The sequence below is a fragment of the Peromyscus californicus genome, unplaced genomic scaffold (genome assembly GCF_007827085.1).
Source record: "Peromyscus californicus insignis strain IS unplaced genomic scaffold, ASM782708v3 Scaffold_3__1_contigs__length_106647218, whole genome shotgun sequence".
Taxonomy (NCBI): Eukaryota; Metazoa; Chordata; class Mammalia; order Rodentia; family Cricetidae; genus Peromyscus; species Peromyscus californicus.
In genome coordinates, this window is record NW_026294551.1 from 18,203,208 (window position 1) to 18,408,239 (window position 205,032).

The window sequence follows — 205,032 nt, forward strand, 5'->3', positions numbered from 1 at the left end:
GTATGATCTCAGTACTGCCAAAAGTAAATAGGCTGGAGACATTAGCCTATATATAACGGCCTGGGGTGGAGCCCCCAGCATTGAGGAAACTGGTCATAATGGCATGTACCTGTAAGCTCAGCACTCAGGAGGTAGAGACATGAAGATCAGAAATTCACAATCATCCTTAACTACATAGTGAGTACCCTGTCCGTAAACATACATGAAAATTAAGATCTGAAAAAAATAAAATACACAAAATTAAGTTTTACACTAGTTTGCAAACCTTTTTTTTTGTAAAGGTTATCTTGGAGAAAGGGAAAAAGGAAGGGTCTTTTCAGACTTGAAGGAAGAGAGCAACAGACCACACATGCAGTGTGGACTGAGCAGGTGGAAGGGATTGACTCCCCGGGGTGCCCCACCCACTGTCATCTAAACTTAGTGAAGAACAGGGAAAGGACTATCTCTTGCTTAGAAAAAACAATTCCTTTCTTGGAGACAGGTCTCACCATGTTGTCCCAACAGCCTGGAACAAACTTCTGGGTTCAAGTCGAATTTGCAGATGTGTGCCTCCTTACATACAGGCTGAGTTCAAGTTAATCTGGTTGAAGAGAGGAGCTCCTGGTGTGTGTGTGTTGTGGAGGTCATTCTTTACCTTCTACCTTTAGACTGGATCTCTTTTTTTGTTGTTTGATAAAGATTTATTTTATTTGTGCACTTTTATCCCAGCACTTAGGAGACAGGCGATCTCTGTGAGTTCAAGGCTAGCCTATTTTTTTATATCTGGGTGAACTTAGGTGCCCTCCGAAGCCGAAGGGTGTTGGGCACCCTGAAACTGGAGTTGCAGACAGGAGTGAGCTGCTGTTAGGGTGATGGGAGACAAATCCAGGTCCTCTGGAAGAACAGTAAGTGCTGCTAATGGCTGAGCCATCTCTTCAGACCACAAGCTCTCTTTGAAAGGTTTTTGCTCTTCATTCCTGTGGGATGGTCTGTATGTCAAGTGTGTTGCTGATTGGTCAATAAATAAATCACTGATTGGCCCATGGCCAGGCAGGAAGTATAGGCAAGACAAGGAAGAGAATAAAGCTGGGAAGTAGAAGGCTGAGTCAGAGAGACACTGCCAGCCGCCGTGATGAGAAACAGCATGTGAAGATGCCGGTAAGCCACGAGCCACGTGGCAAGGTATAGATTAATAGAAATGGGTTAATTTACACTATAAGAACAGTTAGCAAGAAGCCTGCCACGGCCATACAGTTTGTAACCAATATAAGTCTCTGTGTTTAATTGGTTGGATCTGAGCGGCTGTGGGACTGGCGGGTGACAAAGATTTGTCCTGACTGTGGGCAAGGCAGGAAAACTAGCTACACTTCATGTACCTGGCTGGCCCAGGTGCTGAGACGCGTTTCAGCCTGCCATCTACCTACAGGCGTGCTGGCCTTGCAAACGCTCACAGTGTGTATCTGGATGCTAGGGATTCAAACTCAGGTCCTCATGCTTGCCCATCTCCCAAGCCCTGGGGTGTGTATGTGTGTGTGTGTGTGTGTGTGTGTGTGTGTGTGTGTGTGTGTGTGTGTGTGTGTGTGTGTGTGTGTGTGTTTCTGATTGTACTGGGGATTGAGTCAGGGCTTTGTATATGTTAAACAAGTACTCTGAAACCCTGGTTTTTGGGTTTTTTTTTGGTTTTTTTGTTTTTATTTTTGGTTGGTTTTTGTTCTTTTGCTTTTTTTTCTGTTTTGTTTTTGAGCAAGGTCTCTATTTTGTAGCCCTCCCTGGCTGTCGTGGAACTCACTATGTAGACCAGGCTAGCCTTGAATTTACAGAGATCTGCCTGCTGCTGCTTACCAAGTTAGAACCCTGGGGTTTTTTTGTTTGTTTGTTGGGGTTTTTTGGGTTTTGGTTTTTGTTTTTTTGGTGAATTGGTGTTTTGCCTGCATATATGTCTGTGTGAGGGTTTGAATTCCCTGCAACTGGAGTTACAGACAGTTGTGAGCTGCCTTGTAGGTGCAAGGAATTGAACCCTGGTCCTCTGCAAGAGTAGCCAGTACTCTTAACCACTGAGCCATCTCTCTGGCCCTAGAACCCTGTTTTTGTTGTGAATTTCAGTTTGAGACAGACTTTCACTAAGTTGCCCAGGCTAACCTTGGACTATTGAAACCCATGGGCCTTGAACTTGTGGTTCTCCTTCCAAGGCTTCCTAAGTAGTTTGGGTCTCAGGCCTGCAGAACCCTATTTGTTTGGTTGGCTGTTGGCTTTTTGTTTTGTTTTGTTTTTTTTGGGTTTTGATTTGGTTTTTCTGTTTGGATTTTTTGAGACAGCATCTGCTATGTAGCCTATGCTGACCTCAAACTCAACTCACTGTCCTTACTTCAGCCTCACACATGCTGGGATTGTAGACATACACTACCTAATCTGAAGCCATTGTGTGTGTGTGTGTGTGTGTGTGTGTGTGTGTGTGTGTGTGTGTGTGTGTGTGTACATATGTACATGTCACAGCATGTGTGTGGAGGCCAGAGGACAACTTACTAGAGTCTGTTCTCCTTCCACCATGTTCGTCCCATGGGTGGAATTCAAATCATCGGGCTGGGCAGCAAGCACCTTTTCTCACTGCTGAGCCATCCCTGGAGCCCATTGTTCTGAAGCCACTCACTATGTCTCTGAATATAGGTCTTACCCTTCACTAGCTCAGTGATCTTGAACAATTAACTTAAATGAATTATGAACCTTTTTCTCATTGGTACAAAGATGAAGTCTGTCCTTAGCAACCTGACAAGACTTTAGTGAGGCTCTTAGATGCTACATCTCAAGTAGTGCTTGATAAAACTAAGCCACTGCAAATACTCTGTGTCAGTAATCAAATGGAGATAATGCAGAAAACGGATGAGACATTCTCCAAACACTGTTCTATAAGTTCTCTAGAACAGTGAACATTTGATCTGGAGTGGCTGTCAGCTGCTACCAATTCAATTGTTTTGACATGTATGTAAAAAGTCACGCCCATCTGTTTGCATGCTGTCTGGCTGTTCTCCTCGGTGGTATAGCTTAGGCATTGCACAGAATCTGTGTTCCTGCAAAGTCTTCATGGTTATCGTGAGGATTTTGGTTTTGGTGTTCGTTGTCAGTTTTTTGGTTGTTTTTTTCTTATGACTTTAAAACTTTATTATTACTGTATGTGTATGGGTGTTTTGCCTGCATATATGTCTGTGCACCAGGTACATGCCTGGTTCCTCCTAAATTCAGAAAAAGGCATCAGATCGATCCCCTGGAACCGGAATTACAAAAACAGTTATGAACTGCCACGTGGGTGCTGGGAGCCCAACCCTGGTTCTCTACAAGAGCAGTACCCCTCGCCTCTGAGTGCTTTCCAGCCCTTTTGTTTCTTTGGGGGTGGGGATGTAGTTGTCTTAAGACAAGGTGCAATGGAGCCCAGGTTGCCTTGAACTCTTGATTTCTCTGTTTTCACTTCCCAGATGCTGGTGTGCACCTCCATGCCTGATATTTATGATGATCCCTTTATAGAGAAAGTTTTGTGACCTCTTTATTTTTTAGTGCTTTCTCAGTTGACATTGCTGAGCAAGGAGACATGAAGCAACACTTGACAGTAGTTCTTTCTTTGGCATTATGTGCTTGATTGTGTCTGTGTATGTATGTATATGCTGTGTGAGTGCAGTATGCACAGAGGCCACAAGAGGGTGTTAGATCTGGAGCTGGAATTTAGGCAGTTGTGAGCCACCTGACATGGGAAGTAGACTCAGATCCTCTGCAAGGGCAACAAGAGTTCTTACTGCTGAGCCATGTCTCCAGACCCCAGTAATAATTTTCTCCTTCAACTGGATGCCCTGTAAAACCACTAACATTACAGTGTGTTTCTTTTGATAATCCCTATTCATAACTTCAACTGTCTTTCATAACCACTAGCCATATCCTTGCTCTTGGAAATTTTCAGTAGTTTCCGTCATGACTCAGTCCTGAAATGTGTCTGTATTAAGAAAAGGAGAATCGTTGGGTACCAGCAAGACTGCTCAGCAGGTATAAGAGCCTACCACCAAGGCTGACAACCTGAGTTCAGTCCTAGGGTCCAAGGAGAAGAACCAATTCCTGCAAGGTATTCTGACTGTGTGCTCTCGCTCGCTCGCTCCCCCCACCCCTCACACACACACACACACACACACACACACACACACACACACCTACACACACACACACACACAAATAAGTCAATAGCTAATGTAATTCTCTTTTAAGTTTTTAAAAATATTTTTATTATGTGTACATTAGTGTTTGCTGTATGTCTGTAAGAGGGCATCAGATCTCCTGGAACAGGAGTTACAGATAGTTGTGAGCTGCCATGTGGGTGCTGGGAAGTGAACCCGGCTCATGTGGAAGAGCAGCCAGTGCTCTTAACTGCTAAGCCAACTCTCCAACACCCTCTCTAAAATTTTGTTAATTTTTATTTTATGTATGTGGGTATTTTGCCTGCATGTATGTGTGTGCACTACCTTTGATACCAGAAGAGAACATCAGATCTGCGTCTGGAGAACAGATGTGAGCTGCCATGTGAGTGCTGAGAATCGAACCTGAGCCCTCCTAAAAGCAGCCAGTGCTCATAACCACTAAGCCATCTCTACAGCCAATTAATTTTAATTTTTAAAAAGAAAGGCAAGATGGCTCAGGGGTTAAGAGCACTGGCTGCTCTTTCAGAGGACCCGAGTCCAATTTCCAGCATCCACATGGCCCCTCACACCTGTAACTCCAGTTCCAGGGCTTCTGACACTCTCACACAGCCATACATGCAGGCAAAATGCCAATGCACACTTTAAAAAATTATATTTATATATATTTTAAAAAGTGAAGTTTAAAAATATTCTATAAAAGAACAGAAAGGATTTCGAGACCTCTGGGGGTAGAGAATAGCAGCAGTAGCCTGGTTGTGAATCTCATCCTGCAATAATCCATAGACCAGCACAGAACAAACATTGACTTGTAGTGGGAGGGGATCGAAGAGTAACGTGGAGCAAAATGGCTGAAATGCATGGTATATGTATATGAAATTGTCAAAGAATGATAAAGTTAGAATCAAATACTGTGGAAAACTAACAATAGTCACTGAGACTTCAAACAACTGTCAGTAGTGGAAAACATTTCCAGCCGGATAATGAGGCCACCATAAGCCTGTGGTGTGGGGGACAAGGGAACAGAGGTGGCCCATGGAACACAGTGGAATGGAGCAGAGAAATTGAAGAAAGCAGAGTCCCCAGGAAGGAAAAATAGAAATCCCAAAGGCAGAAGCCGGAGCATAGATTGAACTTTATTGTCCTAAAGCCCTAGCTCCAGGGAAAGGGCCTAAAAATATGTGGGACTAGAAGGGTGACCTCATAGAAGCAGTGTGTTGGGAGCAGAAGGGATTCCAAGGAGAGAGAAGCAGGCTTGTCACCTTTCTCCCACCCCATCAAAATCCTTAAATTGGTTAGGAGGGCAATGTATTAGGGTTCTCTAAGAACTTGTAGAATGAATCTATATATAGAAAAGGGATTTATTTAGAATGATTTGCAGCTGTGGTCTAGCTGTAAGTCAGTGGCTACCTATGAATGGAAGGTCCAAGAATCCAATAGTTATTCAGTCCACAAGGCTGGATGTCTCAGCTGGTTTTCAGTATACGCCGGAATCCCAAAGAAGTAGGCTCTAATGCCAGTGAAGGAATGGACTAGCTAGGGAGAGCAAGCAGGCAAAAAAAAAAAAAAAAAAAAAAACAAGTTTCCTTCTTCCTTGGTCCCACATAAGCTTCCAACAGAAGGCTTAGCCCCAGATTAGAGGTGACTTTTCCCAGCTCAAAAAATCTGGATTAAAAGTGTGTTGTCCTATCTCGAAGATCTGGATTAGAAATAGATCTTCCCACTTCAAATTAAGCAAAAATGCTTCACAGATGTGTACCTCCATATTGGGGCTTTAGTTAAGTCCAGATGTAGTTAAGTTGACAACCAAGAACAGCCATCACTGGCAAGGCTGATGGATGGGGGACCATGAGTTGGCTCAGCCAATAAAGTCAATTGCGGCTGACTCCCAAAAGTTGACCGCATGCATGCCCATACACACAGACATGCACACACATAAATGAATAATGAATGTTAAAAATAAAAAGACTTGGTAGATGGAGGTAGTTAAGTCAGGATCCTACCATGGAATAATTTGGAATAAAGCCTTCATTCACAAAGAACTACTATCAAGAACCCCTTGTGGAACATTGCTGAGACCCCTGCACTTGGAAGGTGGAGGCAGAAGGATCAGGAGTTCAAAGGTCATCTTCACTGACAATTTCAAAGGCCATCAGAGGCTATACAAAACTGTCTCAAAAACAAAATAAAAGGGGGCTGGAGAGATGGCTCAGTGGTCAAGGGGACTGGCTGCTCTTCCAGAGGTCCTGAGTTCAATTCCCAGCAACCACATGGTGGCTCATAACCATCGGCAATGAAATCTGGTGCCCTCTTCTGGCCAGCAGGCATACATGCAGGCAGAATACTGTGTACAAAATAAATAAATCTAAAAAAAAAAAACCTGACAGCTGAGCTGGGGATGGCTCAGTAAGTGCTTGCCTGGCAAACATGAGAACATGGGTTTTTCTCAGAACCTATATTTTACAAAGCCAGAACCAGGTGTGGTGGGGCACACCTTTAATTCCAGCACTCTAGGAGGCAGATATCTATGATTTTGATGCCAGCCTGGACTAATTAGAGAGACCTTGTCTCAGAACAAACAGGGGTGCACTTTAGTCCACCATTGGGGAGGCTGGTCTAGCCTACTAGACAAGCATCAGGCCGGTGAGAAACTCTGCCTCAAAATGAAAACAACAAAACCAAGCCTGGAGTAATAGCTCAGCAGTTAAGAGCACTGGTTGCTCTTCCCAGCACCCACATGGCAGCTCACAACTGTTGTACCTCCAGTCATAGGGGATGCAATGCCCTCTCTGGCCTCTGGGCACTGCCTGCATGTGATATATACACATGCATACAGGATGACCGTCTATATATTTAAAACCAAAGATTAAAAAGGTCTTTTTTTTTTTTTTAAGCCAGGTTGTGGTGACACAGGCCTTTAATCCCAGCACTGGAGAGGCAGAGGCAGGTGGATCTCTGTGACTTTGAGGCCAGCCTGGTCTATGGAGCAAGTTCCAGGACAGTCAAAGTTACACAGAGAAACCTTGTCTAGAAAAAAAATTAAGTTTTTTTTTTTTAAATAAAAATAGGATGAGTATCACCCGAGGAAGGGTATTCTCTGGCCTCCACATACAGATACACCCGTATATGCATGTGTACCCATGAGTATACACACAACAAAACCTACTGTATAAAAATAAAAAACTATGAGTTAATGTTGTTTGTTTTGCTAATGAGAGAACCTCATAAAGCTGAAGGAATATCCCTTTACATGTTTTGTTTGTTTTGTTTTTCAAGATAAGTGTTTCTCTGTGTAGGTTGGCTGTCCTGGAAATCACTCTGTAGACCAGGCTGGCCTGGAACTCACAGGGATCTACCTGCCTCTGCCTCCCTAATGCTGGGATTAAAGGCGTGTGCCACTACCACCTAGCCAAGATCCATATATTTTTATTTTATTTTGTATGGGTATTTTGCCTGCATGTATGTCGATCTCCTGGAACTGGAATAAAGAGACAGTTGTGAACTGCTGTGTGGGTGCTGGGAATCGAGCCTGTATCTCCTAGAAGAGCAGCCAGTGCTCTTAACTACTGACCCATCTCTCCAGCCCCCTTTATGGTTTCTTTGTTTGTTTGTTTGTTTGTTTGGGTTTTGATTTTTGTTTTTTTGTGTAGTCCTGGCTGACCAGGAACTCATTCTGTAGACCAGCCTTCCAAATCACAGAGACCTTCCTGCCTGTGCCTCCTGAGTGCTGGAATTAAAGGCATTCACCACCACTGCCCCAGGATCCATATGTTTTAAATTTTAAGATTTATTCATTTATTTTTTTGTGTATGAGTGTTCTGCTTGCATGTATACATGTGCATGACAATCATGCTTGATGCCCATGGAACTCAGAAGACAGCATTGAATTCCCCAGAACTAGAGCTATGGATGGTTGTGAGCCATCCATAACGTGTGTGCTGGGAACCGAACCCAGGACTTCTGAAACAGTCTTAAAACTACTGAGCTGTCTCTCCAGCCCCAAGATACAGAAAAACATACATAGGGACAGGTGGTGGTGCCCCACACCTTTAATCCCAGCACTTGGGAAGCAGAGACAGGTGGATCTCTGTGAGTTCAAGGCCAGCCTGGTCTACAGAGTGAGTTCCAGGACACCCAGGGCAACAGAGAAACTATGTCCCAAAAAACCAAAACCAAAACAAGAGAAAACAAAACAAAAAAAAAATATAAATACACAAGTGTATTTTCTGGATACTTTTTATACTTACAAATAAATTACATTTATTTATTCTATGAGTGTGTGTGCTGTGTTTATCTAAGGTATTTTATTACCAATAAAGACTCAGGAGTCAGACATCAGGGTAAAAAGCTGAGAGATCAAGGAAGCGGCAAAGGAGTGACCAGTTTACCTTCTCGCCACACTTCCCAGATCGGAGAGACCTGGAGATCTCTAAGTCCCTCCCCACTCCTTCATGTGTGTCTTCTCTGTCCATATTTCTGGCATCTCTATGGCTGATTCTGATCAGCTAGTCACTGGCTCCGCCCCCAATTCAAGGTTAACTTTATTAACACAGTCTCAAGGTGTCACAGTACAATCAAATATCCTGCAACGTGTGTGTGTGTGTGTGTGTGTGTGTGTGTGTGTGTGTGTGTGTGTACAAGTGTACATGTGTCATGGTACAAATGTGGAGGTCACAAGACAACTTGAGGGAATTGGTTCTCAATTTTCTTTTTTCTTTTTCTTCTTCTTTTTTCTTTTTTTTCCCCCAAGACACGGTTTCTCTGTGTAGTTTTGGTGCCTGTCCTGGATCTCACTCTGCAGACCAGGCTGGCCTCGAACTCACAGAGATCCGCCTGGCTCTGCCTCCCAAGTGCTGGGATTAAAGGCGTGCACCACCACCGCCCAGCCTGGTTCTCTCTTTTCATGTAGATCCTAGTTATTGGACTCAGGTCATCATATTTGGTGGCAAGTGTCTTAATACTCTGAGCCATTGAATACATCTTGAACTCTATGATTCAACCCCATTGAACTCTCAGTTTCTGGAAAGGGATATACCAACCCCTCACCTTTTGGGATTTGCAATGGTGATTATCCCCTGTCTTCTGCTCTCCTCTAGGTCAATCTCACCTCACTGTATTGCTTTTGCCCATTTTTGTCTGTTTCCCCACCTCCTCATACGCTGGAAGACAGACTGAGGGTGTCTCTGCAACCGCCATGGCCAGCAGAGTAATGATCCAAGGGAGGTGAGAAGGCTGTTCTGTTCAACATGACTGGGTATCTGGCATTGGCTTAAAACTTCTGGAGTTTGACCCTGAGTGGTTTATTTTACATATATTTCAGCACAACACCGTTTCTTTTAAACTAAATCTCGATCTTACAATTTTAGCAATAAAGACTCAGTAATCAGATGCTGGAGTAAAACCTGCTAGCTCAGAGGGGCTGAGGAGCAACCAGCTAACCTTCCTTCTTAGCTGATGTCCCAAAAAAAAGAGCTTCTGTTCCGCTGTCCCAAACCAAAAGGCCTGTCAAACTCAAGTCCCTTCTTACTACTATCTGTGCATTTCTCTATCCATTTTCCCAACTCGCTCATACTCTCTATGGCTACTTCCTGTCAACTAGTTGCTGGCTCTGCCTCTTGACCCAAGGTTGATTTTATTTAATTAACCTAACCTCAGGGTTCACAGTGTGATCAAATATCCCACAACATTTTCCCCTTTTTGTCTAAATAAAAAGGAAAGGTTTTAACTCTAACACAGTAAAACTATATAAAATAAGAACAATTATCAAGTAAGAATTACATTCACAGTGTCCAGTACATTTGTATTTGGTAACTTTGGAGAAACTACTCTAGTATCTATCCTATCTTGGTGAGTCCAAAGTTTTGTGCCTAAATCACTTTATATCATAACTTGTATTGCCAACCTAAAAATAACTTTTTAGATCTTAAAACATTTTCTTAGATAAACAACTTAAGCTTTTATGTTTCTCAACCTTTATAAACTTTACATCTCTTTTGTGAGTTTCCTTTTTTTATTTTGGTCACAAGGAAAACTGTAACTATAACTATCTAGTCTTCAACCCCATCAAAGACCAAAGAAGGATAAAATATTACCCGAGTAAACAGAAAGTACAGAGCAAGCAACTCCAAAAAGTATAGAAATGACAGAGACATCTGGCTGCCTGGAAAGTCATCCAAGCTTCCTCTGCAACACTGGGGCATCCATCTTCAGCCTACAGGCCTGGAATATCTGACAGATTTTTCTGTGAAGCAGGAACTTTGAAGGACTGTCCTAGCTGTCTTGGCAAAGTTTGGTAGTTTACTTCCTTTGTGTCTTGCTTGTACAAATTGGACAGCACACTGTCAGCATTTGAGGAAGAGGCAGTTTCTTGCCCAGTGACTAGCTTTGCCACATTTGAAACAAACTCCATGTGGAGGTTCTTTGATGCTCGTCATCTCTGAAGTAGATTGGTACTGCCAGGAGCAAATGTATCTCACTGTCATAAAAAGTCTTATGTTATTAAAACATCTTAAATGCCATATACTGTAGGTCTCTGAAGTGTTTGAAGACCATCTGTTTATCTAAAATATATCTCTGTTTAACCTTGAAAGCAAACCTAACATGACTACAAGTTTGATTGTGATAGGTGACTCATTACTAACCTGTGTTTCTTAACTATCCTAAACAGTTTGTAATAGTACCTTTCAAGGACTAGAACTTAACATACATTTTTTTAAGTGAGTAGCATAGGTACAATACCTTAAACAAAACTAGAAACTTATATATAGTATGTTGTAACAAAAATAACCTTAAATTTGTATCAATATACAAAAAATCCATACTAATGTAAACTATTTGAGACTAACAGTTGCTTTTTAGTTTAAAAATAGATTCAATAATCTATTCTTTTATCCCATCATTCCTATATCCTGCTCCTTTCTTTTCTTCTCTTCATCCCTTACCCCCCTTTTCCCTCCAACTCTAGATAGGAGAGAAAGGAGGATAGAGGATAGAAAAAGAAAGGAAGGAAAAAAGGAAGAAAGAAAGGAAGAAATCCCTTAATCTAACTTCTTTTGTTTAGTTTCCTTCCTGACCTTGACCAATAAATAGCAACTTACAATCAACCCCCCTTGCTGTGGGATGTTCTCCTGTACACTGCGAATATGTGTTGCTTCCACTGGTTAATAAATAAAACTGCTTTGGCCTATGACGAGGCAGGATAAGAGCCAGGCAGGAAATCCAAACAGAGATTCAGGGAGAAGAAAGATGGAGTCAGGTGCAGATGCCATCCGGTTTCCCAAGGAACAAGATGCCAGCAGACCGGTAATACCACAGCCACATGGCAACACATAGATTAAAAGAAATGGGTTAATTTAAGTTATAAGAGGTAGCTAATAATAAGCCTGAACCATTGGCCAAACAATTATAATGAATATTAAGCCTTGGAGTGATTATTTTATAAGCAGCTGCAGGACCGTGTGTGACACAGAAAAGCCTCTGGTTACATGCCCTAAACAACAAGCATCCATAACCCACCAAATGACCAAAAATCACCACTCCACCTCTCAGGAATGTGGGTGTCATGTTCTTAAAATTGCTTCCTGTTGTCTGGGAATGATGGCATCTTTAGGAGATCCTGAGAAAATTGGGAGAATGGTCAAGTTCTGGGAGAGCTAGCTCTATCATTTGTTGTCCAGTCTCTGTGTGATGGGAAAGTGCCGGGCTTATCTGAAATCCTGGAGTAGTCTAAGAGGCTGGACCATCTTAGCTAGCCACTTTCAAGTAGTTCTGAGCACTTTGTAGTTCAAAGCTGATCTTTGAGTGGTGTTTGTCAGCTTAGTGGCATTACTACAATCTAGGTGGATCTGTCATTGCAGGGCCCCAACATCTTCTTGGAGACCTCAAAGGTCACTGCTAGGAATGGCCATGGTTCACTGCAGAAAACTTAAACATTTCAAATGCCATATTCAGCAGATCCCTGAAAGGTTAGAGGACCACAGTCTATTAAGAACATCTGGGGTACACAAACTTAATTCCTATTTGCCTGCTTCAGACTCAAACCCAAAAACATGTAAAGGAAGCTAGATGAAGCTTATTTCTAGAATTAGTTAGTACTCTATGTGACCACTAATATCACAACAGAAAGTTTATATGTATATAATAATCTTAGAGATTTTGAGATAATATTTATACCTTAAGAAAAGTTTTAAAAGTCAAAATAAAACCAAAGGATTATGAGATTAATGGCAATAGAATAGTCCCTTAATTTTGGTTTTCTTCTGTCCCATATCAGGAGGCTCTTCTGACATGAGACAGAAATTTTGGATTTTCCTTTAGCAAGAATGCTTGGGGTTCAGAGAAGGAGAGAGCCATGCTCCAACTCCAAAGCCAGCTTTAATTTTTAATTGAAATGGGACTACAAAAAGACCATTTGCCACTTATGTCTGTAGAGAGCAGCAGAAACAAGCATTTGGGAAGGTTTATGAGATTCTACCCTGTTGGAGGTTGGTGATACAATAGGCCAATTTGTTTTTTTCTTGGGACATCGTCTCTTGATGACCCATCCTTCTTCAGATGTCTTACTTCTCCAGTGGTCTCTGAATTTCTTTTTTAATAAATATTTTTACTTTATAATTAATATAATTTTACATATCAGCCACTGGTTCCCCTGTCCTCCCTTCTCCCACTCCCCAGCCTTCCCCCCCAATGCACCCCCCATTCCCACCTCCTCCAAGGCAGGGTCTACCCTAGGGAGTCAGCTCAGCCTGGTAGATTCAGTTGAGGCAGGTCCAGTCCTCTCCTCCTGATGCTTTTATTCTCCTGAAAAGACAAAAGCAAGCAAGCAAGCAAACAAACAAATAAACAAACAAACCCTTCCTCAACCCTAACTTTGGGGAGTTCCTTTTTTGGCGGGTTATATCTTTGTTAAGGCAAAATGTTGTTTGAGGACCAGAAAAAGTATTATCTTCTAATCTATTTTTTTTTAAATTTTGACATAAATATACCTTGGTATGTTGGATAAATATACCTATATTCCCCTTTCTCTTTCTATATATAAATTCAAGCATAAAGTGTATTTATATTTAGATCATAAAGGAAATTTATTTCAAATTTTAGCCTGTGTTTTTAGACATGCTGTAGAAGCTTTATAATAATCTATAAGTATGGTATATGTAATTTTTCTAGGGTACAAACATACCAATTAGAAGCTGTATCTGAGTTTTGTCTCTGCGTGGAAGAATTAAAGGCATGTGCCACCATCCCCTTGTTCACTGCAACTCTAGAAATTAGAAAACAACTAATTATAGAGATCCCCCTGTCTTTACTGTGATTAAGGTCATGGGCTACCACCACCCTGCTCAAATATTTTAGCTTAGCTCCAAATCACTCCAACTCTTAGATACTTAGAAAAACAACTTAAACTGTAGTAACCCTTTGAATTTACTCAAAACATTTTAAATCTCTTAACTGGATTTTTAACACCAAAACAACAAAAATATTCTTTTTATTTAAGAAAAAAGCTCGGGCTGGAGAGATGGCTCTGTGGTTAAGAGCACCAACTGCTCTTCCAGAGGTCCTGAGTTCAATTCCCAGCAACCACATGGTGGTTCACAACTACTTGTAGTGAGATCTGGTGCCCTCTTCTGGCCTGCAGGGACACATGCAGGCAGAATACTGTATACATAATAAATAAATAAATGAATGAATGAATGAATGGATGGATGGATGGATGGATGGATGGATGGATAAATAAATAAATAAATCTTTTTTAAAAAAAGAAAAAAAAAAGCTCAAAAGCTGATGTCCGAGATAGAGTGGACCATATGGCAATCTACAGTCTAACATTCTAACATAGACTTAAGATATGTGGTTTAAGAAAACCCATTTTTCATTTCATGCCAGTAAATAAATTGTGCCTTTGGTAAATTAGCATTTGAAAATATTATTATTTTTAATTTTTATTTTTTTATACCTGACTGCTGAGAGCTGCTGATAACAGGCTTTACCAGAAGTCCCAAGAGTATTCAGCAGATGGCAACTGGTAGTTCAGGTGTCAACCCACCAGACGAATAGTTCTCTGAAGGAGGAACCCCATCAAACAAGGCTTATGGGACCACAGACTCTGAAAATTGGTCACTTCTGTGTGCAATGTTCTCATGTGCTGCCACAATTCCTCCATAAAACGAACAACTGTGGGGTTCTTTCCACAGCCAAATGGTGTTGTTTGTAATTTGGGGGCATATAGATATCTGTGGATGGTCAGAAAGGGGATTTCTCCTTAAACTGTACAATTTTGATGAATAGAAAGAGTACTAGGATATTGTTCATTGCTTAGACTGACACAGGAAAATTACAATGTTCTCAATAACAAAGACTTCTTTTTAGCTGATTTTAGACCTCAAGACAAATTCAAAGCAGACTAGTTGCCTCTGCAAACGAATACAGAAGGACAAGTTCCCAGGTGCCTATTTGTGCAACCAAGGTCAGGCATGAAGCATCTTCAGTAGACATACTTCTCTCAGCAATTGACTCCCTGCATGTAATCCTAACCTCATTTTATAATACAAAGCTCAAGCTTCAGTCAACTGTCTATTGTTTAGGTCCTGAATTTCAATGTCACTCTGTCAGGAAACATTAAGCACTAGGTGCCTATATGCCTCCTTACTTTATTTTACAGACTGTACATCAAGAAACCTGGCTGACAGCCAAGCATTGCCATGGTTACAGTCAGTGTGACATCCCTAGCCTGAGAGAAACTGTGATTTCTCATGGCTCTGTTTCTTATTGTTTACTGACGTAATGCTGAAAATGTAATTCATATATTGTCCAGAGATTGTTCCGTAGGTGTGTGAAGAAATGTAGCAGAGCAAAGAGAAGTGTGTGTAGAAGAGAGCTGTGTGTAGAAGAAGGAGTTGTAGCTGTGTAAGGAGATGTAGCAGAGTGTATAGAGGTGTGTGGCTGTGTAGAGATAGCTGTGTGGAAATGTAAGACAGATGTGTAGAAGAGAGATGTGTAGCTGTGTGGGAGAGAGCTGCTGTGTATCAAGAGCTGTATAGAGGGAGATGTGTAAAGATGTGTAGCTATGTAGGAAAGAGACACATAGAAGAGAGATGTGTAGCTGTGTGGAAGAAAGATGTGTGTAAAGAGATATCACTGTGTAAAGAGATGTGGTTGTGTGGAGAAAGATATTTTCAGAGATTTTTCCAGATGAAGTAAAGAGAAAGTTAACATCAGAAAGTGTATGTTTCTTTCTTATTCCCCTCAAATAGAAAAGTCTAGCCTTCACTGCATTCATGGATTTTTTTTTTTTTTTTTGCATACCCTGTGCTGCCTGGAGGCTGACCCTCCAGGCAGTGATACCTGACCAATGAAAGGCATTTGTTATTCTTTAGAAGTTCAGGAGAACTCTCCTGTTCAAATCTAATCTTTATGAATCTTGATGGTATCCACAGCTTTTCTTCTCCTGTGGAAATAAAAGCAAAACCTCTTCCCCAATGCAACACACATCTTGGTTTCCATTCTAAGGTCAGCACATCTTTAAAATGAAAAATACACAGGCTGATTTAATTCAGCAGTTTTTTTTCTACCATCCAATATCTCTCTGCGGCTGTTGTTCCTTTTGTTTGGTTTTGTTTTTATGTTTTGGGGTGTTGGTTTGTTTTTGTTTTGTTTTGTTTTTTGAGACAGGGTTTCTCTGTGTAGCTTTGGAGCCTGTCCTGGAACTCGCTCTGTAGATCAAGCTGGCCTCGAACTCACAGAGATCTGCCTGCCTCTGCCTCCTGAGTGCTGGGATTAAAGGTGTGTGCCACCACTGCCCGGCTTGTTGTTCCCTTTAAAGTTAATAAGGCACTGTGTAATCTGTCTTCTCTCTCTCTCCTCTCTCTCTCTCCTCTCTCTCTCTCTCTCTCTCTCTCTCTCTCTCTCTCTCTCTCTCTCTCTCTCTCTCTCTCTCTCTCTCTCTTTTGTTTTTCCAGACAAGGTTTCTCTGTGTAGCCATAACTGTCCTGGAACTTGCTCTGTAGACCAGGCTGGTCTCAAACTCACAGAGATCCATCTGCCTCTGCTCCTGAATGCTTGGATTAAAGTTGTATGCCACAATTCCAGACTTGTGTAATCTATCTCTGTGGGTCTCTATTACCCCTTTCTGATTATTAAGCATATCTTTTAAAGTATGATTAGGTCCTTCTATAAGGACTTGGCCTTTTCAGAACTTAAAGCAGTTGCCATTGAAATCCTAATATGCATCTATGGTATGGTGCACATAGTTTAATTTTCCAAATTCTGCAAAATGAAGCACTGCTGTGGGATATCTTTCTGTATGCTGTGAATATATGTTGCTTTGATTGGTTAAAGAAGCTGCTCTGAACTATGATGAGTCAGGTTATAGCCAAGCAGGAAATTTAGGAGAGAAACAGAAAGAGGAAGGGCAGAGTTAGGAGTCACCAGCCAAACACAGAGGAGGCAAGATGTCAAGGCAGAACTGAGAAAAGGTACCAAGTCATGTGGCTAAACATAGATAATAATTATGGGTTAATTTAAGTGCAAGAGCTAGTCAATAATATGCCTGAGCTAATGGCCAAGCAGTTATAATTAATATAAGTTTCTGAGTGATTTTTTTTATAAGCAGGCAATGGGACTGCAGGGGCCTGGTGGGACCAGAGAAACATTCTGACTACATTTGGCTGCCCAATGTGTTGGCTTTACTTTCCATCTAAAACTTGAGAGAACTTTAAAAGAAACTCTAAATTGAGCTAAGAACAACTTTCCACTTCATGTCTCATCTGGGCTGAGATATATAGATGCCAAGGTACAGAGGTGCCGTGGCATGTGAATTTGAGCTACAGTATGGTGGTTCACAGTGTGTGGGCTTGAGTGCAGCATGGCAGATTCCTGCTGCGGTGCACACAGCTGTCTCCAAGCTGTGCAGCACACTGCATGCATGATGGATTTAGCCTTTACTCATACAGACAAAAATGGTTTATGGGCCAGCCACACGCTACCCTGATGGCAGCATGGACTCCAAAGTTGGCGGGGTAAGCTTGACTCTCCTATGTACCCTGCCATGTTGAAATATGTTATATAAACTGGTCGTGCAGGGCCCATAGGAAGGGGACCACTGAACTTTGTGGGGCAAAATGTTTCTTCAGGCTCCTGCTTCACAGAGGAGACTGCCAAATATTCTATAGGACACAGGGAGAAGCGACTAAAAACTCCAGGTCTATTGGCTGAAGATGGATGCCCCAATGTTGCAGAGGAACTTTGGATGACTGTCCAGGCAGGCAGCTGTCTCCATCAATTCTGTAATTTTGGAAGTTGCTTACAATGCATTTCCTGTTTACTTAGGTAATATTATATCCTTCTAAGGTCTTTGATGTAGTTGAAGACTAGATAGTTATAATTTTCCTTAGTTATGATAAAAGATAAATTAGATATGAAACTTTAGACTCATAAATATAGGATAGAATATTTTCTTTAATTTTGCCAAATACGAATGGACTAGATATTGTAATTGTAATTCCTGCTTGATAACTGTTCTATTATATGTAACTTTATTATGTTAAAGTTAAACCTTCCTTTTTGATTAGACAGAAAAGGAGAACTGCTGTGGGATGTCTTTCTGTATGCTGTGAATATATGTTGCTATGATTGGTTAATAAAGAAGCTGCTGTGGCCTATGGTAAGTCAGGTTCTAGCCAGGTAGGAAATCCAGGAGAGAGACAGGAAGAGGAAGGGCAGAGTCAGGAGTCACCAGACAGAGACAGAGGAATCAAGGCAGAACTGAGTAAAGGTACCAAGCCACATAGCTAAACATAGATAAGAATTATAGGTTAATTTAAGTGCAAGAGCTAGTCAATAATAAGCCTGAGCTAATGGCCAAGGAGTTATAATCAACATAAGCCCCTGTGTGTTTACTTGGGGGACACAAGTGGGAGAGATTTGTCCCAACTGCTGGCTGACTGGGACACAGGAAAACTTCTGACTACAAAGCACATCCATTTGCCAGATTTCATTTCTTTGAGTATCTTTTGGGTTACTTCCTGCAAATAATGGAGTTTGGTTATACAAAGAACAAGTAGGACATTTCCTAATGATTTCCTTGGCTTCTTGCCAACTGATAGAAAAATCTTTCTTCAAACTTTTGCTATTAACATGGTGTTTCTTATGAAATTTCGAGGCTTCTAGGATATTTTCTATTAATAGCTGATCAATTTCATCACTACCTTGTGCTAGAGGGCCTGGTAGACTCCTATTGGATCTGATACATGTTATATACAGGGGATGATTTCTATTTCTGATTACATATTATAATTGAATAAAAAACAAAGTTTATTCTAAATAATCTGGAATAAGTTCAGAAGTTTCAATATGTAAAGCAACTCTTTCTGCATATTGAGAGTCAGTAACCATTTTAAGAGATTCAGAAAAATATTATAATATTCCCATATCAGCACCAACAAGGCAGCTGGACCCTAACCCCAACTCTGATGGAACTCCACTGCTCTGGTGCAGTCCCCAGCAGCCGGCAAGCAGGTGAGACACCTGCCTCCAGGCTGCACTACCACCCTGCCACCCACTGGACTCAAGACCCACTCTGCCACACAACCCCATGCACATAAACATGGTCCCTGTGGCTAGTCCTCCCCTACAAACGCAGCAGACTACATAGGCACAGGCACAGTCTACACCAGTTGGAAGAACAGATGAGTAAATGCCAGTGTAATAATATGTTCAACAACAGAAAGGGCAATATGGCACCACCAGAACCCAGTGATCCTACAACAGTAAGACCTGAACATTCCAATGTAGCTGAAGCACAAGAAAACAATCTTTAGAAAATAACTTTATGAATATGATAGTGGTCCTTAAAAAGGAAATGAAAATTCCCTTAAAGAAATCAAGGAATTTGTCCTTTTTTTTTTTTTTTGGTTTTTTTGAGACAAGGTTTCTTTTGTGTAGCTTTGGAGCCTTTCCTGAAACTCACTCTGTAGCCCAGGCTATCCTTGAACTCACAGAGATCCACTTGCCTCTGTCTCCCGAGTGTAGCTGGAGTTTTCCTGCCTGGCCCACAGTCAGAATAAATCTCTCTCACCTGCCAGTCCCACAGCCGCTCAGACCCGACCAAGTAAACATAGAGACTTATACTGGTTACAAACTGTATGGCCGTGGCAGGCTTCTTGCTAACTGTTCTTACAGCTTAAATTAATCCATTTCCATTAATCTATACCTTGCCATGTGGCTCGTGGCTTACCGGCATCTTCACATGCTGTTTCTCATTGTGGCGACTGACAGTGTCTCTCTGACTCAGCCTTCCACTTCCCAGCTTTATTCTCCTCCTTGTCCCACCTACACTTCCTGCCTAGCCAATGGCCAATCAGTGTTTTATTTATTGACTAATTAGCAACACATTTGCCATACAAAACATCCCACAGCACTTCCCCCCCCTTTTTTTTTTCAAAAAGGAAGGTTTTAACCTTAACAAAGTAAAATACATATAATTTGGGAATTTGGGCGTAGCTTCTCTTACTACTTCCTGCTGGAGAGGGGCGCTGTATCTTATGGGGAAACAAAGAAAATTTTAGGATTATGGAATAGTCCATGAGGCTGTATCGTCTGAGCCAGATGCCTTCAAACTATTCTGGATGTTGGATCATCTGGGCCATGGTGTCATCGGAGACCTTTCAGGGGGTCTTGGCTGGTCAAACCTGATGTATCTTAATCTGGAACAAATCCATAGCCTCTTGCTTTCTGTGGAAACAAAAGCAGAGTCTCCTTTCCAAAGCAACACATCCTTACATCCAAATTTTGAAGACAAGGTACCTTTAAAATATACATATTGGTTTAACTCAGCTTCCTTTGCAATCAAATATCTCTCTGCAGTTAAGAATCCCAAAGATAGCCTGGGGGTCAGAGATATTAGCAAGCCATAGGAAAGCAGGGCAGTGGTGGCGTACTCTTGTAATCTCAGCACTTGGTAGGCAGAGCTGGGTAAGTCTCTGTGTGTTCAGGGATACAGCCATTATTGGATACACATGCCTTTAATCTCAATACCAATCATGGAAAACCTGGAGGCCTATACAGACAGGCTGTGAGGAGGCAGTCATGTGGTTGGGTTTACAACCAATGAGAAGGCAGAACAGGAACTCTATATAAAGACTTTAACACAGGGGTAGCTCTGGTTTGGAGAGGTCGGACCTCCGCAGGAGGAAGGGTAAGGTTTTAGCTCTTAGCTCTGACCTCCAGGCAATTTTATTTATTAACCTACAAATAACATTTTAATACAAATAAAATATCACCATACCCGAGTGCTGGGATTAAAGGCTTGTACAACACTGCTGCCCAAATTTGTCCTTTTTTAATGTAAAAACATTTTGTGTACAACTGCAGGAGAAATAATACACATATAGCTTGAACATAAAAACAGGTTATAATTCAAAAGTCCAGGTTTATTTGAAACAGGAAAATATTTTCTCTGTAGAAAATAGTAAAAATGATAACATTTCCCAATAAGCTCTTTTAAGCCAAGAAAGGAATATAGAGCAATGATTTTCTAAGTACAGAATCTCTGTTTTGTGTGATGGAAAAGCCCCACAAACAGACAGTAGTATCAGGACATAATATCATGAATGTAGTAAATCAATACAATTAATGTAATTAATGAATATAATAAATACAGTTATTGAATGAAAAAAAGAAATCAAAGAAAAGACAAAGAAAAAATTGGAAGAAATCAACAAATCCTTAAAGAAAACTAAAAAAAAATATAATAATACTATAAGAATGGCATACAGCTCCGATTTTGAACTGAATCATGAGGCCTTTGAGCCACTTTACTTTTTTCCTGATATAACCTGCCTTTCCTGATTTATTTGCATCAGTATAAAATGTAGGGGCTCCAGAAATTGGTGTTCCCTTCACTATATGAGGGAGAATCCAATTAGTTCTTTTTATAAACTGAAGTCTCTTGCTTTGGGATATTTGTTACTAATTTCTCCAAAAAAAAATTACTGCAAGCTCTTTGCCAATGTTCATTTCCTGCCCATAATGAGGCAATTTCAGCATTAGTAAAAGGTACTACAATTTCTATTGGGTCTGTTCCTGCTGATTGACAAAGTATCATTGAAGAATTCCAGAATCAGTTCAAAAACTTTTCTACATAGGTCTTTAAATTTTTACTCTGTGTGATAAAAATGTGTCCATTCTGAGATATTATCTTCTCACTGCATAGGAATTCCTGTGGAGCTGGGCAGTGTTGGCACACACCTTTAATCCCAGCCTGAGGCAGAGTCAGGCAAATGTCTATGAGTTTGAGGCCAGCCTGGTCTACAGAGTTAGTTTCAGGACAGCCAAGACAGTTTCACAGAGATATCCTGTCTTGAAAAAACTTAAAAAAAAAAAAAAAAAGAATTCCTGTGGGAGAATGAGTAGAAAGTAAGATAGCTAGAACATAATCAAGCTCTGGATCCAAGTGATCCACATGTATATTCTGTAATTTCTTTTCTACCAGAACCAATTCTCTCTCAGCCTCAGCTGATAATTTTCTTGGACTATTTAAGTCCTTATCACCTTGTAAGGTTTGAAGTAAATAACGTAGTTCTTGAGTAGTAATCCAATTGTGGGTCATAGCCAGTTAATATCTCAGCAATTCCTGAAAATCATTAAGAGTTTGTAATTGGGGTGCTAGATAGATGGTTCAGAGGTTAAGAGCACTGGTTATTCTTTCCAGAGGTTCTGAATTCAATTCCCAGCAACCACATGGTGGCTCACAACCATCTGTAGTGAAATCTAGTGCCTTCTTTCAGCCTGCAGGGATACGTGTGGGCCGAACACTATATGCATAATAAATAAATCTCTTTTAAAAGGTTTGTAATTGATCTCTCCTGATTTGTACTTTCTGTGGTTGAATTTTCTGTAAACCTACCTTATAGCCTAGGTAATTAATAGAATCTCTCTGCAGTGGGATGTCTTTCTGTATGCTGTAAATATGTGCTGCTCTGATTGGTTAATAAATAAAGCATTGGCCTATGGCAGGGCAGGATGGAGGCAGGCAGGAAAATCCAAGACAGAGAATGAAAGGAGAAAGGAGAGTAAGGGAAGAGGCCTGCTGCCACCCAAGGAGCAGCAAGATACCAGCAGACCAGTAATTCCACAGCCATGTGGCAACTTATAGATTAATAGAAATGGGCTAAGTTATAAGACCTAGCTAGCGGGGGTTGGGGATTTAGCTCAGTGGTAGAGTGCTTGCTTGCCTAGCAAGCACAAGGCCCTGGGTTTGGGTCCTCAGCTCCAGAAAAAAAAAGTCATTTTAAGCCAAGCATGGTGCCATACACTTAAAAAAAAATAAGACCTAGCTAGCAAGAAGCTTGAGTCATAGGCCATCCAGTTCATAATTAATATAAGCCTCTGAGTAATTATTTTATAAGCAGCTGCAGGACCTTAGTGGCACTGGATGGGACTAGAGAAACCTTCCAGTTACACTCCTCTTTGTAGTGTTTTTTTCAGGAGCAATTTGTAATCCCCAACAAGGTAAAATTCTCTTTGCCTCATCAAACATCTTTTCTAAGGTATCTGCATCTGAATCAGCCAGTACGATATCACCCACACAATGGTAAATTACAGATTGAGGAAACTGTTTATGAATTCTTTCTAATGGCTGCTATACAAAATATTGACACAAGGTGGGGCTGTTTAACATTACGTATGGCAAGACCCTCCAATGGTACCTTCTAACAGGTTGAGAATTATTATCAGTAGGCACTGTGAAGGCAAATTTTTCTCTATCTTGTTCTTGTAAAGGTATAGTATAGTCTTTCAAATCAATCACTATACTAGGCCATCATTTAGGTAGCAGAGAAGGCAAGGGATTCCAGGCTGTAAAGAGCCCATTGGTTGAATTACCTTGTTAATAGCTCTCAAATCTGTTACCATTCTCTAGTTTCTAGATTTCTTTTTAATAACAAATATAGGAGAATTCCAAGGACTGGTTGATTCTTCGATATGTTGAACATTTAGCTGCTCCTGTACCAGCTGTTCTAGTGCCTGCCATTTTTCTGATGTCAAACACTATTGTTCCACCCATACAGGTTTGTCAGTTAACCATGTTAATGGTTGCTACCTTTGAAAGATCAAAAGCTTTTGTGCCCTATCTATGGTCAGTGACTGTTCTTGATAATAACTTTTAATAATTTTCTTAGAAGCATTCTTTACTTTATGGTTTGTTTCTGAGATTGGAAGAATCTTTTTCCATTACTGTAACAAACCCCATGCCCATAAATTCATTGGTATGTTAGTAACATATGGCTTTAATTTTCCTACCTGTCCTTCTGGTCCTACATACTCAACCCATTTTGTACTTTGTTTTACCTGAGATAAAGTTCCAGTCCTTAGAAGTTAAATATTTACCTCCTAAATCATCTGTTCCTATGTCTAATAATCCTTCAATTTCAATGCCATTTATTTGTATTTTTAGCTTTGGTTTCTGATCATTTATAGAAGTTTGCCAAAGTACTTGTTTTCTGGTCTCTCCTGAATTTTTTGTTTTATTGAAGCTGTTCTGTCCTTGATCATATCCAGAGCAGTGTTGTTTTTAACAATAGGCATTACGTCTTTTGAATGCTCTGTGGATGAGTTTTACCAGTGCTTACAGGGAATGGTTGAACCAAGTTTGATAATGGGGCCTGCTGGAGGTTCCCAAAGGTGTTTGCAGATGGTAGAGGGTTACCTTGCCTGTCCCTCATTGATCTGCATTCATTAGTCAAATGCTGGCCTTTGCCACACCTTCTGCATCCTCCAGAAGGCTGGGGCTTTCTGTTTGGATTATCTCTAGAAAAAAAAACAATGTTTCTAGAAACACCTTGCCTACAATCCCTTTCCAAATGACCTTGCTTACCACAATCAAAACATCTGACATTTTGATTTTTCTTAGAATTTTAAGGAACTACTTCTCCCATCAAAGCAGCATCATAAGCATGACATCCAATATCAGCCATATTTCAAATTCATTCATCTGTGGTGCTGATCTTGCATTTAGCAGCCTAATCACCCTTTTGCATTCTGAATTAGCACTTGTAAAAACCAAAGATTCAATTAATATTTGTCTGACTTCTGGATCTGATACTATTCTATTTACAGCTGAAGTCAATCTTTCTAAAAAATCAGGGAAGACTTCTTTTGAATCTTGTATAATTTTAGTAAATGACTCAGACTTATTTCCTGATTCTTCAACTTTGTCCCAAGTATTCAAAGCCACTAAATGACAGAGGGCCAAGTGTGATCATCAAATTAACCGTGTTTGCAACTCAGTGTATTGGCCTTCGCCTAGAAGCTGATCTTGGGAAATATCAATCTTCTAGCCCTATTTTCTTCTTCTGTGGCCCTCACTTCCTCTTTCTACCATGTCCTACATGGTAACTGAGGACCAGCTTCCAATATTGCTGTAGCTAAATCTTTTCAGTCTTGGGGATAATTCTCTTCTGAATTGCCCATGAATTTAATATCTGCTCCACATAGGGTGAATGCACACCATATAAAATGACTGCTTCTTTAAATCTTCTCAAATCTAATATTTCCCTGGGGTTCCATTTAACTCCTGCATAACCTTGGGGTGCCTATTGTCTGCTTTTCATTCTTGTATAGTAACTAGATAAATTATGGTTGGTCTTCTAATAACCTTGGGCCTCCCCTCTTCAGTTTTATCATGCAGTGGTGCAGTACATTCTTGTCTAAATTCCTCTGTGTCTAAGTATTTTTCTTATTTTCATGTATAAGTCATTCTAAGGTTTGTATCTTATTAATCCACTTTTCATATTTGGCAAAATTATCAAACCACTTTTTAAATTTGGCACAAAAATCACTGGCTATAAAGGATGTAATATGAATTACCAGCCGGATAGTAATTACAATCAGCACTATGTCAGTCCCAGCTAAGTCATTTTCCTCTTCATTTGCTGCTTCCATTTTCAAGCCATCCAAAGTAGCACTATACAGGATCCTAATGCCCTGCATTGTGATATTTCCCATCCTTAATGTGGGAAAGATCATTCTTTTAATAATACTTAACTCTCTCCTTAAGGACTTTCCAGATGTCTTACTGAATCTGTTGTCTTCTCATTTGTGGGCAGTAGCACCATTGGTGTTGGCACGGGCGAAAGCAGTGGTGCCGGCTGGAATGACCTCTCTATCTCTGTGGTCATGCACCCATTGGAGAGCCAAATGTTGTTTTTAAACTAAATCTCAATCCTACAATTTTATCAATAAAGACTCAGGAGTCAAATGCTGGGGCGAGAACCTGTTAGTTCAGAGAGGCCAATATTAGGTGATATTTTATTTGTATTAAAATGTTATTTGTATGTTAATAAATAAAGTTGCCCGGGGGTCAGAGATATTAGCAAGCCATAGGAAAGCAGGGCAGTGGTGGCATACGCTTGTAATCCCAGCACTTGGTAGGCAGAGCTGGGTAAGTCTCTGTGTGTTCAGGGATACAGCCATTATTGGATAAACATGCCTTTAATCTCAATACCAATCATGGAAAACCTGGAGGCCTATACAGACAGGCCGTGAGGAGGCAGTCATGTGGTTGGGTTTACAACCAATGAGAAGGCAGAACAGGAACTCTATATAAAGACTTTAACACAGGGGTAGCTCTGGTTTGGAGAGGTAGGACCTCCGCAGGAGGAAGGGTAAGGTTTTAGCTCTTAGCTCTGACCTCTTGGCTTTCTTCTTTGTATTGGTTCTGTGTTTCTTATTTAATAAGAAGGTTGTTTACATCTACATTTGGCGCCCAATGTGGGGCAAGAGTTTCCACCTAAAACCTGAGAAAAGATTCTAAAACGGAGCTAAAAACAGCTTCCTAATTGTCTCTCTCAAATGAACGGCAGCTGCCGGTTTGAGCTACTTGTGGATTCCTAGCTCGATCTGCAGTATGGCGGGAATGAGGCCTCTGCAAGTGGCACATTAAGCTGTATGGTGGATTTAGCCTTTGCTAGTACAAAACAAAAAAAGAGGTTTCTGGGCTACACGCTGCTTGGGTAAAAGCACAGACCCACGATAGCTCCCAGAGCTGGTGGTAAACTACCACCACCATGTTGGTAAACTGAGATGGGCAGAGCCAGCAGCCACAGCTGCTGCAGTTTAAAGCAATAGATTCACAATAAGACAGATTCAGATGTAATAGTTTAAAATGTGTGTAAAATATATGTAGGCTTGAAAGAGACAAAAAAGTTGATATATACAGTTATATAAACAAATACATACTTTTAAAATATAAAGTCTTTAAAGAGACAGTAAAATTAATATAAAAAATAAGCCACGTGAAGATGAATATCACACAGAGAATCTGGATTGTGTTGTCTTTGGGATTTTTAACTGCAGAAAAACATTTGATCGTAAAAGATGTTGAGTTAAACCAAAATGTTTATTTTAAAGATACCTTGGATACCAAGGAGCAACTAAATAAATAAATAAAAATTAAAAGATCAATAATATCCAGTTGAGCCAGGTGGTGGTGGTGCACACCTTTAATCCCAGCACATGGGAGGCAGAGGCAGGCAGATCTCTTCTGTCTTTTTGTGTGCTGTGAATATGTGTTACTACCATTGGTTAATAAAGAAGCTGCTTTAGCCTATGGCAAGACAGGTTATAGCCAGGCAGAAATCCAAGCAAAGATACAGGGAGAAGAATGGCGGAGTCGGAGCAGATGCCAGCCCACCACCCAAAGAGCAACAGGTCAGAAGACTGGTAATGCCATGGCCATGTGGCAAGACATAGATTAACATAAATGGGTTAATTTAAGATAAAAGAGCTAGCTAGCAAGAAGCCCGAGTCATAGATCAGACAGTTTGTAATTAAAATATTAAGCCTCTGAGTGATTATTAAAAAGAGGGTTGCAGCCGGGCGGTGGTGGCGCACGCCTTTAATCCCAGCACTCGGGAGGCAGAGCCAGGCGGATCTCTGTGAGTTCGAGGCCAGCCTGGACTACCAAGTGAGTTCCAGGAAAGGCGCAAAGCTACACAGAGAAACCCTGTCTCGAAAAACCAAAAAAAAAAAAAAAAAAAAAAAAAAAAGAGGGTTGCTACCTGGGTGGGACTGGATGGGACTGAGAAACTTCTGTCTACAGATCTCTATGAGTTTGAGGACAGCCTGGTCGACAGAGATCTCCAGGACAGCCAAGGCTACACACAGAAACCCTGACTCAAAAAACCAAGAAGAAGAAGAAGAAGAAGGGGAGGAGGAGGAGGAGAAGGTGAAAGAGGAGAAGAAGATGAGGAGGAGGAGGAAGGAAGAGGAGGAGGAGAAGAAGAGGAAGGAGAAGAAGAAGAAGAAGAAGAAGAAGAAGGAGGAGGAGGAGGAGGAGGAGGAGGAGGAGGAGGAGGAGAAGGAGAAGGAGAAGGAGAAGGAGAAGGAGAAGAAGAAGAATAGAACAGGTTCTCAGGAAAAACAAGTTTATGACCAAGCACTGGAGAAGAGCCGGTGTGGACACACCGCTAGTGCAAGGGTCACCAGGCTATTAACCATGTCCACTCCCAGACTTCTGGGTCAATAATGGGTTATGCATTCCTTTCTTTGAAGGAAAAGCTCATATATATATATATATATGATATATATATGATATATGTGATATATGTATATATGTATATATGTGTATGTATATATATCTCCCAGGTTCCCCTAGTGTTAATCTGTGAGCACAACCACCTTTGTGCATCCTACAAAGTACCCCATTCAAATTACTGGCACATAGATGTTCAATGACTGTTATGTTTTAAAAATGGCGCAAGGTGGCCTTCGCAGGTTGGGGCCAAGAGGCAGGGTGGAAAGTCACTCATACCATGTGATAGCGCTCGTGTGGAAAGTTTTATTGGGGGCAAGGAAGAAGGGAAGAGAGGGAAAGTGGGTGGGAGCTAAGAGAAGAAGGGAAAGAGAAAAAGGAAGAAAGGAAAAGAGGAGGTGCGCATTACCTTGTGGCATGAGAGAGGAAGGGGAGACAGGTTTTCTCTTAAAGAGGACTTTACATAAGATGGCGTTGTTAGGACCCTGGGCGGGCCAAGGTATTGCCTGCTTGTTGGCCAGGTCCCCAAGGGGCGGGTCTGAATGTTAACACTTTTCACAATGAACCTTGAGTTGGAGTTAGATAGAAGCCTAACAGCTGAGTCAGGTGGCTTCTAACTGCTGGGACCCTTGAAGCACCCAGTAAACCTATGCAGTGATTCTCTCTCTCTCTCTCTCTCTCTCTCTCTCTCTCTCTCTCTCTCTCTCTCTCTCTCTCTCTCTCTCCTTCTCTTCCCCTCACCATTTCCCTCCCCTCTCAGGTTTTAGAGACAGGGTTTCACTACGTAGCCCTGACTGTCTTAGAACTTGCTCTGTAGACCAGGTTGCCCCTGAAATCTGCCTGCCTCTGCCTCCTGAGTGCTGGGATAAAAGGTGTGTGCCACCATGCCAGGCTGCACAATATTCTCTCTCTCTCTCTCTCTCTCTCTCTCTCTCTCTCTCTCTCTCTCTCTCTCTCTCTCTCTCTCTCTCTCCCTCTTTCTCTCTCCCCCTCTCTCTCCAAGACAGGGTTTCTCTGCATAGCCCTGGCTGTCCTGGAACTCACTCTGCAGCACAGGGCACAGGGATCTCTTAATTAAATCCATAGCAGCAGGAATAGAAGAAATAATAAACATGATTTTGTAAAGGAAAGTAAATACAAATGAATGGGCTTGTATTATGCATAATTCAGAACTACATCTCATTTCTTCCTATACAAAAAAACAGTCTTTTAAATCAATCACTACAATAGACCACCCTTTAGGTAATAAGGAAGGCAAAGGAATTCCAGGCTTAAAGAGCCCATTTGCTGAACCACCTTATAAATAGCTCTTATATCTGTTAACATTCTCCATTTTCCAGATTCCTTAATAACAAATACAATAGAATTCCAAGGACTGATTGATTCTTCAATATGTCAAGCATCTAGCTGCTCCTGTACCAGCTGTTCTAATGCCTGTCATTTTTCTGATGTCAAAGACCGTTCGTTATTCCACCCATACAGGTTTGTCAGTTAACCACTTTAAAGGTAGGGTTATTGGTACCTTTGAAAGATCAATAGCTATTGTGCCCTGCATATGTGCAATCTGAATGGTCGGTTATAATATCTTTTAATATTTTTCTCATAAACATACATTAGTTTATGGTTTGTTTCTGTGACTGGAGGAATGTTAATCTGGGTATTCCATTGCTGTAACAAATCACATCTCCATAAATTCATTGCTGTGTTAGCCACACATGGCTTACTTTTTCTCTCTGTCCTACTGGCCCTATTCGCTTGACTCATTTTGCACTTTGTTTTACCTGAGATAAACTTCCAACCCCTAGAAGCTAAGCATTTACCTCCAGAAGAGGCCAATTTGGATGTCAAGGTTTTGGTGCAATTATTATTACATCTGTCTCTGTGTCTACCAAACCCTCAATTTCAATGCCATTTATTTGTATTTTTCACTTTGGTCTTTGATCATTTATAGAACTTTACCAAAATATTCGCTTTATGGTTTCTCCTGAAATTTTTGTTTTATCTTCTAAAGCTGTTCTGTCATCCAGAGCAGTATGGTTTTTCACAACAGGCATTAAGTCTTTTATTGCTCTGTGGAGAAGTTTCCCCAGTTCCAACAGGGAATGATTGAACCAAATTTGATTCAGGGGCCTGCAAGAGGCCCCCCAAGGCATTTCCTGATGGCAAAGGGTTACCTTGACTGTCCCATGTTGACCTACATTCATTAGTCCAATTCTAGCCTTTGCCACACCTTCTGCATATTTCAGAAGGCTAGGGCCTTCTGTTTGGACTACTCCTAGAAGAAACATTGTTCCTAGGAATGCCTTGCCTACAATCCCTTTTCAGATGACCTGGTTTACCACAATTAAAAATCTAACCTTTTGATCTTTCTTGAAATTTTTAGGAATCACTTCTTTTATCCAAGTATCATCATAAGCATAAGATCCAATATCAGCTGTATTTCTAATCCATTCATCTATGGGTACTGATCTTGCTTTTAAAGGCCTGATCACCCTTTTACATTCTGAATTAGCATTTTTTGTTAGAAGCATAAATATTTATTTGTAACAAAGGAGTTTGTGTACAGTGTTGAAAATCTACAATTTCTTGTTAAATTCACATTTGCACTTCACCTTTTTAAACAAACATTTATAATCATTATTTTATACAGATATAGATATGTAAATACAAGATTGAGTTCAGTGGTCCTTCAGCATTTTCCAATTAAATGTTTTTTTAACATGAAAACAGGTTATAATTCCAAAGTCCTGAGTTATTTGAACCTGGAGAATATTTTCTCTGTAGAAAATAGTGAAAATGATAACATTTCCCAATAAGCCCCTTTAAGACAAATAATAGCTGAATTATACATATATATATTCATTAGATTCTGGGATACAGAAGAAACCTATCTTCATTTGTTCAGAGAGCTATGTTTTACTTGAGTTGTGTAACTGAGATTCCTATTCATCTTCCCCTGCACTATTTGATTTATGGCAGACATTTTTCTATAGGTTAATCCATAATCTAAAAAGATTTTAGCCACCCCTCCTGAAAGTACAGCCAGCATATCCTTTCATCAGCTTGATGTGGTACAAATTCTTATCTTAACAGTGAAATGTTTCACTAAAGCATGCCCAGTGATTGGGCAAAACCAAAATTTATTACAAGCCACAGTCATCCTAGGGTCCTCTCTGCTAGGTAGCCTCCCTGGATCTGTGGGTTGCAGTCTGATTGTCCTTTGCTTTGTATCTAGTATCCACTTATGAGTGAGTACATACCATGTTTGTCCTTCTGAGTCTGGGTTACCTCACTCAAGATGACTGAATTATCATTTTCAAAAGCCAAACATTCAATTAATATTTGTCTAACTTCTGGATCTGATATCATTCTATTTACATCTGAAGTCAATCATTGTTAAAAATCAGTGAAGGTGCCGGGCGGTGGTGGCTCATGCCTTTAATCCCAGCACTCGGGAGGCAGAGGCAGGTGGATCTCTGTGAGTTCGAGGCCAGCCTGGACTGCCAAGTGAGTTCCAGGAAAGGCGCAAAGCTACACAGAGAAACCCTGTCTTGAAAAACCAAAAAAAAAAAAAAAATCAGTGAAGGCACCACCCCCTCTCCAAGCCAACCAGCCCCATTAGCACCAGTGACCACCAGAGCCATATGCCCACCATGCACTGAATGGGAACAGCACTAAAGACCACTGGAGCCATACCCCTCTTCCTGGACCTATTGGGAAGAAGAACAACCACAGGAGCCAGAGGCCCCACCTGCACCAACTGGAAGAAGAGTGACCTGGAGCCCCACCTGTTGGGATTAAAGAAATAGGTAGACAGCAGTGTAAGAACACATTAAACAACATAAAGAGCAATACAGCACCACCAGAATCTAGTGATCCTACAACTGCAAGACCAAACATCCCAAAGCAGATGACCCAGAAGAAAATGACCTTAAAAACAACTTTATGAAGAGGATAGAGGACCTAAAAGAGGAAATGAAAAGTTCCCTTAAAGAAATGGAGGAAAAGGGCTGGAGAGATAGCTTAGAGGTTAAGAGCACCGACTGCTCTTCCAGAGGTCCTGAGTTCAATTCCCAGCATCCACATGGTAGCTCACAACCATCTGTAGTGAGATCTGGCACCCTCTTCTGTATATGTAATCAATAAATAAATCTTAAAAAAATATAAATATATCTTTAAAAAAAGAAATGGAGGAAAAGACAAACAAAAAATTGGAGGAAATCAAGAAATCTCATAAAGAAAGTCAAGAAAACCAAGAAAAATCAATTAAACAGGTGAGGGAAACAGTTCAAGAACTGAAAATTGAAACAGAAGCAATAAAGAAAACACAAACAGAGGAAATTCAGGAAAAGGAAAATCTGAGTAAATGAACAGAAACTACAGAGTCAAGCATACCCAACATAATACAAGAAATGGAAGAGAGAATATCAGGCGTTGAGGATACGATAGAGGAAATACATTCATTGATCAAAGAAAATGTTAAATCCAGCAAATTTTTAACACAAAACACCCAGGAAATCTGGGAAATCATGAAAAGACCAAACCTAAGAATAACAGGGATAGAAGAAAAGGAAGAATTCCATCTTAAGGGCACGGAAAATATATTCAACAAAATTATAAAAGAAAACTTTCCCAACCTAAAGAAAGACATGCCTATGACAGTACAAGAAGCTGACAGAACACCAAATAGACTGAACCACAAATAAAAGTCACTCACCACATAATAGTCAAAACACTAAACATATAGAATAAAGAAAGAATATTAAGAGTAGCAAAGGAAAAAGATCAAGTAATGTATAAAGGTAGACCTATCAGAATTACACCCGACTTCTTAATGGAATCTCTGAAAGTCAGAAGGTCCTGGACAGACGTGCTGCAGATACTAAGAGACAGTGGATGCCAGCTCAGACTACTATACCCAGCAAAGCTTTCAATCACTATAGATGGAGAAAACAAGATATTCCTTGACAAAACCAGATTTAAACATTACATATCCACAAATCCAGCTCTACAGAAAGTACTAGAAGGAAAACTCCAACCCAAGGAAGTTAGCTGCAACCACCAAAACACAGGCAATAGATAATCTCACATCAGCAAATCCCAAAGAAGGGAAACATACACACACACACTACCACCAAAAAAATGACAGGAATTAACAATCACTGATCATTAATATTCCTTAATATCAATGGACTCAATTTGCCTACAAAAAGATACAGGCTAACAGAATGGGTATGAAAACAGGATCTGCTGGGCAGTGGTGGCGCACACCTTTAATCCCAGCACTTGGGAGACAGAGGCAGGCGGATCTCTGTGAGTTCGAGGCCAGCCTGGGCTACCAAGTGAGTTCTAGGAAAGGTCCAAAGCTACACAGAGAAACCCTGCCTCGGAAAAAAAAAGAAGAAAGAAAGAAAAAAGAAAAGAAAGGAAACAGGATCCATCCTTCTACTACAGACAAGAAACACACCTCAACCTCAAAACAGGCCTTACCTCAGAGTAAAGGGTTGGGAAAAAACTTTCCAATCAAATGGACCTAAGAAACAAGCTGGTGTAGCTATCCTAATATCTAACAAAATAGACTTCAAACTAAAATCAATCAAAAGAAATGAAGAAGGGCATTTCATATTCCTCACAGGAAAAATCCATCGAGATGAAGTCTCAATTCTGAATATTTATGCCCCAAATACAAGGTCACCTACATTTGTAAAAGAAACATTACTAAAGCTCAAATCACACATCAAACCCCACACACTAATAGTGGGAGACTTCAACACCCCTCTCTCACCACTGGACAGGTCTGCCAGACAGAAACTTAACAGAGAAATAAGGGAACTAACAGATGTTATCACTCAAATGGACCTAATAGACATCTACAGAACATTTCACCCAAACACAAAAGAATATACATTCTTTTCAGCACCCCATGGAACTTTCTCCAAAATTAACCACATACTCGGTAACAAAACAAATCTCAACAGATACAAAAAAAATTTGGAATAGCCTCCTGTATCTTATTGGACCACCATGGCTTAAATTTAGAATTAACAACAACACAAAATGAAGAAATCCTACAAACTCATGGAAACTGAACAATGCTCAACTAAATCACCCCTGAGTTAATAAAGAAAGAAATTAAAGACTTCCTAGAATTTAATGAAAATGAATGAATGTACAACATACCCAAACTTATGGGACACTATGAAAGCAGTAATAAGAGGAAAGCTCATACCTCTAAATGCCCACATAAAGAAGTTGGAGAAATCTCACACTAGTGACTTAACAGTACACCTGAAAATTCTAGAACAAAAAGAAGCAAATTCACTCAGGAGAAGTAAATGACAGGAAATAATCAAATTGAGGGCTGAAATCAACAAAATAGAAACAAAGAGAATAATACAAAGAATCAATGAAACAAAGAGTTGGTTCTTTGAGAATCAACAGGATAGACAAGCCCTTATCCAAACTAACCAAAAAACAGAGAAAGAATATCCAAATTAACAAAATCAGAAATGAAAAGGGGAACATAACAACAGACACTGAGGAATCCAGAGAATCATCAGGTCACACTTTGAAAACCTGTACTCCACAAAGTTGGAAAATGTAAAAGAAATGGACAATTTTTTGGATAGGTACCACATACCAAAATTAAATCAAGACCAGATAAACAATTTAAATAGACCTATAACCCCTAAGGGAATAGAAGCAGTCATCAAAAGTCTCTCAACCAAAAAAAGCCCAGGGCTGGATGGTTTCAGCACAGAATTCTACCAGATTTTCAAAGAAGAGCTAATACCAATACTCCTGAAATTGTTCCGAACAATAGAAACAGAAGGAACATTGCCAAACTCTTTTTACCTAGCTACAGTTACTCAAACCGCATAAAGATGCAACTAGGAAAGAGAATTACAGACCAATCTCCCTCATGAACATTGATGTAAATATTCTCAATAAGATACTAGCAAACTGAATTCAAGAACACATCAAAAAAATCATCCACCATGATCAAGTAGGCTTCATCCCAAAGATACAGGGATGGTTCAACATACAAAAATCTGTCAATGTAATCCACAATATAAACAAACTGAAGGGGAAAACAAACCACATGATCATTTCATTAGATGCTGAAAAAGTCTTTGACAAAACCCAACACCCCTTCATGATAAAGGTCTTGGAGAGATCAGGGATATAAGGAACATACCTAAACAAAATAAAGGCAATATACAGCAAGCCAACAGCCAACATCAAACTCAAAGCTATTCCACTAAAATCAGGAACAAGACAAGGCTGTCCACTCTCCCCATATCTTTTCAATATAGTACTTGAAGTTCTAGCTAGAGCAATAAGACAACAAAAGGAGATCAAGGAGATACAAATTGGAAAGGAAGAAGTCAAACTTTCACTATTCACAGATGATATGATACTATACATAAATGACCCCAAAAATTCTACCAAGGAACTCCTACAGTTGATAAACACCTTCAGTAATGTGTCAGGATACAAGATTAACTAAAAAAAAATCAGTTACCCTCCTATATACAAATGATAAATGGGCTGAGAAATAAATTACAGAAACATTACCCTTTACAATAGTCACAAATAACATAAAATATCTTGGGGTAACTCTAACCAAACAAGTGAAAAACCTGTATGACAAAAACTTTAAGTCTTTGAAGAAAGAAATTGAAGAACATATCAGAAAATGGAAAGATCTCCCATGTTCTTGGATAGGTAGGCTCAACATAATAAAAATGGCAATCTTACCAAAAGCAATCTACAGATTCAATGCAGTCCCCATCAAAAATCCCAATGCAATTCTTCACAGACCTTGAAAGAATGAATAGCCAAAACATTCCTATACAATAAAATAACTTCCAGAGGCATCACCATCCCTGACTTCAAGCTCTACTATAGAGCTATAATAATAAAAACAGCTTGGTATTAGCATAAAAAACAGACACGTTGATCAATGGAATCAAATCAAAGACCCTGACATTAATCCACATACCTACAAACATCTGATTTTTTACAAAGAAGCCAAAATTATATAATGAAAAAAAAAGAAAGCATCTTTGACAAATGGTGCTGGCATAACTGGATATCTACATGTAGAAGAATGCAAATAGATCTATATCTATCACCATGCACAAAACTTAAGTCCAAATGGATCAAAGACCTCAATGTAAATCTGGTTACACTGAACCTAATAGAAGAAAAAGTGGGAAGTAGATTTGAATGCATTGGCACAGGAGACCACTTCCTAAATATAACACCAGTAGCACAGACACTGAGAGCAACAATTAATAAATGGGACCTCCTGAAACTGAGAAGCTTCTGTAAGGTGAAAGAAACTGTCAATAAGACAAAAAGGCAGCCTACAGAATGGGAAAAGATCTTTACTAACCCCACATCTGATAGAGGGCTGATCTCCAAAAAATATAAAGGACTCATGAAACTAGACAGCAAAATACCAAATAATCCAATTAAAAAAATGAGCTACAGAGCTAAACAGAGAATTCTCAACAAAAGAATCTCAAATGGCTGAAAGACATTTAAGGAAATGTTCAACATCCTTAGCCATGAAAGGAAATGCAAATCAAAACAACTCTGAGATACCATCTTAAGCCTGTCAGAATGGCTAAGATCAAAAACACAGATGATAGCTTATGTTGGAGAGGATGTGGAGAAAGGGGAACACTCCTCCACTGTTGGTAAGAATGCATTCTTGTACAGCCACTCTGGAAATCAGTATGGTGGTATCTCAGAAAATTGGGAATCAATCTACCTTAAGACCCAGCAATATCACTCCTGGGCATATACCCAAAAGATGCTTAACCACACCACAAGGACATTTGCTCAGCTATGTTTATAGCAGCATTATTCATAATAGTCAGAACCTAAAAACGACCTAGACGCTCTTCAACCAAAGAATGGATAAAGAAAATGTGATACATTTACACAATGGAGTATTACGAAGTGAAAAAACAATGTCATCATGAAATTTGTAGGCAAATGGATGAAAATAGAAAAAATCATCCTGAGTGAGGTAACCCAGACCCAGAAAGACACAGTTCGTACTCATTCATAAGTAAGTATTAGATGCAAAGCAAAGGATAACCAGGCTACAATCCACAACCCCAGAGAAGCTAGGAAAAGAGGAGAACACTAAGAGAGACACACATGGATCGCCCCAGGAAGGGGAAAGGGTTAAAGGGAAAGGGTAAACTGGGAGGAGGGAGGAGAGGGGAGGGGAGGGGAGGTGGGAACATGAGGGTTTGAGATGGCCGAGTTGGGGGAAAGATGGGGAGGGAGAGCAATGAAAGAGGTATCTTGACAGAGTGTACCATTAAGGGGATGAGGAAAAATCTGGAGCTAGGGAAATCCCCAGGAACTCACAAGGATGTCCCCCAGCTAAGACTCATAGCAATGGTGGAGAACTAGCTTGAACTAGCCTTCCCCTGTGCTCAGATTGGTATCTACCCTAATTGTCATCATAGAACCTACATCCACAACTGATGGAAACAGATGCAGAGACCCACAGCCAAGCACTTGGCCAAGATTCTGGGGTTCAGTTGAAGAGAGGGAGGAAGGATTATAAAAGCAAGGGGGGTCAGAATCATGATGGGACAAACCACAGAGATAGCTGACCCAAGCTAGTGAGAGCTCACAGACTCTGGACTGACAGCAGGGGAGCCTGCATGGGACCGAACTAGGCCTCTGAATGTGGGTAAAAGTTGCATGGCTTGATGTGCTTGTGAGTCCCCTGACAATGGGACCAGGACTTATCTCGGGTACAGAAACTGGCTTTTTAGAGCCCATTCTCTATGGTGTGATGCCTTACTCAACCTTGATGCAAGGAAGAGGAGCTAGGTCAGGCCCCACCTTGGTATACCAGCCTGTGTTGACTACCCAAGAGAGGCCTTACCCTCTATGAGGAAGGGATGGGAGTAGGATGGGGGTAGGTGGGGGGAAGCTGGAGAAGGGGAGGAGGGCAGAACAGGGGTTGGTATGTAAAAGGAGAAAAAAAAATAAATAAAATCAATGAAGGCTTCATTTGGGCTTTGTATAATTTTAGTTTATAAATGATTCAGTCCTCTTTCCTGATTCTTCAATCTTGACCCAAGCATTCAAAGCTACTGTATGGAATAGAACCAAAGTGTGATCATCAAATGTAATCTGCCTTTCCAAATCAGCATCATGACCCTCACTGAGAATTTGATCTTGGGAAATCTTATAACCTCTAGGCCTACCTTGTTGTTCTTTGACCCTAGCTTCGTCTCTACACCATATTTTCCACTGTAACTGAGGACCAGCTTCCAACAAATAAATCTTTTCAGTCTTGTGGAATAATTTTGTTCCAAGTGGCCCATGAATTTAACATCTGCTTCACAAATTGTGAATGCATACCATATAAAACTATTGCTTCCTTAAAGCTCTTTAAATCTAACATTTCTTTTTTTTTTTTTGGATTTATTTGCTCATGTATTTTATATAACACTAGAATAAGGAATCTGATCCCATTAAGGTGGTTGTGAGCCACCATGTGGTTGCTGGGAATTGAACTCAGGACCCTGGAAGAACAGTCAATGCTCTTAACCACTAAGCCATCGCTCCAGCCCCCCAAATGTAACATTTCTGTAAGTTCCAAGTTAACTTCTGAATAGCATTGGGGGTGCCTACCATCTGGAGGTCATTCTTGAATGGTAACTGGATAAATTAAGGTTGTTTTCTAAAAACCTTGGGCTTCTCTTCTTCAGTTTCATAATGCAATGGTGCAGTAGCTTCTGCTCTAAAGTCCTCTGTCAATGTGTGAATATTTTTCTTAATTTCAGTAGAATGTCTTTCTAAGGATTGTATCTTCTCAATTGTTCCTTTTTTTGCACCAATAGCAAACAACTTTTTTAGAGATAAAGCATGGATTACTGAAATGATAATCATTATAGTTGACATTATGTCTATCCCAGCTACGTTAATTATTATTTCCTTTAATTGTTCCGTTTTCAAACCATCCATTGTGGAACTGTACAGAGACCTAACTCTGTGCATCATAATATTTCCTATTTTTAACCTTGGGAAAAAAAAACTTTGGGGGGCAGGGGGTAAGAACCCAAATGATCAGAGAAGTGACCAGTGACCTCCTATCTCTGTCATTCCTCCATCCAAAAAAAACCGATATCCTCTCTAAGCCCCACCCTACTTGTAACATGAATTGCTAAATGATCTTTTAGTAAAAAATCTGGAGCCAGATATTGGGGACTCACCAAAATAAGATAAACAATGGAATATTTTCTCTGAATCTGTAAAATGCTAATGGACTGGATATTGTTAATATAATTCTTGACTGTATAAATTGTATAAATTTATTGTTTATTGTATATAGTTTTTTATATTAGCTATAACATTCTATTATTTTAGACAAGAAAGGGGAGATGTGGTGATATATTGTGTACCCTAATAAAATTTGCCTGAAGATCAGAGAACAGAACAAGCCACTAGATTAAACATAGATGCCAGGCAGTGGTGGAACACACCTTTAATCCTAGCACTCAGGAGGCAGAGACCCGTCTGGATCTCTGTGAGTTCAAAGCCACCCTGGATTACATGAGATTGATTCAGTCTAGGAAAGGAAATAGAACCAGGCAGTAGTGGCATACACCTTTAATCCCAGTATTTGGGAATTACACGCCTTTAATCCCAGCACTTGAGATCTCATACCTTTGCTTGGGAAGTCACATGCCTTTAATCTCAGCACTAGGAAGGAAGTGATGGCTGGGTAGAGAAAGGTATGTAAGGCATGAGGAGACAGAAACTAAAGTTTTTTCAGGCTGAGGAATCCTAGAGGTAAGATGTGGTGGGGCTTATTCCTGTGTCCCTCTAATCTTTCAGCATTTACCCCAATATGTGCTCTGGGTTTTTTATTAAAAGACCATTTAGCAATTCATGTTACACCTAATATTTCCTTTCTCTTGGTCTATATTCAATCCTCCAAAACCTCTATGGTTAATTTTGCTCACTAGTAGCTAGCTCTGCCCTCTGATTCAAAGCAATCTTTATCGTCAGAATGTGATCAAAGCATCATCCAACACCAGGACTCCTGCTGTCTCCACTTCCCTTTGCTTCCTTTCCTGGCTTTTATGTGGGTGGTGGGGTTTTAACTCAACTCCTCACGCTTGCGTAGCAAGCACTTTACTGGTTGAACCAGCTCCTTAGCACCTCTTAAACGTTAACCCATAGGGTCAAAGCCCTAAGGACCTGCAACAGTGAAGTCACCCAAACCATCAAGCACAGATGATGCCCAAGCCTCTCCCTGCCTTAATTCCTACAACATCCTCAAAGGGGGATTATTAAGAAATCTAAGAGATGAGCCGGGCAGTGGTGGCGCACGCCTTTAATCCCAGCACTCGGGAGGCAGAGCCAGGCGGATCTCTGTGAGTTCGAGGCCAGCCTGGGCTACCAATTGGGTTCCAGGAGAGGCGCAAAGCTACACAGAGAAACCCTGTCTCGAAAAACCAAAAAAAAAAAAAGAAATCTAAGAGATGGTCACTAAATACTCGCCTAAGGTCTGATAGTGGCAATGTGGAAAATCAATGACAATTGAATTTGAATTTGTTGTGAAGTAAATTGCATGGTGACAGACTCCATCTCCAGCGATGCCATGCACAGAGTTAGTGGTCACAAAGAGGGTCATAACAGGAATGAGTGACTAAACCAGACTTGAGGAACCCATTGTTTGTTTGAGACTAAGTCTCACTTATTTCAGATTTGCTTCACATTTGCCATGTGGCTAAGACTAACCTTGAATTCGTGATTCCTGTCTCCCCATCCCATGTGCTAGGCCCATGTGTACAACACCACATCATACCAAGATCCAGTCTTTTATGCTATTGGTTCAAGTATATCATCTCTTTTTTTTTTAAACTTTTATTTAAAAAACTTTTATTCTTGCAATTTCTCAAATTGACAGCTGGAGCTAACTGTGAATCCCTAGAGTCATTTGAGAAGAGAGATTCTCAACTGAAGAATTTCCCAGGTAAGATCAGCCTCTGGCTGTGTCTGTGAGGCATTTCTGGGTTGCTTATTGATGTAGGAAGGGCCAGCCTACTGTAGGCGATGCCATCCCTGGGAAGGTGGGTCTGGGTTGTGTAACAAAGGTAGCTGAGAAAGCCAGTCAGCAACATTCCTCCATGCTCTCTGCTTCAGTTCCTGGCTCCAGGTTTCTGCCATGAGCTCCTGCCCTCCCTACCCCAGATGACGAACTGTAACATGTATCTCATACAAGCCCTTTCCTCTCCACATTGCTTTTTGATATGGTGTTTATCACAGCAACAGAGAAGCTAACTAGGGTACAATTTTAAGCATAAAATGAACACTCAACAATTCATTTAACAAAGACTCAAATCTTGTAACTTGTCTTCTGATTGCTACACATGCTCTGACCACCTTTATGCCTGGACCCACACACATGCTTCACACACACACACACACTTTAAAAATGTCTAGTGTATTGGAGGGAATGCTCACTAAGAGTGTTGTGCAATCATGAGGACCTGAGTTCAGATCTCTAGCTGGACACAGCTGTGCTCTGTTCCTGTAACCCAGTGCTATAGGGGCAGAGACAGCAGGCCACCAGCCTAACCCAAGGTTCAATGAGAGACTCTGTCTCAAAGAAGAATAAGACTGAGAATGATAGAACAGAATACCTAATATTCTTATATGCATGTACCATACACACACAAAAATTAAAATTAAATTTTTCTTGGTTTTATAAGACATGGTTTCTGTGTAGCTTTGGCTATCCTAGAACTCAGTCTGTAGACCAGGCTAGCCTCAGCCTCAGAGATCTGACTGCCTCAAGTGCTGGGATTAAAGATGTGAGCAACATCCACCCAGCTTAAAATTAAAATGTTTAATACTTAAACTGTAATTAATATTTGATGTCTGCGAGTTTTATTTCTCACTCTCCTTCAAGTCTAAATAAATGATTAATCCATTAAGTTCCACATCTTTAAATTTATCATCTGTTGCAGAATATTTGTTTATACTGTGTAAAGATGTGTCACTGTGGTTGGTTCAATAAAGAGCTGAATGGCCAAGTCAGAAGGATGTCAGAAGAATGAATCTAGGCATGCAAGAGACTCCAGCAAGCCACTGAAGAAGTCAGACCTACGGTACAGGTAAGAGGTAACTGAGTCATGTTGGCAGAATGTAAATTAATAGAAACAGGATAATTTAAATTATAAGAGCTGGTTGGGGGAAAAAAGCCTAAGCTAAGGCCTAGCTTTCATAATTGAAAATAAGTCTGTGTTGTTATTTGTGAGCTGGTTGCCCACAAGAAGAACCAACTATATTTGGCACCCAACATGGTGTTCAACCACACTGATGGAGAAGTCACTCCAGCTGGAGCCACTGCAGTCACCTCCTGGGCCTCTCTGCAAGCACTCACAACAGCCAGTTGCTGCTCGTGGGGACTTAGGAACTTCCCAGAGCTGGGGCGGGGAAATGCAGCTCCAGGGCTGGTACTCATCAGTATGAGATTAGGCTCTCACAGACCCAAAGGGGGCATAGCCAGCTGCCAATGCCATAGCTAGCCACACAGCAGGGGGACTTACAGGTTAAAGTTTGGCTCATGTGGTCAGAAAAATGTTGCAGAGTACAGAAAGTCAGGTTCAGACCGAGAAAACCTCTGAACAGATATAGTATGCTTAAAAATGCGCTTAGATGCTGAAGAAAGAAAAGAAAGTGGATATAGGAAGTCATTAAAAATAAATAAATAGTTTAAAAATAGTAAAGTCTTTAAAGAGAGAGTAAAGTGATGTAAAAAGGATAAGCTACATCAGGATGGGAAATACACGGGGCACTTCGATCCTGTATGTTGTTTTGTTGACTTTGAATTTTTTGAATGCTGATGAGTGAAGGACAAATGCTGCTGAAAGACGCTGGATTGTGAAAAGAGCTGCTGAATTAAACCAACCTGTGTATTTTGAGGATGTCTTAACTTTAAAATGAAAGTCAAAAAATATGTTGCATTGGGGAAGAGTTTATGCTTTTGTTTCCACAGGAAACAAAAAGCTATGGAAATCTTCAAAATTAATGAAGATCAGATTTAATCATGGGAGAGCTCCTGAAAATCTTGACTACAGAAATAAAGAGGGAAAGAGAGGAAGAGAGGAAGGGGGGAAGGGAGAGAGAGAGAGAGAGAGAGAGAGAGAGAGAGAGAGAGAGAGAGAGAGAAAGGAAAGAAGGAAGTAGCAACAACAACAACAAAAATCCAAAACAAACAAACAAAAAAAAACCCTACAATACAGGTAACATATAAGCTGATCCCTCTACATGGGAACAGCTCTGAGACTGGAGTAGACATGATAAATCATGTTGACTACATGACTTATTATTACACACCATCCTTTCACATGACATGAATGGAGATTTATATTACTGGACTTAAAAGTTGACAGATGCCTTTCACTGCTCAAACACAGAGCAGAGAATCATCTTTAGCCAATCTGTGCACTCTGCACATTCCATACTTGTGTTAATATAGATATGTATGTTACCTTTAAAAGTTTGTGTATTTTCAGAACAAAAGGACCAGACACCAATAAAGACAAGTAGCCCAGGTGATCCAGCCTCTCAGGTTGCCTCTGTTGCAGTTTCCTCAAAATTCTGCATCCAGAACAACTTCAAAGCTGATAGCTGAAATGATCCAACCTCACAGACTACTCCAACCAGGACTTCAGATAATCCCTACCCTTTCCCATCACACAGAGACTGGACAACAAATGATACTGCTAACTTTCCCAAGATTTGACCATTATGTCAATTTTCTCAGGGTCCCCTAAAGATGCTGTTGCCCCCAGACAAAAGGAAGTAGTCCAGAGAACACAATGTCCACATTCCCAAGAGGTGAGGTGGGTGGTTTTTGGTCATTTGATGGGTTATAAATATATGTCATCATTTAGGGGGGTTGGTTACAAGTTGTTATTGGTCATGGTCATGGAGAAAACTAAACAAAGGAGATTAGATTCAGGGATCTTGTTCTGAAAAAAAAAGGGGGGAATATAGAAATAATAAGATAAAAGGGTAGATTATTGAATCTACTTTTAAACCAAAAAAAAGCAACTACTAGTCTCAATATTTTACATTGGTATGAATTTTTGTATATTGATATAAATTTAAGGTTATTTTGGTTATACTGTGTATATGTTTCTACTCTACGATATTTTTGTATATCAATACAAATTCAAGATTATTTTTTATATACTGTGTATGTTTCTATTCTTGTTTAAGATATTGTACCTATGCAGCTCATTTGAAAATGTGATGTAAAGTTTAGTTTTTGAAACCTATTTAGTGTTGTATGATATTTTGTTTGTGTTCTGACAAATAAAGCTTGCCTGGAGATCAGAGGGTAGAGCAAGCCACTACTTAACCATAGACAGACCATAGAGGGTCAGGCAGTGGTAGCACATACCTTTAATCCCAGCACTTGGGAGTAGGAAGCAGGAAGATCAGGAGTTCAAGGCTGTGGAGGCAATCCTTGTCTCCAGAGAGCAGCATCTAGCCCTAATCCTTCCTTTGTTTAACCACACCTTTTGTTTCTCTTACCTTTTGTTTCTGTTATCACCCTATGTGAGTCTTATTTGAGAGTCAAGGATCAGAGAGTCCCCCAAGGATCAAAGGCCTATGCAAAACTTGGTCCAAGAAACTTGGAAAACCAAGGTACCTGATAAATCAAGTAATTTGCAGTTGGCATTGGTCTCTGGGAGCTCCTTTTAGGTTGCTTTGAAGGTATGGAAATTAACTATCTAAACTGTAAAAAAGAGTAAATAAATATGCCCTAGGCAAAGGGTTAGTACTTCAGTCCTTCAAGGCTGGACCCCCCTGCAGCCATGATAGACTAGATTCATTCTTAAGATGCCTCTGTGTCATCATTCCACATACCCGCGTGAACCCACACACTCGTGTATCGCCCACACAGCTACACAAGGCTACCCTGGGCTACATGAGATTGATCTACTTTAAAAGAGAAATAGAGCTGGATGGTGGTGGTCCATACCTTCAATCCCAGTATTAGGGAGGCAGAGACAGGAATATAAGGTGGATGGAGAAAGCATCTTGACCTCCATTTGGTCTGAGGATTCATAGAGGTAAGAAGTTTCTATTGGCTGCTGTTCTGATTCTCTGATCTTTCAACTTTTGCCCTCAATATCTGACTCTGGGTTTTTATTGTTATGACCAATTAGTATCACACTACTTTAGGATAATAAAGAAATGCAGGTTAGTAGTTAGTCATCTATAACAATCAAATTATAGTCACGTTAGGTATGTTTTCAAGGGTCAAACAGATATATTTTAAATAGAGAGGTAGATAGATGGTCTTCAAATACTTCAGAGACCTACAGAATATGGCATTTAAGTTTATGTTATTATGTTTTAATAACATAAGGCTTTTCATGACAGTGAGATATGTCTGTTCCTGGCAGCACCAATTAACTTCAAAAGAGAATGGTGGGTATCAAAGAATCTCCACATGGAGTTTGCTTCAAATGTGGCAAAGCTAGTCACTGGGTAAGAAACTTCTTTTATCTTAACTGCTGACAGTCAGTATGCTGTCCTAATTGGATAAGCAGGACACAAAAGAAAGCAACTGAGTGGTAGTGGCGCATGCCTTTAATCCCAGCACTAGGGAGGCAGAGCCAGGCAGATCTCTGTGAGTTCGAGGCCAGCCTAGTCTACAGAGTGAGATCCAGGACAGGCACCAAAACTACACAGAGAAACCCTGTCAGAAGAAGAAGGAGGAGGAGGAGGAGGAGGAGGAGGAGGAGGAGGAGGAGGAGAAGAAGAAGAAGAAGAAGAAGAAGAAGAAGAAGAAGAAGAAGAAGAAGAAGAAGAAGAAAGGAAAGTAATCACTGAACTTTGCCAAGACAAGGTAGGCAGTCTTTCAAAATTCCTGCTTCACAGAAAAGTCTGTCAGATATTCTAGGCCTGTAGGCTGAAGATTGAATGCCCCAACATTGCAGAGGAACCTTGGATGACTGGCTAGGCAGCAAGATACCTCTGTTGTGTCTATAGTTTTGGAAGTTGTTTGCTCTGCACCTATTTACTCAGATAATATTATATTTTTCTTGGGTCTCTGGTGGGGTTGAAGAATAGATATAATATGAATCTTAAAAGGTCTTATTAATAAAAAAAAAACCAGAGCCAGATATTGAGGTGAAAGCTGAAAGATCAGAGAAACAGAACAAGCCAACCATGTTCTTACCTCTATGAAATCCTCAGCCTTAAGAGAATGAGTTCCTGTTTCCTCACACCTTATATACCTTTTTCTGCCCTGCCATCTTAACTTCCTGGGATTAAAGGCCTGTATGCATGCCAGTACTGGGATTAAAGTGTGTGCCACCATGCCTGGCTCTGTTCCCAGTGTGGTCTTGAACTCACAGAGATCCATTTGGATCTCTGTATCCCGAGTGATAGGATTAAGGGTGTGTGCCATCACTGTCTGACCTGTATGTCTGTCTAATCTAGTGACTGGCTCTGTCCTCTGATTCCCAGGTAAGCTTTATTGGTGTGCACAATATATCACCACAAATATATATACTTTTACAGTTTTTCCTTGTCACAAAATTCAGAAAAGAAACTTACATAGGAGATGTGAAGTTTATAAGGTCGAGAGACATAAAAACCTAAGTTGTTTATCTAAGAAAATGTTTTAATAACTAAAAAGGTATGATAGAAAGTGGTTTAGGATAAAACTTTGGAATCACCAAGATAGGATAGATAATAGAGTAGTTTCTCCAAATTTTCCAAATACAAATGGACTGGACATTGTGAATGTAATTCTTATCCAATAATTGTTCTTTGTATACAGTTTTACTGTGTTAGAGTTAAAAACCTTTCCTTTTTATTTAGACAGAAAGGGAGAAATGTTGCAGAATATTTGTTTACACTGTGTGAAGATGTGCCACTGTGATTTGTTCAATAAAGAGCTGAGTGGTCAATAGCTAGGCAGGAAAGAATAGGTGGGACTTCTGCGCAGGGAGAGGGAGTCAGAGGGATGAATCCAGGTGCAGGAGAGACGCCAGTGAGACACTGAAGAAGTTGGACATACGGTACAGAGGAGAGGTAACCAAGCCATGTGGCAGAATGTAGATTAATAGAAACAGGGTATTTTAAGTTTTAAGAGCCAGTCGGGAACAGTCTAAGCTAAGGCCAACCTTTCATAATTAATAATTAGTCTCCGTGTTGTTATTTGTGAGCTGGTGGTCCACAAGAAAGACTAACCACAATCCTCTTTAAGCGGGAAACGTGAGCTCTTATTAGGATCTAAATGCTGGACCCATGAAATGGCTCAGTGGGTAAAGTCATTGTCACAAAACCTGGTGACCTGAGTTCAATCCCCAGGTCTGAATGATGGAAGGGAAGAACTGACTCTCACAAGTTTTTCTCTGACCTCCTCATACATGCCAGCCATGATATAGACACATACCCAAAGCACCTACAATTTTTTTTAAGTCAGAAAATTTTAAAAATATCTAACTGCTATGTTTGGACCATGCAACCATGGAGATGGAGGTTACTTGTCCTGCTTACTGACATGGTATATCCATGGTCTCCTGAACCTCAGTCACGCTCCCTCTGATTGCACTCCGAAATCCCTTGCTGGGCATGAGATCGAGTTTTCCCTTTCTCTGCCATTCCCAGAGCACAGCATCTGGTACATGAAATTCTCTCCAAACCAGGGGCAACCTGGTACTAGCTGGCCCAGCACAGGATCCTGCATGTCTTCTGATCTATCCATTCACCAAGATTTTCACAAAATCTCTGTAAAGAACCATCAGGATTTCTTTTTCTTTGTTTTTTTTTGTTTTTTGTTTTTGTTTTTGTTTTGTTTTATTTTGTTTTTCAAGACAGGGTTTCTCTGTGTAGTCCTGGCTGTCCTGGAACTCACTCTGTAAACCAGGCTGGCATGGAACTCAGAGATCTGCCTGCCTCTGCCTTTCGAGTGCTGGGATTAAAAGTGTGCACCACCACCACTAGGCACCATCTAGGATTCTATGTCTGAAAAGAATCTTTTAACGATAGTTTAGCCTGGTGGTAGCGGCGAATATCTTTAATCTACCCTACTTCTTCCCCCAACTCCACCTACACTGAGAAAACTCTGAATAAAGGAATGGCACCCAAGTGTATGCCCAGGGACCTCGCTTTTGACCGTACTTGGACACAGTCCCAGCTCCTGTTTGGCTCACCATCACCCCTCACCTAAGGTCTATAAAAATCCCCTGCCTTAGCCTAGGTGTGTGACTTCTCTGGCCCCGTTCTTTGGAACCAGTGAATTCCTGGGAACTGCCCAATAAACCTGCATTTTTGTTTTTAATCTGATCTGATCTGATCTTTTGCATCATCAGAATCATAATACTTACTATTTATCCTCTCTACATTAAAAAAAATTAGCTGGGTGGTAGTTATGAATGCTTTTAATCCCAGCACTCGGGAGGCAGAGGCAATCGGGTCCCTTAGGGTTCTGACAGGATATATATCCTCAGCTGCAGCCACTAAGGGCACCCCCTGTTCGGCCGGGCGGTGGTGGCGCACGCCTTTAATCCCAGCACTTGGGAGGCAGAGGCAGGCGGATCTCTGTGAGTTCGAGGCCAGCCTGGGCTACCAAGTGAGTTCCAGGAGAGGCTCAAAGCTACACAGAGAAACCCTGTCTCGAAAAACCAAAAAAAAAAAGCACCCCCTGTGCAAATTCGCTACATTTCCTAGTAAAAGGTGGGCCTTGCCCATCTCCCATCTTGTTCTCTTTCTCTTCCTTCGCTCTGGTCCCCGGGGACTGGTCTCTGCCCCCTTCTTTGCCCTTCCCCCAATAAACCTCCCATGTGAGCCTTGTTGTATGGCATGACTCCTTCTTGCTGCTTTTAAATTACAACAGTGAGTTTGAGGCCAGCTTAGGCTACAGGAGAGTCTATCTTAAAAAACAAAACAAAGTCAGGCATGGTGAGTGGCACAGGCCTTTGATCCCAGCTATGGGGAGGTGGAGGCAGGTGAATCTCTGTGAGTTCAAGGCCAGTAGAGGCCAGTATGGAGCTACATAGGAAATTACTCTCTCTCTCTCTCTCTCTCTCTCTCTCTCTCTCTCTCTCTCTCTCTCTCTTCCTCCCTTCTCTCCTCTATTTTTCTCTCTTTCTTGGTTTTTCAAGACAGGGTTTCTCTGTGTAGCCTTGGCTGTCCTAAATTCACTCTGTAGCCCAGGCTGGCCTTGAACTCAGAGATCCACCTGCCTCTGCCTCCCGAGATCTGGAATTAATGGTATTTGCCACCATAACCAGCTGACCCTGTCTCAAATTAAACTGAAACAAACAAACAAACAACCCACAGCACAGGTGGTGGGGGCATGAGAAACCACAGGGAAACCCTGCCTCGAAAGCACCCCCCAAACAAAACAAAACAAAAAGCCCACAACAACACAAACAACTATCACGTTATGAGAGCTAGTCACATGACACAGGCTGTAATCTCAGCTCTTGGATAGGCAAGATGGGAGGAGCAGTAAGTTAGGTAGCCTGGGCTACACGTCTAGAGTCTCTCAAAACAAAGCCAATAAACAACAACAAAACCAACAAACTGGACTGGAGAGAAGGCTCTATGGCTAAAAGCACTAGCCACTTTTGCAAAAGACTCATGTTCTCCTAGTACCCATATTGAGTGGCTCATAATCCCTTATAACTCCAGATCCAAGAGATCCAACGCCCTCTTCTGGTCTTCTAGGGAGCCTACATTCGTATGCATATACCCACACATAGACACACAGACACAGATACATAAACAATAAATAAATAAATAAATAAATAAATGAATGAATGAATGAATGAATGAATGAATGAATAAATAAATAAGTAAATAAGTAAATAAATAAATAAAAGAAATACTTAAAAAATATACTGGGCCATGGTGGCACACATCTTTTTTTTTTTTTTTTTTTTTTTGGATTTTTCAAGACAGGGTTTCTCTGTGTAGCTTTGCGCCTTTCCTGGAACTCACTTGGTAGTCCAGGCTGGCCTCGAACTCATAGAGATCCTCCTGGCTCTGCCTCCCAAGTGCTGGGATTAAAGGCGTGCGCCACCACCGCCCGGCTGTGGCACACATCTTTAATCCCAGCACTTGGGAGGCAGAAGCAGGCGGATCTTTGTGAGTTTGTGGCCAGCCTGGTCTACAGAGTGAATTCCAGGATAGCCAAGGCTACATAAAGAAACCTTGTTTTGGCCAGGCAGTGGTGGCACACGCCTTTAATCCCAGCACTCGGGAGGCAGAGGCAAGCGGATCTCCTTAAGTTCGAGGCCAGACTGGTCTATAGAGTGAGTCTCAGGACAGCCAGGGTGTTGCACAGAGAAACCCTGTCTCGAAAAACAAGCAAACAAACAAACAAATAAATAAATTTTAAAAAGAAAGAAAAAATATTTTGGGGGGCCGGTGAGAGAGCTCAGTAGTTAGAGCACTTGTTCTTACAGGTGACCTGGGTTTGGTTCCCAGCGCCTGTGTGGTGGCTCACAGCATCTGTAACTCCAGTTCCAAGGGTTCTGACACTCTCTTCTGACCTCTGTGTGCACCAGGCACACACATGATACATATATACATTCGGGCAAAACACTCAAACACATAAAATAAATACATCTTTCAAAAGGTAAAAAAAAAAAAAAAAGAACTATCTTCAGGAGAGTGGCTAGATAGTTCAGAGGGTGGAGTTTGCAACTGAGATTGGTGATGATGGTTCGATTCCCAGGACCCACTCGGTGGAGAGAGCCACTCCCAGAAGTTGTCTTCTGACTTCTACATGTGCTATTGCATGTGCACACTCCACACACAACAGAAAAAAAAAAAATGAAACTCAAAATTTTGAAAGGCCCATTTGTGTTTTTTCTTTTTATGATATTCTGCCACATATCTTGTCCATTTTTCTGTGGCATTTAAAAAAAATTTTAAAAATTACTTTTATTGTTAAATATAACACAAAATGCATGACTTTTCCGCATGTTTCTTTTTAATTAAAATTTTTATTTATCAGTGTGTGTACATACTTGGCATACCTGTGGAGGTTGGGAGACAACTTTGTTGATTTGGATTTCTCCTTTCAACCTCTTGTGGCCTCCAGGGACTGAACTCAGGTTGCCAGGCTTGCAATTCCTGAATGTTCTTCTCTGACCTCCACACAAGGGTTATGACCTGCACTCATACACACAGTAATAATAAAAAACAAACAAACCACAATTTAAAGCTGGGCAGGGTGCCACAAACCTCCAATTCCAGCACGAGGCAAGCTGATGGTGGGAGATCACCAGGAGTTCAAAGCCAGCTTGGACCACATAATGAATTCCAAGCCAACCTGTGTTACATATGGAGAGCTTGTCTTAAAACAAACAAACAACAACAAACATCAAACCAAAACCAAACAAACCCCCCAAGCAACAGCCAAATGCTGAAATCAACCTACAAACCAAACCAAACCAAACCAAACATAACCCACAATTGAACCATGCTATGGTAAGCAATCTGGGATATTTCCAGCTGGAGGCCAAGGGCACACTGCTATTGTGAATGTTCTTGTAGGCAACACTGATACTATGATTCTGCATTTTCTATATGGCTGGTAGTAGGGCTGCTGAGACACAGAGTATGTGCAGCTTCAATTTCACAAGATTATATCCAAGTCTTTTCTAAAGGGGTCATTCCAGTAGTGACAGGGTTTGCTGGTCTTCATTGATTTGCGTTGATATATGCATGGCCTTTGGGAATTAGCCTCTTATCATTAGAGCATGCCCCCCTTCCCACTGAGTGAATTTGCAAGGTTTTTAAAGAGAGACTGGTCTTCCTTCCCAACAGAATGGAAAATAGAATTGGGAAAAAAAATGGAATAGTCAAACTTTGAAATATTTAAGTGAGAAACAAGAGTTGGGGTAGGCCTTCTTATTAATCTAATTTGTTGTCTCCCATATCATTAATACAAATAATCATCACAGAATTTTCATGGGATGGTCTGGAATATAAGATACTAAAAATATAGTAATAGCTGGGCAGTGGTGGTGCATCCCTTTAATCCCAGCACTCAGGAGGCAGATGCAAGTGGATTTCCATGAGCTCGAGGCCAGCTTGGTCTACGGAGTGAGATCCAGGACAGGTTCCAAAGATACACAGAAACTCTGTCTCAAAAAACCAAAAAAAAAAATAGTAATAATGGTATTTAAATATTGAGTATGACTGGGCAGTGGTGGCACTCCCCTTTAATTCCAGCACTCAGGAGGCAGAGGCAGGGAGAATCTCTGTGAGTTCCAGCCTGGTCTACAGAATGAGTTCCAGGATAACCAAGCTACACAGTGAAACCCTTTCTCAACAAACAAAAACAAACAAACCAACCCATTACCTATATTAACTAACTTAATCCTCATAACAGCCCTAACAGGAAAGCATGTTATTAGTACTACTACTACTACTACTACTACTACTACTATTACTACTACTACTACTACTACTACTACTACTACTACTACTACTACTACTATTACTACTACTATTATTATTAGCCTTCCCATTTCTGGAGGAGGTTTTCTTGTTTGTTTATGACGGACTCTCATGTAGTCCAGTGTAGCCGGAAGTTGCAGGACCGGGTGGGATAGAAACTTCCGGCTACAGTCCAGGCTGACTGTAGTTGAGGATGACCTCTTGCATCCACTTCCTAAGTGCAGGGATTATAGGCAGATGTCACCAAGCCTGGCTCCTTTTTTGGGCGGGTTTTTTGACAGGGTTTCATTCTGAAGCCCATGCTGGCCTGAAACTCACTAGAGTAGTCTCAAATTTGGAGTTAGCTTTCTTTCTCCGGAGTGTTGGAATTACAGTGTGAACTGCCACACTTGGTTTAGAAGCAATCAAATAAGTAAGTAAGTAAGTGTGTGTGATGTATATATGTATATGCATGTATGCATATATGTGTGTATGTATGTATGTATGTGTTGGTTCTGGGGATAGAACCTAGATATGCTAGGCAACCCAGTCCTAACCCAGTAAATTAAGAAGATTTATTTAGTTTTATGTGTTTGAGCTTGTGCCTACAGGTATGCATGTATACCATGTGACTGTCTGTGGAAGTCAGATCAGGGCATCAGATGCCCTGTAACTGGAGTTCCAGATGGTTGTGAGCCACCAGGTCGGTGCCAGGGACTTAACCCAGGTCTTCTGCAAGAGTGGGCACTTTAAACCAAGGAGCCACCTCTAAATCCCCTGCTCTGGCCCATTTGTAGACAATAAGCAAGGAACTACACTGAAGGTGATCTAAGCAGAATTAGTCAACTGAGAAAATGTGGACTGATAGGGAACTTTTTTATTTGAAAAGTTAAGTCTTTCACACGTTTGTACATTATTTACGTAATTACCATCCCTGTGTCCTCCTCCTCCAGTTCCTTCTGTGCCCGTTCCATTTCCACTCAGATTCACAACCCCTCCTGTAATTTAAATGCAGGATTCAGGATAAGTAAAATAAAGATAAGTCTTGCTGTGTAGCCCAAGGTAGCCTCCAATTGGCATCTTCCTGTTTCAGCCTCTCAAGTGCAGGGATGCCAGCACCACCACACTTGGCTAAAGATGTCTTCTTATGTTATCCTTATTCTTGAGGATAACTAAGGACATAACGAATAGCATCACACCCAAGCTTCTGTTTCCTCGTGACCATAGAACTGCATCATGCCTTAGGGTGTCCTCTCTCCCTCTGGCCTCGGGCATGCTGGGCAAGCACTCCCACTGAACTGTTCCCCCTGCCCTTGCCTCTTCTTTGAAGAAAGACAAGATGCATACATAGCCTTTCTTTTCTTCAGTTCTCCTCCTGGTCCCTTGCTCTTTGTGCCACAGGGAAGGCAGACTTCTGCAGGTGTGAGGGAACAGGAAAGTGTTTGGAGGCAAGGGAGGGGAGAAAGATGAGAAGGAGGGACCAAGAGTACATGGAAGGTGGAGGGGATACTTTCTTTAGGTTAGGTTTTTTGTTTGTTTTTGTTTTTGTTTTTTAAAGTCTATGGTCCATAGATTAGGAACTCCATCAAGTTTTGCTCCAAATAATGAGAAAATTAACATTTCCTCCAATTGTGAACGTAGACAAAATCTTAGTGGTTTTAGCGGTACCTGTGACTTTGTCACCAACATGTCATAGCTTCATAGTGTATGACAGTTGTTTCAGATTTCCTTAAAAAATGACTCATTTATGACTTCAAAGTTAGAATGGTCATTCAATTAATTATTACTTGGTTATTATTAAAAGGCACCTATATTGCTCTAGTATATTTTTTAGCAATATTTTGAAAACTGTTTTTTTTTTTTGTTAACAGTTTTCCAGGTCCTTGATTAACAACATGTATTACCATGCCTGTCCCAAAATTTTAGGGGCTAGAGATGGTTCCGAGGTTAAGAGCACGTATTTGTTCTTTCATAAGACACAGGCTTGGTTTCCAGCACCCACACAGTAGCTCCAGCAGTCTGTAACTCCAGTCTCTCCAGAGATCAGTGTCTAGCCTCCAAGGACACCAGGCATGTACACAGTGCATTTTACATACATATACATACCCATAAACATCTTTAAAAAAATCAAAACTGTATTTTAGTATAACTAGTTTTCTTTGGATTTCTCTGTACCCCAGGTGATCCTCCTGGGATCCTAGATGCATTTAATATGATTTATAGAAACATTCTGAGAAAAAGTCTCTTTGTGTCACTAAGACTGAAAAAAGTGAAGACTTCTGATTTATGGGTATTTTCTTTTTAGCTCTTATGTCACATGTCTACTAGGGCCTAAAGAGTCCTTTAAGTAGCTTCAAGACCCAAGGCTCGCTCATAGTTTTCGTATTCGTTTTGCAATAGACCCTTGCTCCTCTGCCTTCATGCTGTCTCGCCATTATTTTCGTCCTAATTTTAGCTGTGTTTTTCTTTTTACGATTTGGGAAAGTCGATCCTTTAGCATGTCAAGCTCGTCATTTGTGGATTGTTTACTCTCTTTTGTGTTATGGAATTCCTCGGGACAACATTCATTTCTTACTGGTATTTGAAACTGAACAAATTAAAAAAGTAAGACTCCCGGCTAAGTCTGGACGTTGTCCTGTTTTTCTTTTCTTCCTTCCTTCCTTTCTTTTTTAAAAATGTATTCTTCTCTCATATATTACATCCCAGTTTCCCCTCCCTCCTCTCCTCCCAGTCCCTCCCACCTCCCCTCTACCCCAGATTCACTCCTCTTCCTTTCCCCTTCAGAAAAGAGCAGGCCTCCCAGGAATGTCAAACAAACATGGCATAAACAGTTACGATAAGAGTCGGCACATAACCTAACATCAAGACTGGACGAGGCGACCCAGTAGGAGGAAGAGGGCCCCCAAAGCAGGCAAAAGAGTCAGAGACAGCCCCTGCTCTCACTGTTGGGAGTCCCGCAAGAACGGCAAGCTACACAACCATAACATATATGCAGAGGACCTGGGTCAGACCCATACAGGCTCCCTGATTGTCGGTCTGTCTGTGTGAGCACCTATGAGCTCTGGTTGGTTGATTCTGTGGGCCGTGTTTTTGTGGTTTGTTTCTGATTTTGTGGCCGGATTTAAAATTTAAAAACTTTTTTTTTTTTGAAATACTCTCCATGTAGCCCGAGCTGGCTCTTGAACTTAATACTTTTCTACTTTAGTGTCTTGTGCTAGAATCACAGGCGTAGGCCATCCCGCTTGGCTAATTAATATATATATATTTTTTAATTGGAATGCTTAGGAATGGTATGAAAATTAATATCTACAAAGGATGTGCCTGAGATTAAGTCTTTCTCTCCCTTGGTCTGCTGGGTAGTCCATTTCATCCCAGGAGGTAACCACTGTTACCACCTCTGAGAGTGATTTTTGACAATCAGCTCTCTCTCAATTCCTTCCTGGTCTGTGAGATGTGTGGCCTTTCCAGGCCCTCATGACCTCAAATCTGGTTGGCTTTATACATAAACATTTATATGTGGATGTTTAATGTACACATACAAAATCTCTCTCCCTATGGCCTTCCGGGCCGGGTTTTCATCACATCGCTTCCTGGATGAAGAACCTGGAAGGGTGAGGGGCAGGGATTGGGGGTGACAGGGAAGAGGACCTGAGGGACCGAGGCCAGGGGTTGAGTGATGGATTGCTGTGAAGCACTGTAGGGATTCTTATTCTTATTTCTCCCACTAGGCCCCCTTCCAGCTCCGTCCAGCTCAAGCCTCTCCTTTCCTAGGGCCGAGACAGAGATAGAGAGATACAGAGACAGAGACGCCGAGGCACCAGCATCTCTCCCCCCGCTCCACCGTCCCGCCCCACAGCTCTGACAGACGTCCACTCTCAGCCAATGGCACTCGCGAATTGCCCTCGACGGGCCAATGAGAGACAGAGGAGGGCGGAAGCTTGCCCGCCCCCCCCCACTCTAGGCTTGGTTGAGCCGTGCAGGTAGGTCCGGGGCCGGGGGAGCTGCCGTTGGCACTACTGCCCCGGGGGGTGGGGGCGCGGCGGGTCGGGGTGATGGTGGCGCAGAGTGGGGCGTCCCGTCCCGGGGACGCCGCGGGGGGCGCCGCCGCGGGGCGGAGGGAAGCTGAGGGGTCGCGGGAGCGGGCGCCGCCGAGGGCCCTGAAGGCGGCCGGGCTGAGGACGCGGGGACGCGTGTGTGGGGCGCGGGGACCCCCGGCCGGCGCCCACCCGCAAGGCCTGGGCCTCGGGCCGTGGGCCGCGGCGGACCCGGCGCCTGGCGGCCGGCGGGCCGTGGGCGGGGGGCGCCGCCGAGAGGAGCCCCGGGGCGCCAGGCCGAGCGAGGTGGGACGGACCGCGGCGGACAGGACGGGAAGCGGCATCCCGCGGGCCGCCCCCTCCTGAGGCAAGTCGGGCAGCGGCCCCGGGCCCCGGGCCGCGAGCCCCGGCCCCGGCCGCCCCCTCCTAACAATGGGGACCGGGCCGGAGGAGTCGCGGGCCGCGGGGGGTGGGGGAGGCTCCGGGACGAGGGTCCGAGGCGGGGGAGGGGCGCGGACTGGCGCTCTCTGGGATGTCGGCCCCGCGGTTCTGTGGAGCTGGGGGGTCGCGGCGCGGCGCGTCACGGGGTCCGGGAGCGGGGCGGGGCGGGGGGGGGGCGCTCAGGCTTGCCTGAGAGTCGGGTCAGGAGTCAAACTCCTCCGGCCCCCACCCCCCAGATCCGATGAGCGGTAGGCAAAGTGATGCCAAGTCTCCCTAACCGATGTGACAACCGCGGAGACTGGAGCAGACCCACTCCAGAGCTTTATTTCATTTTTAAAACGGGGGACCTCGACCCTGATTTTAAGAAATTATTTTTAAGGAGGTGAGCGTGTTATTTTTTGTGTTCCTACTCGGGCTAGCCTCCATTTTAAGTGAAGCAGTAACTGGTTAAGCTGGAATTTTCATTCAGGCCTAGGACTTAAGGCTCCTACAAGGGGTCATTTAGTCCACCCTTCTGAGTTCCTACAAACTTAACATCCTCCATCTTCAAAATGAATTCCTCTGATCTGCTTTTAAAGATCTCCGGGCAGGGGTTGGGGATTTAGCTCAGTAGTAGAGCGCTTGCCTAGCAAGCACAAGGCCCTGGGTTCGGTCCTCAGCTCTGGAAAATTAAAAAAAATATCTCTGGGCAAGAAGGGCCCCCCCCCCGCCCCTTTTTTTTGCTTGTAGTACTTCAGTGAAGAATAGACATTATTATTATTATTATTATTTAGAATCAGCTCTGAAACTTAATTTTAAGAAAAGTTAGGACATCAGAATTGTCAGAGAGGTTTTAAGTTTATTAAATAAAAGTAGCTGTAGACTTTTTCAGGTGGTTAGTTAATAAATCATCTTCAGTAGTGCTTATGAAATACTCTGGGAGAATAACTTTTCATCTGGGATTTTGGTTTTCTGAATCTTTGATAAGTAATTTCCGATTATTTAAAATTTATGTTCTCCTTTGATGTAAAATATTTCCACACATAGAGATATACATATACCCTTTCCAAAGGGAATTGTATATTGTACCCTTTTTTTGTTTTGTTTTGATATCATCTCAGTAAGTAGCCTTGCCTGGCCCCAAACTCACTATATATACCAGGTTTGTGTTGAACTCTTAGGTCACAGCCTGCCTCAGCCTCCTCTGAGTGTTGGGGTCAAAGGTGTGCACCACACCCAGCAGCACTCGTACTCTTTTTAGGATAGTAAGGCAGTTGGCACTTAACATCCTTCCCAGACAGAATAAGAATAAATAAGAATAACATTTACATATTCTAAATTATTTTCATCTAAATGAAAAATCCTCCTTTTCAGATCTTCCCACTTCCTTATCCGCGGTAACTGAAGGAATTACTTAGTCTCTTCCTGCTTATTTCTGAGTCTCGTCTGAACTATTCCTGACACTATGAATGCTATTTGGATGCCTCTTAAGGTAAGATATATTGGCTTTTCCTTATTACTTCATAGTATTGTAGAATCAGGAATGTTGATTCACCTATTTGTGTTTGAGACAGGGTCTCATTGTAGCCCAGGCTGACCTGGAACTTTTTAGGTTGCTGAGCATGGCCTTAACTTCATGAACATCCTGCCTCAACATTCCAAATGCTAGGATTATAGATGTTGGCCTATGCCCCAGATCTATCTAGAATGTTCTTGAATTTGCTGCTCTTCACTTACCTTACAGGATACTCATCCTCAGAACTATTAGCTTCTTAGGATTTGTATTATTGCTGTTCTTGATTATTGGTGTTAAAATATTAATGAAGTTCTCAAATTAACTTTTATTATAATGGTGAGTTCATCTTTTTACCTTTAAATTATTATAGCTTACATACTTGTAAAATTCTGTTCCAAACCTGGTAGATGGGTTGGCAATTCAGACTTCGAGGTCCATTTTCAAACAGGTACTTTAGAGTCATATGAACTTGGGTGTGTCCTACTTTTGCAAATCAGTAGCTGATTCATGTGTTACAAAAGATGTGTCATTAACCATTTGTTTACTCTGAAGTTTCATATAGTATATTAAGGTTTATGTGTACAACTCTTTGAATGCCCTACTGCTCCTTAGGCCAGTGCATGAACCCTTACACTAATTTTTTTCAACAGGTAGCCCATTGAAACAGGCCCTTTCTTTTCATAGGGTGGACCTTACTTGGGCAGTGTGGACAGTGACCATTTGATAAAAAAGCTTTCCATGATGGTGGTTCTTTGTCTCTTATGGCTCTTTCTGATCTGTTGTTCAGAGATGGCAAAAAAAACTCTTAAGTTAGGACTAAGCAGAGGACAGAGTTTAAGGCATGAGAGTGAGGAAGTGAGAGGAAGGACCAAGAACTGATAAGTAGTGCTAGAAGTCCTCTGTCAGCCTGGCCTTCCTTGAGAGTTAGAGAACAATATAGTTAAGATTGTTTGGTGTGAGCTGCTCCATGTAAGTCCAAAGTAGTGTAATGGGTAAATCAGAATAATGCAGTCTGTGTAACCTAAATATTTAGACTTTTGGGAAATCTTTAGATAATGTAGACTGAATCTTACCCTCATTATGTTCTAGCTGCTCTTGTTGGATAATGAGTGCGTATATTAACATAAAGGGTCCAAAGTGACACATTCTTTCCAGCCTTTTGGAGGGCTTGAATGGGGAGATAGCCTGAAGTTCTGAGTGCCTAGGAGCTGGAGGACCTGTGTAACTGTGTTTCCACTTCTCTTTAAAAAAAAAAAAAAAAAAAAAAAAAAGATTTATTTTTATTTATGTGCATTGGTGTTTTTCCTGCATGTGTATCTGTGTGAAGGTGTCAGTGAGCTCTGCCATGTGGGTGCTGGGTATTGAACCCCGGTCCTTTGGAAGTGCTCTTAACTGCTGAGCCATCTCTCCAGCCCCCGTGTTTCCACTTTTTAACAATTGTTTTGTGCCAGGACTTGCTGACCTCTATGATCAGTATATTAGATTTCATGTTGCACTTTCCTTGGTTTTATGGTAGTGAATATATTGAGGGCTACTTTTTAAAGAGATGTGTGTAATGTTTAAGGTTTTACCTCTAATTATTGGTAAATCTGGGGTGTTATAATACTGTAACCCCTATTGTTGGACCAGAGTTCTTTGGCATGGCAGAAATACAGCCAACAGTCAGTGTTCTATGGTGTGTCTGAAATATTTAGTATCTGTTAAGTACTTGAGAATGTAGTTACATGGCTGCCTTAGTTTTATGTTCCCTACCAATCCTTTGATCGGTGTAAAAATGTGCTAAGTCTAAACTTGGTTGTTTTGAGATAAGAGTCTTGCTATGTAGCCTACACTGGCCTAGAACTCTAATGACTCAGCCTCCCAAGTGCTGAGATTATGGGCATATGCCATAAACTTTTTTCCTTCACATTTTCCTACTTAAGAACATTTCAAAATTTGGCAGAAATGGTATTTTTCTGTATTTTCAGATTGGAGTATATTTTTATTTGTTAAATTTATTTATTTGTGTTTTATGTATATTGGTGTTTTGCCTGCATGTATGTCTGTGTGAGGGTGTCAGATCCTGGAGTTACAGACAGTTGTGAACTGCCATGTAGGTGCTGGGAATTGTACTGGGATCCTCTAGAAGATCAGCCAGTGCTCTTAACCACTGAGCCATCTCTCCAGCCCTTTGTTTTTGTTTTTTGAAACAGTTTCTCTGTGTAGCTCTGGTTGTCCTGGAACTCTGTAGACCAGGCTGTCCTGGAGCTCACAAGAGATCCTCCACATGCCTCTTCCTCCCAAGTGCTGGGATTAAAGACATGTGCCACTGCTGCAGCAGCCGCCGCCGCCACCGCCACCGCCACCGCCACCACCAGCGAGTCACATTTTTTAATAAAAAGAAATGAGACCTTAATTAAAGTGTATATATTATGACAGAATGTTGTTTCCTTTTCTTTTCTTTTCTTTTTTTTTTTTTTTTTTGGTATGGTGTTGGAGATCTTAGGCAAGCATTATACTACTGAGTTTTAGCTTCAGCCCCTAAAATTTCTATATTTCTCATAGTTTGTTTCATTTACCTCATTTTACTCTAATTTAGTTAAAAATTTTACATGTATTTATTTGTGTATGAACGCATATACATGTGTGTACACATATGGGCCATAGTTTAGGTGCTGTGTGGAGGTCAGAGGACAAAGGTCAGCTTGTGGGAGTTGGGCCTCTCCTTTCACCAAGTGGGTTTTCAAAATCAACCTCAAGTCATTAGGCCCAGCAGCAGTTTTTTTTTTCCTTTTTTCTTTTAACATTTAAAAAGTATTATATTGTTTTATATGTGTGTGGATTTACAGATAGTTCTAAGCCACTGTGTGGGTGCCAGGAAATGAACCCAGGTCTTCTAGAAGGTCAGCCAGTGCTCTAACCACTGGGCCATCTTTCCATACCCTAAGCAATCATTTTTACATGCTGAGCTGTCTTGCTGGTCCCTAATTAAATCAAATTATTTATTTCTTTATTTTGTTTTGTTTTTTTGAGACATGGTCTCTCTATGTACCCCTGGCTGGCCTAGAACTCACTATGTATACTAGGCTGGCCTCATACTTGCAGAGATCCACTTGCTTCTGAATCCTGAGTGCTGGGTTTAAATGCATGTGTTGCTACCCCTGGCCTAAATTTTTTTTTAATGTTTACTTATTTCTGAGTGTCTGTGTGTGTGTATACATAACTTACATGGGGAGTCAATTTTCCTTCTGCCATGTGGGTCCTGAGGATCAAACTCAAATTGGCAGACTTGTCTTGCAAGTACCTTTACCTTTTGAGGTATCTTACCAACCTATTTCTTTCTTTTTTATTTATTTGGATTTTTGAGACAGAGTTTCTCTGTGTAGCCCTGGCTGTCCTAGAACTCACTCTGTAGACCAGGCTGACCTCGAACTCAGAGATCCACCTACCTCTGCTTCCCGAGTGCTGGTATTAAAGGGGTGCACCGCCACCACCCAGATTTCTTAATTTTTTAAAATATGTGTGTGCGGTATATATACATGTTTGTGTGAGTGTGTGCATGTATATGTATAGGTATGTATACATATATATGCATATGGAGGCCAAAGGTCAATGTTGGATGTCATCTTCTATCGCCATCCATCATATTTTTTTAAGACAGGGTGTCACTGAACCTGGAGCTCATTTAATAGGCTTGGTTACCTGGCCAATGAGCTAGGGATCTTCTCATCTCCACCTCCTAGTGCTTGGATTGTAGATACTTGCTGCTGTTCCTGGCTTTTTTTTTTAGTTGGTTTTTTTTTTTTTTTTTGGATTTTTTGAAACAAGGTTAAAATATTATATCTTTTCACACATGAAGCATTTTGTTATGACTTAAAAGTGTGTGATGCTGCTACAGTGCATATGTGGAGGTCAGAGAACAAACAGTTTTCTCTGTCCTTATACCTTTATGTATTTTCTAGAAATTGAACTCAAGATGTCAGGCTTAAATGGCAAGAGCCTTTCCCTGCTGAACCCTTTTAACTTTTTTTTTTTTTTTTTTTTTTGAGGCAAGTTCTCACTGTACCTTGGCAGGCCTGAAACTCTCCATGTAGACTAGGCTGGCCTTGAATTGAGAGAGAGATTCTTGCTACAGTACACATGGGGAGGTCAGAAGAGAACTTTCAGGGATCAGCTCAGCTCTCTACTTCATGTGGATCCCCATGATTGAACTCAGCCTTGGCAGCAAGCGCCTCTACCTTCTGAGCCATCTTTCCGGCCTACCACCTTCTTTATAAATGTTTTCCTGCTCATTCTCACTTCTCCCTTCTGGGTTCAGATCTTTTTTTGCCTGCATGATATTTGAGTCACCTCATTATTCTCTTTGATTGCCTTCTATCTTCTACATCTATCAGAAGTGATCTGGTAAATGCTGATCTTATTGAATGATCATATCCTTTTCTACTGTGGCTGCTCAGCTTGCAAGGTGTAATTCAGTTGCTTTAGTCAGGCACTTTGATGGCCTGGCTCCAGTCGTCTCACACTCAGAGGTATGGATGTGTTGGCAGTTCTGTATGTGTACTCTGTTCCTGGCCTCTGGGCCATCACACAGGCAGTTGTCTTTTTTACTATCTCCTGGAGACATATTTCTCTTCCTTTTGTTTTTAAATGTTTCTGTGTGTCTGTATGAATGTATGCCATGTGTGTGAATGGAGGCCAGAAGAGGGCATCAGGTCCTTTGGAGAGCTGGAATGAGCTTTGTGAGCCACCCACAGTGGGTGCTTCTGGAAGAAGAAGTGCTCCTAACTACTGAGTCATCTCTCTAGCTCTCTCCTCCTTCTTTAGTAACAGTTATCACAGTAACATTAACAACAACAGAAGCTGTCACTGTATCTTGTGACCCTGGTCCCTCAGTGTGCAGTGCTTGTACTGCTTGCTGTGGGTGTCCATGCCTAGGACATCTAATGCTGAGGGGCCACTAGTTTGCTTCTCTTTCACTTTGTGCAGTCCTTAAGTTCTTTGGGAGTGAAGGCTGGTTCTTCCTCTTTTCTTTTTCTTTTTTTGTTTTTGTTTTTTTTCAGACAGGGTTTCTGTGTGTAACAGCCCTGGCTGTCCTAGAACTCCTCTGTCTCCTGAGTGCTGGGATCAAAGGCATGCACCACCACCCACCCAGTTCTTTTTTTTTTGAGATAGTTTCTCTGTGTTGCCCCAGCTGTCCTGGAACTCACTCTGTAGCCCAGGCTGGCCTCCGAACTCACAGAGATCCGCCTGGCTCTGCCTTCCGAGTGCTGGGATTAAAGGTGTGCGCCGCCGCCGCCGCCGCCGCCGCCGCCGCCGCCGCCTCCGCCGCCGCCGCCACCCGGCATAAATTGTTCTTACGCATTAATGAGTGATTTTTGCCCTCCCTTTGTCTAGAACATGTTAAGTATAAGTTTAAGAGACAAAGAACTTAACACGGTGTGTATGTGATGTTTGTAACAATAGTTGTATCCAGTTTATCTGCCTCTTGATCATGGTTATATATGACCAGCAGAGGGAGCCAAAGTTACTTATGACTATCTCAACTGATTTTCAAGTTTGTCAAGAGAAAGAAATAACTTTGACAACAAACATGATAACTTTGACAACAAACATGATAAAAGTTTACAAAAAGAAATGATAAATCGGGGCTGGAGAGATGGCTCAGAGGTTAAGAGCACTGTCTGCTCTTCCAGAGGTCCTGAGTTCAATTCCCAGCAACCACGTGTTGGCTCCCAACCATCTGTAATGAGATCTGGTGCCCTCTTCTGGCATGCAGACAGAACACTGTATACATAATAAATATTTAAATAAAAAAAAAAAAAGAAATGATAAATCACCAGGTGGTAATGGCACATGCCTTTAATCCTAGCACTCAGGAGGCAGAGGCAGGCGAATCTCTGAGTTCAAAGCCTGGTCTACAAAGTGAGTTCCAGGACAGCCACGGCAGTTACACAGAGAGACCCTGTCTTGAGAAACTAAAGAAAAAAGAAAAAGAAAGAAAGAAAGAAAGAAAGAAAGAAAGAAAGAAAGAAAGAAAGAAAGAAAGAAAGAAATTAATCATCAAGAAGCATATGAAAAACATTTTTATTCTGATAATTAATCAAAGGTATACAAAGTAAATGATTTTCACCTATTAAATTGGCAAATGAAACTGTCAGAGATACTAAAAATTCTCTAAATACTACTTGTGGGAATGTGCACTGGGCCAGATTTTTCTTGAAGAGAGTGGGTAGTACATATCAATAAACCTAAAAATATCCTTCAACTGGGGTTCCAGCTCTATGAATTTATCCAAAGGGGGAAAGATATTTATAAAGATTTGTAAATAAAGAGACCCATTGTAGCATATTAAAGAAAATTAGGACTACCTCTAAATGAGCAGCAAGATTAATGGGAAGATGAAGATGATGATGATGATGATGATGATGATGATGATGATTATTTTGGTTTTTCGAGACAGGGTTTCTCTGTGTAGCTTTGCACCTTTCCTGGAACTCACTCTGTAGCCCAGGTTGGCCTAGAACTCACAGAGATCCACCTGCCTCTGCCTCCTGAGTGCTGGGATTAAAGGCGTGTGCCACCACTGCCCGGCCAGTCTCTATTTACTTTTAAAATTTTATTTTTATTTTATATGTGTCATGTGTGTGCAGTGCCCAAGGAAGCCAGAATAGGGCATTGAATCCTCTGGAGTTGGTGTTGTAGGTGGTTGTGAGCCAATTGAAATGGGTACTTGGGGGGTTGGGGATTTAGCTCAGTGGTAGAGCGCTTGCCTAGCAAGTGCAAGGCCCTGGGTTCGGTCCTTAGCTCCAGAAAAAAAAAGAAAAGAAAAGAAAAGAAATGGGTGCTTAGAACCGAACTCAGGTTCTTTGGAAGAGCAGTAAACACTGTTAACTGAAGAGCCATCCCTCTAGCCTTTATTTTTGGGACAATGTCTCAGTGTGTGGCTGTGGCTGGCTTGGGACTCTATGTTGGCCATGCTGGCCTTGAACTCACAGAGAGAGTCTAGTCTGCCTTTGCCTTCCAGTCCTGGGATTAAAGGCGTGTTCCACCATGCCATGCTGAAATTTAATAATTAATTTGAGATAAGAGTCTCACTGTAGTAGTCTTGGCTATCCTGGAACTCACAGAGATCTGTCTGTCTCTACCTCCTAAGTGGTGAGATTGAAGGCAGGAGTCCAACATGCCTGACCGAAATAAAATGTTTTGAAGATTAAAAAATTTTTTTTTAGTTGTGTTTATTTTACTTGAGTATGAATCTTTTGCCTGCATGCATGTATATGCACCACTATACTGAGTGCCTGTTGCTCTCAGAGGTCAGCAGAGGGTGTCAGAGCTCCAGAAACTGGAGTTACAGATTTGTTTTTGTTTCTTTTTTCTTTTTTTGGTTTTTCGAGACAGGGTTTCTCTGTGTAGCTTTGCACCTTTCCTGGAACTCGCTTTGTAGACCAGGCTGGCCTCGAACTCACAGAGATCTGCCTGCCTCTGCCTCCCGAGTGCTGGGATTAAAGGCATGTGCCACCCCCGCCCGGCTTGTTTTTGTTTCTTGAGACAGCTTCTTGCTATGCAGCCCTGTACTGCCTGGAACTGTTTAAACTAGACAGGGCTTGACAATCCTGCTTGTGTCCCTGGAGTGCTGGGGTTACAGGTGTTCACCTCCAAGACTGCTTTTTGGAGGTTTTTTTTAATCTTGAGAATATTAGGATGGAAAGCTGTATAAAGGATTCTAAGTATGAAATAGAAAAATATATGTTTGTTACACATATAAAAATAGATAAAGAGAATGGAAGGAACTTTGCCAACAACTTACTTGCTTTTGGGAAAGCAGAACCAATTTGCTGACAACTCACTGTCACGAGAAGTAACTAGAAGTTTCATTGAGGCTCTCATCCGTCTCTGTCTTGATTGGCACCATGGAATGTTGGGTTGAAGAAATACTCTTAGAACCTTAGGGCTTCTTGAAATTACTTCTGTCTTGTAGGACGCTAAGGTGAATTTATCCATAGATGTAAGCACTTGAAATCTATTTTTAACTCCATATACCACTTGGTGATAACCCATCTCATAGATTTCTTTTATGTCTTTTTTTTCCTTCTTTTTTTTTTTGAGACAGTTTTTCCGTATAGCCCTGGCTGTCCTGAAATTCTCTCTGTATACCAGGTTTGCCTTGCATTCAGAGATCCACCTGCTTTTGCTTCCCAAAGACGTGTGCCACCGCTGCCTGGCTTGTTTTTTTTTTTGTTGTTGTTGTTTGTTTGTTTTATAGAAAGACACATTCTAATTTTTGATTGTAAGTGGTTAATATATTGTATTAAGATTTGGTTGATTAGAATTACCATATTGGGGCCGGGCAGTGGTGGCGCACGCCTTTAATCCCAGCACTCGGGAGGCAGAGGCAGGCAGATCTCTGTGAGTTCGAGGCCAGCCTGGTCTACAAAGTGAGATCCAGGAAAGGCGCAAAGCTACACAGAGAAACCCTGTCTCAAAAAACCAAAAAAAGAAAAAAAAAAAAAGAATTACCATATTGGATTTTTCTTGTTTTTTTTTTTCCTTCGAGACAAGGTTTCTCAGAGTAGACCTGGCTGCCCTGGAACTCACTCTGTAGACCAGACTGGCCTCAAACTCAGAGTCTGCCTGCCTCTGTGTCGCAAGTGCTGGGATTAAAGGCATGCGCCACCAACACCCTCCTAATTTTAGTATTTTATGTAGGGGTATTTTGCCTGCATGTGTGTCTGTGCTATGTAGTCTAGGCCCTGCTTCGGCCTTCTAAATTCTGGGATTACAGGCATATGCTCGCACATTTGGTATTTATTTACTTACTTGATTTTTGAGATGGGTCTCTAGCCCAGGCTGGCCTTCAACTCACTCTGCTTCTCCTGCTTCTCCTTTGTGAGTTTGGGAATATAGGATGGTTTATGTGGTACTGGGGGTAGATTCCAGTGCTTTCTGTGTGCTACGAAAGCACTCTGCCAACTGAACTACATCCTCAACCCTGCTCTTATTTTTCTATTAGCATTTTTTGTATATTTATTTATTTTCTGTGAATGCTTGTGCATGTATGAGATCACAGAAGCATACCATGTGACTCTTGTGGAGAGCAAAGGACAGCTTGCATGAGTAAGTTCTTCCACCATGTGGATTCCCGGGAGAACTCAGGTCCTCATAAGCCCTGGCAACAGGCCTTTACCTGCTAGGTCACTTGCTGGTCTGAGGCTTTTATTTTTTATTACTAAACTTTTTCTGAGCTGTGTAGCACATGCTTGTAAATACCACCAGCACTTGTAAGTTTGAGGCCAGTTGGGGCTACATAGTGAATTGAAAGGCTACCTGGACTACAGAACAAGACTCTGTCTTAAAATACTACCCCTCCACCCCCAGAAAAAAATTAAAACTTGAGACTGTTTTAGATAGAGCTAAACTGTGATTTGGTAGAATAGAAAAGTAAGTTCTGTTTGTGGTCCTTTTTTTGTTGTGAATGGAATTTTTTTTTTTAATTTTACTTTCCCTCTTTTTGCATAGAACATCTTTTATAGAATGCAAAAAGTTCTATAATTATCAAAATACCTTTTTGATCAGAAGACGAATTCTTTAACTATAGCTTAGATTTTATTCTATTAGTACAGTGGCATACTTGCTGTTTTCTGTCTGTAATAGTTTGTCTTGTCTTAGTCATCTCTTCAATGAAAGCAGAGCATGTGTTATCTTGCTAGTTAGGTGAGGTCATTAGGAAGCTTGGTTTCAAGTGTATCCCTATGGATTTTGTAATTTTGTCTACACAGGAACTGCCTGGAGCAGGAGCAGTTTCTCTTCAGCTGGACACAACTACAGTATTGAGGCAGCATTCATGTTTGCTGAAAAATTCAGTCAGCTGAAAAGAAAGCCTAGGTTTTGTAAATATTTCGCATTTGATGTACTTATTTAGAAATCCTTTCCATCTCTCAGATTTTTATTTTCCTAACTCAGTGTGGTTTTATATTTGGGAAGATCATACTTCCATCTGCAACACAAGACATTTCTTTAAATATTTTTCATATAATTTATTAAATGTTGAATATAGCTTTTCTAAAACATTGCCCAGGATCAGTCTTCCATTTATTTCTTTTCATTTGGGGAGCACATAATTTTTATGTTTAGTCCCATCCCATCTATAGCAAATGTTCTTCATTCTCTGGTCACTTATCTTTTAAAAAGACCATTTATTTGGAGCTTTATCAGTTTTCCCATAAAAGTGCACATAAATAGTATTTGCATAATTCCTTCTCAAAGAATTTGTGTAAGTTGGTGTGTGATTTCTCCTTTTTGAGCCAGGGTGTCTTTTTCTTGCTAATGTCTCCAATCCCATCTCATGTAATATTCATGCTAATGTCTCTGATTTGCCATTTCTTGAGTAGATGGAAGTTATGTTGACATTTTTGTCCAGCAAGTATTTATTGAGTAGATAAATATGTAAAGAGTTGAACAGGGGATTGGGTAAATGATGATAAAGCAAACAGATCCCAGTTCCATCCACCTGGGGCTTAAAGAAGGTCATTTCTCCTGCATGACTGCCTGCTAGTATATGTTTTCCTGAACAGTCTTGTAATTAATACTTTAAATGTCTGTCTGACGTTTGATACATCAGTTTGGAAGCATCTTGCATTTTTTTAAAAAATTTATTTATTTATTATGTATACAGTGTTTGGCCTGCATGTGTCCTTGCAGGCCAGAAGAGGGCACCAGATCTCATTATGGGTGGTTGTGAGCTACCATGTGGTTGCTGGAAATTGAACTCAGGACCTCTGGAAGAGCAGCAGTCAGTGCTTAACCGCTGAGCCATCTCTCCAGCCCCTATCTTGCATGTTTAATGATGAATTTGGTTTACTATCAGTGATTTGTATGCTTTAAGGAATAATTTAGAAATAGGTTTCTCCCTTATATCTTCTCTAGTAAACATTGAAGTAGGTTGTATGTCAGCTGTTTTGCTTTGATCACTGTTAATGATCTATTTATCCAATGATCATCTTTTAGTAGCTTTGCATTCTCTCTCTCTCTGTCTCTCTCTGTCTCTCTCTCTCTGTCTCTCTCTCTGTCTCTCTGTCTCTCTCTCTCTCTCTTTCTTTTTTAAACAGAGGGTCTTGAGTCTATGCTGTCCTGGAACTCAGTATATATCCCAGGCTAGCCTTGATCGTTTAGCAATCTTCTCAGTGTTGGGATTGCAGGCCTGAAGCACCACTGCTAGCTGTTAGTTTTGCTAACATAGTCTCAGTGCTCCTGGTAAGCTGCTGCCTGTAATGGTCTTTATTGCTTTCTCTCACTTGTAGGTTTTTTTTTTTTGTTTTGTTTTGTTTTTTCTATCTTGAGAAAAGTAGTTTTTCTCCACTCTCTTAACCCTTATTGTGATAAATTAAAATTACCAATTTAAGATTTTTGGCTAAGCACCTACATTTTGAGATCTCTTGCTTTCAATAAAGTATTTTGAAGTTTATCTCTCCTTTATAGTGCACATATTTTAAGTAAAAAAATAATTTTATTTAACTAAAGTCTAGATTGAGGCATATATGTTTTCTCAAATTGGGTAGCCATTTTTAGGTGTTCCCATGCATACTTTGGTGATAATTTTGTTTTTATTTAATATTACTAGTGGTCATATATGTCAATTTCTTTCTATATGTGTGCACAGGAGAGTGTATGATTATGTGAATGAGGGTAAGCACATTCCATTATGTATGTGGAGGTGAGAGGACAACTTTAGACATCAGTCTTCACTTTCTACCTTGTTTGTGACAAGAGTCTGTCTGTGTCTCTCTCTGTCTCTCTCTCTGTCTCTGTCTCTCTGTCTCTGTCTCTCTCTCTCTTTCTCTCTCTCTCTCACACACACACACATACATTGTTCTATATTTGCCAGTCTCCTGTCTCTGCCTTTCATCTCAAGGTAGGAACATTGGTGCCATGGATGCAGGCTACTGTACCTGACTTACCATGGGCTCTGGGGATTAGGACTTAAGTCTCCATGCTTTAACTACTGAGCACATCTCATAGAAGTGAACTTCTGATCCTAATTCAGAAGTTCTATTATGTATGTATATATGTCTTAGGGGGCCCTAATATTTTTGGAGAAAATATTGGTTATATTAGTTAAAATTTACATAGTTTCTCCAAAATTTTGTGCTATTAAACGTGGAATATTGAACCTCACTTCATTATGGTTATTATTGTACTTTCCATGTTTTCAAGTCATGAACTTTAGTGATAAAAGAAACCTTGGTTTTGGGCTATTGTTGCGCTTGCAAAGGACCCAGGTTTGACTCCTAGCAACAGTAGGGTGGCTCATAGCCATTTGTAACTCCATTCCCAGGGGATACAATTCTTCTGACCTCAGCAGGCACCAGGCATGCATGTGGTACACATATATTTGTGTAAGCAAAACATTCATGCACATAAAAAAGATGAAAAAAAAACTTAAAATAAGAGAAGAGCCTTGATTTTTTTTTTTTTTTTTTTTTTTTTTTTTTTTTTTTGGTTTTTCGAGACAGGGTTTCTCTGTGTAGCTTTGCGCCTTTCCTGGAACTCACTTGGTAGCCCAGGCTGGCCTCGAACTCACAGAGATCCGCCTGGCTCTGCCTCCCGAGTGCTGGGATTAAAGGCGTGCGCCACCACCGCCCGGCGAGCCTTGATTTTAAACCAATGAAAGTTTGCATCTTATACACGGGGACCTTTAGAGATATATAACTTGAAATGTAGCCCAACATTGTCTCAGTCCAGTGACTCCAGGACTCCAGTGACTTTTCCTAATCATAATTATGTCAGACTATATGCAGAAAAAGTACTGTTGATTTAGATGAAAAAGAATGGCTTCATATTCTCTCTCTAGCACACCCTCTCCTAGATGCTCATTCTTTAGAGTTAGAGCGTCTTTATGCCCTGGATTGTTTTGGTAACAAGAATGCCCAATACTTTTCTCTTTGAATTACCCTTTCATAGGTGCCTTGCTAACTATATGTTACAATATTCTTTAGGCAAATGTATAATACTGTTGTTTTTGCTTAAGCTTTTAAAATAATAATACATTCCAGTCCTAAGTCCCTGAAGATAACTCTTCCAGTAATAGGATTTTGTGTTCCTCAAACTCTTTAACTCACTGATCTAGCTGCTCTTTTTCTGGTAAATGACTGATTATATCTGTGACATGCTGGGTCTCTTCATTTCATTCTCCAATAGAGTTATTTAGAGTAGCTTCAATTTGAAGGAAACCTAAGTTTCCCATATATGCACTATTATCAGTGAAGTTGCAAGTATGACATGAAGGCAGATTAGTGCATTTAGGTAGTTTCTCCAGGAGAAATTAAGGGCAGAAATATGTTTTGCCTTCTATTATTTCACAAGTGGCTTATTATTATGCAAAGTGAAATTGTTTAGAAATTAAATACTATTTTAGCTCCATCTTTTTTTGTTTTTTTTTTTTTTCAAGACAGGGTTTCTCTGTGTAGCCCTGGCTGTCCTGGAACTAGCTCTGAAAACTAGACTGGCCTCAAACTCAGAGATCTACCTGCTGGGATTAAAGGCATGCACCACCACACCTGGCAACAAATTTAAGTTTAAAAAAGTATTTTATGTATATGTGTATTTTGCCTGCATATGTGTCCGGGTACCACGTGTGTGCCTGGTGTCCGCAGAGGTCAGAAGAGGGCATCAGATCCTTTGGAACTGGTGTTACAGATGGTTGTAAGCTGCTATGTAGGTGGTGGGAATTGAATCCAGGTCCTCTGCAAAAGTAACACATTCTCTTAACTACTGAGCCATCTCTCCAGCTCCCATTTTGTTCTTTTTGGTGCTATTGTGATTGAATTTTTTTACCACCCCACCCCGCCCCCATAGTTTGACTCTCTGTGGTATGTGTGTATATGTATGTGTGTTTACACATATGTGGGCATATGTGTGTCATGCTGAGAATCATCCTCAGTTGCTCTTGCACCTTATTCACTGAGGCACGGTCCAGTAGTGTCACTAGCCAATTCGCTCCAGGGTTTCTGAGATTGAAAGTACAGGTGGACTGCTATGCCCAGTCCATGTTTATGAGGGTTCTGAGGATCTGAACTCTGTACATTCTTGCTTAGCAAGTACTTTAACAACTGAGCCACCTTCCAGTAGAAATACAATTACTACTAAGGCACCTCCCAAGTAGAAATACTGTTACTAGCTGTGCAGTGGTGGTGCATGCCTTTAATCTCAGCATGTGAGAGGCAGAGTCAGATCTCTATGAGTTTAAGGCCAGCCTGGTCTACAGAGCAAGTTCCAGGATAGCAAGAGCTGTTAACCCAGAGAAACCCTGTCTCAAAAAGCCAAAAACCAAAAAAAAAAAAAGGGGGGGGGGATAAAAATTACTATTTGTATATTGACCTAACATAGCCTTATTGGATTTATTAGTGTCAATACTTTGTGATTTTCTCCTTATATTTTCTGATGTTTCCTTTCTTCAGACAGAGTCTCTCTCATGCATTCCAGACTGGACTCATGCTATTTAGTAGTGAGGCTACCGGTTTCCTTCCACCTCTAAGTGCTGGGATTACAGCCATGTACTACACCCAGCTCTATTTTGTATTTTCTTCTCTTTTTTATTATTTATTTATTTACTTATTTATTTATTTAATGTGCATTGGTGTGTTGCCTGCATATAAGTCTATGTGAGGATGTCAGATCCCCTAGAACTGAAGTTACAGATGGTTGTGAGCTGCCATGTGGGTGCTGGAAATTGAACCTGGGTCCTCTGGAAGAACAGCCAGTGCTCTCAACTGCTGAGCCATCTCTCCAGCCCAAAGATTTTCTACATACAAGATTACATTTTCTGCAAATAAAAGTAGTCTTAGTTTTTCTTTTCTATCAGATGTTATTTTTTCTTGACTATTCACACATGTTAGAACTTTTAGTACAGTGCTGTCTAGAAGTCATGACAGTGTACATACTTGTTTTATTCTTGATTTTAGAGAGAAGCATTTAGTCTTTTCTCTATCAGGATTTTAAATCTGGTCTTGCCTAGCTTTAATTCCAGTACTTGGGAAGCAGAGGCAGGTGGATCTCTGTGAGTTCAAGGCCTGCCTAATCTCCATAGTAAGTTCCAGACAAACCAGGGTTACACTGTGATACCTTGTCCTCCCTGCAACCTCCCCTCTCCAAAATATGTATGTTATATACACATATATTATAGGTCTGGTATATAGCAGTGTGGATCTATATTCCTGGCACTCAGAGTCTGAAGTAGGAGGATAGCTACAAGTTCAAGGCCAGCCTAAGCTACATAGCAAATCTTAAAAAAAAAAAAAAAAAAAAAAATCAATCTTAACTATGAATTCTTCACAAATACCATTTAATCAGGTTGAGGAAGTTTCCTTCAATTTCTAGTTTGTTAGATATTTTTTATTAGAATTTGCCAAGTGCTTTTTTGTATGTGTAGATGGTCACATGAGTATTTTTATTTTTATTTTTTAATTTAAGATTTATTTTTATTTGTGTGGAAGTTTGGCCCATATATATGTTATGTATCCACATGTGTACAGTGCCCAAGGAGAACAGAAGAGGGTGTTAGGTCACCTAGAACTGGAGTTGTGAAGGGTGCTCTTAACTGCTGAGCCTTCTCTCCAGCTCTGGTCATGTGGTTTTTGTCCTCTAATAACATTGTGTATTACAACAGACTTTCAGTTGTTAAACTAACCTTGAATTACTGGAAGAAAACCACATTTAACAAAGGTCATCCTTTTTGTATGTTTTTGGATTCATTTTTGCTTTATTGAAGATTTTTATAACTATATCATAAAGGATATTGATCTGTTTAATTTTATCAGGAAGTTTTTGTCTGGTTTTGGTATCAGAGTAATAATGGCTTCAATTGAGATGTGTCTAACTGCCTAATAACTCAATGAAGATAAAAATAGTTAAAGGTATAACTGATGTTTAAAAGTCTGTTACAGACTGAAGAAATATAGAAATCTCTATATTTGCTGGGGCAACAGCAAACACTTGAGAATGGAAAAGGCAGAATCAAATATTATTAGATTAGGTCACAAAATTTCCCTTTGTAGACATTTTGCTTATTTTGAGACACATAGGGTAGAGGTGACAAGTCTAACACTTTAGATCCCTGTTGCGTACTTGGCTCCCTTAATTGTTCCTTTTATTTGGGGTACTTGCATTGCTACCTCATTTTGGTTATGCTTTTTTGTTTTTTGTTTTTCGAGACAGGGTTTCTCTGTGTAGCTTTGCGCCTTTCCTGGGACTCACTTGGTAGCCCAGGCTGGCCTCGAACTCACAGAGATCCCCCTGGCTCTGCCTCCCGAGTGCTGGGATTAAAGGCGTGCGCGCCGCCGCCGCCGCCGCCGCCGCCGCCGCCGCCGCCGCCGCCGCCGCCGCCGCCGCCACCACCGCCGCCCGGCTTGGTTATGCTTTTAAGTAACACTTAATTTTAGACTTCTTGTGATGATTTAGGCAGTCTTCAGAAAAAGGGGCCAGAAGAGAGAATTGGAAGCATAAGCCTACTAACATCTTACTAATTGATCTTTGTCAATTGTTAGATTTGATTTTTTTAATCGATTTAAAATAATATTGGATAGATTTAATGTTTTTTTTTTTGTGTGTATGTACTATGTAGCTTCTAACCATACCCCCACCTGCCCCCAGGAGCTTAATAAATACTTATAGATGAAAGAAAGTGAATGGTAGGGCTTTAAAGGTATGTCCATTTTCAGTGACAATTAAAGTTGAATGAGGGGTATTATATAGCACAGTTGTTAATTAGCTACTGTGTATTTAGCATGTTTGAGACTGTGGGTTCAATCGTCATTAACTTTGTTTTAGTTATGAATAGTGGTATTATTGTCGTTATAAAAAATTTATTGTGTGGGCCTAAATACTAGTAACAAGGCTTTATTTATTTGTTTTGGTTTTTTGAGACAGATTTTTTCTCTATATTAACAGCTCTGGCTGTCCTGGAACTCAATTTGAAAGATCAGCCTGGCCTTGAACTCCCAGAGATCTGCCTGTCTCTGCCTGCCTCTGCCTCCCGAGTGCGGGGACTAAAGGTGTGCACCAGCAGCACCACCACCACCACCACCACCACCACCACCACCACCACCACCACCACCACCACCTGGCTCAAGGGTTTATTTTTAAAAAAAGAAAGAAAGAAAAATTATTTTTGGAGCAGGGTCTCACACTGTGTAGAACTTGCCATGTAGACCAGGCTGGCCTAGAGCTCACAGAGATCTGTTTACTTCTGCTTCCTAAGTACTTAGATTAAAGGTGTGTGCCATTATGCTCAGCTGGACAAAGTTATATTTTGATAGTACTATCATAGATATTCTATGAATTGTGAGAGTCGTCCCCCCCCCCCCTTTCTTTTAGCACAGTTTTGTTTGTGCCTAGGCTGGCCCAAAAGTCACTCATTATATAACCTAGGCTGTCCATGAACTCTTGATCCTTCTGTCTTACTTCCCCCAATACTAGGATTACAGTGTGTGGTATCTGCCTAGTAAAGTATTTCTTTTTTTAAAACTTATTTTAGATTTATTTATTTTATGTGTATGAGTATTTTGTTTGCATATGCATGTCTATTGCTTTGCAGAAGTCAGAAGAGGGTGTTGGATCCTGTAGCTAGTGTTATGGATGGTTGTGAGCCATTATGTGGGTGCTGGGAATCAAACCTTGGTCCTCTGCAGCCATATGTGCAGCCCATCATCTTCCTTCTTTTTAAGGTAGGGTCTGGATGTGTGGATGAGGCTGGCCTATGCTTGAGCTCCTCCTACCTTGGCCTCAAGTAGCTGAGGTTATAGATAGCACCAGATACCTGGCTTTCCTCTTCTTTTATCATAGAAGAATGCTTCAGTTAGCTATTATATGGTTTTTGTTATATGCTTGAAATTAGTTCATTTGGGATAATTTTCTTAAATTTGTGTCTTTTTTTTTTGTTTGTTTGTTTTTCGAGACAGGGTTTCTCTGTGTAGCTTTGCGCCTTTCCTGGATCTCGCGCTGTAGACCAGGCTGGCCTCGAACTCACAGAGATCTGTCTGGCTCTGCCTCCTGAGTGCTGGGATTAAAGGCGTGCGCCACCACCGCCCGGCTTAAATTTGTGTCTTAATGTGATTGTAGGAATTAGTTTGGAATATGGTTGAAAATAATACTGAATTTTGTATTTTTGTCAGTCTTAACACAAAAATGAAAAAACTGTTGAGGAAATTATATAGGATTTCTTAGTAAATGAATGACAGAGATAAGATCGGGACTTTAGCATTTCCTGAATTCTGGTTATGTTCTCAATAACATAACATCTCTTTGATAATTTTGTTAGATGTTTTCATCATCTGAACATGTGATTTTTGTGTGGGTTTTGCAGTGTGTGTCTCTCTAGGAATGGTTTGAATTAGTTGTTCCTCTACCCTCTGTCCAAGTGCTCCCAGAATCTTGTTGCTATAGATACCTTCTCTGCAGGTATGGTAGTGCCTGTGATCCTACCATTTGAGAGTCAGGGGCATGGGGGTTCATGAGCTCACGGCTAGCCTGACCTACATGGAGATACCCTGTCTCAAAGAACAAAACCAACTAATCATTACCAATAATCAAAAAACTTCTGTTTTTAGAAAAGATGGCAATTTTGTGTTTTATTTCATAATTGTGTTTATTTTGGCAGAAGTATTTCTGATTTGATTACAATATTTGTTTAAATTAACATCCAAACAAGTTCTCTCTTTTTTTCCTTGAGACAAGGTCTCTCTATTATATAGCTCTGGCTGTCCTGAAACTCGCTATGTAGACCAAGCAGGCCTCGAACTCAGAAAGATCTGCCTGCCTCTGGAGTGCTGGGATTAAAGTTTTAATTTAGCTTCAGACCTTTCTTTCTTTTCTTTCTTTCTTTCTTTCTTTCTTTCAGATTTATTTATTTAGTATATGAGTGCTCTATTTCCATGTATGCCTGCTGGACAGAAGAAGGAATCAGATAGAAGATGACATCAAATCCTATTATAGATGGCTGTGAGCCACCATGTGGGTGCTGGGAATTGAACTCAGGACCTCTGGAAGAGTAGCCAATGCCCTTAACCACTGAGCCATCTCTCCAGCCCCCTGCTTTAGACATTTCTTAACTCTGTCAATGTATGTTTTTATGTATACCTAGAACCCAAGAGTCAGTAGCTTAAGAAAGAATGGTTAGGCTGGGGAGTTAGCTCAGTGGATAGGAGCACAATGTACAAGTACAATGACTTAAGTTTACACACCTAGCACTCTCATAAAAGTGATGCACTGTCTGTGTGTCTGGGGTCAGAAACAGGTAGATCCAGGAGTTTGTTGGCTAGCTAGCTTAGCCAAAATGGTGAACTTCAGGTTCAGACCCTGTCTCAAAAAGTAAATGTAAAGCAATAAAGGAATACAGCTGAGGTCTTCCTCTGGCCTCCTTATGGCCATGTGCATTCACCTAGGTAACATGTGCTTCCCCAACACATAAACAGAGACAATAGAGGTGGGGTTTGGGGATGGAATGACCCTTTCTAAGAATGATGTACCTTTCCATTGGAGGGAATAGTGTTATCTTTCAAAATCCCTAGGTTTGCTATGCTATCAGAGCAGATTTTATGTTTTGTTGTATTTTTAGAGTTGGCAACTGACTTGAACTCCCTGTGTAGTAGAAGATAACTCCTGCCTCCACCCAAGTGTTGGGATTACATGTTTGGACCATCATGTCTGGAGCATGTAATGACAGGGATTGGCTGGGATTTTGTGCATGCTAAGTAAGCATTCTGCCAATAATGGAGTCACCCTTCCTGGCCCAGGCTGGCATCAAATTCAGGATTTTCCTGCATTAGACTCCAGAGTAGCTGAGATTACAGTGTGCCATTGTGGTGGCTTGGGTTGAATTTTAATGCTATCTGAGGAGGAAAATTGTCTTAATTTTTAAGTAGGGTTTATAAAGGGGAAGCTCGGGAGGCAGAAGCAGTTGGATGTCTGAGTTCAAGGCCAGCCTGGTCTACAGAAGGAGTTCCAGGACAGCCAAGGCTACACAGAAAAACCCTGTCTCGAAAAACAAAACAAAACAAAAGGGGTAGGGGACCTATACCTTTTTTAGAAACAGAGTGCTGGGGCTAAAGGTGTGCGCCACCACTTCCCGGGCTTGTGTTTATGTTTTTAATCAGCCTTCTCAAGCATTGTTTTTCTGGGGGAATTTTTTTTTCTTCATTTTGGCGCCCCACCCCCCATTCTAGGCTCCTAGTGCTTCCTCTCCTCTCTGTACCTTGTGTACCAGCAGTCACATGGCCCTTGTTAGTTTTTGAGACTGGATTTCATATGACTCTATCTGGTCTTGAACTTCCAATGTCTAGCTAGATGTGTAGTCAGGGCTTGAACTCCTAATCTTCCTGCCTCTACCTCAGGATTGATTGAATTTCAGGAGTTGTCACCATGCCTGGCTGTCCCTGGAGGAAATTTTTAAAAAGAAATGTATTTCTCTGAAGATTTGTGTCCATAGTTGTTCACATTGAATGCACTTGTTTATAAAATTGGTGCCTTCTTTTTGTTTTGTTTTTTGACAGGTTATCCTGTGGTTTAGGTTGGCTTGGAACACCCGATTGTCCTCCCTACCCTACTTATATATTATAGGCATGCACCTATGTGCTTGAGTTAGATAGTGAAGTTTTGGTTGGTGGTGGTGTTTTTTGTTTTGTTTTGTTTGTGTGTGTTTTTGATACACGGTCTCTGTACCCAGTCTGAGCTGTCTTAGAACTCACAATGTAGACCAGGCTGGCCTTGAACTCACAGAGATCCACCTGCTTCTGCTTGCCTAGTGCTGAAATTAAAAGGCTAGCTAGATGACCAAGTTTTTAAGAGTTGGGATAGTAACAAGATTATATTATGATGAGTTTCTTTCACTAATATTTAAGTATACATTGCAGAAAGCGTTGCCTTATTTGGTATTTTCATTCTTCTAATTTGGATTTCATAATCTTCTGATTGAGGCTCTTGTTTGCCATCTGTTGGTCCTGGAATTATGTATAAACATCTTCTGTGGCATTACCATTTATGTGGATATTTATCTATATTATATATGTATATAGTTAAATAAATCTTACCTAGATTATAAATTTAAAAGCCCAGATCTTTTCTGGATGTGTATGTAAATATGTATACATCTATCAGCTTATCCCTGTGTAATTTGACCTTGGGACTCTATACTGCCTCCTGCCTTTGATAGTTGAGAACCAAGATTATGCTTGAGAGTGTAGTTAAAAAAAAATACAGATGGAAACTCAAGAGAAATATAGATGCAGATGTTGCACAGAAGCCTGGTGAGTTATTGACTTTGAGGGCTGACAAACTGTTCTGTAACGAGGGAGGTTTTTTTTTTTTTAAGATGCTGCAGTGACACATAACACCGGATACTGGTTTTGGTAAACCACACAAAAAAGTACTGAGCATTTTGCATCTTCCTTTTTGGTAGACTTTACCCTTCTCATTTGCTGAGTTTGGTGATTTAGTTGTTGCAACCAGTTTTATGCTATTTGATTTTTTAGTCCTAGTGATCATTTGGCATCTTTAGCTTTAAAGTGTGGTATTTTTTTACTTTGTGTAATTTGGCACTTTGCATTATATTGAGCTCCTTAAATCCAGAAAAAAAATTCTTATTAAGACCTTATTTGGAAGGAATAAATACTGTGCCGACAAACTAGTTGTCATGAGGAATAAGATGCCACCACTTTTAAGCCAACGCTGGTTCCTACATGACAAGTTTGTTTTTGTTGTTCATTGCTAAAGTTTTAGCGGGGCAATGAACTTTTAATTCGGTGGTAGCAGGAAACATAAATATCATTGTGTGGTGAATGCCTTTTTGCCTATTTTGGCGGATCTGGCAAACCACGAAACCTAAAACAAGACGCGGGGTTCTTAACGAAAACTACAGTTCCCAGCTGGCCCGGCGCTGGTGGGCCATCACTTCCCCTCTGGCTCCCAGCTGCCCCTGCCCGGGCTAGCCCGGAGTCGGCCCTAGCTCGCGCCTGCGCAATGGCGTCCGCTTATTTTTTGGTTTGGCGGCTGCGGAGCGTGGCGCTAGGGCTAGCAGCCAGCCGTGTGCTGCAGTGTACCGAGCAGGGTGTAGGACAAAGGGCGGGTGGCAGAGACCGCGTCACTGGTCAGGGAGCTTCCTGCCCGGCTCAGAGCACGGTTGGCCCTGGGGTAGTGTGGCGGCAACAGCTTCCTTCGTTCACTGTACACACAGTTCTTCGCTCACGTCCTCTGGCTCTACCGCGCCAGTCCGCCCTCCCCTCATACCGGCGCGCTGCACCGCCAGCCCCAGTGCGGAGGGAACGTGACGGCGTCCGCGCCTCAGGTTAGCCTCACCTCGGTCGGAGCGAGGGCCCCGCACCGCTTGCCGCAGTGCCGCGTGCCGCTGCCGCACGTACCAGGCGGCGGGCTCCGGCTTCCGCAAACAGAGGTGCAGAAGCAGCGGCCGCGGCGAGGAGCCATGACTGAGGCGGCGGCGGCGGCGGCGGCCGCGCCTCCTGGCAGCCCGCGGGGGCGGCGCGGCGGGCGCCCCCTGGCGGCGCGCCGGGGCGGAGCGGCCCGCCGCAGCCGCAGCCGGCGGAGGCGCTGCTGTCCCTCCTCCCCGTGTCCCCGGCACTCGCCCGCTCGCTTGCTCGCTCCATTCTCCCTCCGCTTCAGATTAAAGGGGGGGAGGGAAAAGGAGCTCGGCCGCCATTTTCCCAGTGCCGCCGCCGCCACCGCCACCGCTCGCCGAGCCGGCGGGAGAACCAAGCGCCGTAGCGAAGCCGACTCATCTCGCCGCGGCGGCTTGGGGGGCGGCCGAAGCGCGCTCCCCGGCCGGGAAGAAGCGCCCGGGGTGGCGACCGGGGTGCGGGCGCGGGCTGCAGACGGTGGCGCTTGTTTGTGCGGGGCGGGGGGGCGGCTTTACCCTCAGCCCCCGCCCGCCCGCCGGGGCTGCGGTCCCCGGCCGTGCCCAGGCCCCGCCGGAACGGAGGAAGGCCGGAGAAAGGGCTCAAAAGAGAAGAAAAAGCGGCCGCTCCCCGCCGCCGCCTTCCCCTCCCCCTTCGCCTCGCCCCCCCGCCCGGAAAGTCAGGGCGGCTCCGGGCGCCGGGGGGGAGGAGAGCGGCGGGCCGGGCCGGAGCCGCCGCCGCGCGCCTCCGCCCGCTGGTCCTCGGCGCCCAGGCCGGGGGGCTGTTTGCAAACTGCGCCCATTTTGTGGGGCCGAATCCGCCCGGGCTACGCTCCTCCATCACGTGGTAGGTGCTGCTGCTGCTCCTCTCCTCCTCCTCCCGCTGCCCTTTCTCCTTCTCCTCGCTCTCCCTGTGGCTCCCATTTCTCCCTCTCTTTGTTAGTTGTAACTAGAAAGGCAGGGCAGGGGAAGAAAAATCCCCGGAACTTTAAATGGCCTCTCCGGGCTTCCCCGCTGCGGGTCCGGGCTGGGAGTCGCCCCAAGGGCGGGGGTGTGCGGGGGCCCTTCCCCACCAGCTGCCGCCTCGTTCGCCGGGCTTTCCTTTGGCGTTCTATTTAAAAAGGCGGCCTGGAGAACATGGTTTATTTCCGTAAAGAAAAAAAAAGACCAAAAACAAACTCTTGCTCTTCCCTTGAACTTCTCTTGACTGCAAAAGGCCTTTCTTTGCTCGAACACGTCTTGTATGTCTCTCACGGTTTGTATCACAACTCTGATTGTTAACATTTTTTGTTGCTTGTATATTGAGGTCATTTGCGTTTTCGGATCTGGTCTCAAGCAGACCTTTTTTTTTTTTTTTTTTTTTCTTTGTAACTAAAGAGGAAGAGGCATTTATTTGCTTTTAAGTGAGTTGGAATCTTACTGTTTTGGGGGGGGCCTTTTTTCCGGCTGACGATCTTTTGAGTCTCAGCAAATAGTTTATAATTGTTTTACATATTGTAAACAATCCTGCTCCCATGTTTTACCTAGAAATCCTTTTGTTTTCCAATGTTGGAATCCCAATGTGGATTTTTAGAGAAACTCGTTACTTAACTATTGCTTATTGATTGCCTTAGGGGAAAAGGGGTGACATGATGGCGCCACTTTAAATTGCTCTTTCCTCCGCCTGTTTTTTCCTCCTTTATCCTGGAGGTCACTGGAGCATTTTCCCGTGACCTATTAATAAAACCGCACTTGAGGGTGTTAGCTGTACAACTCCTGGGGGTTAGAATTCGGTACCTAAAGGATCGAGAGACCCGAATCCTGCAGTCCCCAAAGTTAAGAGAAATCTCGATAGTCCTCCAACCTAGCTTCCCTCCCCTCCATTCACAATCCTGGTGTTGCCATATCCTTCGTCACGTGGTTAGCAATCATCGTGGGGTTTTTTTGTTTGTTTGTTTGTTTTGGGGGTATATGTTAATATTTTTAATTGTAGCTAGGGAAGCGTTCCTCTGCCCATTGGAGAGATCACAATGCTTCAGTTTTTTTTTTTTTTTGATACATTCGGAGAACATTTTAAAATAAACGATAAAATTACATAATCCTTGCCTTGCATAATCATGATATAGTTACAGAACTTCTTCTCAAAACTACTTTCAAGTAAGGAAAATCGTTACATTAAAATGACTTCTGTTTCTTAGAATGGTCTGTAGTTTGTATTTTCCCCCGTTTTTGTTTTTGTTTTAAAGCTTATTTAAAGTGTTATTTAAAGTACCAGTATTTACAAAGGCATAAAGTGGGCGTGTTTCCCTTCCCCCTCTTGTATGAGCTGTACTTGGTTCCTTGTCTTACATACTCTCACCAATTTAGAAATTTTCAATTAGCTGCAGGTGTTGTCCGTTGAGACTTTTTTTTTCTAACAGTGGATACTTTGATGTGTTTCTCTGTTGCATTTTTGATAGAGAAGTTGTTTGTAATTCTAGTTTTAGAAGCATGCTACTTGGTTACCTATTCATTTCAGTTTTCCACATAATTGGATAAATTCTAATTATCCAAAAGTACATTTTTCTTTTGTAGATAAGTTACTAAGTTTAAAAAGTAAAAATGAAAATGTGATTCTTGGGTATGGTTGATCTGTTTTCCTGCCATGTATGTTATCAATGGCTTGAACCATTTTCTTTGCTAACAGTTACATCATGTCATGTGATAGGTGTAATGTGATGTGTTGTTCTAAAAATAAGGCAAGGTAAAAATGCTTGTCCCTTGGAAATTTAAAAAATGTATTATAAGTATGAGATAACGATCCTTAGTCATGGAATTCTGAATTGGATTTCCACTAAGTTTAGCCAACAAAGTGTGCAGATCTTTTGATCTTTAGAATATTCGGTGTGATTTGTTGTGACCTCAGAACTTGTGGTGGTTTGACTTTATTTTTGAAGTGTGAACTACTTGGAAACATTAGCTGTCACATAAATTCTTAACATCTTTATTCAGGTGAAGTTATCTTTGATAACTACCACAGTTAAGTATATGTAAAGCAAATATTTATGATTTTTATTAAAACAATTAAGAGCCATCAGTTACATATTATAAATTAGAGTCGGTCTTTCTACCTATAGGAATCTGGAAATATTGATTGGGTTGCTGCATATTTCCTGAAAACCTTATTCAGACCATTAGTATCTGACTTTCTTGCTTTACCATAATGTTAAATTTGCAGAGCACTCTTTGATAACTTACTATCCTGTTGTGGAAAGGTCTGGAAGCTAGAAAACAGTTTAATTTACTTGTGAACTTTTATCAAGATGAGAAGAAAAGAATATTGTATTTTTTTCTCCTTCAAACATTACCAATACCTGTTCATTTCTAGTAATGCTACACTATAATCAGTGTTTCTACAGTATAGACCCTGGATTTTGTTGTGTGTGTTTGTTTTTGTTTTTTCTGAGACATAATTTCTCTGTGTAGCCCTGACTGTCCTGGAACTAACTGTAGATCAGGCTGGCCTCAAGCTCACAGAGATCCGTTTTGCCTCTGCCTCCCGAGTGCTGTGATTAAAGGTGTGTGCCACTATGCCCACCTTGGATTTTGTTGGTTTGACCACAGATTTATTATTGTTGTTGGTGGTGTTGGTTTTTCAAGACAGGGTTTCTCTGTGTAACAGCTCTAGCTGTCCTGGAACTTGCTTTGTAGAACAAGGTGGCCTTGAACCCACAGAGATCTGCCTGCCTCTGCCTCCACAGTGCTGGGACAAAAGGTGTGCACCACCATGCCTGACATTAATCACTTTTAAAGTGAACAAATTTTAGATTTGCTGTGTTTGATATGACCTGTTTCATGTATTCTGCTAGCATATGGCCTTTGTGGTTGGTGATGCCTGTTTTCAAACGTGTTTTAGTATTGAGTAGTTGTAGTTGTGAGTGAAATTGTTTCCTTATTTTAGAAAAGGAATTTTTGAAAACACTCTTTAAAACGTTAATCTATGAAGCATATAGAAAGCTTTGGGTTTAAATAGTAATCCTTTTTCTTATTTGTGTGGGATTTCCTAGGGATCATCTCCCCCACCACCCTTTTGGTGAGGCAGTTAAGACAAAGAAATGCAAGTGACTTTCTGGAAAAATTTCGTAATATAATATATATTAAACATATATAAAAATACATTACTTCCTGTACCAAGACCCGTCTATTCCTTGATCTCGATGTTAAGGAATAGTGTAGATTAAGTATGTGGTAGTGATAACTAACAGTAATCCTCTGGTTATTTCTATGACTCACAATTCTTTCCTCAATGTACAAATAACATTAAAAAGATGTCGCTTCCTATCTCTTCTGGCAGCCTTGAAATGCTGATGACCTCTACTTACAGTGCTTTCCTAATTCATATTGTCTTTAGTTGTCCAACTAAGTTTTGAGCTTACATTTTGGGGAATGGGAAGAATCAATAAGAGTGCTACTTGTGTGATAAATTACTGTACTCTGGTTGTCTATAAGCTAGTATGGAATTTATTAGATTAGAAATATAAATATGTCTATTCAGATTGAAAAATTATTCTTAATATAGATTTAAAGAAAATCAAAAAACAATAAAAGAAGTCTTTTTTAGGTAAAGGAAATGATCCAAGTCTGTTTTGCACTAGACAGCAGGCCCACTATTGAGTCCACTTTTTTTTTTTTGAGACACCTGCACTGTATTCCATAAAGTGAACAAGGAGAGGACACTAATGTAAAATATCCTTCCTGAGACCAGAACAGCCTAACCAATGAAGGAGGAGCTTATTTAAAATGAAGAAAGGATACAAAGACAGATCTTTTAAAATGAAACAGTGAAGATAATACTCTGGAATTTGTTTCTGTGTTTAGCTACAGGTCTGGCCTCTTGGATATAGGGTATTGGAAAAACTTAGCTAGATAATAGTTGTGATTTACCAAAAAGCTTGGAATAGATTTTTTTCTTTATGTTAAGCTTTTTCTAACTTTGGATAGGGTAAAGGTAACCAACTTCCCATTAATAAAAAATAAACTTGAGAGCCAAGTGGAATGGCACAAAGCCCTTAATCCCTGCAGAGGCAGGTGGATCTCTGAGTTTGAGGCCAACCTGGTCTATATATTAAGTTCCAGGACAGCCAGTGCTACATAGTGAGACCTTGTCTCAAGAAAGAAAAACAAACTGGGGTAGTCTGCAAGAAAAAATTTAATGATTATATAGGAAGATTTTAATGAATGTTTTAAGCCTTTAGGAACCAAGAGGCTTTTTCAAGGTGAAGGGAACCTTTTTAAAATTTTTTCCAGGTTTTAAAAAAGATTTATTTTTATTAGCTATGTGTATGTGTCTCTGTGGGGGTATGTGAGAGTGAGTGTAGACGACTTTGGAGGCCAGTGGCATTGGATCCCCTGCAACTGAAGTAATATAGGTGGTTGTGAACTGCCTGATAGGGTGCTGGGAACTGTCTTAATCCATTTCTCTATTCCTCTTTTAAAGTCTTTAACCCTCTGTTGGCTGCCACAGTTTGGCAAATGCTAATTGTTTAATAAAAGTTGCTTTTTTTTGTGTGTGGTGCTAAACTGTAATGCAAACTCCAGAGTTTTTCAAAACCTAGTCTATTAGGCAGGCCTCCAGCTCACTACGGCTAACTTAAGAACCTTGCATCAGCCTCCTGGGTGCTGGGCTTATAGGTGTATGACAACATGCCCTACATAAAAGTTATTTTCCACAAGTCTGCTTTTCTAAGATTTCAAACCAGCTTCATAGAATTTGAGCATTTGAATGACTTCTACCAAAGAATAAATTATGTAATTACTGGCTCTGAATTTGTTGTTGTTTTTTAAATCTAGTTCTGAGCATCACCCTCACCTCCCATAGTTTCTCTGAAAGCAGCTCTGGCTGTCATGAAACTTGCTTTGTAGACCAAACTGGCCTCGAACTTCCAGAGATCCGCCTGCCTCTGCCTCTGCCTGCGGAGGCACCGCCCTGCTAGTTCTAAGTTTTTGTATTTAAATTTCTTCTCTGATGGTTTTGGGAAATGAAAAGTAGAGCTTAAATTCAGTGTAGTTTTTGTTACCAAAAGTTGTTACTTGAACCAGGAATCCGAACTGAGATTTTAGTTATAAGTTTAAGTACAGTAGATTCTGTGAACTTAATAATATCCCTCACCCTTTAAATTTTTTTTTTAAAAAATAGAGCAGTTTAAGGTCAGACCTGGTTAAATTCAGTTGGAGGGGAAATGTTGAGGAATAACAAGGTTGAGTAATTTGTTAAGATAAGAACCGATACCCAGGTTCTCTACCTGCTTGCTGTTTGGCCTTTATTGACTGCTTGTTAGTACTCAAGAGAGTGAAAAGGGTTAGGGCTAGTTTCTGAGGGTTTCTAACGTTCACTAGTGCAGAGATTTTATAGAATGTGTGCATGCATGTGTATTGTGTGGCAAGAGTGTAACTTAGTAGTAGAATGCTTGCTTAGCACTTGTGAGGTCCTGCAGGGTTCTCTAGCATTACACACATACATATGCACAAAGCAATATTTGAGTCTTGAAAGTTTCACTTAGCTGTTTTTATGTGGAGAACAGAATATATGAAGACCTTAAGAAATTTATATGTATAGTTGTACATATGCAGGTTTTTTTTGTAGTTGGTAATTTATTCCATACCATCTAGTCTTGGGCCTCTCAATAGAATAAAAGAAGGCTATTAGTATTAATTTTAACATTTCTCTAGCATTGGAAAAATGGGTTTTTTTTGGTCTGTTTTTTTTTTTTTTTTTTTTTTGAGACTGGTTTCTCTTTGTAGCCCTCGATGTCCTGAAACTTGCTTTGTAGACCAGGCTAGACTCCAGAGATCTGCCTGCCTCTGCCTCCTGAGTGTTGGGATTAAAGGCGTGAGCCACCACTACCCCAGCTTGGAAAATGTTTTTGATCATAAATTCAATTTAAAGGGATAAAGTAGGTTTTGGTGGGATTTCTGGAATTTGACTTTAAATCCTTGGAAAATAACCCTTTTCTTTTCAAATTTGCTTGGGCTTTTCAAGAAGTTTCTAATTTTAAGACTGTTCAAAACCACTAGGTTTGTTAGAGATAAAAGTTCTGTGTGTTTGTGTCTGTGAGCTAAAAACTGGTAAGGAATTTGAATCATGATAGAGTAGAAATAATGAACACGGTTAATAGTTTGACTATATAATCATTCTTCAAAAAAAAAAACATTCTGGGGCTGGAGACATGGCTCTGGAGTCAGGAGTACTTCCTGTTTATGCAGAATCCTGGAGTTTGGTTCTCAGCCTGCGTGTCAGGTGGCCTCACAACCACCTGTAAGTCCAGCTCCAGGGAATCCAGTGCTGCCTTTTGGCCTCTGTGGGTGTACACAGACATCTTAAAATTTCTCACATTCTTCTCTTTCTCTGTTTCCTTGTCTTATGCATAAATTGGATTATACTTCTTAGATGGTTTTATATTTTTAAAATTTAAGCTTTTTTTTTTTCAGTGAAAAGATTGTGCATATATTTTCTGCACCAATAAAAGTACTTCTGCTTGGTTGATCCCTAGAAGTATAGCTGCTAGATAAAAAGTTTGAGTACGAAAAACCAAAAAAAAAAAAAAAAAAAAAACCACCTACCTTAGCCGGGCGGTGGTGGCGCACGCCTTTAATCCCAGCACTCGGGAGGCAGAGCCAGGCGGATCTCTGTGAGTTCGAGGCCAGCCTGGGCTACCAAGTGAGTTCCAGGAGAGGCGCAAAGCTACACAGAGAAACCCTGTCTCGAAAAACCAAAAAAAAAAAAAGTTTGAGTAATTGCATTTAAGATTTGGTAGACATTGTCTTCAAAGTGTAATGTAGCCAAATTTAATATTTAGTATAGTTCAAAAATTTTCCAAATGGTTGTGGAGCATATTTCTAATCCCAGCACTTAGGAGGTAGAGGTAGGCAGATACCTGTTTCTAGACAGGCCAAGGCTGTAGTGAAACCTGTCTTAAGCTTACCAGTCTGGGTACAGGTATTTGGCTATGTGAATGAGTGGAACTTGAGATTGAGGTTTACCCTGTATTCAGTTGGTAAATACTTAGTAGATTGTGTCACCTCATGATCAGACATTTCCATTAACTTTCTCCTAGTGGATCTACATCTGATTCTTTCAGTGTATTGGTATGCCATTCTGCTGGCATGTGCTGCTTGTAGGAAATAGATTTAACACAAACCATACTGTCTATTTAAGAAATGCATAGCCTAAGGCGTGATAGGATGAAATCTGTGAATTTATGTTATGCTGGCTGCTATTGCCCAGAGTGTCAGCAGAGTACAGATTATGAGGCTGGAAGGACAGATCTTCTAACTCAACCTGGAAGGAATGAGGCATACTTGCATGACTTTGTTATTTGGAATTGAACCTTGAAAGAGCCTGGAATTTTGTATGTTCTGGTGAGTGTAGTGAGGACAGAGTGTAGAGAGCTTCAGATAATGATGAATGCTAAGGGAGTAGATAGAGAATTTGAAATGTATCCTTAGTCTAAGCACCACATAATATTTCAGATTTGATTTTCCTCCTTCTCTCTCTTGCCTTTGATAGAGTCATGATAATAGAGGCAAGATTGGAAGCTTGTTGAGACTGGATAGAAAAAGGATGAAGAGCTGGAGGTTATTACTACTGCTGCCTTAATTATTGTACATAATGAGGTTCTGAAGTAAGGCCAGTGGCACTAAAGATAAAGTGAATGTGATGATCATTCTGCCCACGGAACACCTTTCCGCTTTGCTTTTAAAAATTTAGAATGTTGTGCACTGCTTCTTTGTTTCAGGATGGAATTGCTTTTTGACCCACCTGTTCAGCTCAATTGTCTATCTTGGGGAAAGTGGGGTAAACAGATTGCATGTCCATTGCAATACTTTCAGGGTCCTTAAGCCTGTGAGTTGCTTACCTAGTGTCTTCATGAAGTGGAGTCAGTTGTGCCCACCCTTAGAATCATTCAGGACGTCTTCTGTCTTGGAAACTTTCTTAACCCCTTCAGACAAAACACAGAAAACTGCCTTCACATCTAATTTATATCTTATTTTTAGCATTAATGAGGTTGTACAATTTTTAGTGCTCTTGTAGTCTTTATGATTTAGGCTTGACATTAGTAGACATGTAAAGATGTGTTTGTGTTAGAAGGTAAAGCACCGATTGAAATCAGAATTCATTTACATAGGGAATATTTATTGAAGGGCAGAAATTGGTTTTTAGTTTGATGGAGCAGTTTTTTTTCTTTCTTTTCTTTTTTTTCCTTTCTTTTTGGCATAGGATGCTGGCTTGTATGAGCTGTTTGTGTAATGCTGAATTCTACTTAGATCTGTTTCCTCTGCAAAGCCTACCCTGACTACTTTTCTGCCTGTATCTGAATCCCTTAATGTGTTTTCCTTTACAGGGTCTTGTTATCCTTTGTGGATGCTTAGTCCAATGTTTTGATTGATATATGTATTTTAATAAATATGTATTGGAAATAACAGTAGTGGGGTGTTCTCATTGACTTTCTTGTAAAGACTGAAATTTAAGTTTTAATGTCAAGCAGTTAAGGCACTCCTGTGTTAAACCTAGCCTTGAACTCTACTTAGTATAATAATTGTAAGCTTGCGCCTGAGGCTAGAGATGGCTCAGCTGTTAAGAGCACTTCCTGTTCTTCTAGGGCTTGGTTTGGTTCCTAGCACCCACATGAGGCTTCTTACAACTGTCTGGAACTTCAACTCCAGGGGATCTGACACCCATTTCTGGCCTCCTTAGGCCTACAGGCACATAGGCACGCCCATATATTCATGGATTAAAAAAAAAACCTATAAAGTATGAGTCTTTTAAAAGTATAAGATTTTGCCTCTGCTACTTAGTAATGTGACCTTGGGCAAATTGCTTATCTTGGAACGTCAAGTTTTCCTCATTCATAAAATCAGGGCAGTAGGATTTACTAAACAATGTTAACTGTGAAGATTAAATAAGAATATATGTAAAATAGAACATTGGCTGACAGTAAAGGGACATTTATTGTTAGTAAACAGCAATTTTAACATTTCCAGTTTGTGTGTGTGTGTGTTGTGTGTGTGTGTGTGTGTGTGTGTGTGTGTGTGTTTTATAGGCACACATGTACCATGGCATGTGGGTGTGCATGTACCGGGTGTGAAAGTCGGAGGACTACTTGTGAAAGTTGGGTCTCTGTTTCCACCATTTTACTCCAGGGATCAAATTGAAGAAGTCAGGCTTGATAATAAGCCTGCTGAGCCTTCTCTCTGACCCAATGAACAACACCCTTTATGACCTATACTCTAGTTACGATACTCTGAATAATTATGAAACATTTTCAGTTAAGAGGTTCAGTTGTTATCATAGGAAAGTATTAAGGTGGTCAGACCCACATTTTAAAAATATTTTGTTACCCTTCTGTAGCATGTTCTACAGTATATATGCATATATTTTTATCTTTAAAACTACCACGGGGGTGGGGTGGTGGAGGTGGTGGTAGCCCATGCCTTTAACCCCATCCCAGGATTTGGGAGGCAGAGGGAAGCAGATTTGTGAGTTCAAGGTCAGCCTGGTGTATAAAGCTAGTTCCAGGACAGCCAGGGCTACACAGAGGAAAAAAAAAAGTGTATCCTGTGGTGTAGCTTCTAGTTGCTTGATCACAGATCATTGTAGTTACTGTCTTCCTGAAACTATAGTACATCATCTGATTTATTCCAGCTGCTCTTTGGGTCATCTTTCAAGTTCTCTCTTTGTCATTTGATTAGATTTTCTTTTTAACAAACTAGTTTGTATTTGAAGGTGATATTGGGAACTCTTAACTGTCTCCATGATGGTACTTAATGATTATACTATCTATATAAAGTTGGTAAGCAGGTAAAAGAAAGAAACTATCAAGGAATTTTGCTTTTCTTAGACTTAATAAATTGGCAGTTGGGGAACATTCAGAAGAGAAGTTCTTGTGGAGCTTTTGGAGATGAAGTTTTGGACTAAAAATATTTCAGGTAGAGGTAGCAGTATAAGCAAAAATACCTAGTTGAGGGTCTGTGGGATGGGAGTTTCTAGGTCCATGTTATCCTGATAGTTATTTTTAAGTTTCATTTTGAAGAACTTGAATTTGTGGGAAAAGCAGTGTAGCAACTTCAAGATTATGGAAGTGAGGTGATAAAAAAGTAAAGCGTAGGGGGCTGGAGAGATGGCTCAGTGATGAAGAACATTGTCTGCTCTTCCAGAGGAACTGGGTTCAATTCCCAGCACCCACATGACCGCTCACATCTGTTGGTAACTCCACTTCAGAGGATCTGACACTCTCACACAGACGTACATACAGGTGAAACACCAATGCACATAAAATAAAAACAAATCACTTTAAAAAAAAATAAAGCATAGTTTTCAGGGCTGAAGTAACAGGAAGCTGTTAGGATAACCTAGGTGTGAGTTGATGAGGGCCTGGGCTGCACTGGTAGGGTTAGTAATAGGATATGGCAAACATGAGCCTGAGAAACAATAAATGGAAGAATTTGATCATAAAGAAGGTGAAATTAGGATGGATGAGAGCTTTCTCCGTATGTTGTCTTTGTAAATATTACACTTTTGTATATACCATATATTTGAGTTTTATGTAGACTTCAGCCCCTTCACATTTCTGGTTTAAGTGTTGAATATTTTGCTTTGATGACAACCTTAGAGGTTTTCATTGCATTGTAGTCATGTATTGATTAATGCTTGATCTCTAGATTTTCCCCCCTTTTTCCTTTTTAACTTGTAAATCCGTCTATTCAAGTGGTCTTTCTAAGAACTCAGCTTACATTTGAGAAACTTAATGGTAATCCAGTTGTTTGAAGCCTAAGTAAATGCTGGCCATTCATAATCAAGCATCAAAATACCTTCCCACTGTTTTTTTAAAAAAATGCCTTTCTATTAATATGCTATATATTCAAGAACATTCTTCCTTTGTATTAATTGTATTAGTATGTCCTGTTGTTTCCTAGAGCCTTGATTTTCTTCGTTATTTCCTCTCACTAGAAAAGAACATTTTCTTGTCTTTGTTTTTTCATACTGAAATTTTACTAAATGTTTAGTGCTCAACTGAAATCTTGCCAACTTTATATATACTTTTCTAACCTCCCTTTCTCTTAAAAAAAGTGTTTTTTAGTTTCATTTTTTTAAATTATTGCTTTCACAGAGTAATGAGGTAATGTTGAGAAAGTCCTGTTAGTAGAAGCCCCATTAGGGACAGTAGGATTTTCTTTCTTGATTTTTGCTTTCGTTTTCAGTGTTAGTTTGGTTGATTGTAATACTTGGCTTATTGGCTAGCCATTGGCCTTAATCCTTTTACTAGGGTCTCTGCAAGTACTTTTTTTTTTTTTTTTGCCGGATACATGTTTACAGGTAAGTCTTTGTGCACCCGAGTTTCTGACTAGGGAATTACAAGGAATAAAAGTGAGGCATTCATGTGTAGGTTCTGACTTACATTACTCAGCAGAGTAGTGGGGAGAGGGCTTTGTTTCTAGTCAGAAGTTACTTTTTTTTTTTTTTTTTTGGTTTTTCGAGACAGGGTTTCTCTGTGTAGCTTTGCGCCTTTCCTGGGACTCACTTGGTAGCCCAGGCTGGCCTCGAACTCACAGAGATCCGCCTGGCTCTGCCTCCCGAGTGCTGGGATTAAAGGCGTGCGCCACCACCGCCCGGCAGAAGTTACTATTCTTAGGGAGTTGTGCTTTTGCTTTGCTGTCGTTGGGGGTGCACTTGACACATTTTTTTTTTCTTTTTCTTTCCAGAGAAGTCACTATTAAGTTGGAAATTCTATTAGATACTCTGCAATGCATAGGAATGTCCTTCATTCCCCACTATGACAGAAATTTCCAATCCAGGATGTTAGTAATGCTGTGGTTGAGAAATTGCCCTCTGGGTATATATTTTTGTATTGCAAGTGCCACTTGTTTTTTGTTTTTTGAGACAGGGTTTCTTTGTGTAGCTTTGGTGCCTGTCCTGGAACTCACTTTGTAGACCAGGCTGGCCTCGAACTCACAGAGATCTTTCTGCCTCTGCGCTCCCCCCCCCCCCCCCCCATGGGATTAAAGGCATGCACCACTTACGGCCTGGCTTCCAAGTGCCACTTGTATTAAGGAGTTTGCCTTTGGAACTTTATCACAATTAAAAATAATAGAATCACAGCATAGAAGTCATGTAGTTACACTGTCCAGTCTTACATCCCTCATAATGATGCTGTACCTGCTATTAGTAGATTGTTTTGATTATTGAGACAAGGTTTCTCTGTGTTTCACAGAGCTCTGCCTGCCTCTGTACTGGGATTAAAGGTGTACACCACCACCACCCAGCTTATTGGGAGATTTAATAGAAACAGTTCTTTTTATTCAGTATGTTGACAAGCTGTGTGAATCAATCAGGGAAGCTTTTCTAAGTTGTTTTTTTTTTAAAGATTTATTTATTATGTATACAGTGTTCTGTCTGCATGTATATCTGCAGACCATAAGAGGGTACCAGATGGCATTACAGATGGTTGTGAGCCACCATGTGGTTGCTGGGATAGAACTCAGGACCTCTGGAAGAGCAGACAGTGTTCTTAACCACTGAGCCATCTCTCCAGCCCTAAGTTTTTTTTTTTATTGAAACTTTTTACTTGTGTTTACATGCGTGCGTGCGTGCGTGCATGCTTGTATGAGTCTGTGTACATGTGTGCCATGGTGCACAAGTAGAGGCCGGAGGAAAACCCATAGGAGTCTGTCCTCTCCTTTCACCCTGTGGGTTTTCTGGGATCAAATTTAGGTGGTCAGGCTTGGAGACCACTCGTTAATTGCTTAAACTATATTGTCGCCCTCCCTAAAGGTATTTTCTGAATGGATTTTTCATCTTCCTGTCTTTAAAATACTGCTTTGGAATTGAGAAACTACTACCCAGCTCTCCTCTCTATAGCTAAAATACCTTGATTTGTTGATCCTTTTGTTTCTACAAGCTTGCTTCACAAAATTAATTTATGTCAGTGATAGCGGGTTCTGCACAGCCAGGTACCACACAGTTCTTTGTGCTTTCGTTTTTGTTTTTAGATTTATTTACTTATTATGTATGCAGTGTTCTGCCTTGCCTGCAGGCCAGAAGAGGTACCATGTCTCATTATAGATGGTTGTGAGCCACCATGTGGTTGCTGGGAATTGAACTCAGGACCTCTGGAAGAGCAACCAGTGTACTTAACTCTGAGCTATCTCCTTAGCCCCCCAGTTCTTTGTTTTTGCTTTTTTCTGAGATAGGGTCTCACTGCGTAGCCTTGGTTGGCCTAGAGTAGAGATCTGCCTGCCTCTGCTTCCCAAGCGCTGGGATCAAAAGCATACATCACAATGCCCAACTGAGCCATCTGTTTTTGTCAGATTGTATTCTACTAGATGAGCTAAAAATAAACATACATCAGACTAGAATTCTGTGTATATAATTTGACTGTTATTTAACTCCATCAATAAATTGAAAAATGTAATGTCAGCTCTAAATATACTGCTCAGGTTGTTATGAATATTATAATTATAGCTTTTAATGCCTTGAATTTTTTTTTTATTTTTATTTTTTGTTCATTGGTGTTTTGCCTGCATGTATGTCTGTGTGAGGTGTCCGAAGCCCTGGAACTGGAGTTACAAACAGTTGTGACTGCCATGTGGATGCTGAGAATTGAACCCTAGTCTTCTCCAGCCCCCATGCCTTGATATCTTTGAAAAAAGTGATTTATCATAATCTTAAAGTATGTATGAATGTTTTGCCTGCATGTATGTCTGTGTCTCACTTGGATGCATGATCCGTGTGGAGGTCAGAAGAGGGTAATTGGATCTCCTGGAACTGGAATTACAGTTAAGTGGTTTTGAGATAGGAGTGTGGGGAATCAAACCGAGTCTTCAGGAAGGGCAGCTGCTGCTTTTGACCAGTAAGCCATCTCTCCAGCCCCAACTTTGTTTTATTTATTAAAGGATTTCTGGTCCCTTTTTTCCGCTTTAATTAAAAAGTTTATTATTGTATGTGTACATATAGTGTGTATGTGGGGGGGGGCACACATGTGTTCCTTCCACCTTTACATTGATTCTGGGAATGAACTCTGATCAGTGCCTCTGAGCTAGCTGTCTTTGGTTTTAGAGTGTTAGGTGGTGCTTTTAGGGATTTATAAGACTGAGATTGCTTTGATTGTTTTCGTCAACATTCTCAGTTTGTTAAATTTAAGGAAGTGTACTGTGGTTGCTGGGTGTAGTGGCACGGGCCTTTAGTCCCAACCCTTGGGGGACAGAGGCGGGATGATCTCTTGTGAGTTCAAGGCCAGCCTGGTCTACATAGTGAGTTACAGGACAGCCATAGCTGCATAGTTGAGACTGACTTGATTTAAAAAAAAAAGAAAGAAAGAAAGTGTACTATTATGTTTTGCTCTACTTGTATTTTTGGCTTCCTAAAACTTTACTCTTTCATTTTGTCTCCATTTTATTGACAATTAATACCTTTTTATAGTGTAGACATTACAAAGGACAAAATTTTACTATCTACCTTATAAAACAAAATGAGCTTCTAAATTGTATAGTGTTTGTTTTTTGTTTAACAGCAACATTTTTATATCAGTAAATATAGATAGCAATGCTATTCTATGTTGCATATATTCCTATTCCTTTATATGAATAGTTCATAATTTAAATTCTTGGGTCATCTTGTTAGTCATCCTTTTAAAATTTAATCTAATTTTGGTGGGTCTGTGGTAAGGTCACTTGTTGCTTTTGCAGCAGACATGGGTTAGGTTCCCCAGCACCCACATGGTGCCTCACAGCCATCGATAACTCCAGTTCCAGGGAATCTGACATCCTGTTCTGGCTTCTGAGAACAGTAGACATGCACGTGGTATACATACATGAAGCAAAACACTCACACAAAAAAATTATAAAAATTAATTTTAGTTTTTGAGGCAAATTCTAATGTAGCCCAGACTGGGCTTAGACTCTCTATGTTATAGAGGTTGGCCTTGAACTTCTGATCCTCCTGCTTCCACTTAGGAAGTGCTGGGATTACTGGTCTGCATAACCATATCTTGCCTTACAAGCCACATTCTGAAATAATTTTTTTTAAATGTTAATACATTATTTAAAAAAAAGTAAAACAAAATAGTCTTAAATTGAGGTATTTTATGGCAGTTGTAACTAATGAAGTGAATTTGATAAACTCCATATCCAGTGTTTTGGTGATTTCTTCTTAAGTACATGAGTTCTTAGTATAATGATGGTATTTTAGCAGATTATTTGCTTTATAATGTGTGCGCATGCACACACGCATTAAAAAGTCTTATGTGGGCTAGAGAGATGGCTCAGTGGCTAAGAACACTTGCTGCTCTCCCTGAGGACCTTAATTGGTTTCCCAGCAACCACCTAATTGCTTGAAACTCCAGCTTTAAAGGATCTGATGCCCTCTTCTGTCCTCTTTGGTCATCCCCCACCCCCACTCCCACATGTGCACACACATTTTTTTCTCTTTTATAAAAAGTTCTGTGGAAACTTTTTTTTTAAAAAGTTCTTTTTGACACAGGGTCTCACTTTGTAGCCCTGGCTGACCTAGAACTCACTATGTAGAGGAGGTTGACCTCAAACTCAAGAGATCTGCCTTTCTCTGCCTCTTTGAGTGCTAGGATGAAAGGTGTGCACCACCACACCCAGTGAATTTATTTCTTGCACATTAACCTTTGTGTCCAGATTATAATAACCAAATATTGGCCAGGTAATAGGCTAAGTAAATGAAAATGTCTTCTGTAATTATCACAGCAGTTTTAAAAGGTAGGCAGTATAGTCTATAACTAGATGAAGAAGCCGAGGGAACAGAAGAGTTAAGTAATTGATAACAGGTGGTGATGTGACCAGCAGGCCAGAATGTTACCCCAGACCTGCTCACTTGAGTTGTGAATACTTGCCCAAAGTGGAAATTATCTTCTCTTTTGGTAGAAGGATTTGTTTAGTGGATTCAAACTTCATGATCTCAGGAGTCTGTTTTCACTTTTAAAAGTCTTTGAGAATTTAATGGAGGTATCATCTGTAACTTCAGCACTGGGAAGGTGGGGGAGGGAAGGAACTCCTTCAAGTAGGAGACTAGGCTGTGTGAGATAAAAATCAGATCTCTTTATACCCTGTTACATTAAAATCTTTTGGCTTGTCTTGCAGTTGATTTTACCCATATGTGAATTTTTTAACAAGCATTTATTTGGTCATGTGGTCACTTACAGAGCTTCTAAATGCTGAAACAACAAAGTCATGTTCTGTTTCTAGTGCTCTGTAGTGGTTCACTATCATCCGTAACTCCAGTTCTAGGGGATACAGTGCCCTCTTCTGAACTCCTGAGTTTTCCCTGAGATTCTGTAAAGCTGAAATTTTTTACACGTGCTTTCCCTTTCAACACAGACTATTAAAAATGTACTTGGGGGTCAAGAGTTAATAAAATCCTGGGGGAACACACCAATTTGTTATCCCATACGAAATGGTCAGCTCTGAATACAAAGCAACATGACACAGACTGAGCAGGTTATATTTATGAATGTAACAGTTAATAAAAAAGAGGCCATGAATTTGAAAAAAAGAGCAAGGAGGTGTATATGGGAGGGCTTGGAGGGAGGAAATCAGCTATTAGTTAATTTTGTGACTGTGTCCATGTGGTCCTCATGCTATAGTGCATGTGTAGAAATCAGGACAACTTGAAGGAATTGCTTAAACCCAGATGGTCAGGTTTGATAGCAGGTATCTTTTCTTGCTGGGCCATCTAACAGGCCCAAGAACATTTTAAATGTAATTGGCATTCTTTTTTAAACTGCAAGTGAGGAATACTGTGACTACTTTTTTTATTTGGTGCTATTGTATTGGTTTGTTCTAAGATACCAGCAGTTTTGCTTACTTTTGTTTTTGGACCCTCATTGCAGATGTTAACACAATTTGTGAAGGGCAGGGCCAGTAGAGATGGCTCAGTGGGCTTAAGGGACTTAATGGCCTGAGTTCCATTGCTGACTGGATCCTACATGGTACAATAAGAGAACCAAATCCTGCACATTGCCCTCTGACTTCCATAGGTGTGCTATGGCGCGCGCACACACACACACACACACACACACACACACACACACACACACAAACCCATCCAAAAATAAATAAGTATAAAAATAAATTTTTTTTTGCTTTTTATTAAAATGATTTATTTTTATATTATGTGTGTGGGTATTTTGCCTATATGTATGTCTGTGTGAGGGTGTCATTCCTTGGAGCTGGAGTTACAGACAGTTGTGAGCTGCCATGTGAGTGCTAGTAATTGAACCTGGGTCCTCTGGAAGAGCAGATATTACTCTCAACTGCTGAGCCATCTCTCCAGCCCCCAATATAGTTTTTTTTTTTAAAGGCAAATGATGTTTTAGCATGACTGTGAAAACATTGACTTTCAAAAATGGTCTTTCAATGTTGATTAGATGGCTCACGCCAAAGCACACTTGCTGAATGTGCTGAATTCTGATGACCTGAATTCCATGTCTAGAATCTACTGTGAAGAAAGAACCAATTTCTAACAGTTCTCTGGACATACTCACACCATAGGCATATGTAGGCCTGCAAGCACAAGTGTACATACACACCACCACCACCACCAGCAACAACTAAATAATTGGGGGTGGGTATTTTGAGATTCTCGGTAAGAGATTGTGCTTTTAGGGATAGTTGGTATAGCCTTTTATATAGGTTTGCTTCCAGACCCAGGTAGATGAATCAGGAATGAAGAAGCAGCAGTTAATTGGGGTATATCATTAAGAAAATGAGGCAGCATGAGAAAGGAAAAACTTTATTGAGGGAAGGAAGTGAATTCTGAATTTCCAAGGATGAGAGGATTAGAAAGTTGATTAGTGCAGCTCAGAAAAAAAAAGGTTTTTTTTGAAAGTTAGTGGTCCTCATACTGTAGTTGTTGTTGCTAAGGAAGTGAGTTGAGGTGAAGGGGTCTTGGGCAGTACCAGCATCTTAGGGGTTTGAAAGGAAGGAGAGAGTAGAATTACAATGCCAAGAATATTGGGAAAGGAAATTTCAAGAAAGTCCACACTACCTAATGCTTAGGGGAAAGTCAGAATGGGACTGTTGATTTAGTAATAATTTGATAATGATATTACTAGTTAACTTTCCTAGAGTGCGGTAGTGGTAGAAACTTAAGTTCTAGAGGAGTGAAGAATGCAAAGGCAACTGTAACTAGTCTTTTGAAGTGTTTTGGGGGAAAGGGGAGAGAGTTATGTTGGGCTGTTAATTTAAAGACAGATTTACTCTGAAAATAGCCCAGTAGAAAAGGTGCTATGTGAAAGAAAAGAAAATTAATGAAGCAAATAGATGTTACAGTGTGATGTAGTTAACCTGGTAATAACAATCTGAATTTGTAAGGAAGAAGCTAATGAAAACTGGATTCCTGGCCAGGAAAGTAACATAGATCCATGAGATTCGGCATAGACTTTATGAGAATAAGAAATTTTTTTTTCTTATATTGCTGGGTAGTCGTCTTTATATGGTTATATTAAATCTAGTAATTTAACATTTAAAGAGGTTTTCTTTTTCTCCCCCCTCTTTTTGGATTTTTGAGACAGGATTTCTCTTGTACAGCCCTGGCTGTTCTGGAACTCACTGTGTAGACCAGGCTGGCCTCAAATGAAGATCCTCCTGCCTCTGCCTCCTGAGTGCTGGGATTAAAGGCATATGCCACCAGTACCTGGCAAAGAGATTTTATTTTTAAATGCAGGTAATTGTAACCATTTGTGATTATTTCAGAATAAGACTTTATTTATTTATTTATTTTGACAAAATTGAATCTGTGATTAACAAGTGATGTAAAGGGTAAAGTTATTTTCTTGTGCAAAGATTGTATTCCTCTCCTTCCCCTAGGTGAAACACATCTGAAGGCTCCAGAATGGTTCCATAGTTAAAGTCTCTCTTTTTTTTTTTTTTTTTTTTTTTTTTTTTTTTTTTTTTGTTCGGAGGCAAAGTTTGGACAATAGCCTCAAGTGGTGCTTCTGTTGAAAATGCGTGTTGTTTTTGAATGTGCTTGTATTTCTGACTTCCTTTTTTCTCTCTCTTTCAGTCTGTTCTCAGGGGAGGCAGCAAGGGGCCGTGGAGCTGGCCTCAGCACTGGGAGAGGCTGGACTTCCTGTCTCTCTGTGCTGAATGGCTGCGATGGCGCCCGCTCTCACTGACGCAGCAGCTGAAGCACACCACATCCGGTTCAAACTGGCTCCCCCATCCTCCACCTTGTCCCCTGGCAGTGCCGAAAATAACGGCAACGCCAATATCCTTATATCTGCCAACGGAACCAAAAGAAAAGCCATTGCTGCAGAGGATTCCGGTCTAGACTTCCGAAATAATCCTACCAAGGAAGACTTGGGAAAGCTGCAACCATTGGTGGCATCTTATCTCTGCTCTGATGTAACATCTGTTCCGGCAAAGGAGTCTTTGAAATTACAAGGAGTTTTCAGCAAGCAGACAGTCCTTAAATCTCATCCTCTTTTATCTCAGTCCTATGAACTCCGAGCTGAGCTGTTGGGGAGACAGCCAGTTTTGGAGTTTTCCTTAGAAAATCTTAGAACCATGAATCCAAGTGGTCAGACAGCTCTGCCGCAAGCGCCTGTGAACGGGCTGGCTAAGAAATTGACTAAAAGTTCAGCACATTCGGATCATGACAATTCCAGTTCCCTCAATGGGGGAAGACGGTCCCTCACTTCATCTGCTCTGCAGGGAGGTGAAGTGGGAGGATCTGACTCTGGGAACTTGAAGGGGGGTATGACCAATTGCACTCTTCCACATAGAAGCCTTGATATAGAACACACAACTCTATATAGCAATAATAGCACTGCAAACAAATCTTCTGTTAATTCCATGGAGCAGCCGGCACTTCAAGGAAGCAGTAGGTTATCACCTAGTACAGACTCCAGTTCTAACTTGACAAATGTTAAGTTAGAAGTCAAAAAGTCTCCTCTGTCTTCCATTCTTCTCAGTGCTTTAGACTCTGACACAAGGATAACAGCTTTACTGAGGCGGCAGGCTGATATTGAGATCCGTGCCCGCAGGTTACAGAAACGATTACAGGTTGTGCAAGCCAAGCAAGTGGAGAGGCATTTACAGCACCAACTGGGTGGATTTTTGGAAAAGACATTGAGTAAACTGCCAAACTTGGAATCCTTGAGGTCTCGGAGCCAGTTGATGTTGACCCGAAAGGCTGAAGCTGCCTTGAGAAAAGCTGCCAGTGAGACTGCCACTTCAGAGGGACTTAGCAACTTCTTGAAAAGTGATTCAATTTCAGAAGAATTGGAGAGATTTACAGCTAGTGGCATAGCCAATCTGAGGTGCAGTGAGCAAGCATTTGATTCAGATGTCACGGACAGTAGTTCAGGAGGGGAGTCTGATATTGAAGAGGAAGAACTGACTCGAGCTGATCCTGAGCAATGCCATGTACCCCTGTGAGTAGAACCTGTGATGATGCAGTCATTCTTGAAAAATGTTGGCAAGATTTAAGTAAATCCGCATTTTGTAAAGAATATATTTCTTGTATATTGACAACTAGATTGCATTAATCATTTCCTAGTTTTAGGTAAGTAAATGCATAAACCTGAAGTGGAAAAACAGAAGGCATTTCTGCTATAATATTGTGTTGCTGTGTGCTAAAAGTTTTTAAGTCTTACTAGAAAGAAACTAGAAAACATAACTGAGTAGATTTCTTTTGAAACTGTAGAACATTTTAAACTTTAATGTGTGACTTGACATTTTGTTGTTTCTAGGAAGTTGGGACAAGTGATGATTTAGTTAAATTGGTTGAAATTTATAGTGCTTTCCGTTGTACTTTCAGCATACCTGGTCTACCATTTTAATGAGAGTTTCTTTGTGTTGGAAAAGCAAACCTGTTTCCCTTTTGCTTTGAACTCTCTTAACAGTTAACATAGAGAATACATCCATGACCATAAATAGTTTTGACGATGTCTCCCTGTCAGCAAGCAAGCAGTCACCTGTAGTAGATAGCAACTGATTGTCTTGCAATTTAATTTTATTTTTGATACTTCTAGAGGTAATTGTGCCAGATCTCATAGTAGCAGGATATGGTCTTCAAGATTGCCCCCCTCCTCCCCAAGTACTGCTTCAGATTCCAGTTGCAAACCCCAGATTGTTTTTATCTGTGCTTCTGACTACTTGGCTATAAACCAGTATTCTTGTTTTGTTTTTGTTTTTCGAGACAGGGTAGTTTTGGTTCCTGTCCTGGAGCTTGCTCTATAGACCAGGCTGGCCTCGAACTTACAGAGATCCACCTGGCTCTGCTTCCCAAGTGCTATAAATCAATATTCTTAAAATTTAGTACTCACATTTGACTAATTTGACTGTGCAACTCAATACTCAGAAACTATGTCTTAATATTTACCATTTTTGTTGTTGTAAATGGTATTACAAAGAAAACAGATGAATACATGCCTATGGATGAGATGTGAGGAAGGGAGGTGTAGAGATCAGTACCTTGTCTGGACTTTTCTAGTCTCTAGGAACTTGAGTCCAACTATCCTGCCATTCTAGACTCTGTCCTTTTTGTTTTTTATGGGGAAATTTGGTTAGATAGGTCTAAAATCATAATTACCTAAGTTGTCACTGGGGATGATATTTATTCCCTTTCATGTCTATCTGGTTGGTGAGAGCGAAAATTCCAATGGTCTAAACACACCTTTGTCTTCCTGGTGACTACCTTCATCTTAAAGTTACTTCTGGATGCTAGCCATTAATCAGTTCAACCTTTGAAAAAGACTATCACTTTGGAGAGCCCAAGGATTCTGGTAGTTTGGTGCCGAGAGCAAAGACCAATATGTATTTTACAGTATCATGTTCTAAGGACTAATTAGAAAATACTGCAGAATATTTTAAACATTGCCTTTTTACATAATCCACTTTTTACTTCTTGATTCTGTTCTTTAAACACTGTGTGTGTGCTTGCACGTGTGTGTGTGTGTGTGTGTGCACATATGTATGTATATATATAATTTATTTTTTGTTTTATCTTAGTAAAATTTTTTTTAGATATTATTAAAAGTATATTGTAGCCTGGCAGTGGTGGTACACACCTTTAATCCCAGCACTCAAGAGGCAGAGGCAGGTCGATCTCTCTTGAGTTCAAGGCCCGCCAGGGCTATACAGAGAATCCCTGTCTTGAACACCCCCCTCCCCCCCCCCACCACCAATTGTATTGTGAACCATGTATGTGCCTGGTACCTTTGGCGGTCAGAAGAAGACATGTGGAATCCCCTGGAATTGGAATTACAGACTGTTACAAGCTGCTGTGTGTGTGTATCAGGAAACTGGGTTCTTTGCAAGAACAGCAAGTGCTCTTAACCACTGAGCTGACTCTTAAAGCTTTTGTTCTTGTTTTGTGAAACCATTCGTAATATACAGCATAGGCTGGCCTTTATTCAAAATCATCCTGTCTCAGTCTTAAGAGAATTACAGGTGTATACCACCACACCCAGCTGGATATGTGTTTTGTTTTGTTTTGTTTTCAATTCAGGAAAATTAATGTATTACGTATTTTTTGTTTTAGATAAAGTTTTACTGTTTTCCAAATTTGTTAGTTTTATCAAATAAAATACATAATCTCCTCAGGATAGCATACTACTCTTTTTCTTCTCTCTCTCTTTCTCTTCTCTCTCTCTCTCTCTCTCTCTCTCTCTCTCTCTCTCTCTCTCTCTCTCTCTCTCTCTCTCTCTCTCTTTTTTCCCCAAAACACAAGTTTTCTCTGTGTGTAGCCCTGGCTGTCCTGGAACTTACTCTGTAGACCAGGCTGGCCTCAAACTCAGAGATACCCACCTGCCTCTGCCTCCACCTCCCGAGTGCTAGGATTAAAGGCATGCACCGTTCGTTACCATCCAGCTCAGCTATTTCTCTTCTTACATTTATATACTTAAGGAAACATACTTGAAGGTGACTTAATCTACCTTTACTTTTTGTGGGTGTGGAAGGAGTGCTTTTGAGACAGGTTTTCTTTGTTTCACAGCTCTGGGTGTCCTATAACTGGCTTTGTGAACCAGGCTGGCCTTGAACTCAGAGAAATCTGCCTGCCTCTGCCTCCCGAGTGCTGGGATTAAAGGCATGCGTCGCCTGCCCAGCCTACGTTTAATCTTTGTGTGTTAGATTTGTGAGAACAGAGACAAAAAGACTTGGGAAAGATGGGCTATATATTTGAAAGTAGATCTACTTCTTTTGCTGGAGATGTACAGTCTGCTGTACTAGACAAGGCTGAATGTATAGAGATGCTTAAAAATAGTTTCTCCTTGATGCTAATAAAAAGGTGATTCATTTCCATTGGAGAGTTTGAGTGTTGAGATAGCTATGCTTTTAGTTAGTGAATTAGCTGCTTCATTAAGTTTGTTTATATTATGGACATGGATAATACTATGTATCTGACAGGAAACTTTAAGGGTCCATGCCTGTCTTCCAACCTTTTTTAAAAGATATAACAGTCACTGCATTTGAAACATTGTAAATCATATGAACTTACTTTGTTTATTTAATTAAAAAACAAAAAACAAATATGTTCAGCCAGCATGGTGGTATACACTTAGTTCCAGCACTCAGGCAGAGGCAATTGGATTTCTGTGAGTTCAGGGCCAGCCTAGTCTATATAGTAAGTTCCAGGCCAGCCAGCTAGGGCTACATAGACTCTGTCATGTTTCCAAAATTTTAAAACAAACATATTAATCTGTATGCTTACTGTGTTCAGGATATATTACATTGAAAGCTTTTTTTGTGTTTTTGTAAGAGTATTTATTTGTGTTTTTAAGAGTATTTTTTTTTTTTTTTTTTTTTTTTTTTTTTTTTTTTTTTTTTTTTGGTTTTTCGAGACAGGGTTTCTCTGTGTAGCTTTGCGCCTTTCCTAGAACTCACTTGGTAGCCCAGGCTGGCCTCGAACTCACAGAGATCTGCCTGGCTCTGCCTCCCGAGTGCTGGGATTAAAGGGTGCTGGGATTAAAGGTGTGCGCCACCACCGCCCGGCTTATTTTGGTTTTTTGAGACAGGGTTTCTCTGTGTAGTTTTGGTGCCTGTCCTGTATCTCTCTCTCTCTCTCTAGACCAGGCTGGCCTTGAACTCACAGAGATCCTCCTGGCTCTGCCTCCCGAGTGTTGGAATTAAAGGCGTGCACCACCAACGACCATTAAGAATATTTTAATCCAGTGTGAAATCTTGATTAAGAGGGCAGAAAATATGACTTAGTGGTTGAACATTTTTGTAGCATGCACAAAGGCCCTGGATTCAATCCCTAGCACTCCTCACTCCCACATAAACAAACCACAACCAAAACCAAGTTAACAATCCTCAAGTAACAACAAAAGTACCCAAGGAGAGAACTTAATCTATAGGATAATCTAGTCATTGAGACATATACAAGCTTCCATTGGTTTGGAATTTTGGAGGAGTGTACCTTTTTTTTTTTTTTTTTTTCTCTTCCCAAGACAGGGTTTCTCTGTGTGGCCCTGGTTGTTCTGGAACTAGCTCTGTAGACCAGGCTGGCCTCAAATTCAAGAGATCCACCTGCCTCTTAGTTTGTAATACTGGGATTAAAGAGATGCACCACCACCGACTTCCTGGCAAGGATTGTACTTTGTGGGGGTGGGTTGGGGAGATAGGGTCCTTTTCCTACCCTGAGTGCTGAGATAACAGGTGATGCTGCTGTGCCTTAGGAGTTTCTGAGAGCACACTGGGCTTTGTGCACTAGGGATAAGTACACACTACCAGCTGAGCTACTTCCCAGCCCAAAGAGTGAGTATCCTTTTAAGCTTCCTTCCTGGATTCATGTTGTTTTTCTGTTCTTGTTTCATGGTTCACTTTTGGGCTTAATTTATGCTAACCTGTATTTTATTTGTGCAGTATCCTTCTGAAGACTTACTTCAAATCAGTTACCTCCAGATAAGCTTGCTGGTGTGCAATTCAAGGCAGTGAAGTCCCTTGAATTTTGGATGTTCTTGATTGCGGTGGAACTTGTGTAATAGAGTGGCTTTCTAGAATTTTGTAGGTATTGTGGTTTGTTGTTTGTTTTTTAAGGTACTCTGAAATGCTGTATATTATAGTTCCTCTTTGAAATTAAAGATGCAGAGATGCTGCTGCCAAAAGTGGCAGTCAGATTGTTTTGTTATTTTTCTATGCTTTCATTTCCACAGTGATAAGGTAGAAGAAAACTCAGCCAGAGGGACTAAGTTGTATCTCTGATAAATCATCTATTGGTGGTGGTGGTGGTGAATATGAGCAAAATACATTGTATAAATTCTCAAAGAACTAAAAACAAAAAGACAAAAATACTGGCTCTAGGACTAAGTATGATTACTTTTTTTAAAAAAAAAAGTAGTCCGTTGAAGCTATTGTGTTTCTTGCTATTTGATTTGCTCAACATCTTAAATTTAATACCTCTTCCTTTTCTATGATCTGTGTGTGAGACAGACACCCCTCCCAATTCTCTCCCCTTTTTTATTTCTTTTTCTTCTTCTTCTTCTTCTTTTTTTTTTTTTTTTTTTTTTTTGGTTTTTTGAGACAGGGTTTCTCTATAACAGCCCTGGCCGTTCTGGAACTCACTCTGTAGACCAGGCTGGCCTCGAACTCACAGAGACAGGTGGACCTGTCTTTGCCTCTCAAGTGCAGAGATTAAAGACATATGCCACCACTGCCCGGCTCCTTTTTTTATTCTTAAAGAGTGAGGAGCATAGTAGAATTCTCTACCACTGTTGAGAATTAATTTTTTGTCTTTTTAGGCTTGAGTTCCTCACTTAACACTTACAGATTGCACCTTTTTCGTTACTGACTGCTAACTTGTTTGGTAATTATTGGGTCAGACCTACATATCTGGGAAAGGCTGTCTTTACTATCAGCAGTAATATCCTTGTACTTTGTTGTATATGCTGAGGGGCCTGGTTACTTAACACTGATCACTTACATTTCAATAGGGATTCGCTTTCAGAGCTGAAGTAGGCCTCTTGGTTCTCTAAAGAGTCAGCCAGCCTGGTGATCTGTATGTGTGCTTATAGTAACTGTTTAGTGTTGATGTGTGTTCGCCTGCAGAAATGAAATATCAGTGTGTAAGATTATTGAGTGGAAGAGGAGGGTGGGATACAGTAAGAACAAAGACAAAGATCTTTTTCCAGATGAAAATATTTTCACTTTGTAATGCTGCTTGTTGGAATGGTAAGATATGAAAAAAAAAAAATCTACCTAAAAAAACTATCATTTAATCTCTTCCTTCCCAAAAAAGCAAAATGATAAAACAATTTGCTTTCTGTCTTGTATTTTTGGTAAGTACATATTTTAAAACTCTCTGTGTATGTGTGTGGGTTTGTGCACATGAGTACATACAGTTTCTGCAGAGAACAGATTAGAGTATTGGATCCCCCGGATCTGGAGTTATAGATAGTTATGAGCAGCCTGTTGTGGGTGCTGGGAACTCAACTTGGGTCCTCTGCAGTAGCGTGATCACTCTTTAATGGCTGAGCTGTCTCTCTCTAGCTTCCCCCTACCTTTTATTGTTTTTGTTTGTTTATATAGCCCTGGCTACATATGTAGACCAGGCTGAACTCAAAACTCAAGAGTTTCTGCCTCTGCTGGTATCAAAAGCATGGGCAAAAGTTTTTTTTTCCCCCAGAAATAGACTTTTATTTTTTAAAAGTCTGATAGAGACCTAAGGCCCTTGCCGGACTGTGGTGGCACACTCCTTTAATTCCAGCACTCAGATCTCTGTGAGTTTGAGGCCTACAGAGTTCCAGGACAGCCAAGGCTACACAGAGAAACCCTGTCTTAAAAAAAAAAAAAAAAAAGAAAAAAAATAATACTAATAAAAAAGAAACCTGAGGCCCTTAGGCTTGATCCCCTAGTACTGAAAAACAAACAAACAAAAGTAAAACTATGACATTGTAAATATTGATATATGTAGAACAAAAAAGGTATATAAAGCTATCTGATCCATCCATATCAGCATAACTTCATGTCTACTTTTTAGATGTGTGAAGAAAGCATAGTTGACTCTTTCATTGACGTTTTTGCCTTTTATAAACTTTTTTTTTTGGTTTTTCGAGACAGGGTTTCTCTGTGTAGTTTTGCGCCTTTCCTGGAACTCGCTTTGTAGACCAGGCTGGCCTCGAACTCACAGAGATCCACCTGGCTCTGCCTCCCGAGTGCTGGGATTAAAGGCGTGCGCCACCACCGCCCGGCACCTTTTATAAACTTTTAGTCTGAGGTCAAAAAGCTTGGTGTCCTTCCCCCAGTCCAGGGTTTATATAGATGTCCAATTGGGTGAAAATAATTTTCTTTTTAAACTGGCACTCTCCCAGGAGATTTTTCTTTTCTAAGTATTCTTTAAGTACCCCTGTGCATAGAGGATTTTGCAAGGTCCTTATTCAGAAGGCTGGGAGGACAGGCCTATGTAAGATGAAAACGGGATGAAGCTTTCTTAAGATTCATTTGGTTCTAACCATATGTATATGAAATTCACATGTAAGTACATTCATGGAAGAAATTTGGCTTGGAAGGGTAAGTAGAAAAGTTAATTTTGAATTTGTAGAAAATTTGCTTAGTGTAGTTATTGGTTGTTCTCCATTTTGAGAATTCTTAAGACTTTGTTGTAATGATAACCTATCAGGAAGTGGGTCCTGCATTCTAGAGTTGAAATACAGGTAAGTGTGCAATCCCAATGATGAAGCGTGTATGTGTTTATTTTATATTTTATTTTGATTTTTGAGACATTGTCTCTGTAGCTGTCTGTCTGTTCTAGAATGGGTATTAAAGATGTGTGCCTAAAGATGTGTGCCACCACACCTGGTAATAGTTTTTATATATTTTTTAAAATATTTATTTTATATGAATGAGTGTTTTCGCTCTACATATGTACCTGTACCACACATGTACCTGTGGAGGTCAGAAGAGGGTGTCTAGTTCCCTGGAACTGGAGTTACAAATGGTACCATGTGGGTACTAGGAATTGAACCTGGATCCTCTAGAAGAGCAGCATATACTTTTAACTACTGAGCTCTCTCTCTAGTCCCTCTATGATTTTATATTTTATTAAGTATGAGGGCTATTTCCATAAATGTCTAAAGCAGTGTTAAAATATTTTTCTATGGTTTGCTCTAAATACACAGTGCTAGAGTATCAATCGGTCAAACATCTTTAATTTTTTTTTTTTTTTTTTTTTTTTTTGAGATGACATTGTATAGCTCTGGTTCGTCTGGAACTTGCTATGTAGATCAACCTGCCTCAGACTGCCAGAGATCTGCCTACCTCTGCCTTCAAGTGCTTGGATTAAATTTGTCTGCCAACACACTCAACTCTAATTTCTTTCTTTAAAAATCTTTTGAGACTAGCCTTCAAGTTATTATGTTGCTAAGGATGATCTTGAACTCCTGATCATCCTGTCTTAACTAAGCCTCAAGTCCTCTAATTATACTACCATATCTGCAAATATCTCTGGATTCATAAGTGAATAAGATTGGCTGATGAACTTTATTTAAAGGGTAAGGCATGGAACTGCTTCCACATTTCCTTGCAGGATGGTTTTCAAGATGTTGCATAAGCTTATGTTCCATCCCTTTGATCCATGAGCCCTATAACATTGATCAGAGGAGTTACCTTAATCGTTATTCTGAATGTGTCATTCTGAGGTTAGTCACAATGTCCCTGAGGCCATTCTAGAAGAGTTTAGAATTCTTTGAGCAAAGACTAATAATATTAACTTTCAATGGATTCTAATTATTTGGAGACTAGCTTTTCAGGATCAGTTATCCATATTAACTTTGCCTCAAAAGGGCAAGGCAACACTTTTGGAAGTAAGGAATGATGAGGACACATGAGAATGGAAAGTTTGGTTCTTGTCTTCAAAGAGTCTTGGGTTTTATTAATTACTACCTACAGCGTAGTAGGAAAGGAAGCATTTGTTAGACATTGTGTGCCTAGTACTAGGTATATGTCATGGGCATTTTTAAAGGGTTTTTGTTGTTGTTTTATTTTGTTTTTGTTTGTTTTTTTCTTTCAGTCAGGGTCTCTATTTAGCTCAGGCTCTCTTAGAACTGCATGTAGACCAGGCTGTCCTTGAACCAACAGAGATCCACCTGCCTCTGCCTCCTGAATGCTGGGATTAAAGGTGTGTACCACAACCTCTGGTAGGAATTTACATAGTATGGGCAATAATACTGGGGGATTTTGGAGGGGCAGGAGTAATTTGCTTTGGGCTAAGATGAAAAAGACTGGAACAGAGACACAAATTGACTTTGGGTCAAGGATAATGCATAATTTCAATAAGAAATAGAATGGGTCAGTTCTAAGGGTGAGGGAGCTCAGAGTGAGGATGTTGTATTGACTGTCAGTAAAAAGCTATCTGTGGCCTTGGAATTGTACAGAAATCAACAGCCATATTAGTCTAGAAATATCAAACTTAATTTTTCCCCATTTGTACATGTAGATGGTATTAAATATGTAAGGTTTTACGTATGTGTATTTTATTTAAAAAAAAAAACTAATAAAGTCTCTAAAATAGAAAACAGAAAAGATCTGTCTGCCAAAGAAAAAGTTCAAAGTGGAAAAATGAGGTTGGAAGGGTAGGTTGGAGTGATGATTTCTTGATTAACAGGCTAGCACATTTGAATTTTATCCCAAGAATGGTAAAGAATCGCTGAAGCGTTAGAATGCTTTAGGTGTTCATAAAGGACTCAGTCAGTGCTATTGTAAGTTGGATCAATTGGTGGCTCTCTGGTAGTATGGGACTAAAGTAGTAATATAAGACAGAGAGGCCGTTGCTATAGCCTTACTTCAGATAAAGGCCTTGAATGATATCGGCAGACGTATGGAATAGAAGAAAGAATGGTCAAAAGTAAAATAAAATTGCTTTCATAGAATGAAGAAAAAAAAAAGTAACGGTCCAGGTATAATATTGATGTCCTGGAGAGTTTTAGAGATGAGATTGGGGGCAAGCACAAATTTGTCGTTTACAGATAAGAAGAGACACATCAGGTGACTTCCATGCTAAAGATTATTAAAGTTAAGAGTCAGGGCTGTAGTAGCAGTCTTAACTCCAATTTAATACCTTTCCTTGATTAAACACACTGGAAACTTGGTGACGTGACTGGATTTTGGTTTTAGGAAACTGACAGAATACTGATGGAAATAGGAAAGGTGGCGAAAAAAGATGTTGGTGTGAGAAGGAAAGCTTAAGGATGGCATCCAGAGTGGAAGTGCTTTTTTATTGAAGACTGGTGACTTTGATTTTTAGCTTTTATCTTTAGATCTTAGGTTTTTGTCTGTGAATTTGAAACAAGATTTTAACTTAAATTTCCCTATGCTCCCTGAACAACCAGTTAGCCAGAAAGAATGTATTATGTGAGATTAGTATTACTCTGATTACAAATTCTTCTTTCAACTGGACAGTGGTGACTTATGCCTTTAATCTCAGCACTGGGGAGGCAGAGGCATGCGGATCTCTGAGTTCAAGGACAGCCTGGTCTACAGAAAGAGTTCCAGGACAGCCAAGGCTACACGGTCTGAAAAAACAAACAAACAAACAAACAAACAGAAAAATAAATGAAGAAAGCATTTTTTAGAAAACTCTGTGTAGAATGGGTAGTAGATAGTCAAGAGAGCCCTGTGTGACTCTAATAACCTTGGCATTTTAATTTGATGGAACATTGTTAGTTAGAATTAAATGTTACCTTTGTGTTTGAGAAAATTTAGGAATAATACTTAATGATCATCTTTTCAGATACATCTGGCAAGTTAGCACTCATTATGTTCTATTATCCAAACATGAAAGTTAATGTTTATATTGCACTGAATTTCTATGGTGAGGGACACCCCCCTCCCCAGTTTTTTTTGGCATTCATAGTTCTTTTTTTCTTCCCAAGCCAAACTGTATTCAACTTTTTTTTTTTTTTGGTCTATTCGAGACAGGGTTTCTCTGTGTAGCTTTGCGCCTTTCCTGGAACTCACTTGGTAGTCCAGGCTGGCCTTGAACTCACAGAGATCTGCCTGGCTCTGCCTCCCGAGTGCTGGGATTAAAGGCGTGCGCCACCATCGCCCGGCTGTATTCAACTTTATTAAAGATACTTTCCATAAACAGTCATGGTTTTTCAGGCAGGACATGGGCAGACAATCATTAACAGAATACAAGAACTTCCAGACTCCCTTCTACCAAAATCAGAAAGCCACTATAAAACCCAATGAGTCTTCATTCGATGCTTTGAAAAGGGCGAGAGCTTAGAGTGAGGGCTGACAGTTCACATTGAGGATGCTGTTTAACGACTCTCACAAGCCAGCCCTGACTTTCAGGAAGCAAAACACACACAGCAAAATTATCAATCTGAAGATCCACAATCTTTTATAAAAGGAACCACTGCTCTTTTGAGAGCACAATGATACCACTGCAAAGTCCAGATTGCCTGATAGACCGGCAAAACTAATTTTGGGGGTCAGGTTCCAACAGGTCTCTGGTTTGAAGAGAGTTAAGTCAACGTTGATGGTCCAGGGGAGGAGGACACAGAAGTGAATTTAGAGTTTCCCACACAAGGCATTTTGTGCCATGGTGGTACATATGTCAACATCAGGACGTCTCTCCTGAGAGCCAAGAGGAGTCTTTCAAAATTAGCAGGGAAAGATATTTTCCAACATCAACCATCACCAATCCAGCTTGGGAGACATTTTGTTAGTGACACATGTCCCCCCCCCCCCCCCCCAAACAAGGAAGTGTTCTGTGTGCTAACAATGTAGCTTAAAAAAAAGTAAAAACAAAATTTTGCATTTTTATAAAACTTGATAAAAAATAGTATTTCAAACTGTACAGTCACCAGAAGTACACAGTTATCAAAATGCACACATTTCACTTGGCATCTCCAGCACCAGACAGCTTTCTGTGCCTGGTCTGTTTTGGCATCTGCATTTTCTGCAGGATTATTCGAACCTTTACTAGCATCGGCTTCCCCTTCTTCCCCTTGGGGACCTTTTCTCCCTTCTTTGCAGGGGCCTTTTTAGGCTTGGTCTCTGGCTTTGGAGGAGCAGGTTTAGCAGACAACCTTGCAGATCTTCTCCGTGGCTCGTCCTTCACCTTGGCTTTATGTCCTTTAGTATCCTGTTCAGCCTTTCTTTTGGACATGGCGGCGGGGGATGTCGGTGCTGAACTCGGGGATGCAGAGGTGCACCGGTTTGGTCTGTCCGGGGGTCGTTCTCGATGCTTCTTCACACTGCTCCACATTCATAATTCTGAACACAGAAGTTTTTGTTGGCAAAATAGGGATCCTAAGTTTATATTTATGAAAGTTATATAAAGGATGGCATCCAGAGTGAAGGGCTTTTTTGTTGAAGAATGGTGACTTTGACTTTTTTTATGGTAAAGAATCAAATGGTGCTAGTAAATATTTATAGTTTTGCAAGGAGGTGGTGCACACCTTGAATCCTTGAATGGAGGCAGGGGCAGGTGATCCCTAATGTTCTGGCCTACAGAATGAGTTACAGGGCATCCAAAGATACACAGAGAAACCCTGTCAAAATAAAACAACTCCTCTCCTCCCCCTAAAAGAAAATATTTATTAAATTCTTAGTCAATTTACATGAGGAAGAAACATTAAACAATAGAGGCAGAGTCAGGATTTTTTTTAATCTTTTTTTAAATTATTAAAACTTGCTCTCCTTGAGTAATGGGATTGATATTATTAAAATTTATTTTATTTGCATTTGTTTATTTTGTGTGGGTGTTTGTGTGAATGCCATAATGCATGTGTGTAGGTAGAGGACAGTTGAAAGGAATTTTCTTTCCTTTCCCCTGGGTTCTAGGGAACAGACTCAGTTTGTTAGGCTGGGTGGCAGTCACTTTTACCCACTGAGCCATCTCACTGGCCTTCATTTTTTTGAGATAGTGTTTTATGATAGCCCATACTAGCCTTAAACTTGTGATCCTCCCGCCTCTTTTAGTCTTGGGAGGTCTAGGCTAATTGCTTCATGCCATCATGTCTGGTGATTGAGGTTAATTTGTCTCAGAGAAAAAAAAGTTTCCTTTTTTTTTATTTTTTTTATTTTATATGCCTTGGTATTTTACCTGCATGAATGTCTGAGTGAGGGTGTTGGATCCCCTGAAACTGGAGTTACAGACAGTTGTGAGCTGCCATGTGGGTGTTGGGAATTGAACCCAGGTCCTGTGGAAGAGCAGCCAGTGCTCTTAACTGATGAAGCATCTCTCCAGCCCCACCCTTTAAATTTCTTATTTTATCTTTTTTATGTGCATGGTGTTTTGCCTGAATCAGTGTGTTCGTATCATTTGTGTACAGTGCCCAAAGAGGCCAGAAGAGTGCATCAGATCTCCTGGAGCTGGAGTTACAGATGCTTCTTAGGCACCATGTGGGTGCTGGGAATTGAACCCAGGTCCTCTTCAAAAACAGACAATGCCCTTAACCATTGAGCCATCTCTATCCCTGCCTCCTGCTCCTCCTAGGAATTCTTTGGGTTGCCCTGAATGTCCTGGAACTCACTTATTAGAGCAGGATGGCCTCAAACTCAGAGATCCTCCTGCCTCTGTCTTCCTGAGTGCTGGGATTAAAGGTGTGCACCACTACTGGCAATTGAGACTCAGTTTTTAAGTGATAGTTTGTTAAAGCAGTGTCATTAGTTTTTAAAGATAATATAACGCAAAATAAGAGGGACACAGACTCACTTAAATGCCATTGAAATATTTTAATTTTAGAAACATTTTCTTTGAAAAAGTTTTTGTTGTTGAGTATAAAGTGTTATGGAAAATATAGATTACTCAGATTCTTTGCACAGCCTAAAAAAAACTTAAGACATTTACATAGATCACAGAGGTAACTAGTTAACAAAATAGTTATTGTCACAAAAAAAGAAATAGTATGCTATGAGAGTTTCTTAGAAAAGCAGACATTGGGGCATAAGTAATATTTAGCTATAGATCGAGAGTTCAGGAAACGAGGTGATGGTGGAAGGAAAGAAGACAAAACCTATTCACAAAATGTAGAAACAAAAAAGCACCCAGCCTGGTGGTGGCAGCGGCGGCGGCAGCGGTGCCTTTAATCCCAGCACTTGGGAGGCAGAGCCAGGTGGATCTCTGTGAGTTCGAGGCCAGCTTGGCCTACAGAGTGAGATCCAGGACAGGCACCAAAATTACACACAGCCTGGGCTACCAAGTGAGTCCCAGGAAAGGCGCAAAGCTACACAGAGAAACCCTGTCTCAAAAAAAAAAAAAAAACAAAACAACAACAACAACAAAAAAAAAAAAAACAAAAAAAAAAACACCCAGATCTTACAGTTGGGCCAATGTAATAGTGTAGGAGTAAAGAGATAACCATGGTAGAATAAAACCTACATGAAGGAAGCCCTTGAGTAAATGGATAAGGGAGTGTTTAGCTCTCCTGTGAGAAAAGGGACTTTTGATCAGAAATGATTTGGTATTGGTGAGATGGCTCTGGGTAAAGGCACTCGCTGCCAAACCTGATGACTTTCTTGGTTCAATCCTTGGGACCCACATGGTGGTAGGAGAGATACATAGTTTAAGTTGTCCTTTGACCTTACATATGTACAATGGCCCCAAATGAAATATAGAATTAATCAATATAATTCAAAAGTTTAAAATATCATGTTTGTCATAGAGTTTAGAAAGCTGATATTAGTTGGTTGAGTTAGCAGAATTAGTTCTGTAGTGCAAGTGCAGCCATCTATAGGTGGACTTTTCTTTCCTCTCTGGCAGTTCCCAAATAACCAACATGGAGACCTAGTATTAACTATAAATGCTTGGCCAATAGCTCAGGCTTGTTACTAGTTAACTCTTACATTTAAATTAACCCATATTTTTATATATGCTATGCCATGTGGCTTGGTACCTTTTATCAGTATGGCATGTCCATCTTCTGATCTCTGTGTCTTGCTGATGACTCCAGATTCCACCCTTCTTCCTCCCAGCATTCTCAGTTTGGCTCTCTGGCCTAACCTTATCCTGTTCAGCTATTGGCCAATCAGCTTTATTAAACCAATGACAGCAGCATAGATTCACACAGTGTAAAGGAACATTCCACAGCCATCTAAGGCTAGTTTTCGTTTGTTTTGGTAAATAGAGCTTTATTGGAACACAGCCATGCAATATTTCTTCCATATATTGTTGGGGGTGTTTCAGACAGATGAATTAGGTGTATTAGTTACTTTTCTCTCTCTCTCTCTCTCTCTCTCTCTCTCTCTCTCTCTCTCTCTCTCTCTCTCTCTCTCTCTTTTTTGAAAGATTACCTGACAAGAAGCAACTTAAGGGAAGAAGGATGTATTTCAGTTTACAGTTTGAAGGAATTGTCCATATTGGACAGGAAGTTCTGGCAACAAGGAATTGAGGTGGTCAATCACATTGCATCCATAATCAGAAAGGGAGGAACAATGGATGCTTTCTCTTTGTTCAGTCCGGGGCCTTAGCCTATGCAGTGGCACCACCACACATTGGGTGGGTTCCCACTTCAATTAACCGAATCATGATAATTCCTGACAGATGTGTCCAGAGGCTTGTCTCCTAGGTGATTTCTATATCTTGTCAAGTTGATAATAATAACGGTCATGCAGGTAATGCTTATATATGTGAGCACATGAGGATATAAAATATTTTAATTCTAATCCTTGAAATGTGACAAAAACTCACTTGTCCTTGTGAAATTGAAAAGAATGTTGGTTGAGGCTAGAGAGATGCTCAGTGGTTAAGAGCGTTTTAATGCTTTTGCAAAGGATTTGGGTTCAATTAATTCTCAGTATCCACATGGTGACTCACAACTATGTGTAACTCCAGTGCCAGGAGATTGGATACCTTCTTAAGATCTCCTGGGGCACCAGGCACACATATGGTGTGTATACATACATACATTCAAAGCTCCCATACATATAAAATAAATCAAAAAAAATTTTAAGGATATTGCTTTATGCCCTTCCCTCAGTGCTTTTTAGGTTTTGTGTGTGGTGTTTATTTATTTATTTTGAGAGAGTTGGGTGGGCAGAGTGATGTAACACATTACTTAGTTCATTGGATAATTTAATAAAATCATAAAAAGCAAAATATTGTAAAAATTCCTGTGAAGGAGATTTTTCTACTTTGCCTGATCAATGGAGAGGAAAGGATCCTGGGTAACAGCTTGGGCAGTTAATCACTTTATGACCTAGATTAAGCTATACCATATTTTTTTAAAAAAATTTTATTTAATTTGAGATAGGTCTCTACATAGCCCTGGTTGTCCTAGAACACGCTATGTAGAAGATTGGCCTGGAATTTACAGGGCTCCACCTGCCTCTGCCTCCTAAGTGCTGGGAATAAAGCACCGTTTTTGCCAGTACCATACTTTTTAATTGAAAATATCTTGCCTATGCAAAATAGACATGATATGTGGTTTGACGGCTTATCTTGTTTTCTATGGTTTTTAAAGAGGATCAAATGGACATGAAAACTGAAAGCTTGGTCATGTGCTATGGAGAAAGTTTGACAATCCTGTGGTTAATGATGCATTTATCTTAGTGTTTTTCAATCAAGTATCACAATAATGAGTGCCTTCTGAGAGGTTTTGTGGAAGCACATTGTATGTCGACAATCTTTTTATTTCTCAAAAAGAAAAAAGGAATAAATAAAGAGGGAAGTTAATATAGATGGAGCATCTTTTGTTTATTTCACTTAGAGCTTACGTTTTTTTTCTTAGACACATTTCAGATGAAGGTGGAGGTGTTTGGTAATTTTGTGTTTTTTTGCTGTTTTTCATTTTGATAAGGACTCACTGTGGTAGTCACAATGACCTTGAATTCAGAGTTTTGCTTTGGCCTCTTGACTGTTGAGGTTGCAGATGTATGCTATTTGGCAAGTCTTGTTTGATACCTGGCTCATAACAGAAAGGCTCTCTAAAGCTGATAAGCTGGTTTAGCTTGAGCCTGTATATTTTTTTTTTTTTTTGCATAGGCTCTCTATTTAGACTAGGCTAGCCTTGATCCTCTGGAGCTCTGCTGGGGATGTCTTTCTGTATGCTGTGAATGCCTGTTGCTCTGATTTGGTTGATAAAATGCTGATTGGCCAGTAGCCAGGCAGGAAGTATAGTATAGGCAGAATAAATAAAGACCAGAATTCTGGGAACAGAAAGGCTGAGTCAGGAGTCGCCAGCCAGACACAGAAAAAAACAAGATGTGAAGGCAGAACTGGGAAAAAGGTACTAAGTCACGTGGCTAAGCATAAATAAGAATTATGGGTTAGTTTAAATGTTAGAGCTAGTCAGTGGTAGGCCTGAGCTAATGGCTGAGCAGTTTTAATTAATATAAGCCTCTGTGTGTTTACTTGGGTCCAAGCAGCTGCAGAACTGGCGGGTGAGAGATTTGTCCTGACCATGGGCCAGGTGAGACACAAGAAAACTTCAACAACAGAGCTCTGCCTCCCTACTTTTTTTTTTTTAAGTTAAAAATTGTACAAAATTATTGAGCTGAAAATGGAGAGCTAAATAATAGCTGCTCATTAGCTCCTAAGAAAAGGAAATTTTTGTTTTCACAACACAAAAGCATTCTTTAGAGAGAGTCTATTTAGCCCTTTTCAAAGTTATTTAAAAAACTGCATGTGTATATGTATACATGTTATGCACATAGAGGCTAGAGGTTGACAGTGATGTCTTCCATTGTTTCTCTACCTTACCTATTTTTTTCACTGAAGTTGGAGCTCAATGATTGGCTAGAAAGTCGGGCTAACAAGGCCCAGGGAGCCTTGTTACACCTTCTTTCCTCCTTGGTATTATAATCATGAGCTCTGCTGTGCCTAGGTTTTGACATGTGCTAAGGATTCTGACTGAGATCCTCATGCTTTCTTGGTAAGTACCTTACTTCTCAGAGCCCCTTTTCAAAATTTTAGATGAAAAATTCGAGGAATTTACTATCATTTCTAGATACTACATTAACAAATTGGTTATGTAAGAAAAGAAAATTTTGGTGCTGGAGAGATGGTTCCACAGTTAAGAGCACTTTCTACTCTTGAAGACCTGGGTTCAGTTGCCAGTAGGTCACAACCATCCCTAACTCTAATTTCAGGGAATCCAACACCCTCTTCTGACTATTGATGGCTGCTGGAGGAAGGGGCAGTCATTATCTTCAGTTGTGTGCCCACTAATGATCTCATCAGAAACATACATTATCTTTAAACTCTATAGACTGTTAATATGTATTTTATTTTGTTGTTGTGTGCTTGTATTTGAGCTGAGTCTTGAGCTGTAGCTGAGGCTGATTGGGAAATTGAGGTTCTTCTGCCTCAGTTTCTTATATTTGTCTCATTTTGCTTAGTTTTTAATGGGTGGTTCATCATCTTTACAAGAAGGTAAAAGTGGGGAGGTTTTGCTTGATAAAAGTTGACAACTTCATTTAAATTTTAGTTTAGCTATGAGAACACTGATATGTCTATAAAAGGGTCAGGAAGTGATTTTGATTATAAGACACCTTTCCTACCCCAGTACAGCAAGGGTCTTAGCTGGCATACACATCCTCAGATTGATTGGTGTTTGATTTAAAACAGAACAAAATAATGTCCCCAAACATGAAATGTGGGAGACATTTTATGTAGTAAACAGTAAAACCATAATAGCAGAGAACCATCATTGTAATTGTATTATCAGTTTTCAGTGTCTATGTTGAAAATTATCCTTTTTTTGAACCCATTGTTTCCAACAGTTCAGTGGAACAGTTGAGAGTAGTATTGAGAGATCACTTATAGACTGCATTACAAGACTTTGATTTAGACTTTTCAGTTACCACACTACCTCCAGTGACTCAGATGTGCAGTCTTCAGAAAAAAAAGCACTTTTCTTACTTCCAGAATAAGCTAACTCCAGAGGTTTCTGAAATATTTCCTACTAGCAGAATTTCTGTCTGAACTCTCTTCTGTTGGATAACCTCTGAGTTTAAGTGTGGAGATTCCTTTTTAACAAGATTTATTAATTTGAAAATTCCATATATGCATACAGTGTGTATTTTGATCATATTGACCTTCCTACTCCTCCCCAACTCCTCTTCCCAGATCTACCTCCACCCTTAAATGTAATTATTCTTTATCTCAAGAACTCTACTGGACTTAAATATATTTGTTTCCCTTTGTATACATTCACATTTGGTAATTAAAGGAAATTTTAGTTCAGAAAACAAGAAAAACCTTTTTTTTTTTCCACTTTAAAATGGTTTGTATTTAGAGTTAAGTCTTCTACAGAGAACTATAGGTACTTTAATAGCTGCATACATTGTCTAGTTTTACAAACATGAAGAAGCAGTTAGTGATCTTGAGTACTATGAATTTTTAGGACTCCTTAACACTGAGCTCAGACTTTTGTTTGGTGACAAACACCATTACCTGATGAGCCACCTGACCAGCTCCCAACCCTGCTCTTTTCTTAAAGATTCATTCCTTTTGTGGTCTACCTGGCCACGTTATTATTTCATTGAACATTTGTACGTCAAAAGGTGTTGAGTCATTGTTAGTTAAGAAAATAGGTATGTTGCTAGTGATCAGTGATGTTGAGTCATTGTTAGTAAGAAAATAGTGAGGTATGTTGTTAGTGACCTGGGTGTGAGTGTTGCTGGGTTTTTTCTTTTCCTCCCTGTTCTTTCTTCCTCTCCCAGGGCAACACACACTAGGCATTATATCATCACTGAGCTACAAAATTACACATTTTGAGCAATTATGCATCCTAACCTTTTCCTCTAGATACTAATTTGTATGGTATTGGGCAAATATTTTCTTTATTCTTTTAACAAAAAGCATAGACAAGACCTATTTTGAACTTTTTACTCTGTCTTAAGTAGCAATCAAAGTACCATAATAAAAGGACTGGAGAGCTGACTCAGGTTAAGAGTGCAGACTGATTTTGTAGAGGACTGGAATTTGATTCCCACCACTCAAGTCATACGGATATAGCTGTCCCAGAGGATCTGATGTCCTTTCTGGCCTCTGTGGGTACCTTGACACAGAGTTTATATAAAATACTATAATAATAACAACAAAAATAACAAGTTATTTCAAATTTAGTCTAAATCATGTGCCATTTGACCTTATAGTTATTCTCAGAGAGTGGCCCTCAAAATGGGGGAATCCAACCATTGTCATCCAGAAACGTTATTTTATGTGTATGAGTGCTTTTGCTGTGTATATGTCTGTGCACAACATTCGTGAAGTACTTGGGGAAGTCAGAAGCGAGCACAGGAACCCCTGGAACTGGAGTTTGACTCAGTTGTGAGCTGCCATGTGGATGCTTGGAACCGAATCCAGAGGAATAGAGCAGTAAGAGAGACTGACTCACTCAATTGTAGAACTCCACCTGCCTCTGCCTCCGGTCCTGAATGCTGAGATTAAAGGCTTGTATCACCACATCCATATTTAATACTTTTTGTTTGATCTAATAGTATTCTAGTGGTGGTTCTGCGACATTTTGTTTGTTCATCTTTTGATGTGCTTTGAGTAATTTCCACCTTTTGACTCTACATACAATATTGATAAGAAGATTCATATACTGGTTTCTTCATGTGAAGATGTGCTTTCGGTTTTTGCATGTACCTAGGAGTACAATTACTGAGTCAATACAGTAACTTACATTTTAACTTTTAGAAGCTGCCTGTTTTCTGGAACTGTCCTGTCATTTTACATTCTGATTAGCTGTGAATGAGGGTTCTAGCTCTGCACACCCTTTTCCAGTACTTATTTGCTGTCTCCCATGCTAGTGGGTATGAAGTGGCTAGCTTGGGTTTTAGGTTCTCTAATGATGAATGATGTTGATAATCTTTTTAAGTATTTATTAGTTATTTGTATACCTGTAAAGAAATGTCTCTTCAGATCATTAGCCATTTTTATTTTACTTTTCATTTTATTTTATTGTTTGTGTGTGCATGATAAATGTGAGTATATGTGCCATGATTGTTAGATTTGCTCAGGAAGTCTTTTACTGCTGATCCATCTCCAGGCTCTGGTACGGTACTTGTTGGTGTTTTCTTGTTTATTAAATAAAACTTGCTGCAACATAGTATGTAGTGGTATATTGGTTGCATCCTTGTACATCTTATGAGTCTTTGGATTGCATCTAAAGACCGCATTGAGTGATTGCCTTATTTTGTCTAGGTTTGTGTTAGTACAGAGTAGGATGTTTAGACCAAAACAAAACAACCTAACCACATTTCTCATAATGCAATACCTTACTGTGATTCATTTGTTTTTCCTTGACTACCTTTTGCCTTTTGTGTCATAGTATAAGAAATTTTTGCCTAACTTAAGATTCTGAGCAATTTTTGCTTTATGCTTTCTTTCAGGAAGATTGTACTTTAATATTCTTCATTTATATGGAGCTGATCCACTTTGAGTTTGTTGAATGTGCATTAAAAATATTTTCTTCTGCAAATGTTTCAGAGTAGAAATAAATGTTAATGTAACTGTGGAAGTGTATGTTTTAAAATTTGGGGTGGAAACATTTATCAACAGAATTGCCTATTCACTAGAACTATCTCAAAAAAGGAGAAGTGTTTTTATGTTACTCTTATGAATTGTATTATGGAATTGTGTGTGTGTGTGTGTTTTCAATTCAAGGTCTTACCTTTCTTGCTTAAACTGATTTACTTAAGTTACTAATGGGAAATTTTTACCTGAATGCTTTTTAAAATTTGAGTCCATTTGTTGTTTTGGACAGTGTTTTCTAAGAATCCATTCTGTTAGAGAGTTAGTTCCCAGAGTCAAAGGAATGTTGTTTACAGGACGGGAAAAGGAAGGAAACTTACAGTCCCTATTCCAGGTATTATGGTTTTAATTTTTAAGTGATGGAGGGTGTGTGCATGAGATCCAAGGACAACTTTGTGAAATTAGTTGTCTTTCCCTTTAGGGATCAAGCTCGGGTTATGAGGTTTGTATGCTAAGCGTTTTACCCACTGAGCCATCTCAATATCCCAGGCATTATGTTTGTTTATATACCTTAAACATACACGTTTTTACAGGTGGAAAAATATGTACTAGATACCATAAGTGACTTAGGAAGGCTACACAGTGTGGTGGTATTGTGTTGCCCAAAATATTGTGCACCCTAATAAATTTATCTGGGGTCAGAGATACAGAGGCTAGAAAATGGTGGCACTCGCGCCTTTAATCCTAGCATTCTAGAGACAGAAATCCCTATGGATCTCTGTGAGTTCAAGGCCACATTGGAAACGGCCAGGCATGGTGACACACGCCTTTAATCCCAGAAAGCGAGCCTTTAATCCCAGGGAGTGGTGGTAGAAAGCAGAAAGGTATATAAGGCGTGAGGACCAGAAACTAGCAGGCATTTGGCTGGTTAAGCATTTTTCTGGTTAAGCTTTCAGGCTTCTAGCAGCAGTTCAGCTGAGACCCATTCTGGATGAGAACTCAGAGGCCTCCAGTCTGAGGAAACAAGACCAGCTGAGGATCTAGCTAGGTGAGGTAGCTGTGGCTTGTCCTGGTTCTCTGATCTTCCAGTTCACCCCTATAACTGGCCTCAGGTTTGATTTCATTAATAAGAACTCTTTAAGATTCCTGCTACAACACAGTTTATTAATTTGCTGAAAGCAAGAGCTAGAATCAGATTTGTATTGCTTGAAAGCCAGGATTTCTCTATGGTTCTCTCATATTCAGTAGTAAACAGTAAGCAGTTCCTTGTGTGTTTGGGGTGTGCACCTGTAGAAGTGTGAGTGGCATAATTGGTGAACAGTGAGGGGAAAATTATTGTAAACTATAAAATGAGTAACTTCACCTTGAGGGAATAAGGAATTTTTAATTCAATGAGAACAAGTATTTTATTTGATATAGTTATGTAAAACATATTAATCATTTATACATTTTCTTTGCTTGTGAATACATTTGAAACTTAGTTCCAAAATGTGGCCAGAGCCATATGAATAAGAGCAGTACAGTTGTCACTTGGCGTCCCTAGAGGATTGGGTCCAGGACAGCACCCTACACACCCAAAATCTGAGGATGCTCAAGTCTATAAAGTTATGTATGTCTAGTGTGTATATTCATCTTATAATTCAAGTAAAAAGTCGTGTCTGCATAATACCTAATGCCATGTAAATAGGAAGTTATGTTACTTGTAAGTTAATAAGTAGTTATGCTGCATTACTTAGGCAGTAATGACAAAGCATGTTTTATGTTCAGCACATTCATGATTCCTTTTTCCCTGGACATTTAAATTTTAAATTTTATTTATTTAGAGTTTAAGATAAAACCAGTGAGGTGAGGTGAAAATTGCATCACTCACCAGGAAAAGGGTTGGAGAAAATGTCATGCCTTTTAAGTTAGGCATGAAATAGACATCACTTATTAAGAAATAAAAAGGGCCTAATAAGAGTGTAAGTAGGCTAGTAAAATGAATAAAGATTCCCTCAGAGTCTTTCCTGAATATCTGCTGTTGAGTATGTTGGGTCTGTGAATGCGAAGCCATGAGATCAAAGTGGGGCCTTGTGTGGTGACTTACTTTATTAAGACTGGTGTTTTCATTTACTGCTTTCTAGCTAGCCATTTGTTGTCCTCTGTTATCTCTGCTATTGTTTTGTGTTTTGAGACTACAGTATAAAACAATATTTGTAATTTTATTTCTTTGCTTTCCTTTTTAATGAAATGGCACTGGTCTGTCATTGAAAACCCAAGACTTACTATAATTACAGTTATAATACTCCTTAGTGATTGTGTGCTGCTGCTGTTCATTTTGTTGTTGTTTTAGGTTTTTTTTTTTTTATTCCTTTGTTGTTGTTTTTCGGACAGGATTTCTCTGTGTAGGGCCATCTCCCTTCCTCTCCCCCATCCAGGAACTTAGTCTGTAGAACATCCTGGCTCTGAACTCACTGAGATCTGCCTGCCTCTGCCTCCTGAGTGCTAGAATTAAAGGCATTTGCTATTACTGCCCAGCAGGTTTGATTCTTAATTCAGTCAGTTGAGTGAAATTTGATGAATTTTTATCACAGAATTCCTAATTAGAGGTAAAATTTGTGTATCTTTCATGTCTTTTACTTTTTATCTTCTAGCATTGTAAGTTGTGTCTATGTTGATTAGTTATTATTATGATCATCTGATGTCAGTTCATGTTATCAAAGAATGATAAGGAATATGACATCATCTTTGTATCAGACTTAGTGACTTAAAGTCCTTGGAACCTTTGCCCACATATATATCTATCTATATAACTGGTTGTGTTCTTGATTTACGGATCTGAAAGCAACTGTTTATCTGCATATATGGGAGTAATATTCTCCTGTTCTCCTGCAGAGTATTTCTATTCATTGCTGATATATGTAGATGGGACTGGTTATAAACTACAGTTTTTATAACTGAGTTTTCTTTTTTGCAGCTGCAGAAACATGGGAAATGATTGTGCATCTTGCATCAAAGAAAGGATGTGTTGTTTCTTGTCAAAATTTTCTAAAACAGGAAAGTGAAAGCTACATTCAGATTAGGTCACATTGGAGATTAGTAATAATACTTTCTGTATCAAGGAGAGGGTTGAGCTGGCCAGTTTTTTTTTTTTCAATAAATATTTAGTGCCAGCTATCTGTAATGATTTGTGCTATAAGGTTTCACTGAAAATGCCAGATGAGATAATATAAGAAGTTAAATGTAAGTTGAGTGGAAGTGGCATATACCTGTAATCTGAGCACTGGATAGGCAGAGGTAGGCGGATCTCTGAGTTCTAGGCCTGTTTGGTCTACAGAGCAAGTTATAGGATAGCCAGGGCCACACAGAAACTCTGCCTTGAAAATCCCCCCCCCCCAAAAAAAGAAAAAAAATGGAAATTTATTTGCTTAGGATTGTTTTGACTATTTGAGGGTATTGGGGGCAGGGAAGGGGATTAATGAGTACAGTACAAAGAAGGCCAAAAAATAAAAATAGTAAAATAACACCCAGAAGAGGGGAAAGTCAATTATAGTAGTGCACACCTGTAAAGACTGGAGGATTTTGAGTTGGAGGATAGCCTGCCTATAGTGAGACCTTGCCTTTAAAATATCCAAAAGAATTTTGGGGTGAGGGCAGTGGGAAAGGCCAGGAAGAAATGAGGAAATCTACTTAAATGTTTGTTATATTTGTTACCATTGAGGAATTTTTGTTTTTGTTTTTTCGAGGCAGAGTTTCTCTGTGTAACAGCCCTAGCTGTCTTGCAACTCACTCTGTAGACCAGGCTGGCCTCGAACTCACAGAAATCTGCCTGCCTCTGCCTCCCAAGTGCTGGGATTAAAGGTGTACACCACTACCTCCTTGCTACTTGTTATTTCTTGAGTGGGTTGCACACATGTGGGGGTCATGACAACTCTGTGCAGTGAGTTTTCTTTTTCCACCTTCATGTGGATTCTCGAGGTTCATGTGGATTCTCGAGGTTGAACTCCTGATTGTCAGGTTTGCAGAACAAGTGATTGTACTAGCTGAAACCATCTAGCCAAACAAACAGACAAACAAAAAAGTTACAAGCCAGGCATGGTAGCACATGTGCACCTTTATTCCTAGCGCTCAGGAGGCAGAGGCAGGAGGATTTTTGAGTTCCAAGTCCAGCCTGGTCTACAGAGTGAGTTCCAGGACAGCTAGGGATGGATACACAGAGAAACCTTGTCAGGAAAAACCAAAAACAAACAAGGTGATTGGCACCTGAGAAATGGCACATTAAGTTGGTCTCTGGCTCTATCTATGTACATAAACATAAGAATGTACACATCATTAACATAAACTGTCTCAAAAAAATATACATGTGCCACATACACCCTGCCAGATGTAGAGAATATTGTAATCTTCTAGCAAATCACTATTGGTTAAATTGTGTGATTTCTCTTTGTAAATGAGCAGGTTTTTTTAAATTATTTACTTTTATATGTGTGTGTTTTGCTTGCACTTAAGTCTGTGTACCACGTGTACAATATTTTCAAAGTCCAGAAGTCATGTTCAATCTCCTGGAACTGGAGTTACTGACAGCTATTGGCTGCCATATAGGTGCTGGCAGTCAAACCCAGGTCCTTAGACAGTGCAGCCAGTGCTCTCAACCATGGAGCCATCTCTCCAGCTCCATAAATGAGCAGTTTTTACATGCACGTATTCCATTCCATTTTCAAGCATCTGGTGCTTTAAATTGAGTTCAGGGAAATGTGTGGTGGTTAGAGTGAAAAGAGTCCCCACTAGGCTTAGCTACTTGAACATTTACCTTCATTTAAACTTGTGGATGTTTATCGTCATGTTTTGTTTTCCCCAAAAGTGTTTAATTTCCACACCCAACAATCTTAATATTTTCTCACCAAAATAATTGCACGATTTTAGGTCTGTTGGGAACTGTTTATTCATTGAACTAGAACATATTGCATAATATCTGTGTCCAAGGACTTACATGTGTCAACCAAGGCTTCTGCATATGTGGTGGTCAGAAATATTCTTGTAAATGAGACAGAAGTCAGGGTCATGTGTGGCCTTCCTCATATCTTGTGTTTTATTTCACCGATGAATATTGTCGACTCTTCCCTTCAGATTACATTCTGAATTCATATGGCTCTGTGCAGTTTGGTTTCTCTCACCCTATTTTAACTTTTCATCTTTTGCCTGTGCATCCTCCTCCTTCTATATCTCCCTGATGTTCTTGATCATCTACATCGTGTTCTTCAATAACAGTCATATGATCTCCAAATGTAAATAATAACATATTGTACCCCTGCTCAAATTTCCTTCCTGTCACAACCTAAAATTTAGGCTCTACAAAGCACCTACAGGACCCAGGCTCTGCCTTTTGCTATATATATAGTCTTACCTCTTATCACTTGTCTCACTGGGCTCAGTCAGACTGATCATCTACTCAGTAAGGTGAGTGTATCCTTCCCTGTTCATTTGGGGTTCCCTCTGTTTAAAGCTTTGCTCCAGATCTGTTATTATTCAGTTCTTTACCCCTGTTCAAGTTTCGACCAATTTCAATTTGAAAGAGCTAAAGATCCAGCTTTAAAAGACAAACCTCATTCTCTCCTATTACCTATTTTGTTTTCCTTTGCAACAGTCATTAGAAACACTTATTTTCAATGTATGCACACACAGTTTGGGCCTTTTTAGTCTCTTTCCTTCTCTGGAATGTAAATCTATGGTTAGGGCAATTGCCTTGTTCGTCACCCTAACAAAAATACTTTGAAACATAATCATCCAAAAAGTGCTTTAATTTTCCTGATGAAAATTGTAGCTACTATGAGTCTAGGAAACCACAAATTAAGGGTCCTAAGAAAAGGCCTACCAGTAAACTTTACTTTGGTTTGTCAGTGTGGCCAGACCATATAAGCACATGGAAGAAAGTGTCTTTCCTAAAGATATTGATGCAGGTAGGAACCATAGCAAATAGGAACTTTGTAGGCCATGTTAAGACTCAGAAAAGGGAGTTTTCAGTATCTCTGAAGCGGTTGCTATGTTCTGGTCTAAGTACGTCTGTACAGAATGGTGCTCTCTTAGGTTCTTCACAAGCAACTGACTTGGAAAGTTGAGAATTAACAGAATGGTGTGTTGAGTTACTAGCCTTTGACTTTTAAAGACTGTTGTCATTTTGAAGGTAATGAACATAGATTTTCCAGGCCATTTGCGATTTTCTGTTTTTCTCTCACTTTGAACCATGGAATCTATTTCCATTTTTGGGAAAGGAAAATTCTTTAGATGATTAAGTTAGGCTTTTGTTCAGAAAACCTCTGAGCTGTGACTGGATACTTGTCCTTAGTGAGGGGTGAACATGACCTTTTGAACTCACTTGCAGGAAAAAAGGGGATATCCGGAAAAAGATGCTTTGTTAAATATAATTATCTGCTTCCATAATGCTATCACATTGTCTGATTTCTGAATAGGTCCACTTAAGTAGACTGACTAGAGGTAGTTTAAAATTAACTCAGGTAAAAGTGTTTGCTGCACAGTATTGGTGACCTGATTTCAATCCCTGGAAACCTATGACGTAGAGAACCTGACAGTTGTTATGTGGCCTCACATGTGCACCCACACTTTTGCATTTATTACCCCCACAATAATAAATTAAAAATTAAGACATGTTAACTAAAATTCCTGTAGTGTCCCTGTTCTCTTTTATTAGCATCATAATCCATTTTATTAGAATATATACCAGATACATCTTCACATTTTTTTCCTAGTCATCAAAGCAACTGAATACCCAGGGTGGGTTACTCAACTGTTTTGTAAAGGACTGTGGAAGACTCAAGTAAACTCATGAAGTTGAGAATGTATATTACTGTTATTAAAGTATTTTAAGATTTTTAACCTCCCTTCCTTTTATTTGCTCCAGTAGTCTACTGATAGTACTCCTTGATATTATTCAGAATCAATGCATAGAGTATATTTTAGCAAGTAGACTGTCAGCTAAACCTGAGCCTCAGTTCCTACTTACGCTGCCTTAGATACATGTTTGTTGAGGTAGTTGCATTTCTAATAAGAGTAAATATCGCCGGGCGGTGGTGGCGCACACCTTTAATCCCAGCACTGGGGAGGCAGAGCCAGGCGGATCTCTGAGTTCGAGGCCAGCCTGGTCTAGAGAGTGAGATCCAGGACAGGCACCAAAATTATACACACAAACCTTGTCTTGAAAAACCAAAAAACAACAACAAAAACAAACAAAAACCCAGTAAATATCTTTGAAATGTTATGTTTATTTTGTTAGGTCGTTCGAAGGAATAGAAAATAATGTATGTCAAGTACTAGGTTCTGCAGGCTTTACTGAGTAGGTAGTAGCCACTTTTGTTATTACTGATAGCAGTGTGAAGTATGTTCCTCTCTTGCCATCATTGTGGTGTTTTAAAGCCTGAGAACTGAATTGAAATGCATAGTAGTGATAACAGGGATTTGTTATGGAAAACAACCATATGGATCTGAAACATTGAAACTATCATTTTAGCTACTTGGTTGTTACTCTTTTTCCAGACAGGCCTCTTGCTGTGTGTTTCAGGCTGACCTCAAACTCATGATCTTCCAAAGTGCTAGGTTTACAGATGTGTGTTTCTATGTTCAGGTTCCTTATCTTTAAAAAAAAAAAATACATTATTTAGTTGTTAGGTGACTGCCTTGGAGCAAATGTAAAGGTCAAGGACAGCTAGTGGGAGTGTGTTCTCACCTTTAACCATGTGGACTCTGGAGCTCACACTCAGATCTTCTGGCTTGCCAACAAGTACTTGTACTGCTGAAGCCATCTCAGTGGCCCACTTTTTCTTTAAACTGTTTTTCCCTTGTAATATAGAGCATCCATACAAGCAGAGTTAGGCTCACTGGTGGCACATGCCTTTAATCCTAGTGTTTGGAGGCAGTGGCTGGAATATCTCTGTGAGTTCTCAGAGGCCAGCCTGGTCTCCATAGCAAATTCCAGGCCCACCAGGAATATACAGTAAGTCCATATGTAAGTAAAAATAAAGAAGGACTGTTAATTTTCATACCAGGGACCACCCTTCTGCTGACCTTTATTCTCAACCATAAGAGTTGGTTTTGTTGAATTAGGAGCCAGAGTCTTGACATGAAGTTGTCTTGTGACCAGAGACAAGAGGCACACATTCCTCCCACTCTAATCAAGGTATTGGCACTTGGTGGTTTTTAGTGGGAATCCTTTCATTTTCATGAGATGAAGTTGCTTGATTAGTATAGATAATTTATTTTGTATTTATTTCTAAATAATCTGTAGTTGATAGGGACCTTCCACATAGTTTTTCTTAGCCAGCTAATTTTATAGCACTTGTGTTATAAACATGAATATGCCATATTTTATGGTGTGGATACCTGTTTAAATATTTTTATAAAAATCTGCCTATAATTATTGATAGGATAAATATGTTTGTATACTTACTTGCTATATTAGGGCCTTGAAACATAGATAAGGGAATTTCCCAAAAATAGAAACCCAGCCTTTCAGGCTATGAGCATTTCTAATAGAGGAATTTCAAGCCTGTAAGCAAAGGCTAGCCTTATATTATATTCTGTTCTCAGTTCCTAATCAATTCTCAGTTATGTCATCCTAAAGAATTATCATTTGTTAATCATTCATTAATTCATCAATTCAACAAGTAATTACTGCCTATTTTTGAAGGTCAGACATTCATTTCCTGCAGAAAACAGCGTATAAATACTGCCCCTATTTTCTTGTGAGAGAGTTTTTCAAGAACAACTTAATAGTCACATATTGTGATAAACACTATGGGAAAAAATAAACCAGAAAAGAGGGATGTACAGAGGGTAGAACCATAGGCAGTATAGTGATAAGTAGGATGGTTCAAGCCTAACTGAACATACTCTTTGTATAAAAATGAGCAACCATGGAGGCACAGAAAAGGAAACAGCAGGTTCCAAAACCTTTGATTGAGCCTGCATGTAGTCTCAGCAAGCAGTGAGTGATGCTCAAAGAAGTGAAGGGGAAATAGAAGGTAAAGTCAGAGAGGTAAAGGGAGGCTGAGACAGTTTGTATGTAAACCGGTATGCTATTTGTTTTTAGGATTGTAGGTCTTACTCTGTAAGGCAGTGTTTCTCAACCTTCCTAATGCTGTGACCCTTTAATACAGTTCCTCATGTTGTGGTGACGTGATGTTATTTTTGTTGCTACTTCATAACTTATGAATTGTAGTGTAAATATTCGTGTTTTCTGATGCATTAGCGACCCACAGGTTAAGAACCATATCTCCAAGTTATGGAAAGAAAGTGGCCTCCTTGAACAGATCTAGTTTGAAAGGAGTGCTTCACTGCCATGGACAGGAGCAGGGGAATGAGAATTAGGGGACTGTTGTAGTATTCTAGTGAGAAAATACTGACTTAGGCCAGGGAGGCGATGATAGAGGTTATGTGAATTAACATAACAATTAGCTTGCTGTTTTGACAGCACCCTTGGAAGGATTTGATGATGGGCTGGATATATGAATTAAAAAGAAGAAAAGACTTTCTGGTCTCAGAAAGTAGATAAAAGATGTCTCTCTACTGAGGTGGAAAGACTAGTAGTAATTGTTCGTGGGGGCAGGAGAGTTCATATTCCTATGATAAAGATACTGAGCTGCTGTAACACTGTTCTGTGACTGTTTTGAAGGGGATATAACATTACATAGTTATTGAATGCATGTCATTATATGTTCTTCAGAATCCAAAATAAAGATGAACTGTAATGTAAATTATGGACTTTTGTCAAAAATAATATGAGTATTGGTATATCATCTATGACAACCCTACCACAGCAATGCATTTTTTTTCTTTCCTTTTCTTTTGGTTTTTCAAGACAGGGTTTCTCTGTGTAGCCCTAGCTGTCCTGGAGCTCACTGTAGACCAGGCCTCGAACTCATGATTCACCTGCCTCTTCGTCCTGAGAGCTAGGATTAAAGACATGTACCACCACCTCCTGGTTATCCAGTTACTTCATAGTTCATTCCTTTGTCACAATATTGTCCCTCTTTGTAGCATATTTCTCAAAAGTTTTGTCTTGGAATATACAGATACATTTCCATTCACCCAATAAAGTGCTCATAAAAACAGTGGCACCGCCGGGCGGTGGTGGCGCACGCCTTTAATCCCAGCACTCGGGAGGCAGAGCCAGGCGGATCTCTGTGAGTTCGAGGCCAGCCTGGGCTACCAAGTGAGTTCCAGGAAAGGCGCAAAGCTACACAGAGAAAGAAACCCTGTCTCGAAAAACCAAAAAAAAAAAAAAAAAAAAAACAGTGGCACCTAAAAAGTATAATTATAGTGATAACTGGTTTGGAAGTGCAGTTTCATTGTTCTTTGTTCAGTCACTGAAACATCCTAAGATGTCTATTGAGCTTTATGTACCGGTCACCAATTGTTCCTTAAAAAAATTACACTTAACAAATTCTTGTCTTTTCATCTTTTTTTTTAAACTGTGTGTGGTGGTTTATTCTAATGGTCTTCCTATGCTCTTCCTGTGCATAAAGCTAGCCTGAAACTTAGGTTTTCGAGTGCTGGAACTATAGGCTTTCCATCATACTTTTCTTTATGAAGATTGAATTTGGGTAAAATGGAATATGCCTCAAGTAAACCATGTTGCATGGAATAAAAGTTTAAAAACAAACAAAAACAAAAACAAAAAACTTTAACCCTGGGATGGCAAAATGGGTCCAGGAGGTAAAAATCTTGCTGTGCAGGCCTGACCGCTTCAATTTTATTTTATTTGGAGACAGAATTTTGTTATGGAGCCCTGGCTGGCCTCAAGCTCACAAAGGTCCTCCTGCTTCTGCCTCCCAAGTGCTAGGATTAAAGGCATGTACCACTACACAAGGCTTCAACCTGGGTTTCATCCCTGCATTCTATAGTAAAAAGAGAGAAATGACTCCCTAAAGTTATTCCCTGACCTCCAAATATGTGCAGGCATGCCAAATTTATTGAAAACTATTCCAAGCTCTATTTTAAAAGAGATTGCTGTTCCTTAAGACTACTAATAACCCAGCTCTGTGTAAAGCTCCTCAGCCATCCAGAATCCTTTTGCATTCTAGAAAAGTACATCAGCCTCAAACCAGGCGGCTGGAGCCTTCCCATCATTCCAGAGGTATTTAAGATGGCTTGTGCGAGGAGAGGTAGTTAGATGATTCGTGGTATCATGTTCTTCTTGCCAGTTCACCACAATTCCCATTGGTTTTATCTGCCAGACTGACTTATGTAACCCTGGTAAAATTCTTCCTGGACTTCCTGATCACCTACATGTTACATTTTAATTAAGAGCAGAAGCTAATGTATTTCAATTTTTTATCTCAGATAATCATTCAATTCAATGGACTGTCAATGTTCTAATGGAATGTCTGCTTCCCCCCCACACCCCCTTTTATTTTTTATTTTTGGCACATACATTTTTATTTGTACTTGTTTATATGGATGTGTGGGTATGGGTGTGTAGAGGATACAGGTCTACATTAGGAGTCTGCCTAAATCTTTATCTTATTTATTTTTGTTTTCTTTGCTTGTTTGGGGGATATAGAGTCTCACTTTGTAGCTCTGGCTGGCCTGAAATTTGCTAGTGACCAGGTTGGCCTTGAAACAGGCCTCAGTCAGCCTCCTTCAGTGCTGAGATTAAAGGCATGGGCCGTCCTGCCTGGCTTTACCTTATTAGTTGAAGCAGGGTTTCTTCCTGAACCTGGAATTCCTGAATTTGTCTAGGATGGATAGCCACTGAGTTCCACTCCCTAGTGCTAACTGCTTACCTACCCCATGCCCAGCTTTACATGAATGCTTAGGGATCTGAACCTAGATCCTCAGGTTTGATTAGGAAGTATTTACCAGCTATGCTATGTTGTTAACCTCTGTTGATTTTATAATTGAAAAGTAGCGCTACTATAAACAATTCTGAACTTTTAAGTACATAATGTGTAGTTTTATATCTGTGATTTCCCCCTTTTTTTTTTTTAGTTATACTTTATACTAGGAATTATGCGTGGTTTGCAATCTGTTCTTTATATGGTCACAATCTCTATGGCACTTTGATTCATGTAGAAGATTTATTCGTTATCTTCATAATTTCAAATGCTGGGCTTCCAGAGATATAAAAAAAAAAATAAGACATTGTCTGTTCCTCAAAGTTGACAATTTGAGGATGAAAAAGTGAAGAACCATCTTCTCATTGTTGAATTGCAGTGTCATCAAGACATGTTTTTGTTGGCTGACCTGAAACTCTTAGATATCCACCTGCCCTTCCTCTTGAGTACTGGGATTATAGGCACTGCATTACCATGCCCAGCCTGACATGAATTTTTTTTTTTTAAATACAGTACTTAGAAAATAACTCAGCTTCAGTAATAGGTAAGGTAACAGTAAGAGGTGAGGAGAGAGCAGGAAGAAAATAGAAAAGTTGTGTTTAAACTTCAACATTCAAAAGTCCAATCTGTCAAGAGAACTGTCAAAATTAGCAAGAAGGTACAGGATCCGGTACTTTCTTCTTTTACGTTTTCATTTCTTGTGTGTGCACACGTCCAGATGCATATAGGTATATAATGCACCTCACCTATTTTGAAACAAGGTCATATTTTTGTAACTCTGTCTGGCTTAGCACTTGATATGTAGCCCAGACTGATCTCAAACTCATGTAAGTCCCGATTAGGCCTTCCAAGTGTTTGTATTGCAGATGGTACCACCACTGTCTTCTCTCTCAGGTCTAGCATCTTTAAAGAAGTATTCTATTTTAAAATGAAGCAAAAAACTAAAACAACAAATAAACCCCCAGCCAATTATAGTTATATGACCTAGTTTTATAGACATTTGTAGGTTTGCAAGTATAAAAAGAGAAAATTTGACTTTCAGATACTCTTCAGAAAGTGTTAATAATTATCAATATATAGTCTTTCATTTATTTCCTTTAGCCCTCATTGCAGTATTGTATTGCTTTTAATACATATTTCATGCATTTTATTTTATTCTGCCTGTGTATATGCTAGCCTTATTCTTTTTTTGGTTTTTTCGAGACAAGGTTTCTCTGTGTAGCTTAGGAGCCTGTCCTGGAACTTGTTTTATAGACCAAACTGGCCTTGAACTCACAAGAGATCTGCCTGCCTCTGCCTCTCAAGCGCTGGGATTAAAAGTGTGTGCGCCACCACCGCCCAGCGGCTACCCTGTATTCTTAAGGGATGGTGGTTCGTTTGCTTGAAAGTGCAAACACTCTTGCTACTAAAATTATTTCATTACATAATATAATAAATGGCCAGCATTCTGCTATTGTTCTTTGTTATATGTAATTATGTATGCGTTTGTGTATATGTGAAAGTGGATTTATTCAGATCAGGATCCAAAAAATGTCCTAAACACACTATGCTTTTCTGTTAGGTCTTTTAAACTTTATTTTAAATCTGTAATAGTACCTTACTACTACTCATCCATATTAAAATAGGTCATTTACCCTATACTGCTCTCAACATTCTGAATGTTTGTGTCTCTGTGGTATTACTGTACTCTGTTTTACTTTCTATGTTCTGATAATTTATTCTAGAGATTTAATCATTAGTTTCAAGGAGGCAAGAGTGCTTTGTTGATGAAGCTGTGTCCTGCCTATTGCATCTAAAAGTTAAATGATATCTTTTATTGTGATATTAAGATTCATCATTAGGTTAGATTGAGGTGTCAATTTATCCAGTGTAAGATTTCTGTGTTTATTTTTGTTTTTTGTTTTGTTGTGTTTGGTTTTACAAGACAGAGTTTCTCTGTGTAACAGTCCTGGCTGTCTTGGAACTTGCTCTGTAAACCAAGCTGGCCTCAAACTCAAAGAGATCCACCTTCTTCTGCCTTCCAAGTGCTGGGATTAAAGTTGTATGCCATCACCACCCAGCAAAGCTACTGTGTTTTAAAGAGCAAGCACCTGTGTGAGTGTGCACTAAATGTGCAGACTACAGGACAGTTTTATTCTTAGAAACTCTACCTTTTGAGACAGGGTCTCTCAGACTTGACTGGGCAGTCGGATTCTCCTTTTCCTCTACTTTCAGTGCTAGAATTACATGCTTATGAACATGAGGATTAGAGATGGAACCCAGATTCTCAGGCTTGCAAGGCGAGCACTTTGCCAACTGAGCTATCTTCCACGCCTCTTTTTCTTTTCTTTTTTTAGTTTTTTTGAGACCCGATTTCTCTGTATAGCCCTGGCTGTCCTGGAACTTGCTCTGTAGACCAGGCTGGCCTCGATTTCAGAGATCCTTCTGCTTTTTCCTCCCAAGTGCTAGGATTAAAGATGTGCCTGGCCCAAGCCTCTTTTTTTAAATTTATTTTGGTTGGGACTGTAGAGGTGGCTCAGCAATAAAGAGCACTTGCTGCTTTTGCAGAGGACCGGTGTTCAGTTCCCAGCACCCACATAACTCATATCTGCCTATAACTCTGGTTACAGGGATCCAGTGCATTTTCCGGCTTCTTTCAGACACTATGTACCCATGTGGTCCACATATGTACATACAGACAAAGCACCCATATGCATAAAATAGAAATAAAATCCTAAAAAAGAATACATCTTTTGGAGTCAGTATCTTGCTATGTAGCATAAGCTAAGCTTCCTGCTTCTCAGCTTTATGAAAGCCATAGACTTAATGTGAATTCAGGGTCTTTAGAATCTAGAAATAACTTATGCTGATAGGGTGGTTAGTAGATCTTTATGTTATTTGGTTCATGTGTTGTAATTAATGGAGGATGTTTGGCATACTGAATGGAAATGAGGCTACAAACAAATATACTCAGTTTTGTGTGTATGCAAAAAAATGGCAAAATGGTCAGAGTAGATAAATTAAAAGTCCTTTTTGCAGGGCTGGAGAAGTGGCTCAGCAGGAGTGCTAACTGCTCTTAAGGTTCCAAAGTTGGTTCCTAGCAGCTGTGTCTGGTAGCTTCCAGCCACTTGTAACTCCATCCCTAAGGGGATCTTCTAACATGACAATTACTCACATAGGTGCTTGGCTTCCCCCCCCCCCAAAAAAAAACACAAAACTATAGTTACAGGTGGTTATGAGCCACCATGTGCTGCTGGGAATTGAACTCAGGTCCTCTGGAGGTCCTCTTAACTGCTGAGCCATCTCTCCAGCTGCCACCACTGCCACACCCACTCCCACATATATGCGCGCACGCGCACACACACACACACACACACACACACACACTCACACTCTCACACTCGCTTTTTAAAAGATGTTTTGTTTTATGTGTATGAGTGTTTAATTGAATGAATACCACTTCTATGTCTGGTGTCCCTGGAGGCTGGGAAGAGGGTAGTGGATTCCTTGGAACTGGAACCAGATGATTTTCAACGGCCATGTGGATGCTGGGAATTGAACCCAGGTCCTCTGCCAGAACAAGTGCTCTTAATCACTGAGCCATCGCTCCAACCTTATATGTTTGTAGTTCTTTTTGCTAAAAGTATTTTGTGGTTATATATAGGGGCCAGGAAATCTTGGGATTTATTATTCTGAAACAGAAATTACTAAAATTAGTAAAAATTTTTGTGATTCTACCTTTGATCTTGCTAGTATTTCCAAGCAGAATTCAGTGTATTTGAGTACATACATAGTCCCTTGTGTGCTGTTACTACTGTTGTTGAACATCGTCTCCACCAATAGTGAGAGGCAAATAATAAAGTTAATGTAATACATTAAAACAGTAACTGTATTATTGCCCTAAAATGTAGAGATAAGGACTGGAGAGATGGCTCGGGAGTTAGGAACTCTGCTGCTTTTGGAGAGACTGGAATTTGATTCCCAGCACCCCCATTGGGTGACTCAAAACTTCCTGTAACTGCAGCTCCAAGGGATCAGACACTTTCTGAACTCCAATGTCATCCACAATCACGTGTATGTGTGCACACACATGCACACAAATCTGAAATCTAGAGATAATGTTCACACTTTTGTTAAGTATAATTCATGTGCTTTTCTTTGTGCTAGAGACATTAAACACTAAGTCAGGGTAACAGCGCTTTGAAGTAGGATAGTACCCTCATTTTAACAAGGAAGAAATAGACTTAAAGGAGGGAGAAGGAAACGTTGTGAATTGTATATAATCATGCCTTCTGAACTCAGTCTAATTGGTTATTTTGCTTCAACTCTGCTCTTTGAAGTACTGCTTCTCACATCTTTTTTTTTGGTTTTTCGAGACAGGGTTTCTCTGTGTAGCTTTGTGCCTTTCCTGGAACTCACTTGGTAGCCCAGGCTGGCCTCAAACTCACAGAGATCCGCCTGGCTCTGCCTCCCGAGTGCTGGGATTAAAGGCGTGAGCCACCACCGCCCGGCTCTTTTTTTTGTTTGTTTGTTTTTTTTTGTTTTTGAGACAGGGTTTCTCTGTGTAGCTTTGCGCCTCTCCTGGAACTCACTTGGTAGCCCAGGCTGGCCTCGAACTCACAGAGATCCGCCTGGCTCTGCCTCCCGAGTGCTGGGATTAAAGGCGTGCGCCACCACCGCCCGGCTCCGGCTCTTTTTTTTTTTATGAGAAATATTCATAGCCATTGCCCAGGACTCAGGAGGCAGAGACAGGAAAACCGAGGCCAACTTTGTTGACATTATAACAAAATCCTTCTCCAAAACTGGAAACGTAGAAGAGAGACATATAATAATGTCACTTTTTAGAGTTTGGATATGAAATGTCACATGCATTGTGCCCTGCCTTGGTTCAAGCTTATCATCCCAGTTACTCAGGAACCTCTGGCAGGAGATTACAAATTCAAGGACTGCCAAGGTAACTTACCAAGATCCTTTCTCAAAACAAAAAATGGGAACTTTGAGACAGAACAGTCGCTTAAGATATGAGGTCCTAGATTCACTACCCAGTATTGAGGAAGAAAAGGAAAAGATAATTCTTCCACAGGTACATGTATTGAAGGTTGCTCTACTGCTAGTGGTGTTATAGAAATTGTAAGGAGGAAGAGCCACACAGAGGGCATATCCTTGGGGAAGTCCTTGTCCTGGCCCTTCCTTTCCTCTCTTTTCTCTTCCCTGGCTGCCAGTAAGTGAGCAGCTCTTTTCTATCGCAGTGTTGTACTGGGACACACTGCTTTGCTACAAGCCTAGAAACACTGAAGCCAGCTACCAATGGTCAGATCTGAAAGAGCAAGACAAAGAACATCTTCATTTAAACTGTTTCTCTAAGTATTTCTCACAGTAGTGAGAAGCCTGATTAAGACAGTTACCTTTAAACATAGCTGCAGCTGTCATCAAGACCTCTGTGGTAAGCCGGGCGATGGTGATCCACACCTTTAATCCCAGCACTCGAGGCAGAGGCAGGTGGATCTACAGTGAGTTCCAGGACAACCTGGAATGTTACATAGAGAAACCCTGTCTCAAAAAAACAAAAAGAAGGAAAAAAAAAAAACCCTCTGTGGTAGACTGCTACTCTATGTTATGTAAAACTATGTGGTTTAAATTAAAGTACTTTAGAAAATTATGATGCTTTTGGCCAAAATAGGAAACACTAGGGTCTTACGTAATAAGCACCTTAATTCTTTGATTTCAAACAGATTTATATAGGGTCTCTAAAATTGTTTCTTTCAATAGCTGCAAGCCCAGCTTCTCATGTTGTTCCTGTTGGGATGCCTCATCAGTTTCTTGACTGTGAACAGCTCTGGGAGAGAGCTGTTTGAGTGACTTGTTGGTCAAGACTTCTTCCTTTGGCAGTTGACTTAGTCACACACACGGCACAGTTTTATTGTTCCTTCTCCCTCTTCTTTAGAATAAGAAGTTCTGATTGTTTGTCACTGTTGTGGTACTTGGAGCACATGTCTTTAATGCCAGTACTCGGAGGCAGAGGCAGGTGGATCTCTGAGTTCGAGGCCAGCCTACTCTACAAAGCGAGTTCCAAGACAGCCAGGGCAGTTACACAGAGAGACCCTGTCTCAAAAAAAAAAGTCAGTAAGAATATTAAGGCTGGTGATAGACATTTGTTGAAATTAAAATAATAAAACCCTTAGGATGTTTTGCAGCATTTTTACAGCCCTTATTGTCTACATTAGCAGTGCTCTACCTGTGGGTTGCAACCCTTTAGGGGTCACATATCAGATATCTTGCATATCAGGTATTTACATTACAATTCATAATAGTAACAAAATTACAGTTATGAAGTAGCAACGAAATAATTTTATGGTTTGGGGGTTACCACAACATGAACTGTATTGAAAGGTCTCAGCATTAGGAATGTTGAGAACTACTGGTCTATGTGAAGTGTAGAAGGAGTAATTCAACCTTGGAAATGGGTACATAAATCCTGAGAACATGTAGAATTATTAAAGTGGGCAAGAAATATTTCTGTATTTAGTTAGAGAGGTGGTTTTCCACTTAATAATGGGAATTGGACTTGATTGCTTAATCTATCCGCTTTTCTATCCTTACTCTCATCCATTAATTAAATTGTTGGTATTGTTAAGGAGTCCAGTAGTTGACCCTGTCTGGATAAAATGAGTCATTAATTTAAAAAATGGGTCATCATTTAGGAAACTAATAGAAATTATTCGACTTGCCTCAGAGCTCCTGAATGAAAAACTTGGGTTGGAGACCAACAGCTAGCATTTAGCAAACTTGGCAGGCTTAAAGTTAAACCTCATACAGGGTTTCTTATTCATATTATTTCAGTGGATAAGACAAAAATGAGTCAATCTTTCAGAGCAGGAATGGTTTTCAAACTGCAGATCATGTTCAGATCTGAAGGAATCAGCTGCTGTTTTATCATAGTCATTAAGAACTTTGCCGATAAAATGGTTGGAATGTCTTGTCTTTGTAATAACTTCTACTTGGGAGTGCAGGCTCATTTATATCTGCAATCAAAGTACTTGGCAAACTGAGGCAAGAGAATTGCCACAAGTTTGAGTACAATTTGGGCTACACAGTTTAAGCACCTTCACCTTATCCCATCCCCAAAAAGCTAAAATACTTGCAGTCATTTGAGGAAAAAATTGACATTTGTGGAGGCCAAAGAACACTTAGGTACAAGCAAATAACAGGAGCTATGTAAATGGGAATCTTTGAGATCTTTTCTGTAGAAGTTTAAAAATGTGAGTGTAGGCTTGAAAAGATAGTTCTGCAGTTAAGAGCACTGGCTGCTTTTACAGAAAGGGATTTCACATCCTCTTCTGGCTTCTCTGGGCACCAGGCACACATGTGGTATATATACATTCATGTAGGCAAGAACAAGTTACCTTCTGTCTCAGATCATCCTTGGTTAGATTTTGATGTGGGAACATTTTTGGTCATGGAATAAAACTTTGTGAAGATTTCTTTTGATAAATGTTATGTTCTTCAGAAGAAATTGCTGTTTATAGCAGCATTTCTCTGAAACTTAGCAGATGGCGATTTTTTTTTAACTTTTTCAATTTAACAAACAAAAATGGTGTTCTCTTGCATATGTGCACAGAGGCCAAAATGAGCAGAATACTTACATTGCTTCACAAAGTTTAAACTAAACATGCGTGATATATCTATGTGTGGTCCAATCCTGCTGAGGTGTACAGTGTCTATTTGAGTATAAAGTCCCCACTGCCCCAGCTCTAGACCCCTTGACCATAGCATGCATTTCCCTTAAAAGATAGTCCCCTCCACCCTATCCCCCATGCAGGTTCCAGTTTATACTAAACATCTGTCTGCTCTAGAAATCTAGACTTAACAAAACATGGTTCTTATATTCTTATCACCAAAAATCACTGCTCCTAAATAATAGTTGTTTAAATATTTGCTAATAGAAGTGGGGGATGAGTAAGAGAATTGAAAATGTGTTAACTTCTTGGCTGAATAATCTACCAACATACACACATCTCATTTTAACATCAGAGGAAATCTGGTAAAAAAATGAAATGTTGAAAGGTGTGTCAGCAGTGTAAAAGCACCTATGAAACAGGTTTCCTATCGCTGCTACAAACATCTCTAGAAAGCTGTAACCTAGTGAAAAGGAAAATGAGAATAAGCTAATGGAAAATTTGAAAAGGACTTTCTTTTCTCTGTCTTGGATTTATTTTAAACTTGAGGATTATTTTACACCAGACAAGTTGGTTGTTTCCTCTTGACCCATGTGTTCTTCCTCAGCCTGTAAATTTAAGGGGAGTGGTTAATGTTATTGAAGCTAGGTTTTACTATCTAAGGTGGAACTTTTAAATGATTAGAAAACCCAAGGCTTAAGAAAGTCAGACTTGATGCCTGGAATCACCTTTAATCCCAGCACTCAGGAGGCAGAGGTGGGCAGATCTCTGTGAGTTCAAGGTCAGCCTGGTCTACAGAGTGAGTTCCAGGACAGCCAGAACTGTAACACAGAGAAACCCTGTCTCAAAAGCAACAACAACAAAAGGTCAGACTTGTAGGTAACTTTAAAACATCTATTTCAGAGCTGAAGAGATGACCTAAGAGCACTGGCTGCTCTTCCAGAGGACCTGGGTTTATTTCCCAGCACCTATATAGTGACTCACAACTGTCTGTAATTCCAGTTCCAGGCACCCTCACACAGACATGCATACTGGCAAAACACCAACATACATAAAATATAAATAAATATTTTAAAAAGGAATCTATTTCATGATTTTTGTCTCTTAGAAATTTCTTTCATCTTATTCTTTCACCTTTTTCTCTTTTGTACCTTTGATGATAAAGAATTGAAACCAAGGTTATAGTTATTACATGTTCTTATCTAATATACACACTGCATTGATAGTAGGATTTCACCATTTTATGAATAACATCACTATGAGGCAGATAGATATTGCTGTTATTTCCAAAGGTCAGTTTACAGGTCTAGGATTATAAAAAGTGGAAACATTGCTTGAACATTATTCTAATTCTGCTCTTTATTTCACAATGTTTTTGAATTTATCTTAGCTTCCCCTGGAGTTAGTAACTTGGAGGTTTCTTCTTCCTATCCCGTAGTCACTCTTACTGGAATGCTGGCAACTGTGTTGTTCTCTGTATGTTCTGGGACAGCCTCAGTTTTACTTACTTTTCCTTTTGGTTTTATGAATCTAAACAGGAAGACGATTTCAGGCTTTCTTTCTTGCACTCTTGGAAGTAGCATATAACCCTTTGAAATAACTTACCTGCCAGTTATTGGTTGAGCATAGCTCTGTTATCTGTAATTTTTTATAAAGTCATTTTACTTAGGATTTCTTTTTTTTTTAAGAATCTGAAGTATTTGTTTGTTTATTTTTTTCATTTTTTATTTATTTCTGTTATCAGCTTGATACAGTACAAATTCTTATCCTAATAGTGAAATGTTTCACTGAGGCTTGCCCAGTGATTGAGTAAAACCAAAACTTACTATAAGCCACAGTCATCCTAGGGTTCCCCCTGCTATGTAGCCTCCCTGGTTCTGTGGGTCGCAGTCTGATTGTTCTTTGCTTTATATCTAGTATCCACTTATGAGTGAGTACATACCATGTTTGTCCTTCTGGGTTTGCGTTACCTCACTCAGGATGATATTTTCTAGTTCCATCCATTTGCCTGCAAATTTCATGCTGTCATTGTTTTTCTCTGTTGAGTAGTACTCCATTGTGTATATGTACCACATTTTCTTAATCCATTCTTCAGTTGATGGGCATCTAGGTTGTTTCCAGATTCTGGCTATTACAAATAGTGCTGCTGTGAACATAGTTGAGCTTGTATCTTTGTGGTATGATTGCTCATTCCTTGGGTATATGCCCAAGAGTGGTATGGCTGGGTCTTGAGGTGGATCGAGTCCCAATTTTCTGAGAAACCACCATACTGATTTCCACAGTGGTTGTACAAGTTTGCACTCCCACAAACAGTGGAGGAGTGTTCCCTTTGCTCCGCATCCTCTCCAACATAGACTGCCATTAGTGTTTTTGATCATAGCCATTCTGACAGGTGTAAGGTGGTATGTTTTGGTTTGCATTTCTCTGATGACTAAGGACATTGGCTGTCTTTCAGCCATTTGAGATTCTTCTTTTGAGAATTCTGTTTAGCTCTTTAGCCAATTTTTAAATTGGATTGTTCAGTATTTTGATGTCTAGTTTCTTGAGTTCTTTATATACTTTGGAGATCAGTCCTCTGTCAGATGTGGGGTTGGTAAAGGTCTTCTCCCATTCTGTAGACTGTCTTTTTGTCTTATTGACAGTGTCTTTTGCCCTACAAAAGCATCTCAGTTTCAAGAGGTCCTATTAATTGTTGTTCTGTGTCTGTGTTGTTTATTATGTATACAGTGTTCTGCCTGCATGTATGCCTGCATGCCAGAAGAGGGCATTGGATCTCATATAAATGTGAGCTGCTATGTGCAGACTTCTGGAAGAAACAGCCAGTGCTCTTAACCTCTAAGCCATCTTTCCAGCCCTTACTTTGGGTTTCTTAATAGGCCCTTTCTTTGATGGATTGTAAGGGAAGAACTGAAGACAGGATTGTAGCTGGGATATTTAAAAAAAAAAAAAAAAAAATCAGAAATACCACCCTAGAGTCCTTCTGGCATAGTTATTGTTGCTTTAATGAGATGTATAATTTTTTTTTATTCTAGCTGAAGGAAGAGAAATAAAATCCACCAACCCTGTTCTTTCATTATTATTTTTATTTAAGTATATGAGTATTTTTCCTGCTTGTACCTCTGTATACCACATGTGCGCCTGCTGCCTGAGGAGGCAGTGAGCGTGAACCCTCCATATAGGTGCTGGGAATTGAACCCATGTCCTTTGCAACAGCAAGTGCTCTTAACCACTGAGCCAACTCTACAGCTCTCATCCAGCCTTGTTCTATCTTGAGTAAAATTAGAAGGCTTGGCAGCACTGGAGTCAGATGTTTGTGATATAGTTCTGAATCTAGGTTTTGTTGTTACTTTAAGATAGATCAGTAACTTGATGTAGTTTATCTTGGATAAAAGTGTTAGTTTGTATTGCTCTGTTGGTTTGGGCAGTACTGGCAATCATTGAAGATGGGGTGTATGAAAGTGCAGTTTTGATAACAATAATCATATTTGGATTTGTGGCCTAATGAATTGAGTGGAAGGGATAATACAGGAATTTCTCACTTTTCAGTATTAGCAGATATCAAATCACTTAGCACTTTCTGTTTTAAAATGGTCTTGCTGCTATGTTTAATGGTACTCAACTTTAACCCCAGTGGCAAAAGAAGGTGGATTCTTTTTTGAGTTAGAGGCCAGCCTGATCTACATAGCATGTTTCAGGACAGCCAAGGCTACACACTGTCTCAGGGGAGAAAAAAAAATGTGTTGGAGAATGTCTTGCTGTTTTATTAGGCAGCCTAGGCTATCTTCAAATTCATGTTCCTCCTAATTTAGCACTTTTTATTTTAATTTCAGTAATTTTTCTGTGGATGGTGTCACTGATGCCTTTCAGAATCCACTATATAATTTTTACCAAAAAAAAAAAAACACAAAAGAACCCTGGTCCTCACATTAAGAGAGATTAATCTCCTTAGTGTTCCTTCTAACAAAGGATTTCCACTGACTATACCATTCAAGATGACTTTAACGAACCAAAGGAACCTCAGAATAAAAACTAACATCGAAAACTAATCCTTTTTATTTGGACACATTAGCCAAACATTAAGTCTTACATTTACAAAGAGAAATTTAGTACTTTTCAGCATATGGTTTTAGAATGATTATAGAGCTTGTTTTTATGACTTTTTCCTCAAAGATTATATGTTGGTTTTGGTAGAATATCCTCAATTAGAGGTATATAACTCTACTAAATCTGGGAGGACTATTAAAACAGAAGTCCAGGTAACTACAAAGAAACCTATTAATTCTGTTTATAAACCAGAACTAGCTTTAGTTGACTATATTGAAATGTGTTATTCTTTCAGTATCTTTTCAAACAGATTTTTTTTGGGTTTTATTTATTTTTATTTAATTTTTTTTCATTTTACATACTAACCCCTGTTCCCCCTTTCTCCCCTTGTCCCGCTCCCCTCAAACAGACTTTTAAAGTGTTGCTCCCCCCCCCCATCTTGCTTGATTATATTTTGCTGCTGCTGTTGCTAAAATGCCTAAATTCAGAGATAACAGTTTAAAGTGATTGGTGTTCTGGAACAGTTTCCTGAGAAGACTTAGAGGTTTATGAGCTGAGTTCAGGATCATTGTCAGAAACTGCCTGAATTCTTAGTCCACCAACTGTGACTAGCTGTGACCCTGAATCTGTCACATGTCATCTCCAAGGATATTTTTATACATTTTTATTGACCTATAATAGTAACAGTCTTTGTGTGTGTGTTTTCCCATTCTGTATTGTTGAAATTAGGCATTGGTTTATACTGTAATTGCTAAGCAGTAGTACGTTGAGTTTCTTTGATACTTGTGTGTACCTGCAATAGCATTTACACTTAATTCTTGCTTTGATGTGAATTTTTCACTTAGCATTGTCTTGAGAATTAGTCATGTTGATAAACAAATCTGTTTTTATTTTTATTACTATAGGAAAATCTTTTAAGGAATAAACTAATTTATTTGTCTTCATTAGCATAAGTAGATTATGTTATGCATCTGTTTCTTGTGCACATGTAAAAATATATTCTCAGAAGCATAATTTCTCTGTGATTGGGCATGCATTTTTTTTTAACTTAGCCAAATTCTTTGAAGACTGGTTGTACCTTTTTTAACATTTACCAGCAATATAAAATGGGTTTTGTTTTTCTTATCTTACCAACTCCTTCTATGGGACGTTTTCCAGTCTGTTTTGAAAGACTTTATATGTTTGTATATTTAAATTTTCCTTAGTGAATTAATATTTCTGTAAAAGTTGCCTTAAACTATATCTTGGATTCCTGTTATGTTCTTATCTTTAGTCCTTTTAAAAATATTATTCTTGTGTTTTAGAGACAGGATTTTACTCTGCAGCCTAGGCTGCCTTCAGTCTTGTAGTAATCCCTCCTATCCCTCAGCTTCATGAGGATGGGGGTACCGCTGTGTCCAGCATGATATTGAATCTTTAGTATGCTTGATTTAGACATTCTGTACTAACGAGTATTTGTTCTTTAACTTTGTTCACTAGATTTTTGTTGTATGCTGAAATTTTGATTGTTTCCATGTCTTATTTGAAAATTCTTCCCCGCTCTAAGTCTCAAATATTCATTTTTATTTTAAGATTGGCTAAGCCAGAGTCATAGCAGCAAGTCATAACAAAAAGTGATTTTAATTTTGTCCATGTAAAGAGATGACAATTCATGTATCCAGTTATAAATTTTGAGAGTCTGCATTATGTTCTTTTGGTTTTAGAACTATTTTAGAGGGCCTAAAGACGTGACACTGTGGTTAAGAGCACTGACTACTCTTAAGAGGACTTAGGTTTGATTCCCAGCTCTCAAATAGTGGCTCACAACTCTTAACTCCAGGTCCAAGGAATCTGACTACCTCTGTTGGCCTTCATGAGTCCCAGGCATGCACACTATGAGTAAACATACATGCAGAAAAAAAATCACCCATACACATAAAATAAAAAATTTTAAATTAAATGCCACACCCTCCCAAAATATAGCACATACCTGTAACTTTGCACTGAGGAGATGGAGGCTGGATAATGAGGAATTCAAGGTCATCCTTAGATGTATAGCAAGTTTAAGACCAACTTGAGATACATGAGACCCTGCCTCTAAACAACAGCAGCTGCAGCAATAACAAAAAACCAAGCAAATCACTTTTTCAATTTAATTGAGATTTAAAAAAAAAATTCTCGACTGTATATGAGAATCACAGTACTAAAGAGTATATTCTATAATGTATGTAGCATATTTATGGCTTTCTGATTTTATATATATGTAAAATTTCTATAGTATTAGCTTTCATTAGTGTTAAAATATTTGCTAAGTAAATGAAGCTTTCTTCTCTGCTGTGAAGTTTTTTATGTTGATCTTTATTCAGAAACTTTGAATTTCCGTATTTGTAATAATTCTTTTTTTTTTTTTTTTTTTTAAGATTTATTTATTATGTATACAGCATGTGTGCCTGCAGGCCAGAAGAGGGCACCAGATCTCGTTACAGATGGTTGTGAGCCACCATGTGGTTGCTGGGAATTGAACTCAGGACCTCTGGAAGAGCAGTCAGTGCTCTTAACCTCTGAGCCATCTCTCCAGCCCCAATAATTCTTAATGCTTCTTGGATTTAAAAAAAAAAAAAAAAGCCAGGTGGTGATGGTGCATGCCTTTAATCTCAGCACACAGGAGGCCAGCCAGAGCTAAATAGTGAAACCCTGCTTCAGAATAAACAAAGATGGATGGATGGATAAAATATTAACAAAGAAAATGTCTTTTATTTCCTGAGAATCTAAAGCAATTTCAGAAAAACATCTACACTATCAGAGTACAATAAGCACCTCTACTTAAGTTAACTTTGAAGGAAATTTAATGAAGGGTTTTACCCCAAAGACTACTGTGGATTGTGTGTTTTGTCTTTTTGTCTGTCTTTACATCATAGTTAGTCTGCATAAGAACCTACCCACTCTCTTCCTCTCCCTGTTTGGTATAGATGTTACTGCTGCTCTTGGATTTCACTCAGTTTATTTTCTTGTAGGAAACGCAGATCTGAGTGGAGATGGGCTGCAGACCGAGCAGCTATTGTCAGCCGCTGGAACTGGCTTCAGGCCCATGTTTCTGACTTGGAATATCGAATTCGTCAGCAAACGGATATTTATAAACAGATACGTGCTAATAAGGTAAGATATACATTTCTAGTGTTTTCTGACCCGTTTAAAAGCTACCATTATCCCCTTTCTCCCATTCCTTCTCATTCTTTCAATAATGCTTTAACTATGTCAAAATAAATGGTTTCACTTACTCGGTATAATAGTTTAAGAGCCTGATGGTACTAGTGTAGCTCAGAAAATAGTAGAATGTAATGTTCAGTTGACATATGATTAGGAAAAATGGGATCTGGGCCAATATGAGAAAAAAAAACATAATAATACAACTATAGACTCTCTTGTCTATTTAATTTTGAGAAAGACATGAGATCTGCTTCTTCGTTTTGCTTATTTGATTACACATATTCTCTTATTGCTAAGCTTTTCTTACTTGATGAAAAAACTTTAATTAAAATATTTACCAAATATAAAAAACTTAGACAAAACATAAGTAGAAATTTTATTTTCTTGTCTTCTGTTTGCAGAGGACTGATAATTACCTTGATAGTGACATTGAACAGTGACTTGAAAAGTCATTTTAGGGAAAAAAAGTCTTCTGTTCATTTTGAATTTGACTTGAGGGAAAGTATACATAGGAAGCAAACCCTTCAACAAATAGTGGGTGTTTACTGTGTACCCACAGGGGTTTCTAATAGGGTTTACCAGTGAACAAAAATCCTACTTTCATGGTGCTTACATTCTTGCAAAGCAACTTTTATAAAATAGTTTGTGGTTTGGGGCTCTAGAGACCCAACTCAGATCATCAGGCTTGTTGGCAAGCACTGTAACCTACTAAGTCAGCTCATCAGTCCCCTGCAAACATTTTAAAGCCGAAGATGCAGGCTGAAGGGATGGATGGCTCAGCGGTAAAGTGTTTCCTGTTCTTCCTGAGGATCTGAGTGCATTGCTAGTATTCATGTTGGACTTCATGGCTGCCTGTCCCTCTAGCTCCAAGATGTATGATGCCCTTTGACCTCTAAGAGTGTACACACATACACAAGCATATTAATAAAAATAAGTCTTTAAAGAATAGTATGGAAGCTACATGACTGACATATAGTTTAGGTAAAGCCTAATGCACTTTAAAATTCATTGTTTTACCTTTACTGTTTCTAAAAGTCTTAAGCTGTGTGTGTGAATGTACACACACACACACACACACACACACACACACACACACACACACACACACACACACACGATACCAGAGCAACACTCCAGATGAGTTCCTCAGATGCTCCCCATCTTTTCTTCTTTTGAGACAAGAGTCACTTGCAATTGTCCTGGAGCTTGCTAAGTAAGAAGTCTAGTCTGGCAGACCAGAGCCCCAGGGATCTGCCCATCTCTGTCATTCTAGTACCTCTAGGATTGTAGGACTGCCCCATTATACTTGACTTTCTATTTTGTTTTATTTTTTAGGTGTGGGCTTTTGGCAGTTGAACTCAGGTTTCTCTGCTCCCCATAAAGTTCATCAAAAACATACTCATTTTTAAGTAATTTGTTCCCTGGATAACTTGTTTTAAAAAATTAATTGGAGCAAAACTTAAATATATTCCAGAGGTAGTAAATATTTTAGTGGTCATCACAAAGGAAACTTTTAAATGTGTTCCATAGATGGTAAAATGGGCTGGAAACTAAGAAACTGTGCCTATCCCGGGGAAATTACTGTGTCAGGGACACTTTTTCAGTGTCTACGTGGGGGCTTTTACAGCTAAGAACTGTGAATTTCTATATTTGAGAATGAGAGTTTCCTGAGGCTAGTATAATATAGTCATTTTTGTTGCTTCATCTATTTTACATAAATTCAAAACATGTACATAAGTGTTTTTATATTCTCCATTATAAAACTGTTCCATTGTTACTTTGTATACCACAAATATTTCAGTTAGACCTAGGGAATTAATAGCAATTGTGAAATACATCTTGATTTAAAATACTATTTATTCATTTACTTATTTACTATATGTATGAATATTTTGCCTACATGTATGTGGATCACATGCATACCTGGTTTCTGAAGACGGTTTCAGATCCCCTGGATGGTTGTGTTGGGAATACAACCTGGGTCATCTGCAAGAGCAATAAGATCAGAGGGCAAAGCCAGCCACTAGTTAGCTATAGAGGCCAGCAGTGGTGGCACACACCTAATCCCAGGACTCGGGAGATTGAGACAGGAAGTGATATGGCTGGGTGGAGAAAGGCATGTAAGGTGGGAGGAGACAGGAGCTCAGTCTTTTCAGTGAGGAGTTGATGATCCTTTGTCTCTCTGATCTTTCAGCATTTACCCCAATATCTGACTCCGAGTTTTTATTATTAAGACCAATTAGGATTTGTGCTACACTTATCCACTGAGCCATCTTGAGATAATTTAGTGGATTAAGGTGCTTGCTGCCAAACCTGATGACCTGAGTTGGATCTCCAGGACCTCCATGGTAGAAGGAGAAAACTTACTCATTTGAGTTGGCCCCTAATGTCCTTATACAAGGCATGTTTGTGTGCATGCTTACACATACACATGTAAATAAATGAAGTAAAAAGAATAAATTTTAATCTTAGAATATCTAAATGTATGACTTAAGATTGCTGATTCTCTGGAGTAACTCTTTCAGGAAACTTTTGGAAATCATATAGAAAAATCAAAGAAAAACAGGTTTAGATTTGTGTTGATAACCCTTTTTACCCCCAAGTCAAAGCTAATCCAGCATAAAATTTTGGGAGTGTGTGTATACTTTTTAGCTACTTTTTTCGCCTAGGCACATAAAAATTTCTTACATGTGAACTTTGAATATTTCCCTATTATTTAAAAAAATGTTTTTGACTTTAACTTTGACCTTTCTTTGTCGACTGTTATGTGCTTGTTCAGATTCCCTGTGCTGTCCCTGTATATACCTTCTAGGGGCTGAGTCTGGGGACAGATGCCACCATCTGGTGACATGACATGGATGATACTGATATACTGATGCTGGTGACAGGGTATAAACAGATAAAGAACCTAAGTCCTTATTATGTCACTGCTGCTCACATACTTTAATGCAGTTCTTGTTAGAGCATTAAAAAAAAAAATCCTCTTTAAATGACGTTATGAGGAATGCTGTGATAAAACATTTTTACCTGATTCAAACAAAGTAATAATTTTATCTGCTTTTGTTTGTTTGTTTGTAAACAAGTAGCTTATGCTGGCCTTGAACTTCTGTTCCTTATGCTTCTACAGACAAAGTGCTGGAATTATATTTGCTTTTTAAAATTTATTTGTTTTGATATTTTATGGGTATGAGTGTTATGCTTGCATGTGTATATGTGCACCCATATGTGCCTGATGCCTATGGAGGTCAGAAGAAGGTGCACATCTTTTGAAACTAGAATAGTGGATGTTTGTGAGCTACCATGTGGATTCTGGGAACCAAACCCAGTTCTCTACAAAAGCAGCAATACTCTTAACTGCTAAGTCTTCTCTCCAGCCCCTGTTCTGAAGATACAGTACTTTTCTATGCTGACACAAGAAAGTATCACAAATGGAATGGGTTTAAAAGAATAGAAATAAGTTATTTTCAAAGTTTAGAAGTTGGAAAGTCAGGGAATTCACCAAGCCATGCTCTGTCTGGGGTTATAGGAAAGATTCATTTCTTGCCTTTTCCTAAATGATCGCTGCTGCCTGTCCTTGGGTTTTTTGTTTGTTTTGTTTTTTGACTTGTAGGTGCATCACTCATTGCCTGTCTTCACAATGCTAACTTTTTGCTGTATTTCTGTGTCCAAATTTTCCTCTTAAAAATAACACCAGGCAGGGCACTCACAAGATGACTCAGAGTAAAGGCACTTGCCATAGTGTCTTACTCCAGAATCATGTAAAGCTTGAAAGGGAGAGCCAAGTCCACAGATTTGTCCTATCATGTGCACGCGCATTCACACACACACACACACACACACACACACACACACACACACACACACACTAATAATAATAAAACCAAATTAGGTAAATAACTAAAAATATACAAACAATGTTATATATATTTACTGTCCACACTAGAGAGTGTTATCTTCCCTTGATGTCATCTGTAAAGACCCTACTTTGAAATAACTGCACAACCTCATTCTCAGCATGAATTTTGAAGGAGTAATCTTCAGTTCAGCCTAGCAGATTAGTCTTAAAAATTACTCCAATTATACATTAACATGAGTTTGGTTTTTATATGGCAGTATAATAATAGAAGTGTTTTGTTTTTTTTTTTTAAAGTGCGCCAGGCCCTTTTTAAATATTTTGATGTTATCCACATTTACTTTAACTAATTAGTTTGGTGATTCTGGACATTAATTCCCTCATTTGCACATCCTGCACAAGTACTAATATTGTGCTCTATCTCCAGGGTCTCACTAATTAACCCAGGCTGTCATTAACTCACTTTGTAGCCTAGACATGGGCTTGGACCATGAGGCCCAGCTCATGGTTTAATTTTTATTTAACTTATTCCAGGATTTTAAACATAAACAAATGAAAGGTCATTTAAATGAGTGCACAGAGCTGAGATTTGATTATCTAATTCCAGGGCTATGGTTCAGTTTAGCAGTTGCTTTGTTTACTTTTTTTTACATACAAAGTGGGAGGATATTTTTCTCCTGCGATAGTAGATGTGACAAACTGCAGAAAAAGAAGTATGCTAAGTACTGCTAAATTTCACTTCCATGATTTGCCAAGCTTGCATGGATTATACTTCCCTTTTTTTTTTCCCCTCCCAGAGCTGAGGACCGAACCCAGGGCCTTGTGCTTGCTAGGCAAGCGCTGTACCACTGAGCTAAATCCCCAACCCCTGTACTTCCCTTTTTATGAGATGATTTTATGCTTGGTGATAGCTGGTTGAGTTGTGAATTTGTCTTTGGGTAGATTAGGGGACATGGAACTTTTTTAAAGTACTTGCCACATGTTATCATTAATTTTGTTACAGATGAGGAAGCTCAGTTCCATTTTCTGCCCTCCCTTCCCAAGGTGTCATTTAGCTCAGACTTGCCTCAACTCACTATGTAACCAAGGATGACTTTGAATGGCTGATCCTCCTGCCTCTGCCTTCCACGTACTCAAGTTAAAGGTGTCTGCCATCATATTTGGCTTTTTAAGGTGGTGCTTTGTTGTAGGTAAAGGTTTTTAGGCAGTCTCTCACTGTGTAGCACACTCTAGCCTAGTACTCTGCTTTGTAACTCAGGTTATCTTCAGTTCAATTCTGCCCCCTTAGTTACTGGGTCTTATAGAGGGTGTACCATCATTCCTGATTTACTTTGCTATACATTGATCCATCCCTCCCTCTCTCCCTCCCTCCTTTCCTCCCTTCCTCCCTTCCTTAGAGTTAGGGTTTCTCTGTGTAACATTCCTGGCTGTCCTGGCCATGAACTCACAGAGATCCGTCTGTCTGTGTCTCCAGAGTCCTGGGATTAAATCACCAACACCACCTGGCTGATTTTACCTTTCTTAAAAGTATTCTATTCCAGGGGCTTTGAGAGACATTCAACAGTTAAGCACAAACTACTCTTTCCAGATTTTGATTCCCAACACCCACATAGCAGCCCACAACTGTCAATAACCCCAGTCCCAGGGGATCAAACACCTTCCAAAGGTAATTATATACATGTGGTACATAGACATAGATTAAGGCAAAATACCGTGTACATAAAGTAAAAATAAAGTTTAATAATAAAAATTTAAAGCGATCTATTCATTAAAAAAAGGGAAAAGCATTTGAGGACCGTTGTGTTGCTAGGGGGTTCCAGGGTCTAGACACTGATTTCTGTTCTATCAAAAGTTAGCTGTTACCTTCTAAATCTTATGTACTTACCCTCCCAAAGGTTCCTCTTGGAAATAAGTATTTTTGTTGTTCTCTGACAAAAGTACAATTTCTAGTAATTCCTCCATTTTTGGGTTTTTTGTTTTTTGTTTGTTTGTTTGTTTTTGTTTTTTTTCTGAGACAGGGTTCCTCTGTGTAGTTTTGGTGCCTGTCCTGGATCTCACTCCGTAGACTGGGCTGGCCTCGAACTCACAGAGATCCGTCTGGCTCTGCCTCCCAAGTGCTGGGATTAAAGGCATGCGCCACCACCACCTGGCCCTCCTCCTCTTTTATACACTGTGGTATCATTAGATTTTTGTTGGGGGAATAGTCTGGCCTTCAACTTGTGGCCAAGGGGGATCTTGAACTCCTTATTTTCTTGTTGCTAACCCTTGAGTGCAGTACCACTTACTGTTTGTGTTACACTCAGGGAGAGAATTGAGGACCTCATACATACTTATATTTTCGTTTGAATTTTCCTAGGTCAGCTAGTTAGCGCCCTCTCCCCCCTTTTGTAAGATGCTTCCTACCTTAGAAAAGGGAAAACAGTGCATTGTTTTTGAGTTATAAAGATTCTTGACAGGTTCCATTGAGAAGTGCTAAGATAGCTTTTAGGTGAAATATTCGTTTATTCCTTAGAGAGGGTAGCTTAGAGATGTAATAGCAACCCAGCAGAACAAAGGAAATTTCTTACTTTGAATACTTTGAAAGGAGAATGGTCTCTGACTAGCGATAAGCTGATCTTGTCCTACCCACTGTAGGGACTTCTGCCTTGTAAACAACATAGTGGGTAGTTTGTTTGGTGTACCTTGGATGGGGAAAAGAGGCTGCAGGAGGGTCCTGGCTAATTCCTCTTACAGTAGCAGCATCTGTCATCTGACATGCATGCACTTTCCTATGCAGAAGTTCATTCATATATCTTTATCCAAGTTTTAGAGTTAATATCTGGTTAGAGGCTTATAACAGATAAATGTAAACTCTCTCCACACTATTTTCTTTTTAACACATTCTGTGTGCTTTTTTGTCTTTTTATCATTTCTTTAGGACATATGTATTAAAATTTCACATCTAGTAAATAAAACTGAGGAAAAGCATAGAGACCAAGTTGGGTTTGATGTTAGCAACTACTTCTTCTGTGTAAGCAGTCTTAAGCATCCATTACTATTTTTTATTCTTCCTGCTTGGTCACCTGTGAAATTACATGTCAGTTGTTAGTAAGAGAAAAGTTGAAGATGGAAACTGAGAAAATACTTGAAGCCAAGCCTACTGGTGTACACCTTTAATCCCAGGCAGAAAGAGGCAGACTGATCTCTGAGTTTTGAGGCCAGGTGTTCTACAAAGTGAGTTCCAGGACAGGCAAAGCTACAGAGAGAAACCCTGTCTCAGTGGAAAAAAGAACAGAAAGAAAAAGGGGAAAAAAATGAGCATTGAAACCTCTGGATACAGAAAGAGCTAAGGCCTGTAATTTTAGTACTTAAAGAGACTGAGGCACATGGGCAACACACACACACACACACACACACACACACACACACACACACACTGAATTTAATAAAAAGATGGAAGGGAGATGAGTGGAATCAACTGAAGACTTATACTTTAATAATTTATTTAACTATATACCATTGTGATCTCTTTCAATTCTTAATCTTTTTTTTTTTTTTTTTTTTGGTTTTTCGAGACAGGGTTTCTCTGTGTAGCTTTGCGCCTGTCCTGGAACTCACTTGGTAGCCCAGGCTGGCCTCGAACTCACAGAGATCCGCCTGGCTCTGCCTCCCGAGTGCTGGGATTAAAGGCGTGCGCCACCACCGCCCGGCCAATTCTTAATCTTTTGGTCCTTGTTTAAACGCAGAAATTAACTTAGATGGGCATGATGGTACATAGCTTTAATCCCAACCTCCTGAAGGCTGAGATAAGAGGATTGTGAGTTCAGAGCCAGCTTGGACTATGTTTCAAGTCCTTGTCTTGATTCCCCCATTAGTCACCACTCCAAATACTCATCTCAGCCTCATGAGTGTTGTTTTGTTTTCTGAGATGGGTCTCATATATCCCAAACTGACCTAATGCTATTGTCTGCTTATAAGTTCTGAGATGATAGGCATTACTATCATACCCAGTTTAGATGGAATATTTTTCAGAAATAATGCACAAGAACACTGCCTTTTCTTCTTCTTCTTTTTTTTTTTTTTTTTTTAATGCTGAATGCTGTTTATTGAAGGAGGGAAGAGGTCTTAAATACAGGCTTACAGCACAATGGGAGAACCCCTGGAGGGCAGAAGTTCGCTACCAATGTTTTACACTCTTGTATCTAAGCTGTTAATGCCCATTATGCAGGATACACAGACAAGGAACTTCCCTTAAGCATTCAGGAGGGAGGGTGGGACCTAGCAGGGAATTAGCATAGGGAGGATATCAAGATCAAGGTCAGCAAACAAGGCAATAGTTACCCAAAACGGGGGCCAGGGCCCTACAGGTCCCCCTTTTACTAAAAAATGAGCTTCTGACTTAGGTTGCATGGGACGTCAGCAGGTCACCTTACCCGTCATGGAGACACCTGCCCAGGCCACACAGGCGCTCTGTCTTAGGTTGGTGACCGCCCCCCCAGGCATTACCTGTCTCTGAATACTCATTATACAGGCTCGATTGTGTGTGAGCTGCAGAGTTAATTGCTGCCAAAGATCTCAAAGTGGCACTGGGCTTGCAGTCTATGTGTTCGACACAGAAAAGACCAACAGAGGTCCTATCCCACCCATAGCCAGTAGGCTAAAAGCAACTGAGCCATTCCCTTTCTTAACGAGCCTTACTGCAAATTGGAGTCCTTGTAAGATGGTATCCCAAAAGCAAATGGAACTTGAGTTTATAAATTTATAATTTTCAAAGCCAATTGAGATGTATATCACTATTGAATTAAATTTATCATGCCCAATAGAATGAAAGATTAACTAACTGAGGTAGCTATTTTTGCTGCCAGGGTCTCCACTGTGTTAGCTGTACTAAGCAATTATGAAATGGTAATCCCAGAAACAGTAGCAGCGGTGTCCACCACTGCTATAACAGCAACAATGGCAGCAGCAATGTCAAATTCTCTTCTGGAGCATGTGGACATCCACTGGCATGGATACAACTCCAGGAACACGAACCGCCAAGGCCCATTTTTCTTGATCTCAGCACGACTTAGGCTGGCAACTCTTCTGGAGAATCCAAAAGCATGGCTACAGTTCCTAGGCTTATTATGTTAATGCTTGCCAAAGCTGGCCATATTGGGCTCTCAATTCCCATTGGCATCAGAAGGGGAGAGTTTTTCATTAAGGCCCAATAGATCTCTGTCATGTTGAGTTTCAGCAGCAGCCACAGGGCTCACACAGCGCTCAGGAATCCAAAGAGGAACCTCATTGTCCTAAGGAACGATACAAACAGAACCCCGGGCCCACACCAACTCCAGATCGGGTCTCCTCCAAGTGCTAGTAGAAAGATCCTTCCATCGCTCCAGAGGGTGATTTGCAACAGGAGACCTTAAGCAGTTCAAATTTTCTTTTCTTTTTTATTTTTTTTTATTTTCACTTTTTCAAATTAATCAATTTATCCACCTTTCTATTACCAGCTTGATACAGAATGTATTCCCATCTTAATTGTGAAATGTTTCATTGAGGCTTGCTCAGTAATTGAGTAAAACCAAAACTTATTATAAGCCACAGTCGTCCTAGGGTCCCCCATGCTATATATATAGTCTCCATGGTTCTGTGGGTTGTAGAACACTGCCTTTTCAAAGTGTTTAACTTTAAAGTGGTAAGGTTTAGGGGGTCTGTTTTATGCTTACAAATTAAGGAAGAAAATATTTTTAATATTTATGTTTTTTGAGACAGAGTCCTTTTATGGGCCAGAAGAATGACCTTGAATTTATGGCCTTCCTCTTGACTCATCTTCCTCAATGCTATGGTGTTGGATATAAGCCACTATGCTCAGATGGAAGTTTCCCTTAAATGGAGAAACTTTTGATTGACGTATACTGCTTTATATTAAATTTGAAAGCTTGTTTATATGTGCATTTGTGGAAATGTTTCAAGAGTCTTTTTGTGTTGCCAGGCGGTGGTGGTGCACGCCTTTAATCCCAGCACTCGGGAGGCAGAGCAAGGCAGATCTCTGTGAGTTTGAGGCCAACCTAGGCTACCAAGTGAGTTCCAGGAAAGGCGCAAAGCTATACAGAGAAACCCTGTCTCGGGGAAAAAAACAAAAACAAAAACAAAAAAAAACCTTTTTGTGGTTTCATAAGGACTTTTTCATGTACTGAAATTTGAACTTGGGGGCCTTCACCGTAAACATAGGCTATACTACTGAAATGTATCCTTAGCCCCTGAACTTATGAATTTTAAAGTAATAAAAAATTTCAGTATCAACTTGGTATGGAACCCCATTTCTCCAAAGGTAAATGATTCTCCTATATGAGTACTGTCCTCTCTCTTTTTTTCTTAGCATTCTTCATTTTGTGTGTGTGTTGTGTGTGTGTGTGTGTGTGTGTGTGTGTATGTGTGTGTGTGTGTGTGTGTGTGTGTAGTCCCATTCTAGTATAGTTAGGTTTTTCTCTTTCAGAGAGAGAGAAAAAAAGACACCATCCCTTACCCCCACCCCTTAAACTACAGATTGTTTTCTTGGTACTTTCAATTTTTTTCTATTTTCATTGTTAAATTTTTTAAATTTCATTTTATGTGTATGAGTATTTTGCCTCTGTGTATTTCCCGTATATATTTCTGTGCACTACTTGTGTGCCTAGTTCACACAGAGGCCAGAAGAAGGCAATGTATCTCCAGGAACTGTGGTTACAGACAATTTTAAGCCATTGTGTGGGTACTGGAAATTTGGAAGAGCAGCCGGTGTTCTTACCTCCCCCTTTTCATGTCTTAAAACAGACTTGCTTCATAAAGATGTAGAGTTAGAAAGGATTCTAGTGCTGGATCATTGACTCAGTAGTTCAAAAAGCTTATATTATGACCCAAAAAGCTGAAACTACTAATACAGTCAGAATCTTTAGGTGAATGTTGTGGCACATGACTATGCTCAGAACTCAGGAAATTAAGGCAGAAAGATTTGTGAGTTCAAAGACAGCTTGGGCTTCATAGTGATTCTGTCAAGAGGGAGAAGTAATTGGGGATGGGGAAGACAGACATAAGATCCCCACGAGGAGCTGGTGAGCTAGACTGGCCTGAATTGACAAGCTCCAGGTTCAGTGAGGAACTCTGCTTCAATAAAATGCAGGGGCGGAGAAAGATAACTTGACATTAACTTCAGATCTAACATTCACATAGATGCATTCACACACATACCCCACATACACATTCCAAATAAAACTAATGTTTAATTTTGAGGCTAAGTCTTACTATATAGTTCAGTTTCACCTCAAACTCAATGTCTTTTTGACTTGGGTCTCCCAAGTACTAGAATCATAGGCATGTGCCACCAACTAAATGAAAAACTTAATTTTGTTTGCTCTCATAAATAACTTCTTTTATATGATGATTATAAAGTCTGGATTTGAAATTGTTAGGCACAGACTCAGTCTGAGGTATTACATAGCTTCTAAGAAATAGGCACATTTGGGACCTGTTTTAAGAAGTTCCTGGTTCAGTTGCACAGACTATTCCATTTGTGTTTCACCCTCCTTTTTTTGTTTTTTTGTTTTTGTACTCAGAGTTATTTGAGTTCATGAATTCATTATTTACAAAAGTAGCCCACTGTAGTAATTCTTTATATACACATTTATGACAGACTAACTGAAAACCTTCCCTTGCTCATGGTGATCTAATAAAGTCTAGTTGATAATTTATCAGGTACAATGAAGTACTCTAATTTGATAAGATTCTAGATCTGGTAGGTCAGAATAAAAGGAGTAATGTGTAAGACAAGCTTTGTAGGTGAATTAGAGTGAAAGAAAAAGGGGAATGTGAAGGTCTAAATCTTTCTTTTAAATTTACATGCACATGCACATATATGCCACAATGAGATCTTGGAAGCCAAAGGAGAACTTATGGAGTCAGCTCTCCTGCTCCATCATGTATATATTATCAGGCATAGCAGCAAGCTCCTGTACTTACTGAGTCATCTCTGGCTTGTGTCAGAGTCCTAACATCTTGCTGAATTTGTCGCTGTTCTTCAACTTTTTGTTGAAGCCTTTTTGACAGGGTTAGAATCCAAGGCCTTGCACAGAAGGGTGCAAGTGCTCTACCACTGAGCTTACCTACAACCCTGAAATAAATTTCAGGGAAATAAAGCTGTTGCTTTTCCAGGCTGTTTTAGAGCCATAGGGTAAGGGAAAAGGCCGCTAGTTAACAAACTCCCTTCCCCAACCAATTTGAGATTAATTCCTAAGCTTGCAGTTTATACCACTCACACTGTTTTTCTACTCTTTGTCCTACAGGGGTTGATAGTCCTTGGGGAGGCACCTTTCCCAGACCATACAACAGACTTATTTTCACTTAGTTCTGAGGTGAAGACAGATCATGGGACTGATAAATTGGTAAGTATAAAAGATAGAAAAGGGGGGAAAAAATAAGGTAGCTCTTAACAGGTCAATCAACTACAGCTAGCTCAAACTCTAAGTTAGAGTAGTGGTTGAAATCAGGGCACTGTTGTTACAACATGCTCATACGTTTTTGATGGGGTAACTTTACTGAACCAGTATAACGTGTGCAGGTGCGTGCGTGCGTTTGTGTGTGTGTGTGTGTGTGTGTGTGTGTGTGTGTGTGTGTGTGTGTGTGTGTGTGTGAGAGAGAGAGAGAGAGAGAGAGAGAGAGAGAGAAAGCTTTTTCAGTAAAATGTAGGATTAAGGCTGGGGATGAAGCTTACTTGGTAGAGGGATTGTATGTCATGCACAACTCTGTAGTTCCGTTCTCAGCACTGCTTAAGCCAGGTAATTCCAACACTTGGGAGGAGCATCAGAGCATCAAGGTCATCTTTTGCTACCTAGTTAGTTTGAGCCAAGATTAGGATTAGCCTTCGGGAGAAGAGGAAGTGTGATAAAGATGTCCCATTTAGGGTCAGACATCATTAAAAAGATTGTAAGAGCCATAGATGTTTAATGACAGCTAGGAAACAGTGTCTTTCAGTCATAGCAGGGCAGTTGCACATATAAATTCATAGTGGTTATGACAGTATGTGTAAGACCTGTATAGACTCTCTAGCCAGACAAAATACCAACATAGAGAGGAGAGGTAGTCACAAAGCCCTACCTATAGCCAAGAAGTTGCTGCCCACTGGCAGCTGCTGAGAGAGAGTTAGTTTTTTCCAGTGGAAGGCCACTCATTCAGGAGTATATAGACAGCATAGTTGGACTTTGTCGGCTAGGGGCACTGGGGGTTGGAGACAGACTCTCTTATGTAGTCCAGGCAATCCTGGAACTCACTGTGTAGACCAGTCTAGCCTTGAACACACAAATCCTCCTGCCTCTGCTTTACAGAGTGCTGAGATTAAGATTAAAGGCATATGTCATTGTGACTGGCTAGATTTTTTTTTATTGTTACATAAATTTGGTTGTGTAGGAAAGGGAAGAGTAGATCTGGGAGGAGTTGGGACAGGTATGTCTGTAAATATGATCAAACACATTGTACAGAATTCTCAAAGAACAAATAAAAAGAGCAAAGGGTTAAAAAAAAAGTCAGATTAGAGAACACCACAGAAATACCAAAAATACTTTTGTGAATGATTCTTGCTTTGTAATGAGAATGAAACTGTCATCTTAATAATCTTCTATATTATTAGGTCCTGGTTCAGATTTTTTTTTATCCTTTCTCCTTAAAAAGGTACTGACTTTTATGAATATTAACATTACTTGGTAGAAGTTTCAGTGACTTTGAAACTATAGACTTTGTTGATGTTAATGTTTTCTTTTGGCTATGCTTCCTAAGAGAAGAAGAAATTGTGAGTGGTGGTTGTTTAAGTTAAACTAAGGAGTTTACTTTTATCTGCAACCCAAAATACTTAGTCATCACTTATTTTCTATTATTATTAGTATGAACTCATGATTTGGTGAAAACCAGTTTTTTCCCAAGGAAGAGATTAGAGATGTGTGAATCTTGGATTGGTCTTTATCTAGTTCTGCTATTTTGGATTCATGCTTGCTTTTTCTTGTCTTGAGACCCAGTCTTGCTGGGGCGGCGGCGGCGGCGGTGGTAGTGGTGGTGCACACCTTTAATCCCAGCACTCGGGAGGCAGAGCCAGGTGGATCTTTGTGAGTTCGAGGCCAGCCTGGTCTACAGACCGAGATCCAGGACAGGCACCAAAACTACACAGAGAAACCCTGTCTCAGAAAAAACAAAAACAAACCAACACAACAAAATCCAGGGTCTATACTGTAGAAACACTGATTATAGTGTAACATTACTAGAGATGAACGGGTATTGATAATGTTTGAAGGAGAAAAAAAAATATTGTATTTTGCTACATAGTGAGTTTGAGCCACGATTAGGAACTATGGGCCTTGTCTCCAAAAAAAAAAAAAAAAAACCCACACAAACATCAAAAGTTGGATTAGCCTTCGGGAGAGGAGGAAGTGTGATAAAGATGTCACGTTTAGGGTCAGACATCATTAAAAAGATTGTAAGAGCCATAGATGTTTAATGACAGCTAGGAAACAGTGTCTTTCAGACATAGCAGGGAAGTAAAAAAATAAATTTTTTTTTCTCCTTCAGAACTACACGGAGAAACCCTGTCTCAAAAAACGGGGGGAGAGAGGGGGGGGTCTTTAGGCAGGGGTGGCACACACCTTTATCCCAGCACTTGGGAAGCAGAAGCAAACAGATCTCTCTGAATTTCAGAGCAGCCTAGAATTCTCTAGCCTGGTCTAGAGAGCTAATTCCAGGATAGCCAGGGCTACACAGAGAAATCCTGTCTCAAACAAACAAAAAAAGAATGGAGAACTGGGTCTTAATAAGTTTCTCAGGCTGGCTTCGAGCTCTGTTAATTACTACTTTTCCTGTTGCTGTGATTAGATAACCTGATGAAAGAATGCTCATGCTTCCAGGGTACAGTATGTCATGGCAGGGAAGTCAGGGAGCTTGTGACATAACTAGTCACACATTCTACCAGCAGTCAAGAATCCAAGAGCCATAAATTCTGGTGCTCAGTTATCTTTCTTCTTTATGTAGTTTAGGACCCTATCCCAGGGAATGGGTTAGGTTAGCCTAATTAAGATAATTCATACACAGCCCTCTCCAGCCATCAAGAAACCTTATCTTTAAAACACACACACACACACACACACACACACACACACACACACACACACACACACACACACACACACACACAAGGCTGGAGAGATGGCTTAGAGGTTAGGAACACAGGCTGCTCCTCCAGAGGAGTGAAGTTAAATTCCCAGCATCTATGTGGTAGCTCATAACCATCTATGACTCCAGTCTGAGGGAATCCAGTACCTCTGGCCTTTGCAGGCTGTGTGTGCACATGGTGCACAGACATGCAGGCAAGACAAAGATAGTAAAGTTAGTAAGTCATTACCAATACAAAGAAGAAAAGATAAAAATTGCCAGCATGAAGAAAAACTATCACTACAGATTTTACAAATAATAAAATTGTATAAACAGCTTAATGCTGCTTTGGCTACATAGATGAAATACTCAAATTCTATAAGCAATACAGATTTTGAGACTGACTGCCCCTTTCTTTTACCCCTCCCCATCAATGAACATCACAGTCTCTAATAGAGAAGATAATGTTTCCATATAACTTACATGTACCTCCCCATATACTTTGTCTCTTAAATAACATTTAAATTACCTCTAATACATAATATACATTGTATGAGGGAATAATAACCCCAAAAGTCTGTGAATGTTCAATACAGATATGTTTTTTCTGACTATTTTCTATTCATTGTGTGTTGACTCCATAGTGGTGGCATTTATGGTTACAGTGAGCCAAATATAAGTAAGTGAATAGCCATATTTTTGTTTAATAAATTGAATTTAGTTTTGCAAACATTTTCAAACTAAATTGATAAGTCTAGTGTACCCTGCCGGGCGGTGGTGGCGCACGCCTTTAATCCCAGCACTCGGGAGGCAGAGCCAGGTGGATCTCTGTGAGTTCGAGGCCAGCCTGGGCTACCAAGTGAGTTCCAGGACAGGCGCAAAGCTACACAGAGAAACCCTGTCTCGAAAAACCAAAAAAAAAAAAAAAAAAAAAAAAAGTCTAGTGTACCCAAAATCTGATAGAAAAATTTCTAACCATTTTTGTTCCTTCTGAACGCAGAAGCAAAAACCTTCAATAACATAGTAGCAGATCAAATGAATGAATATAGGATGTGTCATAAACAACAAAAAGGCTTCTATTGGTGCACCATTAGAGTTAGAGGCCATCATTAGAGTTAAAAGCCAACGGGATAGGCTGCTTCAGCAAGTAAGAATGCTTGCCACCAAGCCTGATAACCCGAATTCAATCCGTGGGACTCGTGGTGAAAGGAAAGAAAACTCCCACAGGTTATCTTATGGCCTCCACAAGTGTACTTTAGTATGCATTTCCCCACACACAAATAAATGTAACTTAAAATGTTTAAAGAAATAAAACTGTCAGTAAACTGTGGCTAGAAGCAAACTTCCTTAGAAAACATATATTCACTGTTAATACTACTTGGTAAAACACAGTGCATTTTTGCCTATGTAGAAGAAGGAATATTGCAAAGGCATTGTACTTTGTCATAGCTAGGATATAAGGCATTCAGATTGGAAAATACAAAGCAAAACTCAGTTTTGAAAACTTTATGCAGAAGTCATTAGACCTTTCATATAAAGATCTCACGATAAAAGGTCAATACATGGCCGGGCAGCAGTGGTGCATGCCTTTAATCCCAGCACTCGGGAGGCAGAGTCAGGTAGATCTCTGTGAGTTCGAGGCCAGCCTGGTTTACAGAGCGAGATCTAGGACAGGCACCAAAACTGCATGGAGAAACCCTGTGTGTGTGTGTGGGGGGGGGTGTCAATACATTAAATTCAGTTGCATTTCGATTTATTGGCAACAAGTAATTGAATAATTACCATCAAGAAACAGTAAAGCGGTGGTAGCACATGCCTTTAAACCCAGCACTTGGGAGGTAGAGGGAGATAGAGCTCTGAGTTTGAGGCCAGCCTGGTCTACAGAGCAAATTCCAGCACAGCCAAGGCTGCACAGAGAAACCCTGTCATTAAAAAAGAAAGAAAGATAAAGTAAAGCTGAGTATATGATAGTACACACATGTAATAACATCACATGCTAGTTAGGAGCAGCAATATCAGGAGTTCAAGGTCAACCCTGACTATATAGTCAGTTTGAGGCCAGCCTGGGATACATGAGACTGTCTCCAAATTAAGAGGAGGAAGAAGAAACCAGAATAGAGAGAATGGCACATGGTGTGCAGTCAGTTACTTTTCATCAAATGTTAAGATAATTCATTGTGGGTGAGGGATGTGGCTCAGTGAATTTATGTAATAGCCCTTATTTGAAGAAATCTAAAGAAATTTTTTAAACAGTTGTTTTTTTCTGAGGCAGTATAGGTCAGGTTTAGCATCAGAGTCTCAATCCCACTGCTTCAGCCTCTGAAGTACTGTGATTCCAAGCAAGAACTGCCATTACGTACAATAATGTCTTTCCTTGTCATTTAGTTATTTACTTAGTGTGTGTGTGCTGGGGAGGGGAGCACAAGGTTGATATCTGGTGTTTTCCTGTTTGCATTCTCTTTTATATTGAGATCCTCACTATAAGGCAGAGTTCTCCAATTGAGCTAGTCTAGCTTGACAGCTTGCTCCAGGGGCTCCCTTGTCTCTGCTCCCCTGGCTTTGGGATTATAGGAGGGCTGTCAGTCTAGCTCATGATTTATGAAAGCTCCGGGGAACCAAATTAAGATCCTCATGCTTGCTTGGCAAGTGTTTTACTCACTGAACCTATTTGCTCAGCTCTTTATTCAGTTACTTATTTCATAATAGATCCGTGACCATTGATCTTATTTTATATGGGTTCTTTTTTTAGATTCATATGCTTGAATTATCTAGTTATGACATTGGGATCGCCTTTAGATTGGCCCCTGTGGCATTTTTACTTGTTTACATTGTTTACTTTGTTTTATTTTTTATTTTTTTGAGGTAATATGTGACTAAACTGCCCTGACTGGCCTTGGAGAACATTGTGTAGAAACCAAGATCTGGTTACTGGTTACACTCAAATGTTATCTGTATCATTGATTATAAGATTTCTCAATAGATAAAGCCAAGAAACTTAACTACTGGTGTTCATATATCTAACACATCTATTTTATTTCATTGTCTGTTTATGTTTTAAAAATTATGAGTTGGAGCTGTCCCAGCACTGCTAGGTAGGCTTTGGGCAAAATCAAGAGTTTAAGACTAAGGGCTAGAGAGAGAGAGATGGCTCAGTAGTTAAGAGTACAAGTTGCTTTTGCAGAAGACTTTAATTCATTTCTCAGCCCCTGCATCTGCTGTGGAATGTCTTGGTGTATGCTGTGAATATGTGTTGTTCTCATTGGTTGATAAATAAAGCTTTTTGGCCAATGGCGAGGCAGAATAAGGTTAGGCGGTACATTCAGACTGAAGATGGAGATGAAGAAGAGTGGAGTCATGAGAGACACTAGCCCACCACCCAAGGAACAACAAGATGCCAGCATAAACAGCTTCGTGGCAACATACAGATTAATAGAAATAGGTTGATTTAAGAGAAAGAGCTGACTAGTAAGAAGCCTGAGCCATGGACCAAACAGTTTGTAATTAATATAAGCCTCTGTGTGTTTATTTTATAAGCTGCTGTGGACTGGGCTGGATACAGAAAAACTTCAAACTACATGCATCATGGCTCACAACCTATGGAACTCCAGTTGTAGGGTATCTGATGCCTTTCCTATAAAGGCACCAGGCACACATACACACATGCAAGGAAAATACTCATGCACATAAAATAATCTAAAAAATAAGAAAATGAGATTGAGAACAGCCTGGCTATATAGTTAAATCCTGTGTCAATAAACAAAACAACCCATTGCTAACAGTTCATCATAATAGTTTTCACTTTGTTATTGACAGTTACTTGTTTATTTTTATTTTGTTACTTGATACTGCTTTCCAAGGCTGACCTCCAACTCGCAGCAATCCTCTTAACTCGGCCTCCAAAGTGCTGCAGCTAGATATATGTGCCTCTACATTTGACAATAATTATGTATGCAATAGAATACCTATGTAAAATAGTTTTATTAATCCCTGGTCATATACAGTGTGAAATAAATTTACTACCCTAGAGTACAATGCTTGGGTACAGGATATTAATGCTATCTTATCATACAGTTCAGACTATTTTCTGAAGTAGAAATTAATTTCTTTCTTTATGGGTTTGTTGTTGGTTTCATTGTTGTTGTGTTTGTTTGTTTGTTTGACATTAGGTGTTTCTACATAGCACTGACTGTCCTGGCTCTGTCTCTGAGTGCTGGGATTAAAGGCATGTTCTATTCCTGGCCTTCTTTATGTCTTTTGTGGTGGTTAATAATGTTTTTGTGATAGGGGTGTATTTGTTTATAAATACTGGCCAGGCGGTGGTGGCGCACGCCTTTAATCTCAGCACTCGGGAGGCAGAGCCAGGCAGATCTCTGTGATTTCGAGGCCAGCCGGGGATACTAAGTGAGTTCCAGGAAAGGCACAAAGCTACACAGAGAAACCTAAATTAAATAAATAAATACTGTATTCTGCTTTTTTTTTTTTTTTTTTTGATAAGAGGAGGTTCAAGAAACAATAGTATGGTTCTAAAAGATACATTCTTTTGGGTTTTTTGTTTTGTTTTGTTTAGCTCTTTTTCCATCTACCATTAGTTTTGGATTATCTTTTCCTTGGTTTTAGTTTTGTTTTATTGTTTTGTACACAAATAGGCACTTGTACATTTTTGGTGTTGATGATATGTGTATGTTGTTGTTTCAAGATGAGATCTCATATAGCCCAGAAACTCAGTATGTAGCTGAGAGTGACCATGGCATCTTCTACCTCAGACTTTGCCTCTAAAAAGCAAAAGGAAAATCCCCTTTGTGTAAATATTGTTTAAATGACCATTTAGTCTAAATTCAAAATTGAGGATTTCGTTTAGTGAAAACATTCTTCCTTGAGTATTGGTAAATAATGTCAGTAAAGTATTATATATTGGTTATCTTTTATCCTTTCCATACTCATTCTACTTTACAGAAGTGATAGGAAAAACAACTGAACTATTAAATCTTAATATGGCTCTCACAAGAAAGGTATGCTAAAAATGTAAGCTATTGCTTTTTCAGTAGTTTAAGATAACATTCTTACCTTTGGTTAAGCAGGAATAGTTTCTTTTCCTTGAGTTTTTGCGTTTTCTGGGGAAGTCGAATGGGTCTTTGGTCCTACAAATGTTTGAAGATAGAGTTAAAGGAATAGAAACTGGCTAAGAAATATTGATCCATAACAATCTTTGTTGGGTAAAATTGGCTGTAAATAATGAAGTTAAGCAATAAGGATTTACAAGATGGTTTTCAGTTGGTATTTCCTTAGGTTATACATATTTGCAATACTGTATATAAATATAAATCTTGGTTGTAGGTTTATTGGACTTAAAACATTATTCCTTTTGAAATTTTGAAAATAGTAGTTCTGGGGGCTAGGGATGAAAGCTCCTGGTTCACTTGCTAACACCATATAAGCCAGCTCTAGAGAGTTTGAGGCCAACCATGGATACATGAGAATACATGTCTCAAATTGTGTAGATTTTCTTTAATGATCAATCCGCAAACAGGAAAGTGCAGTGAGGTTTGTGACCTCATTTTAAAATATGCTTAAACTGATACCAGATAAGTAACTTAGTGACAGTGGAATTTTCACAGTCTTTCACTTCCGTTTAGGATAATTTCCTGGCCAAAGTGCTAGTTTGTAGGAATGAATGGTACTTTGTGTATGTTGCTAACAGTATTTACTGATATCATTTAAAACTGTTCTTGATTATCAAGCTGACAAGATGACTCAGCTGGTAAAGGCACTTGCTACAAAAGCCTGGTGACCTAAGTTCAGTCCTCCTGCACCTACATAAAGTTGGAAAGGAGAGAACCAACTCCACAAAGTTGTCTTTTGACCTCCACATACAGGCAAGGGCACACACAGACCCAAACTATGCAATGTATCATTGAGATGATGGGGGCTTTGTGCTAAGAAGGGATTCATTAGAAAGTTGAAAAACATCCAGGCGATGGTAGCGCACGCCTTTAACCCCAGCAGTCAGGAGGCAGGGGCAGGCGGATCTGTGAGTTGCAGGCCAACCTGATCTTTAAGCCAAGAATACAGATTAAATTCCTGTCATTCAATTTGCATTGTAATTTTGATGTTTGTCAAGAAATAACTAACCTAAACCAAACTGCTATAGTTGAACAAACTGTTCAGTTTGAATTCAGTATTACCCAGCTGAAAAAACTGTTTTAGCGAACAAAACTGATAATGTGTAAGAATGGTATTTCAAGAAGATGTGATATGGCACTAATTTAATGACTGCTTTGTTTTCTTGCTGTTTTGGCCACAACAACTTTGAATTCTAGGCAGTCTCCCCACTCCCCACCCCCCTTAACTTCCCAGATGCTGAGCTTTTAAGTGTGTGTCATTGTGCTTCTCAGTACACTGTTTCTTAGAGAACCTGTATGTGTGGGTCTGTGTGTGTGGTGTGGTGTGTGGGTGTGGTGTGGTGTGGTGTGTGTGTATCCCTTCTAATTCTCATGATTATTCCAAAAGGCAATACTTTGTGGCCCTGCTTTAGACACTTAAACTTTTTTATCCTTTTATGTAAATGTGAGCTATGTAATCGAGTTCATCTGAATGTTTAAAAAAAAACTCATTAAATACTTGTTAACATGTTTGCAGCTTTTTAGACTGCAGAATAAAGTGTGTACTATTTGTCTTAAGGCATTATGAATGTGCTGTGGGATGTTCTGTATGGCAAATGTGTTGCTGATTAGTCAATAAATAAAACACTGATTGGGGGCTGGAGAGATGGCTCAGCGGTTAAGAGCACTGGCTCTTCTTCCAGAGGTCCTGAGTTCAATTCCCAGCAACCACATAAGTGGCTCACAACCATCTGTAATGACATCTGGTGCCCTCTTCTGGCCTGCAAGCATGCATGTAGGCAGAACACTGTATCCATAATAAATAAAAAAAAAAAAAAAAAAAAAAAAAACACTGATTGGCCATTGGCTAGGCAGGAAGTGTAGGCGGGACAAGGAGGAGAATAAAGCTGGGAAGTGGAAGGCTGAGTGAGAGAGACACTGCCAGCTGCCACAATGAGAAACAGCATGTGAAGATGCCGGTAAGCCACGAGCCATGTGGCAAGGTATAGATTAATGGAAATGGATTCATTTAAGCTGTAGGAACAGTTAGCAAGAAGCCTGCCACGGCCATACAGTTTGTAACCAATATAAGTCTCTGTGTTTATTTGGTCGGGTTTGAGCGGCTGTGGGACTGGCAGGTGAGAGAAATTTGTCCTGACTGTGGGCCAGGCAGGAAAACTCTAGCTACATGAATGTGTCTAATAAACTGGGTAACGGGACTGGAGAGATGGCTCAGAGGTTAAGAGCACTGACTACTCTTCCAGAGGACCTGGGTTCAATTCCCAGCACCACATGGTGGCTCACAACCATCTGTAATAAGATCTAGCTCCCTCGGGTTGGGGATTTAGCTCAGTGGTAGAGCGCTTGCTAGAGACCCTAGGTTCAATCCTCAGCTCAAAAAAAAAAAGATCTTACTCCCTCTTCTGGCCTGCAGGGATACATGCCATGCAAACAGAATGCTGATCTTTGTGAGTTTGAAGCAAATCTGGTTCACATAGCAAGTTCCAGTCCAGCCAAGTGCATACTGAGACCGTGTGTCAGAAAATAAAAATGAACCTCTCAGCCTTTCTTCTAAAGAAACCTTAATCAAATGGAAGAGTCAGCATTGGTAACTTAGAAATTTTAGGCACATAAATCATGCTGATTTCAGAATTGTAGTGCTGAAACATTTTACAAATAGATTGTTTTATTTGATTTTGTTCCTGTCTTACTACATAACCCAAGTTGGGCTCCAGCTCTTGCTAAACCCTTAGCTTGAAATCATCTTGCCTCACAAATACTAGGATCACAGATGTACAACATCATGCTTGGCTATATATTTTTTTTTTTTTTTTTTTTTTTTTGGTTTTCAAGACAGGGTTTCTCTGTGTAGTTTTGCGCCTTTCCTGGAACTCACTTTGTAGACCAGGCTGGCCTCGAACTCACAGAGATCCGCCTGCCTCTGCCTCCCGAGTGCTGGGATTAAAGGCGTGCGCCACCACTGCCCGGCTTGGCTATATTTTAAATGAATATGAAATTGCCTATTTGTACATACCACCAAGTAGTTGACAGTCACAGCATTTCAAGTTAATTGGAACGTCTTCTGAACCATATTGTTGTAAATCTGGAAAAAGGCTGTAACATGTATGATGTCTTACAGCTGGTAGTTAATACTAACCTAGACCTTACATCTTTCTTATGTGTCATGGTGCTCCCCCATACTTGTTTTGTTTGGTATTTGGGGAGTTGGGTGGGGAGGTAGAGACGGGTTTCCTATAGCTGAGGATGCCTTTGAACTCTTGGTCCTCTTGCCCCTTCCAAAAACAGGCCTGTAGTATCAGGCCCCATTCCTTTTTCTTGCTGTAATATTTGTTTGTACTTTTTCAGATTCCTTGCAAATAGTAAATCTTCACAAGTATGTCAGAGGCTATTTGGACTCATCTGTTGTTTTGTTGTTGTGACCTGGTTTGGCTGTGTAATTAATTCATTTTGGCTTTGAACTCTTTATTTCTGCCTCTGCTTCCCAGGTGCTTAGATTACAGGCCCATGTCACCATGCCCAACCTATATTACCCACTGTAAGGGAAAATTTAAAATAGTTCTTCTCTAATGCGGTTCCATTATTTTTTATGTACATTTTTAACTCACCACAATTTTGGGTTTGCTTGTGTGCGAGTGCAAAATCCCTCTCCCTCTCCCCCCATTTGCAATGTTTGGGGGTCATCCCTAGGGTCCTAGGCATGCTAGATAAGTCTTCCTTAAATTTACTTTTTTTTTTCAGAATAATGTTTTAAAATTTTTTATATGTATGGGTGTTTTGCTTGCATTGTATCTGTGTGACAGCTGCGTGTCTGGTGCCCACAGAGACCAGAAGAAGGTGTCAGATTCCTTGGAACTGTAGTTAAAGACAGCTGCCACATGGGAACTCTGGTCCTCTGGAAGAGCAAGCAACCAGTGCTTTTAACTGCTGAGCCTTCTTTTTCTGTTTCTTTTTTTCTTTTAAAGCTAGAGCATAGCATGGACTTGTGGTCTTAGCTCCTTAGGAGACCAATACAGAGGACTGCAGGTTTTATTCCAGTCAGAGCAACTTAGAACTTGTCTCAAATAATATATAAAAAGAGAGCTGGGAATACAGTTCATTGGTAAAGTGCTTGCCTGCCATATGCTAGGCCCTAGTTTCAAGCACAAGTGTACACACAGAGACACACAGGTATTTCTTTTTTTTATTTCAGTTTGGCATACCACAGTTTACTGTGTGTCAGATGTGCTTGTGGATTATTTCCAGGTGCCATTACAATTTCTGTGGTCTCCGGCCCTCACACCCTTCTTAAGAGGGCTAAGGAAAAGTAAGAGTGTGAGTGGAAAGAGGCTTTAAGGGAGGAATACCTTTGTCCATTTTAATGAATTAAAATTTTTAAGATTTAATTATTTCAGGGGCTGAAGAGATGGCTCAGCAGTTAACAGCACTGACTGCTCTTCCAGAGGACCTGGGACCTGACACCCTCACACAGACTTATATGCAGGAAACGCCAATGCACATGAAATAATTTTTTTTAATTTCATTATTTTATGTCATTATCATCATGTTGCAACATGGTGGTGAGCAGACATTGTGCTGGAGAAGGAGCTGAGAGTGGAGAAGAAGTTACATCTTGATCCACAGGTGACTGGATCTGAATACTAGGTGTGGCTTGAGCATATATGAGACCTCAAAGCCCACCCCCAGAGTGACCCACTTCCTCCAATAGGGCCATCTCTACCCCAACACAGCCACACCTCCTAATAGTGACTTTCCTTTGAGCTTATGGTGGCCAATTACATTCAAACTATCACAATTGCCTATACCTCAAAGAAACAATTATGATTGACACTCAAACCCGCTCATCACCACAGCCCCCATTTTGTTGTTTTTAACATGAGAAAGGGTCCTCATAGCCCATTCTACCCTTAAAGTCTTGTTCCTCTTGCTTTGGCCTCCCGTGTGCTGGTATTATCACCGTACTCCAGCTCTCTTTCCTCTTTTTGAGCCCTGAAAGTATAAAATTTGTTTTGAATATTGAGACTATGGAGTTTCCTTACACAGCTTCCTTGTTTATATTCTACTTATATACTTGATTTGTATAAAAGTAGTCATTAGCCTAGCATGCACTAGGCCCTGGGTTTGATGCCTAGCACCGGATAGAAAATAAAAGAGTGTCAGATAGTTGCATTCATTTGAAATGTGTATTTGTGTGCAGGTGGGTGTATGTGTATGTGCATATGAGTATTGAAGCAGGAGGCAACATCAGATGGTATCTAATGCCACTTTTTTTTTTTATTTGAGATAGTGTCTCTCAGTGAATTTGATGTGCACTGATTCAACTAGGCTAGCTAGCCAGCAAGCTCCAAGAATCAACCTGTGTCTGTCTCTCCAACAATGATGATAGATGTACACTACACCCAACTTTTTTAAGATTGTGATTTTAATTTTTGTATGTCTAGGTATTTTGCCTGCATGTAGGTCTGTGTACCACATGTGTTTCTAGTACTTGTGGAGACGAAAAGAGGGCATGGGATTCCCTGAAATTGGTGTGACAGATGGTTGTAAACTGTCAGGTGGTGCTGGGAATCAAACCCAGGTTCTCTGAAAGAGCAGTCACCGATCTTAATTGTGGAGCCATCTCTTTCTTTATTTTTCCTTTTTTCAATTATGTGTATATGTTTGTGTCTGGAATTACAAGTGGTTGTGAGACACTGGATGTAGGTGCTGGGAACTAAAGTGTAAGACCAGTATATAGGCTTTTGTTCGTTTGTAGACTGGTCTGGTCTTGAACTCATGAAGATCGGCCAGCCTCTGCCTCCTCAGTGCTTGGATTAAAGACGTGAGCCACCCCCCACCCCCACCCCTCTGGCCTGCCATACACAGTCTTAACCACTCCAACCTCTGCACCTACCTATTTTATCTGTGTACTGCTTGACCTGGTGTTTTTGTTCAGGGATCTGAACTCAGGTTATCATGTTAGTGTGGCAAGCACTTTACTAAGTGAGCCATCGTCTCAGCCGTCATTTCAATTTTCATTTTATTTTCTGTCAAAAAATAATATATGCAGGCCAGGTGGGGGTTGCACATGACTTTAGTTCCAGCATTTGGAAGGAAGAGGCAGGCAGGTCTGAGTTTGAAGCTAGCCTGGTCTACACTGTAAGTTCCAGGGCAACAAAGAGAACCCTGTCTCCAAAGAGAGAGAGAGAGAAAGAGAGAGAACATGTGTGCAGTGTGTGTGTGTATGTGTGTGCGCGCTCTCAAAATACAACTGAAGATCCTAGATTTCAAGGTACTGAGTTTGATTTCCAATACCATGGACTAAAACAAGTTTTTGAAAAACAAATTTTCATGGTACAGGAGCAGAGGTTGACGTTGAAATTACCTTTTAGCTGTCTTGATACATTGTTTACTGTAACCTTACCCTTTTGGAAGAGCCATGTTACTATATAATTGTTTTGCTAGACTTTTGTTCCATGGAATTATGTTGAGGTTCTTCCTCTGTCATTATGTATGTGCCACTTGTAATCTGGTAAATATTTGGGTTCCTCTTTCTCCAGAGCTAATTCTCTAATTATTTTATCTCACTTGTGTACATTTTGTTTTGTTTTTCAAGTTCACTGTCAGAAATTTCAGAGAAGTGGTGCTGCTGGGATAAATGCTAATGTGTCTTTTGTATTTCTTTTCCTTCCTCAGATTGAGTCTGTTTCTCAGCCTTCAGAAAACCATGGTATTCCTGTTAGTCATATTTCAGAGTCCTTGTCTACCAAATCATGTGGAGCACTGAGACCTGTCAATGGAGTTGTTAACAGGTAATTTTTGTCTCTTCTATTTCTCACACTTAATGCCCCTAGTTATTCCCAGCCAGGACTGACTAAAGAAACCCTGTTATTCATTAATACTTTATCTTGTAGTATGCCAGGGTTTTTGTTTTTTGTTTTTTCCCTCAAAACAGGGTTTCTTTGTAGCCCTGGTTGTCCTGGAACTCACTCTGTAGAACTCTAGAGATCCACCTGTCTGCCTCCCAATACCAAGTGTATTTTATTTAGAGTGTTTATGTAATCCTTTGTACCTACCATTATCTAAAAGAGACTGGCCATGGAGTAAAAGTCCTAGAGTTAAATTATGTGAAGTTCCTAAGATCCCTATGCATGTGAATAAAATATATTCTTAGAATTCATTATTCACTGGAGAACTGCTTTTAAGACTGTTCATTAATATTTGCAAAATTGTTTTCTTACAATCATTTTTTTCTATAGTTTTTATTAGGCATATTTCTGTCACGGAAGAGAAACTAACAATGAAAACTTGAGTTTGCTTATTGACTTTTGTACCTTTCAGACACAATAGGTGTTGTGCACTGAGAGAGAGCCTCATGAGTAAGCACACATAGAGATAAGTGTGCATTTTCATCCAGAGTTGACCTGCTTCTGTAAAAGGCCTATCTGTGTCTTTGAACATTTGAAAGTCAGGAGCCCACATGAGAGGCTTTGTTTCCTCTGTGTTCTGAAATGTATCTTCCTCCCTTTTTGTAGTCTTCAGCCTGTCCTGGCAGACCATGTTCCAGGTGACAGTTCTGATGCTGAGGAACAATTACATAAAAAGCAGCGGCTGAATTTAGTTTCTTCATCGTCTGATGGCACCTGTGTGGCCGCCCGAACTCGTCCTGTACTGAGCTGTAAGAAACGGCGCCTTGTTAGGCCCAGCAGCGTTGTTCCTCTTTCTAAGAAGGTGAGTACTCAGATCAGTCTGTTCTCAACCTCACTCCATTTACCCAAAACTTTCCAAATCTGGCTAACCCCCAAGATTTCCTGGGAGCCTTAAAAAAGTACAAAGTTCCTAAATCTGCTTCTCCCTAGAGCTTGGTTTAGTTGCTTTGGAGTTAAGATTGAAATTTTCTTTTTTGATTTCTGAGTTAGCATGCCTTGTTTGATGTGGCGGTTTCCCATGTATAATTGTACTTTGTGCATAGGAAGGTCTTCTTTTCAAAAAGCTCCTAGACAACTGCAGCCAGGTTGGAAAACTGCTGGAAGAGACTCTGGAGGTTGAAGTACTCCAGGAACGCTTCTCTGTTTCTCATCTGCACTGTTTTCACTGACATTGGCACTGTTAACCAGGTGTGGTGGAGCAGTAAGCCCTCTTGACCACTGAGCCATTTCTAGCTTCTTCCTCCCACCTTTTCCTTTTGAGACAAGATCTCTTGTGTGACACTCCCCTCTTACCTCCTGTGTACAGGTGTCAACCACCAGGCCTGACTCTTGCTTTTGAGATTGTTTGTTGTTTGTTTTTTGATACAAGGTCTCAATATGTTACCAAGCTGGCCTGAACTCCTGATCCTCTTCCTTCGGTCCAAGGGTTACAGGTGTACACCACCACACCCTGCCAAAAGTGACAGTGTCGAAGGTTTTGCTTTATTTTATTTTGTTTTTAGAATTTTGTTTGGATGGTCTGCATGTTAGTATGTGTGCCCAGTGTGTTGCCAGGTACACTCAGAGATCAGAAAAGGATATTGGATCCCTTTGGGCTTGGGTTATATAGAGATGGCTGTAAACCACCGTCTGGGGTGCTGGGAACTGAACATACTCTTAGCTGTCGAACCATCTGCCCCACTACAAAGACTTGCTTTTTTTTTTTTTTTTTTTTTTTTTTTTTGGTTTTTTCGAGACAGGGTTTCTCTGTAGCTTTGCGCCTTTCCTGGATCTCGCTCTGTAGACCAGGTTGGCCTCGAACTCACAGAGATCCGTCTGCCTCTGCCTCCCGAGTGCTGGGATTAAAGGCGTGCGCCACCACCGCCCGGCTAAGACTTGCTTTTAAAAGAGAATCTTTATTACAATTTCTTTTCCTTGCTAACTTCTTCATCCCTCCCTTCTTCCTTTGTTCTTTGCTTCTTTCTTTGTGCTTTTGAGACTCTCTACTAGTTAGCCCAGGCTGGTCTTCAACACCTAGGCCTTCTGCCTTTACCTTCTGAGGTCTGAGTGTATTTTAATTTATGTGTATGGGTGTTTCATCTATATGTCTGTCATTTGTAGATCTTAATACCAGTGTTAGAATAAAGACTTCGGTAAGATAAACTTGTTAGAAATAGCTGAAAATGACTTAATAATAAATTATAAAATATAAAAGGTCTTGAATTCCAAGGTTATTGTTTGGAAATTGACAGGAATGTGTCACAAACTATTTGTTAGAAGATAAACTATTTGTTGGAAGATTAATCTAGGGATAATTTATATTGGGGATGAATTAGAAAAAGAGAATGGGAATTGCAAAGGGACATAACAGTAATAATTCTAGAGCACCAATAGTTTAAAGGCTCTTTGTTTTGATTTGTATTGTTTTTTTGTTTTGTTTTGTTTTTTGAGTCAGGGTTTCCTCTTGTGTAGTCCTGTCTGTCCTTGAACTCACTTTGTAGATCAGGCTGGCCTTGAACTCACAGAGATCCACCTGCCTATGCCTCCCGAGTTCTAGGATTAAAGGATCAAGCCACCACTGTCCATCTATAAAGATTCTTAAAGTTCTGAAGATGATGGTCTGATAAGATAGCTTAGCACAGATAACCATACTTGCCATCAAGAACAACTACTTGGGCTGGAGAGATGGCTCAGAGGTTAGGAGCACTGACTGCACTTCCAGAGGTCCTGAGTTCAGTTCCCGGCAACCACATGGTGACTCACAACCATCTGTAATGAGATCTGGTGCCCTCTTCTGTATACATAATAAATAAATAAATTTAAAAAAAAAAAAAAAAAAAAAGAACAACTACTTTAGTGGAAAGAGAGATCACTCATGCAAGTTGTGCTCTGACCTACACACAAACACACACACTTTTAAAAATCTTTTTTTTTTTTTTTTTTTATTTAAAAAGTTCTATTATAGGGTCTGGAGAGATGGCCCTTAAAGGAGGAACATTTTGTTGGTTGGTTGGTTTGGTTTGGTTTGGTGTTTTGTTTAAGGTTTTTGGTTGTTTGTTTAGTTACAGTCTTGCAACCTTAAATAACTGGGTAGAATGGGTAGTTTTGTCTTCAAACAGTAATTAATAGTGTTTACATAAATATGTTTAGTATCATTTTTTTCTTAGTAGCATCTACCATTGAAACTTACTAGGATTTAATTTAACCCCTTCACTTTACCCAATATACTCTTCAGGAGACTTTCTTTGTATGCCACCCCTCTGTGCAGCCTGTCTTCAGAAAGAAGCAGTTGTGGAACGTTGATAAAAGACCACATTGTTCTTAAATATTTATTTTCTCCTTATTTAACATACTGAAAATGTGTCTGTGAAGAGGCTGTGAATATAGTTCAGGGGCCCTAATCCATTATTCCATGTTTGAGGGAACATTGAATGAGCATGTCCAAAGATGCACGTGTGTGTCCAAAGACACAACACACACACACACACACACACACACACACACACACACACACACACACACACAGTGATGACTGGCTTCCAGCATTTGGGTGGTAGAGGTAGCAGCATCAGGAGTTTGAGATTAAACTTGGCTACCTAAGACATTGTCTTAACTTCTCCATCAAAGGGGGAAACAGAAAAGACATAATAATTATAATCCAGGTGTGGTGCACATACCTATACTCCAGCACACAGAATAAGAAGGGATTCGTGGGTGTTTAAGATCAATCTGGGAAACATAGTACAACCTTGTCTCAAAAAATAACAGAAGCCAGCATTCAATGGGGAAAACTAAGAGGATTTCTGTGAATTTTGAGAGGAGAGAGATGACAGTTTTGGGTAGAGTTTCGGTACTCCTGTTTTGTTTTATTATGATAACTAGTCTTTTTTCTAGCATTCTTTTTCACAGTGCCATTCCCAGACATATTCTTCTTGCAGATTGGGTGTTGCCTAGATGATGTTATGAGTCATGCTTGGCAAGTGCCGGGCTTGTTCTTTGTAACACAAGATTGTAGGGATCCCACATTAGACATCTCAGCTTTTTGTCTCAAAGCCTAAAAGCTTGTGGTTTTAAAAAATTAAGTCTTTGGAGGACTTATATTTATTCATTTAACTCTATCTTGTTCCTGTGTATGTAAAGGAAGTTTAAAGAAAATAATTTATCCTTGAAATTAATCTAACACAAAAATTTTGAATGAGAACATTCAACATGCATAATTTATTTACATTATATAGTCATGAGTTGTGTTTTGTTTTTTGAAAGTAGAGGACAATTTGAGAAGATCTGGGTGCTTGGGACCAAAAGCATGTGCCACCACCATACCCATGGAGGATGTTAGGTTTTTTTTATCAGAGACAAATTGTCAATTTTGTTTTACTTTTCACAGGTTTACCGGAATAGCACCACCCGCTCTGGCTGTGATGTCAATCCCTCTTGTGCTCTGTGTGGTTCAGGCAGTATAAACACCATGCCTCCTGCAATTCACTATGAAGCCCCCCTGTTGGAGCGTCTTTCTCAGTTGGACTCTTGTGTTCACCCTGTTCTAGCATTTCCAGATGGTAAGAAAGACAACAGAATTTAAAGTCTAACCAGTGAAATCTAATAAGGTTCCAGGTGAAAGAAAATCGTGATGTCAAATACTCAGTATCACTTTCTTTTTTTTTTTTTTTTTTTTTTTTTTTGGTTTTTCGAGACAGGGTTTCCCTGTGTAGCTTTGCACCTGTCCTGGAACTCACTTGGTAGTCCAGGCTGGCCTCGAACTCACAGAGATCCGCCTGGCTCTGCCTCCCGAGTGCTGGGATTAAAGGCGTGCGCCACCACCGCCCAGCCAGTATCACTTTCTATCTTCAAAAACTTGTCAGAATTCTGCTATTTGATCCTGTGATTCATGTGGAAAGATCGGTTCCTATAAGTCCTTTTCTGACCTTGTATACATATTGGGGGTGGGGGGTAATATAAGTAGGGACTGAGGGACTGGAGCAGTGACTCAGAGGTTAAGAACACTTGCTCTCTTGAAGAAGACCTAGGTTTGATTCCCAGCCCATATGATGGCTCACAACCATCTGTAACTCCAGTTCCAGGGTGTCTTTTCTAGCTTCTGAGAGTACTGCATGCACATGGTATGTATTCATCATGCAATCAAAACATGCATACAAACAAAATAAAAATAAATATTTAAAATAAAACATCGGGCTGAAGTTTACTTAGCAATTGTGAGCACTTGCTGCTCTTCCAGAGGACCCTGGTTTCATTCCCAGCATCCACATAGTGGCTCACAACTCTCCATAACTTCAATTTCCAGAGAACACCCTCTTCTGGCCTCCATGAGTACTAGGCACACATGTGGTGCACAGACTATGTACAGCCAAACTATACAAAAATAATAAGATAAAATAAGAGTCTGGAGAGGTGGCTTAGTGATAAAGAGCATGTACTGCTCTTGGAAAGTACCCGAGTTTGGTTCTCAGCACCAGCTTTGGGCCTTGAACTCAGTGGCTGCTTCTGCCTCCAGAGTGCTGGGATTAAAGGGAGGTGCCACCATGCCTTGCCCCCACTTTTTTTTTAAATTAAGTTTTATAGATGGTTATGTTCTTACTAAGCCATAGTGTTAATGTGGTTACATTAATTTCCCTGTCCTCAATTAGGAGCAGGGAGTGTTTCAGGGTCCCATGTAGTCTGTACTGGCCTCAAACTCAGTGTGTAGCCAAGAATGACTTGAACGGCTGATCCTCCTGCCTCCACCTCCAGAGTGCTGGAATTACAGGCATGTGCATCACCACATTTGGGTCTGTGTGGTGCTGAACACTGAACCCAGGACTTTAAGAAGACAGGCACTGCTTCCATCAAATTTCTTATCTATTAATTTATTGAGTGTCTGTTGGGGTTTCCCTCTCTACACTTAGAATCTTTGAATGTGATAGCTGTTCTATGGCCCTGTTTTAAAAAAATAGTAATTTTATTTGTGTTTCCTAATCAGTTTATAAGAGTTGCTAGGGTCACAGTCAACTGTCATTCTTTGTCCTGAAGTTTTGTGGGGTTTTTTCCCCTTCAGCATGTTAGCCACTCCTACTGTCCAGATAAATTTAACCCGGTGGTGGTGGCACATGCTTTTAATCCTAGCCCTTGGGAAGCAGGCAGAGGCAGGCAGATCTTTGAGTTCGAGGACTGCCAGAACTACCTAGAGAAACCTTGTCTCAAGAAAAGGAAACTTTTGGGCCGGGTGGTGGTGGTGCATGCCTTTAATCCCAGCACTCAGGAGGCAGAGCCAGGCAGATCTCTGTGAGTTCGAGACCAGCCTGGTCTACAGAGCGAGATCCAGGACAGGTGCAAAGCTACACAGAGAAACCCTGTGTCGAAAAACCAAAAAAGAAAAAAGAAAGAAACTTTTTAGCCCAGCCTTTAATCCCAGCCCTGGGGGGGCAGAGGCAGGTGAATCTCTTTGAGTTCAAGGCCAGCCTCCTCTACACAACTAGTTCTAGGACAGCCAAAGCTACACAGAGAAATTCTGTGTTTTTCAGGGGCTTGGGGAAATTGAGCTGGGCCTCGTGGTGCAGGGTTATGATCTTAACTATTCAGGGGAAGCTAAGACAGGAGGACTGCTAGCAACATAGAGTCTCTCTCAAAATAAAAAGGGCCAGATGTGACGGTGTATGCTTAAAATCACAACACCTGGAAGACAGAAAAGCAGGGAAATTGCCATGAGTTTGAGGCCCACCTAGTAGGCATAACAAGTTCTACACTGTAGTGAGATTCCCATCTCAAAAGACTGAGAAAGAAATTGAAGGGTTTGGTTTGGTTTGGTTTGGTTTTGTTTTGTTTTTAAAAAGGGAAGTGTTGTGTTGTTCACCATTAATCCCAGTATTCCAGTAGCAGGACAAGAAGCAAAAGACAGGAGAATCACCTAGAAGCTTGCAGGTCAGCTAGCCTGGAGTATGCACTGCAACAGTAAAAGCAAGAAAAACTCCTTTTTGACAAGGAAACACAACAAATAAGTAGTTTTTATTAAAAAGATGGGATAGACCAGGTGGGGGTGGTGCATGCCTTTAATCCCAGCACTTACCCCAGAGTATTCCCGGTCACCTTGGAGTTAAAAATATCACACCGGTGCAGAGGGCCCACGTGGCCTGCGGCCCTACACAGTGCTTCATGAAGTTGAAACTGGAGTACTAGGCTAAGGAAGTACCTGGGTAGAGGAAGAAGGCAGGTTGCGGAGGGGAGGCCGGGTGTGGGAAGCCCAGACATGCTGGGGCATGGAGTGGTCACAGGAGCCCATCTTTGCACTTTCTGGAACTTCTCCACCCAGTCCCTGTGTCTCCCAGATCCCAGCCAGCTCTACTAACAGGGCCAGGACTTTATCAGATACAGGGCACACTGGCAGGAATGTGCAGCTTAGCCCCTGGGTCAGTTTTCTGACTGAAGAACAGGTGGGCACATGCCCTGGTACTTCAGCCTGGTGGGAGAGAGACAGGGGCGTGGCCATGAATCCTGGAAGGTTCTCAGGGCCTTTTCTTTGAAACACGTGTGTGTTCAGCCAATCTGGGCCTGGCTAGGAGAGGCCATTCAGTGCATTTTCCTTAACTAGACAAGTGTGAACACATGGAATCAAGACTCTGAAATTGCAGTAACAGTGGTTAACAGTGATTGAGCATGTCAGCTGCTCTTCATATGGACTCCCTCTCACTCAACTCTGGCCTGGTCTCTGGAGATGCCATCAAGGGACTGAGTGAGGTCAGGTCCTTGCTTGCATCTATCCTAATGATGGAGAGTCAGACTATAGACCGGTAAATAGAAAGCTGGGTGTGGTGGCACATGCCTTTAATTCCAGGACTCTGAGTTTGGGCCAGCCTGGTCTACAGAGCAAGTTCCAGGACAGCCAAGGCTATACAGAGAAACAAAAAGAGGGAGTGGTGGCTTAAGAAAGGGGGGGCTGGGTATGTAGCTCAGTGGTAGAGCTTTTGCCCCCCAATATCAAAAAATAAATTCAGTAATTATATGAAGCCTTTCCTGTCCCTAGCTTTGGAAGGGGAGGGAAGGAATTAGGGTGTGAACATTTATTAGTATTGCAGCAGGGGGTTCTTTTTGGTTTTTGGAGACAGGATTTATCACTATAACAGCTCTGACTGCCCTGGAGCTCCAGACCAGTCTGGCCTTGCACTCACAGAAATCCACCTGCCTCTGCCTCTTGAGTGCTGGGTCTAAAGGAGTACACCACCACCATCTAGCATGGCCTTTGTTTTCTTATCACCTTATTTAGTAATCAGCTTAGTTCCTACCTGGAAATAACAGGTATGCATTATGTGTGTGCTCTTTGGGAAAGGAAACAAGACCAGATGAGAGCTCCACCTGCTGGCTGGGAAGATCTGTGCTGTTTTGTGAGAAACTACCAACATGTGTTCTTGAGGGCACTCTGACTCCAGCAGGAGGAGGAAGTGAGCATTGCAGAATACCCAAGAAGAGCAGGCTTGTGAACACAGAATATCAGAACTTAGTGAACTTAACGCAGTCTCTAGTGACATTTTTCTTTGAGGAAGCAGTAATTTAAGATGGAGTTAATTATCAATTTGTATTTTCCTTTTACTTACCTGATAAAGTACCACACCTTCTTTGATAATAGCACTTCAATCTTATATAAATGGAAAGTGGGACATCCTGTAACTCAATGGATCTCTGTTGCATTTTTTTGCTTTTTTGTGGGGAGCAGGGAGGCAGAGAGTATCACTGTATCCAGGCTGACCTCAGACTAATGATCAACCCTCTTTCCTTAGCCTCCTTAGTGCTGGGATTATGTAGATGAGAACTACATGTCCAGCATTTTTTTCTGCCTTTTTTTAAAAATTTATTTTTCTATTATCAGCTTGATACAGTATAAATTCTTATCCTAGTAGTGAAATATTTTTTAATATTTTTAATATTTCATCCCTTTGTTTGGGTCTTCTATCTAGTTTGATTTAATTTTCAGTACTCCCCCCCGAGACAGGGCTTTTCTATTTAGCTTTGGAGCCTGTCCTGGAACTCACTCTGTAGCCCAGGCTGGCCTCGAACTCACAGAGATCCGCCTGGCTCAGTACTTGTTTTTAAACCCAGAGCCTTGTGTATATAGGCAAGCACTTTACCACTGAACTACAGCCCCAGCACATTCAAATTTTTGGTTCTTCCCATGTCCTAGGATAACTACTATTCAGTTAGTGTGTATACTGAGGCCAACAATGCCTAAGAACTTGCATTGTCCACTGACTGGAGAATTTAACAGAGTCCTGCTTATTCTTTTATAGAAGTGATTAAAAGAAAATACAGTAAAGTTTTGGCAAGTGTGAGTCTGTTTTATATTTTGTTGTTTTGAGATAAGGTATCACTATATGTAGCCTTAGCTATCTGTGAACTTGAAGTGATCCTTTTGTCTCTGCCTCCTGAATCCTGGGATAGAAAAGTGCCTTGCAACTGAACTATAGCCTTGACCCTTTCACCCTTATAGGGGGGTGGGGGGGGGAATCTATAATAACCTCTGGGCCCTAACAGGTGGTAAGCTTTTGTTTTTAAGTCTGTGTCTAACCTTTTCTATTTTTGACCAGGAATAAGTCTTTTTAGTGTTCAGTCAGTCTTGTTATTGATTCCACAGTTCAGAGTGGGAGGTAGGCCCCAGATTGTGATCAGTAGTTGGTAACAAGAACTCAGGCTATTTTAGTGTGTTTTTAAAACCTCCTAAAGGATCTGGAGAGATGTTTCACTGGGTAAGAGCCATTACTGCTCTTGCAGAGGACCCAGGATTCAGTTGCCAACACCCACATGGTGGCTCACAACTATCTGTAGCTACCTCCAGGGGATTTGACACCCTCTTATAGCCTCTGAAAACACCAGGTACACACAGTACACATACATACAGAACACTCATGCGTATAAAATAAAAATGAAGCCGGGCGGTGGTGACTCACACCTTTAATCCCAGCACTCGGGAGGCAGAGGCAGGCCGATCTCTGTGAGCTTGAGGCCAGCCTGGGCTACCAAGTGAGTTCCAGGAAAGGCGCAAAGCTACACAGAGAAACCCTGGGCGGGGGGGGGGGGGGGGGGGGGGGGGGGGGGGGGGGGGGGGGATATGAACCGGGCAGTAGTGGCACACCTTTAATCCCAGCACTCAGGAGGCAGAGCCAGGCAGATCTCTCTGAGTTCGAGGCCAGCCTGGTCTACAGAGGTTTCTCCGTATAGTTTTGGTGCCTGTCCTGGATCTCACTCTGTAGACCAGGCTGGCCTCGAACTCACAGAGATCCGCCTGGCTCTGCCTCCTGAGTGCTGGGATTAAAGGTGTGTGCCACTACCACCTGACCTGTTTTTTAAGTTTTTAACAAAGAAGTAAGAGGGCTATAAATTTTCTTTAAATTCATGAGTACAGTTAAAATGGCATTTATACAGGGGCTTGGGATATAGCTCAATTAGTTAACACTTGCCTAGCATGGATGAAACTCTGAATTCCTTCCCCAGCACCATGTGAACTGGAGTTGGTGACACATGCCTTTAATCCTAGCACTTGGGAAGCAAAGGCAGTCAGATCCCTATGGGTTTTAGGCCAGCCAAGGCTACACCGTGAGACACTGTCTCAAACAAACAAAAAAATAAAGTGGAGGTAGACTGAACAAAAGTAGTCAAATGACTTACTTTTTCTTTTAAAGGTGTCTCTGTCTGTCTGAGTCCATGCCTACCTGTCTGGGTATGGGTGTGAATGCTCACAGAGGCCAGAAGGTTCATTAGATCTCTTGGAGCTGTGCTTTACAGGCCTTTATGAGCCATCTATTCTGGGATCCAAAATCTAGTTCTGTAATGGAGCAATAAGTGCTTTTACCCCTGAGCCATCTATCTAGCCCTAGTAGCACACACTTTTTTTCTTTTATTTATGTTGTTGTTGTTTTTTCCTGTAAGGTAGCTATGGGGGGGTGGGAGGGTTCCGAGACAGGGTTTCTTTGTGTGGTTTTGGTGCCTGTCCTAGATCTTGCTCTGTAGACCAGGCTGACCTCGAACTCACAGAGATCCGCCTGGCTCTGCCTCCCGAGTGCTGGGATTAAAGGCATGCGCCACCACTGCCCAGCCTCTTAAAAATGATACATGTTATATAGTTTTAGCTTTTCCCTAAGATAGCTGAACATTTTTTTTCCTGTGTTATAGTAGTGAATATTATGAAAAATTACCCTTTTACCCTGGAATTCCTATTTTTTAATTAAAATTCTTTTTCTTTGTGTGTGTTTGTTGTATTTGTTTTTGATTTTTGAAAGAGGATTTCTCTGTGTATCCCTGGCTGTCCTGGAACTTGCTCTGTAGACCAAGCTGGCCTAGAATTCACAAAGATCCTTCTGCCTCTGCCTCCGCCTCCTGAGTGCTGGAATTAAAGGCGTGTGCCACCACTGCCTGGCCTAAATTTTTTTTTCCCATCTCCTTCCAGGTCCTCCTCATCTTCATACCCAACTAACTTCATGTTCTTTCTCTCTCAGCAGCAACAGCGAACCAATAAGTCAGAAATTACAGAACAAAATTAAAAGCACACATAAAAACATGAAGTCGATCTTGTACTGTCCAACTACCCTGGGATGTAGGGCTTGCCCTGGTGTCTGGTTGATACATCCAGTGACACTCCATTGGAGAAAACTGATTTTCTCTTTCTCAGAGGCTATCAATTGCAAACAGCTTTTTGCTTAGGAGTGGAACTTTGTGTCTGCTTCTACTTCCAAATACTGTACTTTTGTGTAGTTTGAACCTGTGTAGGTCTTAATGCTGTCACAGTCTTACGAGTTCATCTGTGTCTCAGTCCAATTGTGTCTGGAAAGTGTTTAGAATCTTTCTATGCTCTCTTCCTCATAGATATTCAAAGGGGGCGGAGACATATTTAGGGGTAAGTGCCCTAAAGTCTCTCACTCAGCATATTTTCCATTTGTTGATCTCTGTTGGTCTCTGTGTTAATACTATCTACTGCAAGAAGAAGCTTCTCTGATGAGGGTGGAGTGATACTCTGATTAATGGGTGTAGCAATATATTAACAATCAATTCATTGATGTATTTCTTTAGCAGAATAGTGGCAGTAGGTTTTCCCTTACTAGTCTTAGGGGTTCATGACCTACATAGTCTCAGGTTCTTGGCTACTTCAGCAGTGTCAGATATAGGCCTTAAATCCAGTTGTTGTTTTTTGTTTGTTTGTTTGAAGTGGTTGCATACTCCCACAACATTTGTGCCACTATTACACAAGTGTATCTTGCAGGGAGGTTGTTTTCTTTTTTTGTGGGAAGGGATAGGAATTTTTGAGACGTTCCTCATGTAGCCAGTATGAGGATGGCATGGTGGCTTACACTTGGAGACAAGTGGATCTCTGAATTGAAGGCCAGCCTGGTCTACATAGCAAGTTCCAGAGCTACATAATAGAGAGACCCCCATCTCCAACAAACAAACAAACCACCAGAGTTGGGGGCCTGAAGAGATGATTCAGCTGCTAAAATGCATACTTCCCTTGCAGAGGACCTGAGTTCAGTTCCCAGCACTTGTGTTGATCCCAGGACATCTGAGACCTCTGGCATCTGTAGATACCTGCCCTATGTGTACATACCTTACACACAGAGACACACATATACATAAAAATTTAAAAATAAGTTTTTGTTGTTGTTTTAAAAATCCCAAGTGTGAGCTGGGTGGTGGTAGCACACACTTTTAAAGATTTATTTATTTACTATGTATACAGTGTTCTGCCTGCATGTGTCCTTGCACTCCAGAAGAGGGCACCAGGTCTTACTATAGGTAGTTGTGAACCACCATGTAGTTGCTGGGAATTGAACTCAGGTCCTCTGGAAGAACAGCCATTGCTCTTAACCTCTGAGCCATCTCTCCAGCCCAGCACACGCTTTTAATCCCAGCACTTCGGAGGCAGAGGCAGAGGCGGATCTCTGTGAATTCAAGGCCAGCCTGGGCTACAGAGTAAGTTCCAGGAAAGGCGCAAAGCTACACAGAGAAACCTGTCTCTGAAAACAAAGAAAAAAAAAAAGGTGGTTGCTTAGATTCTTTAATCCCAGCACTTGGTGTTTTAGGCAAGATGATCACCTCAAGTCTAAAGCCAGCCTGAACTATGAAGCAAGACCCTGAGTATATTGCCAGGTGGTGGTGGCACACACCTTTAATCCCAGCACTCGGGAAGCAGAGGCAGGCGGCTCTCTGAGCTCACAGCTAGGGCTACACAGAGAAACTCTGTCTGAAAAAAACATGAGTATGTTACCTGTAATCTCAGTAATTAAAACACAAGGTTAGAGAACTTGCTGTGAGTTCAAGACCAGCCTCTCGTACATATCAAAGACAGTTTCTCAACTTCCCTTGGTTGGGTGGAGGGGTAAACTTTATTAATAACTACCAAACATCATAGAGAGAAGAAATTAAGAAAATTTAAAAAGGGCTTAGGGGATGTGGCTTGAGTATATGTAGCAAGTACATGGCTCCACCCAAAGAAAAGAAAAGAAATAGGGAAAGAGATACGTGTTCATGTACTGAAATAATCTGTCCATGCATTGATCTGTATTCAGCAATTCAGTGAGTGCCACAAGTGTATTTGTGTATTTATTTATTTATTTCCAGAGCTGAGGACCGAACCCAGGGCCTTGCGCTTGGTTGGCAAGCACTCTACCACTGAGCTAAATCCCCAAACCCCTTATTTTTGGTTTTTGTGGGTTCCCCTCCCCGCTACTCCTGGAGCTTGGGGGTTGGTGTTTTGTTTTACAGGTAGCATGAAAGTGAGCTTGGGCCATCCTGGTGTACATAGCAAAGGCTACATAGAGAGATCCTGTCACAAAAAAAACAAATCAAAAGCAGTAATATATTTCAGAAATACACTGTAAGTGATCAATGGGCAACTTAAATTGAGAAGGTACTAAAGGGCCTGGTCTGATTTTATTGAGACAGTCTCTTAGGCTGTAGCCTAGATCTCATGGCAATCCTCCTGACTAAGTTTTCTGAGTGCTGTGTTTAGAGGTTTTTCACAGAAGCTTGAAAGACAATTAGTAAATAAACACTAGATATTAGATGAAAGAATAGCTTAAAGTTTATAGGAAAATAATTATAACACTAGAAAGAATTTTCTCAGGAATTACTAGAATACTTAATTCTTAGGAAAATACAAATTAGAGATAAGCATGATGGTTCATACATACAGTCACAGCTATTCAGGAGGCTAAAGCAGGAGGTTCACTAGAGCCTAGGAATTTGGGGGCCAGCCTAAACAACATAGCGAGACTTTGTCTTAGAGGGTGTTGGGGATGTGTGATAAAAAATAGTAGTGAGGAAGTAAACTATAATTAGTTTTCTAGTAATTAACATTAACTAGTCAGCTTAAAAAAACACATAGAGGCCAGGCGGTGGTGGCGCACGCCTTTAATCCCAGCACTTGGGAGGCAGAGCCAGGCGGATCTTTGTGAGTTCGAGGCCAGCCTGGTCTACAGAGCAAGATCCAGGAAAGGCGCAAAGCTACACAGAGAAACCCTGTCTTGAAAAACCAAAAAAAAAAAAAACCACCCACATAGATACTCAAAGACAAGATGATAGAGCTTCAGAGCAAGGAGGATGACATAGCTTGTACTGGAAGAAGGGTAACAGTACTTACTATAATGCCAGATGGCAGAGGCTGTGCTGTATCACAGAACCAATTTAGGCCCGTTGGGAGCATAAGTAATTGCTGAATGTGTACATCGTGCTTGTACAAGTAGAAAGAAGTAGGTTTAAATATAAGAATTGAAATAGGATGTTCATAGTCTGCCGCACCAATAAGATCAACATGGAAAGGTAAGTCTCCCATCAATATAACAAAAAAGGTTTTATATTTTTATCCCCATTGGAAGGCCAAGATGGTCACACTACTTACTTATGAATAGAATGAACATCAGTAAAGTTCACATAAGTGGATCTTCCATATGACAGTCCCTGCTTTGACAAGTGAGACTATTTGTTAAGCCAGAGAGGTGTATTGACCTCTGGAGAGTCAGTGACTGAACACTGTTCAAGGAGAAAGGAGCCCAGAGGCCAGGTTCTTGGACTAACCTGCTATGTTTTGTGTTTGTTACAGATGTTCCCACAAGCCTGCACTTCCAGAGCATGCTGAAGTCTCAGTGGCAAAACAAGCCTTTTGACAAGATCAAACCTACCAAAAAGTTTTCACTTAAGCACAGAGCACCCATGCCATGCAGTCTGTCGGATCCAGTTCGTAAAGACAGGCATAAGTTGGTCAACTCTTTCCTTACAACAGCCAGTAAGTTTCGGAGAACTAAGGAGTCCTCTGGAATCACTATTGCCGTATTTTATACCTTTTATATTCTCTAGTTACTGGTTTGCTGTGCCAGTATTCAGGGATTGGAGAAAGCATTTAGTTACCCAATACAAATTCAGCTCACAGTGTACTTAACCGTATCTGCTTGTTTTGGATGCTCTCAGATAGACTTTGGAAGCTATTTGAAATAGGCAGAACCCAAAATGTTCAGTGAATAGCTAGTAGTAACATGATACTGGGTCCACCTATGGGCAGGTTGATTTCTGAAATCTGGTATTAACATTTCTGTTTGTGACTCCCTGTCCCTGTCCTAGCTATTGTACCATTAACTAGAAGATTGAGTCCCAAAGACTATCGTGCTGCCTTTGGTATATAGCATTGGCCTAAGGAGAACTGAAGAGCTCAGAACTCAAATAAGATTTGAGTGAATGTACTTCACAGCTCTTTTTTGTTCCCCTCTTCAGAGCTGTCCCATCACCAAACCCGGCCTGACAGGACCCACAGGCAGCACTTAGACGATGTGGGGGCTGTGCCCATGGTGGAGCGAGTGACAGCTCCCAAAGCAGAGCGCTTGCTCAGTCTACCGCCACCTGTCCATGACCCAAACCACAGCAAAATGAGATTGCGAGACCATTCATCTGAGAGAAGTGAAGGTAGGGCCAGGCCCGGCACCTCTACCTGCATTGGCACTTGCTCAGAGCTCAAGCTTCTCTTAAAATCCCCTATCCCAAGCTTTGTCCATTACTTTCTAGAAAGGCATAGCAGGGGGCACTGTTGCTTCTAAATGCAGGTCACTTCTTATTGTCACAACATCTGCCCCGTCCCCTATTTCCATCAACTAGTTGCTGCAGCTTTTTATCCTCTAGGCTTAAAAAAGCTTTTTTTTTTGCCTTTAGTGTGTATTTCTGGCATTCCTAACATAAGTTAGAAGTAGAACCGGTTACGATATCCATTTAGCCATGTCTTCCCCTCTTTTCTGTTGACTTTTGCAGTGTTGAAGCATCACACAGACATGAGCAGTTCGAGCTACTTGACAACTACTCACCATCCACCACACAGCCCCCTGGTGAGACAGCTCTCCACCTCATCAGACACCTCCACACCCACCAGCTCTAGCTCACAAGTTGCAGCCAGCACATCTGTAAGTACCTATGTGGAGTTGATAGGATCTTCTACAGATTACAGGGCACTCATCACAACTCTAGAGACCAATGTAGAGTATAGTTGTCGTACTTGACCTTCTGTTAAGTTTTCTTGGAGTTGTTTTTCATAGTAAAATGATTTTCTGCTGAGCCATGGGTAGAAAGTTTGCTGTAGAAGCAAGGGTGTGGGTTTTGTTGTTGTTGATGATGGGTTTGGTTCGTTGATTCCCACCCACCCCCCAGGAGTAGTGCTAGGGTGCTGTTTATGAAAGCAAGGTCTACCTTGCCTACTTAGAAGGACTAGAGACAGGTTCTTTGAAGGTGCTTTGTGACTGTTCGGGATCTATTTCACCCAGAACTGAATACCATGGCACTAATCTTTTTAGGCATTGAAGACAACAGTCAGTTTCCTTGTTTCTGCTATTGATCAGTGGCAGTGGGATGCTTAGAATGAACAGTGGGGTAGAAGGGAAAGGGCAGAATCCATGCTTTTTCAGCTGTACAGAGCAGAAGTATGATGGCATCAGGTTACTCCATGTAAGGCATACTCACTACCTTGTATACCACCAAATCCCATTCAGGAATCTATTTGCATAGCCATAGCAAACACAGTCTAATTAATTAAACACTTACCTGTAACACTGAGTATAGTTATCCAAGCATCCCTTCTATAGTAATCACAATAACCAATAACAAGTGTAACTACATTAGTAATATTCTGGTGCTGTGATATTTACTAAACACTACTACTGTTGACTTGATGTCACAGGTCTGTAATTCTAGCACTCAGGAGTCTGAGGCAAAAGGATCAGTGCATATACATGCCATCCCATTTAATTCTATACTGTCCTTCGGTAAATAGATGGTATTATGAATCCTGATTTTGTGGACATGAAAACTAAGGCTTCACAGGGTTAAATGTAGTTCATAAGGTGAGGCAGCTTGTGAGGGTTGTGATTGTGATTGAAACTCTTGTAGGCTGACTTCAGAGTCAGCTCTCTCACCAGCACACCACACAGCCTTGACCTGAGAGAAGGGATGTTAGAGAAGCTCTAAGCTCACAAAATGTGCTCCCTAAGCTCCTGGCATCAGTTAGAGAAGCTCTAAGCTCACAAAATGTGCTCCCTAAGCTCCTGGCATCAGGTATAAATTCACATTGTTCTTTGCTCTTACAAATCAGACTCTTTTCCAAATAGCCTTCTTCCTTCACCTTCTCAACTCACAGACTTTGTCTGAATAGGTGCATAGTATTCCTCCCACACTCAGCCAAACACTAGCAAAGGGTTTCACATAATCAGATGATAGAGAAGAGAATAATTCTCATTTAAAAATCTGAACTCTAAGGTCCAGGACTTGGTCAGTCAGCATTTTTTCAAGCCCTGATAAGTCTGGAGAGTGTTGACTTAGAACTAGATCATTTGGCCGGGCGGTGGTGGCGCACGCTTTTAATCCCAGCACTCGGGAGGCAGAGCCAGGTGGATCTCTGTGAGTTCGAGGCCAGCCTGGACTACCAAGTGAGTTCTAGGAAAGGCACAAAGCTACACAGAGAAACCCTGTCTCGAAAAAACCAAAAAAAAAAAAAAAAAAAGAACTAGATCATTTGTAATTTAACCTTACTAAATACAGATTCTATGCACAACACTGTGCTGATCTGTTAGGCTCTTTTTGAGACAAGGTTTCTCTGTAGTCATGGCTATCCTGTAGCTCACTGGCCTCAAACTCACAGAAATCCTCCTGCCTCTGCCTCCCAGGTGCTGAGGTTAAAGGCTTGCGTCACCACCACACCCAGCTCCTCAGGTTCTGGTTCTTATTGCCTCATTTGTTCAGGGAATCAGGATTTAAACAGTAAGCAGAGAGAGTGATATACCAAATTTAGGTTGAGAAGCAAGGTGGTACCTGGACAAAGTGGGCAAGATAGGGGCTTTCAGGGTATTTGTAGCTGTGCTTCACAGTGGTCATTGCTTGAATTAAAATCATCTTAGTGCTTTTTAAACAACTTGTGTTTGTTTTGTGTGTGTCTTTAAATCCAGTGGCTTTTTTAAAAACCCTTTGAAAATTTTAGAAGCTAGGTATGGTGACTCTTAGGGCAGTTTAGTCAGAGTCCTGTTTCTTTCTGTTGTGAAACCAGATTTAGAAATGACTTGCTGTTCTCAATGCTGCCACTCTCCCCCCTTTTCTGGCTCTAAATAGGAAAAGGTAGTTAAATTGGATTGAATGAGTGCTAGCAGAATGGGGTGTTCAAGTGGAGAGAACAGGCCAGAGGCCTGAGATGTCTCAGAGGAATACATAGGTCTTTCTAGCGGGAGTTTTCTTCTTGACCAAGGTAGAAAGCTGTCTGTCTTGGGGCTTCTTCAAGACTTATTTCTTGTGTGTATTATAGAACTTCAGCCAAGGTATGATAGTGACAGAAACTTTTGGGTATGTGCTCACTTATGCTTACTTGCAGAATTCAGCCAGGCAAGATTCCAAAAATCTCAACCATTTTAGTTAAGCTATGATCAAAAATTTGTGAAGTTAATGACTGTCTAGTATTACTGATAAAGAAGGAAATTGAAAATTATGATGACCTGGAATCATTCATGGCACTATCTGAAATCCTGTTTTTTGTTTGTTTGTTTGTTTTTTGTTTTTTTTTAAATATTCTTACAGTGTCTTAAGATGATGGAGTGAATAAATTATCTTACCTTTCAAGGAGATAGATATAATGGTTGGAGGTAGTAAGTAGCTCATCTTCCTTACCCCTTGTGGGCTGACCACACTTGGTGGTTTGGGTATGAATGCAGCCTCTTGGGTGTTTCCAGCTGTATTGTTGCCATGACAACATGTTTGTCATCCCACTGTTTCCCTATGGCCTCTCACAGCTCAGTTAACAGGCTGTTTCAGGAAAGGTATTTGCTCTCTGGGTAAAAGCAGCTAATAGTTTTTCTTCTGTCCAGGAGATTTGATCATTTGGCTTTTTGCTTTATTCATTCTGTCTTTAAGCCAGCGTCTCTCTATGTAGCTCTGGCTGTCCCAGAACTTGCTGTATAGACCAGGCTAAACTTGAACTCACAGAGATCTGCCTACATCTGCCACCCAAGTGCTGAGATTAAAGATGTACGGCACTACACCTGGCTTTATTCATTCTTGGTGTCATGTCTAGCGTAGATGCCCAACTATGCTTTTGTTACTGGACTCTTGAAAGTCTTACTTCCCCAAAGGTTTAATGTTCCCACTTACTGTGGAACACATTTCCTTTTGAGGGGGAGAGGATGGAAACTATAGACAGGTCTTTCTTTTCGGTTTTCTTCCACTCTTCTCTTTCTCCCAAAATAATAGAAAGATGAGAATAATGTAAGGGCTGAGAAGGTGGTTGGTACAGACTTAGCTGAAGAGTTGAGATCCTCAAGAGGAAGGTGTTTTCATGGCAGACAAGGTAAGATGGTTTGTTAAGATGGGCCTGTCCTTTGAGCCTCTTTTCTGGTGAGAGAAGTCAATGCTTTTAATCTTAACAGTCACCACTAAATGAAAACATTGTGTTCAAGAGCCAAAGTTGTTGACAAAGGAGAAGGGGTAAAACAGATTTTAAGATGGTGTGTGTGTGTGTGTGTGTGTGTGTGTGTGTGTGTGTGTGTGTGTGTGTTTTGCCTGCATGTATATATGTGCAAATGTATATCTGGTGGCTGCAGAGGTCAGAAAAGGATGTCATCTCCCCAAACTGGGGTTACACACAGTTGTGAGCCACCATGTTGGTGCTAGAAATCTGGTCTTTCCCAGAGCAACCAGTGCTCTTAACCAGAGCAATCCTCCAGTTCTGTAACAGGGAGTTTAGGATTTTAAAAGAGGAGTGTTAGTAGAATGAAGGAATAGGAACCCCCAAATTGGCTGTAGATCTAGGACACCCACCTATAAAACCTAGCAGTTCTAGAGGGAGCCTTGTGAAATGGGATTTACTCCTTGGAGCCAGCACCTGTTATCCTCTCCCCGCCCCCCCAAGAACTCTGCTGCCAGAGACAGTCTGTTTAGATATACATTGATGCTGTGATGGCCACTACTACCCCAGGACCTGTGTGCATGGTCAGCCTGCCATATGACTGATGATTTTAAATTCATAGCATTATATATCCCTTGAAACATATTAAACTTTTGTCTTACAGCAGCCAGTGAGGAGGAGAAGGGGAGAGAGCTCATTCGATATTAACAACATTGTCATCCCGATGTCTGTTGCTGCAACAACTCGTGTTGAGAAACTGCAATACAAAGAAATCCTTACTCCAAGGTAGAATCCCTGTTCAGTCAGCTCCTGTCCCTCTTCCTATTGTCCTTTTCTCTCCTGACCAAGCAGTCCCTATCCCCGAGTTTTCTTTTTAAGAGTCTGCACTTGAGTGCACAATGGGCTATGGGTCTTCAAAAACAACAATAAAAAGGGGTCAACAGACATGGTAGCTCATGACTATAATCCCAGACCTTGGGAGGCTGAGGCTAGACAGTCATTGCCAGGTTCAAGGCCAGCCTGGGGTATAGAATGAGACTTAGTCTCCTTTTTTTTTTCTCTTTTCTTTTTCTTTTTTTTTTTTATTGTTAAATTGTATGTATTTATTTAATGAGTATGAGTGGTTTTTTTTAATAATTTATTTTTATTTTATGTGCATTGGTGTTCTGCCTGTATGCATGTCTGTGTGAGGGTGTCTGATCTGGTAGTTACAGACAGTTGTTAGCTGCCATGTGGATGCTGGGAGTTGAACTCATGACCTCTGGAAGAGCAGTCAGTGTTCTTAACCACTGAGCCATCTCTCCAGTCCCTCTTTTTATTATTTTTTTATTTTATTGGGGGTTGCTTCTTGCCAGACATGGATGGTACATGCTTACAGTCTTAGCAGTTGAGAGACCCAGGCGGGTGGATTGCCATGGGTTTGCAGCCAGCTTGGGCTACATAGTAAGACTGTTGTTTCAAAAAGCAAAAGCAAATAAGGGGGTGAGGGGAGTTAGTGGAGCAGGGTGGGTGGGTGTTGGATAGGAGTGAAGTTATTTCTGTGTTAGTTTATCTTACTCCATTGTATGAATCCACCAACCCAAGGCCACAACCTGGCAAGCCCCTCGGACTGTGTGTGTGTGTGTGTTTTAAAATACTGAATGTGTTACCTCAACATCAAACCAGAGTTCTTGTAAATCTTTATTTCTAGCCTTTGTAGGCAAGTTGAGAGTCCATGTAAAGAGCTGGCAATTCATGTATCCAGTTATAAATTTTGAGAGTCTGACTGATATGTCCTATATGGTACCAATCGACTAATGTTAAATAGTTAAAATTTTACTTGAGTTTGACAGTCCTACCAGCCTCAACTTGCTGCTTCTGTTTCTGCCCTTTGGGGTATTTATTCACATATGGGGCTTCATTGGAGGTAGGGAAGTCATAGTCTGCCTACAATCCCATGATTTTCTTTTCTTTTCTTTTTTTTTTTAATTCCTGCAGCTGGCGAGAGGTTGATCTTCAGTCTCTGAAGGGGAGTCCTGATGAAGAGAATGAGGAGGTAATACCATAGTTATACTGTCTTAGAAGAACATACCCACACCAGTCATGGTACATACACTCAAAATGCCTTAAGACATAGGGGTGTCAAATTCGAGAATCGTATTCTATCTCTGACTAGAAGCATCTACAACGGGGAAAGACTGGTTCTAGAATTATTCTGCTGATTCATAACCTTAGCTTCCTGGGGAAAAGAGATCAATGAAACTGCTCTGTTGCAGATCGAGGACCTATCTGATGCAGCCTTTGCCGCCCTGCATGCCAAATGTGAGGAGATGGAGAGGGCAAGGTGGCTGTGGACCACAAGTGTGCCACCCCAGCGTCGGGGCAGCAGGTAATGGGCAGGCACAGGTTACCAGAATATGTTGAAGGAAAGAGGATGGTAGCCAGGGAAAGTATGATTATAGGCCTATTGGTTGTCATAGTGATTTAGCCAGAGGAGTTTGGAAGGCCTCACAAGTTGATCCTCTTTTTGATGAGGACTGGTTTTACAATCTTAACTTTGGATGGCTCAGTGGGTTGAAAGTGCCTGCCCTTCAAGATTGATGAACCTGAGTTCGATCACTGAAACCCACAGTGGAAGGGAGGACCATTACCTAAAAAGTGTCCTTTTACCTCCATGCCTTATGCTGCAGCATGGTGCTCATGTTCATTAATACCTCTTCCCCCCCTTCCCCCCACAAAAACTACACAAACTAAAAAGACAGTGGCAGCAGACCACCTATTTTTCTTTGACTTGTTTTCAGAACTTCAGCTAGTCCCTAGTGTGAATTCACTAGGCAGGACTTTTTCTTAGGCTCATAGTTACAGCTCTTAGCTGTCGTGTTTTATACCTACCTATGTGGGTAAAAGTGGGAGCAAGTGGAATTAATAAATCTTACAAGTGCATTGTTGCTGTCAGTTCAAATTAACTGCTTTGGTGTAGATGCTTTTTTAATAACTCCTCTCACTGCTCTGCAGAAAGAAACAGAAGAAATGCCTATGCCCCCTGGTCATACTTATTGTGTATTCCTTGGTTCATAGGTCTTACAGGTCATCAGACGGCCGGACCACCCCGCAGTTGGGCAGTGCCAACCCCTCCACCCCTCAGCCTGCCTCTCCTGATGTCAGTAGTAGCCACTCTCTGTCAGAGTTCTCCCACGGTCAGTCTCCTAGGAGTCCCATTAGCCCAGAACTGCACTCAGCCCCCCTTACCCCCGTGGCTCGGGACAGTCTGCGACACTTGGCCAATGAAGACACCCGTTGCTCCACACCAGAGCTTGGGCTAGATGAACAGGTGAGGGGTGTCTCCTTTAAATGGGGGGAGAGTATGAGAGGAGGCAGCATGTAGTAAAGGCAGAGCCTTCCTCTCCATTGTTTTGAAGTGCAGTAGAAATGTGCTGGTCATTGTTCAAAGGGTACCCACCTTGGGAGGGGTGGTCTTAAACTTCTCCCAATAATAGTAGACAGACTGGTTATCAACTCTGGGCTACAGTTTGAGAGCAGGGCCTTGGTGCAGGAAATGAATGAGCTGAAACTAGGTCATCATCACCAAATCATCTTATCTGTCCACAGTCTGTCCAACCGTGGGAGCGGCGGACCTTCCCTCTGGCTTACAGTCCCCAGGCAGAATGTGAGGAGCAGCTGGATGCACAGGACATAGCAGCCCGCTGCACTCGCCGCACCTCAGGCAGCAAGACTGGTCGGGAGACAGAGGTGGCACCCACCTCGCCTCCTGTTGTCCCCCTCAAGAGTCGGCATCTGGCAGCAACAGTTGCAGCTCAGCGCCCAACTCACAGATGAGCGGGAAATGAGACTCTATACAGACTCACTACTATTGGCATTAAAGCTTCAGAAATCTCTGCGTTTGATATTCAAACATCATATGCTGGAATTTTCACAGTTTTTAGTGAATTTAAGGAATTTAGATCCTCCTTTGGTTGGTTTGGTTTTTGTTGTTTCTGTTTTCTTGTTTTGTTTTCATGTCACACCTGAGCACTTCCTCCAGTTAGCAGACAAGTTCAGGAAGAGACCCTGCTGGCCTGGTCCTGCATATCCTCTGCACTGTTGGATCACTGGACTTCCCAATATTAGATGATCACCCTCTCTCTCTTTTGCACCTGTGCGATAGGGTACACCAGCCAGATGGCAACAGCTGGAAAGCTCCAAGTCAGCACAGCCTCCTTAGGTTAGGGCGGATAGAGCAAGAGCAGTCTGGGCTCTCTATCTTAGCTTTCCCCTCAGTCTGTGGCTTGGCTCTAGCTGGGCACCCTCCTTGGTCTTCTGTGCTATAGCACCCTTGCAGCCAGCTTCTTTGCTCTGTTGGTCAGTTCTCACTGAGCTCTGGGCCAGCAGTGCGGCTAGCTTTTCCTTGTCACCTGGACCTTGAAGACCTGTTTTCAGTTTCATCTGCATTTGGTCATCCGCCTTGGCTCCTTGACTGCAGGACCCTGCTGCAGCTGCTCAGGTCAACCCTGTTGTACCCTTCATCTTCCTCCCATCCATTCACACAGACACGTTAGTCCTTCCGCTCAGCATCTATGACGATAGGGTTTGGATTGCTTAACCCTTCCCACTCCCCTACAGTCTAGGAAGTCTGTGGAATACACAGCATCACTTCTGTATCATGTCTTCACTGAGTCACACATCATGTTTCCTTCACGTCCCTGTCAGACAGTCACTTAGACTCTCCCTCCTCTCCACTCCCCTTGCCTGTGGAACACTGTCTGGTCCTAGCTGTGGTTTCCATTGTTCCCCACCAACCTCCTGTTAGCCTTGTGCCTGTCTCATGTATAATCACATCACCAAAAAAGGGGAGGGAGAAAGGAATTTTCTTTTTCTGCCATTTTATAATCATACAAAAATAGTAGGCAGACTGCTTAATGGTTGGGGTTTTTTCACAATTTTCAACATTAGTGATTTTTTTTCTGTTTGCAAGTTAAAAGGTTTGTCATTGTTTCTTTAAACAACAATAATGCACCGTATCCCTATGCATAAAGTGCTTCTTCTATTTATAAGGTTGAAAATTCTGAATAACCCTTTTAGCATTGTAAAAAAACAAAACAAAAAAAAACAAAAAAAGACAAAAATTTAAAAAAACTTGTATTTTGTAAATATTTTCTTTTCCTGCTTTGAGCTGTGTAATGGCAGCGGACATGTAGCTGTCTTTGTTCTATAGAAATGCTTTTCTTCAGAGAAGCTGATCTTTGTTAATGTCTTGATTCTGTTCGCAAAGCACAGACTAGTGCTTAAAAAAAAAAGGAAGGAAAAATGAAAAAAATAATAAAAAAAAAGATACAGAAAGTCATGTGTCCGGCTTTTCTTGATATACTGGACTGGTGTCTCTGGCAAAGGTGGCAGCCTCAGCATTTTCTGGGGTTAGGAGACTTGCTGGGTAGGTGTTGTGAAGGGTGTTTCACTAAGGTAAGATATATCTGCTCATGAGTAAAGCAATTGATTTATTGCTTCTCATTGTTCCTTTCTTTAAGAGGTAAGCAGTGTAGGATTTGAAATTTCTCTTTAATGGGGATTTTTTACTTTTCACCATCAAACTTTGCAGAGGGAAATCAGTGAAAATGTATGTAATTTGCATGGTATCTGAGTTGGTTCTTGTCACCTGGGAAAGATCACAGCTACGTCTAAGGAGGCTAAGGGCCTGATTCTGTTGTACAGGATCAGTGAGTAGATGGACCTTCTCTAAGGCATAAAGCTGTTCTTCCTGGGACCATTTTCTTGCTTGTGTTGCTTCTATATGTATTAATTACGATATCCTGAACTAAATCAGTTGCCTGCAGAGGCCGGGCACACCAAGGGGAACTGCAGAAGACAAGGATTTTAAGATTGGAAATCTAAGGACTATCATGACCTTGACATACATACTACCAATGAACTCAGAGTAAGGGAGATGGCCCAGTGGATAAAGTGCACAGTGTGAGGTCCTGAGTGAGTATAAAGCCAGGCATCTGTAATCCCAGTGTTCCTGTGAGATAGGAGGCTGGGACTCAAGAATCCCTAGCAGCTAGGAAGTCCGACAACCTAACATGGCACATGTGCAGGAGAACAATGTCTCAGGGCGGACAGACTGACACCCAAGGTAGTCCTTTGGCCACATGCTGTAGCACTGAAATAAAAAATTGGGGCTGAGGATGGGATATTGCTTAATTTCTTAGAGTGCTTGTCTAAGCATACATGAGGCCCTACACCTCATTATCAGCATAGTGCACCCCTATCCCAGTACGGGAGGATCAAAGCCTTTCTCAAAAAATATGGGTTACTTCTTTGTTTCCCTTTCAGATACTGCAAGCAAGAAGCTGCCCTATCCCTAGCAGAAATATTCCTTGATCTATATACAGTAAGATTACAAGGCATGAGGGCAGCAGTACCTGTGTATGCATGTTGGGTTTGCATCTTGGGCTTTTGAGTTTGCTTCAGCCCCAGGCCCCTCCACTTAAGTTTCAGAGATGAGGGATCTCATACACCCCACCCCAAACTTCTTCCGTTCACATGAACTGGCACAGGCCCTAGAAACTTGAATATAGCCTTGTGAGTTCAGCCAGAGAGTACTGATTGTCTGAGGGTCGTTTGCCAACAGTGGGATATGAGAAGGAACCAAGTCTGTACTCTATATCTTCAGGACCCCAGAAAACTATCACTCCAATGCCTGGCTTTTTGTTTGTTTGTTTGTTTGACACAGTGTTTCTCTGTGTAGCTTTGGAGCCTATCCTGGAACTCCCTCTGTAGACCAGGCTGGGATTAAAGGTGTGTGCCACCACCGCCCAGATAATGTCTAGCTTTTACTTTAATTTCCTGTTGTGAATTTTCCAAGGGTGGACAAGAACTTGTAAACTATTGTTTTCTTGTACTTGGAATCATGAACAGAGATTTTGTTTAATCAGAGTAATAACTTTATTCCCAAATTCACTTTTACAGCAACAGTCAGTGTAAATCATTTGTTAAAACACAATACACTATATGGACATTCACAGACAGGAAGCTAAGCTAAGATGATTTCATGTCCCTCCCTCCCTCCCCTCCACCCTCAAAATCACCAAAGAAATCATGGGACTTGCAAGCACTGGAGATCATGCCCAGCATAGTAACTGCACAGGCTACAATCCATCAGGAGGGTGAGACTGAGATACTGCCCAAAGTAACCCTTCCCGAAGCCAGAGAGAAGGTCGAAGGCTCATAATGCCACAGACCTATAGTTGATTACCATCTCTGCCCTCGTCCTCACTTTACTGGAGAACAGACTAAAGGAAGAGGTCTTGGCCACTGCTAGTAATGTAGGCTGTGGATCTGAAGCCAATCCAGAGGTGATACTGATGTGCTAATGACTTAGAGGGAAGGAAGCCAGGGTTTTAAGGAGGCATTGTGGGCTCTGGATACCACAAGAAGGCAGCAGGCAAGAGTAGTTTATAGATTCCTTCACAAACCTGGGAGTGCACCTGCCTGGGAAGGCAGGGAACTAGCTGGCTGCCTCTGCCTTGGTAAAGCCTTTCAGTGGGACAGCCAAGCCTCCAGACTAAAGCCTCATGGCACCTCTTCTCTAGCAAGTGGTCAATATCACAAATGAGGTCACAGATGGCTACACTCCAAAGCTGCTTTGCCCATGTGAACTTTGTTAACATGTTGCTCCTCCCCCCTCCCCCTACAGCACAAGCAATCTCAAACAGATACAGTCTTACCATTGAAGTCAATTTAAATGGAACTATTGATAAAGTGAATTAAGAGCTTGGAGGAACCAGGCATATGGTATACCCTATCCAGCCCACCCAAAGATCTGGAGTGGGGAGGCATGGAAAGAAAGGACAGATGCTGGGCCCCTGGAGATTGTCCTCACTGAAGTCACAAGCCAGAATCCCTTTGTAAACTGCCTATCAGCACTGACCTGGTCACTCCAAATCATGACTTTGGAGCTGACCACCCTACAAGAGATATGGCAGAGTGCCCCCATTCAAGGACAGGAACTGCAAGATGGGCAAATAGGTGGTGTAAGAGATAAAACCAGAATAGGTAGCCATGATGAAGGGACCACAGACCTTCAAACCACACTTCCTTTATCTCCATCAGACCATTTCTAAGGACAGTTGAAGTCCATCAGCAGTGGGGAGCCTCACCATAGGTAGTTCTGGGTACACAGTTCTTTCATTTGAAAGGTTGGCTGCTTCCTTCTCCCCTCTACGTTGTCCTTATCTGTACCCAATCCAAAAGTGATAGAACTGGGCCTGTGGTTCCCTAAGCTCCTAAGGCCTCTTCCCTGCAGCTGTAGGAGATGATCATGCAAAGTCAGTGGGCTGACACCTTGGAAACAAAGGGAGTCTCCTAAGATGTCCCCTTCCTCAGCGGGGCAGTCCATCCCAACCCCTGTGGTGAGGTGGCCAAGGCTTGGAGAGGGCCCAGGGATGTCTTCTGGAGAGTCATGGGATTTCTAGGCCCACAGCTCTCCCAGCTGGCACTGATGCCCTTTTTTCTCTCTCTCTTGTGATGCAGTCTTATTAGACCATCTTTCACGGCTGCCGTGGGACGTGAGGCTGTGATTAGAGAGGACCATCTTCACTCTGCAAAACAGGCCAGCTGGAGTCTAGC

The 205,032-nt window shown here is 40.5% G+C and overlaps 1 protein-coding gene and 1 pseudogene across 5 annotated transcripts; one reads left to right on the plus strand and one right to left on the minus strand.

Annotated features, from left to right (window-relative positions):
• Nucleotides 1–56,061: 56,061 nt before the first annotated feature.
• Kansl1 (KAT8 regulatory NSL complex subunit 1) lies at nt 56,062–201,262 on the plus strand. Of its 5 annotated transcripts, XM_052759672.1 has the most exons (16): nt 56,062–56,138; nt 57,987–58,104; nt 100,542–101,913; nt 149,370–149,511; nt 161,698–161,796; nt 176,335–176,450; nt 177,174–177,369; nt 180,934–181,105; nt 191,617–191,799; nt 192,282–192,470; nt 192,810–192,958; nt 197,096–197,217; nt 198,409–198,466; nt 198,687–198,799; nt 199,489–199,741; nt 200,020–201,262. In XM_052759672.1, the coding sequence occupies exons 3-16, from the start codon at nt 100,625–100,627 to the stop codon at nt 200,245–200,247; spliced, it is 3,309 nt and encodes a 1,102-aa protein (XP_052615632.1). In that variant the 5' UTR covers nt 56,062–56,138; nt 57,987–58,104; nt 100,542–100,624; the 3' UTR covers nt 200,248–201,262. The 5 variants fall into 5 exon arrangements, with proteins under 5 accessions (XP_052615632.1, XP_052615634.1, XP_052615637.1 ...); XM_052759674.1 differs by lacking the exon at nt 161,698–161,796; XM_052759676.1 differs by lacking the exon at nt 192,282–192,470 and having other exon boundaries at nt 56,063–56,138.
• LOC128123359 (non-histone chromosomal protein HMG-17-like) lies at nt 113,322–114,069 on the minus strand (annotated as a pseudogene).
• Nucleotides 201,263–205,032: the final 3,770 nt, after the last annotated feature.

Coding starts and splice junctions, on each gene's coding strand:
- Kansl1 (XM_052759672.1), top strand. CDS start 100,625: ATGGCTGCGATGGCGCCCGCTCTCACTGACGCAGCAGCTGAAGCACAC. Junction 149,512..161,697: donor AACAGATACGTGCTAATAAG/GTAAGATATACA, acceptor TTTGTCCTACAG/GGGTTGATAGTCCTTGGGGA. Junction 197,218..198,408: donor AAAGAAATCCTTACTCCAAG/GTAGAATCCCTG, acceptor TAATTCCTGCAG/CTGGCGAGAGGTTGATCTTC.